Source organism: Manis javanica, chromosome 7 (genome assembly GCF_040802235.1).
Source record: "Manis javanica isolate MJ-LG chromosome 7, MJ_LKY, whole genome shotgun sequence".
Taxonomy (NCBI): domain Eukaryota; kingdom Metazoa; phylum Chordata; class Mammalia; order Pholidota; family Manidae; genus Manis; species Manis javanica.
Window position 1 is genome coordinate 19,820,497 of NC_133162.1, and position 253,926 is coordinate 20,074,422.

Here is a 253,926-nt window from a genome sequence, read left to right on the forward strand (position 1 = left end):
TATATGACTTCATGTAGAGCAAGGCTGTTTCCAAATGTGACTTTTACAACGCATGTCAGTACCATGCACTGAGGTGGCCCAGACAATGGTCGAACATGGACCATGGTCTCTGTGATCTACCTGAAGAAATGAGGCAGCTCCACACTAATGGTACTAACTTTTGGCCATCAAACCTCAGTGCTAGGTGTGTGAAACAGCAGTGAGAGCAGAAGGGGTCCGGCTGAGAAGAGACCCTGGGGGTGTGGATAAAGGAGGTCTGGCTCTGTCCTCCTTTCTGATCATTTATCCTCTTAGGCCTCTAGGTCTTTGTCTTGCAGACCAGCTTGAACCATTGTAGTGGCATCCACTACTAACTGCTTCATGTTCCTTCTTAGGACTTATAAAAATGTTGGGATCATGAATTCTGCTTTTAATATGATAACAACCACAATCACTGTCCTGTTTGTACAGTCTTCAGGTCTACTTCTTCCTCTTAGACAAGGCTGGAAAGACAAATAAGGGCAAGATCAGGCAGGATCTGGTGCACTGTGTTGAGGATTTTGCATTTTGCCCTGAGAACAAGATCAGTCATAGGTGGGAATGTGGGGTTAAGCAGAAGAGTGATTAGAAATGTCCCTGGGGTCTGGAAACCATGACATTAAACCTATCCAAACAGAGCAGAGCTTGATTCTGATGAAAGCATACCCATTCTGCACAATCACTGTGCCTGAGATAAGAGCGACTTGCACCTCCTATGAGAGACCATGTTGCCTCTGGTTTATGATGAGCATTCCCTTACTGCAGTGCCCCCTGCCAGGATGTCTGTCTGCTCCAATTCTGAGCAGAGATAATGATCAAGTGGTCTTCATGAAGTCAAGGAATTGACCATGGCAGTTTCTCAAGGGTCCGTTCTTCGCTGTTACTTTAAGTTTCTTTGTATCAAACAATTAATGGTTATAAACAGGCATGTTTAACAGAACTTCCTGTGATTGCTGAAAATATGGAATATCTGTACTATCCAGTGTGGTAGCCGTAGTCACATGTGACCTCTGGGCAGTTGAAGTGAGACTCAAATAATTGAAGAAATAAAAATTTAATTTTTTAAGTTTAAATGTAAATAGCCACGTAAGGTTAGTGATTATTGTATTGGATGGTGCAGTCATGCAGTCTCAAAGCTGGAGTTCCCAACCCTCTTGTAGGTATTAAGGAATAGTCTGCTCTCTGCCCCTAACTGGCCAGTCAAGCAAATACACTCTTTGGGGACAAGAATTATGCCTTATACTTCTCTCTAAATTTTCATTTCCTTCCATGTGAATTGTTCTTAGAAAGTCTGCTCCAGAGGAGATGGAGTAAATGTGCTTTTCCATATTCCTCCCACTAAGTACAATAAAAAACATTTTTTCATGGTCAATTTCTTCATCAGTCAGAAAGATGATAGACAGGTAGACAAATAATTACAATACTTTGTGATAAATGAAACCCACTATCACATGCCATTTTATATGCATGATATTAATATATGTTCCTCATAATGACTGAGAAGATTTTACTGTCTCCTCTACTTAAAGAGACCAGTGAATGTATAATGAGATGATGCTTGAGCTGAAACTCAAAAGTAAGAGAGTTTATCAAGTGGACCCTGAGGATGAGGCTTGAGGACATTCTTCCCAGAGGGAACAGCATGTGCAAAGTCCCAGCAGTGCTAGTTTGTAGGATGGCTCTTTATCAGACTTCACAGATGGGCTATGACTTGTCCAAGGTCATAAAATACTTCAGCAGCAGAGTTTGGAGTCAAGGTCAGTTTTCCTCTTATAGCATCTTTCTCCCCAATTTCAAGTGTCCAGGTCGTTCCTAATTTGCTGATGAGTTTCCTGAATGAAATGATGCCTGACCAATTTCCCTCCAAATGGGTACTCAGAGAAAATCATCTTTATTATTCTTGATTTAAAACCACATTTCTTTGGGTGCACCGCACTAGCAGATTGCAACAGGCCATCATGATATCAAATGTGACTGGAACAAATATACACAAATGAGGTCTGGGATTCAGATACTATAGAGTATATTTAAGTTTAAAGCCCTTTATGATTCCCTGCAAGCTGTGGTGGTAGGCTGCTTTCTGTAACCTGATTTTATCTGGACATTTATCTTCCCTTCCCTCCCCTGCCCCATCCTCAATTTCAAAAGTGAGGGAGACCAACCCACTTGCTGTGGTCTGAGCCTGTGCATGCTAAGCCAGGGCCAACGTCAAGAATGATGAACAATTTATAATTACATTCAAACCACCTTCCCTGGTGGGCCCAGATTGGATTTTGTAAATAAGCTCCATGAAAAAATTATTTCAGCAACTTAGTCCTTTCATCAGTCCCCCAAGGCTGGCTGAACACCATGATTCCTGGTCAGTGCAAATTGGTCTCATTCTGGTGGGTCTGGTAATGTTCATACTCTGAGATGGAAATATCGTCTGCTACTGATTCTCTATGTAGAAAAAGAGACAGTCTGGTTGGAAGTGGAAGCTACCAAACTTGTTTTGAAGCTTCTCCTTAAGGAGTAAGTGGCTCAGTAAGTGCTAACTGTCATTCACACTCCTGGGTGAATCAGCCTAATCGGATTGCTTTCCTCTAGAGCTGTGGTTCTCAAAAGTTAACAGAAATCAGAGTCACCTTGAGGGTTGGGCCCTCTTAGAATGTGATTCAGTAGGTCTGAATGGGGCCTGAATATATGCATTTCTAAAACATTCTCAGCTGCTGCTGAAAAAACCACATTGTGAGAACCACTGCACAAACTCCTATCTGATTCCATGGTAGCTGTAGCACTTCCTGGGTGCACTTAGAGAAGGAGAGTTTCCCAGTGAGGAAATGAAGCAAAGGGGATTGGAGGAAACCTAGAAACCGAGACGGGAAGCACTCAGTGTCAGACTTGCTCACTGGTGACCACCAGCGCTAGACGGGTAGTCATTTGAAGGATTATTGAAGTAAGTGGAAAACAAAGGTCATTGCGAAGTGTTTCTACACTGCTGTTGCTCTGTTTGAGATCATTGACTAAAGGGCTGTGTGCCAGTTTACCAAAATTCATTCTTTTTGAATGCTCTGTGAGAATGAATCTGGGCCCTTTGAACATTTGCCCTTTGCCAGCTAGCACTAAGACACTTCTTGAGGAAAGAGTTTTGGTCCTCGTTCCATTGTGCCTGAGTGGCAGGCTCCTGCAGAATTCATGATTTTGTAGCACCAGTCTTCTCCGTCATAGCAGCAAGTAGCAGCCCTGGGGGTGATTTTATTGGCAGCGTGCCTCCCCTCCAGCAGCTTTCCCTAGCACCCAAGTGCAGATTCCAGCAGGTTCCATGGGTGGAGTACCACGGTGGCCTCTTTACTATCCTGTGGGCCATGAATACTGCCCTGTCCACAAGGTCAGGATCTGAGCCCTGGGTGATTTCTGGGGGTGGGGAACCTCCCAAGTTTCCTTGGGACCTCTATCTCAGTCCCTGGGTTAGTGGCAGTTCCTTACGATTACTAATCCTGGGGACTTCAGGGTTTTCCTGCTTCTTGTTAGCCAAGACCACATGACTGGAATTCCCTGTTACTGTTAATAATTCATTTGATGAAACTCCCTCTCTCCTGGTTTCTTTCTCCCAGTTGGACTTAGACTGATACAGGTGAGGAATACATATAGATTCTAGGTTTCCTCTCTCCTTATTTTTTCACCTTTAGAAACTCAGAAGCATTTGGAGGAAGACCCAGGTTTCCTCAGCAGCACTTGCTGCTTTGTGTCTTCCTGTTCTTCTGGCCCAGATAGTCCCCAAATGCATATTTTGATGACCTGTTTTTCAGTTCCAGAACTTTAACCTGGTACCTGCCAACACATTTGTTTCTTGAATGCAAATTGTAGCCTTTTCCACTTCCTATTCTTTGCAAGTCTATTTGCAGGCTTATGTCCTAAGAATTTATATACTGTACAAAGCATTTGCTGGGTGCTCATTTTGTGTAAGTCACTGAGCTATGTGTTTTTATGTGCATTATCTGATGAACTGAATCTATACAACTACTCCATGGAAATATACTTTTATCTTCATTTTATAGATGTGAAAACTGCAGCTTAAAGTGGAGAAGAGATTTACTCAAGGTATACAGAATTTAAAATACAGACCTGACTCCCTTCCATTTGAGTTTTGGGAGATACAGCCTATCATTCTGTCAATGCATTCCCTGCTTCTAAAGTAAGGCTTTGCATGTGTGTGTGTGTGTGTGTGTGTGTGTGTGTGTGTGTGTGTGTCCATTTTAGAAAAAAGAAGAGATTATCTCATTCCAAGGAATTTAGTTTCTGATCATAAAATGAAATTCCTTCAAAATCATATGAGTATCTTTTAACAGTAGTAAAGCAAGATTTGTCCTTTCACCCTCAACAGGGAAGAAATAGCTTCTCATTTCAATTTTTAATAGGAAAACATATCCCTAGCCTGAATTTTATGAGAAGTGTTCTATCAGTGGGCAATAGTGATGGCTTATTATAATTAATTCTCTCCTCAATGCCATACCTCTTAAAAGTGAGAGGTGAGAGTGTTAAAGGAGAATGGAAGAAATGGATATGTAAATCTGGTGGCATTGTTTTGCTCAACATAGCTGTTCCATTCATGTTACCTGACCCCTCCTCCTCAGCAGGGAGGAGGGCCGTTTGCAGGGTCCTAATGAATGATACATTAGTGCACCACCCTTTCATGACCTGGGGTGGTGATTGTAGCAGAATGAGGTACTGGATTTTTTGTTTTTCTTGAAATTAAGTAATGCCTTCAAGGGCTTTCTTTCATCCTGTATGTGTGAATTGAAGTGAAGGAAACAAGAAATTAAAGGTTGTTGACTTTGGGATCAGAGAGAGCTGAGTGACTCTTGGCCTTACAGATTATCAGTTAAAAGAGTATAAGTGACTCTACTTTTTGAGCCTCAGTTTTCTCATCTATGTACATCACTGAGATAATAAGTCACTAGTTTTTAGGAATGATTAATTGGAATAAGCATAAAAGTGTCCTGGGTGCATAGTCAGACTCTCATTAATAACAAAATCTGGCATATAAATAACAATCCCCTCCATTTACTCATCCCTTTATACTTGCAAAGCACATTCACATAACACCATTTCATCCTTAAAACCACCCCTTCAGCTAGAAAGGTAATCTGATCTTCACTTTCCCAGGTGGTTCATAAATAGAAAGGCTGAATGATCTAGATTTGCTCTCTAGAGCTTCAGATCCACCAGCTGGTGAAGAGAGAGATGCCCCAAGGCCTGTAATATGCAGCAGAGCTGCTCGGATCCATTCATGTGGCAAAGTCCCTATGGAAGATGATGATCTCTATAGAATGCCTTGAGATTAATAAGTTATTTAGCTTCTAATACTAATAAGTTATAGCAGTCATTAAAGTTAAATGTTCACAGAAGAAAACCACATAATTGCAAATAATTCAAACTGTTGTCCAAATTTTTTAATGATGATTGAAAAACCACATTATTTTTTCAGTGTTTAGCAGTACAATGCCTTGATCATGCTCCTGTACAAATAGCATTTTGAAACTTTCCGGTGCTAGGAGAGTTCACACTGGTAGAAGTTGTCTTCTGGCAAGAGATCTGTTTCTACCCAGGAGGAAGGAAAGATTGAGAGCTACTGTGGTGGTCATTTGGTCTATTCATAAATTAGTCTTACATGCCAGGATCACACCTCCTCCTTCTAATATGTGTATAGCCATGTGGGATGCTTTGCCCAGTGAAACAGGCAGTAAATGATACGTAATGACCAAGTGCTCCTAGTTGCCTGTAACTTAGCCATTGACTTGGGTTCGCCAGACTTTGATCAGGCTTCTGTCCTCCCCGCAGGCCCTGAACTGGGGCTTGTCCCCAAGTTTAACCAAGCATGAAAGTGCAGAATATACCACCTACCACAGGGAAGAGCACTTCTGTTGGACCACCTCAACCATGTTTGCTGGGCCCGCCTGATTGCTCCCCTCCCCGAGCAAAGTTCCTGCTAGCCCTGCTTAACCCTGCCTGTCAGAGAAACACCTTTTCCTGCTTAACTTTGAGATTCTTATAGATCCTGAGGTTGGAGTAGAGAATGCTCTGCTGCAATAATTATCTTGAAAACAGTTTGTCCTCAATTAAGTCTGGATTTGTCTTTCACTCGGCAGTAACTTCTAGGCAGATTTTACATGTCAATGAATGATAAAATGTAAGTAATAATTAATGCTTTTGTGACACTATATCATTTTTACTGATATCACCACCTATAATATCTGGGATGTATGTGAGTGTAGTTTTGGGAGGGAGACAGTGAAAGACAGAGAAAGAGAATGTATACTGAATATGTCTTATATGTCCTGGTACTTTCTATTTCAACTGAAAAACTATAGCAACATTTATTGAATGTTTTCTACAGTGAGATGCTTAAAGGGCTTCATCTTATTAAATGCTGACAAAAACTCTGTGAAGTATGTCTCAGAGGTATCTCCATTTCACAGATCTTAAGAAACTACCTAAAATGTTTAAGTTTATTTACCAAATTTTCACAATTAGCAAGTTGCAAAACTGTCCAATAGTTATATTTGTGCTTTTAATACCCATACTGTCTTGCTTTTCTCTGATTATCTGTATCATGCTTGTTACTAAATTACTGAGCTCTTAAAAAATGATATTCTTATTTATCAAGAATTGATTGAGTTAATTGTATATACAACACTTTGGTCTAGATACAGAGGAGGTAAAAAAGCTGAATGTACTTCAGAACATTTTTAAGGGGTTTATGGTTTGGAGAGGTTAGATACTTTGAGTAACTCTAAAATGGGACAGATTATAAATGATACAGAACAAGAATAAACAAAGGATAACATAGAGCTTTCACAGTACAGAGTTTGGAGTGAAGAGAGAAGGCAACAGTATACGTTTGAAACAGACTCCCTGAAGAATCTTCAATAAATATTTAGAAATTAGGTTCAATCCCTGTGATTGTCATTGCAAATGAACTCACGGTAACTTACAAAATTTAATTTATAGGTGCATGATAGTTAAAAAGGATGTGACAATGAAATGAGCTGGTACTGGAGAGATTACAATAAATTAAATACATTGCAAAGAATACAGTGCTGGCTTGATGTCCCATGGGACTGCTAGATTAAGACAGCTGTGGCAGATCTAAATCCCTGATGACATTTTTGAGGCAGATGCTTCAATTTTCCCTCTAGCAATTTTTAATACGCAGATACAGAATTCGGCATCTGTGGACAGTGTGCAGAGAGAAAATGACCTCTGTGCTGTGTGGTTTAAAACGTGGTCTTGCCCAGGTTAGTGGCCACGTGCCTTTGGCTCCCCACGTAAGCAAGGACTTGGGTTTTCTTGGGGAGGGCATTTCTATTCTCTGTGTCTGCTAGAAATAACCAGCTCCTGTTAAGAATCTGTAGTTTTCCAGGATGCAGAGGAAAAGAATCTGATGTCCCTGTGAAGATGAGATATATTTTGATAAGGATAGTACTTTTGACTCATGGCTTTGAATATACTTTGATGGTAATCCCTTGCCTGGAGCATGTCTGAAACACAGGTTTGGAAATGCCAGCAAAGCCACTAGCAGGACTTCCCTTAGATGGAAATGGGACCTCTTGGTGTCCCAGTTGTATTATTTATACCCATTTCTTTTCTAGTGACCCTTCTCCCACCTCACAAACATCTCAGTGCTTTGAGTCTGAACAAGGAAGATTATATTTAATAGATGTGACTCTTACCAGTGCCTGACCAATATCTGTGAGACTCTAAGCTCAGGATTCCTGGGTAAAAGTCCCAAGTCACCTCTTCCTAGAGTGAACTCTACACTTACTTTTATTTGAGGCAGTGTAGGGGATAAATGGGCTTTGGAGTTTTTAAATCCCAGCTCTCCCACTTGACAGCTGAGTATCTATGTTTGATGGCCAGTGTATAGATGAATTTGGCTGGCTGATGTTCTGAGAGAATGTATTTCATGTGGGAAAGTTGGTCACTTTGGGGTGAGAACTAAATTCTTCTATTCCTAGCATTTCCACTTCTGACGTTTGTCCACTGGACCTCCTCTAGGCTCTTGGATACAACCACAGAGCCCAAAGCCCAGGTAGTCCATGGGAAGTAAAAAAGGGAGGAAAGCATTTTTGACAAATCCTTGGAACTTAGTCTCTGGAGCAATTCCATGGATATGTGAATCTCCGCACATGGAGTCTGAGCTCTGAAACTCGGATATACCAGCTGGACTGCATTATCAGGGCAATGCTACGAGGCTTGGAGGCACTGACTTTCTTGACTGTAGAGTGAACCTTACAAGCTTGGAGAAGCTTTATGCTGCCTGTGTGTATACTGAACTGTCTCTACTCAAAGGATTAAAATATTCCTTTCCCACACTGACTGAGAGTTGTGAGGGAGAATCCATACAATTTCTTTGGGAAACACATAGGGCCCTGGAATTCCATAATGTGAGGCCAGTATCCGCCTGATGGTTCCATCCTGATTTTGATCTCCCTCTGCCCACACCAGTTAATGACAGCAGTGAGGAGCAGCTTTGACAAGTGCAGTTAGAAGATTCAAAGGGCACCTTTTCTATGCATCAGTGTGGCAGCCCTAAGGTCAGGTGTGGATAGTACTGAGCTCCAGAAAAGGATGACAGCCTATCCTGGTTTCTGAAGGCTGACTTGGCCATAGGTTTCTTTCTAGAAAAAAGAATGGTGAAAGGGAGAACCAAGGAGGGCCTAGAATGTAATTTCGGAGCTCTTTTAACTCTATGACTTTTTCTTTTCTCTTCTAAGAGCTATTTGCAGAGCCAAGAACTGGAAACCTGTCTGTCACTGAGTCACTTAGATGAAAGCATCCATTGCAATAAACACAACTCAAATTGACTGTATCCACTTTTCATAATCTCTCTAAATCTTACCAAATATTTTTTTTCTCTCATTGCAATTCAAGATGCCAGCTGCTTAATTTTCAGTGTTATCTCTGCTTGCTTAAACTCATCAATTTCCATCAGAGCCTCCTTAACTGACAAAATGTAAGAACGTTTGCTCATTCGGGCCTAATTTATACCTTGCTTGGTCTGATCAAGAGAAAAGAATAAAGCTATGGTGATGTGCAATACATTTAGCAGTGAGCTGGGTTATCAGTGATATCTGCAAATCTCTCCTTAGATTGGTATTAAATACCAGTCCAGAATCTTGTCTGCCTTCCAAAGGAATGAAGAGAATCATTTACTAAACTTTCTGAAAGTTCAGTCAATGGATATTAATGTTACAGGAGACAATTTATTTATTATTTTGGGTGTTTTTAATTGGTTTGTTTGCTTGGGAGATACTAAACTATTTTTTTTCAGAGACTATCAAAGCTTATCATATGCTTCTGTGCAATATTATATATATATATATATATATATATATATATTTTTTTTTTTTTTTTAATGACAGAAACATTTTTTTCCCTAGAGTATCTCTCAGAACCAGTCTTATGAAGTACCCATTCTGGAAAAGCTGACTTAAATTGTTCATTTTCATGTTGTAGTTTCCACATTAACAAATAAGGTGGGAACATGAGCCTTCCCTTTTGAGGGTGCCATCATCATGGAAAGCCATCACCCAGTTGTAATAGTTGCTTCTTGGTGTTGTCAGGGGACTGACCCAAGGTGAATATCTTGTGGAAGACACAGTTAGTCGCCTCCCCACCCATGTGTGTTCTTTGATCTAATTAATTCTTTCTTGCTAACAAGCCGTGCTGCTTTGGGGTGGTAGAGGACAATAAAAACTCTTATGAACTTTGCCAGAGATTCACTTTTCCAGCTTCCCTTGTACCTTGGGTGGCTTAGTAACCCAGTTTTGGACAGTGAATAAAAAGGGACATCTGTTGGGTGAAGGGGTGGGATTCTGGAATTTCCTGATAAGAGAACGAAGTAAAGGAATAGCTCTTTACTTAATTTTATTTTGGTGTTAATACCAGAAGTGTTTGCTTTGGTTCATATATATGTTGTTGTGATGAGTGTAATTTATTTTCCTATTTTGGGGTACATCTTGTAGCCTTGAAGATGTTGAGGGCTCTGACAGCCCTCTTTTGTTGTAGAGCAGAAAGGCCTACAAATGAAGATCAGTATTTTGAAGACAGCAGAACAGAGAGACACAAAGAACTTGATTTTCGAAAGACGTCATTTAGCCGTTGCCCTGATGCAGGAACTGCCTGCCTTTGGACTTCTTGATAGCAGAACAAGAGATATTGCAAGGCAGGTATATTAGTTTCAGATTGGTGTTGTAACAAATTACAATATGCTTAGTGGCTTAAAACAACACAAACTTATTATTTTACAGCTCTGAAGGTCAGAAGTCTGAAAAGTGTCTCACTGGGCTTAAAGTGTCAGCAGGGATATGTTACTTCTGGAGGCTCCAGGAAGAATGCGTTTCCTTACCTTTTCCTACATCAGGAGGTCGCCTTCACTTATGTTGGTTTGTGGCCCCTTTCTTCATCCTTAAAGCCAGAAAAAGCCTAGCATCTCTTTTCTCTCTGACCTCTGCTTCTATCCCTACATTTTTCTTTCTGACTTTCATCTTTCTTTCTCCCTAAGAACCCTGGTGATTACACTGGGCCCACATAGATATTCCAGGAAAATTTTCCCTTCTCAAGATGTAAATCACATCTAAAAATCCCCTTTCGCCATATAAGGTAATATATTCACATGTTCTGTGAAGTAGGATATGCACACTTCGGGGGGACCATAATTCTGCTCACCACAGCACTTGCATACTCTTACTGGTGCCTATTGTAGGTCATTTATTTCTGATATGTGACACTTCACCTTGCTGTCTTTCTCCAAAACTATACCTCAGATTGTGCATGCCTCAAGGGGAGAAAGGTCCTTTCTAAATATTTTGAACAGCATCTGAACATCCCTTTTTACTGGTAATAGAAAAACTTTACTTTCTATTGTATTACCTCTAGGAACATTTTTCTCTTGACTTCTAAAGGAACATTTTCATAGCATCTGAGGTGTTTAAAAAAAATAGCAACAGAAATTCTCCAGATACTTTATAATGTGCATACATGGTGTCTTCATCAGCTTGAACTATACATGAGCTTGCTATCATAACAAAATGCCTCAGACTAAGTGGCTAAACACAGGTCATTTATTTCTCACAGCTCTGAAGTATGAGAAGTTCAAGATCAAGGTGCCAGTGGATTCAGTTCCTGGTGAGAACCTTCTTCTGACTTGCAATGGCTGCTTTCTTACTGTATCCTCCTGTGGAGGAGAGAGGAAGCTCTGGTGTCTCTTCCTTTTCTTATCAGGGCACTAATCTCATCAAGGGGATCCCACCCTTATGACCTCATCTAAATTTAATTACCTTCCAAAGGCCTCACCTCCTAAAACCATCACATTGAAGGTTAGGATTTGAACATGTAAACTCTGGGGGACACAAAAATGCAATCCATAATGATAGGTGTAACTCTAGGGGGAAAATCCCAGGGCAAAATACTTGTAAAACCGAAATCAGTCAAAGGCAAAAATAAAGTTTAAGAAACCTGTTTATTTCTTACAAGCAGTCATCCCAGTCCCATCTCTCTCTTGACCAGGCTGCAGCAGAAGAAAAGAGCTCCACCTAACCTCTCTGGTCCAGATAAACCCTGGCACGCCCTTGTAGTTACCTATTGCTATGGAGATTGACTACTTCTCTCCACCCCTTGGAAACATTGATATGCAGATGTACTAAAGTCAGGTGAGAGATTCTGGAAATATTACAATTTTACCCACAATAGGTAAAAACTTAGGGCCACTATTCATTTATCCAAAGCTAATTATTACTGGGTTAAGCATTGATCTTCCTGGGTACATTCCAAATAGTTCTTTAGTGACAAAATAAGGTTGCCCAGAGCCCTCAAGGAAGACATCAATTGAATTGATTGATGTTTGTCCTGTTTTTCCCTGTTACTCAGCTTTATTCTCAAACAGTTGAACAGCTTGTTTGGTAAGAGCACTCCTAGGAGCTAAATAGCAGATTCCCTGAGAGCCAAGAGAATTACTATGAGGGATCAGGATCACACTGTAATTATGGATTAAGGGGATAAGCAATCTAGATACACTGTGTGTCAAGGGCATGCTATTCAGGTAATGGGTAGTGTACAGTGACTCATATTAATTCTCTCCACCTCCTGTTAAAAGTTAGCCTGAGTTCAGGTTCCAAAACCCCAACTTGTCACAGCGTAAGCCCTTCCTGTTGTTTGCCCTTTGCAATCATCATTTCTATTAACTATGAGTTTAAGAAACTGGAAGACTGGAAATTGGGACTTGGAAATTTGATCTTGCCTACTTATCTCTTTATTTTGCCTAATTACTTATCTGCTGTAACCTACTTTCTTGTCTATTCTAATTATATATCATTCACCATATTTATCTACCACCTTTTCAGATTATTTATAGATTTTTATAAATGAAATTACTGATTTTTTTTCACATACTTTAAGGTTTTGATTAACATTAACCTGACCTTGAGTCTGGGAGTATATGCTCAGATTTATAGTTATTTTTGTTATGTTACTAATTAGGAAAAAACCTTAATTGAGGTGTATGGGTAGACCTGACTGTCAAATTCCTTATGAAATAGATGATAACACCACAGTGATCATGATGGTGGTGATGATGGTAATGAAGAAGGGGGTGTGGAGGTAGAGGAAGAGGAAGAAACTCTCTGAGCTTGTGGCTGATTTTCTATTAACTCCATTAGAATCATTCACTTATATATTTATTTCTTCTTTGATGTACTAATCCCCTCTCTCATCCTCCTATTTTCACTTCCTGTATCACTTAGTAAACATTTACTAAATACCCAATATGTGCTTAGCTCTATAAAGGTGCCATAAAGAGGTAGCATAGGTAGTCCAATAATATAGATATCCTGACAACAGAAGCTTGTTGTTCAGCCCGACAGAAGAATGTCCCCAAATTGTATATTTTAATTATATACAGAAAAATATAGAATATTGGTAAATAGTAAAAAAATCACCCAAACTTGAATGTATGAACCCACGACTGAATTCTTTCTAATTTCTCTCCAATGACAATAATTTTACTGGTTGTAACCAGAGAGAGTATATGTGTGTGCCCCTGGTGGATGTTTGTCATTGTTTCTGAATACATGGCATCTAACGCTTGTCTTTGGAGAATTCCTTATTAGACTAGGTCCTTCTCCCACAACAATAGTTGAAAATGCCACATCCTTGCTGTCACAACATCCTCTGAACCCAAGGTACTGCCCAGGAACAATCAGACACCTCTCCCTTAGACTGAATCAGGAACTGGTGACTTGAGGTTGCAGTTACACAAGATCTCACCGAGTGGAGGGAGGCAATGGAGGTGTCTGACAGCTACATTTCATTCCCGAGGAGCAGCATGTGTGATTCTAGGCTTGTGTTGAGACCCCAGCATTGGCATTTCCAGCCCTGCAGGTGAGATGATTGTGCCCAGGGATGAGAGTGTAGTGTCTTCTTTGCACTAGGTCTGTCACAGTTCTAGCTGTGTGGCTTCCAACCTGTTTCCCAGTCCCCTGTGGCTAATGTTATTTATATGCACAGATAAGCCAGAGTTTGTACAACTGACTGCAGCTAACACTCATACTAAAACAGTATCCTGTTCTTTTAAATTAACATTATATTATAATCAAACTCCACAGTTTAGAATTACTGCAATATATTCAACTGTGTCAACATATGTAGGTAGATAAAGCTGTCTTCCTACTCTTAGAAAAGTAACTCATTTCAAAACAGTCATGTAGTTGCTATTTTTGTGTTTATAACTAAAAAATTTACTTATGATAATTGCAAGAAATATACTTATGGGGTCAAAGATAGTCACATATTGTATGCCTTTTCACAGTATTTTCTTAAAATTTAATAACAATTTATTATGCTACTAGTGGTGTCTGGGAGTGACAATTTCATGACATTCTTATGTGCTTTGGGTATCATCAATGAAAAATAAATTTATTAATTTTCTACATGGAAAATATAAGGAGAAGAGAAATAAGTTTCTCTCTACCTTTCTAGGTTCCCAGCTGAAACCCCTGTAATAAAAGATGGATCCATGCAAGAAAAACAAAAATTTAATTTTATATATATATATATACATATATATATATATATATCTCCCACATACATGGAGATAGCCAAGGAAATTCCCTGAAGTGGACCAAGTCATCACCCTGAACACAGATGTTGGATGGGAGAGCCAGGTTTCAGGCAAAGTGTAGTATACAAGGGTATGGTTGTTATGCAGATTTAAATCCTGGCGTTCTTCATTGATAAGGCTTTCTAAGTTGTAGTCATCCTTTTCCTGTTGCAGAGAGCAAGACGCTCTTCCAGATAGAGACTCCCCTTATAAGTGTAAATTATAAGAATGTGCTTTCTATTTGGTTTTCAGAGATTCTGTAATATCTGCTGTTTTTTTTTAGAAAAATAACCAGCCTAAAATAATCCTAATGCCAGAGAGCATATTTTGGGGTGATGAATTCTGCTCCCCTTCAAAAATAATATATATATAAAAATTTATATTTCTGGAATTATTCAACTGGCTGAACAACTACTGATTTGATAGACAATTTTCAAAAAGGATAGTGGGAATACATATTGTTTGAGGTTTTCAGTTCTGGGATATCTATGAATCTACTGGGAGAGAAAGAAAACACTGAATCATGCTGTATATGCAAGTACTAAATTCAGGGTAGAATAATCTACAGTGGACTTTTGTTTTCCTTTTAGGTCTTTTCCCTAATTAATTCCATTTTTCTTGTCCCTTTTTCTCCTCTTCTCAAAGGATTAGACCCTGACAGTATTTCTTTCATGGTCACTTTCTGATTACCACTTTTTAAGAATTGCCAAGCTTTCACCCAGCATTTGCTTTCCTTCATCTCCAGTCTTAAGACCCAACTTCTTGCTTCTCAAAACTGAATTATTATCAGTGAGTGGAAGCCTGTCTCTCTGGGAGACAGATAGCACAAGCAGAGATAAGTGTGTATGTGAGAAAATGTTATGTAAGAGATACCCAGATCATTGGGCAGATAAAGGCATTGGAATCTTTTGGAAAGCACAGACAACTTGGCAGTTTACTTGACTAACAGCCTATGATGATCTAATAAAAAAGACCACATACTCTATGGGAACCCTAATATTTACAATTATTTCTGATAAATATTTGGGTAATCACAGAAAGAAAAATGTTGTTTGATTTCCCCCCTAAGTTCACATATAGATTCGATGGAATCATAGAAGAAAGGCACTAAGTAAGTTTTTTATTGTCTGTTTATTTCCAGAAAACTGTCGTTCTGAAACAAATGCCAAATTAATAAGAGTATTCAATCTAAAATCCTTTCTATTAAAGACTAGGTTGCATAATGATGCTAATCATTTTCTCTTTTTATCTCAATTATGGGTTTGCTATCATTGAGGATGAAGCAAGAGGTAGTCACTGGGGTAGGTAGAACAGGACATGCTGCCCTGGTAGAGATCGGCCAAGCAGGATGCTGGCACCAGGCATTGTGGTCAGCCAGTCAAGTGGGATGCATAAGAAACCACTCCCTGAAACAGCCAGCCTGAGAAACAAGGGAGTTTTCTGATCCCAGCCCGGACCTAGCATTAAGTCCTAGGCAACCATGTGGGCTTTCCAGTCTGGCCCTAGAAAAGAAGTCCTAGGCAACCAAGTAAACTTCCTCCTTAATGTGCTTATAAATCCCCAGCCACTACAGCTCAAACAGCTCCCTCCCTTAGAGCCCATCCCAATCAGCAAGAGCCCTCTTCTTTCCACTCCTCATTAAAAGCTTTGCTGGTAGTTCCATACTTTTGTCTGCTAGCTTCATTCTTTGTTGCCTCCAAAACATGATCCTGGGAAAAACAGTAACATTTCCACTGGTAACAAGGACACATCCTTCTTAGAACTTGTAAGAAAAGACATTTTGATTTTTCTACTAAAAAATGTTAGTAGATCAGGGAAACAATCTCTGTGGCTTCACATGATCAGCCAGTAGTCGTCACAGTCAGCAAGGGTTTTGTCTTCCAAACAGACTGGTCAAGCCATTCTAAAGGGGAACCAAGTAGCCTAATCCATGAAGGGAACAGCAGACGAGTATAAACACACCCGAGTTCCCATTCTGGCTCTGCTCCTGACTTGCTGCGTGATTATACCTACTTCTTTATGTGTCTGGGTATAGGTTTTTTCTATGATAAGATCACAGGGCTTGAATGGGCAGTCTCTAAGACCACTGCCTCCTCTAAAATTCAGCGAGACAGCCATTTTTCCTGTCTTAAATTTTCTAGGCATTGGTATCTCATACTTTCCCTTCTGGTTTGGGATATTTCCGTGTTGTACACAAGCAGCCCATGTTATGGGATACAGAAGAGATGGATCTAAACATTTTAAAACATATACCATCTTTGATTCTCCACCATATTTGGCAGTTATGTTTCCTCTAATGAGTAGACGGATGGACAGTACCTAACTCTTATTGCTAATAATAATATTAATATCTACATATTAGACTGGTTAGGCACATAGGTTCTGAATCATATGGCCTGAGGTAGAATTCCGTTTCCCCATCTTATTAATTAAATGACTTTAGGTGACTTATTCTCTTGACTTGTTTTCTCTCCACCATAAAATAGGGATTATGATATTATTTACCTCATTAAGTTTAGAAAATAAAATAAATTGGGCACATATAATATATAGTGGGAATGTAATGAATTGTAGCCATTACTAGCAGTTCATTCAAAAACCCTTAACAAGCTGCAGTTATGGAAGTATCTGGAGGAATGGAGGTAGGATGGACTTTTTTCTTTTTACTTTTTTCTACCAGGATAAATACCAGCAAATCTGGCTAATTTATAAAGACCCATGTTTCCTACTTTGTTCCCCAGGAATATTCCCTTGATGAGAAGGATAATGACCTAGAAAAAGCTTTATTATTGTCTTTGTTTCCTTTAAGTGTCAAAAATAGCCCATGTAATTGCCTATTTGGGTTCATTTGATTGCTAAAAAGTAATTCAGTCAGCTTGATGCAGGAGTGAGGACTAAGGTATTGTGAAAAAGATCTCCTCTACCCTTCAAGGTTCTTCTGGATGGTCTAAACTAAATTGAAATGAGACAGATTAATGGGAAAAAAATCACATTCAATTATACATGTGTTGGGGGCTCCATAAGAATATAAGGTCCATAGGCAGTCAGGCCATTGAGGCTTACATGCTGTTCTAAGCTAAGGAGATGGGGGTAGAGATCTGGGGCTTTAAGGAGAAGGAAGACAAGTCACCAGAAGATGAAAAGAGCAAATGTTCAATAAACAAATGTTTGCTAGGCCCCACAGAAACAATGGGACAGAGAGAGGGATTTTAACTAAGTTAAGATTTTGCTAAATTCCTCACTGTCCACCACCCCTAGTTCATATTATACTGTAGTTATCTATGGTGATGGTTCCCTTCCTGGAGTAGGACTTCTATCTAAAGTTGGGGGAAGCTCACAGGTTCTTACTGAGCCTTCTGTTTCTTAAAAATTATCAGCCTAAAAAAATTCCAAAGAGACACATTTTGGATTGGACAATGAGCTTGGCCCTGTAGGGCTTTGCCCAAGGCTGTAATCTCCCTGATTCTCTTTTTTGTTCACCTTTGATGTATGAAGGATGTGAAAGACCAAGATAACAACCTTATCTCATTGGTACAGATTCAGTATCATGTGGAAGTGAGGAGTCCAGATTCCAAAGTCAAACATAATTTGAGTCTTAGACATGCAACTTACTGGCTGTGAAACCTACAGAAAATTACTTAACTTTGCTGAAACTTAGATCCTACTTCTGTAAAAACTGGGAATTATAAAAACTCCTCTCTCATGGGTTGTCCTGAGGATTCTCATGAGATCACACCTGCAAAATATTGGGGAAGTTGAAATCCTAACAACACAAAGCAAAAACTTCTACCTCTCCACATCAATCTGGAAATAAAGAAAACATGTATTTGGAGAACATGCCTATATGCAGCCCACAAGTGAAGGGCCCCCACCAGTAAGATGGCAAACTTCCAACTTCTCTTTGGGGTCCTCGGTTCCCGCCGGCACCACCTGAAGCCCAATCACCTCTCGCCCCCCTCCCAATCCCAGCACCTAGCCAACAGCCACCAGCCCCATAGAAGTAACACCACAATCACCCCATGCCCCTTCCTATATAACCCAGCACCTTTCCCTAATAAAGCGGAATTCTCTGGTGAATTGCTACTGTGTGTTGCTCCTTTCCTTTCATTGGTGCTGAAACCCGGGAGACGGGACACCCCAACTGGGCCCCGTCTTCCCCCCGACACCAGCAGCAGCTTGCCCTCGTCCTCTTTTTCCGGTGCTGGCTCATCACACTCACCACTCCTATCTGGCCTTTAGGTAAGTTTTCCCCCCGGAGTGGGCCACTCTTCCCCGAGCTATCGCAGTGCCATTGACCGTGATCGTCCAGCAAGGCCCTGACGCTCGGGGATGAGGAGGGAACTCTCCCTGCCTCAGGCCTTCATGGCTGCAGTGGACACTCAAGCCCCTCCTCCAACAGCCATAAATCCCCACCTCAGGCCTTCACGGCTGTGCTGGACCCTCAGGCCCCTCCTCCGACAGTCATAAATGCACTCACTGTCCCATCCATCAGTGCCGAAACTTTTTAAGCAAAATTTCCCCGGGGTGGGCCACTCTTCCCCGAGCTATCGCAGTGCCATTGACCATGATCGTCCAGCAAGGCCCTGACGCTCGGGGACAAGGAGGGAACTCTCCCCACCTCAGGCCTTCATGGCTGCGGTGGACCCTCAGGCCCCTCCTCCAACAGCCATAAATCCCCGTCTCAGGCCTTCGCGGCTGCGGCAGACCCTCAGGCCCCCCTCCAACAGCCATAAATGAGGTGACTTCTTTGCGGATGAGAACGCTCCCTTTTCCCCCCACCTCCTCCTTCTGTTCCATCCGCCGAAATCTGTTCTGTCTGCCGAAAATTCCTAGTGCTAGGTACCTCGTGACTCTGCCTTCTTAGGGAAGTCTGGGTGACGACCCACACTTCCTAATAAATTCCGACTCGTATACGAGTTTCCGCAGACCACCAAGGATCATTGGAGATGCCCTTTGTCTCCTTGCGGTCTGCTTCCAGTCTGAGGATCTCTGTTCGTCTTCCCCTGTTTGTCTCCTTCTCTGTCCTTTAGCCATGGGAGCCTCCTCATCCCTCCCTGAAAGTTCACCTCTTGAATGCCTGCTTAAGCATCTGGCTACCCTCTCCCTGATGCCTGATATAAAACCAAAACTTCTCCGTAAATACTGCTCCCAAGATTGGCCGACATACCCCCTAGACAATAACAACCAATGGCCCGCAGGGGGCACTCTTGATCCTAACATCACGCACAATCTCTTTAACTACTGCCAGCGCCTGAAAAAATGGAAGGAGATTCCCTATATTGAAGCTTTCCGCCTCCCCCCACCACCCCCTCCTAAGTTCTCCTAGCCTGCAAGCCTCTGCCTCCGCAGAAGCCTCCCGTTCACTCCCTTCCCCTTCTTCTCCTACAATAGCCCTTCTCCCTTCCTCCCCCACCATCTCCTCCCCCATCTCAACTCTTCTGCCTTTGTCCCCCACAGATTAAGCCTGAGCCTTTCAGCCCCCCCTTTAACTAGGTCCCGGGGGCCTCCTCCGTCTTTGCCCTCATCACCTGTTTCTCCCCTGTTAGGGACCGCCTTTGTCTTCTCACATGTTTGTAGGGAGAATGGGAAAGCACCTTCCCCCATGTTTGAACGCAGCATGGGAAAGCACAAGCTAGGGAACAACCAGTGCAGTCCTTGGAAGTTATCTGTCCACAAAAACATATCTTGTCCTCAAAGATGAGCCAAGACTCCTCACTCTGAAAATAGGGAGACCTTGAAGATGTGTAGAAACACCGCCCCTGCTTCTAGCTATGCCCTTCCCCCACTTGCCGATGTGGCAGGAATGGAGAACAAAGAACATTCTGTTTACGCATTCCATAAGCAATTAACTGGAGCCCTGCTGTAGCTCAGTTAGTAGAGCATGGGACTCTTAACCTCAGAGTCATGAGTTCAAGCCCAACTAGAGTGGCAGAGGCAAGCAGCTGGGCTGCTGGCTGGCGACACGTGGGTCCGATTCTATCTTTCTTTATTTTCTTTGCCCCCCTTCCGCACTTTAGGACCTGCTCGACTAGGCGCGGCTAGACCGCATCACTCCCCCACAGACTGAGCCAGAACCCTTCAGTCCCCCTCAGACTCGGTCCCGAGGGCCTCCCAAAATTATCACCCCCCTCCGGGAGGTAGCAGGATCCGAAGGCATCGTGCGCGTTCACGTCCCTTTCTCCTTAGGAGATTTAGCCCAACTAGAGAAACGCCTAGGTTCCTTTTCCACTGATCCCACGACATACATCAGGGAGTTTCAATGGACTCTCCAGTCTTACAGCCTCACACATCATGACATTTTCATGCTCCTGGCCAATACTCTCCTCCCTGAAGAGCGTAGACGAGTTTGGGACTTCGCCCAAGCGCACGCTACCGAAACCCACAGGACTGACCCCACCTATCCCCCTGGCCCCACTGCTGTCCCCGAACAAGACCCACACTGGGATTATAACACCGCCGTGGGTCTCCGCTCTCGAGATATTTTTGTCTCCTGCTTAATAGCAGGTCTGAAAAAGGCAGCTTGTAAAGTAGTCAATTTTCAAAAGCTCCAAGACATAATTCAAAAGAGAGACGAAACCCCCTCCGAGTTCTTAGACTCACTCAAGCCCTATTACAGTATACCAGCCTGGACTCAGAAACACCTGAAGGAAGACATGTCCTTATGACATACTTCCTAGCTCAAAGCTACCCCGACTCAAAAAGTTAGAACAGGGCCCCGCTACTCCACAGACTGAGATCCTAACAGTGGCCTTTAAAGTCTTCCATAACCGGGAGGAGGAGAAAGAATGCCATAAACAAAAGGCTGATCAGGCCAATTTCCAAATGTTGGCCCAGCTGATAAAACCACAACCTGGGTGCCCCTCTACAAACAAGCCCCCCCCCCCCAGGAGCTTGTTTCAAGTGCGGAAAAGAGGGACATTGGTCAAGGGCGTGCCCCTCCCCCAGATCTCCTACCACCCCATGCCCCAGATGCCACAAAAAGGGCCACTGGGGGTCTGATTGCCCAGCAACCCGAAGGGGAGGCTGGACAAACAACCCCCATCGTAAGCCTGCCATAGTGGGGCTGACAGAAGATTGATGGGGCCCGGGGACTTCTCGCCCGACCATTTCCATCACCAAACAGGAGCCCAGTATTACTTTAATAGTAGACGGTCGCCCCATCTCCTTCCTCCTAGATACAAGAGCCACCTTGTCAGTCTTGTGAGAATACCAGGGGCCTACCACGCCTGCCATTACTCCTGTAGTCGGGGTAGGAAGTAAACAGATTTTCCTATTAAACCCCCCCCCTTTTATGCACAATCCAAGACAATCCCATACCTTTTTCCCACTCCTTCCTGGTTATGCCCCAGTGTCCCATCCCTTTACTAGGACGGGACATCCTTTCCCTCCTCCACATTTCCATAACTATATTCACTCCCACAGCCCCCAGTACTCCCTTAATGATGGCCCTCATAGCCAATGACCCCCTCTATCCAATGAAAGCTCCGGTTCTGCCCTCATACACCCTGTAAATCCCAAAGTTTGAGACATTACATGCCCCTCCATGGCTCTATGTCTTCCTGCCTCTAGCAAATTACATGACCCATCTCAGGCCCAATAACCCCTAACCACTTCAGCCCTCATAGGCCTACAACCCATCATTCAAGATCTCTTAAACAAAAAAAATTACCTCAGACCCACTCACTCCCCGTTTAATACCCCCATATTAGCTGTTAAAAAAAACCCAACAGATCTTTCTGCCTTGTCCAAAACCTTCGCCTCATCAACATGGCCGTTGTCCCTATCCATCCCTTAATTCCAAATCCATACACCCTTTAATGGCAGATCCCTGCCTCGGCATCCCAATTCTCAGTCCTAGATCTCAAGGACGCATTTTTTCTATCCCTCTGGACCCCTCCTCCCAAGATTTTTTCACCTTCACCTGGACGGACCCATACACAAGACATTCTGAACAACTCACTTGGACAGTTTTGCCACAAGGCTTCCGAGATAGTCCCCATATTTTTGGACAGGTCCTAGCTCAGGACCTCAAACAGTTTCATCATGATCATTCCAAGTCCACCTTATTACAATACGTGGACAATCTTCTACTCTGCAGTCCCTCGTGGGAACAGTCTCAACTTGACACTGCCTCCCTACTTAACCTTCTAGCTTCCAGAGGTTACTGGGTATCCCCCGTCAAAGCTCAAATCTCTTCCCCTCCTGTCACTTACCTCGGATTCCTTCTGTCTCAACAAAGAAAGTCCATTACCTTAGACAGAAAATGACTCCTCTCTGACCTGCCCATTCCCAAAACCAAGACAGAAATCCTTTCCTTTCTAGGCCTGGCTGGATATTTTAGAGTGTGGATCCCTAACTTCTCCCTGTTAGCAAGACCCCTATATGACCTCAGCAAGGGTCCCCCTGAAGAACCATTATCATCCTCACCCTGACACTCCTTCATTAAGCTCCATCAAGCCCTTGTGGAAGCCCCAGCTCTCCATCTTCCTGATTTGTCGAAGCCCTTCTCATTATACATTCATGAGAGGTCCAGTCAAGCTCTAGGAGTCCTAGGCCAATATTATGGCCCATCCTTTGCCCCAGTAGCTTATCTCTCCAAGCAATTAGACCCCACAGTTCGGGGATGGGCCCCCTGCCTACAGGCATTAGCCGCTAGACAGCTCTTGCAGAAGGAAGCTCATAAACTGACATTCAGGGCGCCCCTTACCATTCTGTCCCCACATCACCTAAAAGATCTCTTAACCTACAAAAGTTTACAGACTCTCCCTCCCTCCAGACTCCTGACCTTACTGTCCTCTTTCCTCCAGAATCCCGTTCACCCCCTTTGCCATCCATACCCGAATCATGACTTTTTCCTCCTTTACTGCTCTCTCACTTTTTTTCCTCATTCCTATTGTCTTCCCCACCACCCCAGCCTTCTTTGTATGGCGATTCAAAGTCAGACAGACTTACACACAGCATCAAACAAAAGTTACTGCCCTCATTGCCACACCAGAATGCCCTCTGAAAAGCTGCTCTGAGCCTTTATACCTCCATTTTCCTTCCTCCACTGAAGTGTTCACTAGCAGCTATCCTTATTCTCCCTACCTCTGCTTCCCCTATGACCAAAAACAAGCCTATTGCAGGCAATGGCCAGACACCTACAGGAGATGTCCCTACTGGTCTTGCGCCATTCACTACATGGGTAACTTCCAGTACCCACAGTATTACTCCTCCAACCGTTTCATGAAATATCCCAACGGCTCATTCTCCTTATCAATCCCAGATCCCTGGGACTCTCGATGGGCTGCCGGAGTCACAGCCTCAGTTTACTATGGGGGGTCCTTGACCCCCCACGGTACCCTTCATATCTCTGGAGAGTATGTTCCCTCTCACTCCCAGATCTCTCAAGTTGCATCAGATATCAGACATTCCGAAAAAGTCATTATCCAAACTCTTGATGGCGCCTCTTCATCTTCTTATTCCTCCTACTCTTGGTTACAGCTCATTCAAGACACCACCATCTTTCTCAACTACACCCTCAACACCGCCAATTGTTTCTTGTGCGCATCACTACAGCGCCCACTGCTGGCCGCTGTGCCCCTTAATATTTCCAACTACTCCTTCCATGCAGAAGGACAACCCCTCCGCCCCCTGGCAGACATACCCCTATGGGAACCAGAATACGCAGATAATCTCACCATCCACCACTGTGTAGGCCCAACTCCACCCCCCTCCAGTGCACTTCACTGCCTCTCTATCTGCACCCCTACCTCCGGCTCTAAGACTTTTACGCAGCCGGGACACTTCTTTTGGTGTAATGGCAGTCTTTTCAACTCACTGCCTCTCAACTCCGATACACCCTGCATTCTTGTCACCCTAATCTCACAGCTTACACTTTACAGCATGGCAGAATTTCTTGAGCTCCAACCTCCCTTGCCCTCATGCACAAAAAGGGCTGCTTTCCTTCCCATTATGGTCGGTATCTCTTTGATCACCTCAGCCATTGGGGCAGGGTTTTCGGGAGGAGCCTTGGGTCACTCTCTATGGGCAGTTAGAGATCTCAATGCCAAACGTGAGGGAGCCCTGACATCCACTGCCAACTCCCTAGCCTCTCTCCAAAGACAGGTCACTTCACTAGCTAAGGTCACCCTTCAAAACCGGTGGGCCTTAGATCTGCTTACAGCCGAGAAGGGCGGCACCTGCGTCTTCCTCCGGGAAGAGTGCTGCTATTACATCAACGAATCCGGCATTGTAGAAACTGACATTACCAAACTCACTGACCTTGCCTCCAGTCTCCACTCTGCTTCCAATTCCAACCCATTCTCATCAATACTAACAAACCCCCTCCTCACCTGGCTCTGGCCCATCGCAGGCCCCATAATAATCATTCTTCTCGCCTGTCTCTTCTTACCCTGTATAATAAAGTTCATCAAATCCCAAATTGGAAAAATCTCTAATCAAGCTTTCAACCAGCTTTTACTCAGGAACTACCAGCTTCTGGCCACAGAAGATCCCTCACCCTCACGTGACCTCCTCACCACATGCTAAGATGGACCCCTCTCTCCACTGGAAACTGTTCCTGGAAACAATGGCCGCAGACGCCTGGCTCCTGACACCCATATCCTCTTGGCACCATTGGAATCAACAGGTCCTCGACCTATGGTTACAGAGAACCTTCATTGATTTCCAACCTGAAGAAGTCCACATCTACTCATCCTTACCGTGGGGAGTCCTATCAACCCTTTCCTCCCAATCCTCAAGCCCTCACTCCCTTCTCTGCCCCTGTTCAGCAGGAAGCAGCCAGAGAGAAAGCAACATCCTCAACCCCATAGAGGAGAAAGGGGGGAATGAAGGGCCCCCACCAGTAAGATGGCAAACTTCCGGCTTCTCTTTGGGGTCCTCGGTTCCCACCGGCGCCACCTGAAGCCCAATCACCTCTCGCCCCCCTCCCAATCCCAGCATCTAGCCACCAGCCACCAGCCCCGTAGAAGTAACACCACAATCACCCCATGCCCCTTCCTATATAACCCAGCACCTTTCCCTAATAAAGCGGAATTCTCCGGTGAATTGCTGCTGTGTGTCGCTCCTTTCCTTTCAACAAGAGACTACAGTCAGAATAAAACTTCAAACAGTTTAAACAACAAAGCAGGTATAAATTCACTTGGGATTTGAGGTAGCTATTTGTTTAGTTAATTGACCTCCTCTGGAAGAATAATAAAACTTCTCTTACCTCCTGGAAAAAACAAATGGTAGTGCCCTGAGATAGACTCCTAGAGATATGTTTTCACATTCCAAGGGGGACTGAGATTCATGACCTTGAACGCAACTTTGCATTGCAAAACTGAGGATTGGGATTTTCTGGTCTCAGGAAAGATTAGTCTACATTGCAAAAGCTAGAAAGGACTCAGCTCAGGCCAACAATTCCCCTAAAAAGATGTTCTAAGAAGGGGAAGGGAGGAAAGTAATCTCTTTCACCTTTAGTCATCTTTACCACCCTTACAAAAGCCTCCTACTTCTAAATTATAGCTATGAGAAATGATTTAGTAGCTGTGAAAGCTGTTGGTAAACTCTAAGGTGTATTTATATTTTCAAATTATATATTTCCATTTGATATTTTATTCTGCCATCCATTTTGTTTCTTCTCCAAGGTTGCAGAATTGCATGAAAAAAATTGCCAGTAGGACTTACTTTCCATGGAAAAGGAGTATGCCCTCGCCACCATCATGCTGCCCCTGACACTGTCCACTAAGAAAATGAGTCCAGGAACAATCACATCCATGCAGAGGCAGCAAAAAAACCCTCAATGGCACAGTAAGGTTCTGTACACAACAAAGATCTACTTAAAAAAAAAACTTACTATTCATAAATAGTGTGTGTGTTACAAAATATATATAACTATATATATGTTTTAAATATGTGTGTATATGTATATATGTATATGATTGTGTACAGTTGTGTATACATACACACATATATAACTAATTAAAAAAAGATGTAGCTGATTTAATTTCCAAATAAACTTTTTATACCCACTTCAATGTTTAAAAAAGCAGAAGAGGATTTATTGGTATAATAAACAAAGCACTTCATAAAAATTTTAATGTGTGTTTTTGAACATTTTCTACATGGGGAAGAGGGGGAGAGAGCTTCTCAGTAAGGCCCACTGTTCCCCTGTGGGAGTGGCATAGGTATTTAAAGAACGAAGAGAAAGATTCTGAGTGGAAAGGAGAGAGAAAACCTCAGATGTTTTCTTCCTGGAAGGCAGAGTCTCACTTGATCCGTGAGGCCACTTTGTGTGGATTAAAAGTTCTCCCTCCCTTCAGGATGCATCTCCCACTTACCTCTGAGAAATGGTGCCAGCCTGTAATTAACATCTCACCTAGATGCCTTCCTGCTGAGAGGATATTACAGATGGACAGACAGTCTGAGTGTCCATCCGACTCTTCCTTAACCCTCTTCTCCAAATTGCAACTTCTATCCCCAGAAAACTCTCCACGTTTCTGAGGATTTGAAGTCGCAATCTATGAAGATTCATTCAGGTTAACCGATAAACTCTCAGACAAAATTATTTAAGATCATTACTTGGTCAAGAGAAATTGTCAAACATGGCAGTTCTCTCAATAGGAAATAAAATAAGCAAACAAGTAGATCTTTGAAATATTACTGATGAATTTACTTCCATTAAAGCCAGGAAAGTAAAAGTATAAATATATTCTGTTATTGGTATAAACAAAATATTTAAATTTAAAATCACAGTGTATTTTTATTTCTTTTCTTTATGACAACTTAAGATTCAGTATTTCGACATGTTAGCAAGTAGTTCAATATTTTTAAATCATTTTCAGGGCCAAATGAAATATAATAATTTTAATGAATAAATGATTTTAAATAAAATTAAATAACTTTAATGAAGTCAATTACATGAATTAGCTGATTAAACAAATGAATTTAATGAATTTTCAGTGGAGTTAATTCTATAGGCCTTTTTTCAATTTTTAAATATTTTTTCAACTCCTTCAATATTTTGGAAAAATTAATCATTAAAAACCACATAAAAAACCACATAAAAACCACATGAAAGGGTACACATTTTTCTTTGCATCAGTCTCCAATATGATTTGGAATAACACTGATCTTTATTTTAAACTTTGATATATTGTTCACCAGAGGCTTTTGTTTGCATTATTTTGATTTGTTAAAACAATGCTTGTATTTTAGAAAAAAATGCCCATGTGTCTGCAGCCATGTCATTTCTTGCCCACAGCATATTTGATTCATGGGTACAATGAGCAAATGAAAATGAGGTCTTGAAGGGATGATCTCTCCAGAAGAAGGTGAATGATTTGTGTTGAGAATATTTTTCTCATGGTCAAATTGTTTGTGAAAAATACTTCAGGAAGCCCTACTACAGCAGAGAGCTTCTGATGCGCACCTGGACGTGACGAGCACTGTGACTTATTCTCATATCATTTCATAGTTAGCAATGTACACATACACATATCATTTTCTCTTTGTGAGCATCTTGATCACATTCGAGGTGAAAAACTGAGTCTCCAAGGAATTGAATGACTAGTATGTTTGCCCCTCCTCAGACTAACTTCCTACTGCTGCACACTGTGAACTCTTACTACCAATGTACGTAATTGTAACCATTATTGAGCACTTACGTACTTGGTGCTGTGCTGAGTGCTTTATGCATTGTGTATCTTTCATGGCAAAGCATAAAATAGCTGATACTATTCTTCCCACTTTACATTAACTTATTTATTCAATCATTCTGTCTACAAATAGCAATTGTTCTAGGTGATGGTGTTGCAATAGGGAAGAAACATCAGAGACTTCTGCCCTCACAGAGCTTGCATTCTGGTGGATGGAACCAGGCAAACAAACAAACAAACAAACAAATAAATAAAATAGGTGGTACACTAGAAACTGATAGAAAAATACAGCAGTGGCAGGCTTAGGCTGTGCTATGACATGGGATGTTCACAGTATTAGAAGCAGATCACAAGTCCACCTGGGTGAATTTGCCAGTTCCTGCTCACGCACCTAGTAAGTGGTGAGACTTTGTCTGTCTGACATGAAAACTGCTGTGCCATCCCATCCAGGAATGGGAACATGGAGAATTAGAGGAACCAGATACTTATCTGGCTGTTTCATGTCTTTGCATGTTACTCAGTTTTAAGGGTCATTCCTTTCCTTTTGGCGGGAAGCACGCAGTGCCAGTTTTCACCTCCAGCACCACTTCTGCTGGGAAGCCGGTTTTCAGGACTGTTTCTTCCTCTGCTCCAGGTGGCACTAAGCTCTCCTGCCTCCCATCTCTGTTGTCTGGGCCCCCCTCCTTCTAGATTCCTCATGGCAGAGTTTGTTCCATCTGGTTTGTTGCTTAATTAATGGTTGTTGAATGAACCTAATGAAAGATCAGGACAAGGAGCCAGATTGCCGGATTTTCAATATCCTGGAGAGGGTTTAAGCACTTTATAATTAAACACTTTGCTGCTTCCCTAAGAGTTTTATCAGAGGACCTTTGAAATGAGTAATCTCCAGTGTATCTAAAAGATGTTTTTTGACCAAAACTTCTTAGCATTTAGTGTGGACAGGGAGGTCAACTTTTAAACAACTTAAGTCCTCTCAAAACTGTGAGAGACACAGTATAGCCCTATCACAGGGACCAGGATCTATCTGGCTGGGCTGAGTTCTCAGGGCTTCTTAGCCCTGATCTGAGAGTCTTCCTTCATTGGTGGTGGTGCAGCAATTGAGAGATGGAAAGCATCCTGGTTAGATGCCCTTTTGAGCTTTGCAAATACCTCCAGGGAATGGATCCCTGGCTCATGCTTCCTGCTCTCTCCTGACTCCTGCTGCGCCTCACTGGCAGCTTCAGTCTTTGATGTGACACATTAGGGTTGAATTTTCTCATTTATCTTTGTTGGCGAGTTTTGATCAAGTGTTAAAACTGTTGATTGAAAGCAAAGTCTCTGGGGTGACACTTGTTGCATTTGCACCCTGGCTTCTCTTCTTTACTTTATTTGCTTGTGTCAGTCATTTTGTGAGGTAGGTATTATTGTTTTCACATCACACATGAGGAAACAGAGGCTTAGAAAGCTTAAAAGACCTCCCCAAATCTACAGCCAGTGAGGAGCAGTGGTGGAACTGACCAAGTCTGCCTGACTTTGGATTCTGTCCCCAACCTGCACAGATGATAAATTACACCGACATTGATTGGCTCAAGTCCATTTACTTTACTTCCTTTGTGTGAGTGTGATTCCTACTGCTAAAAACTACAAATGCTTTCTGCTGCAAGTTGTTATCATAAGCATAACTTCGACTTGTATGGGCTTCCACAAGGATATTAGTTAATTGGCATGGGCCATGCTGCTCATACTGTTTGACAAGGTCCAGGCATGAGGAGGAACCCTGAAAACAGGAAACCTCAGAGCTGGCCCCTGCTAATTCCCACACTTATTTTTGCAGTTATGATGTTAGTGATTGGGCTCATATATGGGAAATCTTATGTATTTAAGTTTATTCATCTTTAGTAAATAACCTAACCCAAAATATTGATCAAAACAGCAATTCCAGAAACAAAAGCAGTGTTACGGGACCAACTGTTCCAGGCATGCTGCCATGAATAAGTGAGGCAGGACAACCCAGGCCTCTCAAAACTGAATGCAGTTTGTTCCTCCTTTTGTAACAATTGAACTATGATTAACCAGGAGTTATGGTAAACTGGGCCATAGGAAAACCCCCATAGAAAAACCCATTTTCCCAAGAAATTTATATAAAACAGCAAAGTAATAAAGATTAATAGTCCCCACTGCCCAGGGTTCCCCTTATGTTGTTTATAATATTAGAACACACCTCTGGTATCCCCCTCATAGAAATAATTTATGAGCAAAATAGGAAAATTTATATTCATAAATATCCCATATATAAAAATTTATAATAAATTTATGATAAAATATTATTATATTAATGGTAAGGTAGTAAGAGCAGATTTAGTGTTATTACATAAAGGATAAAGAGGACTGCAAGGCCCTGTGCCTGTAGATGCAGGAGGAAAGGTGTAAACATCTGAAATTGTAGAATGAATATTATGAAAGAATATTGTATTCATAAAAATGTTGAGGAAGGTCAAAACTTATGGGTGATAAGAATACCATCCCTAGACTTTAGATGTAAGCCTAAACCAACATGTGTAGGATAGAATTTAATTAATAATATAGTTATACTTAATAACCAAAAGACATATAACTTGCGTTTTATATAGCCTGTTTAAACTTTATATAGCCTTAGACACATATCTTAAACTCTATATAATTTTACATGCTTATAAGTAAAAATCATAGCCCACACGCTTAGCCCACACACTGTCTTACGCCATTTCCTGTCTAGCACCTAGCACGTAACCTGCATCTCTGGTCAAAAAGGTTAAGGGAAAGTTAAACATTAAATGTTATAAGAAAGCTGTTCAAAAAAGTGATAGCATCTGTAATGAGCCAGAATTATACAAAAACTGAAAGGAAAAAACATTGTACCATCCATGAATCAAAGAAAAATGTTTAACATTGTATAAACCTTAAAAAGATATAAAAATAAAGACCCTGCCGCTTGATGTCAGGAGATGTTACAGCCTTAACTGGGTGTTCCCTCTCCTCACTCATCTCCTCACTCCCGGACACTGTCCTTTCCTTCGTGACCCACATGTGGGCTGGAGCTGGACTCCGGCAGTTAATGCTGACAGATGTTGAGTTTGACCTGTTTAAAGCTTTTGCTAAGGAATGCATTGCATATGCAGAGTACCCAGTTTTCAATATCAAATGGTTCTTTATTTTTTAAATATTTTTTAGCTGATGTCCGAATGAAAGTTTTGAATCATTTAAATCTTAAATGACATTGTTATTTTGGAAATAGTTAGTGATTTAATATTTTTCTCCAAAATCTCAATCTACTTCTGCATTTTTCTTAATAAATGATAACTTAGTTATCTTTTCTTACAGTAGTAGGCAGATATTCTGTTCTTAATGTTCTTTTACATGGCACATGTTTTTTTCTAGAAACCAGTTTCTCTTGACAAACTAGTTCCCTTAATAGTATTCTATCAGGATGACATACATACTTGGCTATGCTTCCACCCGATAAAGTGAATAAAGGTTCAATTTATAGTAAAATTGCTGAGGACTTTGCTCTGCTTTTACAAATGAGATGCTAGTTAATACTCATCTATTCGGATTCTTTTGTTTTGTTGGATTCCCCTGAGGAAGGCGCCGCCCCAAATCACTCACCAAAGACGTTTCTTGATGCAACAAGCAAGAGGAATTTATTCGGAAGCCAACTAGTTGGGGTCCAAGTCAGCCTGTCGCAGCAGGTCTCAACGAGGACCCCGAGCACACTAAGGCAGAAGGTTTTATAGCATTTTCAAAAGGGGTAGAATTTTCCATAATCACAATACAGGGTTTTTTCTATAGGCTCATAAATCTTTTGCTGGCGCCACATCCTGGGGTCTGGTTAGATGAGATCACCTACGGAATGTCTAGGGTGGTTCTAGTAAGATAAGCTAGGCGTGTATGATTAACTGATTTACGGTTAGCTAACTAAAGGTCACTACAATTGACACAGGCTAACTAACTTGTTTTTCAAGATTCTAATGATTTTCCTTCTTTTGGGTTAGGGGGTGGTATTTAGGCCTTAAGATGGCTGTACTTATGCTAACTTTTGATTCTTCAGATCCTACATTTCCCCACTTCTCTTTTTGGGGCATTCCAATCATGGAATGTTTGTATCTTCTTGTGAGGTGAGTGAGTGGTATTGTTGCTTCAACATTAGTACATGAACGGCACTCACTCTTTCTCTAACAAAAGTTATTAACCGGTTTAACATGCAGGGTCTTAAAGTTAGAAGCAACACAAGGATGAGTAGGGGCCCAGCCAGAGTGGATATCAGGGTTGTAAACCACGGGGACCTAGTGAACTAAGATTCAAACAGTCCTTGGCCTGCTTCTCGCTCTCTCTTCCTCTGATCTAGCCTTTCTCTAAGTTTTGACATTGAATCTCTTACTATCCCGGAATGATCTGCATAAAAGCAGCATTCTTCTCTTAAAGCTGCACACAGTCCTCCTCCTTTTAGGAACAGCAGATCTAGCCCTCGTCTATTCTGTAAGACTACCTCAGAGAGGGAAGTCAGAGATTCTTCAAGTTTTGTAATGGATTGCTCTATGGTTTTTAGGTCTTCATCAATAGCAGTCCTTAGTCTTTCATAATGCTGGTTCCCTTGAACAATAGCGACTGCCTCCGTTCCCACTCCAGCTGCGACTCTTATCTCTAACAACACGGCTAAGGTCAGCGAGACCGGCTCTCTCTTATATCTATGCTGAGGTTCAAATTCAGCTACGAATGAGAGATCATCATGATACATCAACCTGGGCACCAGCTGGACCATGATACAGAAATCATGGGAGGAGTTGAAGGCAGAAGTAGAGACACATAGGGTCACTCCAGTGTTATAAGCCCACTATCCCTCGGGAGGAGGGATTAAATACCTGTTTTTACCAGGGAAGGCTATGGGTATGGTCTCATTCTTTCTTCTACAGATAGAGACTCTAGCTGCTGCTAGGGAAGAGGGGTGATGACCGCTCTGGCTGCTTCATGCTGAGAAGGGGGCGCAGTAAAGGGTGCAGCTAGGTCTCCATCACTGGTCAGTTGAGAGGGCTTCAGAAGGCTGGCGCTTCTATTCTAGGTTTCATTTTTATTACTATTTGCAGTTTTGTGGCTTCTAGGCAAGATAAAACAAATTGTGTTATTAGGTTATGTAGCAACATCTGGAGTTGGATTTTTTATTCTGGAAGGAGGCTGCATTATTGAAACGATACTTCTCTCTAAAATCACTCTCATTTTTACCAGAAGTAACTAGGTTAAGAAAATAATTAACAGCTGGCTTGATTATTTGCACAGGTGCAGCAAGAAGAGCAATTGATTACACAGGCTCTTTTAAATATGCTTTGCTGGAACTTTTTGTAAGGAATTTCAGATTGAACTTTTAAAGGCCTCTTGAGGCCAGACAGCCAAGCCAGACTTGCCATCAGGCTTTGCCTGCAGTACCTGTAGATTTGGATGAATTCTTCTCTTCTCGAGGTCTCTGCACCTGCCAGGAAGTGACCTTCTTTACTCACCTGGTAAGGCTGCTGGGAACTCTGTAAGCAAGGTACCAGGCCAGTTCTTCCAAGGGGTTTTGTTGGCTTTATAAAGTCAATCTTAGTTCTTTAAAGTTGTTCACATCTGAGTTTATACACATGTCTCTCAGGTACGACATTCCAGTCAAAGCCCTGGTAGTATAACCAGTGTTCTTAAGTAGTCTTCTCACAAGGAAAGCAGATTCTTATTGAACTCGTGCAAATAAACATACTGCCATGGAATACAAAAACAGTCACTGAAAGTTTTTAAACTCTGGAGGGATCAAGTAGAGAGAAGGATGTTTCAATTCTGCTCATAAAGATAGTCATTTACTAAACTGTTGTCAGTTTAAGAGAACAAGGTTAAAACACTTTACCAGCAACATTTGAAACAAAAAGACACAAAATCATTTTCTTTAGTTTATGTAATCTTATGTAACTAATACCTGTTCTGCTGAAATCTAGTTCTTTACCAGTTTAGGGATAATACTATAAATGACAAAAGACTTACAAATGACAATGGTTAAAGATATGATGAGAGCTTACTGTAAAACAGTTGACATAAGGAAATTCTGATATTTCTGTAATACAAAACATTCAGTAACAAAGTTTAGCATCATTCTCTTTGACAGTGCTTTCTTGGTAAATAAATATATATATATCAGATAAATAAGCCAAATTAGTCAAATACTTTGTCTAGTGAGAAAAAATTCTTCTGACATGTTCCAGGGGCCCTCTGGAAAATATCAGAGTTAACTAGAGGTAAAAGCACCTTTTTGCATTTAATTTTTTTAGAACTATCATTACACATTTATTGTCTATATACTCAGCACAGTAAACGAGATATCTTAAAAAGTGGGGCAGCAGGGGAGACTGCTGCTGTCAATTTTTAAAGACAACATACAGAAAGTCAAACTAATTCTAGGTTACTAAGCATTCTTGAGAGAATGGTAGCAGATGGTAGATTCTTCTGCTTTCATCTTCAGGAGGGGAAAAAAGCTACAATAAGAATTCATATTTAGCTGAAAGAACTGTCTAAACTCAAGGCAGAGTATAATATTACCAGGCATACAAAAGACCTGTTAGAGATACATACAAAGAATGAATATGGCTATAGTCAAATTCAACTTAAAAGTTTAAGCAGAATCTCAAATTTAAATGTCTCTTTCTTTCACACAGATATTCAGATATGACCAGAAATATGCTTTGAGATGAAAGAGATCAGGCATTTTACTTTTTCATTTAGGGACTGAGAAATGATGACCTTTGGCTTACAATCAATAGCTTACAAACAGTGAAAATAATAAGAACATAACTCAGCATAAGTGTCTAAGACCAGATACAAAAAACAGAGAAAGTGCTTAAGTTTACAGGTCTTCCCTGAAAGCTTCAAGAATGTTTTACTCTTTAATAGTAGATTCCCCCATGTTTTTTTTTTTTTTTTTTTAAACATACAGCATATAAATTAAACAAGAAGACCTGGTGGTTCTCAAAAAATCTATTACAACTTTTCTCAAAAGTGGTCACACGTTCGTCTATCTAAACCTTTACAGTGAAACCTGTTTTTCTGGGAGAAACATAATCTTGTCCAGATTCTACAGTTTAATAAATTTTGGTTTGTTAACTAAGTGCATTTAATCAGCTGAAAAAAGCTTTGTTACTATTCTGCTTAGGAATTCAATTTTTCAGGCCATGCAATCATTTTTAATAACAAAATATTTCAAAGGCAAATAAAGGTTATACAGTTGTTAACTAACAAACTTTAGCTTTTAGTCCCTTTAACATTACGATTTCATGGCAACTCACTGAGACTTTAAGCATGAGAAACTGCTGTGATCTTTCAACATTAAGAGCAGACTAACAGTTAAAGAAAACTGTTTAACTGGAAACGAGATTTTAATTTTGCTGTGCACTTGATATCAAGACTCACTTGCTTTAATTTCACTAGGCATGACTATATCTGTAAGAATATAGTAATTTATTCTTCATTTGCCCCATGGTCCCAAGCACATAAGCCGGTGAGAATTATGCCTGGGCTTGCCTGCGGCTTGACTGGGTTTATCTCACTTTATCTCTAAACATCCTAACCCTCCCCCCAAAGCAACAGGCTGAGCGGATCTTCTACAACAAAAGGCACCACGCTGTTTTCTCTCTTTGTCTCTCTTTAAATAAATAGCTGTACTTTAGAACAAAGTTACTTTCTTTTATCACAAAACACATTCTTTAGCATGCAGAAGAGTTTTCATTTTTTATACTTTTTCTTATTAAAACATACATCTTTTAGCATAGAGAAATGTTTTTCTTTATTACTTTAAGTGGTTTTAATTAGAACTTAAAACCATTAGAAACTTTAACTTCTAGTGAACACTGAGAAGCAGGACACTGCAAACTGTCAAACTAACATTTTCTAGACCAACAAACTCACGAACACATTCTACAATTTCTGCAACCATGAGCTTCACAGCACAATCTCCCAGCAAACACAGAGCACATCTTCTCAACTTAACAAAACTCTAAGGCTTTAAGTTACTACAAAGATTCTCAGGCTGCAGGTAGGCATACACACTGCAACACACAATTTAAAAGGTGTTCACTTGCCACACTTATCCAGTTCACCTACCTGCAACAACTATGCTAGCCTACTCACAAGACCCCCACTGAACACTAGACAAAGCCAAGCTTCTAAGCATTCTATTCTTAAAAGATTTAGCAGATAACATGACTCAAATGACTCTAGGTAAACTCAGGCAGCGGACAACTACCAGGACATGCCCGCCTCAGGCAAACTCAAATTAGCATTAATGCTTAACACTTTTTTACCAGGTTTTCTGGAAGTTTTAGAACACTCAATTTTCACAAGCGCTTGTCTTTAAATCAATTTCATTAATACCATCCGGAGGTAGAAAGATATATTCATTTACACACTTAGGGGGTTGTCTGAGTCTGTCCCCTTGTCAGTATAACAATTATTAGGCACATGAAAGACACAAAAAACAGAGACACACACAGATTAGACACACAGCGGCCGCTTTTTGTTTTTTCTCAGATTTTCAAACAGAAACCGAAAGGAATCAGAGGGTTGATATTCCTGGCACCTGAAAATCAACCCTATCTCATCAGATTCACCTTGCCGGAAAAACAGACGGGAGGCTACCAGGCGTCCCTGGCCTCCCAACCTCCCCGAGGCGTCCCCCAGGGTTGCAGCCTGCGGTGCTCCTAGTACGTCTACCGACCGCAGTCTCGACCCCTTTACGGGATCGGGACAGCTGCCAGACAGTGGGTACCCCCTTTCAGAATTCTGACCGGTCTCACTGAAAAACAGAAAACAGAACACAGACAAACCAAGGCGCCACTAATCTTACCTCTTCCTCCAAGAGCGACTTTGGGAGTGAAGCGGGGTAAGCGCATGATCCCGGACGAGCCCCCAAATGTTGGATTCCCCTGAGGAAGGCGCCGCCCCAAATCACTCACCAAAGACGTTTCTTGATGCAACAAGCAAGAGGAATTTATTCGGAAGCCAACTAGTTGGGGTCCAAGTCAGCCTGTCGCAGCAGGTCTCAACGAGGACCCCGAGCACACTAAGGCAGAAGGTTTTATAGCATTTTCAAAAGGGGTAGAATTTTCCATAATCACAATACAGGGTTTTTTCTATAGGCTCATAAATCTTTTGCTGGCGCCACATCCTGGGGTCTGGTTAGATGAGATCACCTACGGAATGTCTAGGGTGGTTCTAGTAAGATAAGCTAGGCGTGTATGATTAACTGATTTACGGTTAGCTAACTAAAGGTCACTACAATTGACACAGGCTAACTAACTTGTTTTTCAAGATTCTAATGATTTTCCTTCTTTTGGGTTAGGGGGTGGTATTTAGGCCTTAAGATGGCTGTACTTATGCTAACTTTTGATTCTTCAGATCCTACAGTTTCTCAGGTCAGAGTTGATGAAATTGTGTGTGGGGAAAATGGAAGTTCCTAAGGCCAGGATCCTCACCTGACCCTAAACTACTTGATGATGTAATTGGCCTGCTGCTAGGCTAATGGTTCCCCACCCATAGGCAATGAGCTATTAGTGACTGAGTCACTATATAAAGAGCTCCACCCAGTACTCTGGGCGGAGGCAGAGACAGGGGTGGATTATGGACCTGCAGGCTGCTGGATGCAGACATGATTCTAGCGCTCGACCTACCACTGTGAGAATAAAGCCAGGTATAAACCCCCTTGGCCCCAAGAACATTCCATTGTCATTTCTCGGTCTCACTGAATCCACAGTGAACTTGCTTGAGGCTGAAACCCTCAGGCAAGACAGTGTGTAAATTATTTATTTTTACTTATTCATTAGATGGCTTACAGAAAAAAGCCAGTTTTGGCAATTATAACAGTCTGAAAGCCAGAAGGTGCTACCTTCTAAGGGATATTACTAACTTGGCAGTAATTAGAAACTGGTTTACAGTGAGATGCATTATGATTTTCACATATTTATGAAGTGAGATAAACAATCCTTTTACAGGTTCTTTTTAATTTGAGATTCTTTGAAAAATAACTAGAAAAATGATAAAAATGAATACACCATTTTGATATGAAGATTAATAGGAGGGGTTTAAAATACGTGGTTATATTGAGGAAACAAACATTTTTGAATACCTACTATGAAAAAGTATTTATGTGTTTAATTTATTCCAACTTTTAACAATCTTTATCTGCAGTGTCTTTTATTCCCATTTTATAAATGAGGAACCTGAGGCTTAGGGTGATCAACTAACTTATTCAAGGCAGGTTAAAGAGAGCACTCCAGTTAGATTGTCCCAGGTATATGAAGGAATAAGCCAAGGGACGTGGTGCAAACAAGGGGGACAGGTGGCTGAAGTGCGGGTGTGGAGACAGTGGCCTGAGTGAGGCCAGTGAGGCTGGCACATGCAGGGTTGTCTTGGAAATGCTAAGGATTCCAGGTTTCTCACACTGGGCGTGGGAAAGACTGCTCTCAGCGTGGCATGAGGGAAGGACTGGAGGGACTGAGGAGACAGCAGTGCTGACTGAGGTTCTGAGAAAGAGGTAGAGAGTAGACGGGTTTGAGAGATATCAGGCTGGCAGGGTCTATAGGAGGCGTCACTAAGTGGGTTGTGGTCGGGTATGGAAAAGCTAGGTGTAGACATGGTTCCGGGATTTCTGGCTTGTGTGACAGAGTGGCAAGTGGCACTGTTCATTAGGATGGGAGCCTGAGGAGAGGAGCCAGTGGTGGGGGTGAATGGTCAGCCCATTTGTGAGTGTGTCTGTGCATCCAGTGTATCATCTCTGGAGGTCAGAGGAAACACCTGTGCCGGCAATTTCAATTTGAGAGCAACAACAAGAAACATTATTTACTGCAGGGTTTCTTTAAGTATGGCTTGGAGTGCTTTCCACAGACGCCTCTGCATTGTCTCTCCTGCGAATCCATGGTCCATCCATACACCTTCTTTTGTGTCACATTTCCCTGGGTATAGTCTAGGGGAAGGTGCGGGCTCGGCTAGTGCTGGACTCCCAGATCCTCTGTTTACTGTGGTAAACAGAGGCAATTATTCAATCCCTGTGCACCTGGAATAATAATACCAGGCTAATAGGGTTATGTGAAGGTTAAATCCATCCATTTGTATTGTAAACTAACAATACTCAGTATAGTCATCACTCAATAAATGTTAGCTACCACTATTATCCCTGGAACTTGTGAAAATACAAGTTGCTGGATGCTGATCCAGGATTCTTATGCACATCACATTACATTTGAGTGTGGGTTTGGCTGAGTTTCTATCTGGACATGAACACTCCTTAAAAACATTGATCCTTGGACCTTAACACAGACTTCAGAATCACAGTCTATGGGGCCAGAGCCCAGGTAATATCTGTTCTTTAGACTAAACTCCCAAGGGTCAGATGGAGCTGATCCCAGTCAAGCCTGGGAACACTACCTTTGCTGATGTGTTATGATTCTCTTTATGTCAGAGATAACTATACATCTGCCAAACTGTGTTTCCCCTTTCAAAGCAGCACTTTTATACTTGGGGTTGGCTCTCCATCTTGTGAGTGCACTTCCGGTCAGTGCATGTGTGACTGGTTTTGGATGGTGGAATGCAAGTGGAGTGTTTAAGAAGTGGCCCTGCCTTCTCTGCATACTCCTTCCCCTTCAGCTCCCTGTGGGTGGGCCACTAGTGGGCTCTAGAGGACCGTATTTCCACAGGTGGAAGGAATTTAGGATTCTTTGAAATGAATGAAGAAAGGGTGGTCTGTAACATGAGCAAGAAGTAAACTTCTAATGTGTAAGTCACAGCATGGTGGGTTTCTTTGTTACAGCATCGGTGTGACCCTAACTGCTTTTCTGCATGAATTTTCCTCTAAGGAAAGAGGATAAGAAGCCCTCTGAGGACATGGGTCACACTGTCATCACCCATGTGCTAGACCCTGAGGATAAAAAGAATTAAGTGTCAATTTATATGGCCGTGGTACCATAAAGCTGTGTCTAAACAATGCCAATATTGCAGTTGTTACTCATCTTTTATATTTTATGTTGGTTGAGTACTTAGTAATTAGAAAATTGTGCCCTTGGAAGATATTCCTTAAGATTCCCAAACACCCTTTGAATATAAATTACTGAACATCAGCAGCTTTCAGATCAGCCTCACCCTTTTCTTTATTAGCTCAGATGCAGTTTAGTGGTTTTGTTTACCTTTAAATAGGCGATGGATCTATCTATGTTCTGTATCACCTCAGACAATCACTTGGTTTTATAAAATACAAGAATGCTGCTCCTAAACCTTTAATTAAAGTCATGAATCTCTCACAGATTAATGGTAAACATAAATATTCATAAATTGCTCATTTTAAAAGCAGGTTGGCTCAATTTACATATAGATTACATTTGAAATGTATGAAATATTATTTTCTTTCATCCTGATGGCTTACCGCCACTCAGTTTTAATGATTGTAGTCCCTGGATAAAGCACCCCTGGTCTTTCCATCCCTGGACATGGAAGAGGCCTAGTCCTGGGCAGACCTCCCAGGATTAATTTGAAAATTGCTCCCTACAAAGCAGGGAAAGAGTACGTCAGAGAGAAACTGAGGTGTCTAAATCAGAATGAGGTGGAATTGATTTACGTGACTTGAGAAACCTGCTAACACTGTCCCCTGCTTCTGCTCAAAAGGAAGTTTATAGATGTGGTGGAGGACAGTTAGTTATCAAGGCCTCGTATTTGGTACCAGCCTTTGATTAGCATGATCTCACCTTGAGCATTGCTGAGAGAGAAAACAATTTCCCCACAGAATTATTGTACACACACACACACACACACACACACACACACACACACACACAGAGAGAGAACCGGCTTTCTCACACAGCCGGACTGACTGTGTAGATCTGAGGCTGAGCTGTCATATTCTTTCCTTGCCTCTTTAAAGAAAAGTAAGTTAGAGAAAATAAAATTTTATTAAGAAAACCCTAAGGAAGAGAAAATACATTTACAGTAAGGTACAGTATTTATTGAAAAAAATCTGTATGTAAGTGGGTTCTTACAGTTTAAGCCTGTGTTCTTCAAGGGTCAAGTGTATTTCCTGCTGCAGGTGCCAGGAATCACCCTACCCTTTTGATACCATAAAGCCTGCCTCTACAACAGACCCTGGCTGTTTGCTGTTTCTGAGAGCAGTCTCACATGGCCCTGGGTGGCACACAGTGACCTCGTCCTATGGGTTGTGAGCACGTGTGATTAATAACTTGCAATTGATTTCATCTGTCCAGTATTAGGGCTCACATATTTGGGCATCCCCAAAATTATAGATAAGAAACCCTCTATCACCAATGAATCAATAGGAGTTGATTAAAATGGGGAGTGAGTGGGGTTGGAATAGATATCAGTGGGAAAAAGAAACAGGTGATGCTGACTGACCAACACATTATGAAAAGAATATGAATTAATCAGTTAGGAGTATTGCTCATTATACTATCTCAAAGTGTGGGTGCAGCCTACTTGACTCCCCTCAGATTCCTAAGGCTCACCCAGGCCCATTGACTACTTCTTGGAGGTGGGGACTGGGAAATTGTTATTTTAATGAGATTCTCAGGTGATTCTGAGAATTCCTGGCAGAATATGCATCCAGATTTAGAGTGGTTTTGAAAAAATTGATAATAAGAAAAAGACTCAACAATTACCTGTACTGGGTTTTTAGTTTTGAAGCGGAACTGTTGTTTCCCTGCCCTGCTGCCCACTGCCCTCCCCAGCCCCTGCCCCAGTCCCATAGCTGCCCTGAGGTGGGACGCACAGACCAGCTCCGGCTCCCCATGCCTGGGTGTGTGGAGGAACACAGCCTTGGTATAGGAGCAAGTGTGATTTAAACCACCTGAGATCCTTCTTTGCTAGTAGGCAGGAAATCACTTATGAATAAACATTTGAAAAAGGGAAGCAACAAAGACACTTTAAATTTAGCTGTAGGCCGCCAGCCCTCAAATCCAAGGAGAGCCGGGAATTCACAGATGGGAAGCCAGCCCTGGAATAGCCCCAGCTGCACAGAGCAAGTGGGAAATTAAATATTCACTTTGGCTAACAATATATCCTTATCGGTTCCATACCACAAACTATGATTGAAGTACTTGTTTATTTTTCCCACTTTTACATATTTTTTAACACAATTCTCTTTCACCACTGGAGTCCCATTGTCCAGCGCTATTATATTGGGGTTTTGCACTAGATAAGAAACAAGCAACAGATGGGCTCATGAATGTGCTCTGAACCCTTCAGAACATGCATTCATGAGTCTAATAATTCATGGTATTTTATATCTTCATCAGATGGCATTTAAATGGGATCATATATATAACCTTCTAAATCTTGGTTACTTCATTTAGCAATAAGTAGGAGCAACATTAATGTTGTATCTTTTCTCTTTTGTGAAATGTACTCTGATATTTCTTCTAACATGTCTCACTGTTGCTGTTTTTATTGTTATTTTGGTTATAGGAACCCACCTTTTCAATCCCTATAATTGTCACCTATTCTTTCTTGTCTATCCTGTTCTCCTCTACTTCCTTCAGTGATAGCCTTGGGAAGGCAGTATGGACCGGGATCCAGACCCTGATTTAAATCCCACACTGCCATTTAGTAGTTGAGTTGAGTGACCTTGGGCACATTATGTAGCTGGAGTTTCCTCACTGAGGAGATGGAGATAATATTTTGCCCAAATCATAAGACTGTGGTCGTGATGAAATGAGGTAACTCATGTTACATATTTTAAGTTGTGCATGATATCTAATGGATCTTATTATTTAATTATTCAAGAATGATCAGTAAGGTCTATTGTAACTTACTATAACAAATTAAATATTTCTGTTACTTTGCAAGGGTGCCAAATAATTTGGAAAAGTTAAATATAAGAATATTAATAGCTCCTGTTGCTCATCCTATATAATGTTAGATTCATTGTTTAACTTATCTCATTTTATCCTCAAAGCACTAAATCATTCCATTATCTTTCAATATATTTATTGAGCACCTACTTTGTGACAGATGTTCTTTAAGGCCCTGGAAATTCTTCAGTGAAGCCACCAGGCAGAAAACTGTCCTCTCACAAAGCTTACATTCCATTGGAAGAAAATGAAGACATTTTATATTAATAAATGAATACAATATATATATCATATTAGGAGGCTATGAAAAAATAATAATGCAGATTGGTGGATAACAGGTGTGATTTTCCTTCATTTCTGTAGGGAAACTGGCCATGAGAGAGAAAGTTATTAATTGTAATTATGGCTTTTTTTTAAAAAGGCATCTGCCCAGGTATTGATGATCTCTCTTTTCTAGAACATTCAAGGAAGGAAATGATAGTAGCTGTATTCATATTCTATACGTTATACTTGGTCACTGTGGATTGGAATAGAATGGGATATGTGTTTGCACCTAGCTAGACCAATCATATTGTTTCCCTTGGTAATTTTGTAATTTGAGACAAAATAGTTAGATATTAAAGCTTGGCAGTGGTTATGGACATGTGCCTGTCTGAGTTGTTAGAGTGAATGCAAAAATTATTGAGCTTGTGCACATTAGCTGAAATGAAAAAGTTATCACCATAAAAATACAAGAACAGAGGCATAGAGGAGATTCATGCTTCTACTACAGCTTGAATATAATGCAAATCCATGCAACTGGCAATTCCCCAGCATGCTGAAGTTGTCCATTTGACACTTCTGGGTGTATGAGCCTCGAAAGGTAATTGTGACAGGGCTCATGTCAACACATCAATTTAACAAGACTGTCCTCAGGGAGTTGAGCATGCGAGCATTCCCTCCATATAAACTTCACTGAGCCACCATTGAAAACTGAGATGATGTCACAGGTACCAGTTGGTAAGATACTCCAGTGTCCTTTCCTATTCGCTTGCAATGTTTACTGTTACTTGAGAACAAAAGAACATAATTAAAAATATACATATATGTGTATATACACATGCATATATATTTACATAAATACACATACATATACAAAATATACATATATATGCATATGAACACAACTATTAAGTAGCTGTAGGGATTTGAATTCATATCTTTATGTAAATACTTATATTTAAGAATAAAACATGAACACTTAATTTGAAGAATAAATGCAGTTTTTCTCATTAATATTGTAGAAAATTAAATGTTTTTTCATATTACAATCTTGTTTTTTAATGTTAAAGCCATTTTAAGAATTGAGAAACACTTTTTTCTCTCCTTTCCCACGCCCCAATTACCAATGGCCACCTTTCCCAGTTCAAAAGACTTTCTTCAGTGTTTCTGGATTCCATCCTTATTTCCAGAGGATTTTTAGCAAGATCAAGTTACCAAAAATAGGCCAAAAAGAGAAATGAGCTGGTGCCCTGTTTGCTATCTCACACAGAGTGGAGCTGCCCTTCACACCCAGTTGGTTTCCTGGATATGCAGATACTCCACAAGAGCAACTGATAATACTGGGCTTCTCTCATTTCAAAAAGTCATTTTCCTCTGTGAATTAAAGCCAAGGACCCCAGCTTACCATCAAACATCTGCTGTTCCTTGATAGCACTGCCAGGAACTTACCTTGACTCTTCATTCTGCTCTGTAATCTTCTGTGCAGTCACCTACCTGATGTTGTTTATTCTGAAAGTACATGCTGGGTGTCTACACCAGATAGTTCAGATTTGTCAAAAGCTACCAGCTAATTCATCACTTTCTTGTGCTTGGATGGTTTTTACTGATGGTTTCACCTGCTGGTGATCTGAGCGTGTCATTTATTACATTTGCAGAAAATGCATATTAATATGCTTAGCAAGTAGCTTGGGAAGAAATGTGCTTATCTGTATTTTATAAGAAGCCAGTGGACATGCATTCCAAACCTGAATATTTTATTTGGAGAGATGACTATGACAACGCTGGTTGTGTTGCATCTCTGTTAGGAGCTTTAGGTGTGCTTCCTGGGAAAGTGACTGGTCTTGATATAGCCATCCCTTTGCCCTGCTCTATTAGTCATTCTGTAAATTGTTGATCTTCTTTCTTAATTTGCAGAGGAGCCACCAAGTTACACAGGCACTGGGGCAGCCAGATCTGAGCAGTCAATGAAGTAAGCTCTGGACTGAGAGGCACTGACTTCTGTGGAACAGCCATTAAATCACTGAGTTTAACACTTCGCTTTCTCACTGCAAGTCAAATATCTTCCCTCATTTCTTGCCACATTTTTGTGGTTCTTAAAGCCATGTCCCCTACTAGAAACCTGAGCCCTCAGTACTGATGTCATACTGTGCCTGTGAGGAAGCTGGAACCATGAAAAGGTCCCTTTCAGGATCCTCAGGGGCCACAGGCGAGAATGTGTCCTGCAGTCCCTGTGCCAGTAGGACTGTTCATGAACTGGGACTGGTACAGGATTGAGCCCAATTACAGGGCCATTTCAGAATCTACAGTTGACTGAAATTAGTGGGCTTACCTCCACGGGCTCCTGAGCCATGGCTGAGTGGGGCAGGAGCTAGTTCCTGGGCCACTTCAGGGGCCACAGCTGGGACTGAGGTCTGTTTGTCTATTATCCAACCATGGGTAGGTGTGACTCCTCCCAGGTCCCTTGGTGTGTAGTGCTGGTGACAGACCCAAAGCAAAATGGGGCTGTAGCTCTGACTTCAGGACATGGAGCTGTTCCCAGGACCAGAGGTGGGGCCAGAGTTGGCTGATCACCTGCCTGGGTGTGAGCCTGCCATTTCAAGATGGCTCTCCACAGTCTTAGACTCCACTGGGGTTTCACCATCTCCTACCTGGACCCCAAAGCTCCTTCAAGGACACTGTGTCTCTGGATGGATGCCAAATACTATTGCTAAGAAGGGATACATACAAAGGCTGGCTTATTTGGCTATCTTGTTGTTGTCATTCCAAAACAACCATAGTGGCCTGATTGAAATGAAATAGTACAGATGACCCGAGAAGGACATGGGATTACAGGGGACAGACTCTGGATTGTGAATTTTACATTTGCTTTATTTTTCAACCTTAGGGGATTTAGGGACTTAGTGTTGTATTTTGTTGTCTCTCCCAGATCACGTATGCATCTTCAGTGGATGAGGTTGGTCTGGTATTTGCAGGAGTTTCATTCAGCCTTGGAACCAACCTCTTGCTGTGTTTCTTCAATAATCTGTCGTTTGAGTTGACGGTTTAAAAAAAAAATCCCTATTTTATTAATGATTCCAGTGTCTCAAGGGCATGAGTAATTTGCCCAAGATGTCTGTATGAGTCTCCAGTAATCTGGCTTTACTATTAGGGTGACCTGTTTCCCATGGTGAGTGAACTGAGAGCCCTGGCTTGTGTCTCAGGATGCAATGGAGATGGATGCTTAGCCTGTTTTAGCAGTGGGTTGTCATGTGACTCCATCAAATTTGGTAATGAACAATCATGATTTTCTTTATGCACATCTCTTCCCTCCTTCCCTGAATGATAATAGGTTTCTTAATATCTTTGTTCTTCTCACATGCTGTCGATTACAGTGCCAGTTATTCAGAGTTATCTTTTTAAAATAAATTTTCCTCTCTGTTCTGTTCCAGATGGCTTCCGTAATTGGCTTATTACTTTTGCAGATGTTATAGAGAAATTTAGAAAATAAGCCAACAATGGATTGCAGCAGCTAGTGAAAGTGGCCTTTTCCTGTTGATTATTCTGTTTGGAAACAAGTAAAATCTGTGTATCAGCTGAGGCATTGTGTTCCATAAACTCAGTATTTATGAGGTTTTGGAAATTGTACATTTATCATTTGGTATGGGAGGGTGGTCTTATTGTTTCTTGGAAGACTGGGTACCTGCAAATGAATTTAGTAGGAACCAATTTTTCCATTGAACTAATGTCTGGAGTAGCTGTATAATTATAATCTCTTACATTTTTAAATTCCATTTTACAGTTTTAAGAGTTTTTCAGCAATAATCTTGAAAAGAAAATTAGGCAGGTTTAATTATAACTATTGTTATTATTCCATTATTTCTGAGAGAAAGCTGAGGTCCAGAGATGCGATATGACTACTAAAGGTCATATAGTTTTCCAGGGTTGAAATAATTCAAGTCTTCTGTGTCTTGGGCTAGTCCTCTTTGCTTCTCACTATTACTATATCATTTTTTTCATTATACCTTAGACATATATCATTATAATCAGGAGTCCTAACTGAGTATCATAGGAAAGATATTCTACCTCTAATAGTTGCCCCACTTCTATGGTTCAGGGAAGGAAGCAGTGGATGACTTAACTTATCACTGAAATTTTCTCCATTCTTTGATATGGGATGACCTTACATGTTATTAAACCCAGCTGCCCATCCAGTGTTGGAATCTTCTATAGTATCCCTGACTGATGCCATCTAGTCTCTGATGGAATGTTTCTAGTGATAAATTATTATTTTTTCATTTGGGGATAATTATTAGAATGAATTAAAATGGGTGTGCTACTTCAAACTGTTCTTAGGATAGCTATCTGCATTTCCATGGATGAGGTATGCTTGTGGGTGTCAAGACATTTTTGGATTAGGTGATTTGCAGTTCACTCTAGCTCATTCATTCTGGAATTTCTAAATACAAGCACTTCTTATATTAGAAATTGATATTTTGTTTATAATTATTTTTACTTATTACATCTTGGACCTCTAGCATATCTTCATATGATATGTACTGTCATGTTGGCCAGTGTGTTTATCAGTACACTTAATATTTTTCAAAATGTGCAGTCGGCACATCTGCTCAACATTTCTGCTATTAGTAGAGAAATGCTTGAATGTTATAATGGAGAGAATATGGAAACATGTATGGATGGCCACTTGAGAAACGGTTATGGAGGGCTTCATGCTTTAGAAGGCTTAGTTGATAGGTCATTTATGTGATAAAAGTAGAAACTGAAAATGGAAAATATGTAAAGAGAATGATTAGTAATTGTGTTCTGTCTCCAAACAAAAATATTTTATGGGTCATATTGATAAAAAATGAAATGCATTGTACTTATTGAGGGAAAGCCTGCAACTAGAAATAAATTGTATTAGTAAATTAGGGGAAAAAATGTATAAACTCTATAATGATCATATAAGAAATTGACAAAATAAAAAGACTTCAATATTAACTGTTCTTGGTACCATAAGAGTGAAACAAAAAAGAGTTCAGGATCCACACAAGTAATGTGAGGACCTGATTCATGGTAAACTGTGTATGCCCCACTGTTACTCTCAGTGATACCTTACATGCAAATATGCAAAGCTGTGTGCAAACATCAGAAACGTTACCTGGACTAGTATAACTCTTAGTCTAGTTAATTCCACATTGGGAGGAGGTCTGGAAAGAAATGTACAAGAGTTGGTTCTTTGAAAAGAACTCACAAAATTAGCAAACCTTTTCCTAGACAAAGAGTAATTACCAAAATTAGTAATGAAAGAAGAGATGTCATGAGCAATCCTACAGAAGTCAGAAGGAGTGTAAGGAAACTTTGTTAACAATCTTATACCAAAAATTAGACACCTTAAATTGAAATAGACAAATTTCTAAGCAAACACAAATTATGAAAACAAGAAAAAAGGTCTGAGTCAACCTATGACAAGTAAGAAAAATGAATTAGGAATTAAAATATTCCTATAAAACAGCCCAGGGCTAAAGGATTTCACTTATTTACCTCTATCAAATACTTAAAGCTTTTAAAGCATTTGTATTACTTTTTTCTTTACCTTGAAAAAAGAGATTGAGAGGACATGTTTAAATTCATTCTATGTAGATGGTATTACCCTGATACTAAAGCCAAATAAAGACATTTCAGGAATCAAAAATTACAGAATAATAATCCCTCTTGAACATAGATACAAAAATCCTAAACCAAGTGTTAGGAAATCAAGCCAAGCAAAACACAAAAAGACTATACCCTGATCAAGTGGAACTTATACGAAGAATGCAAGGTTGTCCTAACATCTGAATATCAATTAATGTAATAAGCCATATTAATAGAGCAAAAGACAAAAATCTCATGATTAGCTCAGTAGATGTAGAGTAAGTGTATGACAAAATAAAAAAAATTTATGATAAAAAAATCTCAACAAACCAGGTATATCAGTGAGTTCCTCGACTTGATAAAGGGGGTATATTAAAAATTTACATCTAATAGCATACTTAATAATATTAGACTGAATTCTTCCCAGTTAAAATTGAGAGTAAATCAAGAATACCCATTTTTGCCACATTTTACTGGAACAGCTAGTCAGCACAATAGACTAATAAATGAAAATTAGATAGGTAGATAGAGAAATATATATAGATAGATAAGGGTGTCCTGTTAGCAAAGCAAGAAGTAAAACTGTATTTTCAGATGACATGATCCTTTATGTAGAAAATCCTGCATAATATATCAAATTAAACCCCCTAAACTCCACTATAATAATAAAGGAGTTCAAAAGCTTGCAGAATATGAGATTAACATACAATATTAATCATATTTCTATACACTAACAATGAACACATCAACAATGAAATTAAGAGAATTCCTTTCAGAAAGAATAAAACTTATAGGAATAAACTTATCAAAAGAAATGTTAAGACTTGTAGACTGAATACTAGAAAATTTTGCATAAATGAAAGAACATAAGGCGAGACATCTCATTTTCATGCATTAGAAGACTGTTAAAATTCTTTCACATCTATATCTATAGAACATTAGAATTTGGGTCTCTTGATTCTTAATCTAGTGCTTTTCTACTATATCATTTTACTATTTGTGACAAAGCCTATTTGTTTATGCCAAGGAGATTATAAAAAGACAAAATATGTGCTTAGTGTAGATTTTAATGTCAAAACAAACTAAATTTCTCAGTGTAAGATTTCATACATACATTAGCATATATAAAGTAATAAAACAATCCAATAAAAATAATAATGCAGATTTTTTTATTGATCTGGAAAGATGCTCATATATCACTATTGCTTGACAAAAGCAGAGAGAAAAAATAGCATGTATGTAATATACCATATGTACTTCTAAGTACAGAGAAATGTCTAAGGATATTCAAAGGGTTAAGAATAATTATTACTGAATAGGACTAAGTATGATGTTTTATATTTTTCTTTGAATTCTGGGCAGGGTGATGACTTGAATTCATTAAAATGAGTAAAAATCATTGTTAAAAAACACAAAGCAATGTGCTTTAAAAGATAAAAATTCTGATTCTATGTGTCTTTTTTGGCTGTGTAAACTGTTTTTGTAGAATACTCCATCTGGCCTTTTCTGTCTCCCTCCGTATGTAGTGTCTGGCAGTCCTGGCCTGGGATTCTTTGCCCTCATTTGTTAGTACTGCATCTTATCTTGGTTTCTAGGTAAGTGGAACCCTAGAGTTTTCTTATCTTTTATTGCAGATAATGAACATAATGTTAGAGGACATTGTCTTAAATTCCTAGCACACCAGTTGTACAACAGGGAATGAAATTTGGCAGTTTCCTCTTCCTCCAGATAAGTTTAAATTTTATATTCTTAACTGAGCTGCTCTCTGATTTAATGGCACTATTGCCTGTTTAAATGTACGAGTGACTGGGGAGTAATCATGCTTCTGAAGAAACAACGACAATCGGTTGACTCAGCAAGGGAAATGAGGTCTTAACGTGACTGTTAATTTTCCACACATTTCCATTGTGGTGTATGTTTAGGAATAAAATGTCAGCATTAGGAAGGAACCACTGTATATTTTTAAAACTTTCTATTTTGGGATAGATTTAGATCTACAGAAAATTTGCAAAGATAGTACAGACTTCTCCTTTGCTCTGTACCTGGTTTCCCCTATTACCCACTTCTTATACTAGTCTGGTGAATTTGCCAGAATTAATGCTCCAGTATTTCTGCATTATTACTAGCAAACTCCATGCTTTATTCAGAATTCCTTAGTTTTTAAATAGTGTTCTTTTTCTGTGCCAAGATCCATCCCATCTAGGATCCCATCTAGGACACCACCTTACATTTAGTCATCATGTGTCCTGAGGCTCTTTGGCGTTGCCAGTCATTCAGACTTCCCATTTTCTTTTATGAATTTGAAAGCTACTGAGGAGTACTGGTCAGGTATTTTGTAGAATGTCCTTCTGTTGAGGTTTGTCTGATGTTTTGCTTACAGTTAGTTTATGGGTATGGATTTGGGGAGGTAGCCACGGAGGTAAAATGCCATTCTCATTATATCATATCAAGGAACTATTTTATCAATATACCTTATTACTCCTTCCCCTGTGTAAGCAAGGAAAAATCATTCCTGCTGAGGGCTCTAGTCCCCTCTCCAAGGCTGATCTCGGCCAAAATGGGAATAAAGGACTCATCATGTAGCATTCCAAGGCTCTCCTCTCCGCTGAGCCTCCTTCCCCCTGGTTGTGTCTCTCTCCTTCTCTGCCAGCAGTTGGCACCACTGCATGCCGTGGGTGCTGCTGGGTGCACTGTGATCCTTCTCTGCAGGGCTTGCCAGTACTCTTCCCAGCTCGGAGAGGTTTAAGGGACTTCCTTAGATTATACAGCTAATGAGGAGCCAACCCTAAATCTCTGTTATTATCTGCCTCACTATAAAGTTTCTGTCTTGTCCACAAGGTATTCTGTTCTCTTTTTCATGACATCCCCACAATTAAAATCTATTTTCATGAGAAAACATTGTCTCACATGTTTATTCCTAATCATGTTTTCCTTTTCTTAGGGGGATCAATTTTAAACCTTCTACCTTATATTTGAATAAAAGTTTGTATCCTTGGTTTAGATATTTCAAACCTCAGAGAAGGATGAGGGTGGGGCTTTTGCTCAGTAGGTTTTTCTAGGATTCTGAAGTGTCTTACCATAAGTAACTCCTTTCATTTTATATAAATATAGCTTTACTAGGCTTAGTTGTTCTAACTACCAAAGAGAGAGGAAGGCTGGCATGAGGTTATCTTTTTCCATGAAGGAGAGTCTGCCATACTTAAAAGGAATGAATCGGTATTTTTCAAGATCCCCTCAACTAAGAAAGTCCTTTCTTGAGCATCTGGATTCTCCTGCAGAACAAAGTATTCCTCAGAACATCTGAATGGTAAAAGGCTGTTTAGTTTTCTGGTCATTAGCTTACTGGTCAGTTGGGACCTCACAGGTTGAAACCCCACAGGTAGTCTGGAGCCTAAGGTGTGTTAGGTGGAAGGTGTGGAAGGGAGCTTAAAAATTAGAAATCTGTGTCAGCTCTGCTTTTCCTGTCTGTCTCATTGGAATTCAGGAAACAAGGCAGATCTGTTTAATAATGTGGCACTTTTAAAAGATTGACAGTCTACCATCTTTACTGGTGTTTTGGGGAAAGTCAGGACCATGGATTAAAATTGGAATTTTTCTTTTCTTTTCCATTTTTAAACACAGGAGAGCTTCTTAGGATCTTAAAATTAAATAAACAGAAAGCAGTTTAGTCTGAAAGGGAGACAGTTAATTTAAACAATGGTGATATAAAGCACATGATCAGGGAATTGCTGGTTATCAGCTGTCACCAAATTGAGCCACCTCTGAAGGTGTTATCTGGAGGCTCTCTCCTGACTTCCTTGCCTTTTTAGTTTGCCTCCTCATACAGTCATTGTGCTTTCTTTGTCTTTCATGTTTTGAATAGTGCATAAAACATCTGAGTCACTATTGTGGTAGGTTATGGTCTAGGAATAGTTTGGGTCTTGACCTCTTCTTAAACAAGGCTCCTAGTTTTAACCATTTTGCTCCTCTGGTGGATGTTTTTCTTCCTTCCAGGCCTGAAGATAGTCACCATCCTATAGATGGACATTTGGAAATTTTTGGCTTTCTTGGCCCCAGTGTGCTCCTAGACAAATCCGGAATCAATGTAGAAGTGCTCTTTAACTCTCATATTCTCATTTGTTCTCTCTCATTTATTTAAAATTCCCAGTTATAACATGAAGCCACTTATTTTGCCTATAAAATTTTCTATCATCTAAGTAATCTTAGAAAAGATATCTGAAAAGTTTCTATTTGTTTCTTGACTAACTTGATGAACTTCCCCACCCTAAGCTTTTGAGTGATGGACAGATCACTTACCCTTCCTGAACTTTGGTTCTGCCAGTCGCGCTATGCAGCTATGTGGCTCTGGGAAGAAGGGAGGTTCCCCACCAGGGGCAAGTTCTCTATGAATCCAATGAGACCAAAGGAAGACAAGGGAAAGGGTAGGCTGGGGAAAGGGTTTTTACTGCTCGTGGCTGCGCTGTCTGCTCCACTTCCCATAACCCCTTCCTGGAAGAACTTCATGGGCAGGTCCCTGGTAACTGGCGGGTGCCTGAGCGATTATGTACCAGGAATGGAGGGGAGGAGAGAATGGCTGTTAGCCTCCACCACTTACCCCAGATTGGACCAGCAACTCTGCTATGGTAAACATCCTACTGATATGCAAACAGGCCCTTATATGCATGTCACTATCAGGGCCAGGTGAGAAACTCTGGTTGAAAACTTCCAGTCAGGCAACAGGCTAATAAGGCCTGTTTTAGCAGGTGACAATCTAAAACAGAGACTGTAACATGATCTGCAACCTCTGTTGCAGGCAGTTTATGAAGGTGAGGAAAAGTATTTATATTTAACAATTATGAATGCCTATTATGTGCCGGTGGTGTGAGGTGCTTTACCTACATGATTTCACTTGGTATTTCATGTAAGGCTTACATAAGTTCAATAACTCACCTCAGGCAGCACATCTGATAGCTGTATTAGCTCTGTGTCTGTCTGTCTCAGAGCTCTGAACTTCCAACAGCAGGATACTTGTTGAGTGCCTTCTATCTGCCAGGTGTTCCAAGAGATAGTTCACTCTGCTTTCATGGCCCTCCAGAAGAGATAAAGAAAAAATGTGGATGAATTTGGGTCGGGGGAGGGTGCTTGTGAATTTAGGGAGGGAAAGTGCCTAATCTCTCAAGTGTATAGTCCAAAGTCAGAACTATCAAACCAGCTAACAGATTCATCTGGGAAGAAAACAATGAGCCCAGATAGAGGCTAAGAGTTTATTATTTCCAAGACAGCAAAAGCCAGATCAGCAATGATGTTGGCTCCTCATGTCCCTTGTTCCACAGAATGACTTGGAAATAGAAGGGCCAAGCGGTGAGCTGCACTCATGGGGGGTTGCCCTGCTGCTGAGGACCAAGCGCCCAGGCTGCAGTTAAGCAGTTAGCTCACACTGACGTGGGGCAAAGTGGGAAGCCCCTTCCCTTGCCGGAATGAGGGAAGCAGGTGAGAAACTGCCTCACGACAGCCTGCTGCAAGATAAGAGGCAAGTGAGAAATGGCCTTGTAGCAGCTCCTCACAATGCTGTCTGTCTTCCTTCGGACTGGGAGGGCCACTGGATGTTCCACCAAGTCTTGGGACAGTCTATGGTTGTGCTTTGTCTTTATGGTCTGTGTGAAAACATGCAGAGTCATGAGGGTGTCAGCACAGAGCAGTTTTCTATAAGAAATGGACAAATCTTTGTCTCTAGCTGGACCTCAGTTTCCTCAACTATAGAACGAGAATTTGCACCTTTACCTTCCAGTTCTGACATTCTGTACCCAGTAAAATCCCACATGTCTTATGTCTTTTCTCAGTTTCTTTTCCCAGTTGAACAGCTCTACAACTTTCCTTATTTACCCTTATTTCCCAGCTTTGGTTGATTTCCCATTGCCAGTTTTTATTAGTCCCTGAGTGTTAATGGCCATGGATGGAAGCAAAGAGGTTGGGGATTGAGAGGGCTCAGGCTGCTGATGTGGAATGACCTGGCTTTGCTTGGCAGCCTGAAGTAGTCGAATTGCCAGCTTTGCTCACCTCTTCCTTCTCTTCCTGCCTATGCCACACTACTGCCATCCTGCCATCTTGCTTGTGGGCTCCCCTGCCCTTGTCACTGATGGGCCTATTCAGCTGTAGTAGGAAAATCATATATGAAAAATAAATGTGGTCACTGGAGATTATTGCAATTATTGCCATCAAATAAATTAGTCTACCTAACTACCTAGCTTACAAGACTTTGGGGTCCTATTTATTGGAATCTTTAAATAATGCGCTCTCATTTAGGCATTTAAACCTAGTTTTCTAACTGCTTAAAAAGAATGTGGGTCGGGCTAAAATGCGATGACAGGCTTTGTCTGCAAACTTCTGCTTTGTAATATTTTTGCAGAAAGTCAGTTCAAGTCCCTCTCCGTTTGCCAATGCCATTTGCAATCATTAATTCATATAATTATGTATGTGGACTGCTTATCATGTGTCAATTACCATGCTAACTGCTGAGAATATAGATAATATAATTAAGACAAGTCCCCTTGGCCTTAAGGAGCTCACACCATTTTAGACATACAGGATTATAGAACTTGAGTGCTGTTAACTATTTTAGATAATTTTTGGTATCATTCTTCATATTAAGGAATATAGTATTTCCAGAAATGCACATGCAGGCAAAAAAATGGAAGTAAGGAATACATTATGTATATTTGTAGACAGATAAAAATTGAATCATATTACAGTGGCTGGCTTGGAGGAGACAACCTCAAGACTATCATATAACAGGTGGGATGGTGATGGAGAAAGAGTATGATACTATGTTAATTTTAGAAATCTTTGTTATATCTTGACATTTCAGAATAGATAATGAGCAGAGAAAAGAATTTTACATATTTTGTCACCTATGCAGGGTTGAAAGGATTTGAGGCAACTGCAGTGGATGTTTGTTTTTTTATTCAGTTATAATACAGGTGCCTAGAGTCACCTTTGCTCCAAAATTGAGCAAACTATCATTTCCTTTGAGCAAAAAAGTATCTCCCTGGGTTGCAAATAATCTTGTCAGGTGAAATCTAAACTTTTCCATTTGGCTGAATTCTTTCCTTGAAGGCAAAATTACAAATAATCAGCATGACCCAAATTCCCAGTTTATCCAGGAAATTCCCAGTTTATGCCTATTTGACCCGACATCCTGTCCGATTAGCCTCCCTTTCTCTATCAGAGGAGTTTCAGTTTGCGTGAATCAGCAGATCTTTTTTTCCATATTCCCCAACAATTCCTAAGAGCCCCCCAAACAATCATGGTTCTCCAGCACATTCTAGGAAGAGATTTGAGCCATGACTGAGAGTGTCTCATTTCCTGTTTGTTGTAATTAGATTCTCTTGCCAATACAGACATTTCATACCCTCAGAAGCTGACTACAAATGACATTTGCCTTACTGCTTTACAGTGCAGGGGGTGTTGATGGGAAAGGCAGAAATAAAATAAAAATGAAGCTCAGTTGCATATTTAAATGTGCTCCTACTTCTGGCACAGAAAGTCTTTAACAGGTCATGGTAGCTAAAATACATGGCTCTGAAGAGCAAAGTGGCTGAAGACAGCACACTGGACCCTTCCTTCTTTCCCTGTTGCAAAGTGTGGCCATCTCTTTCCAGACTGGAAGCCCTCCTTTCTCCGCATAAGAGCTGGGAGGACTTGGGCGGTAATTCCAACAAAGAAACAGAGTCTGCGAAGGTTGTTTCTTCAGAGGACAGCAGAGTTCTTAAAGAGACAGGGGTTTGAAATTATGTAGATCTGAGTTTGATCCCTTTGATTAGAAATAATTTCTAGGTAATAGTTTGTACCTTAGTTTCCTAACCTCTATGAACTGGCTAAATAGTTCTCTCTTATAGGATTGTTTTGAAATAATGAACATAGAGTGTTAAACATACCTGACATCTAATAGGAATGTAAGGAGCTGTGTATTTAGGAACATTCTTCAGTTTGGGACTGCAGCCCTCTATCATGCAGTCCTTCCTCTTTTCTTTTCCCTTTTCCTATTCGTTTTAGCAATGTCTGGGCTATGCCTAGAATTTCTTTTCTGTGTGTAGCTTTAAAGACAATATGGAGCTTTCTTAAAAAGCTCATGCTTCAGCAAGGCAAACAGTGAACCTGTGGCATCTTACTACACTGATGGACAGTGACTGCATCGGGGTACGGGTGGGGACTTGATAATATGGGTAAATGTAGTAGCCACATGGCTTTTTTATGTGAAACCTTCATAAGAGTGTTTATCAATAATACCTTAATAAAAAATTAAAAAAAGTAATAAGTAAAAAGGAGTAGAGAATTGGGCTGTAAAAGAAAAAGCTCATGCTTATACTGTGTACTAGGGCAGCCTCTCTGCCTTCTTTTTCATCTGGTGTCTCCTTTTAACTGCTCAGCAGAATTTACTGTGTGTTTTCAACTTTCTTGATTTATGTAGGGTGTGTGTGTGTGTGTGTGTGTGTGTGTGTGTGTGTGTGTGTGTTCTTCCATGTAGCAGTCATTATCCAGATATTTGTCTCGTGCAGTGCGCAGCATGGCAGTCGACATCTGCAGTTCTTTGGTTTGTGTTCTTTTGCTTCACAGCTGAAAAATGCCTCTGGTTCTCTCCGTGCTCCTCCTCGGGCTTCCAGCAAGCTTACGCCCGTGATCATCACTGTAACGACCACACCGAGTTTTAGGATATTTTGTTCCTGCTTTGGGAAGCACCGGGAGGCTGAATTTAGAAATAAAAAATGACTCTCCTTGGGTAGAAATGGAGGTCCTATGAGCCTCTCTTTGGAACACGGCTGTAGCTCAGAGCATCCCTGGACCTGGAAATTGTTAGTGTCTGAGGAAATATGAAGTGTCTGAGGAAAGAAAAGGATGTAGCAAAATGGTGAACCAGACCAAAGGAGTGAATGAACCCTTTGGGTAAAAGTGTTAAATATTGATGGCTTGGGGAAAAGGATGAGAAAGGAAAATTGAGATGAGAAAGAGCTCTCTGAATATCCCTCTGCACCTGACCCAGAAAAAGGTGCTAAAGGGCAGAGAGGAATTGTTTAGTGAGACTTATCAGGAGAAAGTTGAAAATGTAGCAGTTTAGGGGACTGTTGATCTATTGGAGTCTTGCTATAACACAATCTGCTTTGGAGTAAAATTCAAAGCAGCATAAATTTTTCCTGAGGTTTTTTCTTAAGTGGAAGAACTAGCATATTAGTATATGAAACAGTATAGATTTGTGTTTCCATAGTCTATTTCTGGACTCAGAAAGGTTAGTGTTGACATCCCAGCTCTGCTGCTTTCTGTGCGTGTAATCTGTGGGCAAGTTAATCCTAGTGAGCCTTGGTTTTCTCTTCTGTGAAATGCAGATTATAATAGTTGCCATCTCACAGGATTATGATGGAAAGAAATAATGCATGGAAGGTGCTTGGCACCCAAGTACTGCCTTACAGAGGTGCGTTAATTAATTGTAGCTATTATCATTAACATTTTAATGACTGTTCCAGATACTGTGACCAGGCTTTACATACATGAGTTTATTTAGTTCCCATAACATGAGGTATGTGTTATTATCAACCTCTTCTGTTTTAAAGAAAGGAATAGGGAAGGCTTGCAGTTCAGTGATTTGTTTAAGAGGATGTACCCAGGAAATTGCATCTCTAGTCTGCATGTCCCCAAATCCTGTTTTATTTCTTTTCAGCATGTCACACTGTATTCAGTACAAGATAATTAAGTTTGTATTATTCTGATGATAACTCCAATTATGCCTATTTTCTAAACAGAATATGTCATCCATATAGAGGATGAATTTACATAATTCAAGAAAACAACATCATTATAAGGCTGGACATCTTTTTACATATAATCACACTGATGCACAAAGATACACTCCTCAAAAGATGTGATCAATGAAGTATATAGTATCCACTTCTTTTCCAGTTGTCCTTCCTCTTAAGACATAGCAATGAAAGGATTCTGAAAATCCTCTGCATGTTCATGTGTCCTTATGGACAGATGCTGATCTACACGTCTCAGAACAGCCAGTTTTCTTATCTCTGTGGGTCTCTAAGGATGAAGTTTCACTTAATTCTTATAAATGGTATTTACTTAGTGTAGAAATCCATAATTGATTTCTTAACATGAAATGTCCCAAAAGGAATTTTCATGCATATCTGTTCTTTTAACATTCCTTCATTGTTTCAACAAGTATTTATGAAGTACATAATCTGTTTCAGTAACTCTGCTAAAGTGTTATGGATAGAACAGTAAATAAAAAAAAAAAGACAAGTAAAAACACAAAAATCTCTCCCTGAAGCTTACATTCCATTGACAGGAGACAGGTAATAAGTGGGACAAACACAATAAATACATGCATTCTATAATGTTAGAAGATACCTGAAATGGGGAAAATAAAGAAGAGGGATAAAAAATGCTGGTCTGTGGGGGTGTCGCATTTATAATGGATTGTTCCAGAAATGCCATGTTGAGGTGTGGCATTTAAGCCAAAACTGTAGGAAGGTGAACCAGTGAGCCATGGGGATGTCTGTGGGAGGAACATTCTAGATAGAGGGAAGAGTGAAAGCTGGGTGTGTTCCTTCCAGCATGACTGGAACTGAATGAGTGAAGGGGAGATTAGAAAGAGCTGTAGATGGAGAGAAAACAGAGGATTGGGTCGGGTAGGGTATTGTTTCCCACTGCGAGGACTTGAAGGACATTTTACTTGAAAAGAAATGCGGAGCCCATTGTTGAATTTGGAACAGAGAAGGGACTGATTTGATTTGCCCTTCATAGGCTCTGCTGGGCAACTGTGCCCAGCATGGACTATTGTTTTGTAGCTTGTTCTCATCTCATTGCTGTCACCACATCTTTTTCCTATTTGGCTGAATTATCCAGAATCAAGCAGTTCTCTGAACCCTACAAGGCCTCAAAGTCTGGACTAGAGGCTCTTGAGAGCTTGGATTTTCCTTTATAGTCTTTAATTTTCAGAATCTAGCACAGTGTCTGTTTTATGGAAGACACTGTTAGTGTGAACTCAATGAATGAATAGGCAATTCTGCTCTTTCAGGAGTCTTGTTGCTCAAGAACATGGCTTATTCTCATTTTTCTCCTTAATTTTTAAGATGCCTCTCAAACACTGGGTGATGTTAAAGCTTTCCTGCTCTCTTTTCTCCAATGTTTACTGATGAATGCAAAGAATTCATTAAACATCTCCAGCCTGACATTTCCAATATTTATTCACTGCTTTTACCATGGATCTTTTTTACCCCCTAGCAAACCTCTCTTCCTGGCTTCTCTTGCTTTTATTCTAGCACACTTTCTTTTAATTAATGTACATTTTATATAAATGTCATTTATTGAAAAACTTCAGTTCTTCCCTTTTGCTGATTTAAGACTGGAGACTCACTCAGTCTTTTCCCTCCCTCCCTCTCCTCTGGAGAACATACGGGAAGCTGTTGGAATTACCTGGACAGGATGAGAAACTCCAAACTACGAAAATACAACCTGAGTGCATCGTTTTCTTGGATTCTATCAGATCAGTGGCATATATTTCCCGTACCAGCTACCTGCCCTCCCCTTCAAGAATGGGTCCTCTTGCTCCCCATCCTGGGGAAGTCTTTCCTATGTATGAAAGAATATTAGAGAAACACACGAAAAGTCAAGTTTACTTTGCAACTATTCTTTTTTTGTGCCAGATAAATGCAGATATATAATCTTACATTAAAATGCAGATTTCAGCCTATCTCCTCTCTCCATCTTCCTATCCCCATTTATTTTCTAAACATTTGCTGACTGCCCTCCAAGACACATATGGGTGGGTACAAGTGAGAAGATTTACATGGATATGAAAATGACTTGGAGGCAATATTTTGTCACTGAAGTTTTTTTTTAAATGATTTCATCTCAAGCAGATTTGATAAAAGTTTTAGACGTTTTGCCTTGGTTTCTATTATGATTATTGAATAAAATCTTATACTACATTATGACTTAAAAGGCCATGTAGAAGAACAGCTTTTAAAGAAAAGAATAAAGTTGTTAAAATTATTAAGCATTGAGATTGGGGTACAAGTATCAATACTGTCCACATGTAAATGTAATTTTCATTTGGAGTAACATGTGCAATTTAAGGTTACAATTATAATGAATATTCATTGCTATGCTAGGAAGATTAGAGATAACAGGTTATGTTCTTAAATTGCTCTGCTATTGGAAATACATCTGTTTTAGAAACCAATCTGACAAAAGATTCTTATTTGACATTATTCTTTATGTGTCCTTAGCTGTACACTTTAGGTGGACTGAACTCTGATTTTTGCAGCAATGTCTCATGAGTACTGTTATCCTCACTATTATAAGCATGCCATCTTAGGCTTCTTTTTCTTTGCCCTTCCTATGACTGATAAATCATTTCTAGTCTGAAATGCTGAGGTTTGCAGGCACTGAGATAATGGTAGTATCTGATTTTACTGTCACTATCTAACACTCTACTTTGCTAAGTCTCCAATTATGTGACTCTCAGTATTTTCATGAGGGACTTGAACTGACTTGTTAGTGATCTTACCTGCTTTCAAGAAAAGACTCTAATTTTGTAATAAAAAAAGAATAAATCTTTTAGTAACACTAGAGCCTCAGAATTTTGGAGAAGACAAATATAATTTCATATGGTGAATCATTAAAAATTATTGTGTTTCTGTGTCTGTATATAGTGGGTTAATCTTCTAGCCTTCAGTGAAAGTGAGGTCATGAATTTGCTTCTTATCTATCAAATGATGATTTGAAAACCCTTTCAGTAAATGAAATAAAGCAGTACAATGGATGAACTTAAAGCCTTGAGGGTCTTTTCTTCTCTTTGCTTTAAACTATCTGATCTACTTCTCCAATGAGCATGGATTGCATATTTGAAAAGCAGTATAAAGTAGATTTTAGGGGTGCACACCCTGGTGCTAAGTGACCTGGGTCCAAATCTCAGCTCCACCTCTTGGTTGTACTATAATCTTGAATACTTCTCTGTTCTTTTGTTTATTTAGCTGTAAAAAATGGATAATAATATATTTCCCTCATAAAGTTGTTTTAGAGGCAAAATGAGATAGAATATGAAAAGTGTCCAGAGCACTGCCTGGCACAGTGAGTCCTCTGTAAGTTTTAGCTCTCATTATAAGAATGTGAGCTGTTAATATTATGCCATATCCATCTGCAGCCAGTGTCTGTTGTTTATTATAGCCAAGCCTCCTTTCCTTCTGCTTGGGAATTATTTCTTAATATTTTCTTTGGGAACCATGCCTTCCATTATGAATGGTCTTGCTGTCAGTACTACCTGTAAGATGAGGCAAGAGGGATCCCAACACTTCAGATCAATACTCCAGGAAGCCCTAAATTCGGAATCTTCTGTGGTGTTAACATGGCAGTGCCATTCAAGCAGGGTGCCCCAGTCTTGACCAAGGTCTACATAGTTGCTAGTCCTTCCTTCTGGGGGCACTTTCCACCATCTTCCTCATATAGGGGGTTGACTGTATGCCCCAAGGAGTTCTGGGACTGTAACTATATTGTCCCAGTGTTTCATATTTGGTCTGATTTCAAGAAAGCTATTTGGAAAGTGGAATACTCCTAATGACCATCACAATATTTCTTTAACATTGCTACATAAAATTTACTTCCAGAGTATTGCTAACACCCTGATTCTCAATGATGCTTATCTATATTGAACATGAGATGAATTCAGGGCTCTGGTCTACAGATAGCCTTCAATGAGTCATTGGGCGGGAGCCACTAGTGCATCTGAATATGATGTACCTCTGGTTAATAGAATGGGGGTGGTGTTGGTAGTGGATGCAGGAGTCCTTTACCCTGTGTGCCCTCTATCATTGCCACCCAAGAAATTCCACAAACTCCCTTCAGGTTCTAGGGCATAAATCATACAGTCCTTTGAGGGTAGCCACAACTATGTGGTCTGAGTGTTTTAAGGCTGTTGCTTTTCATGGCCAAAAGTCAGTCCAATTGAAGTCCTTTCTTACCTCTAATCTCTCAAATGTAGTGACAAATAGAAACCTACTCCAATTGCATTGAAAATTGAGTTGGAAGTCTCAGCCTGTGTAATAAGGCAAGAAAGGGAAATAAAAGTCCCACAAGTTGGAAAGGAAGAAATAAAACAGTCCTTATAGCCCTGAAGCAAATCTATAAGGAACCTATTTTTTTAAAACCTAGAAATAATAAGTGATTTTAGTAAAGTTATGAGGTAAAGTCAACGTATAAAAGTCAATTGGATAATTATACACAGCAATGTACATTTGGAAACCAAAATTAAAATTACATCATTTACAGCTAAAAATAATGAAATATTTAGGCATAAAACTAACTAAAAATATATAGGATCTGTATATCGAAAACTAAAGCACTGATGGAAGTATTCAAGAGAGCTAAATAAATGGGTAGACAACCATATTCATGGATTGGAGAACCATTATAGGAAAGATGTCAGTTCTTCCCAAAATTATTTTATAGATTTAATTTATTACCAATAAAATTCCAGCAGGATTTTATTTTGGTAGAAATAGATAAGCTGATTTTAAATTTTAAAGACAAAAGAACTAGAACCACTTAAACAATTTTGAAAAAGAGTGTTTACCCAATCTTAAGATTTACAGTTAAGCTATGGCAATCAAAATTGTAGTGCTGACTAAGGGATAAACATACAGCTCAATCAAACAAGGAAGAGCCCAAAAATAGACCCACATAAATACAGATAATTTATTTTTGATTAAGCTACAAGAGCAATCCAGTAAAGAGCCTTTTCAACAACTGGTGCTGGAACAATTAGATACCCATAGGCAATAAGCAAAATCAAGGGGAGAAAACCCACCTCAATCTAAATCGTATCTTACACAAAAATGAACTGAAAATGGATTATTGGTTTAAATATGTAACTATAAAAATTCTAGAAGAAAACATAGGAGAAAACCAATGGACTTTGGTGACGAATTTATAGTCATAAAATGTAAATCATGTCTCATAAAAGAAATTTGATAAATTGTATTCCACCTAAATTAAAAAATGTTAACTGTGCAACAGATACAATTAAGAGAATGAGAAGATAAACTGTAGATTAGGAGAAAAATTTGCAGACCATATATGTTACAAGAGATTTTAACCAGAATATATAAATAACTTTCAAAACTCAAAAATAAGAAAAAAAGTCTATTTAAAAAGGGGCTAATGATATAAATATACACTTCCCCAAAAAATATATAAAGGTGACAAATAAGCATAAGAAGTTAAAGTCATTAGCAAATTAAAGATTGCAAATTAAAATCATGACGAGTTACTACTGTATATCTAATAGAAAGTCTAGAACAAACCATTCAATACCAAGAGCTGACAAGTTGCGTAACAACTGAAACTCTTCACAGATCGCTGGTGGGAATGAAAACTGATACAGCCACTCTGGAAAATGGTTTGGCATTTTCTTATAAAGTTAACTATACTCTACTGTTGGACCCAGCAATACCACGCTTGGGAGTAAATCTTAGAAAAATGAAAATACATGTTCACACGAAAATCTCTACATGGATATTTATAGCAGCTCTATTAATAGTTGGCCCAAATTAGAAACAAGACAAATGTTTTTTAATAGGTAAATGAATCTGCAAAGTGAGATACATGTGCACAAAGGAATATAACTCAGCCTCAGCAAAAGAACGGGACAGAATTATTGTACACATTTTGCGTGAGTCTCAAAGGCTTTGTCGTGAGAGGAAGAACCTGGTTCTGCAAAGGTTACACTTACATAATATTCTCAAAAGGGAAAAACTGTAGGTATGGAGAATAATGTCAGTGTTCTTAGGCATAATGATTGGGAAGACAAGGTGAATATAAAAAGATGGCATGAGGGGCTTTTTTGTGTGTTTAATTGCACTTTCTGTGCACAGATTATTGTGGCATTTACATAGACTTTATATGGAATTTATGTGTTTAAATTCAGAGAACTGTGCACCACAAACAAGTCAATTTTCTTGTGTAAATTTTACAAATAACATTAAGTCACTGGAAAGACAAGACAAAACAAAACGTTTGCAAAACACATCTACTAAAGAACATGTCTAGACTATATAATGACCTCTCAAAATTCTGTAACATGAAAACAATCAACCCGATTTTAAAAATCAGATGAACAGTTTCAGCAAAGAATATAAATATGCACATGAAAAGGTACTCAGCATCATTCATCATTAGCAAAATGCAAATTTAGTCACAATAAGAAACCACTATTCACCTATTTGAGTAACTTTAACAAACAAACAAAAAACATACATACAAATAAAAAGTGCTAACTGTACCATGTACTTGTGAGTGTTGGGAGAATCCAAGCCTCTCATACATTGCTGGTGGGGGGTGTAAAATATTGTAGCCACTCTGGAAACAGGTTTGCAGTGTTTAATAAGTATATACTAACCAGTAGATGACCCAGTAATTCTATACCTAGGTTCTTATTAGAAAAAATTTTTAAAAAGTTATGTTCATACAAACACTTGGGCATCAATGTTTATTGCAGTTATATTCCTAATCATTTCAAATTTCAACTGGTGAATGGATAAATGAACTGTGGCACACTGTTACAATTGAATATTCTTCCACAATAAAAAGGAACATGCTACTTATACAACTAATAATACAGATGAATCTCACATGCATTATGCTAAATTATAGAAGCCAGACTCAAAGGGATACCTTCTGTTATGATTACATTTATGTGACATTCTGGAAAAAGCAGAAATATAGGAAAAAAAACAGAGCAGTGCTTGCCAGGGACTATGGAGGAATGTTTGATTATAAAGGGAAACAAGAGACCATTACAGTGTGATAGAAAGCTTTGTATCATGACTGTACTGATAGTTATACAGTGGTGTGCATACATTAGGGTTTATACAACTGTACATTAAATAGGATACATTTTTCTAGATATAAATGATACCTCAAAAACTGAGTTAAAATATAAAGCTGCAGAGGTAGTATATTGATGAAACTGGGCGATGGCCGTTTCTTATACTATTTTATCTGGTATGTGTTTGAAATGTAAAAAGCAAACAAAAATCGAGAAGGCTAACATCTTTTGCAGGCAGGAATTTGAATAAAAGGATCCTCATACATTACTGATGAACACGTAAATTGCCACAGGATTTTCTTGAAAGCCATCTTGTAACAGCTGTTAAAACTTAAAACTACATAAACCCTTTGTCCCAGAAGGCCCACTATTTGAATATTTCCCATAAAAATAAGAGCTCTAGGTTTTTAAAGGTGTATGTACAAGGATGTTTATTACAGCATTGTACTTAGTGGCAAGCAACTGAACACAAAGTGAGTATCTATGAATGGAGCACTCCAAAAACACTCCCTTGTGCTATATCGTTATAGTCACCTACTTGTCCCAATGGCACAATGGCTTATTAATTACAGAACAGCTGCACTTTGAAATATTATGCAGATACTAAAAAATAATGAATTTGAGTATTAGTTTACAAATCTAATAAATGATGGAGTAGTATTTCAAACATAGCTCTGCCTGATTCCACTGTCTCTATATTTAATCTCTGCTACTTTGTTTTTAATTACTTTTTTTCATGGTCTATTCTTCCTGACCTTCACCTTATCTCTTTTAGGGTGGTAAGCACTAAGGAGCTGCGTTTAGGGTTTGGACCAGAATAAAAGGCCGTTGAGATGGCTGGGACTTTTTTGGGAAGAAGCAGTTCTCATTGCCCATTTGGGCAACCCTAGATCACCGGCACTGAAGTGAGATTTGGGAACAAACCCCAGGTGGCGCTTCTGTGCCCATCTTTGTTCCCCCTATCCCCCTGGGTACCTTCTGATGTGGACCCAGCCACTTTGAAATTCGGTTGCTCCACCATCTCTCCCTCTCTCCTTGCCTTCTGTGACATGGGAACCACCGGCTTTATTACAGCGGGTGCTCAGGGGGTCACAGTTTGGGAGGCCAAGGCCACTGTGAGGAGAGCTGTGTTCCTGCCTCAGGAGCAGTCTCTGAGGGAACCCACTGAACTCTAATCTCATGACTTCATTTCTGTAAAGTAACATAACTCATCCACGCTGTTGGCAGCTATGGTGCTCATAACTCTTCCAGGCTATCACTTGGGGAGGGCACGAGGGTCTTTTCTGAGGAGAGGGTAATGTTTTTTCTTTCTTGATATTGGTTCTGGCTGGATACGTTCATTTGTGAAAATCCATCAAATGGTACACTGATTTCATCATTTTTTGATATATATACAAAAATGCGTAGGTTATACATCATATTAAAACATATGAAGTATATTGAAGTATGTTATACTTCAATAAAAGGTTAAACATACATAAAAAACAACATGCTATGTTGAATAGGGTAATAAATATTAGTTACTATAGAAATGATCAAAGAATCTCAATGGCTTAATATACTACATTTCTTGCTCATATTTCTGAGACTGTTGCTGCCAGGGATTACTCCTGAGTAGCTCCTCTCCATGCACTGACTCAAGAATCCAGACTCCTTCCATCGTCACACATAGCTATCCTCAACATAGGGTTCTCTGCAGAGAAGGGACAACACAGGGAAATCGTGGATGGTCGGATTTTTAGGGGCGAGGCTTGAGAATGGTGAATAATACTTTCTCACACTTTGTACTGGATAAAAGTGATCAAATGGCTTCCTCTAGAGTCAAGAAAATTTAATCTTCCATTTTGTCATTAGGGAAATGATAAGCATACAACATTATTTTGTCTTGCATAGACTCTACTTTAAAAAATATAATACAACCCATTTGGAGGAGGTGAGATTAACATTTGAAACATGAAAGAACAATAAATGACTGACTCATCTGAGAAGGCTTCATGGAGAAAGCATAACTTCAGCTGTGCCCTGATGGATGGGAACAATTTAGACAGGGAGGCACAAGGGAAGCAGAGATCCTGGGGACCCTTCACTAGTTGTAGTTATACATACATGAAGAGCAGCATAGGGGCATCACTACTATAGAGCAAATGATACATGTATCCCTTATTCTCCAGAGGGTTCTTTGGAATTAAAATTAAATTCAGATTTTGGAGTCAAAACTTGGGACTGCCTCTGCTGTGCCTAGATGCCAGCTCAACATTTTTTTTCTCATCAGGAATGTAGTCATCTTTTTCATGGTCATTTCAGACAAGAAGGTTTAGTGATGTGGTCTAAGAGCATTTTATCCTGTATCCTCTTCACCCAAGGTATTTTCTGACAACTTCAGCATGTCCTGTGTTCTTTACTCTATTGCGAGACCTTTTCTTTTTCTTTTGCATATATTATAGCTTTCTCTACTAGGCTGTTCTCTTTGAAAGCAGATAGTTTTGTCTCTCAGCACTAAGCACAGTGCAGGAAGCCTAAGAGTTGTAAAAAACTAAGACGTTTTGATTCCTTGATTCACAGAGTCTTCATGTGGAATGATATTTTTTCCCCTTAATTTCTATTTCCAGACTTTTACACAAAACAGCAAAACGCCACTCTCATGCATATAGGTCTTCATGTGCTTTTCATCTTTGCAGCTAGTCAAAGAGGGAGCAAGCGTCTGGGTTGCACTGTTTACCGTCCTGAAGCTCTGCTGCTTCCCTGTCTTGTGAGGCAAGATGCAGAGCTGAATTTCTTGGAATGATGGATGCCTCTCACCCTGTCTTTGTAATACAGCCACCAGTAGTCTACAGCGTGCTGAATATTTGTGCTCCAATACATTATTCATTTAATGTTCCACCACGCTTACAGATTGGGGCTATGTGTGCCTGTATGTGTGTTCCAGATTGGCTTCAAGTTCTAGTGCCATCACTTTCAAGACTTAGGATAATTTGGTGCAACTGTGATTATTTCCTGGGATCTCCTTTGCCAAGTTGGATTCTTAGATAATCAAAGAAATAGTAATAAAGTGTCACATAAAATCCAATACATGCCCAATTGGGCATGTCTCCAAGAAGCATCTCTCAACAAAGAATCTTTAGTTTATGATAAATTGGCATTTTAGGTTAATTGATGATTCTGTTAAGTAGATCAATTGAATGAGAAAAGAAATAGACCAAACTAGTTTTTATTTTCTAATATGAAATACAATCTCTCCAAGGATGTGAAAAATTTGGCTTTTGTTTCCATTATCTTCAAATCATTATATCATTGGGTATCTTAGTAGTGTTTTCCCTGGTGACTCTGGAGTCCTCTGTCTTGAGTGCAGGCGTCAGGTTCTGGGAATCTATTGTATTTGTCAGGTACTACTTCCATAATTAAAGGCATAATGCTCAAGATTAAAGGTAAGGCCCTTCTAAGAATAGGGTCAAAGATAGAAAAACCCAAGGAAGGGTTTTAAGGTGTTAAATGGGCATATTATTTCCTTTCCAAACAATAAAAAGATTGGTTTTTGTCTCAAACCAAGCAGGTGAGACTAATGAGAAGCCTGACAAGTTCTGTAGGAGACTTAAAAGTTCAAACTCTCAGTTTCGAGTTTGCTCAGTACTGGAAGTGCCTAGGAAGAGGTTCCCCCCAAGCCCACTGTGCTTCTTGAATAGTATATTACTTTACCAGCTAAACCACCTGAAATCATGCCTCAGAGTCTGCAGCTACTCAAGACCTTCAGCAGTTTGGAACCACCACAGTTTTGTTTTGCAAACTCTCCCATGGTGCCTTTTAAGAAAGTCTCATCATTCCAGCACTGTTGCTGTTAGAAGTTTTTGTCACTTTCACTTTCTGGCAAGCCTTCCAAGTTGCTGGCAATAATCCCATTACTTTCATAACTGACAATATCCATTAGTGTTGGATGCACACCCCTCTCTGGGTTGGCCCAATATTGGCTGAAGAACTGGCCAGCTCCAAAGACAAGGTCAAGAGGAACACAGACATGAGAAGTAGACAGATGAGGAAGAGAGGGACAAAGCAGAGGAGGAGGAGAGCCAAGATAATTCCTGAAATTGAAAAACTGAGCTGGAGAAGTAAATATGTTAGGACCAGAAAAAAAAAGATAGTCTGGAATTTAAGCATTAAGGAAATGCCAAAGAATATTCTGTCTTCAGCCATGGGGAGGACGATGAGGATAATGACAATAAAGATTTATTGAGTGGGTATTATATACAGGAGACAGTTTTCTATTGCTTTGTATATATTTTCTCACTTAGTCCTGTGAACACAGGCTAGCATTACCAGTGTGTGCATTTTACATGTGAGCAAACCACGATCAAGGAGATGTGGTGACTTGCCTACTGTGATATAGTTAATAAGGTCTCAAGTAAGACTTACAGTCAATTCTGTTTGATAATATAGTAGATGCTTTCATTTGTCCTCATTTGTTTTAAACATTGTAGCTAACATTAGTGATGATGTCCCCCAGATATTCTTTACATTTCTGTGGGTAAATCCTACATTTCTGTGAGCTTCTAAGGGTTTGTACCTGTACACTTCTTAGAGGACTACCTTTGGGCTTCTGGAAATGATTTGATCAGACACACTGGAAGCCTGGGAATTTTATTCCAATTGGAGAGTCATGATGTACTACAGAAGGAGTGCCTAGCAACCTTGCGTTGAGATGGGATGAATCTCGGTGCTCAGAGTGCCCCCTGCAGCATCGGACTGAAGGTTTGGATGATCCCTAAAACCACCCACTACCTGACTTCCTCTTCCCCTTCCTGCTTGTTTTACTCCCTTCCCGATGTCTCCTGGGAACATCACCTTCATAAATCATACACAAATCCTTTGTGCCTGCTAACTGGGGAATCTGAACTAAGAGAATTATGCTTTCATCTCATTCCAACTGGACACCACAAATGGCCAGCTCATTTAATGAAAGGTGATATGAAATAATACTTGGTTACAGCCAGTGAAAAACTTCAGAGATTGTTCCACAGGTTGATTTGGCCTCCAAGTTACTCTGATTTCATTCATTCAATCATTCACTCAACACAAATATATTTTCTACCAAACATCTAGGACCAATATTGATGTGTACCCTTCATGTGGGTAAGAGAAAAATACACTTTTCAGCATATATACTCAGGGCACTAAGAAGATATAGAAGAAACCTCAATAAAATTCAGTCCTTTACAATTATATGCATTATTTCAGCTTCTACAGTATAATTTCTCCTAGATGTGAATTTATGGTGTAGGATTTTTTCATGGCTGAGTGGTCTGTGGGTCACAGAAAGCTGAGGAAGAGGTTGGCTTCAGACTAGAAACCCTCACCAACAATAAGCTGAGTAAATGTCTTCCACACAGTTATTATAAAACCATCCCTTTTGAAACTTTTGAAGATTAATCTTGGGGAAAAAGATGAGTCATAGAAACAAAAGGATTCATCAAGAAAATGTCATTAATAATATGATTAATTATTGGAAGGAAGATATTGCCTGGGCTGCAAGTTACTCTTCTGCTCCAAATTTATTTTGTAATTGGTGTGAGAGGTAAAGGTTAGAATAAAATTCTGAAAGGGAGGTGAATAAGCCCAGAATTTTGAACCTATGTTTCTCTATGTTAGAAGCCCCTAAGATCTGTGGGTTATGAATAATGACCCCAAGGAGTTTTGCTTATCACTCACTCTCTTTTTTCTCTCTTTTTCTCTTTTTTTAATGACCATGACCATATAGACAATGGCCAACTTACTCTGCTCTCACTTCCTTCATTGTCTCCATTATGTGAAAACTCTCACTGGGTTTAGAGAATATTCTGTCTGTAAACATAGGTTAATTTGGGTTATACTCAACCTTGGTGACCTCCTGTTAAATGCTATCTTCTCTGTGTTCACATTCTACAATGAGAAATTTTGACTGTTATACTTGCTGTCATCCAATTTAGGAGTACTCCTGTTGCGAAGAATTTCCTGTATGTCAACTCAGAGGTGGTTTTCCATCTTCATAGCTGGCCACTGTATGTATGCTTTCAGCTCATGGCCAAGTCCTGGTCTAAACACATGTGATCATAAGTGTAGAGATAGTTTCATTTACTCTTACCAGGAAGATACACCATAACAAAATATCCAGGAAACAGAGTTTGTGCTCCTTTCCTGAGACATCAATGTTCTCTCCTCAAAGAAACCAACCCTGAGTAGTTCAGAATCCATGGTTGATGGTGAATGATCATTACAATGATGATAATGGTGATGTTGAAGTGATAGTTATCACTAAAATTTCTCTTTCAGCCTGGTTCTGCTATATGTGTTTTGTTTTATTTACTCATGTAATCTTCAAAACTACTCTACCAGAAAGATAGTATTAGTAACCAATTTGATGGACATGGAAAATGAGGGCAGTTTAAATAGGTTACCTGTCTTCTCAATTAGTAAGTATTGAGGAAGGCAAAACAGTACTATAATCAGAGCCTAGTTCTAAAAGTGCTCCAAATTTGGTGAGTAGGATCAGTAGGCCTTGATAGTTTCTTTAGCATTTTTCCCAAAAGTACTTCAGAATCTTCCAGGGATCCTTTATAGGAGGCACATTATTCTAAATTTAAGAAGAGATTGCATTCTGTAGAGAGAGGGAATTGTTCGTGAATCCTAGAGCTGAAGGCTACTGCTCTAAAGCTCTCCTGCTTCTGAGATTTCATGGAATAGCTTTCACCATTCACTCAAAATGAAACATTCCAAAGACAGACTATAGTAACCACTAGCTTAATTCCTGGGGTGATGGGTCTGAGATTTCTTTCCTCTGATGAAAGTACTACCTTTTTCTCACTTTTGCTGGAAATGTGTTTAAGAACTTCTCCCCATCTTCCTTGCTCAGTCCTTTTAGATCGCTCATTTGATTCCACTGCATATGTATTTCTGAGTTTATAGTTTTTTAAAAAAAAAAAAGCCTCAAAGTTTTTATTCTTTTGAAACCACATGAGACACATTTGAAAAACAGTTCCCTTCAGATAACAGCTTCCTCCAAATGTATTCCCAAAGCTATTGAAATCACTATCTCTATCACTTCTTATTTCATAGCTAGGCTTAATCACCCAGCTATAAATTTACTTTTTCACATCATTAAGATTACGTGTAAGTGTGAGATGTGGTAATAATAGTGCCATCCAATAAATCTGATGAAAATGGTAAGGTTTCTCTCAACAATGCTAGCAGTAAAAATTTTGGTTGATTGACAAATGACTTGTTCTCACAGGTGTCACAAGAATCCAAGTTCTCATGTATTAATTAATAACTAATAACAGGTATTATATATCATTAAATAATCATAAATATTTCTACTCAACAAAGCTAGAGTACCTTCTGCAGTGTAGCTGAATGATCACTAAACTTGACCTTATCCTTGAATATCTGTCGAGTAAGTAAGGAAGGAAGGGAGGAGGCTTCCACAGGCATCCGTGAGGTTCTTAGAGATCGGTGTTCTTGGTCATTGGACTTTGCCTTTGCTCATTACATTTTCCTTTTTGTGCAACCTTCTGAGTAGCTGCTCCAGTTCTTCTCATTTCATTGCCACCATCTGCTGCTTTAGACCTGGGTCCTCTCCTTCCTGAATCTCCTCTGGAACTCAAGAGGTCATCATAGATTCCCTTATCTCCCAGTTCCTAATGTGGGCCCAGTAACTGTGGAGATTTTCTAAAGGTTTTGCTCTGTTCACTACCACAGGAGTTAATCAGATTGGAGGTGACCTGACTATGGGTCCCACCTACTCTTCACACACAACGGATCGTGTTTGGGCCTCAGCAGTGGAAATGGACACTTTCAGATTAAGAAACTAAGAGCAAGAAAGCTTGTGGGGCTGGCAGCAAATGATCTGTTTCCTCTACACCAATTTCGTTGCTTGGACAGACAAAGAGCTTTCTTCTGCTTCCTAGTATGTGCCCCTAGGAGCTAGGCTGGTTTAGAATGTTGGCAAAGGCCAAAAGCAAGAATCATTAGAGTGAAAATGGTACCTTCTCCAAAGTCTTAGATCTAAGTTCTATTTCAGGTCCATAGCCTTTCTTCCTAGCCCAGTGCCAAAGACAAGTTTAGAAACAAACAATAGGCTTATTTAAGACAGAGGGCAGAAGCAGAGAGAGCAGTGAGTGGTTCATGGCTCATGGGAGAGGTAGTGGTGGGAGACCCCCCAGTCACTTTCCTGGACAAATAGCTTAGACCATGACCATGTAGACAGTGACCAACTTAACCTGCTTTCAGCTGTTGTCTGAAAAACATTTAAAAGGTTATCCTGGCCACAAAGTTACAGCCAGATCCCGAGTACCGCTAAGGACATGGCATAAGCTTTTGGGTTCGCTTTGAGAGCCAGGGGAAGCCACTGAAAGAGTTGAAGCAAAGTAACCAGATCCGATTTATGCTTAATAGCCTTAGATGGGCTTTTTTATAGGGAGTGGATTAAAGAGAGCCCAGAGGGGAGGCAGGCGGATGAGCCAGGAACAGTAGCAGTGGTCTTGGCACGGGCTCCTGGTGAGTACACTGGGATGTAATTCAAACAGAACTCAGACATCCATGTGAGTCTGTCAGGTTGGAGAATGCTCCCAGGGCTGCAGTACAGAGCACTCTTTCCCTTGATCAACTTCTGGGCAACCATTTGCCTCTGAAAATAATTTTTTGAATGACTTCTATCTTTTATTTTGCATTTTTTTATTAAGGTATCATTGATATACACTCTTATGAAGGTTTCACAAGAAAAACAATGTGGTTACTACATTCACCCTTATTATCAAGTTCTCCCCCATACCCCATTGCAGTTACTGTCCATCAGTGTAGTAAGATGCCACAGAGAATGACTTCTATCTTTTAAACAGAGAGAGAATGGAAAAGAATAACTTGGTGTGTGTATGGGCAGAAATAATAGGAAGACAGTAAAACTCTTCAGCGTAAGAGTAATTACCCGAGATCAAAGGCATGAAAGAGCTGGCTGGCTCTCAGAAGTGTGCTTTGCATCATGTAAATCATGTTAAATTTGAAATTTGAGATATCATATTGCACTGGAAAGACTATATGTAGTTACTAGCTACAAAATTTATTTTCTCTGCAGTTCTAAGCAGGTGTTATCTCAAGCTTTGCTTTAATGTAAAAAGCATCAGCCAGGTCAATGTGTCTTTGAAATACATTGGATGAGGATCTGTCTCTTGTGCCTAGTATGTATCTTAGTAATAGGCTGGCATTGTTTAACAGAAGATATTTTGGAGCTAATTCTACATCTGCTTTCTGATTGTCAGAAAATTGGTAGCTGCTGTCCAGGGAAATGGATTTCTGACATATTTTTCTCTAACCCTGCGGAGAGCCTTAAGGGTCTATTGTAAAAAGTATCTTCGCTGCTCCATCCATTATGAGATATAAAAGGACTAAGTTCCAGAATTATGTTTGTCCCTGAGATTCTACATCATTCTTCATTACATGCCTTTTAACTTATTATTTTTTTTTTCATTCCATGTGAAATAAACTCTGAAACAACCTGAGCAACTTCTAAGAACTTATCTAGTGTTTTGGTAAAGAAAGACTTTTCCTAAAGATTCCTTCTTACAGGCTTCTTCTGTGTCTGTATTTATAGTCAATCCAACTCATTATGTATATTCATTCATTCATTCATTCATTCAATCATTTAGTACTTATTGATCCCCTATTATGTGCAGAGTCTGTGGTGGGCGCTGTGCATCTATTAATGACACAATGATCCAATTCTTGGTACTTCCCTTTTAGGATGTACAAAGAGTCATGCAGCTGGGGTTCTGCATTCTGATACGATATAGAGGCTAATCTGAGGTTTTGTTCAGAAGTGCAAGGGACAACATTGCTGGTATGGCCTCATTGGATTTAGGCATAAATAGGGATCTTCCAAGGGCATGGAGCTGGATTTCTTTATGGGGGACTTTGGGATCAGGAGCAGATAATACAGTACCCTCTGTAGAGTCCTGCTTCAGGACAGTCACTTGCTCGTCTACGTCCCAAGAGGGTTTACTGCTGAGGCTCACATCTGTGTCCTGCTGTAGAATTGCCCTCGGCTGAAGGGAGCTGTTCTGCCCAGGTTACAGTTCTCCCCAAGTACAGCCTGCCTCCAGTAATGGGCTGATATGAGGGAATAGATTGAGTCCTTTGCATCAGTTCAGGCAACTCTGATGGACTGTCCAAACTCCAGAGACTCCCGTGCGACCAGCTGAGGCCCCGGCAGAACCTACATCATTGTTCAACCCCCTCTCCCAAGCTTGCATCCTTCTCTCCCTGACATCTGTTGTCTCTAAGAGCACCCCACCAAGAAACTTCCTTCAAGAGTGGCTCCCCTCCAGAGCCTGTAAAAATGGTTAGTCGGTTTCCTTCCTTTTTCCTTGATGCTTTGCAAAAATACCTTCAAGGTAGGTAATGGTAGGCCCAATGTACAAATGAGAAATTGAGATTCGGAGACTGACTGGCTCCAGGCCACACAGCCAGCAAATGATGGAGTCAGGATTCCAGCCTCCTCTCGTCTGATGGGAGAGCCTGCACCCTCTTTATCCTCCCACACCACTCCCACCCCTTCTGCCCTTGCCAGTCTCTTCTGATTTTCCTCGTGGAGTAGGGTGGATTGCACTACCTCTTCATTCTCAGAACAAAAATACGTTGTTGATGTATCAAGTTGCTTTCTGGTTTCACTTCTCTCTATAGCAAAATTCAAACAGGGAAATGAGTTGGGACAGGCATTTGACTAGGTGTGTGTTATGTGACCATGTTTTGCAGTAAGAGTTAGGTCATAGCAACTGTAGATGAGAATCCACACATTGTACAACCTAAAAAGCAAACAAACAACCCCAAAACTCTTAATCAGAGGGAGGGAAGGGAGGAGTTCTGCAAAGATGAGGAAATAACTGTGTCCTATGACTGTAGGGTAGAATGTCATGGAAGAGCCCAGTCATCTCATGGTAACTAGCGGAAATGACACTATAACTAGGATGGGTGGTGGGGGGTGAGATGATAACTGTTTTGAACTAGCATCCTGGTATATTGGCTGTTCAAATGGTGTCTGTTAAGATGTGTAACGGGTTCTGTAGGTGAGATTTAAAGCTCCTTCTCTCCCCACTTCCTGCCCTGGAGTGATTGACAAGAGCTTGTCACAGTCTGCATGTTCTCTGATTACCTTCACCTGGAAGCCAAAATAAAAGCAAGGGCTCAGCCTCCAAGTGGCGACCTGAAGGATGTTTGTGGACCTATTCACTCAGGGTACATGATCTAAGGCTTGAGGGGCTTCTCTCCCACCCACAAGAAGGCTTTAACTTTCACCTGGAACATCTACAGAAGAACCTACTAGCCCAGTTTTGTGAGGTCCCAGGGTGCTTCTCCATGAAGCCTTCTGATTAGTCTAGCTTGTACGAAGTGCTATGGGGGCCGATGTTTACAAACAAAAATACTTGGTGTGTTGGGGATGAGTGGTGTGGAGAATAAATATCTCTTGGCCCATCAGAAATTGGTGTCAGCACCTAAATGACTTTGTTTTCATCTACTGAATATTGTAGTCTCTGCTGTGTCCACTGACAACAGCCCTATTAAAGTATTTCTGGTGCTTGTCATCATATCTCCCAGAAAATTAATTCCATAAATTTATTTCAGAAAGACGAATCAAGTGTAATGAACTTTTTAAGTTTAAAACTATGATTCTCCCACAACATCTTAAGAAAAACCACTTTATCTCTCTGCATCTCAATCTCCTTCTGTGTAAAATGGGGATTGTAATTCTAACCTTTCAAACTTGTGAAGATGAAATGAGGCAGCATAGGCAAAAGTTAGGACAGTGCCTGTCACATAGTTAAATTACTCAGTAGATGGAAGGAAATGACATTCCTGTTGTTCACACTGGGACTTTGAATGATAAAACTTGTTGTCCTGAGAGTATTTCGATGCCAGAAAGGTGCTCTCTGGGATGAAATACAATTCCTGCCACCAGAGAGGACACCAGGGAGCATTTCCACGGTGTCAGACTGTTGCTCTGGGCCAGGAAGTCTCCTCTCTATCCCAGTCCAGCAGCAACACCACCTGGCTCCCAGATGCAGGGGCCTCTGAGCCTCCTTTATTGCTCCTGCCACACCTTTTCCTGGGGACCAGAGGCTGATTAAAGGACATGTTCTCTTTCTGGCTTTGCGTTTTAAGAAAATGTTGACGTTTTCCTCACAGAGAACCACTTCTCCTGATCAGTGCATTCCCCTCACCCCTACCCTCTTCCCCAGGTAATGCAATGGGTGTGAAAAACAACAAAGGGAGAAGTTTTGAATAAATAAGATGAAATGCCAAAAAGGAGATTCACTTTCTTAAAGCAGAATTTTCTCTCCAGTCTTTGGATAATTTGTGAACATTCACAAGTATTGAGAGTAATGTTAGTGTCAACCCCAGAACAAGGTGACAAGCCACAGATTTGTCCATGATTAAAAAAAAACATGTGTGTAAGTGGTTGAAAAGGAAACCTCTGGGTTTTAAGCAAACTATACCAGATAACTGTTTGGCTTCAAAAATGGGATAAAGGGGTTTGAAAACTGTTAAGTTATTTCTTATCAGGAAGTGTAGTGTGCATTTTAATGAGGGGCAGCCATGCCACAGCTTATGCTTGGACAGTGCTTTTCAGACACGCTGGGCACAGGAATATCCTGTGGATCTTATTAAAATGCAGGTTCTGCTTCTGATTCAGTAGGTCTTGGGTGGAGACTGAGATTCTGCATTTGTAAGAAACTTCCAGGTGATTCTGAGGCTTCTGCTCCAAGGAGAAAACTTGAGTAACAAGAGAATAGGGCATGTTCGACTCCATGGCTCCCCTGTGATGTTTTATTATTCCCAGACTAGGTGCATGTGCTTAGTGCCTCAAACGTGCACTCATTTGATGGGTCCCACTCTAAAGGTGGTGGAAAATAGAGAGAGACACAAATACTTAAATAAATAATTACAATATTATGCAATATGCACAATGAAAATTCTTAGGAAGTGCTATGGGCCTGTTGGGTGGGAGGACCTAATTCTGCCTGAGAGAATCAGGGAAGTCTTTACAAAGGATGTGATAGTGAATAGCTCTTTTAAGAAGAGGATTGAGTGTTCCGGGCATGTGGATGAGGGAGAGAGTGGGTTGAATTGGGTGTATGTGTGTAGCTCTTTCCCATCTATATTGCTACACGTGGCACATGGAAAAGTTATGTTTGTTTTTTCATTAAGAGAAAAATAAGAAACTTGTGAACCAGAATTAAGTGTTGCCCTATAGAATTGGGGAAATAAGTACATTTCTCTGTCAAAGGGTAGGCACAGCTGTATCCATCTCTTCTACCTTCCTTTGCCAAACCCTAATCAACCTTCAGGGCTTTGCTTCATGAAACTTCTCTGAGCACCAAAGTCAGAAAGTAAAATTTCCTTCCTCTCAACTCAAAAAACATTCACTTTTAATGAATATAAACATTTTGCTCATGGGTTCCTGACCTGAAACACCTTTGTAGCATCCCTGAACACCAAGAATTTTTTATGCCTAGTAACCACATTATCGCTGTCACCTATGTGTCAGATCCTGTGTACTTTTCACTTCACAAATTCTCTTCATTAATTCTTATAATTATCCAATGAGCTATGCAGTATTATTACTAATCTCATTTTCCAGATCCAGAACCTAAAACTCGCTTCAGAAAATAACTTGCCTCAACTCACTCCACTAGAGAGTAGCAGGCTAGGATTAAAACCGACTGTGAATGCCGAGCAATTAAATACTTCTCCATGTTTGATGAATGCATCGATAGACGGTCACTAATTCAAGGTTGCTGCAAGTTCTTTGAATTTCTTCCGTTTTGAGGTTGTGTTTTGTGTTTTATGTCTTCTTTCCTCTAATTTGGGTGCACTCCATGATTGCTCTGACTGAATAGAGTGGAATTGACATTTTCCGAGATTATGGGCCCGTCTTTAAGAAACCTGAACTTCATTCGTACCTGTCTAGAGAGGGAGAGTTCCCAGGTGAGCCCAGCCTGCCAAGGAGCCAAGGCACCAGCATTTTAGTAAAACTATTTGGGCCCCTAGATCAGCCCAATATACTCACTGAATACCATTGAAGGACCCAGTCCCTGCTCATAGACCAGAAGAACCCCTAGGGTAGCACGTCACGAAGTCATGAGATACGATGACACGGTTGTTGTTGTTTTAAGCCATTGTGTTCGGGGATGGTTTCTTAAGCAGCAGCTGACGACTGAAAAAAGTCTGTCATATCTGGAAACTTTGCTTAGAAACTGAAAATGCTTTTATGGCATTATTATGATTTTGTGATTTTGTCACAGATACTATGAAAGAATGGGAAAAAAAAGGAAAACAGTTTCTAACTTTTAGAATCTTTTTATTTTCTGGGCCTGTGGTTAGTGTGTGTTGGTGGTGGGCTGTGAAGAGGGCTGTGTAGTCTATCAAAGTCTCCCGGTGTGTGGATAACTGGCACTGAGCAAAATTCCCCAGGCAAATGTGACAGGTTTCTGCCCTCTGTCCTGAAAACTATCTGCTATCTTAGATGAGGGTTTTAGAACAAGAGGGATTTTAGAAATCATTTAGATTAATTATTTATTTTACAAATAAAGGAACTGAAACCATGGAATTTAAATCACTTGCCTAAGTAGACTGCTGGGAATAGAACCTACAGGAGAATGAATTATAATACTCTATTATGTATATATGTGTACATAAATCAGTTGCTATAATTTGATATTACCCCAATTACATATTAATGTTGCAGAGTGAATGAAACAATTGAGACTCTCAAATAATGTAATCAGCCAGCAGTGTTTCTCAAATTGGGCTGCACACTGACATTACTTGTGATTATTAAAAAAAGAAACCACTCTTGAGGACCTAGGCGTGCATTAGAATTTAATTGTTCGCAGGTGGCTAAGGCAATTGCTTTTTTTTTTTTTTTCTTGGTAACAATCCTGGTAACTAGTAACTAACTTATTATTAGTAACTAGTAATTTTCAAGTTTACAGTTTAATGAGCTTGTATAGCATTAAGGGTGCTTTATCTCTCGTCAGTGGCCATGCATAATTCTATCATTTCTGATTCTATTTGTATATTTTTATTGTTTCTTAAAATAATATTTCTATTGTTTGATCTATAGTCTCTTAATATGAACTCATCTTTAATGTGTACTTACATGTCCTTAACACAAACTTTTTAATTTTAATCTTAATCTCTTGAAAATGCCATCCTTCTCTCAGCCTTCAGTTGGAGATAAAAATGCAAAACAAGACTATTAGTGGTTTCTGTAAGACCATTTCAAATTAAGTTGATAAATAATCATCTAAACAGGAGTTATTTTTCAAAATACATATACATGGATAAATTAGCATTTTGTAAGGAGTATGCTGGATTTATTAGCCCCCAGTTACTAATAATTTATCACACCCTTATTTGTTTGAAATATAATTCAAACACTACCCATAATTAGATTAAATAAAAGTATCTGTATCTAGAATTAATGCATTAGACAAAATATAATCACAGCTCATTGCTCTATCAGAAAACCCATTATGGTGACTCTAATTGTCCATGGTTGCTGGTGTATTTCAAAATGGGCATAATGTACACTACTTAATAACATTTTTATTTACAAGTAGAAGTTTTAGAAATGGTTGCACCACTGAGGGAAATTGGTTAAAGGGCACTTGGGAGCTCTTTGTATTATTACTACAATGTTTGTGAATCTATAATTATCTCAAAATAAAACGTTTTAAAAGAATGGTTGATATTCTCCATTGCTACACACATTACTTCCCAGCCCAGGTCTTTCTGCCTCTGTGAGATGAATAGAAAATAATAGTACTTTCATACGTGTGTCAATTTGAAAGATTCTTTGGTTTTTCCTGAGATCCTGGCTGAATTCCAACATCTTAGGCCCCACTACACCTTCATAGACACCTCCAAAATGCTCCAGTATTCAAAGGAAAACACAGTATCTACTATTGTAAAACTCAGATGCAAAGATGTGTTCTGATTTGATATAATGGGTCTTTTCAGTGGTGTCTCTGCCTCAGGGCCAGTGGTTTGGCTTTTGCTCATGTGGTACAGAAAACAGGAAAGGATACAGTATAGCCTAGTGGTTAAGTGTCTAGGCTGTAGAGTCGGGTTGTTGAATTCCTATCTATGTGGAATACCATGGACACATTTATTAACTTTCCTTTGCTTCCAATGTCTCATTTTAAAATAGAATTAGCAATAGCACTCATTGCTTAGGGTTTCTGGGAGTACTGAATCAAAAAATCACATATGCCTGACATTCAGTGAGCTCTCAGTAATGAGGAGCTGGGTGTGAGGGTGCAGTGCCTATGATTCTACCAGCAGACAACATTTAGTCAAGAGAAACAACTGAAATTATAGAGGCTTTCTACCTTTATGCTCCTGACCAAGTCATGGAGTTCTTCGGCATTCTCAGCCCTCCAGGTCATAGGGGGACCTTCCTGCCATAGGTCTGGCATTAATTGTGACTGGTTTGTAGTCTGTACCCTTCAGTACCCATGAAGTCACAACCTTCTCATCTTACCACTATGTTGCTTCAGTCTTTGCTGCTTGGCCTATACATAGACTTTCTCTGCTCTGTACCTGGTTTCTTGTTGAAAACAAAGCATACCTCTGGGTCCCAGAAGCTCAGTCCTGACCTTGCTGCCACCCTCTTCTGTGGAAGTGAATTCTGTCTTGTCATCATCAACCGTAGGTTGGCATATTGATGCAAACGGAGGAATTGCTTTGAGACATAGCACTTCTGCCCACCTGGATTAGAGCACTATGATGTCAGTTCTGAATCAGATATTCATAAATATCAAAATCTATCTGAAACTCTTTTGAGATTGGTATACCTTTGCACATTGTTGTGGAATGCTAGCTACATGCAGCCTTCCAGCCTGGACAGTATCAATGTTTTTGCAGACACAGACATAAAACAACTTAGATAAATCATCAGAGATTTAAGCTGAGTAGGAAAAAAAAAAAACTCAGAAGATTACATACTATACAATTTCGTTTGTCTGACAATTCTGAAATAAAATCTTAGAGATAGAGAATGAATTTTTGACTTCCAGTGGTTAAAGATGGAATCCTATACAATAACTAATGTTGGAGGCAGGTTTGAGTCATTCTAAAAGGGCGATTTGAGATATCACTGAGGTTATGCTCACAATCTTAATTCAGTGATGGATACGTAAATCTTCACATATGATAAAATTATAAGGAACTGAACACAGTCACAATTACACACTCATAAATGAGTACACATTAGTCATGGTGAGTATAAATAAGAAAGGTAGACTGTATCAATATCAATATAGTGGTTGTTATAACTATAGTTTTGCAAAATATTTACATTAGGAGTAACAGGGCATATTAGTTTCCTAGTGCTGTGGTAACAAAGTACTACCAATTTGGTGGCTTAAAACGACAGAAATTTGTTCTCACACATTCTGGAGGCTAGAAGTTTGAAATCACAGTGGCAGGGTCATACTCCCTCCATAGCTTTTAGGGGAGGAAACTTCCTTGCCCCTTCACATGATTGCCTTCCCTCCATCTGTCTCTGTTTGTATGTCTCTTCCCTTCTTTTTATGAGAACACTAGTCATGTTGGATTAGCACCCACTCCAATGACCTCATCTTGATTACATCTGTAAAGATCCTATTTCCAAATAAGGTCATATTCACGGGTACTGGTTATTAGGATTTCAGTGTATCTCTTGAGAAACACAGTTCAATCTGTAACACCCAGCAAAGGACACACAGAATCTATCATATGTTTTTTTACAAACTGCATGTCAGTCTACCATTATCTCATTAATAAATTCAATTAAAATGAAAAGCAGGGAGGTTATAGCAATGACAGCCAATATGGTCAGCAAGTGGTATAGAGACCATTTCAAGAAAGGTATTTATAGTCTGGCATGGGTATGGTACTCTGCAGAGAAGGGCTAGCTGACTGTATGGGGCCAGGCTCCAGAGGAGACTGTAGTAAGCTGGTCCAAGCAGATCACCCTTGAGTACCCAGAAAAAATCATCATCGGACCCTTATCTCACCATGACCTCTCCAAGACTGAAGGAACTCTTTGATAATTATTCCTTATGTTGCTGATGCAGAGGAAGAATGGTGTAAATTGATTTCTGTGTGTGACTGAGGAAGGAAGGGGCAGGATCTGATATTGTGAGGATTTGCCTTGGTTTTTCCCTACGGGGCATTTTTTTAGTGTTTTGGGGAGAGTGAGTTTGAAAATAGGGCTTAGGAGCTTGGAAGTTGGAGGACCAGCAAAATTAAAAATGTTGCTAGAGATAAAATTAGTGCATATTAAAAGCTCAGTTGGAATGAATCAATAATTTTATGTAAAGCCCCAAAGTAGAGAGCCAGACATATATTGTTCAGTAAGTGTAAACAAGTGTTCCTTATATTATTTGTAATTTGTTAGCTGTTTTGAGTATCACAGTGGGTCCCTTCTACTCCAAAATGTCTGGGGTATCTTGGAAAGAAAGTAAAACCAGGCATACCTCCAAGTTGAGGAGTTAGTGAGAATGTAGTAATAAAATCACCAAGAATATTAGAAATAAGAACATGAGTGCAGAAATAAAGTTTTCCTTTCAAAACTTGCTATGCTTGGCAGTATAGCACAGAGTAGACAAGTAGTGACTCTATTGCACCTTATTTTGCTGATGGACAGTGACTGTAATGGGGTATGTGGTGGGGACTTAATAATGATAACAGTGTGTTGCTCATGTGATTGTATATCAATGATACCAAAATAAAAAATAAATAAATAAACAAAACCATGTCATGCCTTTAAACTCAGCACAGTAAAAGAATGCTTGAATTCCAATATGTATTCATCCAAAAGTTAATATGATCTGGTAGAAGCCCTTCGCAACTTTTAAAGCTTCAAATGCTGGATCAATTCCTAAATGCTAAATGGAAGTGGAAAAGCTTGTAAACATCTCCCAGTTGGAGTCAGGCAGATCATCTTTTAGCTGTTTGGAGCTCAGTAGGGTCAATCAAGTGACTCAATTGAGACAGATAAGCGTTTAATTTGTATTTTTAAATCCTCAATACAATATTTACATTCAGTTCTCCCCCCTGCTTAACACCTCTATTTTTGTTCCCTCCTTATCTACAAAGATAAAGTCCTTAGTTAGAATTTTTTAAAATGATGCCTTTTCAAATGAAAATCATTTATGAAAGCACATTGATGGGATTGTACCGAAACAAGGACATACTTTCTAATTAGCTCAGTTGCTCACACTGCATAATTAAAGCTTATTGAGGCCAATTCAAATGAAGAACTGTCTTCTTTATTTTTTAAAGTATCATGTAAAGTGGTTTTGAAGTTGACATTATCCTAATTACCTCTTCTTAGAAACGAGCTTTCATGATTAAAGAGGAGAAAATGAGAAGAGCCTGGTGGTGAATGCAGGCTTGGTGCTGCTGTTTTGTTTTTTGTTTTGCCCTTTGACCCTCAGACTTAATACCTCATCTTTTCTTTGTACCACAACCCTGGTAATTTGCCCCAGACCTTTGGTCCTAGAAGCGATCCAAACCAAACACCAAAGGAACCCTGCTGTGTAAGATATGTATGACCCAGCCACTGTCTAGGTCTTTCCCCTGAGCATCATCCCACGTAAGCAGCCTCCCTGGATTCCTGGAATCTCTTCTCATACCTGCAGCCGACAGGTTACCGCACTGCTTTGTAATCTCCCTTCTTCCATTTCTGCTACTTGATGACCTTCCCTGGTTTCTTGTCCTTTCTGTTTATATTCAACCAATACAGCCTCTATCCATCCACGTTAGACATTTTCCTAAAGCCTAAACAATGTAATCGAAAAAAATCATTTATCGGACACTGAAAGTGCTGGATTGCCAAAATGAAATGTGGGAACTACTGCATCACAAATCTGAGACTATTTTCCACCTAAGTTTAGAGATGCATACCCTGCTTCTAAAGCAGTCTTTGCATCATTTGTAGAATCAAAGTGCAGAACTGGTTCTCATGATCCAGAGAGAAAAACATGGTTTTGGTATACAAGAGCTAGAACCTTGTTGATACAATGCTAGTTACAATGCATAAGTGGATTGAGGAAAAAGTAAAACAAACCTTTCTCACAAGTCAAAGAGCTCAAAACACATAATGTTTACCTAAAGATGTATCAGATTTCCATTTTGTGACAAGGAAGTAAAAAGGATTAGAAACTAGAAAGTCATTACAGACAGAATCTTACCAGGATTTATAATCCATTGTTTCTGAAGAAAACCTCCAATTCTATCCAGAGAAGTTTGCGTTTGTTCTTTGTAACATGAAGTATATATAACATTTAGTAAATGTGATATCCAATAATTCAACTAATATCAAAGTCATAAAAAAATTCTTCAAATGTCAATCAGTCCAATGCCCAGATTATCCCAATAATACCCCCCCTTTTGGATGCATCACAGTGTGCTGGGAGGAGTGATCAGGACCTTTGAAAGGCTATGCTAAACGGAAACTACATGAAGTGATGGGTGTGGTAAGAACCTTGATTGTGGTAATCATTTCACAATGTATATATATATATCAAGATTATGACATTGTACACCTTAAATATAAACAATTTTCCTTTGTCACTTATACCTGAGTAAAGCTGGAAGGAAGGAAGGAGGAAAGGAGGGAAAGAGGAGTAGGAGAGAGGAAGGGGGAAGGAAGGAAGGGAGAGAGGGAGGGCCACCCTAATCCTGGACTTCAGTCACCTGCTTTAAGACGTTCAGCAGTAACCAGTTTCTGGGCTTTCATATCTTGATTCTGACCTACCTTCTCCTCTATCTCTGTCCATGTAAACGTAGCCATTACACTGATGAAGTCGACTTCTCAAGCACACAAAATGCACCCAGCACCTCTAGTGTGGACACCTTTTCTTCCACATAGACCCAGTTTCCTACCTGCAGCCATTCCTCATCATTTGGTAATCCTCCCCACAGGGAAGTTGTGAAATTCACATTATGCCCAAAAAGTTTTGAGAATTTCATTCCTCAAATTTTCAAAATTCCCAATTGTAATGAAAGTTTTAAAACCAGATCTATTTTAAATTAGCTGCTCCCTTTTTCAGGTTACCCTGTAAGGATGGATGTAGCCTTCTATTTTGTTTGTATGTCTTTATTTATGAAATACTTCTCCCTTTCTCACTGGCTGAGTAGATGTAGGACCCCCTGCTACATTATTCTAAAGGAAATACTAATGCCATCTGTTACTTAAGGGCTTTGCTAACACATGCCCCTATTCTCCCAGGAATGCTACTCAGTGAAATAACATAAAGAGAAATTAATAGAGATGCCCAGATGCTGTATGAAAATGTCAGCTCTGACCTTTGAAGATCAGGACAGCCAAAAGCAGTCATGATTAATGGTTGATGGGTGAAGAGGCGCATTTGTAAATGATAGTCTTTAGGATGAAGAAAAGAAAGGGTGTGCTAGGAGGCAGGATGTGGGAAGCATTCAGGCCCAGTGCCCCACCCTCTTGTCTATTTCTCAATTAGGCCAGTTTAAAAAGCTGATTAGAATGTGGTTTGGTCATTTATGTATTAGTTTTTACCACATCCATTTAATTTATATAATTTATCAATTGAATGTGTTTTTCTTAAATGCGTGAGCGGATGCTTGTCATCCAGGTCTCTGAAAAAGGAAAGCTAGGTGAGGATCCACACAGCTCAGCATGCACTTCCTGTATTCACCTGAAAATCTGTCAGCACTTCTTCCTATCCAATTCCTAGAACATGTTCAAGGGGACAACACAGATGTTTGTGAACATGCCAAGTACCTCTTCTCCAACACTGTGCTTTGGACAGGTGGTAACATCATAGACTTGGCATGAATAGTGAGGTACAAGAATGAAGTCAAAATAACCTAAGTGATCAGTTACTGGTCGCAAATCAGTTACAATTTTAAATATTGCAACACTAACAGATTCTAGTATCTGGGGAAGAGACTCCAGATTCAATTTCATTACATACTTACTGTCACTTCCTCCCACACATAAAGATACACACACATACACACACTCAGATACTCAGCTGGAAGTTCCTGAAGGGCAGGGAGTATCTTCCTCCTTACACATTACTGCAAAAACAGCAACAGCTTTTTGAGCACTTGGTGAATGGACTTAAATGCCCATCAGTACCCTCAATTTGAACATAAGGCTGATTTTCAAAAACCATAGTTTTGATTATTTTACCCCTGCCATATTCCCAAATTCTGCTAATCTGCCTCATTTCCTCCACACTCCTAAATCAAGGTTATTCGCAATCTTACCTTAATTACCTTTATAGATTCATCTCTCCTTGTTAGGAATTCTACACTATAATCAAGCAATTTCTCACTGCTTCTCACTAGTCCACCAACCTCATTTTCACACAGCATTTCTTTCCCCTAGAATGCCCATACCATTCTCAGTCTCATCCAGTTAAGACCTGTCGCTTTCTCAGTGGAGCCTTTTGTGATTTGCTGTCATTCATTCAATCTTAGATGATCCTTCCCTCCATTGAAGACCCAGGATTCTTTGCATGTTCTGGAGACATACATCACATTTGGGCTCTTTATTATAGGTATTAGTCTATTGTTTTAGCCCCAAGCTAGACTTGAAGGACCTTGAAGGAGGACTTGTACTATTTGCCCTACAGTACCAGGCCAAGTGCCTTATGCATTGTAGATATTCTATATGTAGTTTTAAATAAATTGTACCCAATTTAAAATGAAGAAAAAAAAGTGGCTGTACTCCTTTGTGGGTACAAATTACCAACCAATCTGTCATGAAATGCCTTTTTCATCTACTTTTTTGGAAAAATAAATAATAATCACATACATACATGCTGACAAAGGTCTGGAGAAACATTATACATTAATGAATATGCTGGGAAGGAAAAAGTTTTCCTCTACCTTTCTAGGTTCTTTGGCTGATTTATTAATTAAATCAACGTAAGACAGGTTAACAAAAGAAGAACAAATTTAATTGCATATATACAGGAGCCCCATAAGAATATGAGACTCATGGGCATCAGGCAATTGAGGCTTATATGCCTTCCTGGGCCAAGAAGAAGGTAAGGGTCTGAGACTTCAAAGGAGAGGGAGACAATTCACAGGAAGATGGAATGAACAAATGTTTGGTACACAAGTGTTTGCCATGCCATGCAGAGTCAATGGGATACAGAAGAGGAATCTGATCTCCAAGCCCTGCCCAGCTTCCCCCTAGCTTACCACAACTAGCCCATATTCTTTGTAGTTATCTTTGGTGAAACCTCTCTTCCTAGAATTGACTCTCTATCTAAATTCTATTTCTTTAAATTGAAGTAGAGCTGATATACAGTATTATATTGGTTTCAAGTATACAGCACAGTAAATCAATAGTTAGATGCATTATTAATCCTCACCCCGATTAGTGCAGTAATTATTTGCCAACTTAGAAAGATGTTGCAGAACCATTGACTATATTCTCCATGCTGCATTTCATCTCCATGACCGATTTCCATTATGATTGAGATTTTGTGCCTCTTTATCTTCCTCACCTGCTCCATCCAGCCACACCAACCCCTCCCCTATGGTAACCACCAGTCACATCTCAGTGTCTGTAAGTCTATTGTGGTTTGATTCATTTTGTTTTCTTTGGTTTTTAAATTCCACATGTAAGTGAGATCACTTGATACTTGTCTTTCTCCACCTGGCTTATTTCACTTGGCCTAATACTCTCTAGGTCCATCCATGTTATTGCAAATGGCAGGATTTCTTTCTTTTTTATGGCTGAATAATATTCCATTGTGTATGTGTACCTCACACTAGTTAGAATGGCCACTATCCAAAAGACAAGAAATAAAAAGTGTTGGCAAGAATGTGGAGAAAAGGGCGCCCTCCTACACTGTTGGTGGGACTGTATATTACTGGTGCAACCACTTGGGAAAGCAGTATGGAGATTCCTCAAAAAACTAAAAATAGAAATACCACATGACCCAGTAACTCCTAGGAATTTACCTGAAGAAAACAAAATCGCTGATTTGAAAAGATATATGTATCCCTATGTTTACCACTGCATTATTTAAAATAGCCAAGATATGGAAGCAACCAAAGTGTCCATCAATAGATGAATGAATAAAAAGATGTGGTACATATCTAAATTCTTGTAGGCAGGGAAACAGGCAGTAAAAAGCTCTTCGAGTTTTTTGGACCATGATTGACTTCGGGTCAAAGTAATCCACATGCCAAAGTGGGACATTTTGGGGAGCCTCATTCATCCCTCAGATGAAATAAAAAGTAGCACAATTTTTAGGTCAAGCAATTTGGCAATATCTGTCAAATGGCGAATTCATATAGCCTTTGATCTAGCAATTTCTTTACAGATATTTAGCCTACAGTTATATGACTGCATGTTAAAAGTTAGAAACAGTGGAAATGTGCATGTTACTGCATAGGGTGAATAAATTATGGCACATCCATATCTTGGAATGCTATACATCTTTTTTAAAAAAATGATAAGAAAGTACTCTCTGTATTGATGTGGAATGATCCCTAAAATAAATTGTTAACAAAAATAACAAATCTTGATGTAAATCAATATATATTTTATAGAAGTAAAGAATAATATGCATATACTTGTACATAGATAAAATATATCTTAGACACAAGAAATTGATCATCGTAGTTACCTCTGGAGATGAACACTGGATAGTTGGAGCTCAGGAATGGAAAGGAGAGCTATTACTTTACATCATTTGATATGTTTTGAATCGTGAACCGTGGAAATATATTAGCTATCCAAAAATATTTTTAATTATCATTAAAATAAAATGTAAATGATAAATTTAAATAAATTTGCTATAAACTCTTCATTCTTTAAATCCCAATGCTTCTCTCAAAGGGTCCCCCAAAATATTTCAGATATAAAATCCAAAAGGCAGGAGAGAGTATGCTAATGAGAATCCCAACCAGGCTAGAAGAAAGCAAGGACTATGGGAAGGAGCCTTCAGGGACCATTTACTTGATATATTCAGAGTGGGAATCATATTCACTAGATCGTGAAATCATCATTTCAGCCATTTCTGGTGAGAACTCTCAGCAGAAAGCATCATAGAAAGGGCTTACATATGACCATTGACCTGCATTCCTCAGACCCTGCCCTCTCACCTCAGTCAGGGATAAGTTTAGCTTAATTATCATGTGTGCCCTTTGTCTGTCTGCCCCATGAATGAATAGAATAAAGAGTTTATGGGGCTTGAGGTCTTGGACCTCTGTAGGAATGGAAAAGTTGAGGAGCCAGGTGTCTTGTTTTTGGCTGGATATGGAGTTTGAGACACGCCCTTCCATTTCCTCTTTTCTGAGGGAAGTTTTCTTTTTTTTTAATTTTAGTATCATTAATCTACAATTACATGAGGAATGTTATGTTTACTAGACTCCCCCCATCACCAAGTCCCCCCTACAAACCCCGTTACAGTCACTGTCCATCAGCGTAGTAAGATGCTGTAGAATCACAACTTGTCTTCTCCATGTTACACAGCCCTCCCTGTGCCCCCCACCACATTATACATGTTAATCGTTATGCCCCCTTTCTCCCCCCACACTTATCCCTCCCTTCCCACCCACCCTCACCAGTCCCTTTCCCTTTGGTAACTGTTAGTCTATTCTTGGGTTCTGTGAGTCTACTGCTGTTTTGTTCCTTCAGTTTTTTCTTTGTTCTTATACTCCACATATGAGCGAAATCATTTGGTATTTGTCTTTCTCCACCTGGCTTATTTCACTGAGCATGATACCCTCTAGCTGCATCCATGTTGTTGCAAATGGTAGGATTTGTTTTCTTCTTATGGCTGAGTAATATTTCATTGTGTATATGTACCACATCTTCTTTATCCATTCATCTACTGATGAACACTTAGGTTACTTCCATTTCTTGGCTATTGTAAATAGTGCTGCAGGGAAGTTTTCTTTATAACCAAAGCAGCCTGGGCTCTGTTTACCTCAGAGGACCTGATGTGAGCAAGGATGGCAAAGGCCTTATAAAAAAGGAGACCAAGAAAAAGACCCATGACATACTTCATAACAACATGGCACTTACCAGTCCTATTCCTAAGTGCTCTACAAGTATTTGTGAAGTTTTTATTAGATCCCTTTTATACAGCACCTCAAAATATATTTCAAAAATTTCACCACAACTGTGTGAGGTAGGTATTAATATCATTCCATTTTGATGAGGGAATCAGGCTTAAATAAGTAACTTAAACAAAGTTTTGTCATTAAAAATGGTAGTGATGGGGTTTTAATCTATTAAGACCAGAAAGTTCTGAATTGCTAAGACACTATTAGTATGAAGTCAAATTAAAAAAAAAATTGGGATTAAATAAGTATTATATACACTTCAATAGGAGATTTTTTTTAAAGATTAGCAGGCATTCAAACGTTGAATTTTATGCAATTAATAATTCGTGCCTTCTGCTCGCCACCAAGTGACTTCACAATTAATCAAGCATTATTGAAGTAGCTTTGAAATTTAAAAGTGTGTGTTGGAAAACATTTGTATAACAACCTGTGGTAAAAGTCATCACTTTTTAGGCAGAAAGGAAAAGATTTAGGAAGAGAACTCTATTATAAAATCAACTTCTTTTTGCTTAAGGTAAAAATCTTATAGCATACTAGAAAAATATATGATAAATGAATGCAAACCATCATTTAGATTTTTGCTCTTGTGTTTATGCCTGAGGCCTTTTTATTTGATCACTGTTTTATTAATGGACTTGAACCAGAGAACAAGCCGGTGAAAACCACAGTACCTGTGGTATAAAGTATATTGTCTGAAGAATGACTTTTTTTCACATTCAGGTGTAATACATCATGGAAGTCAGTTTAGCATGGGTAGCATTAATATACAGTTGAGGGCTAGGACATTTCTCAGGGAGGTAAGCACAACCAAATTAATCCATATTGAAAGAAGAAATACACCAAAGAGGAGAGCCTTTCTCCAATGCGTACTCGTATGATTATTATCTCAAAAGTTCTACTCTCAAAGGGTAATGCTACATCAAGGGAGAATTGGTCTGTCACTTACATAACATGTAATAGGCTGTGTATTTAAGATCAATAAATAGTTCATTTTATTAACTCTGATGGTTAGGCTTTGATACTTCTAAAAAGACAGATGCAGACAGTCCCTGACTTGTGATGGTTTGACTGAACACTTTTTGACTTTATCATGGTGTGAAAGTGACACCCAGTCAGTAGAAACTGTACTTTGAATTCTGAATTTTGGTCTTTTCCCAGACCAGTGATATACAGTACCCCAAAACCCTCTCCTCTGTGGGGCAGCAACAGCTCCCAATCAGCCATATGGTCACAGGGTAAACAACTAAAATACTTACAGTTTCTACCCAAACAGCCATTCTATTTTTCACTTGCAGTGTAGTATTTAATAACTTACATGAAATATTCAATACTTTACTATGAAACAGGCTTTGTGTTAGATGATGCTGCCCAATTGTAGGCTAATATAAGTATTCTGGAAATGTTTGAAGTAGGTGAGGCTAAGCTACAGTGTTTGGTAGGTTAAGTGTATCAAATGCATTTTTTACTTAATGGTATTTTCAACCTACAAATAGGTTTATTGGGACATAACCCCATTGAAGTTGAGGAAGGTCTGTCCTATGGAACCAGAGTGAGGAGTAATCTGATTCATGTTTTATCTCCTACAGAGCTCTCCTTCAGAGCAAGTGTTCAGTAGCTAGTGAATGCTTGAAGGAGTGGGAAGGAAGTGAAGGCAAGTAAAGTAGATAATGGGTGGTGTCAAGAGTCAGAACTGATATGCATGACATATAACTACAGAGCAGTTATTTTACATCAGGATTTCAACATATGCAATGGCTGTTTCAGGTATCATACTTTGTTCTGCCATATATCAAGCTCACATAATATATATTTGGATGGGATTTTGAGCATCATCTGTTTTAATCCCCATATTTTACAGATGAGAAAGGAAAGGCTCAGAGAAGTTAGCAATCATATAAATTCATATTTTTGATAGTAGAAAAACCAGAATTAAGACATAGATTTTCTGATATTCCTTTCAGTATACAGGTTTCCCCTCCCCCCAATAATTTGATTCCCTGAGTACAGATTAATAGGATAGAACAAAATAGAACATACTTTTTCTCTAATTCTATTGATAACATGTGAAAAAGCAACCCATTGTGTGGAAGAAAATATTTGCAAATCATACACATGATACAGGACTTGAATCCAGAACACATAATCCTTATAACTCATTAATGAAGACATATAACTCGATTTAAAAGTGGACAATGAATTTAAATAGACATACCTCCCTATAACTTATACAAATGGACAAAAAGTACATGACAAGATGCTCAATATCACTAACCATTAGGGAAATGAAAATAAAAAACACAAGTTACCATTTCATACCTACTAAGATGGCTAAAATTGAAAAGATAGTAGCAAATGTTGATGAGGATGTAAAGATATTGGAGTTCTCATACATAGCTGGTAGAATTCTAAAATAGTGCAGCCACTTTAGAACATAGTTTTTCAGTTCTTTAAAGTGTTAAATATAAAGTTATCATATGATCCAGCAATTCCACTCATGTGTATATTCCAAGATAAATTAAAACATATGTCCATACAAAAACTTGTACTGAAATGTTCATAGAAGCATTAGTTATAACAACAAAAAAAAGAAAATAACCTAAAATTCCAGGGACTGATGAATGTATAAATGACAGGTGGTATGTCCATACAATGGGATATTGTTCAGGCATACTAAGGAATGAAGTATGGATGTATACTACAACATGAATAAACCTTGAAACTTTAGGCTAATTGAAAGAAGCCAGACACAAAGTCACATATTATTTGATTCTGTGGAAGATAAACAAAGACCACCCAAATGAAAGTAAGGAAAGCTGTTTTTTCAGAGCTTGCTGTAGTAAGGGAGACATCCATATCACTTGTATTTGCAGAGACTCAAAGGCAAGGAGAAGAAAGGGAAAGCTGTACAAGGGCGAGGAAGAAGGGAAGAAAGGGATGGCTTCCAGTGTGCCCTGATTGGATGCTGCTGACGCAGGGACGCTGTAGGTGAGCTAACTAGAAGCAGGGCATCCTGTGTGATTGGTTATAGATGAGTATTTGGCCTTCCTACTTGGCCTAAGTTGGAAATGAGGGAAAAAATTAGAAAAATGTCAGTTACTAATCAGTTTAGAAATAATGGCTCCTTTATCTACTTCCAGATATTTTCTCAACTCAGATAAATGTTTTCATGTATGTGTGCATGTGTGTGTGTGTGTGTGTGTTTAACATTCATTCAAGATATCATAATTGCTTACTTGACAAGTTTCCCAAATGTGACTCGTATACACATACATGACTTAAAGGATCCATTTTCCTAGGTGACTGGCATTTGTTGAGCCCTCATTCTGTGCCAGGTACTGCATTAAGAATACTTAATTTCATGTAGTGTTTACATGAACTATGCAACATTGGTGCTATTATTGTCCCTATTTTACAGATGAGGTGAATGAGGCTAACTTTTCTTAGTCACATAGCTAATAATTACTAGAGCTGGGATTTAATTCTAGCCATTCCCATTCCAGAGGCCACATTCTTAACCACTGTACTTCTGTGGTATCTTGATGGATGGTCTGAGGTTCTCAGAGCATTAGGATTATTGATTATAGTCTAAGTGTCAGGTCTTACCTCTTGAGCCACTCCTAGTTCTGCGGATATGGAACAACAAAAACACTTTTCCTCAGCAAGAGTGTGGCACCCTGATTAAACTTGATTCCTATCCCTTGAAACACAAGGAAGTTCAATCCACACTTGTCATCTTCCCCTACCATTCACACATTCTCATCTGCCAAGTTAATCTAAGAGAAATTTAGGTATTTCATTGTTAAACTTCACCATCAAAAGCTTTCAGTCTGCTCTCTGCATCTAGAATCCTGTGGGTCATCTAGATGTGAATCAGTTGGGGAATGAAATAATTAGTTAAAATGTAAATCTGTAGGTCCCATTCCTGGAAATTCTGAAGCAACTGATCTTGTTGCACTGCAAACATTTTCTTTCATAAGTGCCCCCGTTGTTTCTGATGTATGTGTTTTGGATCATGATGAGGAATACCAGTGTGCATAGATGAATTTGTCAGAAAATGTGGTCTCTGTCCTTGAAATGAGTTTTATTGAAATAAAAATACAGAATATTAATATGAGCAGATACGCATGATCAAATATAGTAGGCATTTTAATATATACAGATTTAAGTAGATAAATTCCTTTTCCGATAGCAGCCATATGCTCTCTTTCAGTTACAGACATCTGACTTGCCCTCTGAGACCATTTCATCTTTTTCTCAGCATTTTCACATCTCAGTTTTATCATTTGAAATTCAAGGGATCTGAATAAGGCGAATATATATTGTCCCCTTTTTTGTAGCTGAGGAAACTGAGACTAAGCAAGGTTAGATGACCTTCCTAGGTTAATTAGGTTTGTATATATTGATCTTGGCTCTGTTTATGTCACAGGATGTTGCCTTAAATTATAATCAGAATTATCTCAAGTAGATAGAGACCTCTTTAAGGGCCATTCTCTAACTCCCAGGACAAGAGGCATTGACAATGTCTTGGATAAAGGAGGGTGTCATATAAAGGTACCTTGGGTATCAGGCTTACCATGAGTCTTTATCCAGAAAAATCCTCCTACAGGTAATATACCCTGCTTATGTCCCCATATCTGTCTGTCATGTCTCTGGTCAAGTCCTAGCTGGAGGAGAAGGAAAGAGCATGAAGATGGCTCAGAGATCCTCCAGTCCAAGCCATTCATTCATTCATTCACAAGCACAGAGCCCAAGAGGCAATGCCTGTTCTGTATATAGTGGCTACAATGAGTTAGAGCCCTGCCAGGATGTCTGTCTCCTGGGGCTCCACAGTGGTGTAGAAGGAGCCCTGGGATGGGAGTCAAACAGACTAGGCTTTGAAATTTGCCTCTGCCCTTCACTGACTTTGTGATCTTGGGTGAATCATTAACATCTCTGAGCCTCAGGCTCTTCGTCTATGAATTGGGGTTAATAATACAAACCCCCATGAGCCAGTTTTTCAAATTATTGATGTCATTTCAGGGCATCTGGCCTGATTCAGGGAAGGATCGCTGTGGACAATCGTTGTCTTCCTTGGCCAGTTTCCCTTTTGATTCAAAGCTCACTTTTTAGGTCAAATCTAACACCAGATAACTTGCTGTATATACCCTCTCTTAGATTCTGCCACATTGGTGAAGTAATATCCTACTAGATATTCATGAATGCAAATCAGGCTCCAGGGCTACAGCCTTTGACTCTGCAAACTTAGATCTGGATATTAACAGGCACTTCTGCATGTGTCTCTGGATTATATAAGCTAGGAGCAGAAGGGAAAAAAGCCAGGGAACATTGGAGAAAACTTTCTTCCTGCATATTTTTGGTCTGGAGAGCAGTGGGAGGAAGTGAGGACCCCCACGGGAGGAGCTGGAGTCACCAGCACGACAGGATTGTAAGTGCCACATGGTGGGGAGTTTTGCTACTTTATTCACAACTGTTTCTGCAGCTAAGAGCACGTAGCTGCCATATAGTGACACAAGACTGCTAGTGTAATGCATGGTTAATATGTATTGATGAAAGGAAACCCTAAGTGTTTCCCCTGTTCTGTTGTTGGCCTATTTATTTTATTTTGAAAGGTCTTGTCCCTCCAGCTATGCTGTAACCTCCTCAAAGGTAGATTCTAGTAAAATTAGTTGTAAAAGCTGCAATTCTTAAAGTATCTATTTCTAGTAATAGGTCCTGTAGGACACATATCACAAACAGAACCTTCCCCATAATTTTTATCAAGTTGATCCTTATACCCATATGACAAATGGAGACACAGGAAAGTTAAATATCCTGCCAATGATCATACAGTCTGTTGACCATGACAGAGCCAATGGTTGAATCCAAAGCCCATATTCTTTACAACCATATTTCTTTTCTATTCCATACAGTGTTTTGCAGAGAATTTGTGCATTACAGGTGTTCATTGTGAACCCTGATCAGCAGAGCTGGGTAAGGTAAAAATCTGACATGGAAAAAGTGATTTTTTCTGCCTGTTTCCATTCTGGGTTGCTATTATGCTCCTCTGAGGTTGTCTGAGGCCCTGGTTTCCCATCGCCATGTCCTGTTTGGGCCTGACTGTGTCAGAAACTGCCTTCTCCTTGCAGTTTCCCTGACCACCTCTCTTCATGACCAAATTTGTCTTGTATTTTGTTAGCTGTCACTTATAAAATGCTCATGCTGACTCAGAATCCATGTTAGGGTTATGTTATAGGGTACATTATTTCATTCTCACCATAACCCTGTAAGACAAGTTTTACTATTATTTCCATTTTAGAGATGTGGTAACTGAAGCTGAGGAGGTTTAAGCAACTGGATCAAAGCCATAGAAATAGGTCTCATTCCATTGTGCCCTTCCATTTGTTCTTTTCTCCTGGGTCAAAATCCAGTGCATAATGACTGAATGGGCTACTTTACTAACCATACCTTAGAGCTGTAAGTTTCGAATATTTCAAATAATGTTTCACATTTGCTCTTCATACCTCAAGGAAGGAAACAGAACCAGGATCAAAAATCTTAAGTGATAATTAGGCAACAGCAGGTATGAAAGGCCTTGGACTCCTATCAAGCATTCTTCCCCATGCACCACACCTACCCTTCCACATCACACTTCCGCATTTCCATTCTGCAAACAGGGTATGAGGGTGGAGATTACAGACCTACAACCAAAGGGAAGATATTTGGCATAGGGGATATCTTTGGGGTTCCTTCAGTCTCACCACCAAGTTATTGCTCTTCTAAAGGTCAACTTTCCCTGTAACCCAAGTAATTGACATTGGCCTTGGGGTATGTCAGAAGGGGACAATGTGCAGTCTGACTGATCCTGGAGGGCTTGGTAGTTCAGTCTCGACTTCCTCATTGTGAAGAAGCACTTATTTAAAGTTCACATTTTCTTTTGTAGTTTCCGTCTCCTTTGTCATGCTCAGCTAAATGTAAATATCTTAATTGAAATATTGAATTATTATGATTCCTTTGAAGTAAGTTTATTTAATATAACTATTATTCTAGTTATATATTTGTTCTCAGTGAATAGAAAGGCAATGGAAATAATGTTCAACAAGCAGTGATACTGTTTTTCTCCCTCCTGGGGATATGAAATTTTCAGTGATTTTATTTTAACTTTCCTTTTCTGTGTACTTTTACATTACTTACTTGTTAAAAGTTTAAAAACATTTTATGTTCAATCATTACTAAAGAAAAAAGTAATTAAATGAGTGTATTAGTTTCTGGTGGCTGCTGTAACCATAAAATCTGGTGACTTTAAACAACTGAGATTTATTCTCTCATAGTTCTTGAGTCCAAAAGTCTGAAATCAGTACCACTTGACCAAAATGGAGGTGTGATGGGCCACACTTCCCCTGGACGCATTAGTGGAGAACTGGCCCTTTCAGCCCTGATGACTGCTGGCATTCCTGCGTTTATGCTGCACCACCTGTGTCTTTAAGGCCATTATCTTTAAATTCCCTCTGCTCCATCTTCATATTTTCCTTTCCTCTATGTGCAATCAAATTTCCCTCTTCCTTCCTCTTAAAATGATACATGCTATTGCATTTAGGGCCCCACCAGATAATCCACGATGATTTCCTCATCTTAAAATTCTTAATTTTAAACATCTGCAATGTCTATGCCATGTAAAGTAATGTTTATAGGTGCCAGGGATTGGAACCTGATATACCAGTGAAGATCCCATAGCTGCTGTTTATGTGGATTCATGCAGCGTGAAGCTCTAATTTCATGCCCTGCATCAGCTGCATGTCTATATTTAGATGAATTCATTGCCAATTCACCTGGGATAGTTTCACTGTAGATACATTGCCTATGGAATTATTAATATACCCTCTTTACTCTCAAGAATATTTCTGTATGATAAATTTATAGTCAGCCTCTGTATGCTATAGGATATGTCCAAAAAGCCAGGCCCTTTTAGGTTTGTGGGAATCATGATTTTGGGCCCAGACAACTTTGCTGGGGACAAAGTGTGGTCACTGCATTCCACCACACACCTCCTCTAAAAGCAGCTACCGAGTAATAGAGGGAAGTCATCTCAGCAGATGGGGTGGAACCCAGTGCCTCCCTAGTGGGCCTGGGATGTGTGTGGGTAGGCAGAGTGGCTGATGATAGACATTTAAGCTGTTGCAGGCTCTTTGGCTTTCACTTGCCCTTGTAACAGTGTCTGTAATTGAAAAGCAAGGGCAAGGCCATTTATGGGAGGATGTTCTCTGCTAGGCCTACAGCCACAAGATACTCAGCCTACCACCACCATCAGTAAATGTACTTGACACTTGGGTGACTCTGGGCACATGCTCCTAGGAAGCTGGTGCTTCTTCTGTGCACATATCCTATTTGGTCTTCTAACTCATGTTGCCCATGCATCAGTGCATTTCAAAAACAAGAAGAGGCTCCAGTAGGAATGCTCTGGGTATCTCTAGACTGTCCTATTGAAGATCAGTGTATGAAGAGCTGACTTTGGCCAGTTCTCTTTGGTTTTTCCATCTTTCCAATCCTTCCTTCTTTCCATCATGCCTTCTTAAATATTCTTTCTATAAGTAGCTTAACATAGGCACTACTGTTATACCCTCTTTGTAGGTAAGGTATCCCAGACTGAAAGACCTTAAATAATTTACCCAAAGTTTACTCAGGTATGGGCTGAGCTCAGATGCAAACCTCATTTGTGTGACTCTGGAGTCCACACTGTTAATCATTCTACTCTATTCCTTATCTCCCAAATAGGATATCAATTTAAAAATAGGTAGCTTTACAGGCTGTAAGGTCCAGAGAGGGAATCTGTGTACCAATAATGGTTACATCCAGCTTTCATCTGGAAACTACAGATGGTAGCAGGAGAGAACGAGGCTGGCTGGCTGATAGCGATGGGATTGGGGAACAATAAATTATAGAGGCTAGTTAGAGGCACCTAAACCCAAATAAACAGCATGTAGGCCAGGACTGGAGAAAGGAGCTGATGCTAACAGAAGAGTGTCAGGAGACTAACAGATGACTGAAATAAAAGTTTGAAGGCCAGAAGGGAGGGCAAACCTTGGTAGCTTATGAAGAAGTTTTCATCTCTGGCAGAGGAAAGACGAAGAAAATTGGAGGGCCAGGTTCTGAGTCAGAGTGATTAAGCTCCAGAGAGGATTCAAAGCCTGACCAAGGGAGACCCCCTTGTCTGAGGACTAACGAGGAAAGAATGGGACCCTTCCAAGGCAGGTCTTGTTGCCCAGCTTTCAGCAGACACACTAGAGCCATCAACTTATTCAAGATTTGCTTCACTGAGGAAAGCTACCTCCCCTAAGAGCATGACCAAAAGCCTGGCCATTTTGGCCCAACATGGGACAACTCAGACAAGCCAGATGTGTCTTAGCACTTCCTGTGGGGTTGGCCAAGGTCTTGTATAACCTGCTTTGCAGGTCGATTTCTTCCTCTCACACTTGAGTCTCCAGTCTTGCTTCCTCCAATATTTGTCCACAGGTATTGATCCTTAATAGATGCCTAGCATGCCAAGTTCCATCTTATTATCTGCTTCTGAAACACTGACCTCCAATATACCCGGAGGATCCTTAGGCCCAGCTCTCCTTTGGACAGAATTAACATTCTTCCTTCTTCCGTGCCAAGGAATTCCACAGTCAGTAGGGTAGAGTGTCCTAGAAAAGCAAGAGAGAAAGACCCTTTTATAAAATACCTGTTGTACACCAGGCCTTTTACAAGGCATAGTCTGACCTACCACCCAGAGACCTCACTCCTCTTTTCCTTGATTAGGTTTTGGTGCCTAAGCACTGCTTTCTGGAAGCAGGCACATGAAATACAAACTGTGGAGAGCTCAGTTTGCTGAGCATTATCAGTCTTGTATTTTTGATGGTGCACTCACACAAGGTAGTGTTTTAGATCAAAATGTTTCTGAATCTCACACCTTTGACACCCATAGCCAGGAGTTGCCAAATCTGGGAATAAAACATCACCTCTTCCCTGTCTGTTGGGTAGTATTCATTAACCACTTCTAGAGAATCACATGACCTGCGTTCTTTCATGCACCCAATCCAACCATTGAAATGTGTGAGAATGAGGTGCAGCCCAGCTGGCTAGTCGCCACAGCTGTCTGGGTTGGTGTCACTTGCTGCTTCCTAAGAAGGACCGCTCTAAGAGGGGCAGGATTGCAAATGCACCATCCCGTGTTTGTCTTGGAGAATGGCGATCCTATCAACCTTGCTGTTCTTTACCACAAAATGCTACATGGGGAGGTGTGTGTCATCTTTAGAGCTGCCGCAACTCAGGGCCTCAGGCTGCTACCATTTATAGTATGGAGTCAGATTTAGCAGGTCTCTATTTGACAGATTTAATGTCCAACAACTCCTGGGGAAAATTCATCCAAAGAAGCTAAAAGTGAAAGAATTTGCCTGTCTGCAAAGAGGAGTGAGTGAAACATTTCTGCGCAGTCTTCAGCAGGTTATAAACCATAAATCTGTCAGCAGTCTTCACCCTGCATGTGTGTGAAATTATGCAAGCTTCTTTTCTTCTTTATTGTTATTTTGAATTATGCACTCTGTGTTAGAGATAGATCAGCTCTTCCTAGGCAGCTAACTGAGCCACTGGGAGACAGGGATGTGTTTTATTTTCACATCAACCTGCTCTGATTCAGTGTTTGGGGTGACAGATCATCAGGCATCAAGTTAGAAAAAAAAGATCAGTATTAAGTATGAACTGCTTTCCATCATGACCAATGAGATGTAATTGGTGTTACTGGCAGCACCCTGGGCTGCCCTGATTTTCCTATCAGGCTGAAACCTTGATGACACCTTTTTTTTTTCATGCCAACTGCTTCATTACTTATGAACTATGACAAAGGAAAAATTATACGAGTTACAAGTTTTTGTATGTAGCTACATGGCTTTTCTGAAGGAAGTAGACTTGGACATGAATTATCTGCTACAACGACATAATAATTACCACTGAGTGACTGATAAGCAGAGTTGCCCTGTCCTGCTCTGCGGAGACCCTGATCGGTTGCTGGTTACTTTCCTGGAAGAAAGCACGTTTTCCATATTCCCATAGAGGCCAGTGGTCTTGCAGAAGGCCTGCTGCTGTGTGCCCATGGGCTGAAGGTTTAACGTATCATCAGATTTAATTTACGTGGACTCGTATAAGGTAGATATTATTACCCCCAATTTACAGTGGCAGAAGATGAGCCCTGTAGAGGTAGGGCTTTGACTCAGCCAAAGACAGACAACCTGTAAACACAGGACTCATTTCAAGTCCTGGTCTGTGAAACTGCAGAGTCCTGGCAATGTCCCCTCAGCGGCCGGGTCTGCCCTTGTCACAGAGGTTCCTTTCTGTGGGGAGGCTCTGCGTCTTTCATCAGTCGGGTTAAATACCAGTTGGCTTAGCCGCAACTCTCCCAAGCTGTTAGGAATATTTTGTTTATGGTTTTCTGGTATAATCTGAAAGCATCAGCCGGCACAAAATGTAACTTTAGGAAAGGAGAGCTTAGTTTAGTTGGCTCCTTCAAATCTTTACTTTTAGAATTAATGCAAGTGTTCTGATCTGTTTGGAAGGGAAAAAAACAAGTACAAATGAAAAGGATGGAGGAGAGCCAGGGAAAAACTAACTACCGTGACAGTCGATGGGAACCAGAAAGAGCTGAGCGCCAAGCCTCAGGAATGTCAGCGATAGAACCTTCCGGAGATCAGCCCTGGAATGTGGCGGCTCCCTCAGCTTGTTCTCCTTCTTATGACCTCCCTGGGTCTCTCTGGATTTTAATTTTCCCCTGATCTGCATCCTCAGGACCTTGACTTCTTTATGACAGTGTTGTGTACACAGACTGGTAACCTTCACTTTCGTGGATGTCTCAGTTCTACCATCTGAGATGGGTGTTTCACTCTGTTCAAATTCTCAATAAAAGGATGCTGCGTTTTAAGCGAGAAACTGGACATCACATGGATGAACAACCTCTGACCTCAGATGCCACCTTTGGCTGGGTCTGAGGAGGGTGGATAGCAGTGTGGCCATGTGGTCCCACACCGTCTTCATGGTACCGCGTCTGAGGACCTAGGAATGGATGGGCTGCAGCTCCTGCTCTACAGCTTTGAACCCACTCCACGCTCCAGTTGCCGCTCCCTGCTTCAGACATCTTCCTCTACCTGTTCTCCTGGTGAGAGATCCCAGAGGCATCAGCCTTTCTCTGACAAGCCCATTGGACTGGAATAAAATGTTAAGTGAACCTCCAGGCTCTGACGTGGCACTCCTGGGGATGCTCTTTCATATATGCTCTGGAGCCCCATCTAGTCCGACCTAGTTTCGATCTTTTCCCTACAAGGCTTTGCTTTACTACCATAAGGACTGTGATTCCTACTATTGTTGCTACTACTATTAGCTAACAGGTATGAGAATTTACAAAATACCAAACACTGCCCTGTTCTTTTTATGGGTTAGCTCATTTAGTCTTCATGAAAAATCTTTTGTAGCTAATATCATTGTCGCCATTGTCTAAGTAATAATGTGGTGTTTCGGTGAGTTGCCCTATTTCTCAGGGCAGCACAGCATCCAGAGGATGTCCCAGGTGCGTCTGACTCTGGAGATTGTCCTTTTAAGCACCATATTACCATTGTAAGTGATGGAAAAGTGGCGAGTTAATATCTAATGCTGACTGAGTGTCCTGTTCATGAGGAACCACTTTTGTTTCTTCATGTGTAATATATATCCAAGCCTTGTCTTTTCAACCACATTTTTGAACCTACTGTGGGCAGGAACCGTAGGACACTTCTCTAGTATCTTCTGTAACTCATCCTAGTTGGAAGTACAGATAAAGCTCACATATACATATTGTCTGTCTGCACACACTTTTTTTTTTTCACATTTCAGACCCATCAAAAATAAATATTTTTCTTCTGCTCAACTCCAATATTGGCCACAAAGAAAAGAAGACTTAGAGTCATTTTCATGAGCTATAGACACCTGAATATGAAAAATTCTCAATGATACATCACCATCGTCCACCTAACACATTCAGTCTGACCTGGTAATGAAAGATGCAGGAAATGTGATTGGTCCCAGCTGTCCTGGTAATAAATTGTAAAAGAAATTGTATGTGAATTAAAAGCTCAAAACCAACTAATCAAAGAAAACCACATTGGGCCCTGCTGTACTGAATAGTGAGAAAAGCTAGCATCGGCCCACCCCACACAAACCTTGCCCTATTAGCCACTCTAAACTGAAGGCAGATTCTAAAACATCTTTATTATTAGCTGGTTGAAGCAATGAAACATCCTTCTTTATCTCCTCCCAACTCTGCTACTTTCCCGATAGGTGGGCTGGTTCTCTCACTTCTGTGAGTGCCAAGATGATAGTAACATGGGACACATGAGAATGGCTCTGGCCTCCAGCAGGTGCACCCCTAGCCTCAGTTAGCCACGAGGAAATGGGAAATGGCTTTTAGACAGATCTGCAGGTGTACGAGACATCTTTTATTCTAAAGTACAAGGTCTAAAGTATTCTAAAGTGCTTTTATTCTAAAGTACAAGTACTACGGGAAGTGGTGAAGACAAAATAGGATCAGTGTTCACAGATTTGCCCATCAGCTTACCCTCTGAGATCTTTATTTTAACCAGTCTGGGCTGCAATGGAAGGGATATTTATTTGGAGCTGAAGACCAAGCATGTGACCTTAGGCTAATTATTTAGTTTTTGGTCTCAAAAAAATTTTAATTGAATTTCCTCACCTGTGGAATGGGGTTACACTCTATTTCCTATTTTCCCACACTGTTGTTACAAGGATCAAATAGGACAATAAGCACTAATGCACTCTATAAAATGACAAACCCCTATAAAATTACAAAACCCAATTAAGTACTATTATTATCATTTTATTATTTCAGTCTGTACTATACTGGCTACTGAATGGCTTAAGAATGTGGAAACACTTTCTTCTTTTGGCCCACGAGGAGATACCTTGACATTTTTCTAAGGGAACTTTTTTTTCCTCTAGAAAGGAAAGGGTAAATCCTTCATCATTGCTATCCCATCTACTTAAATGATGTGACATCTGGACTCTCTCTTCTCTATGCTGCTCTTCATCCTATTTCCATCTCCTGAGGCCATACAAGATGCCAAAAATAATCCAAAGAATATTGATAAATTCCTCTTTCTACTACTATTCCTCTATACACAAAATAATTTGAATTTAAAGGAAGCCTTCATTGATGACTAAAAAGATTCTTTGGCTCATTGTAGACATGGGTTTTTGAACTGGTGCAGTTTGATGCCCCCCAGATCTTACCAACAAATAAGGGCTTGTTGTGCTTGTGACTAACAGAGAACGCAGGTCATCAGGGTTCCTGCCCCCTATTAACCTGAGCTGGTTGGCAGGATTCCTGGTGGGCTACAACACAGTGGGTCAGACCATGGGATTCACCATGTTACCAGCTTGGTCTTTGATCTTAGGACCACCATCATTACCCATGCAACTTTGGGCAAAAACCTTCAACATTTTCTTCATCCTCCTAAAACTGTGGTGTTAATAATAAAATCCATCTCACAAGACTATTGATTGTTGTGAGGGTTGAATGAAGTATGGTGCTTAGCACAGTATCTGACACGTAGTGTGTCCCTGCATGTTGTGGCTATTACAGTTTCATTACTGTTAGCATTAGACAAGTCTATAAACATGATGTTGACCTAAATGATAAAGAGATGGTATGTTTGGGACACAGGTAGCTTCCATCTTGCAGTCAGCTCCCCATGATCTTTGCCCTGCTCTAGTTTTTCCCAGGACTCTGCACTTATGTGGAACAATCAAACCAGAAGGGGCTCCCCAAAGGTCAAGCCTTCCCTGTGGGAAGCTGCTCTCCTGAGCAAATCAGGTTGGGCTCAGTCGAATCTGACTGTCATCTGACTCATAAAGCCTGTCCTGCAGAGAGCACAGCCTGGCTGATCTATGGCAAGGAAAATCCCTTTCAGTTGTCTTCAAGCAATAGCTCCTCTATCATTTATATGATCCAAGGACATCTCCATCATCCACTATCTAATTTAACAAAACATCTTGTTATCTAAAGCAGTGGTGCCTGAAATGTCTGTTGATCGTAAAGGGTGCCATCGAGGAACAACTGTGGTGTCACAATTAGTTAAATAAGCCAGACATTAACATCTTAAGCACAAGCAAACTAAGAAAATATCCTCAGTGAAATTTTTGCAACAGCAAATCGGGCAGCTACCAAGATCTCTGTCCTCTTGCTGGATGGGATCCTCCAATCTTGTGCAGATTCAATGTCATGGCTCAGCATGGGAAGGCTAGCGTTTAATTACTTGTTTTTGGTCCTTTATTTGAAAGAGTACTTGAAACACCTGGAGAGCAGAAAGATGTGACTGTTTCAATGGGCACTTAGCCAAGAAAATTAGGATGAGATTTGTGGGAATGCCAGGGTCCCAAGGACTTTGTATGTCATTTCTGCTGGGCTTGAGAGCTCTTGGGAGAAGATCAGCTGAGGAGTTTGATAGCTATTGTTCACAACTGCAATTTGGGGAACTACTTAATGAAGTGCTCTTCAGCGCACTTGAGACGCCTTTAGCAACTGCTTCATTGAAGATGATCTTGAGACTTTTTTTTGGACTGACAGAGTCCAGATAATTTATTTTAAAAATGTATTTTTACTTGGGAAAATAAAGTGAAAACAGAATGACAATGCAGCGAATGGTTGCATAGGACTGGTAATGATAATCATATAACAATTGACATAGTTCACTTCTATTACCTTGTAGGCCATCACAATAAAATCACAAGACAGGCAACATGAGGTAGGTAGTGTATTGCTCCTCAAAGAGCATCTACAGACAAACCGTAAGAAAATCATGCCTAGTTGAGGGATGGGTTTGACTGGGAACGAGGGGGACTGGGATGGGAGTGGGGCTGCTTATTTAAAATGAAAATTTATGAGCCCCCTTTGGAATGACTTGGTAGATTGGTGATGCGTTAGACATGCTTGTCCCTTCCTCTCACATGTACCTGCCTGCGGATGGATGATGTTCATTGCTGTCCTTTCAGAAGTGGCTTCCCCCAGCCTCCTCCTCCAGTGTGGGGACATGAGCCCTGGCCCAGTGCCTCTGAGTGCACTGATCAGGTTTCAAATTCTGGGGCTCAATGGCCAGGCTTATTTATTTTGCTCTGTCTTGTTTATAGTTATTTGTTTTTATACTAAGCTAAGTCTCGCTGCTTTGATTTTACCTTAGTAAAGGTAATATTTTGAACTCCTCTTAGCCTTTCTCTTTCATTCAGAACCCAGAATGGGACCCAGGGTGGTTATTTAGTGGGTTTTCTGAGAACCTAATTCATCTGGATGGTCTTTTCCTACATAAATGTGCCTATTATTCACTAATTGGTACAGAGGAATTCACTGACATCTGTACACCTCCTTTGAGGTACGTATACCCAGCCCATTCACTTTATTTGGAGAACCAACTATTTTATTTGATAGTGACTTTCTTCTGCTCACAATCTCCCAAGTCAAAAAAGACACACACAACAACTCCTTGGCGGAGGGCATCTCTTTCTTTAAGTCCCAGAGCAAAGAAATGCCACCTCGATGAACTTTTCTGTTTGCCAACCCATTAGTTACTCCTTCCATTCAGCTTCCAGAAATTGCTTATTGTGACATTTTTGAAGCTAGTGTCACATGTGCCTTATATAAATAGTTTGTATGTTATTATTTCTCTTGTTAAATTGAAGCCCCTTAAAGACAGGGACTGTGAAGTTTTCATTTCCTTTGCATACACCTGGGTTCTAACCCAATTCCAGAATGAGTATGTGATCTTGAGCATCAAAGTCCTCATACTTATGTCCTCAGGACTAACATAAACAGGCCTGTGAAGGGATGCTTAGTAAGTAGTGTGGTGTACACAGTGCTAGGCACAACTATATACACAGCAGCGCAGAGGAAGTACCCCTGACTCAGACTGAAGGGAGAGAGAAGAGAGGAGGCATTACGCACTGGTGGAGCCAATCTCACAGTTGCTGTGGCATTTCTAACCAGAGTGGCATCAGTCTGGCAAATGAAAGGTAAAATCAGAGAGGTTAAACATTTTGGTGAGAATAATGAGTCAGAATTGACGGCGTTTTCAAATTTACTCAGTTTATGATAATCTGTTTTTGTACACTGAATAGTTTTCCAAAAAAGGAAAGTTTATATAAGAAGTCTGGATTTTATTCGCAACAACTGTAGCTGAGAAAAATGTTTTTGTATTTGGTGCTAATCAGGCAAGAACCAGGCAACCAGCCACACATATGTTAATTATACAATTATATTAAAAGACAATTGAATTATAATTAGTGTAAAATAATTTATTTATAAACTTCTATTATATGCATTTTTATCCTATAATACATTTTATTCCAGCCTGGCACTGTATGTGCCTCATTACATTGTAAAGTACAAGGTCATTAACCTGCAATTTCTCTGGCCATCTTGTTTATTGCATGACATTCTGTTCTGTGTTTAGTGTGGAATTGTCAAGTTCTCCTGGGTTATTTGTTTGTCACTGTTTAATTTCTCTGTGAACCTCCGTAAGGCTCTGATTATAGCTAGTTAAGCAAATGTGAGCTGTGCTCTAAGCAGCTGGTTTACCGTCAACATCTGGAGTGGGTCTGGAATGGGTTCTGTTCTTCATGTGTCGCTCCTTCCTCATGTCCTGGTTGCTAGTGATTCGGGACGCTCAATACATTTGTCCAAGTTCTGAAACACTAGCATCTTTACAGACAACACTTGGAACACAGCAAAGTAAATTGTCGATAAACTATTAGTATAATGCTACTCCTGCTTCTGAAGCCAGCACATCACTAGGCTTTGGGCGGCCTGGTCAGGTGAGCTGAGTGTGGTTACTATGTGCACCCAGTTTAAAGCCATGAAGTGGAAATCCCCATGTTGATAGCTTCGCTCAAATAAAACCCGTTTAACAAAATATATGTGCAAACTTAGTCAAGGACAGCCATCCCTGGGCACTCTTGGGCTCAAATATGTGGATGTGTCAACATAAGCCTACCTCTGCTGCTGACAGTGACTAAGTATTCCCAAGGATAGGAGGGAACTACTAAGTACTGAGTTTGTGCTAGCAACGCGCCAAGAGCGGCTGGGCTAGGCATTTTTCACCTGCTGTCTCAGCCCAGTTCCCTAACTCCCAAAGCTAGCTAGTATTAAGAACCCAATCTTATATCCAAAGAAACTGAGGCTCAGAGAGGGAGAGTTGCTTGTTCAAGATTATACAGTTCCTGGGTAGCTGAGCTGTCTCAAACCCGTCTCTCCTGGACTCCGGAGCTCCCTGCAGTATACCACACTCCAGCTGTCCTTTCAGCACCACCGGATACAATTTCCCAAAGGTTACTTATCCTTGCTGAGGATTGATTCTATCAGTTTTTCTTCCTTCTGCGTAGTCTCGTGTTTACCACATAACTGCTAAATCCTTCCACACAGAAGGCAAGCAAAGGGGGGATAAAATGCAAGGCAGTTATAGTGAAGGTCTAGCTACTGCTCACTGCTGGATAATTCTGAATAACCAGGTTTTCTTCATCTACGGAGCAACATGCTCATATTTATTCCATCAAAATTAAGATGAAGATTCTACTTGAATGTTTTTTCTAAGATGAATTTTGCTTTCTATCTTTTTGAACATAACCACTTTATATATGCATTTGTTTCTTTTCAGTATCTGCCCTCCCCACTGGATGGTTACTCTGAAATTACTGGGACATTGATGGTAATATTAATTACATATTTCTTGCATCAATAACAATGCAAATAACATACTCACGTACTCAGTAGTTGTTGGATCAGTGAATGCCTTTTAGGTCATTTATTATTATCCTGGAACTCATGTGCCTCTATGGATATTGAAAAGTATAAGATCATTTGTTCCTTATCCTGAAGATCTTTGTTCATTGTTCTTTTCTATAGTTGTTCCATCTCCCTCTGCAGTGTTAGCTCTTACCACTTCACTGTCATTTATTTAGTTCTCAGCATATGTCTGACAATAGGAGGCATCTGCTGCTTCTAATATGAAAGCCATCGTGAATTAGGGAACCAGATGTCTTTTGTTTTTCAAATTCTGTAAAAGTTTGGAGCCTTTCCTAGGAGTGAGTGAAGATGTTTAAGTGGGAATTTGAGGTATCTTCCACAAGGAAAGGAGCTTTGCATACTCAGGGACACCTTTCTCAGCTAGTTTTTTACTGTAGATCTGTTTTAGAAAGTTGACAAATATGTGATTAGAGAGGACACTGTCTGGGCCCTGAGTACATACATCTCTTTGGCCCTTACCTTTCACTGCGTACTGCCCAGCCTCAAGCTGCCAGACCTGCCTCTGTCTTTCTGAAGCTTTTCCTGACTGCCAGACCTGCTCTGCCTGTAGACTATACAAGCTAGATGTCCAGGGGGATTATCACATCTAAGGAGGGGGAGGACCCTCAATGCAGTGGCTGAGGGGATGGGGTGTAAGTGCCCCAGGTCCCTCCCCACACCAGGTGGGACAGCTCCAAGTTGCATGTTCCCCACTGATTGCCAGACCTCCCCAGTGTAACTGTACTCTCGTCATGCATAATGCTAACTTGCTTGAGGACTCACATCTACTGAGTTCCTCCTTTTTGCCATCTGGCTCTCCTATTCCCCTACTTGTATTTCCTAAGATTTCCTCCCAACAGGTGAACCACCTGCACTTGGATCTTTGTCTCAAGGTCCACTTCCTGGGGATATTTAAACTAAGACACAGAGTTCCAGATGGGTGAAATATTATGGTTTATGTTACAAGGAAATAACATTGGTTTAAAGAGGTTAATATTTAAATGATAAAACTCTGAATTCTCTTCCACTTTCATTATCCAGGCTACCCCCTGTCTCTCATCTTTCCACCTTGTAAGTAGTAGACAAGACATACATTTCCCAGTAGATATGGCATTCCCACTACAGTATGGACTCAGTGTTGACGTGCATGCTCTGTGTATCCACTCCTTAGGAAAATGGTGCTTGAGTGCAAATACAAGATAAAGGGAGCTGAGCAGTTCTTTGACTTCAACATCAAGTCAGCACTGCAGAGGCCAGAAATGAGAGTTTGTTCACACTTGGGGTCTTTAGAAGTAAAGGTGGCATTGTCTGACTAAATCATTGCTTTGTTCTTTTTGTCAGTGATACAGGGAAAAACTCACTTTTGTTCCTTCCTTAATTTGATCAGGATCAATAGTTTAAAGTGCTACTATAGTGCAGCTGAAGAAAGAAAATGATTTAAAAAAAAAGAAACTTTTCATCCAGCACATAGCTGTCTTTCTTCAAAGCCCCAGGCTCAAAGGTAGGAGAGTAGGAACATTGGCTTAGAATTATCCTATGAAAGGAGATTGCAAAAACGGATGTGGTCTTCAGTAAAGGAAAGAACAGTCTTTTCAATAAATGGTGTTGGGGCAAACGATTTCTATGTCTACACAATGAATTTGGACTCCTACCTCACATTGTATATAAAAATTAACTCAAAATTATCATCAATCTCAATGTAACAGCTAAAACTATAAAGTACTAAGGAGAAACCCGAGACTAAATCTTTAAGACCTTGAGTCAGGCAAAAGAAAAGCGTAATTTAGACTTCATTAAAATTAGTAACTTTGTGTTTCAAAAGAAACCATCAAGAATGTGAAAACACAAACCACAGAAAGGGTAGAAAATATTTGCAGATCACATAACTGGTGAAGGACTTGTTTTCAGAATACATAAAGAACTCTTACAATTCAATGATTAAAAGACATACAACTCAATTTAAAAATGAGGAAAATCTGTGCATAAACATTTCTCCAAAGAAGATATACCAATAGTGAGCAAGCACATTAAAAGATTCTCAAATCAGTAGCTATCTGGGAAATGCAAATCAACACTACACTTAGTTACCTCTTCATACCTACTAGGGTGACAATAATCACCAAAATATAACCTGACCAATGTTGGTCAGGATGTAGAGACACTGGAATCCTCAATACATTGTTGGTAGGAATGTCATATGGTGCAGACAAGGGAAACATTTTAGCTGTTTCTCAAAATGTCAAATAGTGTTACCATATGACTCAGTAGATACACTCCCATGTATATAATATGTCCACACAGAATCTGTACATGTCTTCATAGCAGTATCACTCATTATAATCAGAAAGTAGAAAAAGTCTGAAAATTACAACAGATTAATTGATGAATAAACAGTAGTTATTATTTGGCACTAATAAGTAAGAAAGTACTGTAAGATTCTGGAACCTTGAAAATGTTCTGCTAAGTGAAAGAAAGAAGCTAGTCATAATAAAACAGATATTGTATAATTCCATTTGTACAAAGTGGCCAGAATAAGTAATTTTGTAAGACAAACTATGGATTCATGACTGACAAAACCTTGAGAGAGAGGGATGTAGGAAGTAATAATTGGCCAGTGACTGCTGGTTTTTGAGGGGGTGATAAAAATGTTTTAAAGTTTATTGTGTTGTGTATTCCAGAACTCTGCAAGCATATAAAATTCCATTGAATTTTATACTTTAATGAGTGAATTGTATGGTATGTGAATTATAGCTCAATAAAGCTGTTAAAATGTTCATTGGCCATGTAAATACAAGTAAAAACAGTATATTAAAAGTTGCTAACTTTTGCATAAATAAAATATATAACAACAAAATCACAGAGTGTGGGATTGAAGAAAGCAAAATATGCTATTGTAAGTTTCTAAACTAGATACCAGAATTTTCAATTTTAGTATTATTGTCACTTTGGACTGGGTAACTTTTTATTTTATTTTATTTTTTGTGGTTTATCATGTGCATTGTTTAGCAGCATCTTTCACCTCTGCCTTTTACCCAGTTGATGGCAGAAGCCTCCTCCCCTTTCCCAGCCCTTGTCCCTCGCCGTCTCCATTTGTGCAAGCAAAAACTGCCTCCCAGTCTTGTCAATTGTCCCTTAAAAGGCAGAATGATCCCCAGTTAAGAATACCTGCTATCCATGAAGTGTTGCAAAATGATTTGAATAGGATGTATTTGTTTCCTATGTCTACAGTAACAAAGTCCAATAAACCCAGTGGTGTAAAGCAACACAATTTTATTATTTTATAGTTCTGGAGCCATAGTCCAAAAATCCAAAATGTTCTTACTGGGCTGCAAAGTGTCAGCAGGACTGTGTTTCTCTGGAGCCTCTTTGGAAGGATCAGTTGCCTTGTCTTTCCCTTTCAGAGGCATCCTTGGCCATGAGTCCTTCCTCTACCTTCAAAGCTAGAGAGTAACAATCTCAAGTTTCTCTCTCTCTGTCCTCTGTTTTATCATCACCTCTCCTTCCCTCTGACTCCAACCCTCTGCCTCCCTTTCATTAATACTTGAGTGATTGCTTTGGGTTCACTTGGATAGGAGAAGACAGGATCATCTCATCTTAAGATTTTTAACTTAGTCACATCTGCAAAGTGCTTTTAGTATTTACCATATTTACAAATTCCAGGGACTAGAACATGGCTATCTTTGGGGGCAATTATTCAGCCAATCACAGTAGACTTTGGTAAATTAAAGATGTACACTAAAGCAACCATTAGAATAATAATTATGTACTTCATGGTTTCCACAGCTTCCTGAGACTGCATTCTTCATTCCCTCTCTATTCTTTGGACTTGATTTATCTTGCTCTATCACAGAGATGTTAGCCTTCCCTGATGGGGTTTCCCACTAAGATCTCTATTATCTTCAGCAGTGCTCCTGCGCCTGGCTTTTCCCACACTTTGCTCTGAATAAAGCTAATATCCTCAGGCACCGTCACACAACTGCTGACCTTTGTTTCTCACCCGTGTGTCTGAAGTGGACTCTCTGTGCACGGACCTAGTGCTGGAATAAGCTACCAGTTCTCAGGACCTGGGCTGCCAGTTGAGAATAAAACTTCTGCAACATGAAACTTAGGGGTAAAATCTATTTCCCACTCTTTTTACCAAGATTCATGAAATTTTCTTGAATAATTATTTCTCAGTTGGTTGCTCGTAGGAGAATTATCAGAGATTTTGAATGGTTGCTTTTGAAAATGTTGTCAAATTTTATCACTACATCTGGGGGAGAGGATTTGCTGAGCTCCTCTTACACAGCCTTTCCAGAAGTCCCACCTCTGTGTCGTCTCTTTGTGACAGAGAATTGTGTACAATTTCAACTTTATTTTTGAATTCCTCAAAGAGCCCCCTCTATTCTTGTTCACCTGCTCAATTATGGTGACCTTTCATTTTTCTGGCATAAATTATTCAGCTTTTCCATGATAATATGAAAAACCCCATTTTCACTTTCAAAGTATTTATATGCAGGAGATCTACTTATCTATCTTTAGCATAATTAAAGTGAAATTTTGTTTCGAATATTCTTTTCATAAATATTTCCATGGGTTTACTTCTCATGTATAAAGTAGGATTTGCTTGGACTAGATATTAACATAATTTCAGAACAATTATGTATTATTCCAACTTTATAATTTATACCTTTTAGTTTATACTTTTCAAAGCACATCATGGATATTACTTCATTTGATTCTTGTAATATCAGAATTATTATTTTCACTTTTTCAAATGAGAGAGATTATGACTTAGTAGCAGAAATAAAATTGGGGCTTAGATCTATTGATTTCCTATTCCAATATTTCATCCATTTTACCATATTCTCTCCCATAAGTAATGTTCATTTTTATAATGTGGTAGTAACACTATTGTGAGTGGTAATAAGGAGATGTCTTTTTACTAATGTTTCCCCCACATATTTCTGACTCTTGCAGGAAAAATAAAAACTAACTTTACTCCTAAATACATATGAGTTTATGGTTGTCATATCATGATTTAAAGAAAAGAATTGTTCTTCACTTTACAGCGAATTTTTTTCCTCCACTCCATGAAATATTTTCAGTACTAGAATTTCACAACTTTAAATAATGTTACAAAAATGAGTATTCAAACATGACATTTCTAATTGGCTATGAACATAATCTAATATAGTCATTTTACCATATTGTCAGAGGAGTTAATTGGATTTCATAGCCACTAGCAAAATATATTGGTTTAAGCAAACAATGAATCTAATTTCCTCCATAAACATTGCTGTGCAGGAGCAGTACAGATAGAGGGGCAAGGAGAGAGGTCAGCTAGTGTAACTTCAAAGATAGATTTGGTTACAATTTTCTGCTCATGATAGATAACCATAGAAGGAAATATTATTAATTTATTAAAGATGGATCAGACCAATGAATAAAGAGATGATAAATTTACAGTATAGTCCAGTCCAGCCAATGTCAGAAGAGAAGGACTCTTCTTACTTTCCAATGCTTCATATACCAGGTCCCTAAGAACTTTAAGAATTAATACAGAGAATGGATTTTTTTTTGTAATCAATATATATCTCTTTAAGAAAAAGAACCTTACTTATTCAGACTTCACTGACTTAGACTGGATTAATTTTGGTCAATGTTTACTTGAGTTATTAGGAAGGAGTTAATCTCATTGATTTCTAACCTGATCCCCACACACACTTTTACCCATGAACCTCACTATTTTGCCTATAAAAGTAGCTTTACTTACCTTTTGAATATAAGTGATGTTAAATGAGAATGTCACCTAAACTTTTAATCTATTGCACATATTCCAGAAAAAAATTATGAAGCAAAACAAACAATAACGTAGACAGATATAAAAGGAAACATTTAATTTGTTTCAAAGAACAAGCTGTTACCAGTTATGCAGGGGCCATTGTTTACAACCTAACAATAAATAGCCTAATGCCAATTCTTCATGACAAGCAAGCTAAGAAATATTTGTTATTTGGAGAATTTACTGGTTACCTTCATTAATCAGATTCAAGTGATTTGAAATTTTAGATATTTCTCATTGTTCTGAGTTTTTAAAAATTCAAATGATTGTTATTGTAGTAAATAGTGAGCTAGTATGTTAGCTGTTTTCAGTGTCAGATTTGACAGGCTTCAGCATTAATAATCTGTGTTGGACAACAGGTTTCCTTTGTCTTCTGGAAAACAAAGAATAGCCCTTGAGTTCTTCTTCTGGTATGAGCCCTACATAAATAATAGAAGAAATAGGGTAATGATTTTCTTACTCTATGATCATTATTAGAATAATGGTTCAGGGTGGACAAAACATTGTCTTACATATGACAAACACTGTGACTTTGATCATTGGCCTGAGATGATTGTTAAGGCCATTCTTCAGACTGAGATTCAACTTAACGTCTCAGCCAAGAGTCAGTTACCCTTGAAGGGTGACGCTTCAACTTGTTATGGGCTATATACATGCTTCATTTAAACAATGCTAAACTTCTTCCCAAAATCTGATTCCAAAGATAAGTTTAGTAGTACTTTGACAAGGTTTGTGAAACAAATTGCTGACAATGTAACAAAGATATTTGTTTCTTAACTATGCTATTAATATAAGATTTGTAAAGAGCTGACAATCTATAATGGATAAACTATACATAAAAAATGGGCAATGAACACTTAGAATAAAACATTGTCTCATCAATGCATACAATGTGTTATTATTATTATTCTTGAAATTCAGGGAATGACTGACAGATATGGATATGGTACTTGGTAAAAGCTTCAAGGAGGAAAAAAGAAATACATTGAATATTGTGGAGTGTGCAAAATCTAAATACAATAAAATGTTGGAGAAGGGCTATGCAAATGGAGCCGAGAATGGGATCATAGGATCAAAGTCATTGATGATTTTGCCTGATTATATATAACATGCTATTCTCTTTTTCTTATTCTGGTTTCACAGGAATGTACACTCAGTTGTCTGACTGATGCAGGGCCTTCCCTTGTATATGTATTTGTAATGGACACTTAATTATTTTTCTTACTGGTAGTTTCTGTTTTCCAGGAAAAGTATTGCAATCTTTCCTAAATGTTACCCTTCACCACATGTGTACAAAGACATGATTTCTAAATAGAGTTTATTATATGACCCACCCTTTTGACCAAATTTCCTTTAAGGATGGAGTGACTGACACCAGCTGTGCCAATGGGTCTCTTCTCCATATTTTTGAGACTTAGGACCATGAAGAGTATTAGACCATAAAATAAAAGAACTTATAACTCTTTCCTTACCAACAAAACAACAACAAAAAAAACCCCACACAACAAACAAAAATCCACTGAAGTACTTGGACATTTGCCAAGCTCACAGAAAAGCACATCATTAGATTTGCAATCTTGTGAAAACACTTCACTATTCTAAAATGAGTAAAAGGAAAATAAAATCCATAGAGAACTACTGCAGAAAATCTGGACACAAAATTTTACACAAATCAGTTGAGTAAATTCTTCTAATTTTAGGGCAACTACTCTAAAATAACTAAAGTTATACTAAAATACATGCATGACAGGGATTAAAATGGTACACTAGAATATACCTATTTAATTTGAAAAAGACAGTAATGAAGGAGTAGAAGAACAAAACGGCATAAGACATAAAACAAAATGACAGATTGAGATTTTATGTTTAAAATAAATGGATAAAACAAAAGTCAGAAATTGGAAAAACAAGTATGATCAACTAAATACATATGGGATACACAATTGAGATTTAAGGACACAGATAGGTTGAAATTAAACTGAAAGCAATTTAAAATGGAAAGATATAGAGTGGTTATATTAATATAAGCCAAAATAGACTTTAAGACAAAATAAGAGACAAAAATAAAATTTTATGATAAATGGATTAATCCATCAGAAAGATAAGACAATTATAAACAGATACATACCTAGCAATAGATCTTCAAAATACATGACAATGAAAAAACATGTGAAAACTGTCAGAATTGAAAGAAAAATAACAATAACAAAAGACAATAATAATAGGTAAGGACTTCAGTGTTCAAGCTTTGTTTTTCTATTGAAGGGAAATTCAGATAAGATAAAATACGTCATTTTAAAGTGTACAATTCAGGGACATGCAGTACATTCACAATGTTATGCAACTACCACCTCTATTAAGTTACAAAATATTTTTGTCACTTCAGAGGGAATCTGAGTAATCACTAAGCAGGTCTCCTCTGTTCCTCAGCCTCCCTAGCTCCTGCCAATCACAAATCTGCTTTCTATCATTCTGTGTTTATTTGTTCTGTACATTTAATAGAAATGGAAACAGAACAGTTGGGTCTGGCTTCTTTCACATATCACCATGTTTTTGGGGTGGAAAATGTAGCATGTATCATTCCTCATTCCTTTGATGGGTGAGTAATATTCTATGAATGTGTACACCACAATTTTGTGATGCATTCGTCTGTTGAAGGACATGTGGGTTGTTTCCACCTTTTGGCTCTTGATATGGATGGACATGTATATATTTGTTTGAGTACCTGTTTTCAATACTTTTGGGTATATGCCTGGGAATGGAATTGATGGTTTATCTGATAATTCTATGTTTCAGTTTTTGAGGATCCAACCCAATATTTTCTCCAACCACTGAACCATTTTACTTTCCCACCAGCAATGAACAAGCATTCCAGTTTCTCCTCATCCTTCCCAATATTTCTTCTCTATCTTTTCCTTTTTTAAAAATGTATAGCCATTGTAGTGGGTGGAGAGTGGTATCACATAATGGTTTTTATTTGCATTTCCCTAGTGATTGATGATTTCGAGCATCTTTTCACATGCTTGTTGGCCATTTATCTTCTTTGTAGAAATGTCTGCTCAAGTTCTTTCATCCTTTTTATATTGGGTTGTTTGTCTTTTTGTTGTTGAACTATAACAGTTCACTAAATATTCCAGATACTAATGTCTGATCAGATATACAATTTAATAGTTCCTTCCATTCTGTAGGCTATTTTTTCACTTTCTTGTTACTGTCCTCAGGTGCAGTAAAATTTTTCATTTTGATGAAGTCCAATTTATCTGTTTTTTCTTTTACCAAAAGTACAAGCAAAAAGTTAAAATCCATTGGAAAACACAAGGTAAGATTTACTCCTATATTTTCTTCCAGAATTTTATGGTTTTAACTTTTATATTTAGATAACATCCAGTTTGAGCTAATTGTTGTATATAGCATGGAACTTAATCATTCTTTTGCATGTGGATATCTATTTATACCTCCAAAATTTGTTGAAGAGGATATTCCTTTCTTATTGAATGGTTTTGACATACTTGTCAAAGCCAGTTGGCCACAGATAAAATATTTCTGGACTCTCAATTCCATTCCATTACTCCATATAGCTATACTTATTCTAGCACCAAAGTCTTTGTTTTGTTTTTACTACTTTAGCTTCTGTAGTAAATTTTGAAATCAGCAAATGAGTCCCCTACTTTTATTCTCTTTTTTTTTTGGTGGTTTTTTTTTTGGCTATTCAGAACCCCTTGCAATTCCATATGAATTTGAAGATTTCATGACTTTTCCATTTTTGAAAAAAAATGCGTTATTCCATATAAATTAGAGGATTCTAATTCTACCAAAGATTTCTTGGAATATTATAGGGATTGAAATGAATCTGTAGATTGCATTGGGTAATATTGCCATCTTAACAATATTAAGTTTTCCAACAAACGTGCGTTGTCTTTCCATTTATGTAGGTCTTTCTGAACATTTCTTCCAGAATTATTTTGTCATTCACAGTGTACGAATTTTTCACCTCCTTGAGTAAGTTTATTCCTAGTTTCTTTTTTTTTTTTTTTTTTTTGAGAGGGCATCTCTCATATTTATTGATCAAATGGTTGTTAACAACAATAAAATTCAGTATAGGGGGGTCAATGCTCAATGTACAATCATTAATCCATCTCAAGCCTAATTCTCGTCAGTCTCCAATCTTCTGAAGCATAACCAACAAGTTCTTACATGGTGAACGAATTCTTACATAGTGAATAAATTCTTACATGGTGAACAGTACAAGGGCATTCATCACAGAAACTTTCGGTTTTGATCATGCAATATGACCTATAAACAATCAGGTCAAATATGAATATTCGTTTGATTTTTGTACTTGATTTATATGTTGATCCCACATTTCTCCTATTATTATTATTATTTTTATTTTTAATAAAATGCTGAAGTGGTAGGTAGATGCAAGATAAAGGTAGAAAACATAGTTTAGTGCTGTAAGAAGGCAAATGTAGATGATCAGATGATCAGGTGTGTGCCTATGGACTAAGTATTAATCCAGGCTAGACAAGGGCAGCAAGACATCCACGGATGCAGAAGATTTCTCTCAAAGCAGGGGGGGGTGAGATTCTGAGCCTCACCTCTGTTGATCCCCAAATTCTTACCTGATGGCCCCCCTGCGACTGTGCCTGTCTTAGGTTGTTCCTCCCTTGAGGAATCTTACCCGTCTCTGGCTAACCAGTCATCTTCCGGGGCCATACAGGGAAATGTAAAGTTGGTAAGTGAGAGAGAAGCCATATTGTTTGCAAAGGTTAGCTTTTTACTTCTTTGCAGATTTATGCCTTGTGGCTTCTATGCCCAGCACTTGTCTCGAGGTATCTTTACCACCTGGAGGAATTATGATACTCGGTAAATTCGATATGAGGCACGAATTCTATTTAAGGGTTGTAATTAGGAAGGAAGAAGAAAAGCTATAGATGTAGCATATGAAGGAAACATGGGAGGATTGATTATTTCTTTGACATATCTTCTTGTATAGTACCTTACGTATGTATAGGTTTTAAACTACTAACTAATTTGCACACACATATTAACATAATAGGAATACGGTGACATAAACAAAGCAAATCTATAATTACCATCCATCTCCAGTGAAGCCAAGAAAACCATTTAGGCACCCTAGGCATTTGTGAAAATTTATCTATGATATGATGGATATTGTCCAACTGTACTTGAACCATCAGACAAATTAAAGCAGCCCATTTCTGGGATCTGTTCACATCCTATATGTTCTTTTAACCATAGATAGTCTATAGTCATGAGATTTTGGAGTGCTACAACTTGCACCCCTCCCAACTCCTGGTTGAGTTCCAACAGTACAGATCCGGTCAAATTCGTTGTCTCACTGTATGCACATGCCAGCCTAGACATCTCCCTCCTCATTCCTATGGCAAGTCCAGGAGACGGTGGGCTGGATGCAGCCACAACCGCAGCATAGTCCGGATCCCTGTGGAGGCTTTTTGATGATCATCCCCCGGCACAAGTCCTCCAGAGAGTGCTGATGCTGGAAGCTCCTCCTCATATTGTATCTTAGTTCATTTTCTGGGTATCCAAGCTAGGCCTTGATCTTCTGCGTAGAAACAAACAGACCCTTTGCCCACACTTTGACATGCCCTCTATACCACTGTGCAGAACTCATTGGAGGTCAGCACACAGTAACTGCTTTTTTTTTTTTTTTAATTAAGAGAAAGGAATATTATCAGAAAAGAGTACCTCCATAGCTGATCATCTGACACCCTTTAAGTGATCAACATTAAGGATATTTAAAGCATGCGTTGATCTTTGATTTACCAATAGTTTTATCCTGTTAAGGAGTAATCCCCCTTTTCTTTCTTTCTTTCTTTCTTTTTTTTTTTATTTTTTATTTTTAATCTACACTTACATGAAGAATACTATGTTTACTATGCTCTCCCCTATATCAGGTCCCCCCTAACAACCACATTACGGTTACTGTCCATCAGCTTAGCAAAATGTTGTAGAGTCACTACTTGTCCTCTCTGTGTTGTGCAGCCCACCCTCCCCTTTCTCCCTCCCCACATGCATGCTAATCTTAATACCCCCCTTCTTCTTCCCCCCCCTTATCCCTCCCTGCCCACCCATCCTCCCCAGTTCCTTTCCCTTTGGTACCTGTTAGTCCATTTTTGGGTTCTGTAATTCTGCTGCTGTTTTGTTCCTTCAGTTTTTCCTTTGTTCCTATACTCCTCAGATGAGTGAAATCATTTGGTATTTCTCTTTCTCCGCTTGGCTTATTTCACTGAGCATAATACTCTCCAGCTCCATCCATGTTGCTGCAAATGGTTGGATTTTTCCACTTCTTATGGCTGAGTAATTCCTAGTTTCTTTTATTTGGATGTCATTTATCATAAATAGTATTTTCTTAATTCCGTTTTGGATTGTGCATTGTTTAGTACATACTTTGTATACTAAACATACTAATTTCTGTGTGTTGACCTTGTACTCTGGAACAGTGCTGAATTTACACATTATCTCTAGTAGGGTGTTTTTTTTTTTTGTGATTCTTTAGGATTTTCTATATATAGGATCACGCCATCTGCAAACAGAGATAGTTTTATTTCTTCCTTTCCAGTCTGGATGCCTTTTATTAGTTATTCTTGCCTATTTGCTCTGTTTAAAACTTCCAGTACGGTATCAAATAGCCTGGTAAAATCTTGTTTTTTTTTCTTTTTTTAGGGCAAACACTTTCAGACTTCCATTATTGAATGTGATATTACCTGCAGGTTTTTCATAATTTTTTTTACAAATGCGCTTCATACTCTACAGCTGTGTTCTACTACCTCATGCAGAGGGTCTAGGGTACACACTAGGGCTTTGGGAGGTTTTGTAAATGGCTATCAGAAGTGGTTTGGTGAATTAGCTGGACGTTATTTGAGTAATCTGAAAATAGCGCTGCTGTGTTCCTGGGCTGTGGTTTACCTGGGAGCTGTGCACTATTTGCCCCCACCCTGTTCCCAGAGGATATGGGCCCTGAGGTCTAGTGACTGCTCATGATCTATGGGCTGTACAGCATAATGAAGAGAAAGGATAGGAGCTTCAAAATGAACATATAAAAAGTTCTAGTGTGTGTTGGAAGTTTGTGTTTATCTATTGTAATAACAAGCCTGGTTTGATCATCTCACCTGTGCACGATCTGAACATGAACTATTTTTAAAAAGAGCCACTGTGAACATTCATCTCATTTGTCCTTTGCACTGCCATTTTCCTTGGATTTCAGTTTAGGTGGATTCTCAGAGGATGTGAGGCGCCATTTGAAGTTACAAATGACTAATTTTATACAGAAGTGGTCACCATTTGCAATCCACAGAAACATGCCAAAGAAATGCAGTAGATAGTTCTTTTAGTAATTTACCCCTACCACCCTTCTAAAATATTTAACTAATGTTATAATTAACAGGTGATGGACCCAATTATCCTCTAGTAGAGAAATAAAGTCATTTTATGTCAATTTGAAAATTTGAATAGTCTGATTACTTATCTATACCAAGAGAAGTCAGCTGCCTAATTAAAAATGAAGTTAGTAGGATCCTACAAAGGCCTCTTCCAATAAAAAGGCTTTATTCACCAAGAAGGTGATCTCCCTCTTGGTGTCTTGATATTTTGTGACCTTTCACGACATCATTGTTATCATCAGTATTTTCACCATTGCCATAATGCTCATGGAATAAATCAGGGTCTCCATTATGTGATAAAGCAGTTTTGTCATTTAATCTACCCAAAAATCCTATAAAGTAAGAGACATTCCTGTTACTCCCATTTTACAGATGGGCTTCATGGAAATTAAGTAACTTGCCCAAGGCCTCAAAGCTGGTAATGCCACACTCATATCGCCTATCTTTCTGCAATGAGATTCTGACACCATAAACACTTCGCCCTCTTCCTGCTCATCTGAAAGCATTGTCAATGTAGTTTTGTCATTGCCTCCCATAGTCATAAATTAATTTTTCTTGTGTCCTTGGGGACAGTAGCATCTTCCAAAATGGACTAACTAATCAACAGACAGAAGAGGTTTTCTTGGTCAAGAGTAGCAAATCAATGTCAACCTTGGGAAGGAAACCCAGTGTACTCGTGGCCGATATCTCTGCCATAATAATCAGGATTTATTACTACCTTTAAAAGACTAAATACTTTTTAATTCACTTCTCTTTAACAGCAGGGTTTTATAATAGAAAATTTTAATGTTTATTTCACATCTGTTATGTTCTGTGTGCTTTTTATATCTTATATTTTCCTCACAGCAATCCTGAAAGGTAACTAGTACCGTCATCATTTCAGAGGTATAACAAGCTCATGACTTTCCCAAGGTCAGCCTCATGATAGAGTTAGGATTTCTACCACATTTTTGGATGTTGAAGACCTGTGCTTAATCTCAAAACCATATGGCCTTTATTACTGCTCATCAAAACCTTGATATAAAAATTAAGGAGGGAGCAAATGGCATTGAGGAAGAAAAAGGAAGGAAAAAGTGTCCAGAGGAGTCTGGGGTCAGGTGTGGGGAGACAAAGTGATGGGGTTATAGAGATGGGAGGGAGGCTGGAAAAGGCATGTTTTTCTTTTTTATTCTGGTGCTAGATTTGGGCATGACTCCAGAAAAGGGAAATAGCAACACAATGCAATGCTGCTTGTTATAGACACCTCTCTGCTCTTGCTCTCCCCACTGAGTGGCTTAAATTAGAACTGATATATTCACTGGAGTTGGTGTCATCCAGTGTAGCCAAGTTCTTGAGCTGAAAATGGAGGGAGACATGTCAAAGAGAAACTCTATTTTAAATAAGGAGATGAGTAGACAACTAAAAAAGAAAAATGATTGTCTCTTGGAGCTGAATTAGGGGAGGTGGTGGCATCAGTACAAGACACAGTGAAACTATCTTTCTTTTACTGGTAAGAAAAAATTAATATGATGTATTGCCTTTAAGTGTGATTTTTCACAACATACATGACATACTATTATGAAATAAAATAAGTTTCATAGGCAGTTTAACATGGTAAGGATCATAGTCAAAGGGGAAAAATTATATTTTGTTCCTCCCTTTCGCAGACAAAGCTGGGAGAGTGACGTAAAGATGGCAAATTATGACATCACTCATGATACCCCAGCAAGTGCTGTCCACAATGAGGCTTGCCACCAAGAAGGGGTTAATTCTTGGCACATAGTTGGTACTCCATGCATGACTATTGAACTCACTTAACTCTGTAGGAAAATGTAATAGCCATGAAAGTTCCTTCAGCCACCAAATATCTTTCAGGGCACATTTGCCTCACTTGAGTAAAATAGAGTGTTCTCAGAATGAGAAGTTTCACAGTAGAGGGACTAAAAGCTGAGAAAGGAAATACGGTACATATACAATGGCACAAAACACATAGAATTGATGTGATTCATTGGTAGTATGCTTGCCTTCTTGCCAATTTCTATTATGTAAACACAGGGCTGAAGCATTTGTCCTATAAGGTTTAGAGTCAGTTGATTATAGTCCGATGCATTTCTTGGGAAGAAGCAGTGCTGTTTTTTTTTTTTAAACTTAGATATTGATCTATAAACACCAAATTAAAGTAGTTAACTGAGCTTGCTTTGTGTTTTTCACCACAAATACATTTATCCATCTAAGGCAAAGCAAAATGCAGAAAAGCAAAACCAACTCAAACCAAACCAACCAATAAACAAAAAAAACAGAACCAGGCAGACACTTGGGGGCTAAACAAAATAGAGGTTGCTGTGCAATTGTGGAATCGTATTACACGGAAGTGGGGAGCAGTTGTGGTGTTAATAAGAAGTGGGTGATCCTTTTGTCATGTTCATACATGATAGCAGCACTCCCTCTAGATGGAGCACCTGTGTGTTACTCTGGCTCATGACAGGTACCTGCTGTGATACACGTGCACACATTCTTCCAAAAAATCCTCTTGTTCAGAGCCTGTGCAGATGACAAATGCCAAAAATATGGCCAAGAGCCAGAGAGAGAAAACATGAAGTCTACATTCTGGAAGTGGAGACAAACCTGGTGAGAAAATGCACATCTGTGACTAGGATCTGAAGAGCACAGATCCTGCGCCCCCACCACCACCAGGGTGGGTTTCTAGAAAGTTGCATTTTGATCGTGTGCCTTAGGATACCCGTTGTTTATTTCTGAAATAAGGTGGGGGAAGGAACTGAGGAGGCAGCAACACTTCATTGAATAGCTCTGCTCCAGGAACTGCATATTTATTTTCCCAATAAGCCTCTTAAATGGCTACTCTGATAACCTCTTAAATGGTTATTCTGATAACCGTCTATAAATGTGAGTGGGAGGCTCAAATTAAAAACGGATGCACAGTTAACATATGACAGAACAAGAATTCAAACACATTTCTCTTTTACTATAGCACTTGTATAATTCCCTACACAAAACTAGGAATAGAGGGGGGAAAAGGTGGGCATCTATCTATTTTTATATAAATCTGTGTTCATGTTCAGCCCCTCAGGTCTCTCTCGCCACTCACTCTGTCTTTTTATCATCTTATCCCAATTTGGAAGTCTATTCACTTATCCACTTTTGAAATGTTAACAAGTCTCTCTGTAAAACAGGAAATTTAATTAGCAAAAACTTTACTGCTAAAAAATGTCTTGGGGAGGCATAGCTCTTGGCTGTGAACCAAAAGGATGCTCTGAGGAAACAGAGAGGGGTTGTTTTATAATAAAAGTTTCTGTCCAGGTTCCCGTACAGGTCTGTTACGTAAACGAGGGATGTAGCTTACGTCTTGCTGAAAGCAGGGAAGCAGAGATACAACATAAGGCTCTAGTTTGATGTGTACTAGTCTGACAGAACAAAGAGAGGAGACGAGAGTAGGGCTAAGGGCAAATCTCCATGTTCATTTATTTTTCTTTCTTTTCTGACCATGTTTATATGCTGTTTGCTCATGCAATGGGAATGACAGAAAAAATAAATATGTTTCCTGAAGGAAATCTTTTATATATATGGAATTTCTTTCTTCTGGGAACATTTAGATACAGTATGAATGTGCAAAGCCGTGGGGGTCCTGTTGGTGGTGAGCTCGATGACAGATGAAGTAAAGTAGTCTCCAGGCTGTTGGTTGATTTAACCCACCACACAGCCTCATTGCCCGATGGCTCTTCGTGCTTGCATGTAAGCCACAATCCAATGAATCTATAATGCACTTGGGCAGAATTGGCTCAACAGTAAAGAAAGAAGGTAAGAAATTTCAGTCACAGATATGAAAACAGTGACACTGAAGAAAGCCCAGTGAAGAGCACGTATGAGTGTTACTGGGTTGAGGGTCTTTGCTTACCAAGATCTCAGTGACCCTTTGCCTGTTGGTATGGTGCAACTGAAGAGATTTACTTTTCTTCACATATATATGGAGTGTGGGTAAGAGAAAGAGGGAGAGATTGAGTAAGCATGGAGGTGACACAGATTCTATAGAAGATAATGAGTGTCTCTCAAATCAACCAACCAACAGTATTTCTGTGTGATTTTCTTTTGAAGATATGTGAAGAAAGGCATTACTTCTGTTTGGTTATATAGGTTGACTGCAATGCTAAACATGTTATTTGAATGCTTAATAAAGATATAGAAGAAATGCAAGCTCTTTCTACAGATGCACTTTGTTTTACATTCTAGGATTGGGACATTTTATTTATTTGTAAAAACTTTGGCTCAAGGACAGATTGTTTAGTTCTCTATTAAGCTGGGGCTCACAAAACACCATCAATAAATATGTGGCTAAGATCTGTGGGCAGAGAGAACACAGTAATTTTATGATTGAAGGGAGAGAGGAACATTCTGCAAATTAATGAATTAGAAGTCTGTTCAAATTCTGTTGTGAAAGAAAACTCACTTTTTTAATGCTTAGCTTTAAACGTAGAAATATAATCTAATGTGAATTTCTGATGTCATATGGAACAAAATATGTGAAATAAAACCAGAAGTATCAAACCATGAACACATTTCAATTTACTAATGGATACTAATGGCTTTGAATAAAGACCAACATTTCCACTGATAATAAATGATTACCCTCAACCAACAGAATTGTGACTAATGGATTTGATCATTATTCTCTTTTGCTCTAGACATGAGGTATTCTTTGGTTTCTGGCTGTGACACACAAGCCTCCTGGGTTTTCACTGTTCTGTCATTTGAGGATGATACTGCTGATGACTGTTATCTCCTACATGTGCAGTTGTAGCTACAAAGTCTGGTAGGTCTTCAACTGTTTTTTCCGTGCTTTAGAGATCGTTGCTATAACCAGTTTTGGCATTTGCCTTCCTAGTTGACCCAACTCAACTGTCCAAACCTCTTAATTTCATATTACAGAGGTTTGGTTGTTATTGTGGCTCATACCATTTTTCAACAATGCCCTCATGCTAACATATAAGCATCAGAATATTTTTAAGGTGCTCTTTCTTTCTCGTCTACTGCCCACACAACTGGTTTGTTCTAGATGCAGTAAGAATTGCAATAATAGTACATGAACACTGTACATTATGTAATTCACAAGTTCCCCTCTTTACAGTGACTACAAGGTAACTGGGAAACAAACTCAATGTCCATTTCCTACAGGTGTTTAGCATTTCGTGGAAGTCCTTTCAGGAATGAGGGTGGGTACTAACTAATTAGTAAGATTTATGATCCCGTGAACTATATGTCTTTGGGTCCTTCTTACTTTGTGACCATTGCTGATCTCTTTAGTGATATTTCCTCTCTTATCCCAGTGAACCAATGAAGCAAATGTGGGTAGGATATAGCTGCTGTGATTTGTCTACTTTGGAAATTTATTCTATTTTATGTTTGCAATTTGATCACGGTCCAGTTTGGCAGTTGCTTACCTACCTAGGTGCTATTTCACTCTGCTAGGCTATTTAGGAAAATCACAAGATGGCTGACAGCTCTTGTTTATAGCTGAGAGTTTAATGATCTGTTTCCTATTTTTCTCTCCTTGCCACCATTTGAATCATGACAACTTTCTTACACCATTGTCATTTACCTTAGCAACATCATGTTTGTTTTTCTGTAAATTTTCTGTGTTCTGTGTTCCTGGTGGGTTTGCTCTTAATAACTCAGCTGGGAAAAGATGGAGTGAATGGCACCATGTGCTAAGCAGCCAAATTTTCTTACTGATCTGTGACACTGGCCATAGAAATGCATCAGATTTGGGAGCGCATCCTATGTCTGACACTCTTGCCCGTAGCTGGTAGTGACCACTGTTTGCTAAAGAGAGTCTTATGAGCAATTGTAAAGGTCATTCTGGAGGTATCTAAATTCTGGTCATTATTTGGCTTGTTAATGTAGGATGGTTTAGGGTTGAGCCCAGAATTGTCAAAGATTGACTCATAGAGCTTTGAGAAATGTCACAAACTCACTATATTTTATTGGAAAATCTCAAATTCAATGGTCCAGAGAAAACCAGTAGTGTTCAATTAGAGGAGATCAAATCCATATACTGCTCCAGGAGAACATGACAGTTGCCAAGTATGGTTTTTGTTTTCTTTAATTTGTTTAATTGAAGTTTACCCAAGAACTGCTTCAATAGCTTTCCTGATCTGATAATTCCAGGAGGGGTTTGTGAAAAGTTTAATTGCTTCATGTGTTAATAATTTCTCCCTACGTCTTGTCACTGTGTCTTCATTCTTCTCCAAATCTGCTTGGTTCTGACCCAGTTTCATTTCACATAACAAGATAGAACTCTCTCTTCCTGTTTTGAATTACTTACTGTTGTTTCTTTATCTTAAATAACATTTTAGAAAGACATCTGTGTTTGGAATTTCTAAGGCCTCTTCCTGACTTACAGCTGCAGGTTAATCGGACATAATTTGTCCCATGTGGGCTCCACTTCACGTTCCTCAGGTAATGAACATCTTTGAGTTTATGGCATCCAGTCCAGAGGCCACTATGCCAGTCTCTTCCTTTTTCTCAACTTCCATTTCTAATTGGTCACCAATATGTTGCTTTTACTTTTTTTTTTTTTTCCGCACAGCGCACCAAGTCTCTAGTCCCCATCCTCACTATGTGAGTCCCTGTCGTCATGGCTCCTTGCCTGAATGAGCACAATGTTCCCTTAACCTGGATTTCTGCCTCTAGTTCTTACTTTTCTCAATCCATCCTTAATACTGTTTTCTGTGTCAAAATGTCAAATTTCTGTTACAAGTCTAATCTGATCATCCACTTCCTTTGTTTGAACTCAGTGGCTCACACAGTGCTCCTTGAATCAGGGATACATTTCAGCTCCTTATCGTGCCCCGCTGGGCTCTCCACAGTCTGGCTCCTGCTGGCTGTGGGCCTCGTCGCCTGCAACCCCGTCACCCGTGCTTTGCTTTTACCCATCGCTCCCCTTGCCTTTCCCTTAAAGCTTCACGCTTCCTCTCTGGGCCTTCGTCACAGTCTCCTTCTGCCTGGAATGACTCTTTTCTCACATTATCTTGTTCGGAGTCTAGACTCAAATATCACCTTTTATAGGAAAGGTAAATAAGAACAAATGAATTGAAAAACCTCTTTTGAATGAGATTTATTAATTTAAAAATATATTGTTGCTTTTATTGTTTATATCCAGTCATTTAACTTTCTCTCAGGGACTTAATGTGCCTTACTTTGAAAGATCCAGAGTTTATATATCCCCTCTCTGGTAAAATAGACAGTAAGGGAAGCAGGAGTTGCCTTGGAGGGAGAAGTGAAGAATCAGCGTGCTCTAACTCTAGGTTCCGGAATGGATGTTGTTGCCTGTTTTGTTTCTTAGATTCACACCTATGGTCACAGACCTGTCAGCAAAGTATAGGCTTCATACTTCTGTACCACTGATAATGGTGGCATAGCTGCACCAATAGGAGCTAAGTACCTCGGAAACACATCCTCCCTCATTGGCACTTTTTAGGTGTCCAATCAGAGACACTTGTCAGAATCTAGGAAGAAACAGTTGGACTTTCTTCAAGCACCTGAGTGTAAGGGCAGCTGGCCCAGACACAGCTGGGAAAGTGGTTGCTCATTTATTAATACTCCCATTCTGTCCCTACGAGGCCACCAGTTCTATAAATCTGGGTCATCACTTTTTAAAATATTATTTCCCTCATCAACAGATTATTTATCAAAACCTTGTTTATAACCATGGCCAGTTTCAATTTTTCCAAAGTCATAGAGCTTTTGAGTTGGTGAGACATGAACTAATGTTGAGGGAAGGTGAGAAAATGAGGATAACTTTAGTATTTGTGGTTAAGCAAATGGTTGGTGTGATGGAAGGATACACTTAGGGTAAAAAAATTAAGAGTTCCATTTTGGATGTGTTCAGTTAGAGCTGCCTAAACAGTATGTAAGGGGAAATGTGGGTCATGTAACTAAATATACGGTTTTGGAACTAAATGAAAGGTTGAACAGTGTGTGGCTGGGGGAGCCTCAGGGCTGGAGTAAGGAGGAACTTAACACTCATTCAGTGCTGATTTAAAAAGTGGAAACTTAAAGTGTTTCAGTCTTAGGCCATGTGAACATATTCTTATTTTAAAATGATTATATCCAAGGAACCCATAAAAGAAACAATGCAATATCTGGAGCACCAGATGGAAAAACAAGGAGAAGCTGGCTGGGGACTCAAGGATGAAGGTCAATGACTCCAACCGACAAAGTAAATAAAATGATCACAACCTATCAAAATATTCCCCCCCAGCTCTAGAAATACTGGAGGTGGATTATGTAATCTGCATTGCTTTGGTGGAAAGAAGACAAACAATTAGTTGTGTTCTTTGGCTTTCCCAAAGGCAGGGGTTAGAGACTGAAGCTAGAATAACCTGAGAGGCAGCCAACAGGAGGAGGAAAGACAGCAGGTTGACCTGGAGCAACTTGCAGAGAGGTTTTTTGTGGCAAGCTCCAAGCTTCAGGGCTTCAGGAGCATCTCCAAGTGTTGGGTCATACCTCACGGAATAAACTGTAACCCTAGGTCTTAGAAATATTCCAGGAAAAGGACTAAAGCACCACTTGCTATGAGTTAGGTCAATGGGCTTTGTTAATTTAACTGTCTTCAAAGATGACATGTAACTTCTACGCTCAAAGATCAATGTTTGACATTCATTTTACACTGTTTTTAGTAATGTAAACCTCATTATATTATTACTCTTGCATATATTTAGATACCCTGGATAGTGATGGAAAAGGGAAATAGATCGACCAGATGTGCTCCATACACCTGTTTTACTGACAGCATGATTAATGACATGATTGGAGTAGCTACACTTGGTCCTACAACCAGCCGATATGTTCCTTGATAGCAGGGCCTGTGCCACTTAGTGTTGTACAGAAATAAACCTCTAACACAGTGTTGACTGTTAGTGTTTAGAGTGGCAAATAGAGAGCAATTTGGATGGGAGGAATTCTACCTCTAAAAAATGGCAGATGCAAGGACAGATGACTACTTGAAGGCAGGAGCTGTGTTAGTATTTAATTTGCTGTATCTCCATAACATGGCCCAAAGCAGATGCTCAAAACAAAAAAATGAATAAATGGATTAGAGATTTTTAATTTGCAAAACTGAGATAGTTGTCTTCAAGTGCGTGATGGATTTGTCTATGGGATATAAATTAGGCTTGTATGTGTTCCTAGGGGCTTAATCTAGAACAGAGAGTGGGATTTACATATGAGAGTGTTCAATTGAAATAAGAAGTACTATAATCTCATTTCTGGTTGAGTTGTATCTTCCCCTAAATCCGTAGCTTCTGTGATTGAGATCTCTTGTCCACTGTTGTGCTCCTGGCACCTAGCACGTGCCAGTCAGAGAGTAGAGATGTAATACATTTTTGAGCTAATACATAAATGAATGATGATTAGAGCTTTCACATTAATCTAGTGAGCTCTCCATTACTAGAGGTGTAGGATTACCTAAGCGACTACAGTTTGAGTCTCTATGGCAGAGATTCAAAATAGAGGCTGAATTAGATAACACAAACTTACTATTCTAATCCTGGAAACTGTACTAGTCAGGGTTCTGCAGAAAAATAGGACAGATGATATCTATCTATATCTATAAATAGATAGATAGATAGATAATAGCTATAGATAGATAAATGATAGATAGATAGATAGATTCAGGAATTGGCTCTTGCGGTCATGAAGCTGAGATTGTTCAGTCCCATGATCTGCCGTCTGCAAGCTGAAGAAGTAGTAAGTACATCGGGCGATGTGATTCAGTCTGAGTCTGAAGGCCTAGAGCCAGGAACTCCAACATCTATGGGCGGAAGAAATGATGTCCTGCTCAAAAGAGAGACATCACCTTCTTTCTGCCTTTCTTTTCTGTTCGGGCCCTCAGTGGATGGAATGACGTTGGCCACATAGGTGAGGGTAATCTTCTTTACTCAATCTACAGGTTCAAAAGTTAATCTCTCTGGAAACACCCTCACAGACACACTCAAAATGTTTTTCTAGCTATGTGGGCATCCCTTACCCCCGTCAAGTTGACATATACAATTAACTATCACAAGACTCTTAAAGGAATCTTTCTAGGATTCACTTAAATTCGTTTAAATTGGAGCATGTGTTTTTGCCTGTATGTAATAGTCCCTCCACATAATTTTTAGAGAAATATTCCTAACTCTAGCTATAAAGCAGTCTGCAAGGAAGAAACCAGAATTCATTGGCTCATGGTAGGAAAAAACAGCTGGGTACTCCCTACCGGGACTACAGAGAAAAAAAATTCTCATCGACTCCTTTGTCAGAGCAGCACCTCAGCGTAGCTCTTTTTGTTACTACTTTAGGAGCTCCGTGTTTTCCAGGTTCATGTTAGAAGCACTTGATTCACTTCTAACAAAATAAAACTTTGTGTTGGTCGATTATGAAACTTTTGCAGGTAACTCAGGCCAGATCATAATTCCTGGAACTCATACTATCAGATGTTCCTTAAGTATTGTCCCTAAGAGCCATCTGTGGCTTTGATGTATTTTTGTGCATGTGTGTACGTGTATTTGTGCATACATGGACTGCTTCTCATGGGCAGAGCAGCAGAGCTGTGTGAGCAATCATGGCAGTGTCTTTTGTATTTGCTGGAGCATTCTTTTAAGGCAAAATCTTATTAACTGGAATTTGTTTTTCTAGTGTAAATATTCTGCTATTGGGCTACAGTGCTGAAACAGCTACCTAACACTGCTTGTTTCCTGAGAAAAGCTGCTCTGCTCTTAAAATAGCACCTTGCTGAGGTTTTTCAATCAGGCTGGAACGATGGGGTGTCATTTAGATCTTTACCTATTCACTTCGTCTTTCATCTCTAAGTTGATGGGCACAAATGCATATTTACTGCTTTCATTTATCCTTAATTTAACATTTTTCTTCGTTATTGGAACAAGTTAGAATAGCAATTTTCAATCAGCAGTGAGCACAGAATACTAAAATATCTTCAGAAGGAAAATATGTTAAGCATTGCAGGGTGAAATTTTGTAACTTGCCCAAAAGAACTTTTGTGACTAAATTTCACAAGATCTCTCAGAAGGGAAAAAAGAAAGGGTGAAGAAATAATAACTAATATAGATAGAGTATTTTTTAATCACTCAGGGTTCACCCTTTGAAGATTTGTCAAAGTAGAATTAAGTTATTATTATCTGACAGCAAGAGAAACCGAGGTACAGTGTGGCTGAATGACTCGCATAAGGTGGTTTATTAGTCCTCAGGCCTGGAGCAGCGACTCTCATGCTCTGCTTTTTTGGCTTATGGAAAGTTTCAGAAACTGCTGTAGAGGAGGACAACTTTCTCTTCTCCCTTTCTAGGTTCTTTGGCTGGCCTAATAATTAAATCGACAGAAAACAGATTAACAGGAGAAAAACAAATTTTAATTTTGCATATATGAGAATTCATAGGAATATGACACTCCTGGAGTCCCTAAAACAGGCAGCTTTTATACCTTTTAAGCAAAGAAACAATTAAGGTTTAAGCTCAAGGTAGCAAATAAACAAAAAAATTATGAAGTTTGTTTATACTGCCTTCTCTGCCCTGAATTCCCTCTCTCTGGGGATCAGGATGCCTTGTAAGCTCCAGGGGCAGGCAGAACAGCCTGGGCGTGGCGGCTTTGTTTCCTGCTTTCAGGGGGCAAAGAAGGGTCCGAGCGTCTTTCTTGCACTGGATGTTTTTGTTAAAGGAAAAATATAATTAAACCCAAGGAGGAAAGAAGTAATGAAGAAAAGTAAAGGGAACTGAGATTTTATGCTGTTTTAGTTTGTCGTGTATTGTCCAAACTTTTTGCAATAGACATACTTCTTTAATATTCTAAAATAGATATAAAAGAGAAAGATTCACAAATTAGTCGATTATTTTATTTTGTCTCTCTGCAGCATCCAAGTCTTATTTTTTATATTATTCTCAATTTTTTCTAATGTATGCTTTTCCCCTTCTGTTAAATTGTAAAGACAGACAGGGGCTTAGCAAAATTCTTGGTATGCCACTTCATATTTTCTTCTTGTGTTTGTAAAAGTACTATTTGCTCAAGAGGAAGAAGAGCCAGTATCTCACTTATTTGGCTGACAAGAACATATTTGCATATTAGCCCATGAAGCTTATTCTGTACTTTGGACTATTTTTACAGGATAGATGCTCATAAGCATTATGAAGGCTGTTTTAGGACATTTTTAAAGCTTGGGTATACATTTTCTAATGACTTTCCTATAGGACAGTGTACTCTCAATACAAATATATGAGGGCCAGGTAAATTTTTCTAATCATTGTTTATCTCCTTTTAAAAAAAATTTTAGGCAGCATGATAAGTCAAAATAGTATCTCATGATTGTTTTAATTAATGCTTTTGAAGGTTAGACACTTTTCTATTTGCTGCATTTCCTAATACATTTCCTCTTGAGAATTTTTTTTCTCTCACATTTGTCATCTATTTAATTTGGTCTCGGTTATTGTTTTCTTCTGTCAATTCTTATAGAAAAAAATTTTGACTCTTCCGTGTACTTCCTCGAAATACTTGCTGGGTCTGATTAGATGAAAATAGGATTTTAAATTTCTATTAGCAAAATATTTGCAGTTTCCTTTCTCACTTTCCTACCTATTTCATGTCTTTACAATTCTCATACTTTTCAAGGACGACTCCGTGTTTACTCTAGGATGTTAAAGTAGGAGGCACACTTTACAGTCAAGACATAAAACTTTAATTGCCTGGGATAAATGGAGAGTGCTTACTTTATGGAAGTGATCTGGCTGTATTTTATTTTCCCCAGGGCTAACAAGGTATCTTTTTTTCCCCACTGTTTCCTGCCCCAGTGAGACTAGTATATATAATAACAGCTGTTTCCTGGAAGAAGTTACTTTCAGACATCAGATTGGCATTTAATCTCTACTTAACTTTTTAGCCAAGCTCATCTCAAAGTACTGGTGTCTATTGCCAACTAGAGGCTCTGATGTCAAGCTCTTTGTGGGCAGAGACTGTTAGCATGAATTAAGTTTATAGAAATGAATATGGAACTTTAGTGTGCACATTCTATGGGCAAATGAAATACATAGAAACTGTCTCTCTCAGACCACACTTTTGATGCCGACAGGTATCTTAAGACCAAATGCCCAGATCTTAGCTTGAACACTTCCATTTCATTTCTTCCAGAACTACAACTGTTTTAGGATAGTTTTGTTAATCCTCATTATCCTTTTTGTCAGTTTTGCTTTATGTGTCTAGATAAATATAGTCTAGTCTCTCAGATACAGAGAATTTAAGGCTTCCAGAGAAGATATTATGGTCTAGGTCCCGGATATTCTGAAATGGCTGGGAAAGAATCATAAGAGCAGTTGGCTATGGATGTCCTATACAGCCCAGGCTCTGAGATGAACAAAGGTTTCAGTTGATCCTCCTGCTGCATACTTGTGAGATATTTCCATAGTGTTATATACACCTGGGCCAACAGAGTCCTCTTTGCAAAGAACTGGAAGATGACTTTGCTCTTCAACCATTCATGAGATGAAAGCATTTAAAAGATTGTTATGAACTTGCCATGCTTTTCTGAATTTCTTTAGCATCATCACAACTAGACCACCTTTGTTACTAGGATGGTCTAGGGCCATGTCTAGAATCTTGCCTGTTGCTCACCACTGAATGAAAATCAACAATCATGAAGACAGACACAGAGCAATCACTCAAAAAGTATGCAGAAAATGGATATAAAGATGACATATTTGCAACGACTTGAGGGTCCCAGTTAGTTGAAGTCAGGATAATCAAGATTTCACTGAGAATATAAATGCATCCCTGAACTTTTTAAAGGAAAAAACAATCTATCAAGCATTGACTTTTTGTCAGTCACTGTGCCTCAAAGCTGATATGGACACTATCATTCAATTTTTGCAGCAATCCTGTAAGGCCAATCTTATATTCCATTTCATAGGTAAGAAAACTGAGGCAGTAAAACTTCAGATAACTTATCCAAATGCACTTTAGTAAAGCCACAGTTGAATCCTAGATATTCTGACTCCAAATTTTGGTAGTATTGGCCACTTTGTAAAACCGCCTTCTGAATGCCTGTAGGTACCATGTGCTCCATCCCTCCCTATTTTCTCACATTACTCATTCACATCAACTGTCTGGCTTTTGTAAGCATTTAAGTTTCTAAGACCAATGATAGTTTCTCCATCTCTGTATTCTTAAAGAACGGTATAGATGATAGGGGTGCAGCCCTATTCACTGTCAGGACACTAACTTGATGATTCTCCTATTTATCTCTGAAAAAGCAGTTTGTCCTTAGTTTGGGGGAAGTGAAGCCTCCCAGTTTTGCAGACTCAAAGACCAAGGCACCCCAAATATTGACTTTCCCAAAGTTACACACTTCGTGTGATAAGATACACAAAGCAGCCTTTGGAAGGTCTCCATAAACATGAGTGTCCATCAGACTGCTGAGGAAGAGGGTACACTGGGATCCTGTGGCCATTTGGGTCTTCTTGTCCATGAGGTTTGCACATTACATTTACTGAGAGGTCCTGACAGCTGCTTTCTACTTTTTGTCAATAACTTGGGAAGTTGATATAAGCTCCTGTCATGTAATAAAAAGAACAAAATAACTTTAGGTTGTATAAAAGGTCCTTCTTTCTAACACACAGTACTCAAACACTAGATGGTCAGACATAAAGATCTGTTTCTCTGTTTCCATTGAAAAAGCTACTTCACCTACTTTCCATACCAAAACAAAGTCTCTAACAAAAACAAACATACCAACAAATAAAATATCTCTAGTGCATTTTAAAAATAAACTGTGTATTTACTGATGGGATTTCTGGTGTGTGTGTGTGTGTGTGAGTGTGTACGTTGTGTGTGGTGTTTTGACTCATCATTGGAAGATAAGGGGCATTTATGGTGTGACATAATCTGAAGTCATGCAGTAGGGGTGAGTGTGCAATCACATTCAAAGTCACAAATACAAAACAAATTTAATTCCTGCTTTGAAAAGTACTAATCTGGTCATTTGGAGGCTGTGGCACAACTGCTCTGACCCCTCTTTTCTTTTCTTATTCACTATAATAAGGATAATACTATTTACCCAAAAGATTGCCCATGCTGCTATTTGAATTAGAAAGATAAAGCACAGGAACACCAGTCTGTAACTCATTTTTAACAAATGCTAATTATTTCCTTCGTTGAAGCAGCAGTTTCTGGATCTCCAGCCCATAGTCATCCTAGGAAAATTCAACAGGGAAAGTTGGAGTTGGACCACCGGACTGCCAAGCCCTTGTCCTAACCTTAGCTCTAGGGTCTTAGTTATGGTCCAGATTTAAACTTTCCCTGAGAAACAGGGATTACTCAGAGGGTCAATCCAGGGTGGTCAGGTTCTCATCCTAACTCAGCCAGTTTCTTAGAGTAGCTCACCTCTCTGGACCTCATCCTTCTTATCTGTTTGTACACCTGTGGTCAATAAGAATAGCATATTTTGGAGTCATTATTTATGAATTCCAGCTGTAGAGAGCAAATGCTGGTCTCCTGCCACAGACTTTTTTTCCAAGTCCCTGGGATTTGCTGGGCATCTATCTACCCACCTTAGACCCTGAACAAGTTGTGTGTTGGTCTCCTACTGGTAAAGTAACTGGGTAAGCTCTCCACTGATCCAAGCAACACATTCTTATTAATAACTCAAAGCTCCGGTAGACTGTGAACTCACTGATTGTTGCTAAGGTAAGACTTTGGAGGAGGGCTTGGAATCAGATAGATTGTATTTGATGTGACCTCTCACACCGTTAGAATTAGAACAAGTTAATTAACATTTATGAGCCCCAATGTCCTCATCTGTATACAGGGAAATGGTATATAACTCACAGGATTTTATGAAGATGAGGGAATTATACATCTACCACTCTTAGCACAGTTCCTGGAATTTAAGAAGCCCTCAAGAATAGTAGCTATGACATCATCATCATTATCAAATCTCACCACCAACCCCCAGTTTACAACCTCTGCTCCGGCAGAATAGAAGTAGATTGGGCAAGATTGCATCAGTAAATCTTTGGTGCCAGTAAACCCAACTGATAGGTAGAGAAGGCAGCTGAATGTGGGAGAAGGTGGGAAGTGGGCAAAAGAGATCTGACAGTAATAGTAAGAGATTTTTTGGTGCCTTTCTGCTCTTTTTGAGATTCATTTCATAGACATGTACCTGGTGAGTATGAAAGTAAATGAAAATTCCTGAGGGTGCAAGATGTTGATAATTAATGGTAATAGAAGAGAACTTTCTATTCCCAAAGGGAGAGTCTCCTAAACATGATTTTCTAGATCTGTGCATTTATTTCCTTAATTAGTTTTGGCCCTTTGTTGTAGAAGTAACAGAAACTTGACCTAAGTTATCTTGGGCAAAAGAATTTCTGTGGTCCAAGTAACTAGAAAGCTCAGACTGGCTAGTAGGCTTGACATTCAGGCTCAAACAATGTCATATAGATGAGACTTCATCATCTCTTGAATCTTATCCCTATGCTGATTTCAGTCCCAGGGTCCATGAAGAGGGAAAATAGCAAACAGCATTTGCAGACTTACGTGTTCTCAGGCTCAAGGCCATTGTCAAAGCAGATGTCTCCCTTTTAGTCACTAAAAGAAAAGTCCTATGTGAGCTCGAAATAACCTAAATCAATTCCTAAACCAATCACTATGGATAAAGTGCCACCAGTAGGCTTAGATTACATGCCACAAATAACATCAAATCTATTCAAAGAACATGGGTGCTTCTTCAAAGGAAAATCAGGGCTATTTTGCCAGGAGGAGGGTGACTATGCCTGCCAACAAAACTAAGATCACACAAGTTCTTTATTTTCTATGGAGAACTTTTCTCACCACCTCTGTCTTTTGAGTCTGTTTCCTCCAGCCCTACCTGAAGTGTCACTTCCTCCATAACATGCATCTTGACTCAAGTCCTATTATCTTGATGAATTAGCTCTCTTCCTCAATTTAATCCAAATGGCACTTGTGTTTCTTATGTGGACTTTATTATAATTTACTTTTCCTGACTTAGATGTGTTTGAACATTCGTCTCAAAAAACTAAAAGTGCATGAAATGCAAACACTACATCTCATCATCATGGAGTCCCCTTGAAGCAAACTATACAGTGATTACTCAGCAGATGTAGCATAAATACTTTCTGAACTGGATTACAATAAAAATTCTCTGTTTCTAAAATAATAATTATATTTCACTGGAAAAATTAACACAAAACAAAACCTGAGCTCTAACTCTGTTTCTGCGGTGGAAGCATCATCTTAGATTTTGCTTTGAAATATTGTGAAGCTGATCTCAGAAATTGGCAGTGATTTGAATTTAGAGATTTGAGTTCATGTGCTAGATAATGAAGAGTATCTCTTCAGTTATAGAGCCAAAGCTATTCCATGTAACTACTTCCAAATCACCATCTTAACATGGTGATTTTTTTAATGTGAGCTGAACAGATTCTTAAGCCAAGAAGCAGATGAAAAGCTGGGGAGAGACATATGTTTGAATGAAAATAATGTTTCTTTGTGAATATCTGGGCTCCTTAGAGTCTCTATGTGATTCATAAACATGAGGGATAATTAGAAATGATTCTGCCCCAGAGGTTTGTGTGCCCCAGAAAATAACAACAAAAAACAAGCCCAGTCTCCCCATTTGGAATCTTATTTTTCTTGTGATATAAATCAATCCACAGTGGAATCAGTCCTCATATGTAATAGAGATGAGCAGATGAGGTTGAACTATTACCTAACTTCCACTGTTTCAACTGGTGATTTATCTCCTGAGGGTAAAATGTAGCTCTAAACAGGGAATTTTCTATTGCTTTTGTGAGTAGAATTGATGATTAAGATTGTAACTGAACATAAGGAGTTTGTCTCTTAGTATCTGCCAATAAGACCCAACGAAGTTGGACTGAAAGAAGGGAAAGTTTATTACTTGCAGGAAGTAAGTAGAATACTTGGTATAGTTCCCAAAGCAGTTCCCTGAACAAAGTACAGGGATGATCTTTTATTGGCACAAACCAGAAAAAAAAGGTGGGAAGTTCTCACTTAGGTCCACCAGGCAAATTAGGTGAAAGCTAATAACAATCTGATTGGCACATGGATTATGCAAATAAAGTGAAAACTCAGCTCAACTCTAATTGGTGTGTACAGAAGAGGAATAGTGATTGGTCAAAACTCTCTGTCCTTGGCAACAGGAAGGGGTTTTCCAGGCTTCAGTCAGATGAGCTCTTGCAGATAACAATTGCAAATAGCTTTTTATAATTTTTGTACCCTTCTGAGGTCTGCTGTTTCCAGAATATCTTGTTCTGCAAAGCATCTTAGCTGGGAATGTTAACTTTTGCTATAAATACCTCATTAACCTTTTTTTTACCTAGGTACCTGGTCACAATATTACAAATTGGCTTAAATGTGCTTTATCATTTTGTATGCATGTGTATGTATGGTAGAAATGAAATAATTCATTAAATACTTACTGAGTATATACTATGTGTTAAGCATTGAATTGGATACAAAGAAAGGGAATTATCTTCACAAAACAAGTTTTATCAGGAGAATTAAATTTACATATAATACATAACAGAAAATAAATGCAAACAGAGATAGGTAAAGAGAGTCCACAAGAAATGAAATGCTTATATACAACTATGGATTAAAAAAGGCATCTTTAAGGTAAAGGGTTGAGATGTGCTTTGAAGATGAGATTTGGATATGGGATAACAAGCTTACGTTTGTTGAGTATTACTTAAAACTGAGATAACTTTCTAAGTACTAATTTTTTAAGAGTATCACAGTCATTTCATGAGTTTGGTACCATTATTGTCTCTATAAAATAGGTTAGGAATGGAGGCACAGAGAGACTAAGTAACTTGATGAAGAATATATAGCTAGTAAGTGGCAGAACCAGGATATGAATGCAAGCAGACTGACTTCAGTTTACTCACATTACTATGGGAAATTCCAAGTATGAATAATAGTATGAGTTTAATAGCCTATGGGAAATTCCAAGTATGAGTAATAGTTTAGAAGGGACAGGAGAATATGACGTGGATATGGGAAAGAGCACAGGGCTGAGTTTGGCTGTAATAAAGTGTCCCTTGGGCATGGTTTGAGTCAGTCAGCCCTTGATTAGGTTCCCAGAAGTAAACACTAAGACAAGGATATGAACCAAGTAGTTGATTTAGTAAGTGATCCTAGGAAGAACTCACATGTGTGGTGAAGTTCTAAGGAAAATGAAGCCAATGTGTTGTGTTCTTGTTCATGTATATGATATGTACAAGAAGTTTGAAAGTCCCATTTTTAGTCTAGAGTTCCAGGCATCAAAGTATATACAGAGATACAGAATAAACAGCAAGTAGTAAAACATTAAGAAGAGCTAGGGACCTGAAAATACAGCTTTGGACACAATCCCTGTACATCCCTGTACTTTGTTCAGGTACAAACGTAATAGCTACTCTTTCATCTCACAGAGGTAACAGCTACTCTTACATATGAACTCATCTGAGATATTTTGCTCTAAGAAAATATAGAAATGGCCCAACTTGAAAGTCTTGACCTTTGCTTCTGACTGGTTCTAAATGAATAAGGCTTACATACCATGATGGGTTTAACCCATGAATGCAAGGTTGGTTTAACATCCAAAAGTCAATTAATGTAACACAAGTTTAATAGAAGAAAACATAAAACCAAATGATAATTTCAATAATTGCATAAGTAACATTTGACAAAACATAACACCCTTTCACAATAAGAACAGTCAATAGGACTGATGGAGAGGTTGAAGGTTGTCACTCCCACTCTCACAGGAAGAAAGCAGAACAAATTGAAAAAATATAACTTCTTAGATTCTTCAGAGAACTGAGATCACAGGACAAACTTCCACCCCCAAAACTGAAAAGACAGGTAGATACATAGATTACAGAATGTAAATGAACTAGCTTACCTGAAGCAGAAAATTCTGGAGCCCCTATCTGGTAGGAAAACTTAAACAGTAACTCCAATGAACTGCTGGAGGTTATGAACAGACTAGCTTGAAGATTAAAATATTTGGGGGGACTAGCCTAAGGGGGAGGGTGACTTTCATGTGTTTTATCTCCAGTTTTAACAATGAAGATGGGAGAAAAATCCTTTGTGTTTGGACAGGGAAAGGGGAAAAGTAACCACTTTGAAATAAACCCAGGAGAAAAGTAACGTATTAAAGTAAGCCCAGAGAATTCTCCAAACAACCACCTACCCAGCAAGGCAAAATAATTCACCTGAGCCTTATCTGATTTAGTGGGAGGAGAAATTACTCAGGAAAAGGGCTCTCACCAGAATACAACTACACTGGCACCTCAATCTTGCACTTCCCAGCCTTTAGTACTGTGAGAAATAAATTTATATTGTTTATAAGTTACTCAGTCTATGTTATTTTGTTATTAAAGCCAAACAAACTAAGGCATAAAACATTTACAAAAGAATATATCAAAAAACAAGATCCAACAAATGTTTTTACAAGAAAATCACTTTAAATATAAATACACAGATAGATAAAAAGATAGGGATTGAGATTTACCATGTTAACACTAATCAAAGGAAAGCTGGAGTAATCATGTTAATTTCAGAAAAAGCAAACTTCAGAACAAGGAATATTATCTGGAGAAAGAGGTCATTTTTAATGATAAAGAAGGGTCAATCCTCCAGGAAAATGTAACAATCCTTACATATGTGCACCTAACAACAGAGTATCAAAATACATGAAGTGAAACTGATAAAAGTCAGAGAAACAGACTAATCCACTATTATCACTGGAGTCTTCAATGCCCCTCTCTCAGAAGCTGACAGAGCAGGCAGACAGAAAATCACCAGGGAAATTGTTCAAATGAATAGAACCATCAATTAACTCCATCACGTTGACATTTATAGAAACTTCATTCAGCAACAGAATACTTATTTTTCTCAAGCTCATGTGAAAATTTACCATGATAGACTCTATTTGGGCCATAAAACAATATCTCAACAATTTAAAAGAATGGGAATCATACCAAGCATGTTCTCAGACCACAATAGAATTACACAAGAAATCAATAACTAAAAGATAGATGGGAAACCTCAAAATATTTGAAGATTAAACAATAAAACAATATACTCCCAGATAAAATCTGGATCAAAGACAGATTTCATGAGACATTAAAAAAATATTTAGAGTTGAATGAAATGAAAATACAACTTAATCGAAATATAGAGGGTACTGTAGAAAAAGTGCTTAGCAGGAAATTTATAGCATTGAAAGTGTATATTAAAAAGTAAGGAAGATCTAAAATCAATTATCTAAGTTCCCATGTTATGAAACTAGAGAAGCAAAAGTAATATAAACCTAGTGCTATCAGAGGACTAGAAATAATAAACATTAGAGAAGAAATTAATGATATTGAAAACAGAAAAACAATGGAGAAGATCAGTGAAAACAAAAAGCACATCTTTGGATAGATCAAATAATTTGATAAACTTCTAGGCAGGCTAACAAAAAGAAAAGAGAGAGAGAGAACACAAATGACTTTTATCAGAAAGGAAAGCAGGATCATTACTAATAATCCTATGGAAATTAAAAGCATAATAAAGGAATATTATGAACAAAATTTGATAATTCAGATGAAATGGCCTAATTCTTTGAAAGACACGTTCTGCCAAACTCACACAAGGATAGACATGTTGAATAGGCCCATATCTATAAAAGAAATTGAATCAGTAACTAAAAATCTTCCAAAAAAGAAACCAGCAGGTCAAAATGGTTTCAGTGGTAAATTCTATCACTTATTCAAGGAATAAGTGGTACTAATTCTCAACAATCTCTTCCATTAGTTAAAATTATTCTTATTATTGGAAATATTAGTTAGAATACTTCCTAGTTCTGAGGCCAGTATTAAATTAATACCAAAAACTGCTAAAGTCATCACAAGGAAGGATATCTACGGACTAATATCTATTGTGAGCATAGATAAAAAATATTCCTAATTAAATATTAATCGAATCCAGCAACATATAAAAAAACTATCAGCAATGATATAAATGTTTAGTCTTAATCTTAACCTTTGCCCCCGATTAAGTATGCAAATTTCCCCAAAGTAATCAAACTATGTTCTTAACATATGTACATTTTCTAGTATCTAAATTATAATTTCAAAGTGTGCAGTTTAATGAGATTTGATAAATGTATATGCTCATGTAGATACAAATACATTTGTGAATTTTTTACTGGTTATTGGATATATTTTCTTGTTTCTTGCCATGACTATTAATTTTGTATTACCTGATGTGCTAACTCAGATTTCACCAGTTATACATGCAAAACATACATGCAAATTATTGAGAGTCTGAGTTTTCTTCTCTTTATTAAAGAAAGTTGGCTTTTTTTCCCTGGGAGACAGTTAATTTTCTGATGAATATGCTGATCTTTGCTTGGTTTGATTTTAAACCTTGTTTGGGCAAATCTAGAGAATCCCTTATTCTAAGGCTAGAAGTTTTCCCACCTAACGTGTGGCTTTTCTGGTGTGTTCAGTTGACTGCCCCCAAAATTCAGCAAGGTCATTCCACTCTGCTACTGTATTTTCAGATTCTCTAGTTTTCTTCCATCTCCTTTCATCGTATAACTTACTGGCAATCTTTACATGCCCAGCTTAGCATATCATCAAAGACCTAATGGGACATGTTTAAATTCTGAAAGCTTCTTTTTGGGGCAACTTTATTTAGAATACTACCCCACAAATTCCAGTCAGCTCAGTAGCCCAATTTCCATTTTCTGTTTCCATGTTTCAACAAGATTGCCCTGTTCTGTCTGAGCTCTTAACTCCCTAACTCATACTATAGTCTTGAAAGTACTCTGAGGCAGAGAGCTTGAGGAAATGGGGGGACTGCCTCAGGGCTTCTCTCTGTCAAAGAGGGTCATTCCCTGCCACCTGTAGCCCGGTTTCTAAAACCAGTTGCCTTATATATTTTGTCTAGTTTGGTAGTTGTTCATAGTGGGAAGGACTAGTCCACAACTAGTTTCTCCATCATGGGAAGAAGCAGAAGTCGTAATTATATTGGATTGCTTCCAATGGCAGGTGGCTATTTCTACCTTCATCTTTGAGTAATTTTATCAGATATTTAATCTTATGTTGTTACTTGCAACACTAGTTTATCATCCTCTACTTAGGAATTATTACCAGGATAATAGATTAGATTATTGGTTCATCTATTATGTTTAATTTTCTGCACTGCCTGTAAGACATGAATAAAGAGAAAATTCAATATTATTGACATTATAAAGTGAAAATGATTAATAAGGAGAGAAAGCTGAACATACTCATTATATATTAGTGGATTGGAAAGAGCAATAGTATATTAGATTAAAAACTTTATTACAAGACAAATCAATTTCTATTTGCAGTTTTGTCATAAGAAATTAGTGTAAATTATGATGACTATTTTTGAATACCATGGATGCTGAAGAAAATAGAAAGTAGATGATGTGAAACAAAAAGATAATTTATTTTTCAGCTACAGATGAAATGTTGAATATGGAAATATGCACATCATATAGTTTATGATCCATTTTAAAGTTATTAGTATTTTATTGTTATTATATTAATATGGTTATTAATATAAAATAAATACATTATCTTACTAGGGCAGTCATGGAGAACTCTGCTAATAACAGACTCTTATAGGCACCCATGACATGTATGCATTAAACAGAACTAAGAGAATGAGAAATGTTTACCCAGGTAAGTACATGTCAGAGTAGGGTTATAAGAAGACATGGTCACAGAAAAAGGAACATTGTCATTTTGATAAGGGTTATTAATAGCTAGCAAATTCCCTTACCATATGCATATTCTTAGAAATCTGTGTGGGTCTCCAGCAGCAAATGTGTATTTCAAACTACATTCAGGATATAAATAATAATGAAAAATCTGTATGGAAATTATTCTAAATCCAGAGTGGAATTATGGCTGGACGTTTCAGAGAAGGAGGAGTTCTGATGCTTATTACTTTCTCCCAATCAGTAAAATGAATAATATGGGATTTAAATTATTCCTTGTAAAAATGCATCTTGCAAATTACCTTGCACACAGTCACAAATGTTGATTACATGAATAATAGCATATGGGTACTATAATTTCTTCATGTTGTAGATGTGAAATGTTGGTTAGAGAGGTTAAGTAACTTGATAAAGTCCTCATGGGCAGGCAGTAATAGAGCTGGGATTCTAACACAGGCCACTTGACCCCCAAAGCCATCTGTCTTTGAATTTTTAAATATTTATGTAGTATAACATGGAATCCTATATACCAATCCTATGAAGTCATCAAGAAGGGCGGTTTGGGCTTTCCTTCTTCCTCCATTTACCCAAGAGTACTAAATAAATGGTAAAATAGTTTATTTTTAGTAATCAGTAATTGAGTGCCACTATGTGGAAGGGGCTTTGTATGGCTTTGTGCAAGAACAAAAACATAATAAAAGCCTACTCCAAAGGAGAGAATTTGAAAGAGCTTTATCCCTGCTAAGGGAAGGAATTTTCCCCAACTGAACCCCCTCTAGGCTTCCTCTCTCAACAAAGGAGGGAAGAAGACATGATCAACAGGGGTCAGATTTTCAAAGAAACATTGGGAACATAGAAGGAATGGGAAGGAGAATTAGGGGACAGGGGGTAAGGTTTTACTACCAGAGAAATACCTGTGAAGGTAACAGCTCTGAGACACAGGTCAAATAGAAGACTGAGATTTACTTGGAAGATTATGACGCTATCCCTGCCCCGCATAGGGCCACCACACTGATAGGGCTCTAGCACAGCAACACTGGATTACAGGAGAAAGAGTTGGAAGACAAACTCTCTGTGAGGAATGGCACTTAAGGAAGCCCAGGATCAGGAAGGAGAGAGCAATAAGAACACTAGAGGAATTTGAAGCTACAGCAAACTTCAAACACACTCCCCACACCCAACTTCTAACCAGATTCACATAAATTCCACACTAAAGGCATATTTATTTCAGTTCTATTAACTGATATAACATGCCTGTAAAACTATGATTAACATGTTGGGGCTTTTGTGGAAAAATAGACAACATGCAAGAATATGTGACATAAGACATTTAGAAAGTCTACAAAAGAATCAAAAGGAAATGCTCTAAGTCAAAACACTGTAACAAGAAGGAACAATGCCTTTAATGGCCTCATCAGTAGACTGGACATGGCTGAAGAAAGAATCAGCAATCTTGAAGATGGGTCAAGAGAAATGTCTCAAACTATTACGTCGACAGGAAAAAAAATTTTAAAATATTCAAACAAAATATCCATGAACTTTGAGACAATATCAAAAGGTATATTATATACATAATTAGAGGGGTTAGTGCATCACATGTTTCCATGCTGTGTCCACTGGGAGTGCATAAAAGCAACCACACTGAAGGCACAGGCACACCTTGTACCCAGTTCTTGGTTTCTTAATGGTATTCCCCAATAACAGGATCTAAAAATCCTTGGGGAAATGTCTAATTCTAGAACTGAGTAGGGAATCTGTAAGGTGAGTCTAGGGCATCTTGTAGTGCCAAGAAGTAAAAAAAAAAATTTCTGCTAAGAAAATGTCAAGGGACACAGGAACTAGTTGAGAGTTCCTAATGGCCAGACTGAAATAAATTTGAGCACCAAAATAAATTAATTTGTATTGAATTATATCTTAAAGTATAGAATAAATACTTACTGTATATAATATATAATATATATTTATTTGAATAAATGAGGGAGAATAAATAAATCTATGCTGAAGAATTCTAAATAATTGATGTAGATAATCTGCCCACAAGGAGGTGACGCTTAACTCCCCATTCCTTAAGTGTGGAGTGAACATACAGTATGGAAAATGAGAATACAGAATGGGAAGGGGAAAATGGATAGCTTTAAAATATAGAAGCCTGCAAACACTATGTCAGCCAGTTGATCAATGTTAACAACAAATAGCTAATTCATGTTAATAGTACATATCCATCAAATTGTATGATGAAAAGGCACTTTACCTCTGTGGTATTCCTCCCCCAAACACATAACCACTATGCAAACATAACAAAAACATAAGATAATCTCAACAGAAAGACATTCTGTAAGATACTTGACTAGTGCTCTTCAAAATGTCAAGGTCATCAGGAAACAAGGAAATTCTGAGAAGCCATTACAGCCAACAGCAGCAATGAGGTATCCTGTATCTTAGAACAGAAAAAAGGCATTAGGTAGAAACTAAGGATATCTCAATAAACTATGGACTTTATTTAATAATTATCCTTATCAGATCATTACTATGACAAATATACCATACTTATGTAAAATCTTAATCATAGGCGAAACTGGGTAAGGAGTACATGGAAACTTCCTAAACTACAAGTTTTCAGTGACTCGAACTATTATAAAATAAATTTTTTTCTTTGATATTGAAGAGGCACTACATTAGTTGTGACTTTGTCACCAGTTCTGTGACAGAAACAAACTGAGAAAGGAGATACATCAGTCAGCCTCTTCGGTAAAGGACAAAATGGTTTTCCTAAAAATGTTATTTTACAGCTTCCCTGGTTCTTGGAGGACAAAGCTTGTTTTATGCTGATTTAATTTAACTATTACAAAAAAGAGACATAGCAAAATCTGTTATGGTCAGAACTGTTTCCAAATAATGTTTTATTTTAGTTTTTCTTTTGGTCACTTCTTTCCAAAGCCCGTATTTATTCACTGTACTCAGGCCTCTGGGCAGGTGATTGACAAATACAATGACTGGAAGAAAGAACATTGCTGTAAGCTGAAGCAAAACCCAGAGTAGTGGATGCTTTTGTTATGTACGCAGATAGCCTAGGAAAGATTGAAATGTCACTCCAGTCAAACAGCAACAGAAAAGGAAATTTCATCTTTGTAAGTGGAGAGTAGGGACCTGGAGGTATTTGGAAGTAAATTTACTTATGAATGAGGGGCTGGGGAGGGGAGAGGGGAGAATTAGAGGAAACCCAGATTTTAATTAAAATTACCAACAAAAAGCCTCACTCAGATCCTGATGATTGGGCCTTGCTGAGAAACCCCCACCCCCTCCTAACTTGTTCAGAACACCCCTCACTATTCAGAATGGGCAGGGGCCCTCCTGAGGGGGGCAGAGAGATCCGAGTATTGGACCCTGTGGAGTTAACATAATGACGTCAGAAATGGCTTTGAGGCAAAGGACAGTGGACAGGAGACTTTAGGGTGGGTGTGGAACGTTCAGAAGCACTTGGCAAAGGTGAATCCATTTTGATTTCCTATTTATCCAGCTACCCACCTCTTGAATTCTTGATATCCCTACCCAAACTGCTTTCTAACTCCATTTCAGGTTTCACATGACATTGCTCAAATTATGAATAAAATATTTTCTGGGGGTATGAACTTTTGTTGGCGCACAGCTCTCCAAGTCCCCTCTCCCCATCACTGTGAACAGATTGGGGCAGCAGACCCCGCTGGAGAATGCCTACCAGCTATCCTGTAAATTCAGATCGAGCTCTGGATCCTGGAGCCCTATGGTCGGCACAGGCAGTCTTCTCCTGCTGTATACGAATCCCACCTGGTGTCTAATCACATCTCCTCTCTGTGGCCCATCTCAGCTCAAAGGATGGCTTCTGTCTCATTTGTTATAGAACTAATTATGTCATCACACCTATGTGAAGTCAAACTTGCCTTGAGGTGTCATCACTGTGTGGATATTAATGTATTTTGTATGCATATTTTTCTATGTGTACTGAATTCTATTTATTGCATTTCTATTCTATTGTATTCTATGTCTCCAGGTCCCCAAATGTTTCAAATCAGATGCCTGCCCCTGGGGGGAACCCTCCAAAAAAGCCAGTGAGGCCTTCCCACCACAGCACCGCCCCTTGGTGGGCTGCTCCTGCCTGGGCTCTGGGGTGGGTGAGAGGCCCTGGCCCCTGAGGAGCTGCTTCTCAGAGACTGACCTGTGGGTCTTGTGCCACCCGCTCCATTGGCTTTCCTTCCACGTGAAAAGTTTTGGAGCTGTCTCTCAGGTGCAGGTCTCAAAAGTTAGGGGCAGAGGCCACTGCAGAGTTTGAACCCTGGCCCACAGAGAGAAGCTCCAGGTTGAGCTCCGTCCCTGGCAAAACCCCGTGTGTCACAGCACCAGTGGTGGCATTTATGATGAGACCTTGTCCCAGCCTCTCCTCCCCACTTCGACATCGCCTGACTCGAAGTCTTTCAGCCAGTTTTTTTTTTTTCCTCAGGGGAAGCTGTTCCGTATATAGTGGCCGATTCTGCATGTCCCCAGGAGGAGGTGAGTTCAGGATTCTCCATGTCACCATCTTGAACCAGAACTTGTCTATATGTCAATGTACATTTTAATGAATATATTTTAATACATGTTTTTCTATTTGAGTTTTTCTGTCCGTTACAGTGCCATAATTAAATTGTACTTTCCATACAGATATAGGATGGTGTGGCAAAAGCAACTAATAGCAGCATTATGTTTTCAGGTTCCACAACCACAATCTCATTTCATTTGTGTGCCTCATGAATCCTGTGATTTATTAATGCCTTCGTTTTAAAGATGAAGCCACTGAGATTCGGACAGGGAATTTCCTTATGGTTATACAACCAATAGTAACTCAGAGTTTATGAGTCTAAATGGCTTACCTCTGCTCCAGCCAGTGTCTTTTCAATATTTAATACCCATCTTTGGATTGCACACCGGGCTGGATCATATAGGTACTGGCTCATAGAATTGTACAAATAAGTGTAAAGGTACACTCAACTTTTGGTATGTACTGCTCACATGGATACCAGTGCAGAGAGTGGGATATCTCTGTTTTCTCACCTTCAAAATGTTTGCGGTCTAATGGAATCATGTAACTAGATTAAAATATAACATGGCACGTTAAGAAACATCATTATAAACAAAAGGCTGTGCATACAAGGGTAGTGATTAATTCTTTCCAGGAGAACTGGAGAAACTTCACAGAAAAGGGTTGGTGTTTCTGGGTCTTGAAAGATGTGTTGGATTTTTCCAGGTGAATAAACAGGGATAGACATTATATAAAGGGAGAACAGTATGTGCAAAAGACATGAAGTTGTGAAGAGGCTTAGGAAAAGTGGGAATGGTACTGTGCTTGGAGTGTGGGCACAGGATGGCAAAGTGGAGTTATTAGCAGAGGAGGCTGTAGAAATATGCATGGCCTCTAAGTGGATTAATTTCTCTCTTAATTTTGAGTTCAATATTTCATAATCTTGCTTATCAGAGGAGCTACACAAACCACTTTTCATAACAGAATTTCAAAAATAAACTGCAAGAATAACTGCTTATTATGTTCCTCTTATACATCTAAGCCCTGTAGTAGGTACTTTATGGATGTTGTAAAGTAAATGGACTAGAGTTACCCTACAGAGTAGACAACATTATTCTTACTGATGATGGATCTAAGGGCGAAAGGAGATAAATAACTCACTATGGCCACAAAGCTGTTAAGCAGCACATCCAGAATTTTACTCGAGACCAACTCTAAATCTTATGATTTTACTAGCAATGAGAAGGGGACACATATATACATCACACCTATTGGAAGCTGGGAGATCAGTTATGAAGGAGGGGAGTCATAGACCAGTAAAGATGTTATGAGGGCCTGAATCTAGGCAGAATCAATGGGCTTGGTGAAAAAGATGGGATTTAGGGAGGTTTCTAAGATTGGCTCATAATTGCCCTTTTCCCTTCTAGACACTATGAAATTATAGAGCCTTTTTCTTTAAAAAAAATAAAAACAAAAATTATTTTTCTTCTGTCTCTTTATATAGAATTAAGAAAAAAATTAATATGGAAAATACATATTTGTAAATTTTCCAGCCTCATTTCTTCCATTCCAGGAGTATTAATCTTCCTCAGATTCTTCCAGTGTGCTGAGTTGTTTCTGACCTCAGGACAATAGTATATGCTCTTTTTTTTTGTTTGGAATTTACACAGACCCTTTCAATTGGTTAATTTATCCTACAATTTCAGCTTAAATGTTGTTTCTATAGACAGGCCTTTTTGGATGAAGATCAGATGTCTAATGATGAAATATGGTCAAAATGAAATAGGCCTACTTGCGTAGTGAGCAGCTACCTGTCACTAGGAGTATTTATATAGCATCTATCAAAAATTTGTTGGAAATTATATAGGCTACAACAAAAGAGAATAACAGAGGGTTTAAAATATATTGAAATACAAGGGCATCTTCACTCTAGAAGTAAAATTTTGGCTGAAGGCTGAGAAAGAACCAGCTTTAAAAAAGTAGGAAGGCTTGGTAGTAAAGTGAGGGAAGAGAGGGAAAGAACATCTAGGGAAGACAAGAGTCTGTAGGGGGCCTGGGGTGTCATGAACTTTATACACTTAGGTCTGCAGTATAGCTGGACCATGCACAGGGCAGCGAGGGGTAAAGGTGGGTTGGCATACAGGATCGTGTGGAAATGGGCCTTCATGCCTATGCTGAGAGGTTCTCTTCATGCCACCGGATGCAGGAGCTCAACCAACTCTCCGCTTGAGGTGCAAGAGTAATGCTTTCTCTTGGGGAAACTCAAGAGTTCAGCAGTAGCCTGTGGTGCCAGTCAGTTCCATTTGCCAACAAGTTTCCATCTACCTGTCTTGATGGAGAATTCAGAGAAGTCTCTTGCAAACTCAGAATATGAAACAGATTAAATCAAAATGTGTCTGAGGTAAAGGTCAAAGATGTGTTGATAAATATTCTTGTACTTCCCACATGAAAGAACACTTGAAGCCGTGTCCTGTCAAGTGCTCTTGTTTACTTCAATATTGTTCTTGGCTGAAGGAAAGGCCTGTGGGGTTTGTGGAAGTTGGCTCTTTCAATATAGAATTTTTCACGCTCCTTATAAAAATGTCACTGGGTTGATTCAAAAATATTTTTATTGGTGCCTGAATTGGTGAGTCTACAAAAGACTATAACACGTTGATTCTTTAGAACGTACCAGGCTTCCCTCCAGGGAAGAACAAATAAAATCCTCAAATCTGAATCTGGAGAACTTTCCCTCTCAGAGCTCTTTGCAAACACATTATTTTACAGCAAACTTGAGACAACTAAAATTGCTCTGGCCTGCCAGGAAAGTCCACTTTATTTCTCTTCTTTTTTCTTTTTGACTTTAAAAATACCACTTTCAAATAGTTTGTTTTACCTTGTAATCGTTTTTGTTTTAGGGGAACAGAGATATCACCAACTTGCTCCCCTAAAATAGTGTACTTTTAAAAAAATTCCCTGAGCTGAGGCATTAAATGCATTCCTTCAGAAAACAGCAAGAACCCAAACTTACCCCTCTTAATGTAATGTGTGTTGCTTCTTTGACAAGAGGTAAAGAAAATGACCTGTCAGTTAGGTCTGTAACTTGGGGACAAAGCCATTAATGAAGCCGCTCCCATTACTTCACTCAGTCTTCCCCTATGGGGTCAAAGCATTCTCCCACATTCCAGTGGAGGTTATTTTGAAGCCCAGTGCCGTTCTGGCTGTGGAGAAAAGGGTGAGAACATGCTTGGCTATTGCAGTAAAATGAGGAGAAGCCATGAAGACAGAGGTCAGTTCACGGTAATCACAGAATGGTCTGAGGGTCAAACACGTGTGCAGATAGGTCAGCCAAGCTCTTAAAGATAACCAGTGCTCCCTCCATCAAGTATGTCCCTTCCCAGGCAAACTCTGAGGGTCAGCACTGTGCAGTTTGCTTTTAGGCTTTCAAATAACCTTTTATTTTTCCATGAGAAAGAACAGTAGCAATTACTTTGTGTTGAGCATCTACTACTATGCATCAGACACTGTACTAAACACTACAGATGAATTATTTTATTTAATATTTTAAACAACCCTAAAACATGGATGATATTATCAGTTCTATTTTGCAGATGTGGATATTAGGGCTTAAAGATCATGTGGGATAAAGTTGGTTCTAGAAGTCCATCAAGAATGCCTACAAAGCCTAAGCTTCCAACACATCCGAGGCAGGCAGGTGGAAAGACAGCAGGGACTTGCAATCAGGAGGACTGAGTTTAAACAGCTGGTCTCATGTGCCCAAGAGTGATCTGTTTAAGTGCGTTTTCCTTATCTGTTACAGGAAGATAGTTATAAGATGAAAATTAAATAAACCAGAGGTGGTGAGTGTGCTTGGCATATTGTCTGGTATCAGGTAGGTGACCTTTGCCTCTGAACTTTAGAACCATCTCAAGCAGACAAAAAGCTACCATTTTAGCTCATTTAAAGGCATTTTGTTTCACTAGAAAGCATATTTTTAAGTGATTTTTCATTCATACCCTTGAAGTACTGGAATAAGCCTAGCCATGAAGACAGGAAAAGTTAAGATATAGCCCATTTGGCATTTCATCAGGCTCATAGATAATCATAGTTTTTGAGAAGGAATTTACAGAAGGCTTCAATCAATAAATGTTTATTTCTTCAACTAGAAGATAGATATACAGATGTTCATTGTGTGTGTTGACACTCCCACCATGTCTGAACTGTTTCATAACAAACAAAAATGTAATGCTAACAAAGACAGCTCTCTTTGGTGTCTCATGTTTTCAGACTGAACACTGTCTCATTTAATATTTCATATTTTTGTTTCTTTTCAGTGAAGCCTACCCAGAGTCACACAGACACTCTCTCAGTCTTGGGCTGATCTGTCTCCAACTATTGTGCTTAAGAGTCACTGTTCTGCAGTTTATCATTTAATCACTTGCTAGCTGTGTCCTCATGATTCTTATATCTCTAGCTAGAATATATGCCAGAGAACAGCTGTATTTCAGTCTGCTTTTAGTTATTCATGGCATGAAGCACATGTAAGAACAACCAAAATGGATAGTTCAGCAAGGGCAAGGAACCTCTTTATTATTTCCTGTTGGATCTTCAATGCCTGGGAGAGCATCTGGCCCATAGGAAGTGTCCGCAGTACCTTTGTACATTAGCTGCCCTCACTGGTTCTCTGCACTAAGATTTTATAGGCTATCATAATTAGGCATAGGTTATTCTTGTCAAGGAGTGTCATTCTTCAAGTTTCAACTTTTAGCACTGATGTTAATTAAGCTTAGGAATAAAGCAGCAGATGTAAGGCAAGGCTAGAGGCTATGAAATAACATCATCATCAACTGTAATAACAACAGTGAAAATTAATTATGCTTACCATTATGCCAGGCACTGCCTTTAGTGCTTTTTGTAGTATTTTATTTAGTCCTAAGGAAGCAGATCTGAATTACCATGCCCATTTGTGGATGAGAAAAATGAAGCACAGAGAAGCTCAGTAACTGGCTCAAGGTGAGAAATAAGTTGCTGAGTCGGGCTTTGAGCCCAGCCACTCAGTGCCAGGGCCCCGTTCTAACCACTACACATGCTTGTGCTTCCAGGCCTCCAGATCCTAATGCAAGAGTGTCAGCAAATCCTCTTTCAACATAAATGGATATCCTAGGAGGCTTCACATGGAGGGCTTGCTTTCTTTCCTCTAGTGCTTTTTCCTGATGGCAGAAAATATTTATAAATTCCTATCTTCTTCTGGCAGCATGCGGAAGTGGTGAGGTCATGTTCTAAGGTGATTAGAGCAAGTGTACTGCTGCCAGGCAGACCAGATTAAGAGTCCTTGCCCAGCTGTTTAGAAGCCACGCTATTAAAAAAGATTACATAACTGACTAAATCGTTTCTTGTTTTATAAGTTGTGATGAAACTATCTATATCCTAGAGCTATACACTGCTTGACATCATATATGTAAAATGCTTAGCACAAAGTCTAATATATGAAGTAAGCTATTATTATTTCACAATAACATGAAGTACTATAAAAGTGCCACAGGCTCTTTGTGTTTTTGCCAGGAGGAGACTAGAGAGCAGCAAGTGGGATTTAGATGAAGATGTTGAGTAATTTAGAATGTTGGATCATTAGATTTCCCTCATATTTATGTAATCGTTTCAAAAAGTCAATTGTCAAATCAAAATTATACGGTCATAATGACCATATTTTCCAGACAAAAAAATAGGGTCATATGTTCTGACAAAAGATTTTGTTCTGATGTATAAATACACGTACACACACACACACACACACACACAGGTTTACTGATCCTTAACAGTGGATTTAGTTGTCCTTATTGAACAAGACTAATTGAGAAGAATAAAATTATCTATAGCTGTGACTGTCTTGGAAAATCCAAGATGCCATATCTGTAATGCAGAGAGCATCAATAAGGGAGACACTGTTTTGTGTATTCAAAGCTATTAAAGACCTACTTTGTGCAAGACACATTTTTCTTTCGCTCAAGTCCAGAAACTCTTCTTCCCAACCATCTCTATCTAACAACACAGCCACATCATTCTCATTTCTAGATAGATGGTTCCAAATTATTCTCATTTTCTCAGCTCTTGGAGAGGTTCTATTCCATGGGCATATTGCCCCACTCGTTCTTCCCTACTTTCGATTATACAAATGCGTGGTATTAAGTTTTATTTTGTTTTTTTCCTTTCTCATTCCATTTCTTTCCATTTTTTTCCTACTCATTCCTTCATGAATAATTAAGTCTGATAGCCATGAAGCTAGGCAGAATGCGATAAGTACCTGTACTGGAAGGGAAGGGAAGCCAGTGGTGCAGCCCAAGAAGTCTGAGGTGACGGATGAGGATGATGTATATGCATGTGGTGGGTAGTGGATGGAGCCCAGCTTGGAGTGTTGGATATCAAGTGGGTAAGGGATAAGAGCTTCCCTATTGGGAGTGGCCCTGCATAATGTGTTGGAGTCCAAGTTGTGTAAAGTGGGGATTGGAAGAGGTGAAAAGACTGGTTATGTACAGGGAGATTGGTGGGAAACAAAATAAATATAATGGGAGTCTTGTTTCTCACTGTCAGAGAAGGGAGATCAAATATCAAAGGGAGGAAACTGAAAGGAATCCCTTCAGTTTTGGTAGATTGGAATTTGAAGTATCATTTTGACTTCATGAGAGTGTGTGTGTGTTTGTGTGTATGTTTGATTCATTTATTCCTTGCATCTGTTCATTGAGAGGGTCTGGGACCAGTGAGATAACAATAAAAATCAGCACACCTTAGGTCCAGATCTTGTTTTCTGAATGAATTATTCACTGATAGGAATCAGGGATATCTTTTTGTGCCAGAAGGTATTGAAATGTTCAAAGAATGATAAAGACATGTCAAAAAGACACAAAAGCCAGTTAGGAGGGGGCTCTCTGAGCCAAATTGAACTATGTAATAGTAACATATTATAACCTATTACATAAAAGAGGAAGCCATGAGTCCAGCCATATATATATAAATAAATGAATGAATAATTTTGTAAAGGAACAGAATCTTCGCATGGTTTGAAAGTAACTCTTCACCAAAATGAAAAAAAGAGTTAACTTCTTCGTGGAGAAGCACACTTAATCAACATCATCATTTGTTATAGTAAGGTGGAATTATCAGCAATGGGACAAATTGAAATCAATTAGATGACAAAAGAAGAAAACAGAACCAAAAATGTCTGCAATCTATCTAATCATGAGGTAATAGCAGACAAACCCATTAGGGACATTTTGCAAAATATCTGGCCTGAAATCTTCAAAAGTATCCAAGTTATGAAGTCAAGGAAAGACTGAGGAAACCGTCAAAGGCTGCAAGAGACATTACAGTGAAATACAAATGATTCTGAATGGGATCTTTTTGCTCTAAAGTCATTTCGTGGGACAATTGATACCTGAGAATTATATGGCATAATGTTATCAACCTTAATGTCTAGCTTTAATAGTGATCATTATATTGTGTTTCTGTAGGAAAATGTCCCTGTTTAAAGGAATAACACTGAAAATGTTGTGGGGACATCAGGTCAGCAACAAATTCCCAAGTGGTTCGGGAAAACAAGGTTCTTTTGCAGTCATTTTTATAGCTATAGAAAGTATTTTGAAGTGGTCCACAGCTCTTTTATAACCTACAGTCTATTAACAGAGTGCCTGTTTTCTTTCTCTTAATCTGTTTCTCTTTGGAGTTGGGCAAACAGGCAGATCTCTGTTCAGCTCTACTACTTTTAAGTTGTGTGACTTAAATAAGCTCTTTCAAACCTCAGTACTTTCACCTATAAATTGAGGATAATAATAGATGAACAGGGATTAGCACAGGGCCTGGCTCATGTTAATCACTCTGCAAAAGTTAGGGGTATCACTATCATTGTCATTGTTCAGGTTTTTCTGCGTCAAACTGAACAGATCTATTTTTATAACAGTTTGTTAATTTTCAGTTATTTTGATAATACTTTCTAATGTATACATTATATATATATTAAAGTTATTTTTGATGTACTTTAGATTGTTTTCAAATTTGTTGCTATTGTGTATAGCATTGCAGTGAACATCTCTGGGTCTGTTTCTTTGTTGATCTATTCACTATTCCCTCAGGATATAATTCTGGAATGAAATGGAATATAGAATATAAGACATGCTAGTCTATTTAAAATAGGAGCTAGCAATTTTTTTCTATAAGGAGACAGATATTTTAGGCTTTTCATGCCATGTAGTCTTTTTCACAATTATTCAGCTATGTCACTGTAGCAGGAAAGCAGTCATGAACGAGTACAGTGTAGTCCTATAAAATTTCATTTATAAAAACAAGTATTGGGCCATGTTTATTTGTTGCTAAGATCATGAAAGAAAGGATTCCTCAAGTAGTTTTAGTTTCAAAGTACTGAAAATCAGGAGGCAATCAACTTTGACTTTACAATAACCTGGATACAGAAATTCTACAGCATAGCAGAGAATGTCAGTGGCCGTAGATGGGAACATGTTTGCTCGCATCTGGCAGCAGTGTCTCTTGCTGTCTGAGGTCCACCATCCATATTGCTCTCCATCACACTGTCCTTCAGGCAGACAAGAACTTGGAAAAACTTGTAGGAAGTGCTTCGCTTTCTAAAGTAGATGAGTAATTAGCTTACAATGGATTTTATGCATCATTTTAAAGTGGGAGAAAGGAGCATGTAGAATGTGAGGCATTGCTACTCTAGCTAAAAAAAAAAAGAGAGGGCTACATATTTAGCTGCCTTCTGAAATGGAAGGATTAGAATCTCTAGTTTTCTTTAAGATTAAGCCTTTCTTTCTCTGATATTATCTTGTATATTTATATGAGCCATTTCATAACTACCTGCCTCTCTTTGTCTTAGGATGTTTGCATTTCTGCAGGAGATATGTAGGTTTTATGGGAGTCTGGGTACTTTTTTGATCCAAGGCTTTTTTGATTATTCTTATTTTCTGATTATGGAGGAGGGATCTAAGCAGCAATATATCTGATATAGCCTGGACAGACAGTGCTTGCAAGCAGAAGTTCAAAGGTTATAGAGGATGGGACTTCCCTGGACAGATCATGCTGAATTAACATTCGCCTATGACACGATGTATGTTGTGGGGACTGGAGGCTCCTAGGACTAGGAGGTATTGCACTTCAGTGAAAAAAAATTGTTTTTATAGAAACTGGTCAGAATGCCCATTCAAGAGCTAGGATGAAGATGTCAGTGGGATGGTTTCACAATTAATTATAAAATTAACCACATAAAAGTTAAAAACAACACTTAAATAGGACCTACTGTTTGCCAAGCACTGTACTAAGCTCTTTATGTATATCAGCTCATTTAATTCCCACGGCAACCCCCTGAGAGAGATGCCTTTATAATAGTAATTTGAAAGTTGCAGAGCCTGAAGGAAAAGAGAGGTTAAATGACCACTCAGAGTCGCTTACATGGACTGTAAAAGTGAAAATGGCAGCACTTTGTTGGAACCCAGCTGGTCTGGCCCCAAGTCACAATAGTCACAGTAATAAAATTATTCTTATATTGAGCCACATGATTTCAATAAAATAGTTGAATATTAAATTATACAGGCCCTAAAGTCCCATAGGATCCCTAAGGGCCACACACATCTCCTGAAAATGTAGGATGCCGGCTAATATTTGGAATCACTATATTGGGCTTCTAACACCATGCTGTCAAATCTTGTATTTTGTTTTCTTAAATTTCCCGAAAGATAGTTCCTGTTTGTATTCTCATTGACAGATAATAGACCCAAGGCTCAGAAACCTTGAGTTTTCTTTCTAGATCAAACCGTCACTCAGTGGTAGATCTGGCATTCATAGGCAAATCTGTCTCCGAAACCCAAAATCTTAACAATAATCTCTACAATTTCAGAGATAAAATAATGGAAAGGAAGTACTGGATTGTAATTCAGATACCTACATTTTAAACCCTGCTTTTCTACTGTATCATTAGGACACAACGAGTAAGTTATTGCTTTTCTCTAGGCCTATGTCTTTCTACATCAAAAGAGAGAATTTGTCTTAATTACTGTTCTTTCCATTCAAAATGATATTGCATGATACTGTAAATTTTTTATGTCAAAATGTACATGAGTACCTTTTCAAATTCTGAATTATCCCAAGCTATATCTCAGTCCCCTGAGTTAAGCATAAATAAAGAAAAGAAATTTAGATAAACACACTTTCAGTCACACTCAAATCTTAAATATAGAACACCTAGTTTTAAAAAATGCTGATTTTTAATAGAAAGCTAATGCCAGCAGAAGCTGATAGAAGCTAATGCCAATCATCAATAGAAATCATGCTGATTTCCTCACATACCATTTTTCAGATACATGCTCTGGCTGTCTGAATGCCACTGCTCCAAGCCTCTCTTTTTGGATGTCTCCCATGTGATATACGTAGTATAAAACCACAGGAGTTCAGAACTCTCTTGTGCAAAGCTGCCATGGAAATCCTGAACTGTATTTCAAGGCATCCTGCAATGCTGAGTTTCCCATATGTTTAATCAGCATGTACCAATGAGAAATGGGGAGTGAGGGGATTATATGTCGCTATTAACTCTGCATTTTGCAGGATCTCACTAACTCATGTCCTCAGAATCCTTCAGGGTCATTTCCAATTCCTAGCTAAATGTTTTAGAAAAGACATGGAAAAGTTTCCCAAGGGATCTTTCTAGGTCTACCACATTTAGAATCTCTCTCTTCCTTAGTACTCCCACTTCTGTAGTACATGCAACACAGTAATATGTGTAGGACCCTGCCAACAGACTGTTGGAATATGAAAAGTAAAGCTCATTTGCACCATTATAAATGCAACAGTTTCTTGAAATTGTTTCTCCCTATTTTCTTATTATTATATGCTTTCAACACAGTTGATTGGCACCCAGTTTCCTTTACTAAAAGTCTGCGATATAAAGGCTGAAAATGTCAAATAGTATCCTTGCTTTCTCAAGATTCCTTGGTTTCAGGGCAAAAACATATGATCTAATCCATCCAGTGGGTCCTGAGGGAAGGTATGGGAGGTATGGGAGGTACAATGGAGGTATGGGAGGGTCTCCTGAAAAGAGATACACATAGAGATTTCCTACCTTCATATTTCAGACATGGTTAGGTGAATATATTATGAATAGAACAGTGGCAGCCATTTTGTGATTATGAGGGCACATGCTTGAGAATTAAGACCTATATGCTAAAGATGCTGATTCAGTCATAAATGATATCACTGTGATTCCTAATTAGCCAAATCTGGAACTCTCTGGGTTTTTTAGTTGAGTGATGGAAACACTGATCTTAAGACACTTTGAAATATTCATTCTATGAGTTTCAGCTAAAAGCTTTCTGATACATTATTTAAATCCAAAATACCTACTTGCAAAATTTTTACATCCCTTTTGTTTGATTTAGCATGCTTTATTTCATGATCCTGGCAGAAGTATTTCAGAAGGACACTAGGTGGCAATATATGCTCCATAATTCATGGTGGGGGAAGGGAATTAAATTTCAGATTGAACTGTCAAAAGTACACAAAATACTCAATTGAGATGTGAAAATGTATCTGAGTTTTAATCTGTAATTATGTAAAAGTTATTCTTTTAATTAAATAGAAATAATAGCAAAGGAAATATCTGAGCACTGGGAGTCATTGGACAGGAAACTCTAATGCCCTACAGAGGTTTAGGGAACAAAGACTGTCCTATCTCAGAAGATTGTCCAGACAAAGGCTAGAAACATACTAACCTCAGTTATCTCCTGTTTATGTCAGGCAGGCATCTATGTCTGTGGCACAGATGGCAGTATAGGAGCCCATCTGAAAGACACATGTCTTTATCTGGGAAATATTACATTTTTTTTGGGTCTAGAGAAGAATCATTTAAGAAATATTAATCACATGATCAAATTTGTAGCCTTAAGCTTTTGCCCAAATATCATCCTTTAGATAGCTTATTTTTATTGTAAGAGAGTCCTAAAGATTGCTGTTATTTTCATTCTTGATAGGAATTTGCACGTGAGTTTATGCCTTAATTCATCAATAACACTGTTATATAAACCGTATCTTTCTCCAGATAAGTTTATGCCTGGTATCTGCTTTTTGGGGTATCTGATATTTATAAATAGTACATCAAATGTCATTCATTATTATGAACAGATGTGTTTGTGTGTGTGTGTTCATGAGATAATATCTATGTATTTATATTCCAAATTTGCCTCATATACCCATCCTTTGGAGCCATTTGTGAATTCCCTATAGGTGCAGTCAATCTTTTCAGGCACATTGTTGTTTATCAATAGAATGAAAAATTTTGAACCCAACTGGTGATTTATTTTATATAATGAAGTCCAGAGAAGTTAATTGCTGATAATGGAATTTGTCTTATTCCACACAGACAAGCTAATTGTATAATAAGTTTGTATTTTGTAATTTCCAGCAGAGATTATGATTATTCCCAAAGACATGTTGAACTTTAGATGCAATTTGCAAAAACTCACTATGAAATCCTTTAAGAAAAGTCATTGCTCCATTTTCCTCAAAAAAAGTGTGAGAAGACACTTTAATGCTTCCCTGTCCTTGAGTACCTTCATAGAATATTTATTTTTCAAAACTATATTAAGTACAAAAACACCTGTCCAATGGAATAATGCTTATGTTCCAAAATTAGAAAAATTTTAAAGTTTCTAAAGCTCTCCAGGTGGAAAATGATCTGAAATTGAATTATCCAAGGCACCATGGTTTTATTAATACTAATAAAATAAAAGAGGAGGTTACTGCAGAGAAATTCAAAATCAACCTTATTCAGTGGCGCCTACTCAGTAATTTCTTTACAATAAGTAAAATTAGTTGTTAGTTCAGAAAAACAGAAAGTATACAGTGAAACATCTTTTTTAGACTGATTGTCAAGTCAGACATTTCTGCCTAGCTGAAAAAAATAGTGGAAGAAACTACTCATTCCATTTTTGATAAAATATTAATCTAGTATCTTTTTATGAAATTGTTAATATTTGTTACAGAAAGTTAACATTTGTGATTTCTATTCAGCAGTGTGGTTGAATAAAATCACCTCGCTTCAGAATGCAGTTTTTTGCATCACACTGCTGGACATACAAGAGATTTATATTTCATATTAAGACTGGTTGTTTTTTTACTATGAAATACATGAATAAATGTTTTAAGAAACCACATTCTTCCCTTTTCCTTTGTAATTACCAAGCTATCAGTTTTTCTTGCTGTGTGAATCAAAATAAATTAAATAAGCTAATTTATTCCTTTTGCATCATCCCCAATCACAAGTTTCTTGAGTATAAGTCATACTTAAGGAATGAATGGACTTAAGAAGGAGAAAGGTTTCTACCTAGGGTGGCACAACCTTACAAGATGGGACTTACTCAATGTTTGGCAGGAGAGAAGCCCCCTGCTCTGTTCTGGAAAACTGGAGCTTGTCCTCTATGCTAGACTCTGGGCTCTTTTCAGTCCCCACTTAGAAGAATTTCACCAAAATTCTTGATTGTGCTCATTGTTCCTAAGTATTAGTTTTATAATCCCTCTTAGAAGTTATATAGGTATCTTGGTATCTCCTCAAGTATATCAAGAGTTGGATTTTTACTTCTGAGCTCCTTACAGACTCATGCAAAGAAGCCCATCTTCATTCTTTATCAAATTAAAGTTGGATCCAGAGGCCTTATAATGGGGGAGGGCCTCTGCTCACAGAGCAGTGATGGACTGAAGACCGAAAGCCGATTCATAAACACCCTCACAAGATTATTTTTATCCTCTAGGAATCTTCCTTCTCTCATCTCTGCCACCAGGTAAGGATTTGTCTTCCCAACCAGTCTCCAAAATCGAAGTTTGATTTATTGGCAAAGTCTTTATACTTCTCAGTTTCTTTTAGAGGTGGTACCAGTACAATACTAATAAGACAACACACAAGAAAATAAGGAGCAAAAAGGGGATGTGTATTTTTATTTAGAGTAAACAAATTTATTTTTAATTAAAACTAATTAACACCTCTCTTGTGTAAGAGAAAAGATCACCTTAATGTCAGCGAGTAAGTTCTAATACCTTAAAGTTTCTATTGGTTAGGAATCCCTTTAGTTGCAAGGAAAAGAAACCTTCGCTGTTCCTGAAGTGGCTTAAACATTTAAAATACTCCTTATCTCAAATAAAAGGGAGTCCAGATGTTAGCAGAGCAAAGCTGATACAGCTTCTCAGTGATGCTCTTAAGGATCTTTCTCTCTGTCCACATTGTTCTAAGTATACCGGCTTTTCAGATTCATGTTTGTCACCTTAAGGTCGATTCCTAATGACCTCATACACATTGTGCCTTCAGGCCTCATGCACATTCCAGCAGAAAAAGGACTGAGAGGAAGAAGCAAAAACAATAAGTTGGTGTTTATGTTCTATTAGCCAGAACTTGTCACCTCTCCCTCTTCCTCCAAAATACTAAGAAGGTTGGAAATGTATATTTTCATTTGTTATAGCTTCATTTTTTAAGGTAGTGAACAGAGAAAGTGATTGAGAAATGAAGGACGGATTAGCCACCCCAAACGTCTGCCCAAGAAAGGCACGTGGAATATTCCTCAGCTCATTTTTGACATGTTGCTCACAAGTCAGCCCTAAGGATTTTGATGAGTTCCATACAACTTGGGGCTTTCCTCCCCTTCAATATCTAGTAAGTTGTCTTACAACATTTTGGGGAGAATTTTTATTAAGAATCTCAAATCCTCTTAAAAGTATACTCAAGTTATCAAGGCCTCTGCAAACACGTACTTATGTAAACACCTGTGTAAAAGAAATGCAAGGATCTTACATTGTCACTGTTTTTGTTTTCTTTTTGTGTGGCTTATTCTTAAAATTCTTCATCCGAAGATCAGTTCAGTGAAAATCATCATAATAACCTGTTTGCTGTCTTGCGCTGTTTCTCTGATAGAATTTTTGCCGTCTGCCTGTAGTTCTCATCTGAGCATTTCTAAGTTCCCAGTGTCCCACCGTGAGGAGCAAAGCACTTACTGACAGGAACCTGACTCAAAAGTCTGGATTATCCAGAAGGAACCTCCCCTTGTTCACTCCTTCTCTTCCTGAGATGGGTTTCCCTCAGCAGTGAAGATGTAGGGTATTAGGGTGACCAGTTAAACCTGAGCTGTGGTGCAGTGCCGGGAATGAAGCCATCCCTTTAATTTGCGGAAATACCCTTCTCCTCTCTGTGTACTCCATCCCACGGCCACCTCTTCCTCGGCCTCATTCTCCTTCCAGAGTTCCTGTGCTCTCTGTTCGTGTGAAAGGGCTGTGACTGAGTGGATCGAACCTGATGCTCTCTCCAGGCTTGAATCTGAGTATCAGTGAATATCAGAGGGCCCTGGGAAAGTCAACAGCAACAGTCAGCTTCCTTTCATTGGTTTGGCTCCTGGGGATTTTCAACACCTCTTGTGTCCAAGATCCAGTGTTAAAATATATTTTAGAATTTAACAAGAAACTTCAGAACCATTAAAAAAAAAGCTTCCCAAAACCAAAGAAACAAAAAAACCAAAACCAACCCTGAATCTGTGAAAGGCCAATGAATGCCCTTTGTGTGAGTTAAAACATCCAAAAGTGGTGAGCAAATAAAAGTTTTGGCAAAGGAAGTTTTTCTTATGAAAGGTCTTAATTGGTTTTTAAGAGCCAGACAGGAGACCATTAAACATAAAGGTGTGTGCACATTATACCCACAGGGACAAAGAGGTGGATCGGCCAACCAAGGTGCAGGCAGTCAGCTGGCCTTGGCCCACCCACAGGTGGTTCCATCACCCCACTTCCTGCTGCCATCCCACCCCACCTGGTTCTCCTACAGCTCCAGATTCAGACCAGTCAGTGTCAGGAGACCCTGGTGTAAGGTGGCCAAAAGTCACCACTTCAACTTAAGTCATAGGCAGTCCATTATCTCTGAGAATCTAGAAAGTGGGTTAGAAAGAATTGTAAATAGCACTGAGGCCAGGGCTGCAAGGGAGGCAGGAGGAGGTGTTAGAAAAAGGCTTCGGCATCAGGGTGATCAAAGGGCAAATCCTTTTGCACCACCGCCTGCTGAGGCCTTGGGCAAGTGACCTAAGCTCTCTGTTGCCTCATATCTTTCTGGAAATCATATGAAGGAAATAATAGCTCTTGAAGAATTTCTAAGGGGATCTAACGATTTAAGAAAATGTGTACAAAGTACCTAGTACATAGTCCATGATCACAAGATGGTAGTGATTGTTACGAAATAGTCAAATTATGAGCAAGAAGCTCATGATTTGCATTTACTGCATAAATAATGGGGTCAGCCAGACATGTGTGATTTTCATTTCTGTGTTTGTTTGCCCCATGTAAAGAATTCTCTGCACTGAGAGGGAAAATCAGTTGCTTGGTGAATGCATGCTGGAGACTCATCCTTTTTCCTGCTGTGACAGGTAACTGTGTGAAGACTTCCTAAAAACGCCATCATTTCTGAAGTGTGTGATTAATTATTCATCAAGTAATATTTTCATAAATGAAGTATGCATGTTATTTCCTTTATCTCATTTTTTCCTCATAAATTTAATTGTTGGGTTTAATTATAATCACTTTATAATTACTGTATTTTAGCATTAATTATATCACATCAAGCCATTAATATTATTCAGCATAAAGCGAATCAAATCATGAACACACATAGCCCACGGCTTACTTGTAGTAACTTGTTTCTGTCTTCTGTTTTCTTTTTCTCTCTCTTTCTAACACATTTGAAAAGTCTTTTCAATGACTTAGTGGTTTTTCAGTCCCATTTTCTCAGAAGCATATAATGCCCACAAATGTCTTATGGGGTCTTGTTTCCTGAACACAATCTTCTCTCACCTGCCAACATCCTGGACTCATCATTCATTGGTCTTTTCAGCAAAAGAGGCATTGATGTGCTTAGGAGATGTTCCCTAGGACTAGATTATACAAAATATTATTTTCCATGTCTGTCTTTTAACATGCAAATTTTCCTATCTAAATCTGGATTTAATTTTTAATTTTATGCTTCTGACTCCTGTCAGAAGACCATTATGTATAGAAATCTATCACCATTCTTTGGGTTAGGCAACACAGTAAATCATTTATGAGACAATTTCTATCAAAATCTTCTGTTTTTCTCTTTGTAGTTATTATATATATATGTCAAAAATGGTCAAAACTCCAGAACAGAAAAAAATTACAGAGTCAGTGTATCTCTCGTTTTCCTATTTGTGTATGTGTGTGTGTGTTAGAAATCGAAATGCTTATAACAAAATACAGAAAATCCTTCTCTACTAATTCTTACTCCCCAGTTCTCCTCCGCAGAGGTTATCTCTATTTATTTTAGTTGTTTAAGTATGTCTTTCTGAATTTCAAAATATTAGATTTATAATGATATTTTAAAAAATTTTCTTATGAAGTTTTTACAGTACCTTTTAAAATACTATAATAATAAATAAATATATATTATTCTTATATATCACCTCATCCCCACTTACTTTCTCCCATTCTCTCAATAGATGTATCCCAAGTGCTTTTGGGATATTCACTGTATACATTATTATGACTGTGTATATATTGTTTATTACAGATAAAGAATTGTATTCTCTTTTTAATGGAAGTTTTATTTTTCCTTAGTATCTGTTATTTTGATCAGTTTCATTACATTCTGTATGCCTGTAATTAGTTTCACTGCATTTATCAATGTCTGTTGATCAATTTTTCCCCCAAACATTCAAACATATCTAATACCTAATATTTAAAAAAAAATTTCCCTGGAACCCACTCATTAGGATTCTCAAATCACCTGTAGCAATCTGAAATTGTTGGTTTTTAGGTTTGTTTCACAGCTGGTGTTTTCTAGGTTCTGTATCTTCCACTTAATTGATAAACTTCCTTTATTTTGGTGGGTAACAGCTCTTCTGAGAAATGATGTCTTAGAGCAAAATACCAAGTCACTGAATGTATGGTGTGTCTATTTTCACACTTGATGCAAAGCTAAGTTGAATGTATAAATTTAAGCTAAAAATAATTTTATTTCAAATGGTATATTAAATACAAGTGCAGATTCTTTGCTAATCCTTCTATTGAGAGGTGCAGTCTAATTACTCTCTCCTTGAATCTTGTTGACCTTAATGACTCACCTGACAAATAGAGTATGGCAAAAAATAATTTTGTTAATTCTGGAGCTATATCATTACAACCCTGGGGCTCCCACTTAGTCCTCCTGAAAAACCTGCTCCAGGGAAGCATTGCTTTGAGACTGCCATAAGGGGGCCCATATGCCATAAAGCAGCCATATGAAGAGATTGCTTGGAAAGAGAGATGCTTGTGCAGCCACCAGCTGGCCCAGCCATTACAGCCCAGGTCCCAGACATCGGCGAAGAGGCAATTTTGAAGATTTCAATCCCAGGAGATGTTACTGGACAAATAAAGCTAAACAAACCATCCAACAACAAAAACTGAGGCCCCAGATCTCGGACCCCAGTCAACCTATCGCAGCTCTTTTTAGCTGTTTGAGCCTGCTGGCTGAGGTCTCAGTCATCTAGGGTGGAGAAGGACCAGCACTGCTGTACCCTACCATAAATTTATAGGCTTAATCAAATGGTTACTACTTTGCACTAAATTTTAGGGGGGTTTGTTACTCAGCAGTTGATTGAAAGCCTACTCTGACTTTAATGCTGTGACTATAAAGTCTGATACTATTTCAGTTCCTACTCTTTTTCCTAATCTGTGAAAGTGTTTAGAATTTCCATTATTCTGAGATTCTGAAACTGCAGAAAGATGCACATTGGTTTTCTCATCCCATTCATTGTGCTAAGCACTTGGTGAACCCTTTCAAACTGGAAACAGATGATTTTTGTCCTTTGGTAAGTTATTTTTGTCTGTTGGTGTGGTATATTACATTAATTGATTTTCACATGCTGAATTATCCCTGTGTCCCTGGAAAAATCCCACTTGGTCATGATGCTTTTCAATGTGCTTTTGAATTTAGTTTGCTAGGATTTTGTTGAGGATTTTTACATATATTTTCATCAGGGATATTGGCCTATAGTTTTCTTTGCTTGTGGTGTTTTGGTATTGTTATCAGAGTAACTCTGTCCTCATTAAATGTATTTGGAAGTGATCCCTTCTGTTCAGTTTTTTGGAAGTATAAGAGAAGGTTTGGAATTAATTCTTAGAATGAAATATATGACAAAGCTATAGTTATCAAAACAATTGTATGAGACATATAGACCATAGAATAGAATCAAGAACCCAGGAAAAAAACACAACACATACATGGACAACTAATATTTGACAAAGGAACCAAGAGTACTCAGTGGAGAAAGAATAGTCTCTAATAAGTGCTGTTTGGAAGCTGGATACTCAGATGCGTAAGAATGAAATTGTACCTGTATCTCACACTACTCACAAAATTGATTTTAAGTGGATTAAGTACTTAAATGGAAGAACTATAACTATGAAACCTCTAGAAGAAAACAGCAAGAAAGCTCATTGGCATCAGCCTCAGCACTGATTTCATGGATATGATACCAAAAGCACAAACAACAAAAGTAAAATTAGACAGGTGTGATTATATCAAACTGAAAAGCTTCTGTACAACAAAAGAAATAAATAACAGAGTGAAAAGGCAACCTATGGAATAAGAGAAAACATTTGCAAGCCATATATCTGATAAGGGTGAATTTCTAAAATACATAAGGAACTCCTACAACTCCATAGCAAAAACAAACAACAATTTAAAAATGGTCTAAAGACGTGAACAGACATTCCTCCAAAGAAGATTTAAAAACTGCCAATGAGCATGTGAAAAGATGCTGAAAATCATTAATCATTAGGGAAATGCAAATCAAAGCCATAATGAGATACTGTCTCTCACATCTCTTATAAAACTATTATCAAAAGCCAAAAGACAAGTATTGGTAAAGATGTAGAGAAACTGAAACCTTGTACACTGTTGGTGGGAATGCAAAATGTATTTTCTATGGAAAACAATGTGGGGATTCCTCAAAAAATTAAAAGCAAAACCATGTATCTTAGCAATTCCACTCCTCACTATCTACCCAAAAAATTGAAAGCCAAGATCTTGAAAAGACATTTTCATTTCCTTTTTCATTTCAGTGATATTCACAATAGCCAAGAGGTAGAAACAATCTACATTTTCATCTCCTGCTCTTTCTTTGCTGATTAATGGCATCTCAGGAGCAGCAAATTTTTTAGTACATAATGGTATACATTACATTAAACTTGTAAGTTTTATCTTTTCAACTATATTATGAAGTTGTTGCTTCTCCTGTGTATGATGGTATGATGTTGAGAACATTTTGTGTGTTTGAAAATCACTGATTTTCTGTCTCTCTGTCCCTCTCTTTCCATCTTAGTTTCTCATTACTTTTACCCTTTTCCAAATAAAGGTAAAAAAAGCATTTCAAATTAGTTGAACAGCATAACATAGAATGATGTTGATGCTGTTGGTAAGATAGTAATCAGAATGTTTTAGGACTTTTAGCTTACAACTCTAACTTCTTAACTAATACGATATTCACCAAGGTACTTTCAAGCTGAAATGCTCAATGATCACTTCTCCAGAAAAACAATACCATTGCTTCAAACTCTTTTCTAGGGAACTTCTATCAACACTCCCAACTAAAGAAGTTTCCTCTGTGAATTATTTAAAAAAAAAAACATAAAATTGTACTCCTACATACTTATGGTGATTGTAAAATATTTAGCATCAATGAAAAACTCTAATTTCAATGTTTATTGAGTTTCAATCTTTGTTTTTGTTCCTTCTGAACAATATAGATGCCATCAGGCATTGCTAAGTGTAAAGAAGACATTTATTTCCACTGGGCTTTTTGAGACAGATGAGACTTTGTGATTCTCTTAACTTTTAATGATATTTTAACTTAAATATAATTTTAAGTGTAGCTTTAAAATATCTTTAAGTAACTAAAATGTTTTAATTTTTAAAGTAATGCACATTATAAAAATGCATCCAAAATACTCTTGGATGGGGTCATTAAATGTTCTACATATATAATTTTAAACTCATTTAATTGCACTTTGATTTTATGGTTTTAGAGGAGTTGGGTATAAGATGTTATTGTAAACTGATCAGGTCCTATTTTCAAGACCTTTAACAGAGAATTTGTGGAAGTAAAATAAATTCATAAAATGCATAAAACTTCAATAAGCTATCTAATAAGAGCCATAAATACAAACTGCTGAAGGCTAAACGAGAGAAGTTGATGTAGTCAAATGCAAGTAATTGGGGACTTGGGGTAGATAAAAGGAGGAAATGCTAATTGTACCCAGTATATTTGAGCACTTCTGCTAAGATAAATATCAACTTCCTAATATTCATATTCTTGGCAAATTGTCCCTTCCAGTTACTTTATTTAGAAGGATCCATAGGGTGCCACTGAAGAGGAAGGAAATTATTTTGTTGTTGTTATGAGAGAATGAAATGAACCATCAGATTTCTAGGTATATATTACCTCAAGAACAGAACTGGTTCCCTCCCAAAGACTGTGGCAAGTCAGGACATAACCAACACTCCAAGGGAAACAGCTATCTTCTTTGGACACTTCTTGGGTAAAGATCGGATCCTGCTCCCACCTGCCTCAATAAGACATTATTTCATTCATTATGTACCACCAGAAAAGACAAAAGGAAAATTAACAGGGAAATGCATGCTAATCAATGGGAATTGACCTGGAATTGGTACTGAGCCCAGGTTAAGCTCAGAGAGAAAACAAATAAACAGAATGAAATTAATGGAAACACCTAACAACTATGCATCATTTATGTGCCAGATGGTGTTTTCAGTACTTACACCATTTACTTCATCCTACCTGTAGGATAGGTAGAAACTATTTTATTAAACCCATTTTACAAATGAGGAAACTGATACACAGAGTTGTTTTGTGACTCTCTCAAAATGACATGCCCAGTAAGGTGCAAAATTGAGGTTTGAACCCAGCTAGTTTGAATTATTAATATTCTGTGTGGTGATGGGTTATGTGCTGGGCTGATAAGTAAATTGTTACTTATTATAGTTCTAAAAGTTAATCAATAATTTATATTTAATTCAAAGCTATCTCTATGTATCACATTCACTGATCTGCTTTCTGATGCATGTTTCTAGTTATTACGTCTATAATGAAGAAGTAAATAAGAGTTGAATTAACTCCTGCTTGTAATGGATGTCTCAGCATAGATATCAGTTATCTAAGATAGTGTTTCTCAAACCTTCTTAGCAGTAAGGCTACCTAGGATCCTTGTTAAAAATTTCTGTTTTAGAGCCCTAATTTCAGAAGTTCTGATTCCCCTTTGGTAACCACTAGTCCCTTCTTGGACTCTGTGAGTCTGCTGCTGTTTTGTTCCTTCAGTTTTGCTTTATTGTTATACTCCACAAATGAGGGAAATCGTTTAGTACTTGTCTTTCTCCACCTGACTTAATTCATTGAGCATGATACCCTCTACCTCCACGCACATTGTTGCAAATGGTAGGATTTGTTTTCTTCTTATGACTGAATAATATTGCATTGTGTATATGTCCCACTTCTTTATCCATTTGTCTACTGATGGACCCTTAGGTAGCTTCCATATCTTGAATATTGTAAATAGTGCTGCGATAAACATAGGGGTGCATATGTCCTTCTGAATCTGGGATCTTGTTTTCTTTGGGTAAATTCCTAGGAGTGGAATTCCTGGGTCAAATGCTATTTCTATTTTTAGTTTTTTGAGGAACCTACATATTGCTTTCCACAATCGTTGAACTAATTTACATTCCCACCAGCAGTGTAGGAGGGTTCCCTTTCTCCTCATTCTCGCCAGCATTCTTGTCTTTTGGATGTTGGCCATCCTAACTGGTGTGAGGTGATATCTCATTGTGGTTTAAATTTGCATTTCTCTGATGATTAGTGATGTGAAGTACATCTTTTCATGTTCCTGTTGGGTATCTGAATTTCTTCTTTGGAGAATTATCTGTTCATATCCTCCACCCATTCTTAATCAGGTTATTTGCTGTTTAGGTAATGAGGTGTGTGAGTTCCTTATATATTTGGATGTTAGCCCCTTGTCAGATATGTGATCTTCACATATATTCTCCCATACTGTAGGATGCCATGTTGTTCTATTGATGGTGTCCTTTGCTGTACAAAAGCTTTTTAGTTTGATGTAGTCACATTTGTTCATTTTTGCTTTTATTTACCTTGCCCGAGGAGATGTGTTCAGGAAAAAGTTGCTCATATTCATATTCAGAGAGTTTTGCCTGTGTTTTCTTCTAAGAGTTTTATGGTTTCATGACTTACATTCAGTTCTTTGATCGATTTCAAGTTTACTTTTATGTATGGGGTTACATAATGATCCAGTTTCATTGTTTTAAATGTAGCTCTCCAGTTTTGCCAACAGAAGATGTTGAAGAGGCTGTCATTTCCCCATTGTATATCCATGGCTCCTTTATCATATATTAGTTGACCATATATGCTTGGGTTTATATCTGGGCTCTCTAGTCTGTTCCAGTGATCTTTGTGTCTGTTCTTGTGCCAGTGCCAAATTGTTTTGATTACTGTGGCTTTGTAGTAGAGCTTGAAGTCAGGGACCGTAATCCCCCCAGCTTTATTCTTCCTTCTCAGGATTTCTTTGGCTATTTTGGATCTTTTGTAGTTCATATGAATTTTAGAACTATTTGTTCTAGTTTGTTGAAAAATACTGTTGATATTTTGATAGAGATTGTATTGAATCTGTAGATTGCTTTAGGCAGGATAGCCATTTTGACAATATTAATTTTTCCTATCCATGAGCACAGGATGTATTTCCACTTATTGGTGTGTTTTTAATTTCTCTCATGAGTGTCTTGTACTTTTCAGGGTTTAGGCCTTTCATCTCCTTGGTTAGGTTTATTCCTAGGTATTTTCTTCTTTTTGATGGAATTGTGAATGGAATTGTTTTCCTGATTTCTCTTTCTGCTAGCTCATCATTAGTATATAGGAATGCAACAGATTTTTATGTATTGATTTTGTATCCTGCAACTTTGCTGAATTCAGTTATTAGTTCTAGTAATTTTAGGGTGAATTCTTTAGGGTTTTTTATGTATAATATCATATCATCTACAAACAGTGACAGTTTAACTTCTTCCTTACCAATCTGGATGCTTTTTAATTCTTTGTGTTTTCTGATTGCCATGGCTAGGACCTCCAGAACTATGAAGAATAAAAGTGGAGAGAGTGGGCATCCTTGTCTTTTTCCCGATCTTGAAGGAGAAGCTTTCAGCATCTCGCTGTTGGTGAAGTTGGCTGTGGGTTTGTCATATATGGCCTTTATTATGTTGAGGCACTTGCCCTCTATACCCATTTTGTTGAGAGTTTTTATCATGAATGTATGTTGAATTTTGTTTAATGTTTTTTCAGCTTCTATGGAGATGATCCTGTGGTTATTGTCCTTCTTTTTGTTGATGTGGTAGATGATGTTGATGGATTTTCGAATGTTGTACCATCCTTGAATCCCTGGATTAGATCCCAGTTGATCATGATGGATGATCTTTTTTATGTATTTTTAAATTCAATTTGCTAATCTTTTGTTGAGTATTTATGCATCTATGTTCATTAGGTATATCAGCCTGTAATTTCCTTTTTTTTGTGATGTCTTTGCCTGGTTTTTGATATCAGAGTGATGCTGGTCTCATAGAATGAGTTTGGGAGTATTCCCTCATCTACTTTTTGGAAAATTTTAAGGATGATAGGTATTAGGGTTTCAATAAGTGTTTGGTAAAATTCAGAGATGAAGCCATCTGTTCCAGGAGTTTTGTTCTTAGTAGTTTTATGATTACTAATTCATTTTCATGTGTGGTAATTTGTTCAAATTTTGTTTTTTCTGGGTCAGCCTTGGAAGGTTGTATTTTCTAGAAAGATGCCCATTTCTTCTAGGTTATCCAATTGATTAGCACATAATTTTTCATATTCTTTAATAATTCTTTGTATTTCTTGATGTCCGTAGTAGTTTTCCCTTTCTCATTTCTGATTCTGTTTATGTGTGTAAACTCTCTTTTTTTCTTCATAATTTTGGCTAGGGGTTTATCTATTTTGTTTATTTTCTTGAAGAACCACCTCCTGATTCCATTGATTTTTTTCTATTGCTTTATTCTTCTCAATTTTATTTCTGCTGTGATATTTATTATATCTCCCCTTCTACTGACTTTTGGCCTCATTTGCTCTTCTTTTTCTCCTTTCATTTATTTTGAGCTTAGATTTTTCATATGGGATTGTTCTTTCCTGAGGTAAGCCTATATTGCAAAATACTTCCCTTTTAGAATGACCTTTGCTGCCTCCCACAGATTTTGTGGTGTTGAGTTATTGTTTTCATTCATCTCCATATATTGCTTCATCTCTGTTTTTATTTGGTCATTGATCCATTGATTATTTAGGACCATGTTGTTAAGTCTCCATGTGTTGTGGGCTTTTTTGTGTTCTTTGCATAATTTATTTATAATTTCATACCTTTGTGGTCTGAGAAGTTGGTTGGTACAATTTCAATCCTTGTGAATTTACTGAGGCTCTTTTTGTGGCCTAGTATATGATCTATTCTTGAAAATGCTCCATGTACACTTGAGAAGAATGTGTATCCTGCTGCTTTTGGGTGGAGTGTTCTGTAAATGTCTGTTAGGTCCATCTGTTCCATCGTGTGGTTCATTGCCTCTGTGTCCTTATTTTCTGTCTGGTTGATATGTCCTTTGGAGTGAGTGGTGTGTTGAAGACTCCTAAAATGAATGTATTACATTCTTTTTCACCTTTAATTCTGTTAGCATTTGTTTCATATATGTAGTTACTGCTATGTTGGATATATAGATATTTATAATGGTTATATCCTCTTGTTAGACTGATTCCTTTATCATTATGTAATGTCCTTGTTTGTCTCTTGTTACTTTCTTTGTTTTGAAGTCTGTTTTGTCTGATACAAGTACTGCAAGTCTGGCTTTTTTCCTCCCTATAAATTGCATGAAATATCTTTTTCCATCCCTTTACTTCCAGTCTGTGTATGCCTTTGGGTTTGAAGTGTGTCTCCTGTAAGCAGCATGTAGATGGGTCTTGTTTTTTTTTTTCATTCAGTGACTGTGTGTCTTTTGATTGGTGCATTCAGACCATTTACATTTAGGGTGATTATTGATAGATATATACTTATTGCCATTGCAGGCTTTAGGTTCATGGTTACCAAAGGTTCAAGGGTAACTTCTTTACTATCTAATAGTCTAACTTAACTCAGTTAGTAGTGTATTACAAACACAATCTAAAGGTCCTTTTTTTTCCTCCTTTTTCTTCCTCCTCCATTCTTTATATATTAGATATCTTCTGTATTCTTTGTCTACCCTTGACTGACTTTGGGGGTAGTTGATTTAATTTTGTATCTGCTTAGTAATTAATTGGTCTACATTCTTTACTGTGATTTTATTTTCTCTGGTAACAGCTATTTAGCCTTAGGAACATTTCCATCTATAGCAGTCCCTCCAAAATACACAATAGAGATGGTTTGTGGGAGGTAAATTCTCTCAAATTTTTCTTATGTGGAAATTGTTTAATCCATCCTTTGAATTTAAATGATATTCTTGCTGGGTAGAGTATTTTAAGTTTGAGCCCCTTCTGTTTCATTGCATTAAATATATCATGCCACTTCCTTCTGGCCTGTAAGGTTTCTGTTGAGAAGTCTGATGATGTCCTGATGGGTTTTCCTTTGTAGGTGATCTTTTTTCCCTCTCTGGCTGCTTTTAATATTCTGTCCCTATCCTTGATGTTTGCCATTTTAGTTTTTAGTGTCTTGGCATTGTCTTCCTTAGGTCCTTTGTGTTAGGGGATGATCTGTGCACTTTCATGGCCTGAGAGACCATCTCCTTCCCCAGACTGAGGAAGTTTTCAGCAGTTACCTCCTCAATGACACTTTATATCCATTTTTCTCTCTCTTCTTCTGGTACCCCTATAAAGCAAATATTGTTCTGTTTAGATTAGACACACAGTTCTTTTAATAATTTTTCATTCCTAGAGATCCTTTTTCTCTGTGCCTCAGCTTCTTTGTATTCCTGTTCTGTAATTTCTATTTCATTTACTGTCTCCTCTACTTATCTAATCTGCTTTTAAATCCCTCCATTGTATGTTTTATTTCAGATACTGTATTGTTCAACTTTTGTATCTCATTTCTGAATTCCTCCCTGAATTCTTGAATATTTTTCTATAGCTCCATGTACATGTTTATGATTTTTATTTTGAAATCTTTTTCAGGAAGATTGGTGAGTTCAGTTTCCCTTGACCCTCTTTCTGGTGTTTATGGGATTTTTGTTTGTAGCAGATTCTTTTGATGTTTTATATTTGTAATAATAACTTGGTGTAGGTGGTGCCCTCTAGTGCCCAGAAGCTCTACTCTCTGGAGCTGCTCTGCTTCTGGAACTATGAAGGGGGTCACAGGCTAGCACTACTCATGTCTGCTGGGAAGAAAGAGGTCTTTCCTGCATCCTGGCTGCAGTACCTTCCTCCACTTCCAGGGCCAGTTGGCCAAGCATGCAGGGAGGAGTCTCCATGCTATGCCCTTGTAGCAGGGCCACCCTGTTTCTGTTCTTGCACAGTGGTGGGGGCAGCAGATTTGTGAACCTGTGCTGGCTGGATGGAAGGAGCCTCAGGCTGTGTAGTGTAGTTGGGGGCCTCAGATCTACATTGCTAGCCAGGAATATGGAGCACCTGAAGCTCCTGAAAGTTCCCAACCTGCTGGACTGAGTGTAGTCAGACAACTTTTGTCCACCTGTCCTTTCTCCTGAGCAGCAAGCTCTGTGCAATCCTTGCTCCTTTAGCAGCCCTCTCGCTGTTGGAAAGTGTCTCAAAGTGCCTGCCTTTCTTTTATCTTAGAGTAGCTGGTTATGAGTACCTGTTCTCCACAAGTGGCTGGAATCTCTGTCTCTCCAAGTATTCCACCTGTCTTAGCATTCCAACCCCACTAATCTCCAGATCACCATGTAATGTAGGTTCATGCTCTTGGAATAAATCTCCTGGGCTGGGTGTTCAGCAGTTCTAGGCCTCTACCTCCTCTTGACTCCATTTCTCTTCTTTCCTCTGGTGAGCTGGGGTGGGGGAGGGGTTTAGGTCACACCGGATTGCTGCTTTGGTACTTTACCCTTTTCTGTGAGGTCTCCTCTTTTCCCCAGATGTAGGCAGTCTGTTGCAGTCTTCTTTCTTGTTGCTCTTTATGGATTAATTGTATTTGCTATGTTTTCATATTATATGTGGTTTTGAGAGGAGGTTTCTGTTTCACCTTTCACTCCACCATCTTTAAGCCAATCTAACCTGGTTTGATGACTTTAATATGTTCATATTTTGGAAGTTGTTCTGTTTACATAATGAAATGAAGCCTGACTAAATAACCCAGCCCCACTTCTCTGACTAGTCTTTAAGGAAGAAATTCATTTACAGATGATCCAAAGTATAATGCATAAATCCGGCCACAAAAGGTAATGAATCTTCAATTAACGAAGAATGTGTAGCTCAGGCTGAAAGAATGGCAGGGCTTTCATGTGTGCATAGTTGAAGGTGGTGAACACTGTCTAGGTAGGATTGGTAAACTATAGTGAGTGAGCTGAGAATCACTTTTCCATTTATAAAGGGCTGGAAAAGGTTAAAAATGATTATTCAGACCCTATGTGGCCCACAAAGTGTAAAATATTGGCTATTATGCTCTTTACAGAAAATGGTTGCTGACTCTGGGTCTAGAAACTTGGTCTGTTGATTTAAATGAGTAAATTAATGGGTGTATAATCTTTTGTTTTGGTATTACTATTTGCTTTCTTTCCCAAATTATTCCTGAAATTTGGTATTTGGTCTTCTTGCTTCAGGTTGAACATTTTCAGAAATAGGAAAACCTCTGTTTTACAAGGCCCCATTTATATTTGATAACCCCCTTTTTTTCTTTATATATATAGTTAGAAAGATAGATGAATAGATATAGATAGAATAGTTATCTGTCTATATATGCTATATATCCATATAGACATATATAATATATATAGATCATATGTAGATATAGAGATATATATACAATTTTTGTTTTTTGTTTTTGTTTCCCTTAAAGTGAGGTTAAAATTCACTTTCCTGTGGCTACCACCGTTGTCTCCTCCTCTGCCTCCTAGTTAAATACAGACTAAGGACACATGAGTGACAGCTCTTTGTCCATTTAATGGCTGCTACCTATATTCTCTGTAAATTTTCTACTGTAGATAAATTCATTTAACTTTTCAAAAGGTCATTTTACTTTACAATCATTACTCTTTTGTCTGGGACAGTTTCCAAAACCATCCTAGTTTTGGGGAACTTTCAGTTTTCATTTTTTATTTAGAATATTCTAGTGTTCTGTGCCTTCTTTATTTAAATGTGGTGACCAGTTCTGAAGTCAGTGCTTCTGAGGTGGTCTGGGCTGTCCAGGCACATTCTCCTGATTGATAGTCCTTGAGGGAGAATATGATGTGGTCAGTAGGAGACCAGACTTTGGAATCAGGGAATCAGGCAGACCTGAGTTTGAATCCTGGCTGCAGACTTCCCAATTTTCTTACCTATAAATTGGGAATAATGTGCTTTTCTCAAAGTGGGTTTGTGAAGATAAATGTCGTATTTATGAAGCCTGATTGACACAATGCTTTACACAGATTTATTCAAGTAGTAGCAAACAGTGATGATGAAGATGGGGTGAGGTTGAAGTTGAAAATAATAAAATGTTTCGCTGTTTAGAATTTCATCTTTTAATAATCTTAGACTAGTGAAGACTTCAGGACTTCTCTTCAAATTCCTCTCAGATGTGAGCATTTCTACCAATGAGTTGTATTTCATGCCTGTATTTTTACCTAGAACTTAGTAGGTTTCTGTTTAACTTCTAAATTCTTGCTTGTTTTTGAGATTTGATATTGGCTCACCTTCTAATACACTGGCTGTGGAGACAAGGTACAAATCATTATTGTTGAGCCCTGATTCTTCCTGACATCATGACCTGGCAGTGTGATCACTGATGGTGTGGTTCATTTTGATCATGTAAAATGCATGAGCACAATATGTGATTATCTGGATGACTGTTCCTGCAGCTTTAGGAAGGCCAGGTAATTTCCTGGTGCCTAATAATATCTGAAGCCTTTCCCTGTAAGATAGCTAAGATAATATTCAAATATTTTTGCTTCAGTGCGTAAAACAAATGCCTGAAGGACCAGAAAGTAATTTCCTCTCCCATGGTATATTATTGTGTTATTTTCAGATTCTAATTTTAGAATTTTGAGATATTGTTAATGCTGTGGGCAGAGTTTCTGAATTTGGCAAGGTGGCTTTTGGTTCCAAATGGGTCATACCTAGGACCTCAGGTAAGCTGGGAAAAGGTTCTCTAGCCCAAGCCACAAGTATTTAGGTGCTAGACTTGTAAATAATCTTACAAGAAATACATGAAAATATCATGTATTTTCCCAATTTCCAACCTTTTTAAACAGCTAATATTTAAAATTTTTCTAGGTTAAATTTCCCAATATATAAAATATAAAACCACTACTTTGCTGAGTAGGAATTTGAATTTTTATTGTAGGCCCTCCATTTAATAAATATGTGAAATTCAAAGGGTTACTGTAGGATCTGAAAAATCAGAAGTTGAGTAGGAATTTGAATTTTTATTGTAGGCCCTCCATTTAATAAATATGTGAAATTCAAAGGGTTACTAATTTTCTGTGGTCTTCATATTTTTGAATCTTAAAACAAGAATGATAATTCCTGCCTTGCCTACCTCAGATTCCAAGAAGTTAGTTTACAGAAAAACTTTAATTTTATAAAATATCATATATTATATACACATATTAGTTGTGTTAAATCAAGAGATGCATTTATGAGATAGTGCATGGTAAAGTAATAAATACAGTCTAAACAGTATATATTCTAGACATGAGGTGAAGAAAAGATTCCAATGTAATTTACATAAAAATCATTTCATATCATTCCTACCTTCACAAATGATTAGGTTGTATCACTTTTTTTGTTATATCAGCCATATTGTATAATTGCCCAAGTCATAAATGAGTAGGATAACACTAGATATTGTCATGCATAATGTATGACAAATTTCTTTCTTGTTGAAAAATTAGTAGTTACTCTTGAGGGCATTGGGCTCAAAAGGATTCTGATGCTTTCTCATTATGTTGAGTTCTGAGCCTAGATTTTTAGAGGCTTTGTATAATTCTGCTTCTAGAACTTTTACCATTGCCATCATTGAACAAGTCCATGCTTTCTCTTTGGAGAACAAGAGACCCTGTAGGTGCTAAGACCAGCTCTTCTAGCTGAGCCGTCTTAGTTTAGTCGGCCTGAGCCAACTCTGTTGATGACTGCAAATGCATGGGAAACACAATGTAGGTAAAATTGCAAATTTCTAGAATCTCTTGCCTGGCCTTAGTGCATCTCCATATCAATAGGTATTTCCAAGTGGTGGAGAGAAGTAGTCCATCTCCATATCAATAGGTAATTACAAGGGCCCCAAGGGCATATATCTGTACCAGAGAGGCTGGGTTGGGCCCCTTCTCCTGCAGCCAGGTAGTGAGAGACACAGGAGAATAGAAGCAATAAATGGATTTCTCCCAGTTTATTTCTCCCTTTGACTGATTTTGGTTTCAGTGGTATTTTGCCCTGGGATATTCCCCCGAAAGGTACATACAGCTTAAATAAGTACCCCAGCTCAGACCAGCAGAACTGCCCAGCTCATCTGCATACTTGTGAACTAGTAAATGCTTCAAGCCACTGACTTCTGGGGTGTTTTGTTACACCCCATGTATAATTGTTAAAAGTAGTGATGTCTGTTATGGGTAGAAAATACCATTCATTTTTCATCACTATCATAGTTACCCCCACTGCTTTGATTGTCCCCCACCCTTTTTCTTTCCCAAGTTCACAGTTAGGCTCCATAGTACTGAATGGCATTTCTTAGGATAGTTAGGATCCATTATTCCTAAACCTGTAAAGTGGGTTGAGAACTGAATGCTTAGGTTTCTATAACTACAGTGTTTGTCTCTGTTTTATGACCCTCACAGTTTGGAACTCTGACAGACTGTCAGCTTATTATTGCCCTTTGCAATATGTTACTTTTTCTATGATGAGGCTCCATTGGGCCCACATAACTTGTGTACTGACAAAGTTAATGCTGTATCATGGCAATGCCTCTTAACCTCTCTCTGATGTATTTTGAATATGAATCCAAGAGCTCTACTGGAAAAATACTAATGGTCATTTAAAAAAACAGGACCTTGGTTAGAGCTTATCAGGAAACAGTGGATGCAACTTCCTCTGCTGGTTCTTCATTTGAATATTTTCCAACCTGTTCTATTTGCTTGGCAAATAGCCGACTTAGTGCCACTAAGAGAAGGAAAAAGAGGGAGATGAGCAATGCCACAGAACCTGCAAACTGAGTTGGTGAAAAAATGACCTCTTCCTTTCCTCAAGGCAGGGTTTCATGTCCTGAACAATGTTGCATGTTTCTCATTTCTTGGAATGTGGATTCTGCCCAGAGCAGTGGCCCTACTCATGCCAAGAAGGTATAGTGACAACAGCAGCTCTCTCTCTTAAATTTTGACTCTGTAATTATGATGGCTTATCAAGGGATTTTCCTTAAATCTAGATTTGGAGTCCTCAGAAAATAGTTTTCCTTTCGGAAACAGACTATATGAGCGATTGGAGTAGATTTTTTAAAAAAATCACTTTCTGTAAGATATTTTGTAGATTTACAATGTATTGAACCATTCTAATGATAGATGGGAAATCATTTCCACTGTAACTTGAAGAACAAAACTACTCTATCTTAAATTAAAGAAGTCTAAAATCTGTCAAGCTTATCAAAAGTGCATAAGCAATGAATTTTTTATAACCTATTATGGAGCACATTAATTTCTTAACATGCACAATTTTTCTGCTTCATTACTGTTGGTGTGATCCTTGTGGAAAACAGTAATTTGGGGCAAAAAATAAATATGGGTCAAAATAGTAGCTTTCTAGGGAAATGCTGAGATTTCTGTACTTGATTAACATGTAGCAAATTAACTTTATTCATTGGTATTGTCCTTTCTGTAGCCTCTGTCCTAATCTAGAAACACAACCGACCCACCTTGGTTAGTAATTAAATCCAGATTTGAACCAAATCCAGTGAAGATGTTAGCCAAGGAACAAATAGTTTAATAAAGTTAGAGAAGCAATGAGGAAAAGGCAATATCAAGCTGGAAAAAAAAAGAAATTATGTAAGGGAAACTCTCATCTCTGGTAACCTGGAGGATGAAAAATTCACATTACAAACTTGTGAGCCTTGGAAAGATGGTTTCCATGCAGAGTGCTACAAATTCTAGTTGGCTTCTTTTTTCTCCCTATAAAAAGTTAGTAGGAGAGAGAAATGAGCTAAAGAAGGAACTTTCATTTTCTGGCAACATGTAGAGGCTCGAGGAAGGATGGAACTTGCCTGGTTGGTAAAATGTTTCGGTTCTTTAGTCTTTCCAAAAAGTGAAAGATTTTTTCAAGTGACATCAGGCCTAGGCCAAAGTGCAAATCAAGGGTGTAGCTATAAAGACCCTTTGTTAAAATCTCTGAAAGGTCTAAGCTGGTCCCCTAGTAGCCCTTCTCAAACAAAGAGGCTCCTAAGTTTCCTGAGGCCATCATTCCACAGCAGCCTGGGACAACTAGTGCAGACAGTCCTGTCTGTCAGCCATTCCAGCTATTTCTCCTAACACATGTTTTTCTTTTTCATGTCTGATCTCATCCTGGCCTCTGCTTCTCAGAGAACCTTCACAGAAGTTAAGCAGAAAAAGATACTCTATTTCCCTAGAGTTGCAATCAAAGATCTGGAATTGTGTCTCAGTGGTTCAACTTGCTCTGGCTTGATTCATGTGACCTTAAATCAGTCACTGCATTAAAGAGTATGTGCATTCTCACTGGTCATTTCTGAGAGACATTTCAGTACTTGATACTCAGGTGGGATTCACCTCTCCACCCTTAATATGTTAAGAAAATAGTGGAGCAGTAATTCACTAAGGAAAATGAAGGGAAGTGACTAGAAGGGGAAATAAATGCACTGCAGGCAAAAATATCAAGCATCCACTCCACCCTCAAATTCCTTTCCAGCCTCTTTTATGCACCATCAGGTCATAAATCCTATTCTTCCCCTACCAGACCCCAAGTAACACACACAGTCCTTCAGCTTGGCTTCTCACCTCATTTCCTACCTCCCCTTTCTGGGCAAACACACATCTCTTTACAAACAGTCCATTAGTTCTGATGTTTGTGTCGGTGCTCTGGCATGTTTGAAGGGTTTCTCTAAGGTCTGCTGACATTTCCTGATTGCTCACTATGCACGATTTCTGTTTTCCTCCAGGGCCATCATTCTTGGAAATTCATCTACTTCATCAATATCTCTTAACACTGTTTGGCTTTGTGAGTGTGCATTCAAGCAGGAAGGGAGCCTGCCAAGGTGAGCAGACTCTCACTGATGTGTTTTGTCAAGTCCAAGGGACATTTCCTGGTAAAGAGAGGAGCGAGTCTAGATAGACAGGCTGCTCCTTTCACTATGGGGCTAATAGGACGGAACTGGCAGGGTGATGCAGGTGAAGCTCAGGTGAGGAGGAAGGACTGTTGTTGAATATGTGTAGGTTGGATGCTTACATTTAATCTCTCTGGCAGAACATAAAGTCTTGAATATTTTTATCTGAGGCTGAGAAACTGTTACCACCACTCTAGCTTGGGTCTCAGGAAAAGATAGCATTTTTTGATGTGTGTTCCACAGCTTGTCAGCTGCTCACTGAAAATATTCTCAAATACCCTTGAGTGGTCCAGGAATTTCTGCCCAGACTCATATTCTAGGAATGGCAAAAATTCTGTCTCAAAGATGCTATTACAGATACAATTGTCCATGGCCAGTACACAGTTCTGAGAGTGTAGTGGTGAGTTTAAATGCCTGGATGGCTCCCGGCTTCAGCTCAGATCTTCAGTGGTTACCTTTGTAACTCTTGTCACTCCATCAGAGTGAGGTTAGAGAAGAAAGCATATGTGATGCAGTATAAAAGGGTCACTTCATTTCCTCTTCACACTTTTACCATCTCCATCTACTATCCTTGGATGATCCTTGGTGATTACATTGGTGATTTCAGCATGCTAATTTTGTAAATCTACAATTCTTTGTGCTTTTAAAAGCTGCCATTCTCCTTTACAGTAGAATTTGAATTGGGAAGGTAAATTTTTTAAATGCATGTTATATTTATAAAATTGAAAAATATTTATATTGTCATTGATATAAGCATCCCATGACATATTTGTCATGTTTCATAAAGAGTCAAGAAAAAAGCAGGTTTATGGCAAATATGTATAGCTGTGCTTCTCAGTCTTTTTTTTTTTTTTGGTATTTTTTATTGAAGTATAGTTGATATACAGTATTGGTTATGAGTGTACACCATAGTGATTCAACATTTATATACATTACAAAATCCTCACCCCAACTAGTGTAGTTACTGTCTGTCAACATAGGAAGATGTTACAGAAACACTGGCTCTATCCTCCATGCTGCGCTTTCACCCCATGACTATATTTATCCCCTTCACCTATTTCATCAACCCACCCCGATCCCTCCCCATGGTAACTACCAGTCACTTCTCAATGTCTATGAGTCTATTGATGTTTGGTTCATTGTATTTTGTTTTGTTTTTAGATTCCACATATAAGTAAAATCATATGATATTTGTCTTTCTCTGCCACAAAGTAAGATACTTGTCTTTGGCTTATTTCACTTAGCATAATACCCTACAGGTTCATCCATGTTGTCATAAATGCCACCATGTTTTTATGACTGCATAATATTCCATTGTGTATATATTGTGCCACATCTTCTTTATCTATTCACCTATTAGTGGGCACTTTGGTTACTTCCATTATCTTTTCTACTGTAAATAATAGGGCAATGAACATAGGGGTCATGGAGCTTTTTGAATCAGAGATTTTGTTTTCTTTGGACAAATTCCAGAATTGGAATTACTGGGTCATATATACTTCTTAGTCTTTGGACAGACTAGAGAACAGACTAGAATTATTTTTGCTTATTCATTTGTTGGTTTTTTTCACCCTATTTCTACCACCACTGATTCCACTTTTGTCTTTATGGTGCTAACTGCATTAAATTCACCTCCTAAAGGGTTTGTCACAGTATTTTGGGAATATGGTGGGATGTTGTGTAGTTTTCAGTGTATTATAGTTCAAAGAGTATTGGACTAGGAGTCTAGCAACATAGAGGCTGACAGCCGTTATCTGTGTGACCCTCAATTTCCACACCCACAAAGTAAGATATTTGTCTTCACTTCCTTGTATTCCTAACATTGGTTGGTCCTGGAATTCTGAGCCTCCACAACTTTTATGAATGATTTGGGTGGATTCCAGAGAGCTGTTTATAAAGTCTTCACTTTTTTAAGATACTGAAGAGCATCTCTAAAAGTTTCTATGCCTCTAAAAATTTGTTTAAGCAGATACGCCTTAGAGTAGGTGCAAAGTCCAGTACCATCGTCATCACCCTCCTCATCAATATTATCACCATCACCATCACCATCCACAGCATTAGCAACATTTATTCAGTGCATTTTATGTGCCAGGCATGATGCTCAAGATATTATACGTATTTTTCTCATGTGATCTTACAATAAAGGGTACTATACCCTAATTTCACACATGAGAAAAACCAAATTGAAACGGAGTTTGCCCAAGTAGAATATGATGGAACCCAGTTTGCAAAGTCAGTTTCATCTGACTCCAAAGTGTATGCCCTTCACCACTATTCTGTATTCACTCCTGCTGGACACAATTAATGAGATAAACTACTGGACCTTTATGAGACCCATTATCAAATCAAGCAGTAGAGCAAGGGCATGTTTTTCATGTTATGTATGGGTTCTATATACCCAGATTATACCCACAATATACATTAATTCCCACATCAAATTTTACCTCCATCCAATGAAAACAGGCCCCATATCTGCCCATTATAAGGTTCCAAAACCAGGGCATCAAACATCAGAATGCTTCCATTTGGTGCTCTTTTGTTTTAAACTTCTCTTAGTAACAGAAAATTTGTTGCTCTGCTTTTCATTTCTGTGTTAGTTTTTTTTTTTCCCAATTATTCCTATTGTATTTCCAGGATCCAATATTCCAGTGACTCATTACATTTTAAAAATATTTTCTCATAGTAATAGGCAAATAAAAAGTCCAAAGTACAGAGGCATCCCTATGCTAATGTCATTAATTAGAAATAAGTGGTAGGACAGGGAATATTTGCTTTTTTTCTCTTATCAATCTATGACAGTAGAAACATTTTCTTTTATTTCTTAATTTCATGTTTTGACCAAAAGATGAGTTTGTCATTTCTCCACAGCACCACTAAGAGAGGAAGAAAGCAAATCCCCGTGGAGTTGCCCAGGGACCTCAGACCTTCCTCCTACTCCAACCTGCCCTTTGAGTCAACCTGGGAGGATTTGCAGAGGCTGGAAGCAGAGGGAGGACTGCTGAGAAAAAATTACATATGTTCTGCTACTTGCTTTTGTTTATAAATGTGCTTGTAAACATTTCCCTATGATCTTGAATTGTACATTTAAAAATGAAAACCTTTACATTTCTACTCAGTTTGAGGAAGGCACATATACAAGTGAATGTTCATGGTGGCTGTCATTTTAACATGACATCATATGGAAAATGGCAAAGTAGAACTGAATATAGGATTGATTAGTCATATACTCATATTAAGGGTCTGTTGGTCTGTCATAACCTATATCTGGCATCATAAACTCAGTGTGGTGAGAACCAAGACACAACATAATAAATTCAACCTGAAGAAAATATAGTTTACTTGACCCACATTGTGAATTTTCCAATTATACCTGTATATCATATATTGAAATTAGGAAGATGGGGTTGGAACTAAAGGGGTTGTTCAACTGGGAAGATATATATTCATTCACATATATAACATGCTTAAGTTTTATGTGTGACACAGACTCTATCTTAACTATTCCTCCAATATAAGCTCTATGTAGTTGGTATTATTATCCTGATTTTACAGATAGGCAGACCACACTGTAAACACAAAATGTGCATAATCCTTAAGTTTCCAATTCCATATACATATTACACTTTTCAAGCAGGGAACCCAGAGGCAAGTGTTATGGAGAAGGAGATACCTAGTGATTTTGTGGAACATCTAGATGTAGCCTTACCTGAAGACATTTTCCTGTTGATTTGTTTCTTTGCTTGTTTTGGCTTGAGGGTCTCAACAGTCAGTTTAAATTAGATTTATGTCACTGTCTTCAAGACAGTCCTGATTTTAGCATGGAAAATGGAGGGACAATGGTAGACTGAAGTATGGCTCAGGGTCCTTCTAGGAGAGGAGCTGGGAAAATACTCAGTGGCCTTATTTTCCTTTTCATTTGGTACAAAGAATATTATTGTACCAACTACCAAATCAGTGTTGCTGAGAGGTTTTCTTTTTTCTCCTTTTCTGAAAGGGAACTTGCACATTTCTAACTAATCTAAGCAAAAGGTAAAGCAGGAAAAGATGGACATGTATTATGAAACCTCTAAAATGAGTTCTCTTCTACTTAGACTGATTAGAGTTAGTAAAATGTTAGAAGCTGGAAGAGATGTATTTTTCCATACTCAAAAATTGTTAATATTTTGCACTGACTACTTTCCAGAGAGCTATTGTCCTCTGTCTTTCCCTTATCTTTTTACTCCCTCCTTATCAATTAGTCAGTATGTCTTTCTGACTCCCTTTCCCTTTAGTTTTTCACCTCCAGGAGATAAATCTTCAGGGAGAGAAATTTCTAACCTTGCAATGACCCTATGGTGGATGACTCTGGCAATTATTTTCTCAAAGGAATATGGTGCATGTTTTATGTATTTCCTGAATGCCACATTCTCAGTTTCTTATCCCACACTCAAAGAGAAAGCAGTAGATTTTTCTGCCTTTACACCTAAAATAGAGGTAGCCTTTCCAAATTCCCTTTGGTTTCTAATGATCATATGCTAATGATTAAACTAATAAAGTTTGAGATAATGGGTAAAAGGGAGGTAAATTGGGGTTTGTAATGAGAATGATCCTAATGATTCTTTATCATTCCCAACAGATCTTGAGCTCTGTGTAAGCATTAATAAAATAAGAGCCTCAGGACTCATAAACACACACATACACACACGTACAAATATGCTTTGTAGTAACTGCTCTTTATTATGACTAGCCTGGGACTGTGCTCAGCATGACCTCATAGGCATTCTTAGAAGTTTGAAAGTTAATAGGGATTAAACGAGATTGAGTGAAAGATCGGAGTAGGGGACGGGGATTTTTGCTGGTGAGCAAACCTGCTGTCATGTGTCCTCAAAATTATAGAGGTTGGAAGGAACCACGCAGTCATTACAGGGTAGCAAAGCTGATCTCCAAGAGAAACTGCAGACAGTGGAATTAGACCAGTTCACAGTCTGGAGGGGAATAGAGTGAGGAAATGACTCAAGGTAAGGAATGCATGGAGAGTAGGACGGTGGGCATCTGTCCTTAGTAACTGCTGAGACAGGAGCAAGAATACAGGCCTTGGCTGTGCCCTTGGGACAAGTTAAGGTAAGCATCTGAGAACACTTAACAAGTGAACAGGAAGGCTTTAGAATGGGTGGCAGAGGACAGACACTGAAGTCTCATCTCTCAAGATCTGGAAAAGAGAGATTTTTCTCACCCAGGATAAGAAGTTCTGCAGTATCCTCACAGATTGCTTTTCATCACAGACACCAGGATTTGAGATAAATGTTTGCAATAAAGCATATAGAAATCTAGGTCATTTTCTCCTTCTGCTTCTAACTCTGTTGCATAGATGAGAGAAAGAGGAGAGAGAGTGAAAATAGAAAGAGCAAGAAGTAAAGGACGAGGGAGAGGCATGATAAGCAGTACTCTCATAGGTGGGAGTGAGTTGGAGTGATGTCCGAAAGCCTCAACGTGCATTGTATCATGGAGAGATCTTATGAAACATCAGATTGTGATTCAGTAGTTCTGATTTTGGCTTGACAGCCTGCCTTCCTATCACGCTTCCAGTTGATGTTAATGCTGCTCGCCTGAGGACTGCACTTAGAACAGCAAAGATAAGACAGTATGTGTGTCTCCAGGTGAGATGTAAGTTAAAGTAAACATCAACAAGTTTGAAGGAGAAAAAAAGAGAAAGAAAGTAATAACCTGCAGCCTGAGGACAGGACTGTAGTGAAGTTGGGAGTCAGTGTTTCCTGCAAGCTTGTCTGTTGTACTTCTTGAAGTCAGGGCCATGGCTGAGACCTGGAAATTGCCTACTGGTTACCCGAGTCTCTGCTTTGGTAACAGTTGGTAGTACCACCTATTCTCCCTCCCTTTTCTCACTTCTCATCTTTGTTCAATTCACGTGGGGTGAGGTGGCTCTGCTGGGGAGAGGAAGGCCACAGTGAGTAAATTCACAGAGAAGGTATAATCCAGGTCCATTTTTCTGATGCCTTTCAGGATGACAGGATATTAGAGACCTCTCCACCACTCATTCCAGATTTTCATTTCATAACATTGAAAACATCCATTTTTAATATGGAGTTTTTGTTTTCTCAGAAGGACACACTGAGAGAATGTTCCCTTTAGCAAACTCTACATTGAAGAATCTGATGCTGAGAACATACAAAAATTTCCAGTTACTTCAATGTAAATTGTACATTGATGCATTTTACTTTCTCCCTGTAATTTCTGCACTTGAGGTTAATTGACCTTCCTATAAATGGAAGCAGAGGAGTAATATTTCTCCATGTTACACTGTCAGCTGTCATTCTCTGTATTCTTCCCTTCCCAGGCATTTTGAGGATAAATGGTGCTGTCATACTTACAAAAGTACCTGCATGAATCTGGATATTTTGTTACCAGAATATCGTATTGACAAATTTCTGAAATGTGGTCATTTATGTTCTTGTAAATCACTGCGTTGGCATAATGAATAAGTGTTCAGGACAAGGAGTGGGCTTAGCAGATGCTAAAAGGGACATTAGTCATTGTCCTCTTCCTGACACTATAGCCCCCTCCTACAATTTAAATCCCTTCTCAAATTTCTGCTCGGAATGATGTCATTAGGCTGTGATTCCAGGAAAGGAGTGGCAAGTGGGTTACATCTCATGTACTGCCTGGAAACATTTACGGACTCTGAACCAGTCGCTGTTCAGAACATGTGCTAAGACAGATCCTGAAGCTTTGTATAAACTCAGAAACTGCTCGATTTGATTAGTGTTGACCAGCAGAAGCACAAAGGAAAAGAATGACAGTAAATGGAGAGGATTCCATCAGTGAGAGAAAAAAACAACAACAACCCACTGTGCTTTGGAGAGAACATGCAGCTAGGAGAGGTGACACCTTTTCTCATAGTATTTTAAATATTTAAAAGTAGACCAAGGTTCAAAACTTATGTCTACACACAAAGCTGTCCATAAATGTTTAAAGCAGCTTTATTAACAATTACAAAAACTTGTAAGCAGACAAGACGTCCTTAAATAATTAAATGGTTAAATAAACTACGGCACATAAAGGCGATGGAATATTATTCAGCGCTAAAAAGATTTGAACTGTGAAACTATGCAAAGACATGGAAGAACCTTCAATGTGTAGTATTAAGTGAAACAAGCCAATCTGAAAAGGCTTTATACTCTAAAATTCCAACTATATGACATTTTGCAAAAGGTGAAACTATATGGAAAGAGTAAGAAGATCAGTGGTTGCTGGGAATTAGGGTGGGAGAGATAACTAGACAGAGTATAGAATATTTTTAGGGCAGTGGAAATACTCTGTATGGTATTTTAATGATGGACGTATGTCAGATATTTGTCGAAATCCATAGAACATACAACATCAAGAATAAACCCTCTGATTCCATTCCTATTCATGAAATTTGGGTGATTATGATACAATCAATATAGGTTAATCTTTGGTAAAAAGTGCACCATTTTGGTAAGTGATGTTGATAATGGGGAAGGCTGTGCATATATTGGGTTGGGGGTATTTGGGGAATCTCTGTACCTCCCTGCCAATTTTGTTGTAAACCTGAAATTGCTATAAATTTAAAGTGTAAAAAAAGAAAATATAGACCAAGATGCTCACAAGATTTTAAAATCTATAATAGAAATGAAATGTCATAGAGCTTGGAGACTGGGGGAGTTCTACTGTCACATATTGCAGTAAATAACAACACAATTAGGACATATTTTCATAGACCTTAATCATGCAAATCTTTAATCATGGAAATAACACTCAACATTTATTAACCACTTACTTTGTGCCAGACATTCTTCCTCTAAATCCTCACAAGAGTCACTGGACAGGTGCTATTCTTACACTTAGTTATTGGATACGTGATATATTTATATTCTAACTTATTACTCTCCTCAATAATGCTGTGATTCATAAAAATCAGCCTTGGAACCATTAGTAAATTATCAGTATGATGAGTATGAGATGCATAAACACCAAGTTACTATATATTGCTAAGTATCATCACTGCGTTTTGAAGCTTAGCTTTTGGAAACAGAGCAGCAGAAAAAAAAAGGTATAGACTTTTTCTGGTTCTTTTTCATTACCCATAATTGGACCTTACAATAAAAGTGAAAAAAAAAAAAAGAAAAAAGAAGGACCCTACTCAAAACACACCCACAGATACATATTTTATGGAACTTATTTGTGTTTCTGATGCATTATGAATCTCATTTCTGGTATTATTTGTTGTCTATTTTAAAAGCTAAAAATAGTACATGAAAATGAAGATAATAGTGGTGTGGAAGGACTTCAGTCAGTCACCTCTGTCTTCTATCAAGGAAATATTATCTACAGAATATGGGTCAAGTTGATTTATTTTTTATTAAAGTATGCCTTGCAAAACTCCATTCTTTATTCTGACACTTGTGATAAAATTATATGTCCACTTTCAATCCATTCCTTGAAAGCTAATACACAGATGGTCAGTGGTTCACATAAGTAGGCTCAGGTCATGCAAACAAATCTTCCAATTCAGACATTATTATAACCAGAACATCTTGAAAATAAAGCCAAAATATAAGTAATAACATCCTGTTTCTGCACATCTTCACATGAGTCCTCTTTGGAAACACAAGAATATTGCTTCTCTTCCCCATGGGTGTGCTCAGCTACAGCTATACTGCTGCTTTATCTAAAATATAGGTTCAGGGCTGAAGCATTGGTTGGCAGAAAATGGAGTCATTTTGAGCTAATCTGTTTTTGGAATCAAGAAGTTTTTATATAAAAGAAGTGATGATGGTGGAGGGATGTCTGGATTCCCAGATATAAAGCATCGAAAATCTCTAGCTGTAGCTGTAAATGCAAAAATAATAGAATATAAAGATATAATGAACTGTGACAGAGTGGAAGAAATAAGACTTGCTCAAATCTTGTCTCTACTACTACTCAGCCATGTGAGATTAGGCATGTTAATACATATGGCTGAAACTGTTTCCTCATCCTTGAAATGGAAAACTAGGGAAATGCCCACAGCTGAACTTATGAGGTGGGCTGGGTGCCAGTGTGCAGATGGGACTCAAGAGATTATATCTCATCATCTACATTGTGGGCATTCCATAAAAAGAATGACTAATTATTTCTTCTCGCAGAAAAGTAGGATGATGTAGAATCTGGAGAAGAAGAAGGATACTTCCATTGAAAAATATTGATATTCAGATATTAAAGTTTAATATATCCCTTCATCAATAAACTCTTTAGATTGAAAACTCACAAATCCGACTTGATAAGCTTTGGTTCTTTTAATAAGATCTGAGCAGGTATAATTTGTTGCTGTATTCTGATAGTCTAAAATTAGCATTTAAAATATGCCATTTCTCTTTTGAAACAGTGTGGAGTGATGAAAAGAAAGGTAGATTGTTGTTTTTAGTCTTGAATCTGCTACCTTTCAGGTGTGTGATCTAGGACAAGGTCATTGATTTCTCTAGACCTCAATTGCTTCAGCTAAAAATGGCGATAAGAATGCTCATCTTGTCATCTGACAATTTTCTAGGACACCAGGAGCATTTTATGGAGTGATTTCTCTCTGTTCTGGAAACCCTACCCCCAGGTCATCCTCTTCCATTTCTTTTATGTCATGAGTAACCTTCTTCCTTGTCGTCTCCTTTGCTTTATTAACTGTCTTATTTATTATATTTGTAGCAGTGCATGTCGCATACTAGGTGCTCAAAAATGGCCTGAAGAGAGGAAGGGAGGAAGGAAGTTAAGGAGAACAGACCTGTTGATTCAGTCATTAGTCCTGGCTTTCATTCATCTTAAAAAGCCCAGTGAAAGTGTCAGTTATTGTTAAGTTTAACCAAAAAGACAGTGAACTTATGATTTCAGCTCTTCTCGTTGAAAGCATTTTGTTTTCATGACTGTTACCATTTTTTTCCTCTTCCCCTGGGTAAAAAGCTGTGAGTATTTTTCGCTTATCTTTTGCTTAGAAAATGTAAGAATCTAAGGTGGAGTCCACCAAATGGTTGCCTGTATAGGTTAAGGAAAGACAGGACAAAAACAGAAGCATAGCTGCTTTATGGGTGAGGTGGCATCTTCATAGAGCCTCTCTCTGGGCGTCTGTTTTCTTGCCATGGATGTGGAGAACATGCCATCAGTGAGAAAAACAAAAAAAAACAAAAAAAACCCCCCAGTGTGCTTTGTAGAAAACACACCCAGGAGAGGTGGCATCTTTTCTCATAGTGCTCCCTCCTATCCTTTGTAGAGCAGTTTTGTGTTTTAGTTTGCTTGCTTGCTTGCTGTTTGTTTTCTTTAGACACCGGTCATAACAAAACTTAATTTGGATCTTAAAATCAACTCCTCTGGTGCAAAAAAACTAAATTTTTCCTTAAGCCTGATATTTCCAGACCCAATTTCTATAAGCAAACAGCATCACCAGAGTCACTTCCTTAGAGTCTGCAGATTTGATGAATCCCTATCAAAATTCTAATGTCATTCTTTACAAAAACAGAAAAATAAATCCTCAAATTCATTTGGAACTACAAAGACACCTAGTAGCCAAAACAACCTTGACAAGGAAGAGCAAAGCTGAATGCATCATGCTTTCTGATTTCAAAATATATCACAAAGCTATCAATACAGTATGGTACTGGCATAAAAACAGACACATAGACCAACTCATTTATTCCTTTAATCCATTTTGAGTTGATTTTTGTATATGGCCTGAGATTAGGGTCCAGTGTTATTCTTCTGCATGTGGATATCCAGATTTCCCAATAGCATTTGCTAGATAATCCTCTCTCCATTGTGTGTTCTTGGCACTCTTGTCCAAGATCCATTGACCATAAATGGATGTACTGACTTCTGGACTCTCCATTCTGTTCTGTTAGTCTATGTGTCTGTGATCTTTTTACAACATATACATATGTCAAAACATCAAGGTGTACACCTTAAACATAAACTGTTTTTATGTCAAAAATATCTTAATAAATTTGTTAAACTATATTTAAATCTATCTAAATTTGAATAATGAATAAATGTCACATATTTTGTTTTTCTAATTAAATTTCTTTTTTCCCAAAAGGAAGTTATGTCAGCAAGTTATATCCATCAGGGATATTGGTCTATAATATTTTCTTTTTTGTGATGTCCTTATCCAGTTTTAGTATTAGTGTACTGCTGGTCTCATAGAATGAGTCTGGAAGCATTCTTTTCTCTCCAATTTTTTGGAATAGTTTGAGAAGGATAGGTACTAGTTCTTCTTTAAATATTTGGTAGAATTCACTTGTGATGCTGTCTGGTTCTGGTATTTGTTGTGAGTTTTTTGATTGCTAATTAAATTTCATTACTAGTAATTGGTCTGTTCAGATTTCCTATTTTTTCTTGTTTTAGTCTTAAAAGATTATATGATTTTAGGAAGTTGTCCATTTCTTCTAGGTTGTCTAATTTGTTGACATACAGTTGTTCAGTTCTCTCTTTATTTGATGAATCTGGCTAAAGGTTTATCAGTTTATCTTTTCAAAGAACCAGCTTTTAATTTCATTGATCTTTTCTATTTTTTTTGTCTCTATTTCATTTATTTCAACTCTGATCTTTATTTTTTCCTTTATTCTATCTTTGGGCTTTATTTGTTCTTTCTCTAGTTCCTTTAGGGTTAAGGTTAGATTGTTCATTTGAGATTTTCCCTATTTCTTGAGGCAGGCCTACACTACTATAAACTTCCCTCTTAGAACTGCTTTTGCTGTATACCAAAGATTTTGAATTGTTTTGTTCTATTTTCATCATTCACCAAGTAATTTTTGATTTCCTCTTTGATTTCTTCATTGTCCCACTGATATTTAGTGGCATGCTGTTTAGCCTTCACGTTTGGATTTTTTCCAGTTATTTTCTTGTAATTGATTATCCGTTTCATACTGCTGTGGTCAGAAAAGATGTTTGGTATGATTTCAGTATCCTTAATTTATTAATACTTGTTTTATGGACTAATACGTGATCTATCCTAGGGAATGTCCCATGTACACTTGTGTGTATTTTAGTTTTTTGGCATGCAATTTTATGTATATACCTATTAAGTCAACCTGGTCTAAGTATCATTTAAGAACAGTGTTTGCTTATTGATTTTCTGTCTGGATGATCTTTCCATTTTTGTAAATGGGATATTAAAGTCCCCTACTGTTATTGTATTACTGTTAATTTCTCCTATTATGTCTGTTAACATTTGCTTTATGTATTTAGGTGCATAGATATTTACAAGTGCATATTGTCTTGGTTGCATTGATTCCTTTGTCATTATGTAATGCCCTTCTTGGTTACTTGTTACAGTATTTGTTTTAAGGTCAGTATGTCTTACATAAGTATTGCTATCCTATCTTTCTTGGTATTTCCATTGCACATAATATATTTTTCTATCCCTTTACTTTCAGTCTGTATGTTTCTTTAGATCTCAAGTGAGTCTTTCATAGGAAGCATATATATGGGTCTGGATTTTTATCCATTCAGCCACCCTATATCTTTTGAATGGAGTATTTAGGCCACTTTTATCTACAGAAATTATTGATAGATATGTATTTTGCTGATATGTTTTAGATGGTTTTTGTAGTTCTCTGCTTCTTTCTTTTTCTCTTCTCTTGTGATTTAGTGACTTTCCTTAGTCTTACGTTTGTATTCCCTTCTCTTTATTCTTTGAGTCTATGTTAATCAGTATTTGGTTGTGGTTACTGTGAGGTTCATATCTAACAACCTATGTATGTAGCAGTCTATATAAGTCTGTTTTTTTATGGTTGTTTAAGTTCAAGCATATTCTAAAAGTATTATATTTTTACTACCACCCCTCCACCATATTTTATGTTTTTTTATGTCATATTATGCATACTATTTGTTGTATCCTTTAACTAGTTATGATTTTATGAGTTTTGTCTTAACCTTCATACAAACTATGTAGGTGGTTGTTCCATTACTTGTACTATATGCTTATCTTCACCAGTGATATTTTTCTGCATTAATTTTTTTGTTTTGTTTTTAGTATGGCCTTTTCTTTTCCATTTAATAAAGTCCCTTTAACATTTCTTATAGGCTAGTTTGGTGTTGATAAGCTCCTTTAGCTTTTGCTTGTCTTGGAAACTCCTTATTTCTCCTTCAATTCTAAGTAGTAATATTGCTGTGTAGATAATTATTGATTGTAAGCGGTCATTGGTGTTATTTTTCCTTTTAGCACTTTGAATATATCACACCACTCCTATCTAGCCTGTGAAGTTTCTGCTGAAAAATCAGTTGATAATCTAACAAGGGTTCCCTTGTATATAATTAGTTGTTTTTCTCTTGTTGCTGTTAAGATTTTCTCTTTATCTTTAACTGTTGACACGTTGGTTACTCGTGTCTTTGGTTCATCTTATTTAGACTTTGTGTGTTCCCTGAACTTGGATGTCTTGTTTCCTTCACCAAGTTAGAGAAGTTTACAGCCATTATTTCTTCAAATAAGTTTTCTGTCCCTTTCCATCTTGTCTCATTCTGAGACCTCCATAATGCAAATGTTAATATGCTCGATGTCCTTGAGATTCCTTAAACTATCCTCATTTTTAAAAATTCATTTTCCTTTTTGCTCTTCTGATTGGGTGATTTCTACTACCCTGCTTTCTAGATCACTAATTTATTCTTCTGCTTCATATAATCTGCTATTGATTCCCTACAGTGTATTTCTTTCTTTAGTTTTTACATTCTTCAGCTCTGATTGGTTCTTTTTAAAAATATTTTCTAAGTCTTTGTTGAAGTTCTCAATTCCATACTTCTCCTGAATTTAGTGAGCATCTTTATCACCATTACTATGAATTCTTTATCTGATAGATTACTTACCTATATTACTTAGTTATTTTTTTCTGAGATTTTGTCTTATTCTTTCATGTGGAACATATTCCTCTGTCTCCTCATTTTCCCTAACTTCCTGTTCCTGTATATTAAATATATCAATTATGTCACCAGGTCTTGAAGGAGTGGCTTTATGCAGGTGTCCTGTGGAGCCCAGTAGAGCAAACCCACCTGGTCACCCAAGCCAGCTTCCCAAGGAGTGTCCTTGTGTGGTCTCTGTGCACCTGCTTGTTGTGACTGGGTCATGATTGGCATGGACTTGCTGGTGTGTAGGGCTGAGTCCTAGCATGGCTGTTTGCAAGGTCCAGGTATGACTGCTTATACTTGTGGGTAGGGCAGGTCTTTGGTGTGGCTACTGTGAAGTCTGGCTGCCACTGTAATAAACAGTTTACTGAGTGGGGCTGGCATCCCAGGGCAGGGGCTCTTTGGAAGTGTTCTAGTGCTGGCCAAGCGTGCCCACCCTGTATGGTGAAGCAGGGAGCCACTTGAAAGGGGCTCTGGTACTGGCTGAAGCTGCCCATCAGGAGTGCTGGAGCGCCTCCTATTGTTACTGCACTTTTCATCACATTGAAGAGTGATCAATCTAAAACCTTCAATGTCTCAGAGATGCTTAATCCTCAAACATCTGAAGAGAAAAACAACCCATAATAAAACACAAATTCACTTATCAGGCTAAGTATGGTTAAATCTATTATGCTGCCTCTTCCAAGGCTATTTCACCACAGCTATATAAATAATTCTTTTTTTTATAGTCTGGTGAATTCTGTATATTTTCAAGGAAATTGATTTATAAATTTTTTTGTATTTATAATTTTTTTATATTTATAAATTTCAAGACTCAATAAGAGGTTATGGAGGGGCAGTGAGAGGTATTTTTTAATTGGCTGGCTGGTTTCAATTACTTTTTTACTGACACTCTATATGTGTCTCTTCTAAGAAAATGTTGAGCTGGCCCAGGTATCTCTGACACCCAGCACTTAGTAGCTATTCAGAAAAATTAACCAAGTGGATGTATAAATGAATGAATAATTGAATGAGTGCCTTGTGTGCAGTGGATCTACTAAAACTGGACATACCCATGTGCATACCTGGCATAGTTGTTTCCTCAGCCAAAAACTCAGATGGTATCTTGATGCCATAGTCTGAGGACATATGAATTTGATTCAGTATACTTGACTCAAGAGACTGAAAATAAATTTCCTATAAACTTTAGACCACCTTGTTGATAACTTTTATTTATGAATCTCAAATCATTATCAGGGAAACCTAGCTCTACACGTTCTTTGAAATCATGAAACAAGAACTCTAAAGTTAAGGTACAGAATTTTGAGACAACATAAATTTGAGCTTTACTTCTTATAGAATCAAACTATATATGCTCAGCTTTTCTACTGGCTTTGGAGACTCTGCATAAATACATAAATCCTCAGGCTATGAATTACTAACCTTGTATCCTGACAATGACAACATGAAATATTTGGCCAATAGACCGTGGGTCTTTCTAAATTTACTTTGTCCTGTAAGACTTTTTCCACTTTGACATACCTCACCTTCCAATAGAATTCTTAGTTGGATTCTAAATCAAATTACATTCCTCGTTTGAATAATTAGACTTTTACACTTTTTCTCACTGTTGAGTTGATACTATATATTTATGTAAAAACAAATAAGGGAAGAAAAATGGCAGTGTGGCTCTGGCTCCAGAGTTTTCACTGTAGAAGTTGTCTCAAGAATCACTGAGCTGGAGCCTTCTGAATTTCTCTGCTGTTATGTTTGGATGCTACTGTGTTTGCATGTATGCTTAGCAGCCTGACTATGACCTGATTTGGGTTTATCATGCATGGCAGCAGTTGTGGCCAAGCTTGGCTTTACTGAAGGGCTGCTAATAAAGGCTGATGGAGAACCAGTTGCTAATTTTAATCATGTCACAAGAATGGGGGTCTCTTTGATATAGGTGATGAGAATGGCACTTATTCTCTGTGGTTTTCTTCCCCCAAAACCCATTTGTTTTCAAAATCCTTCCTTCCCAGAAGGAAGACCAACACTAATTCAATTTTGTTTTTTAATGTATTAACTATGTGCAGCTTATGCTGGTACTGAATTTGGGGCAATAAGTCATGAACATGTAATAATAACAGCCTGTCCTGTATTCTGGAAATACCAGCAATAGGATGAAAATTTTTCTCAAAATTCTTAAGAAGCTCATTCTGAAGGAGCTGGTTAATTAAGATATAGATGAGAGACTTCTAGCAGAAGAAGGGGACAGCTGTAGATAACATACACTTTTTATAAGGAAATGGTTTCATGTGAATAGAGCAAAATCTTTATAGGGAATTAAATTCTTAGGAAAGGGTATGAATTGAAGGTAAGTGTCCATTTGAAGCTCATTTTAGAATTGATTCAACATAGAGGACTAAGCATACTATATAGCTTTTATTTACTCCAGATCCTTTGAAATGCTAGAAAGGATATTCAGAAAATTCATAAGCATTCTTGAATATAGAAGGATAACCTTCAAAGGATGAGCAACTCTGAAGAATTCTAAGTAGATGAAAAACAAAGTGGAATAAGTTGAAGAAGGTTGGGGACTGCAATGTTGACATGCACATCAGAGGACTGTTGCAGAAGGGGAGGAAAGGAACCTTCTCTCAGAGTCCTCCGTGCCTAGTATTTTAACCATGTGATAGCTATGAAAATTGAGGCACAATTTAAGTAGTTTGTCCAAGTTATATAACAATAGAGAAAAATTTCAATCCCAGAAGTGTCTCACTCTCAAGCCTCTGAATTAATTTTTCTAACAGATTGCCTTCTCTCTGTGTCACACTTTATCTAGCCTTTCTCATTGATTCCTCACAATGATTCTATGAATTTTCTCCCATTTTACAGATAAGGAAACTGTGTGGACATGGATGAGTTATTGCAGTGAGTCTGTGCTTTCTTAAGACTATGTTCTTAAAAATCTACTCTTCCTTCCCATAATAATTAGTAAAGAGCTAGATAAAGATTCCAGGCCTTCTAAATCTACCCTCTCTATTCTTTGAACTGGAAATGTTAATTTTCATTCTGGATTAATACATTATTATAGGTGCATGCCTGATTGCATCATATGGTAACTTCATTTCACTGGTAGAAAAAAGAATACAATTATTGTGAGCATTTGTTTGTTTCTCTATTTTATATTCTAGCCTTTGACCCTGGCCATTGGGTTCACAGATATAAAGCCTGATTTGACATAGCTTAATATAAAAAAATCAACTTGAAGTGTAATAGTTATAATTCTGTATATAGCACTGAAGATTTAGGAAATGGGTTTTATCTATTAATTTTAGAGGGTAAAATAATGGCTGAGTGACCAGGAGAGTCAGCACTCAAAAGATCAGAGAGTCATCCAAAAGTCTTAGAGGGAATCTCTTGCTTTAGGAAGCCTAGCTTATGGAAAGCAGAGTATGAATGGGTGATTATCAATTTCTAAAAATTGAGAATCCTTAAGAGGCACATCAAAATTTCAGTGTTAGTTTACAGTCTGTGGTCAAGGAGACGATCTAAGGGAAATTTAAAACCAACTATAGTTGGTAATACTGTGCTGCATGTTATAAAGTTGCTGAGAGAGTGGATTTTAACCTCATGGCAAGAAAAAATTTTGTAACTGTATGGTGACAGGTGCTAACTAGAATTATTGTGGTGATTATTTCTCATTGTATGCAGATATTGAGTATATACACCTGAAACTAATATAATATGTCAGTTATATCTGGCATAAAACTTTTTTTTTAATGAGGCCTATGTATTTACCAAAGAATTTACAATCCAGTGACCATAGACTAATATTGGTCCATAGATGTACTTGATTTGGCTGACAGAGGTGGAGTCATCATGTTGTAAATTTGAATTAGTTGTCAATATTTAAAAGTTGGATATGTCATATAAATGTTGAGATTTCTGGCTTCTGTTGAAAAACCAAGAGCAGGCAACATTGGGCAGGATTCCCACAGAGCAGCCATCAGATGGAGCAACATAGCAGCTGCTCTTTGTAAAAGGGCATTACCTCTCCAGTTTGACACAGTCCTCACAATCCTAAGTCATGTTGATAGTATGTATCTTTAATACAGGTGATGAGAATGGCACTTTCTCTCTGTGGTTTTCTTCCCCTAAAGCCCATAACCCCACTGTAATCATGAGAAAAACATCAGGATCCAAGCTGTGTATATGATGAATCGAGTCACCACTCACGAGGCGCTCTTCACCTTCCCATATAGAAAGATTTGGGGCAGAGAGCCTGGGTTAGGGTGGGATTTTGATACATTTAAGTTGGACAACTACTGTTTGGTCTCAACTCATTAGTAGTCCAGTGAGACATTCACTTTGAGAAACTTCAGAAAGTGGGGATTAAGGAGGCACATGGGACAGAGTGAGTGTAACAGTTCTATACAATGAGAGGAGCCCCACACTAGCTGTTGGGAGGCTCAGATTCTGGTGACCAAGTTTTAAGAATGTTGGTGGCAAATATTTGTTAAGTACTTGCCATCGACCAGGAACTATGCTAATAGTTTTATTAATTATCTAATTTAATCTTTCCTGAAATGCTATCAGATGGGTATTATCTCATCTTTATTTTATAGACTTAATATCCCAGGCCTCGAAAACATGAGATGACTTGCTCATGTTAATAACTAGTAAATGGCAAAACAAGGATTTTAAGCCAGGGAATTTCACTCCAGCAATCTAAACTATTACACTTTCCACACCCCGTCCTTGTACATTTTAGGGATTTGGGTAGCTATTTATATACATCAAAAACATACGTATATATAAAAATATGTCAGTCCTTTTCTATTTCATTAGCTTGAACTAAATTTCATGTTGAATGGAAGACATGAAAGTGTTTCTAAAAGTTTATAATTCTATTCCATGGGAGGCAGAGCAAACTTAAGTGTCTGGAAGGGCCAGGCAGAAATGGGAGCCCAATCTAAAGGGAAGTCAGCATATTGCTGCTTTGTGGGAATGCTGACACAGAATTGCAAGATTTCAAAATTTTCAGGAAAAGCCATGAATCGTTAGTTCAACTGGTACTTTCTAACTGTTAAATGTAGGCTTAAACTAAAACAACAGCAAAAAAAAACAGTCTGTGAAGATCAGTAAAACATGCCAAGAAAGTGCTAGCTTGAGACATCTGAACCATGTAAACAGGAAATCGTTTTGTCAGAAATGGTTATTATTAAAAAACAAAGATATATACTAGGCATATAAACTTTGGTGAGGCATATGACCTCCTAGGACCTTAGTCGCCTTAGCTGTAAAATATTCTCCCATTGCCTTATACACCTACTCCTGGACCAGATCTAAAGTCTCAGATGTTCATAAACTGCATGGTACTGAAGTTGAGTAGTTCATAAAAATGGTTGAGGATATCATGAAACACTTAGATTTGAAAAAAAAAAAGCCTTGAGGACCCTTCTGTAGCAGGTAAGTCCAAAGTTCAAGCTCCTAATATGCATCTTTGTTCTCTTGCCTAGGGAAGGGGGGGTTAAATTAAGTCAGTGCGAAATTCCAAAGATGCTCCAACAGTTGGAGCCTAGGAGGTAGACAGGCAGCTGGAACTCTGGCAGTAGAATATATTTGGCAAGAATTAGGTAAATGTGAATTTGGGATTTCATGATGGGCAATTTGGTGAGCAATATATTAGTCTACAAGAGATCACTTGGTGGAGAACTGTGACTTCAAATAGATGAATGGTGCTCAGACCCAAAGAGGAGTCACCTTTTTTCCTGCATTACTAGAGGGTTGAATTTGCATCAGTGAATGAGGGATGCTGGAGAGAAATTTCGCTTGGGTAGAAGAAATCATTTTTAAAACTTATTTATAGATGGAGATCCTTCAAGAGGCATTTTGAGTTCACTAGTTTGAGTATTTAAACAGAGGTGACAGAAACACTTGACAGCATTATTACAAAAGGGACTTGAGCAATGAATTTCAGGTGGGATGAGAAAGACAGTGGTTTGTAAGTCTGACTGCCTGTCAGACTTACCTGGAAGGATTGTTAGGTATGTCAGTGAGCATAGTATTAATTCACTATAGTGGGTAGAGAATAAAAGCGTGTATTTCTTATCCAGCAGCTTCAGGTGATTCTGTTGAACCCACCTGTCTCATGAAAGACTGGACTAGATCTCCTTAAGGCTCTTAGATCCGAGGATTAACAAAAAAAGAAGACAAAGTGCTCATTATCATCTTTGAAGCAAATAGTTTGTTCCAGGTACTGGCTACCTGTATTATATTTATTTCATTTTATGCTCACTCACCCCTACTGTTTTATAGATGATGAAAATGCTTCAGATAAATAAGTGGTAATCATGGTGTTATGGGGTAAGTGAAGGAGCAGAAATTTGCAAGTTTACCCCAAAACCTCTTACCCCATAGATACGCTGTCCACAATATGTTTTGTTGTGCCACAGAATCTGCTTTATGAGACAGAGATTTGGCAAGGCATTGGGTGTGGTGATAGTCTCAGGAAAAGACTAATACCTCTGCTAGGACTTCAAGCACTGGCTTCTGTAATGTCCTCCCACTTCGGACAGAAAAATTGGGACTGCCACCTCCTCACTGAGCACTGAGGTGGCATCTGTAAGTTTCTAAGTAAATTAAATCAAAGAACAAGAGCAAAGAGAAGATGAAATGAGGCAACAAAAAAAGTATTATTTTCCAAATGGAATGCTATTTATCTGATTAATGCTCTAGGCTGATGGCCCACATTTAATGAACACTGTCCTTGGAGCCATGCAGAAGTCTGTAATGAGTATGAGAAACAAACCTAATAATGCACAACAAGCCAGATGACCTGTTCCAAAAGGAAGTGGGGGCAATGCCTGCAATGTTAAACATTTTAATTTCCAGTATCTCCACAGCTGCAGCAAAGCAGTGTCTAGTGATTAGCATATAATTTTGTTCACTTCTTTATTCTTCAGGATAGGACAAGGTAATGTGAAGGGATTTCTATGTGTAACAAGGAGACTCAATCTTTCTAAGTTGAAATGGTCTCCAGGTTGTAAAAGTTGGCCTTGGCCTTGCCTCTTTTTATTCATTCTCAACAAATCAATGTCCAGTCTTTGTTGCTTCCTGCTCTTTGCACAGAGATGCTTGCAAATGCCGTGAGAAATGTCTAGTGATGCTTGTAATACATTGCTGAACTGCAAATAGCTGAGGCAAATTCAACACACACGCACACACACACACACCACTCCCATTGACAAAAGCACTATAAATATACTGTACATGATTAAATAAAACTGTTGGAGCTAAAGGTAATGATCTCTCTAGAAAGAACAATGGAACCATTATTTTGTACAGTTCTGCTACTTGATTGTTGATTATTTGGGGGCCTGGAGTTATAGGGGTGTTATCAATAAGAAATTCTGTGACCTCTAAGATATACCATGATATATCTTTCTTTACTAAGGCCTTGGGTTATATTGATGTCCTCTTTATGGTGCAAAATAGATGTTAGCTTTCCATATATGTTGACAAACATCTCTGCTAATAAATGTGATATATAGGGGAAGAGAGAAAAGAGGCAAGGACATGAACTAGAAGCCTGTTACCATAGGGTAGTAGAAGAACGGGGATATGTGCCTTTGATGCTCAGTTAGAGACAAGATTTCTGCCTGTCACCATGCAAAAATATAGTAAGCTCCTAATGAACATTTACTGAACTGAATTAAATCTGGCAACTGATTGTATAAGAGACAAGTTAAACCTGATTTTAAGGTGAAAGCAACTTGTTCATGATAGAGGACCCTGGAGGGGTGGGGATTCAGAGTACCCGAAAGCAGTTGATTTTGATTTTCACTGAATGGCTTTGCCAGCAGTTGTAAAGGCTGCAAAAATTCAGATAAAAAGTATGAAGGAAGGTAAGAAGTGACAAATTGTGAAAGGTCAGTATCATAAAAAAAGGATCTCCACATGGATGGGATATGGATTTTTAAAACTTGGGCCTCCAGCTTGCACTTAGGTACAATGAAATGGGAGTTGGAGCCACTCTGGCTGAGTAGGCTTAATTCCCACATGTCACTGTTGCTTATAAGCACCTATCACAAAATGCACTAATTTGAGGGAAATGCCTTCTGTCCTGGAAGAGAAGGAAATAGAAGTCAGAGTTGGAAACTGTATATACACATCTTTAAGTTAGGGGTCAATTTTACTCTGAGCAATACTGTCTGTCAACAGAGTGAGCATTTCATTGTACTGAGTCTCCTTTGACATATTGCCTAGTAAAGTAATTACCATTCCTTTAAATAAGCCTCAAATTTTCCTAATGTTCAGACTCAGAAATGTTACCTAAGGATAGATTTATATGGAGAAAGCTAAAGTGTTTGCTTTATTTTTTATTTACTTAAAGTCTTTAACTTCGTGAATTTTAGTAAGTTTATTGAGCAAATAGAAATAAATCAATGTATCTGATCACCAGGGATTTAATGCTCCTTTATTTTCTTTTAAATAGCATGTATCTTAAGTAGTTATTTCCGATTTTTAATCCGAAGAGAAATGCCATAGTCTAGATGCAAAAGTGGGGATTTGTGAAGGTGGCCCTTGGTAGGATGAATAAAAATTTCTATCATCTATCTATCTATCATCTCTATCTACCTACCTACCTTCCTACCTATCTATATCTGTTCTTACCTATTTGTATGAATGTGTGTCTTTGAACATCTCATCTGTAAGTTGTAATTATTCTTAATTCAATTGTATTAGGAGGAAAGAAGAATTAAAAAGGTATACAAATCTCCTCGACAGTGGGAACTGAGCTTAAAACCAAAGAAGTTGCCTCAGGGAGAGGAATATTATATTCTTAATTCTGGATATAACAATCTTTCTTGAACCAGAAGTGAAGCCCAACTAATGAGAGACTGCTTTGAAATTCCAGATGGGAAAATCATAATACATCTCACATTCAGATTTGTTGCTTTTGGAAAGGTAGAAAAACTGGCAGATTCATTAATAGGAGGCTTTCAACTTTTCATGATGATTTTGATGAGGGTAACCTCTCATGTTTACCCCAGAGTTTTGCTTCTCAGTGGCAGTTTATTCCACAATGTGCTCTGTAGAATTCTTTGAGGGAAAATGAGTTTGTAACTGCATGAAGAAACTAGAATCAAGATAAACTCTTCTTACTATGAGCCAGGACTTGGCTGGATCACAGTTGTTTCAATCCAGGGTCCTGGTAGGATTCCTGGATTACCAGCTCTTCATGTTAAGTCAGAACTCAGTTGGCTGGCAAAATATCACTTCTTGTCACTGATGTAGAAGACAATTTAGTAAATAACCTTCACTGAGCCAAAAACCCTCCATCTGTGACAGCTCTTCAGTCTGTGATTATTCATTCTCTTCTCTGTTAAAGCTGGGCCTTCATGTTTCCTTTTTCAACATGCATGAAAGCAAACGTTCTCCAAACATCTTTGGTAGGCTAGATGCTGGAATGAGCGATTCAACAGTGAGTTAGGCCCAATCCCTGCCCAAAAAGATGCTTGTAGTCCTCGGAAAGGAGACAGATAAACTATTATCATGTTGTTGGGAAGAATTACTATAAATGCATGTTCAAGTTATAATGGGGATGAAGTAAAGAAATGAGAATGTGTGGGATGTGGCAATGACAGTCGGCAAGGCTCTTTGAGGAGGTGTGGTTTGCAGGTTGAAAAATGAATGAATAAAGGCTTGTAAGAAAGTAGAAATTCAGGAGAGGATAAGTGATGGACACAATATTCAAATTTGTTAATGGATTTATACTGTTTACAGAGGTTCTGCTCTTTACCAAGCCTCAGATATGAAAACAAAAGGGAGGGGAATTGAGTAAAGGTGACAAATTACAATTGTTTTTACACATTTTTGTAGTAGGGATATGTAAGAAAACAGAACTACCATATGATCCCAACAATTCCACTTCTGGGAGTATATCCAAAGGAAAGAAAAACATTAACTTGAAAAGATATCTGTATCCCCATGTTCATAGCAGCATTACTTACAATAGCCAAAACATAGAAACAACCTGAGTATATTGGTGGATAAGTGGATAAAGAAGATGTGGGAGATATATATATTGTTCAGCCGTAAAAAATAAGTAAATCCTGCCATTTGTGACAATACAGATGTAATTTGAAGATATTATGCCAAGTGAGATAAATCAAAGACAAATAATGTTCTTATCTCACTTATATGTGGAATCTAAAATAAAGAACTCACAGAAAAATTAGACTTATTGTTACCAAAAGTGGAAGGTGGTGGGAGAGGGAATTGAAGGAAGCTGGTCAAAAGGAACAAACTTCTGGTTATAAGATAAATATGTACTAGGGATGTAATGTACAACATGACTATAGATAACACTGCTGTATCAGGAAAGTTGTTAAGACAGTAAATCCTGAGCATACTCATCACAAGGAGAATTTTTCCTTTTCTTCTATTAATCTGTTAGCTCAATCTTTTATGGTAATCATTTCACAACATAATGTAAATCAAGCCATCATGTTGTATGCCTTAAGGTTTTATAGGGATTATCTCAGTGATTTCTCAAAACTGGAAAAAAATAGAAAAAATAATAGAGTAATAGTTATACTGAACAGATAGGAAGGGTCTAACTCAGGGAGTATCATTCAAGCTGTACTACAGAGAATGGATTTTACCTGAAAAGCGGTGAGTGTCAGTGTGTGATTTCCAGCAGCGTATTCCACTGGTGTCAGCTGGGGTTTCAGCTTGATTATTCGACTGTTTGGGGATGAGCTGACTCAGACGTGTGGGGACAGACTGCCTGGGGCTGCTTTAGGCTAGCCTTGGCTGGGGTGAGTTAACCTGAAAGGCACCACGTGTCTCTTACTCTCTAGCAGCCTGGTCCAAGTGTGTTCTCGCTACCCAGACAAAGATTCAAGGGCATGAGCAGAAATGCACAGGCGCTTTTACAGGGTTGTGTTTGTGTAACATTCGCTCACACTGTCCAAAGCAATTCAGATGAAAAAAACAAAGACTTGAAAGGCAAGAGATCATACTTTGCTTCTTGATGATAAAGGACAATAACAAAATATGGAGTAAACAAATGAGGCCACCAATGCCATTGACCCGCCATAGTTTCCCAAAGTGGGCGTATTGAATTATGCTCCCTCCAGTACGGTTTGGGAGCTATAGTTACTCCACATCCTTACCAATGCTTGGTATTTTTACTACTTAATATTCTTCTCCTCTTTCTCTTCCTCTTCACTGTAGTTGCCATCTTCCTCCTCCTCCTCATTATCATCCCAGCTCTCTGGGCAATGCGTAGATGTTTTGTATTGTGGTTTTGTTTGCATTTGCTTAATGATTAATGAAGCTCAACAAATTTTACATTGTTTTATTGGAATTTGGATATCCTCTTTTATGAAATGAATACCTATATAAGTTTTTTTTTTATTTAGCTGGGTTTATGTCCATTTTTTCCCATTGGATTGTGTGTCTTTATTTGTGAGGTTGAGTGCAAGTTTTATTTATAAGTTTGGATGTAAGTAATATTCCTTTGGAAAAAGGCTTGAAAGAAAAGTTTAAAATCCAACACACATACACACACACATGCAAACACATTTCTTTCTTTTGACTTTTCATCCTCTTAATGGCATCTTTGATGACAAAAGTACTGGACAAATCCATTCTGCAGTGTATCAGGCATTGTTTATTATTTTGCTCAGCCTTGTGCTAGCAGATAACATGTGCCCCTGAATGGAAGAGAGCATTCTTTCTCTATAAAGATTTTATGGTCTAGATTAAGTGTCAAGCATAATACTCCTGAGAGGAAGAAACATAAAGCAAAATATAATTTTAAGCTACCAGAGCATTTAAAGGCCTAATTTAGCATTCTGGCTTTACATGGACTAGCTGTCTGAATTTGTGTAATTTATTCATCCTCCCTGAGTTTTAAATTCCTTAAAGGAGGCATTTTGTTCATTATTCAGATGTAGGACCTTATTTAGCAAAGGGGATAGCTCCCCTGGCAAGTCCTGCCCCAGCTAGGGGGAAAATCTCTATCTTAAAAAAGAAATGCTAGCATGAAAGGGTAATATCTATATTATTATTTAATAGTTCAGAAAGAAATAGCAACACACATAAAGCTATTTAGAGGCAGGCTTCCTGTTTTTACTTACTATTACAGTTTCCCAAGAAGTGCATTGAATCTGTTAACGTGTCCTGAGTTTTTTATGAACATCTATGCATCTGTTTCATATTGCACAGCAGCAGGAGAAAAACCTGTAGGGGAATAGTATTAAAAATTGTACACAATACTAATCTGTCAGGAAAGGCCAGTCCACAGTAAGGAGGGTGGAGCCTGAGAAGAACTGTTGAAAGTCACTTCACAAAATAAGTCACATGCACAGAGGAAAGAATTTGAAATCAAGAGCTCTTAGAGAGCGCAGTGTTCTAAATATATGCACAACCACTCACCCTCAGGTGTTAGGTTTTGTGCCAAAACCTATTTCAGTCTTATTTTGAATGAAATTTTTATTCAATCTGTAATGGATTTTGATTACAGCAGATAGATCTCACAGGGAGAAATGTCTTTTGCAATGGCATAGGATTCATTCATTCATGTCTCCAAGCCGTTTAAAGGAAATTGTCCATGGGATTGTATCATTAATTTAAAGTTCCTCCATTTCTTTTTGTCAGCATGTTTTTTTTAAGCAATATAAGAGTTAGAATAAAAATGTATTTCATATTTGTTGAAATTGAGACCTAAGAGAAATTTGTCTCTGCATGTTATGCGTGGTGGATTGAATAATGATACCCCCAAAGATGTCTATGTTCTAATTCCCAAAACCTGTGCATATGTTACCATACATATAAAAGGGATTCTGCTGATATATTTAAGCTAGGGATTTTGAGATGGGGAAATTATCCTATATTATCCAGTGGGTCCAATATAATTTTAAGCGTCCTTAATAGTGGGAGGCGATAGATAATTGAAAGAAGGCAATGTGAGGATACAGCAGAGATAGGAGTGATGCTATGGAATGCTAAGCAGTCTAGAAGCTGGCAGAGACAAGGAAGGGATTCTCCCCTGGTGCCTCCTAAAGAAACCAGTCCTGATAACCTCTTAGTCCTACTAACTCCTCTCAGATATCTGACTTCCATAACTGTAAGAGAATGTGTGTTGTTTTAAGCCACTAAATTTATGGTAATCAGTTATCAGGAATGTGAAACTAATACAATATATGAAAAGTTCTGTGGTTGAGATAAAGAACAGAATCAAATCTCTCTTCCATTTATCAAAATTTGTAGTTCCCCAAATCTGTAAATCCTCCAGTGGAGATAGCAACCACCTGTAACTGGCAAATATTTGAGCCACAGCTTTGTGTAAGCATAGTGAGAGAGAAAAGGGCTCCAGCCCTCATGCTAAAAGTTGCTCTGTGAATATGTCAGGGAACTCTATAAGGAAATGTATCTCAAATAATAAACATAACTCAAGTTGTTCCTCTGAATGGTGTATGAGTTTGTCCATATTAAAATATGAGCACACGAACTTTTAGTTCTGAAAATACTAATGGTTTTCAGAATTGACCTCCCACTGTAAGTAAATAGGATTCTGTATATAATATGTGAAGAATTTTCTTTCAGGCAATAGACAGCAAACAGCCCAGAGATGTGATCCTTGAATAAAGAGAAACATGTAAGGTGAACTCTATATTTTTATAAGATTTGTGCCAGGGGGAATCTCCAAACATGGTGAGATAGAGCCCAAACACAGAGTACTGGTCTTTCTGGGCAGAGGAAGCAAAGATAAGTGAATAGGGCTGAGATACAGGCTAAACTTTGCAGGGAAAGGAGTTGGAGCTGAGGGTGTTGTACAGAGAAGTAGCCCCAGAAGTCTGTTCTGGGGCCCCCTTGCATATCTGGCTGAATACTGAGCTTCACATGCCTAAGACAAGATCCTATGACGTGTGATAGAGAACAGCTACTAGGGACCTGCGACTCCATTGGAGATTCTATGATTCACACGGTGCTGGGTGATGTTAAAATTCCACCCAGCTAAGGAGCAGAGACATCACTGAATAGCCCAAGCATTTAATTGGAATTCCAGAAAAGTCAAATTTTAGGAGGAAACTGTCCCTAACCCTTGTTTAGCCTTACACTGGACCCAGCCTAACAGTTCCTAAAGTTAATCCTCAACCAAACCAAGCTAATCCACCACTTATTAAATGTCTAGGCAGAAGACTCAGAATTGTTACGTGGCATCTCAGCAATAGGGCATCCACTGTATCCAGAGTTGCAGTCCTGAGAGGTTACCATTCAAATTTCCCTTCAAGAAATAATCTGTCCAGCTATAACTGGAACAGTTAGTTGTGAGCCTCTGGCTGCAGCACTTTCATGATCCAGCTTAGCTTTTGAGCCAAAACACTTGCAGGTCAGCCTTTAGCCAATATAGGGGTCTCGATTAGTGTGTGGGTTTATAAATGATGTCTCTTTACTTTAGCTAGTTGGAAATTTATTATCTACCTCTGTGTTACCTCTGCATCCTTCAGGATCTCCATTCTGCTAGGACCATCTAATCATAATTAAATTCGCACTTTCCATCACTCCGGATATCTATCAGATAATTTCCAAACATGGTTGCTTCTCCTTCCCTAGTATCTTCCTCTTTGATTACTTCCCTTGACACACAAACCTTCAGTTTTATGTAATCTGCCAGTTTATTTCCTCATTTTTTCTACCCTAGATTATTGTGAAAATAGCATGCCTAGTCTTTAGAAATGTCTGCTCTTGTTTTGTATTCTAGGAATGTGGGACTTTTCTAGTTAACTTTATGCAACATTTCCTTATGAAAAATTTCAAACATAAAGAAGTAGAAAAATGTTTGCAGTGAATACCCATATACATACTGTATATATTACTCAATATTTTTACTGTACTTGTGCACATCCATCTATACATTTGTTGATCTGTCATTTTTTCTGTATTTCAAAATAAGTTGTGGGTATCAATAATTACATCTGAATATATTACTGAATGCTGTATCATTAGAGATCAACATTTTTCAGTTTATTTTATGAGATGAAATTTATTCATAATAAATACACACATTTTGTAGTTTTTTTTTTACATGATTGGATAGCAATAGCTTTGGCAGGTGATGGAGAAAAAGTGGTAGCAGAAGAAAGGAGTAAAAACTAATGATTTTTCCTTTATACAAAAATCGTAGTCCACATATATGCTTACAGGCATCTACAGTCAACTGTTTGAAATAGTTCTGAAGATATTAGCTATAATATTGGGGTAGTAGATTCGGGGAGTAGTTTAAATGACTTTATTTAAATTACTATTTGGTGTTATTTTTGTCAGTCTAACTTAAAAAACTTTCAAACAGTAAGTTAAAATAAAAGGTATTGTGCTAGTGGCTATAGAAATCAAGGGCAAAAATGTCATACAGACTTGGAGAGAATGAACGTAAAGATTGGAAACAGGAAACTAGGAAATTAACAGAGTCCTTAGGATGAGAGATACAGGATGGGGAGATGGCTTTTCTTATAAATTCCAGGAAGTGTTGATGGCCAATTAATACATGCTAATTTAGCTTTATTATATTAGTGGCAGTCTACTTACTTTGGTACCACATATTGAATACTTGGAAGATGCTGTAGGCAAAACATTACACATATCATAAATACCTGGAGGTAAAAGAGAAGGGCTTCTTAACTATATTTAATTATCACATTACACCACTATTAGTATTACCATCATTGCTATTACTATCACTATGACTTTTATTTGTCCATATTTACTGAATCTTAAAATTGAGCAGTTCTCTATGCCAAATAGATTTATAGATATTATCTATAGGTTACTCTTTGTAGACTGGAGGCAGTTACACAGAGCCCACACTTTTAGGAGAGCCCTAAAAATATTGTCTTACCAATAGCATATGCACTTTTAAAACAGCAGATTTGTGGTTCAGTCACAATTACAGAGAAATCAAGCCACCAGATCTCCAAGATGATCTGGCCAAAAGTTATTTCAGAAATAAACCTATGAGTTCCCAAACTGTGAAGTACCTTGCCCAGTTAATAGTGGAAATGGGTAGAATAACTGTTAAGTTCTAAAGGCTGTTATGGCCTTCCTCTGTTGTAACTTGCCTCCCCAGTTCATACTTAAAAAATCCACATTTTCCTTCTTCTGAGAATGTTATCACAGGCCCCCCACTCCTAGGAACCTTAGAAATAGGGTTATGGAAAATGCCTCTACTTTGTCTAAACTTGAGGGAGCTTCCACTGACCTTTGCCTTGGAAAGACAGAGTGACAGGAAAATGGACCGGGAAAGAACCTTAGGAGGAAATACGCTTTCTTTTACTTTTTAAATAGTATTAATTCCTTTTAATGATTATAAAAGTAGGTGATGTTTGGCTTGAACAATTTGAAAACTACATAACAGAAGATCATAGCAGAAAATAAAAATCACTATAACCTCCTCACACAAAGATGAATACCTTGCTGTTTAAGTATTTCTGGTTCTGTATATATGCTTATCAAATAATGGATAATGATATGTAATGACATATAATAATACATATATTTTCAACCTAGAAAACTAGCATTTTTAGAGAAAAAGAGAGCATAGCTTAAATTAATAATGGAAATTATTATAGTGATTACTCTGAATTCCATTGAAATCATCTTGTGCCGTAATTTACACATACATATACACATATACATGTGTATATGTATTGTATAAACTTTTAAGACAATTTTTTTTAGAGTACTTCCAGGTTTCCAAAAAAACTGAGCATAAGGTACAGATTTCCTTTATACTCCCTGCCCCCACATATGCATAGCCTTCCCATGATCAATATCACCCATTAGAATGGTGCGTTTTTTACTAAGGATGAACTTACATTGGTGTACCATAACCACTCAGTCTACAGCTTACTTTAGAGTTCACTCTTAGTGTTGTACATTCTGTGGGTTTAGATAAATATATAATGACATGTATGTGTCATCATGATATCATACAGAGTATTTGCACTACTCTAAAAATCCTCTGTCTTCTGCCTAGTCATGTCTTCCATCTCCCTACTGCTAGTAAACATTCATCTTTTTATTGTCTCCATAGTTGTGCCCTTCCCTGAATGTCATATATTTGCAGTCATACATTATATAGCCTTTTCAAATAGGCTTCTTTCACTTAATAATATACATTTAAGTTACCTCCATGTCTTTGCATAGCTTGATAGCTCATTTCTTTATAGCACTGATTAATATTCCATTGTACCAGTTAAGTTGTCCATTCACCTACTGAAGGACATTTTGGTTGTTTCCAATGTGTGTATCTTCAGGAAAAAAACCTCAACAATATTAATACATTAATAATAATTTTTGTGTTTATATTAACATATCTTAATATTAATAAAATCGTGTTTGAAGGATTTGTTTATGCATATATGTTGGCTATTAATCTATTGTAATATTGACTTTTCATTATTGATAGTAGGAGCTCATTATATATTTGGTGTAATAGTTCTTTTCTCTCATATGTATTTCAAGTATTTTCAACTGATTTTTAAAAATCTTTTGTGTTGGTAGAAGTATTTCTCTTTGTTTATGTATTTGTTTTAGGAAAGAAGAGTGATAGAATCATTCTTTCTAAAAATCAATATTTGCACCATGAAAATTCAGAATTCACCTGTCCCCATCACTGTCTTATTACAGAATGCATTCTCATAGAATAGAATTGATATTTGATTGTTTTTATCCTTCAATCAAGCATACCTGTGTCACAATTTAAAGTTCTCTCTGCCCAACATTTAAAAAGGATGATGTTCATGCATGACAAGCAGTAAATCTACGGGAAAACCGTCCATAAAGTCTCTTTCAAGGTGTTTAGTGAGATAGGCTTTGGAGCAATAGAAAATCTGACCTATATTGATTCTATGTCCCTTGAGAAATAGGCAGCTTGGGCTTGATTAATGAGCATTTCCCAAGTCATTTATGTCCCGAATCCCTAAAACTGACATCTGAAAACTCTTGTACACTGCTCCAAAGTAAGTTATGTTGAGTGCCTTCTCTAGTTCTGTTATCTCCTTGCCTCTTATGACCAAGTGCTATATGTTTAGCTGTGTAGACAACAGCCAATTTGAGCAAGAAGCAAAAGGAACAAAAACAAAACTATCAAAAATTAAAATATGATAAATATGCTCTGAATCTTAGGCTACAGCTATTTTTATGTATCTTTGAGATTATTTTCCTCATATTCCTGACTTCCCAAATGACTTTCTTTTTCATACTTAAAATAGGGTAACAGTATCAGTATGAAATAGCCAGTAGGAGGTGGGGATTTTTTCAGTATTCTAATATTAAAGTTACACGCTCTATTTCATGTATTTATACTCCAATATCCACACTGATACTTAGAATTAAAGAATCGCAGAAATGTAAAAGGTCTTATAAATATGTCAATGTAGTGGTTTCTATATAAGGGTATGCACTAAAATTATCTGGGAATATTCTTTTTTTCCGAAGCACACATGTCAGACTTACACCTTAGAACTGGAATTGATAAATCTTCTCTTTAAAGGGCCAGATATTAAATGTCTTAGGCTTTGTAGACCTTGCAGTCTCTGCAGCAACAATTCACCTCTGCTGTTAGAGCCCCAAAGCAGCCACAGGTAATACGTAAACAAATAGATGTGACTGTGTTCCAGTAAAACTGCTTATAAAAACAGGTTGTGGTTCAGATTTGGTCCAGGGCTATATTTTCCCAATCTGCTCCACAAAGCCTATTTGATTGTGCCAGTGATTTAACTGGCTTGTAGAAAAACAAAATCATTTGTCTTCAGAGGATTGTAGAAACCAGTTTCTCTGATGCATCATTCATAATGTCTTGAATAAATGAAAAAAAATGCTAGACATGGAAAAAAAACCCTAGAAAATATCAGTCACAGTGTAAAGGAATATTACTCTAATATAAGAGATTCACAAATTACTCAAATGTTGAAATTAACAAAGCCTTTAAAATAACCGATAAGTAAGTTAAAAATACACTCAGTACATTGGAAATGATGAATGTATAGATTAAGATATAAGGAGTTTAGGGGAGATAATGAAACATAAAAAAGAACCATACTTAATGTGAACTAAAGAACACAGTAGATGAAATGAATAATAAACATGAAGACCAAATAATTGAGAATTAGGAAAAGAAAGATATGGAGAAAAAAATAAGAACATGAACTGAGTATCAATGGCCTGTGGAGCAGTATCAAACATTTTTACATTCATAAATTTGGAATCAGAGAAATACGGGAAAAGACAACAGGGCAAAAAGTAAATGATGAAACACCGGTTTACATTTTTTCCTCCGAGTTCACCAAAACAGCCAACTCTGAGATCCAGGAAGTTCATTGGCACCCAAGAAGGAAAAGTAAATAAATGAACAATTGAAAATCTGTCAAGGTACATCTTATACAACTGTTGAATACTGAAGATGGAAAATAACAGCCATAAAAGCAGAAAGAGGATCAACCATATATTACAGAGAGAAATAAAAATATGAATTCCAGCCTTCTCATCAGAAACTGTAGGCCAGCTGTGGAGAAAGTGAAAGTTTCTATGGCCAGATTCTTACCTGGCCCTAGTCAGCTTGTTCACTACACACGTGTGGGCAATGCACTGTTACTGACTCTGTATATAGGAGCTCCGCCCAGTACTCTGGGCTGCACGGCTGCAAGGTTGCAGGAGATAAGAGACTGGAGTGGTGGCAGTGCTGAGGCCAGAGACTGGGATGGCTGTTGGGGTGGAGAGGCCCAGAGACAGAGACTGGCTTGCTGCATGCGGACTCGCTCTGAGTGGACGGGATTCTAGTGATTGACCTGCCACTGTGGAAATGAAGTTGGGTATAAAGCCTTTCACCCCAAGAATGTTCCACTGTCATTTTTTCCATCTCACTGAATCCATAGTGAACTTGTCTGGGGCTGGAACCCACTGGCAAGACACCAGCAGAACATAAAAATGATGTAAGTGCTAATAGGGAAAACAAAAATTCCCGTTCCTCTGAAATTTCATGTTTTGCATGCTTTATACAGCTAACTCTACCTGAAGAGATCAGAAAGCACATACAATTACAATGATGTTTGAGTTGAAACTTCAAATGAGAGAATTTACCAACTAGGTCTTGGGTGTAAGGGAGGAGGGTATTATTTTTTTTTACTTTAAAAAATACTAAGATGTACTATCTTTTTATTGAATAAACAACAGGTAACCTTGTATAAAATTAAGGTGTACAGTGTGTTACTTTAATATGTTTATACATTATAATATGATTGTGATGTAGTGATAGTTATTACATTACATAATTATACCATAATATTATTGTCTGTAATCACTATACTGTGCATTAGACCTCTGGATTATTTACTACTCATTACAAGTTTGTACCCTTAAACACCATTACTCATCCCCAACCCCATCCTCTGGTAACCATCATTTTACTCTTTTTTTATAGGTTTATTTTTTTAGATTCCACATATAAATTATATCACAGTACTTGTCTTTCTCAGTCTGACTTTATCTCACCTAGCATATGGTGCTCAAGGTCCATCCCTGTTGCTGCAAATGGGAGGACATCTTCCTTTCTCATGGTTTAATAATATTCCATTGTGCAAGTGTACCAGGTCTTTTTTATTCATTCATCTGTTGATGGGCATTTGTGTTGTTTCAATCTTGGCTATTATGAATAATGCTGTGATAAACATGGAAGTACATATATATTCCCAAAATCTTGTTTTCATTTCCTTTGGGTATATACCCAGAAATAGAATTGCTGGATTGCATAGATCTTGTGGATAAAGTGAAGGTTCTTGTGGCCAGGATTCTCACCTGGCCCTGGTCGGCTAGCTCACTACACAGGTGTGGGCAGTACATTGTTATTGACTCTATATAAAGAGCTCCGCCCAGTGCTCTGTGTGACATGGTGGCAGGGCTGCAAGGCTGCAGGTGAGCAGAGATGAGGACAGAGACTGAGCTGGGTAGAGAGCCCAGAGGCAGAGACCTGCTTGCTGCATGCAGACTTGCTCTGAGTGGACGGGATTCTAGTGATTGACCTGCCACCATGGAAATAAAGTTAGGTATAACTCTTTCACCCCAAGAACATTCTACTGTCATTTCTTTGGTCACATTGAATCCATAGTGAACTTGTCCAGGGCTGAAACCGATTGGCAAGGCAGGTCTATTTTTAGTTTTTTGAGGAAACTCCATATTGTTTACTATAGTAGTTGAACTAGTTTACATTTCCACCAACAGTATCTGAGGGTTCCCTTTTCACCACATCCTGTCTAGCACCTGCTGTTGCTTGTCTCCTTGATAACAGCCATTCTAACAAGTGTGAGATGTTACCTCATTATGGTCTTGATTTGCACTTCCCTAATGATTAGCAATGTTGAACATGTTTTTGTTTGTCTGTTGGTCACTTTTATGTCCTATATGGAGAAATATCTGTTCAGTTTCTCTGTCCTTTTTTTGGGATATTTTTGTGGTTGTTATTGAGTTGACTGAGTTCTTTATATTTTGGGTATTAATCCTTCATCTAATTTTGCAAAATTTTTCTCCCATTCTGTAGGCTTTTTATTTTGTTAATTGTGTCTTTTCCTGTTCAGAAGCTTTTGAGTTTGATGTAGTTACACTTGTATATTTTTTCTTTTGTTATTTGTATGTTTGGCATCATGCCGAGTAATCTATTGCTAGGACCTGTATTGATGAGAGTCTTCCCTATGTTTTCTTCTAGGAGTTTTATGGTATCAAATCTTATGTTTAAGTCTTCGAACCATTTTGAGTTAATTTTTGTGAGTGGTGTGAGACAGGGGTTCAATTTCATTGTACTCCATGTGTTTCTCCTTTTATTCCTTGCACTATTTGCTGAAGAGACTACCTTTTCCCACTGGGTATTCTTGGCTCCCTTGTTGAATACTAGTTGACCATATATGCCAGGCTTTAATTCTGCACTCTCTGCTCTCTGTTCTTTAATGTCAGTCAGTGTGTTTATTTTTGTGTCAGTAACATACTGTTTTTATTACTGTGGGTTTTTACTATACGGTGAAACCCCAAAGCATTATACCTCTGGCTTTGTCTTTTCTTAGGATTTCTTTGGCCATTTAGGATCCTTCATACTTCCACAAAAATGTTAGGATTGTTTTATCCATTTCTGTGAAGAATGCCTTTGGTATTTTGATAGGGTTGTGTTGAGTATGTAGATAGCTTTGGGTTGTATGGCCATTTTAATAATATTAATTCTTCCAGTAAATGAACATGGGTCATCTTTCCATTTTTTTATGTCATCTTTGATTTCTTTCAGCAAAGTTTTATAGTTTCCATTGTGTAGGTATTTCATGTCCTTAAATATATTCTTAAGCATAAGGTTGTGGTTTGTTTTACAGAGCTGACCCCTCTAAGGTTGGGAACTCAAGCATAAAAAAATAAATTACTGAAGGATGGTAGCATTGCAGTGGGAGGTGTGTACTCAGCACTTGGGAGTTATGCCCACAGACTATAGGGATTCTTAGGTTGGCGGGTCCCAGAGAGCTGTGGTAGGTCTTACTGCTTCCCCGGGCAGACAGCAGAAGATACTTTGTTTCAGTTCTGTTTGTCTTCCTACTTCCCTCATCTGTCACTGTGATGGCTCCTTGGAGAAAGCAACTGGTCCCTCTAGCTGCCGTACATGTGGCTGGACAGATCCCCACTTACTGCCTTCACCTTCCATCTCCTCTTTCAGAAAAGTCACACTAGCCCTCTTTCAGAATTGCTGCCTGCGCAGCCATCACTCCTCTCCTGCTGACAGCTCCATTGGTCCTCCCCGTGTTTTGCTGCCTCCTCCACAAGTCCAGTCTATCACTTTTGGGTGCACAGATGTATGGATCCCTATGGATCCCTCAGGTGTCCTGGTATGCTGTTAAAAGTTGCTATTTTTCAGTTATGGATGCTCAATTCGTTGTAAATTAACTAACTGGGGGAGGGAGAAAATTGTGGGAGGGAAAAAAAGCAATGATATCATGAATGCTGGCTTCACCTGTCCAAGACCTGGAGGAGGGCATTCTTAGCATAAGAGACAAGCAAAGTTAAAGCATTAAATAGAAGTGCATGAGATATAATTGTATTGTGGTGTTGTGACTTGTTTAATAACATGCAAGAATTCAGTGGCAGAGCTTGTTTTTAAGTTCAATGTTCTTTCCACATGTCCCTCCCCTATTGTAAGTATCTGGACTCTGCCTAATACACCGTTTCAAGCTTATTGGATGGTAGGCTGCCTGATTAATTGCCCTCCAAATAGGTGTTCAGGGCAATTATCATCTTCATCTTATAATTTTATATTTTGCAGCCACAGGCTTTTTTTTTCTTTTTGGAAGCCATTTATCCACACTGGAAAATTAAAATAGGTATGATCATGGTATTAACGTCACTTGAATAATAAAAGGCAATTGAAAAGTAAATGCATCAATTTAGGCTGGACTTGATCTGTTGTAATGTGCATTTATATTTAATGCCCTTTATATTTCCCTGGATACTGTGATGGACTGAGCTCTGCAATTTAATTGTATTGGCAAATTTCCTTCCAACTACTTCCATCCTTACATTTGAAAGGGAGGGCGAACAATCAGCTTGCTGTAAACTGATTATAAACAAATTATGCTAGGTTTCAGGTAATGAAAGATGGGCAGTTATAATTATACTTCAAACCATAATCAATAGCAGGGCTGTATACTGGACTAGTATAAGTACATATGAAATATAGTTTAAATAGTATTTAATAAAGCAAATCTGTCCTTTTCTATACTTCTGACAGTCTTGCTGAATACTACAGTATATTGCAAAGTGTGGATGTTTCCATTTTGGCTGTTTTATAAATTCTCTTAATATTAGTTGAATATAGTGTTTGCTAAAATTTCTAGTTTTCTATATAGAAAAGGCAAATATGCTTGGATGTTGGAACTCCAAGACTTGTACTGTAGATATGTTTGTATATCAGAGATACTGCTTTTACCTACATTATATATTTGTTGAGGTCTTCGGGGACTGAAGAGCAGAGTGACTTACTGTAGTCACAGCTCTTCCGGATTACCCCAATGGTGTCACTCATTTGGAGACCAGCCTGCCATCCCTCCAACAGTAATTGAGCTCAACGTATAAACATACCCCAAATGATCAAACCAGGGATGGCGTTTGGTTCTGTGATGACTTGCACCAATAAATAGGACTCAACCCATCCTTTCCAGGCCTTGTTTTCCTGTATAGAGAAAAATAATTAGAACTTTCTATACTCTCAAGACCTAATAGGCATTTCAAAATAAGTGTGCAGTAACTAATTTTCTATCCAATCATAATGAAGATACATAAGTCTATTAGAATAACAGATCTTCAACTGAAGAATTTGTCCATTAGATTTGTTTATATACAACTGTTAAAAGTACTGAAGTAGTCTTAGCTAAAGTTATTTAAAGCTTTGGACCTTTGAGAAAGGGTGTGTTTGTTCCATGATGTAAGCTGGCCTCCTGTGGATAGAAAGGATGAACTACTCTAGATTTCCCACCCTGTAGATTGATGATATAAATAGTAAGGTGAAAAAATTATACATTGTCCACAAATGTGTCTTTATTGTGTCCTCTATTCTCATCAATTGTGGCAAGATTTTTTCTCTGTTAACTAATGGGGATGAAATGATAATTGAGATTTGACTATTTAACATTTCATTTTTCTAGAAGATCCCACTGAATAAAAACATCTCTGTGGTTGGGCTAATTCATAAATAACCCACTGACTGAATTCCTAAGTCATGGCCAACATAGATGGAACACAAAAATAATGATTATTATCTACATATGTTATCATGTACCTGGCACCAAACTTCAGCATCTTACAAACATAAACACATTTGATTTTCACAATGGTCCTATGACATCGTTACTACTAGTATGCCAATTGTATAGATGAGGAAATTGAAATATATATGTGTTCAAGAACTCAGTTCCTCGAAGAAGTGGAGGCAAGAGTGCCAATGTCAAAATCCATACTCTAACCCAGGGTCTGCATAATAGACTTAGGGCCAAATCTTGTACCCTACCTTTTTTTGCATGGCCTGTGAACTATTTTAAAATGACTAAAAATCTCAAAGAAAAATAATATTTCCTGACTCATAATAATTATACTAATTCAAATACAAATATCCATAAATAAAATGTTATTGCAATACATCCGTTCTCTTACCTATTGTCTGTGTCTGTTTTCCTGCTATAATGGCAAGTTGAGTATGTGACCATATGTGGTGTTTCGTCATTTTTCATGCTGCTTGGCACACTACAATTTGGAGTGATAATTTTAACTTGACAGTGTTTTGGTGCCTCATCTATGGCACTTACATGTGGCAAAAAAAATTAAGGTATTTTGTTTATCTTTTTATTAGTAGTGTATATTTACAATGTTAAAATAATAAGAAAAATAATATTGTGGCTTAAAGGCATAATAGGGTGTAGATTATTTTGTTATTGAATTAGGTGTCAAAATATTTTAAAAAGAATTCAAAGTACATTGACATTACCAAACTAAACATGCATCACAATATCCCTACTTGCAGGAAAATATGTTAAGAAAAATTAGGACATTTAAAACAAAACATCTCATTATAGCAGAATTCCTTCACAAAAATAAAAATGAGACAACAAAAGTATCTGAGTAACTCATTTGTTAGCCAAGCAAAGAAAATAGTTTACTAATGTTAAGTTAATGAATAAGCATATCTGATTTCAGCAAAAAAAAAAAAAAATTGCCCAGAGAGAAGCGAACTTGTTAAAAATGATTTGTCTTCCTGTGAAAAACAATATAAAGTGCTGGAAATATGAGGAGCAATAATAATAGTCAACTTAAAAAATAAGCTGGATAGGGATGAGTTATTTTTCTTGATCCTCCATGAGTTAACCCATTTTGCTTTTTCTAGGAGTTAATACTGAGTTTGAAGTCATCAGAGAACTAACCTGCATTCTTAAAGAATAGCCTGCATGAGATAACTACAGGTAAGAATATTTTCAAAGAAGTTGAGAAAATACCAATTCATTAGAAAACGCTAATGAAGTGGAATATACTATGATAGGTTAAAGTACGGGTGAAGTATAAAATTTTGGACAGATTAACAAAGCTTGTGAAAATGGTATTTGTTTAAAGCTTTTATATATTTATTATCCTATTCATCAGCATGTACAATGTGGAAAATATTTTAATTAATTGTCTAAGCAGTGAACTTCATCTGCTCTAGTAGACTTAAACATTGTCAGACCATGAATTCTTGTCAGAAATAGAAGCTGAATGTCTCAACTTGCTTTACCAAGCAGAAGGTTGATGGCTTACCAGTGATGAAGTTGTACTGTAATTTTTTACGTCAGTGCCAATGTTGAAAATTTTCTGAATAATAACAACTGCCCTCAGTCATTATTATTAAACACCTACTGGTTGTGGAACTTAGCTTCTGTTGCATACTTGGTAATATTTCTGAGTGATGTCAATGTAAAATTTCAAGGCAAAACAGAGCTTACATGTAAATTTTATATTGTATGTGTATATAGCTTATATGTAAAACTTATATTGGCTTAAAGTCATAAAAAATAATGTTTGAAGCATAAGTAATGTCAACTGCCTTATAACCTTCCCAGGCTGACAAGAGTTAAAATGAAGTAAAAGCATTCTTCTCACACAAATTTTCAGTGTTCTGTCTACAAATTTCCAAACCTAAACTACAATGCCAAGTGTGTTTCAGACCTCAATGCAAGTACAAAAAACACTTTCATATTTCAAAGTCAATTTTACCAAGAAATTTAGTGGTTTCCACCTAACCTTCAATTAGAAATGATTAATCTGCAGTATTATGGCATGCTAAAGGGCAAATATTGAGAGATGAACCTAACAGAATTTTATGAATGCCTTTCTAGCAAACATGTACTCAATTAAAATTATATGGAGAGGATCATCAAGGTAGCAAAATAGGGGATCCCAGCATCCATCCTCCAACAAAGACTAACAATTAGACAGATATTCATGAAGAAAAACAGCTCTGGGAGAGCTCAGGAGCCCACTAAGAACCTTCAGCAACACAATGGGACAAAAAACCTAAGAAATAACCACACAAAAAGTGGGGTGGGGGGGGAAGCTTAATTTGCTTGTGTCATCCTATGCCCCAGGCCAGGATTGCGCAGGGCCAAGATGGAACTCCCCAACTAGAAAGACTTCCCCTTGCTGGGAAAAGGAGAGCAGAGTGAGCAATGAGCAACCAGCTTCCCAACTTTTCAGGGCACCAAAAAAAGGGCCCCCTTCAGTTTCACTCCACCCAGAGACTAGCAAAGCTGAAGTGTGAACAAATGGCTATGACAAAATGGCTTTGTTGAGGAGTTCTATGCAATGTTTGAAGGGGTATTAACTCTAACCCTTCACAAAGTGTTCTAAAATTGAAGAGGAGAAAAATCTTCCCAGCTTATTTTCTGAGGCCAGTATTACCCTGATATTAATAAGCAGACAAAGTTGTTACAAGCAAATAAAACTGTAGGCCAGCATCCCTTATGAATAAAAACTCAAAAACTTCTCAACAGAATTCATGCAAATTAAATCCAACAAAATATACAAAGGACTATAAACCATGACCCAGTGAGCAGTAGTGCAAGGATACTTCAACACACAAAAATGAACAATACAATATACTATATTCGTAGAATAAAAGACAAGAATCACATGTCATCTCTATTCATGCAGAATATATCTGACAAAATTGAACTCCCTTCCATGGTGAAGAAGAAAAAACTCAACAAACTTTAAATAGAAGGAAACACCCTCAGGTTACTAAAAGGCATCGCTAAAACAATCCACAGCTACCATCATGCTTAATAGTAAAAGACTGTAAGCTTTGCACCTAAGATAAACCTTCAAGACCAGAATGTCCACTCTTTTTCCTTCTATTCAACATTAAGCTGAAGAATGTAGGCAGAACAACTAGGCAAAAACAATAAATAAAAATTATCAGATTGTAAAAGAAGAAAAAAAATTTTCTGTTCACATATGAAATTATCTTATATATAGAAAATCCTAAGAAATTTATACACAAAACCTTTTAAAACTAGTAAACTACTTCAGCAAGGCTGCATGATACAAGAAATGTACAAACATACAAACTAGAAATGATTATCTCCAAAAAGATGTTAAGACTAAACTATATTTATAATGGCATAAGAATAATAAAAACCTAGACATTTAACATGTTTGTAAGACTTGTACAATGAAAACTACAGAACATCATTGAAATAAATTCAAACAGATGTAAACAAATGGAGAAATAGATCATGTTCACGAATCGGAAAATTTAATGTTGTTAAAAAAGTCCTACTCCCTGTATTGATCTACAAATCCAAAACATTTTGTGTCACAATCTCAGTTTCTTTTTTTGCAGAAATTGGCAAACGGATCCTAAAATTCATATATAACTTCAGTGGAACCAGGATATATGACTGTCTTAAAAAAAAAGAAAAAGAGCAAAGTTGGAGGACTAACATTTCCTAATTTCAAAAATTACTACAAAATAGTAGTGAGTAAGACTACATGCTATTGGCGTAAGTATAGAGACACAGATCAATGGAATAGAAGTTTGACTTCAGAAATAAACCTTTGCATTTAAAATCAACTGATTTTTGACAAATGTGCCAAAACAACTAAAAAGGGGAGTAATTTCTTTAACAATTGGTCCTGGACAACTGGATATCTACATGCAAAATATTAAATTGGAGCTGAACCTCACCATGCACAAAAATTCACTCAAAATGAATTAAAGATGCAATCGGTAAAACTATAAAATGTGGACATTAATCTTTGTGACCATGGATTAGGCAAAGGTTTTTTCATCTATGAGACTGTAATGACCAAGCAAGAAAAGAAAAGAATAGTATTTTTGATTTCATCAAAATTAAACCATGTGTGCTTCAAATAATGCTACTAAAAAACTGAAAAAAGCAATGGAATAATATATTTGCAAATAACACATTTGTGAAAGACTGGTATCTACAATATGTAAAGAACTCATATAACTTAACAATAAAAAGACTACCCACTTTAAAAATGGGCAAAATATTTGAATGGGAATTTCTCCAAAGAAGTTATCCAGATAACCAATAATATGAAAGATAATAGTCATTAGGGAAATGAATATTAAAACTATAAGGTATCAATTTACACTCATCAGCATGTGTAATGAAAAAGATAATTGCAAGTCTAAGGCAGGGTGTGCAGAAATTGGGACACAAATACATTGGTGGCAAGAATGCAAAATAGAACAGCCACATTGGAATTTCTCAAAAAGATAAATATAAGATCAGCACATTTCCCTTTAGCTTCACTCCTGAGTATATGGCCAAAAGAAAAAAAAAACCGAAAAACAAAAAAAACCCTGAAAACAAATGTAGACACAAGAGCTTGTAAATGAATGTTCATAGAACCATTATTCATAATAGCCAAATATATAATTGATGAGTGAATAAACAAGATATAATGTACCAATACAATGGAATATTGTTCAGCCATAAAAATAATGAATTACTGATATGTTACAACACGGATGATCTTGAATACATTAAACTAAGTTAAAGAAGCTAGATACAAAAGGCCATATATTGTATGATTCTATTTATTTGATATATCCATAATAGTTAAATCCATAGAGACAGAAAGTAGATTAGTGATCACCTGAAGTTGGGAGAAAGGTGTATGAACGATTGGTAATTCACAAGGGAGTTTTTATGGAGTGATGAAAATATAGTGAAATTACATATTGTTGACATTTGCATAAGTTTGTGAATATGCCAAAAAGCACTGAATTTTATACTTTAAAAGGATCAATGCTATGATATAGGAATTATATCTCAAAAAGAGCTAAAAAACCTATATGGCATTAGGCATGACTTAAAGTAGGCACAGAAGCTTCCCTTTGTAAAATTACTGACACCATTTATGTATTTCTTCTGTTCTAATCATTTGACTCTAAAATACTGATGTTTCTGCCATGATTTCTCTGAGTGGCTCTTTTCACCTTGTCATTTCACTATGATGATTCTTCCTTTTCCTTTTCTGTCACTGAAATAGTATTAATAAATTCAGTTTTAGGAGTTCAGTTCTATTCAATTTTACTGAATGTTTAGGAATTTATTTATAAAACTAAACTAGGGATAAAATGGTGAAAACAACAAACACAATTTCCTGCCGCTGTTCAGTTTTCAGTCTAGATAAGGATAGGCAGACATTATTTAAGTTGATAAACAAAACCAGAGGATTGTTTCTGAAGACTTACAAAGGACTGAAACCAGTTCAACTGCACGCGTAATCTTGGCTAGAGAGTAAAGAATATTCATTTTCCTTTACTTCTTGTTGTATGCCTCCCAGCCATCATATTCAACTGAGATGTCAGTTTTTAATGAAATAGTTCACTTTAAGTCAATGCTCAGCTGATCCTGGCCAGTCAACTACCTATACTAGATTTTTGGACTTTCCGAGATATTTAATTTGTGGTAAAAATAATGAAACACATTACTGGTTGATGTTCAAAGAGTTGAACTCAGTGGAAAGTATGGTACAAATATTGGTGGTTATGTTAAAATGTTAGGTGGAAAGATAGACATGAGCAGCCAGAAGAGGGGACAGTAAGCCTCAAAGGAGAAGCTGCCCAGATGAGGTTCAAAGAGAAAGCTGCCCAAACTCTGCCCAGGGAGGGGGTCCCACGTGGACACAATGAAGGTTTTGCAGGGAGACAACTTTCTCCCCAACCACATCCAAATGGGGCACAGTCGACCAGAACTAAGAACAGCCCAAATCACACCTCAGTATGGGGCAAGGACACTTTCGCTGAGAGAGATGACTATCTAGAAAGATGCGTAAATCAAATAACCCCCACCTTGTCAGTCAGAGAGGTGCCTCATGACCAAATGCAATATATAAGCCTCCCGCCTATCAGACTGAGGTCTTTGTCTACCTTGACTTTGACCAGCCCCTCCCTTGGAGTGTATTCAAATAAAACTTTCACTCTGCTTTGCTATTGTGTCTTTAGCTTTCAATTCTTTACTGTGGTGGGGCAAGGACCTAGGAGAATGAACTCAACCTGTAACAGTAAGTTCATTCAGCTGTAGTACGGAATCTAGAGATGTCCTGGTGGCCAGATATATTGCCACCTGAGCTAGTCAGTCAGTTCCACTCTGTTTCCAGACTCTGCTCTGGATTACAGATGACCATTGCTAGAATTGCTCCTGCTCCAAAAAATTATACATATATGTAAAATATGTGTGTGAATAGAGATATATGATATATCTTTATACATTTATCTAGATATCTAGAGTAACAGAGAAAGAAATAGAATACAATTTTTTGATCCTAAGCCAATAGCATAATTAAGCCAATAGCAAAATAGCCAATAATGGGCCATTTCCTTGACATCTCAGGTTTACTCATGACTATGTGATCTCACTATTTCATACCATGGTCCTATTTCATACTATAGAATTATGTGATATTCTCATGTGTAATAAAGCATTAGAAATAAGAATCTTACCAAATTTATGCATTTCATCCTCATTGCAAGGGTTACAAAACAAATATTTGGACTACCATTTACTTATGAGTACTCTTCAGTTCCAAGGGCATTCTAGTTAGAATTCTGAGCTTATTTCTTTTAATTATATTCTTCCTAATTAAACCCAATAAGCTATCTCCAGAGGAAATAGTTTAATATTTTGCTAGATCCACTGTAATAATGATCCAAATAAAACTCATTACTTAATAAATCCAAACAAAATTCATTGTCCTTTTTCATAGCTGAAATCCAGCATAATTCTCATAGTCCCTGTCTCTAACAAAATCTCTTCCACTGGGCTCTCCTGATGACTGTCCCTTATTGCCATTGATCTTTTATTTCCTGAGTTTCCTTAATTTTGTGTATCTCACACATGGGACAATTTGTCTTAATAACATCATCCTACCCTTGATAACCTGTAACTTTCTTATAGGCAGAGATTCTCTCATCATTCATCCTTGAATCTTTAAGTTATTTAGGTCCCTACCTTAAATTTGAATCCCTGTCTTCACAGTGGGACTCAGCAATGGAGCAAATAGCCTCTTCTAAGGCTTTCTTTTATCACTGTCCTAATAACTGTTATGTCAAGAAGTAACCTTGAAAATGTTTGAACAGAAACTACTTTGGGGTAATGTGCTAGAGGTGGGGAGATGCTTCCTTTATGTCTTCCAAAATGCCTCTGGAACAAATGGAGGCAAAGAGATTAAGTAACTGTCTTAAGTATGCACAGCAAGGGAAGAGGGAAGCAGCAATCTTGGCTTAGGTCTGTCAGAATCTAGAGCTCCAGCTCTTCTAAACAACCTGTCCTTGGTAATGGAGTGTGGAGAGCATTTGTTAACCTTGCTCATTGCCTCTACCGGAACAGAGAATTCTGGTTCCCTGTAACTAAGATATCTTCAGTTAAATTAGCGTGTAATTATATTTTCCATTTTTTATTGAGCTGACTAAATAAAAATTCAATCATTCACACATTTCCAATAATTTCAATAAGGAAAAAATTTCACGTACAAGGTGATAAAAATGACTCAGATTTCATAGCTCCGTATCTTTGAGTTGTTTAACACATTGTGTTTTAAATAGTTTTTTTACCTTTTACATCTTACATTTTCTACATTTTACAGAATTCCTTTTTCCCCCTTGAAGAAAAGTCTAGAATACTTATTTTTGATTTTTATTTTTTAGGAAAAAGTGTGGCTCAACACATCATACCTTCTTCTTTTAAAGGAAAATGCCCTGAGACAAATGTGGTAACCATGATCTCTGCATGGGTCAGAGATTCTTTACTTAACCAAACTTTAGTCAGGATCCTGAACCTTCTCTTACACCCATTTATACACTTCCTTTTAAGTCTAGTTTAGCAGGCACTCTGCTAAGTCAGTTTAACTAGAACCTCCCCACCCTCAATATCTGATCACCCTCAATATATTGATCAGGTTCCTCATTCTCCACCATCCCTCCAGCGGTTGTCTGACCAACCTGACCTGTCTTCAGCAGGAAGCCTGGTAGGTTGGTGTAGCCAGAACCCTCCTTACCCCTGATGCTTTAAATTACCACTTCATAATTTTCCATTCCCTGGCCCACATGCCGTTTCTTGGCTGTATATCCCTGATTGGCTGTGCTGTACTTGGAATTGAACCCAATCTCTTTCCCCCATTATAAAACCCCATGTCATTGATCCCTATGCCTATCATGATGGTCCTAAATCAAGTCTGCCTTATCCTGTTGAATAAGTAGCATTGAATTTTTTTATTTCTTTAACTCATATCAAAGTTCAGTTTGGGGAATTTCAGCAAGAGTTATTTTTGCTTGTAGGAAAGAGAGAGGTGAGCACAGTGGTCCTCTCAGCATGCAGGACCCAATCGTGTAGACAAGGCCCCAGAAGATACTGCAGCTCTGCTAACTTATGCCTTTCAGTGGGCACTAAGCATGTAGGAGAACCTGGCAAGGGGGAAAAGCTGAATACTGGGAAACCAGGAATAAACTTCATCTATCATAACTCACAATATTGGACTAAACAAGCAATAATTCCAGTAACAGTAGGCAATATAAATAAGCCAAACCCTTCCCACAGAACTAATTAAAAATATTGACCAATTACCAAAAAACACAGCTACTTCCAAAAGACTGTATTCTCGGAATAGTAATAATTATAAACATTCTCAGAGAAAAATAACATAAGCCATAAAAAAGAAATATGTCTCACAATCCTATTTTATATTTTTAACATGGAGCTACAAGAAGAAGAATAAGATAAAAGAAAAATTAGTTTATTGGTTTGAGGAATTTTCCATTTCTTTGAGAAATGAGACCCAGATCTGTCAAAATTCTGAAGAAATGATATGCAAATTTCCTCTTATTAAGAATCTTTTATTAGAAAGCAAAAAAAAAAGTCAAATAAAAATGTAATTGAGTTTGCTGAGCCACTGTAGGGATTTTGAACTTGCAAATAGGTCAATTGCCAAGAGAAAATTATATGTGAAAGAAAAATCTAGGATATAACTATTTAATAAAGCAAGTGAAAGAAACTTGTGCATGTAATATCATTATGTTTATCCCATACCCACTCTGGATACTGAATCTTTCCATTTTATACTTGAAAAACATTATCCTGTTTTGATCTCTGTGTGTGTAGTGATCACAAATCCACTAGCAAAAGACATTTTACAACATATTTTAGCGTCATATATTTTGATAATTCCATAATTGCAGTAGTCAAATAGTAGATGTCCCCTAAAAACAAGAATAATTACAATAAAACACTTTGGTAACAGCTCCTAACTTAGTTCAGGTGGAATTTCCTCCCTTTCAATATTTATAGCAAATATTTTCTTTTTGTTACTACAACTAATGATCAAAATTATTATCATTTGCTTTTTATTAATATGGCTTGATTAAATGAAATAAATATGTAAGAATTGCAGAATTGGTGGCAGAGGATTGTTGTTGATATCTGTACATGAAATCATGAAAGAAAGACTATGCCTCCATGATAAAAAGAAAAATGGGGTATGAGAGTGGAATAGAATAGTTTTGAAATTCCCTCTCCAGCTTTGGTTGTATTCTGGAATGTTTCAAATAAATCAGTGTTCATTTGACTATTTTATAATAGACATCTAAATCCCCGTTGTACCCTGCATTTGAATAGGATTTTGACATTTTCAAAAAAGTTTATTATTATTATTATTTGAGCTGCACATCCACTTTAAGGATTATATATACATATTTATATATCTATATCTCTACATATACATGCATACATACATACATACATATATGTATGTATATATGTATGTATGTATGTATGTATATATGAGTCAATGAAGGCATAGAGAAACAAAATTGGGAAACTTGTAAAGGTAATACTGCAAGTTATGGCAAGCACCTGGAATGAATTTACCATTTACTCATTAACTATTTTGGATAAGCCCTTTGTAAGCTTATAGTTAATCATTATTAAAGATGGTTTTTAGTCCAGCCTATAGTGACATGCATGCAGAAACTAAGGTCCATGAAAAAGGTAACAGACCTACAGCTACAAGAAAGGACTAGATAAAAAATGGAAAATATACATCAATTACTTCCCATTGCTCTTGTCAATGTACCCCTTAAGTTTACAAATGAACTTGAAATTAAACTCCCAGTCAGTGTTTCCTGCCGTATGCACTCTGTCCACATGTAGACCTAGATGGAACAGGCTTCTATGCGCAGACCTTGCCCAGCCCTGCCTCTCTAGACCCCTTAGCATTGAAGCCAAGTTCCTGCGTGAATGAATGTGAAACCAGTATGTTGATGAGGTAACATCATCCAATTGATATCAGCCAATATGTTGATATCAGCAACAACTGATATCATGAAAAAACAACTTATTTTTATTTTCCACCCTACCTTTGAAATATATTCAATTAGGTGATCTTCTTCTGCCCTTGGATGAAAACTCTTCCACACCAATGCCTTTTACACTCACTTTTTGGCAGAGGAATATTGTATCTCCACTTTAAGTTGCAAACAATTCTCATTTCATAAATCACAGGGTCCTATCCAAGATATCAATTAAAACTCTGAATTTTACTTAGTATTAAAACTTCTTCCTCAGTGAGAATTTCATTGAGAATGGGATCCTGCAGGAAGAAAGGGGGCAAGGTCAGCTTCTTGTCTAACTCTTTATCTGCTCTTTCCTACACTTACCTCATCTGCTGGGCACATTCTAACAGCTACATGGTTGGGGAAGGAGAAGGGTAGAGCGGTAAAGGGAAGTAAAGCCTTTTATTTAAATGGTGTGACAGTAAGCTGGTCCTCAAAGTTGTTTAAAGCTGAGCATTTTTTTGTGGTGCTTTCAGAGACTATAGTTTTTCTTTCCAACTACAGTTCATGTGACTTGGGTAAGCAAATGCATCATTTTATGGATGGCATTATTCCCTAAATCAAACAATCCCTAGAAATTCAAAGCTTCCCATAGTTTTTTACTACTGGGATATTTAATTCCTTGTGGTGACTCAACTAGACAAGACCCATTATGAACCCAGGCTGGTTCTTCTTTGAGATAGCCTCCGTCTATTTGCAGAAAATACCTACATATCCCTTGTTGCAACCAAATCTTCGAGGTAGGCTGATTGTAAAGTACCAGCCCTCTCCTGGATGTCCCACAAGAGTAGCACTTCTTGGGCCCTCTTTCTTTCCTTGGTGGAGTCACCCAGCCACAGAGGGGTCATATCCACTGAGTAGACCCAGGGTGACCTCTCACTAGGAATGAGATGAAGCAATTAGGACTGCCTGAGGCTTCCTTCAAGGTCGTGGGCAAATCAGGGTACAATGGCAGCTCTTTCTAAAGAAAAACTCTTCTCAGATACTTCTTACAAAATTCTCTCTTCTCCCCATTTTCCAATCCTTGTTTATATATTTTACCTAGCTGAGGAATTTAAAAGTTCTAGAAGTGATTCATTATTTTAACTTCTGCATATGATGAACTAAATCCTCACACTGGATTCTCATGTCTTGTATATTGGTATCTGATTGAAATTCATTTTTAAAATCTTCCAATATGTGATTTATAGATAACAGTATGAGTATATGAAGCTTAGAGAAGCAGTTCCTGCAGCAAAATAGGTGTTTATTAGATGTCCATTAGTTATCTATTAGATGTTAAGAAAATAAATAGATGTATAAAACCAATTCAGCCATGATGCTGTTTAATATCACTTATTAGTTGAAACAGATCTCCAAATCTACACTTGGATTGGAGATGATTGGGTGAGGAACATATTCACAAAATCTTATATAGGGATGGCTCAGTCATGATTTTGATTTACTTCCCCAAACTAACACAATTATACTTCTCCAGTATGGTCTCCTCTAAACCAAGTTAAACTTTTAGGCATTTATGGTTGCCATTTATAGTTTTTAAAAATATTTAAAATCATAGTACTTCCTTTATTTAACATAGAAAGTCTTTATATTAACATGTACTTTATTTATCAATAGGAAAAATGTTTTTTTAAGTCAGATCATACCATTATTGATGAAAAACTGCAAATATAGTTTATAGATCTTTACATCTGTAATCTTCTTTTCCCCATCATCATTTTTCTTTTTCTGCATTAAGCTCATCCAAAGTCAAGTGAAGGGCTAGAGTGACAGTGATGGGCAACAGTATTTTGTGCCTTGTCAATTCCAATAAACCCTAAGCTAGTAAATGACTATTTTGTTAGCAAGGATTAGCATCTAGTGATGTCTCCAAAAAGGACCTCTGGATACACAGTCACAAGTCATGCTGAGAGTATTTTAAAGAGTTTTCTTTAAAAAAAATTCCATTATTTCTTTGACAAGGTTTGAGTATGTCCAGTATCTTTATTCTCCCAAGTTTTCTATCATTGGTTCTACTTGAAGCTGATGTGAAATGCAAGACACTTGTTCTGCCTGGTATCCTTTGAATGGAACCAAGCATTTTGTTAATTACTAGAAAAACATTGTTCTAATTATAAGACATACTATGTGATTGAGTGCAAGAGGGGAGGGAGGGGAGCAAAAGGAGAATGTTTCCCGATGCTCACATTTTAAGATTATATGACCAGTGACCGTGCTGTTTACTTGATCACTGTCCTTTCAACAAAATGGCAAACTGAAAATGGCAAACACTTTTTTTCACACACATTATATGAAAAAATTTTTTTTCATATATATTGTACAACCAGATTTATTTGTATAAAAATAACCAAAAGTGACCCAAAATGCTTATAAAAGGACTGGAAGTAATAACTGCCAATAGTTGTTATCTGGTAATAGTGAAGCATGTGTTGTGGGAAAAACTGCCTGTTTTCCAACTCTGCCTCTTCTACTAAGCAGCTGTGTGACTGGGATAATTACTCAGTAGTACCTGAGGACTAGTACTACTACTTGCATTGTAGTACTTACTACTACTACTACTACTACTTACATAATAGGATTAAGCTCAAGTAGTTTCTATAAAATTTAATGAGATAGTTCTTGTAGGACATTGTAGCACATATCTACCACATAGTGAATATTTTATAAATATTAGGTAGTGATACTTTTTGAAGATTTTTTTTTTTTAGATTGAACTGCTGTACAGGTATTACTCAGTCAGCCAGCCACTGTTTAGTAGCCACCACAGGGAGCCAGGTACTGAGAAAGGCATTTGGATCAGAGCACAATGACAAGCAGTTGTAGTCTCTGTGCTCAAGAGCTTTTTATCTGGGAGGGAAGATAGATAAAACACAGACTCAAATAAAACAACTGAAAATGTTAGTAATATAGTTAATAAGGAGATACCATAGGGAAAAAATTAGTGGGGGAATCTATGTTAGCTAGGGTGTTAGAATGGTATCAGAAAGAAAGAAACATTTAATATTCCCAGTAATGAATTTAAGAGATGAAAGACATGGGTGAAGAATGTGAAGAAAGCTTCCACACAGGTGAAAAGCAGTGCAAATGTAATGAGAGGGGAAAAGTGCCTGGAACATTGAAAGCATTGATGTATCAGGGATGCTAGAGCACATTGTGAGTGGAGTGGGCATCATGCCTTGGAGGGTTCATCTCAGTCATGATCCCATAGACCATTGTAAGGATTATGGATTTCATTATATGGAATGGGAACTCACTGAAAGTTTTTAAGCAAAGGTGTGGCAAGACTAACTTTCATTTAAAGTAATTCTTGTACTGCTTTATGGAAAAGTATCTCCAAATGTTTTGCATCCTAATCAATTAGTGGAGGAAGCAGGATTTGAACCCGGTGAGTGATTCTCACAACCGTGTGCTAAACCATTGGGCAATGTTGCTTGTACTTCTCAGCTATTGTGTCTAGGCCTTGTGATAAGCACTTTGGGTCATTTTTAGTTACTTTATACTAACAAATATGATTGCACAGCATATTTGAAGAAAAAAATGTGTCTGCCATTTCAACTTGCTACTGTGTTGAAAAGAAATAACATGCTTACTACTCATGTAATTCTAAGACGTAGTCATTAGGTAGCATCATTTTTACTTTGCTGCTCCTCTTACAGGCTGTCCTGTTCTTAATTTGGCCTCGTCTTGCATTACATCACATATGTCTTATAATTAAAGCAATGTTTTTACAATGATTAACAAAACACTTGGCTCCCAATGGGCACAAGGCAGAGAAAATGTCTTACATTTCAGATCAGTTTCAAATAGAACCAATGATAGAAAACTTGGGAGAGTAAAGATATGGATGTATTCAAATTCTGTCAAAGAAATGATGGATTTTTTTTAAAGGATACTCTTTAAGATAGTTTCAGCATGACTTGTGATTATGTATCCAGAGGTCCTTTTTTGAGAAGTCACTGGATGTTAATCCTTACTAACAAAATAGCTTGTTATTTACGAGTTTGGGGTTTATTGGAATTGACAAGGCACAAAATACTGTTGCCCATCACTGTCCCTCTAGCTCTTCACTTGACTTTGGATGAGCTTAATGCAGGAAAAAGAAAAATGATGATGGGGAAAAGAAGATTACAAATTTAAAGATCTGTAAACTGTATTTGCAGTTTTTCATCAGTAATGATGGCATAATCTGAGTGACTTCAAAAGAAAAGGAAACTTTTTTTTACCAATTGGTAAATAATATGGTGAATATATATTCATAAGAAGACATTTCAAGTTAAAAAGAACATTTAAAAAAATTTATTTTGGAAACTGTAAAGAGCAAACAGATTATAAAAACTGTAGTTTGGCTTAGCAGGGACCATCTGATTAGAGAGTATAAATAAGCTTTGGAAAATAAATCAAAATCATGACTGTGCAATCTCTGTATAAAATTTGGGAGACATGTTTCCTCTCTCAACATGTTTCCAGTCCAAATGCTAGATTGGGAGTGTGGATCTTCCATTTTAGTTTTGAATTATGTATGTACTGAAGTCATCAAGTAAAATAATAAATGTTAATTAAAGTACATTTCTATTTGTTTATACAAAAGTAAATATGCCTACAATTTCTACTATATTTATCCTGTGTCCATTGTCCTGTGGTGACTTAATGTTGCCAGGAGACAACTGTAGTAGAAAGAGGATTGGAACAAAGTAATGGTGGTGGCAGGAGGTGCAGCAATGTAGCTGCTGTTGCTGTCCAGACTGTAAGGCTGGAGGCGCCAGAGGGAGGGGAGAGCACGTCAGATGAGCTCAGCCCTCACCAAATAAGGAAAGGGGGCAGCAAAGCCCCCAACCCCGGCCTAGTAAGGGAAAGAGACCAACAGATTCCAGCCTGATGACGTGCCAAATTCCCCGGCTGCTGCCCCCTGCCAACCTGGGAAAGGAGTAGTAGCTTTCTAGTCCCTGGTCTACTGTAAAGGCCAATGACACGTGCCTTAGGCTAGCCAATCCTCGCGCCAATGGAGACCTATGCTCTCCCTCCCCCTAACTTCTTTGTAAACTCACTGCCTGCCCTGCTGGGCGCGACTTCTCCGGCCTGTGACTAACCAGACTGGTGCACATCGCCCGGGATTGCACCCTATTAAACTTTTGGCTCCTTTGTTGCCTCCTCGCCTGGTCATTTTGGCTCGATTTTACCTTACACAGATGAAAATTAAGGGTCGCTTTAACTAGGATGGTGGCAAATCTGCTGTTGAACAATGACTTCAATATACATTTTTCTCATGTGTAATTATCGACAGATGTATTATAGGAATTATATGACTAAACCCATTTCTTGGCTCATAGCATTGTTGTTTTCCCATTGAATGCTTATTCATTTTAATTCCACCAATGAAGTCTATTGAAGAAACTTAGTGGGCAAATGGACAGACTTACAGAGCAAACACACCTCTGTTTAGACCAGCTCACTTTTTGATATGATTGGCAAAGGGAGCTGATTTGGAGAATTTGTGATATTTTCATTCTGCTTATTGACACAGGTAATAAATGTAATGATGTCAAAAATTGAAGCCACATTAATCTACATCTGATTAATCCTTTTAATTCAAATGAACAACTAACAGAAGGCATTAAAAAACTGTCAGTCCCAGTAAATTGACATCACATGGGAAGGTAGGAGGTCTAATCTTTATGGAGAGAAAAATTCATCTGTATTTTCACCAAGTTTCTGCAGAAGTGTTTTTTAATAGATACACAATTTGAGCTTATTCAAGGCTAATAATAATCTAGGATTAGATAATTAAGTGCATTCATTCAAAATCAGCTTTGCCCCTTAGCCTTCAAATCCATTGAGTTTTTCTTTTTCCTCTTGTCATTTTCAGTCCTATATTTGGATGGGATCTGTTTATATTTTAACTTTTTCCTGTCCTTGAGGAATTTTGACTCATTTATACAGACTGAGAAAGAAATTAGCAAAACATGGAAAGTAAATCTTAAGCAAATGATCCTGCAAATCTCTGAAAACCATTCATAGGACAGAGGGATGTCCTGGCTTCCACAAAGAGCCTTTGTTAATGGCGGTGGAGGGATGGGAAAGGTTTTCATTTCTCTGTCCTCCCTGGAGATCAGTCTAGATTTCCACAGATTGTTTCTTCCTCCCATTATCAAAGGCTGAGATGCCTCCTTCTTTTCATTTGCAGTAGTTTTGGGAAAGAAGGTTGTTGAATGACACCACTTTGTGAAGATTTGTAGAACAATTACATGCCTAAGTTTTCTATTAGTGTTTCACATCAGCTCCAAATGTAGAGGCCTAAAACAACAACAATCATTTACTTTGCTTAGGAATCTGCCCTTTGGGCAGAGCCTGACAAAATCAGCTCCTCTGTTTCTCAAGGCATAAACTGGGGAACTTGACTAGGGGCTGAGCATACCCATTTGAAAAAGCTCCGCACAGAACTGGCAAGTAGACCCTGGCAATGGGCTGGGAGCTCAGTTGGGGCTCGGTTCTGGGGACTTCTGTTTCTCTACTTCATGGCAAGGAAGTTGAGCTCCAAAGTCAGTGTCCGAAGAGAACTAGGCAGAGCTTATATCATTTTCTGCCCTGAAACCTCAGGAGTCCCATAATATCACTTCTGCCATAGCCACAGTCTGCCCAGATGAGAAGACGGGAATGTCGAAGTCATATGATAGGGGGAGCAGGTGGTATGAGTGAAATTGATATAGCTATTTTCAGAAAATACAATGCCATAACTACTGCTTCTTAAAGTTCACTATCAGAAAGACAGGGATTCGATTTTCTGTGAAGTTACCATTGTAAGTATTAAACACAAAGTTACATTAGAAACTGGAAGTAGTAGTATTTTGAATTGTAATTGTTATTTTGTCATCACTTTTTATTGATTAAATGGAGGTGCATTTAAGGACTGCAAAGACTGAAGGCATTTCAGTTTGCCAGAGGCAAACACACACACACAACTTCACTTTACCCTCTCCCCACCACGTGTGTAGGCAAACCCTGCTGCTGCTTGGCATTTCTGGGATGTCCTCCAGGCCAGAACTCTCAGACTATGCTCCGGGTCAGATCAAGGTGTCAATTCAAAGGCACCACGAGCAGAAAGGAAGCCATCCTACCTCCACTCGACACACAGCAGTAACTTTAACAAAGCTCCTGGAGTCATGGCAACAGGCCCGGCAGGGCTTGGCGGCAAAAGAGTGAAAGGGTGGGATGACCAGGTGGCGGCAGCACCCGCAAGCCAAGAGGGAGGGTCACCAGGGGCAGTGGCGTCTGCAGGCGTCCCCAGGGTCCAGCAGCGAGCTCAAGGCTGCCCGCCCGCGCCCCTCCGCAGGTGACTAGCGACCACCTCCAACCCTTCCCCTTCTAGTCACCTGCTCCGGATTTGTCTTCGCCGACCCCCTTTCAACTTGAATGGAGTCGGGGTCCTAAGCACCCTCCCCAGCGACTGCTCAAGGGCACCAGTGCAGCGATACTCAGGTTTGGGACGTCTCTCTGGTTTAACATCGGTTAAAGGTGGGAAAGTCGGGCGCAGCGGCGCCGTCTCCCTAGCCCTGCTCTGCGTCTCCCCACAGGCCGTGGCTCGCGTTCCAGCGCGCGGAGGCAGGTGGTGGCTTGCGTGGCCTCCGCCGCCGGGGCTCGGAGCTGCTCTGGGTGGGACTCCGAGGAGTGGGGCGTGGCTTCAACCCCAGGGACACGCGCAGGGCTCCAGCCGAGTCCTTGCCTAGCCCCGGGCGCCCTCTCTCCGGAGCGGGTGGAGAGCGGGATGCGAGCCGGCGCCCGGGCAGTGCCCGCCCAGAGGGAGTGCGGCGCGCGCGCACGCGCACCCGACTTCCCCACCGAGGACGGGCGGACCCGAGAGGGTTCGCTGCAACAAGGGCTCAGCACCGAAATGAGCCGCGGTCCACTGGTCTACTTAAAAAAAAAAAAAGCAGAGTAGAGAAATCGTGATGAGCCTGGGGGCCAAGAGATGAAGGCGGAAAGCGCTCAGGTCAAGGGAGATGAAAAGGATTGGGTTAGGGCTTCTGAATTTGGGAGAAGTGTGAACTGGAGCCTTCACACTATTCCCTGGAAATACTAATAAAACCTGCTGGGAAACAGCCTCCATCCAACCACATCCCCATCTCTTTGAGAGTCCAAGTGTCCCAGAAACTTCTAAGCAAGTAGAAAAATTTACTTCTGGTCCATTTCCTGGAAAAGGCATGGATTATCCAGCCTGGTATACCTTTCCTTATGTTTTCAGTTGTAATTGCCAGAAACTTCCAGAAATGTGCTACTTCAAGTTAGCTGTATGCATTTCTAGCTTTTTATTAAAAGTGTGCACATTTAAAAATAATTATCTGCTCGTTTTTATTTCTTTGGTGCATAGGCATATATTACATTAAGGCAAATCATGATAATAGCATTCAGTATGATATCATCAGGGTTGCCCTATTCAACCTTTTTGTCAGAGGTTATGATTTTGTATCATTCCCAGGGGTGGTTTAATCAAATAATTGAATCAGAAATTCTATTCTGTTTTGAGAGACGTTGTCTTCACTTCCTAACTTAATTACCATATCTTTTATATCATAACCCTGAAAATTAATTCTCCAATTTGAGTTTGAATCTTCTTACACTAATGGAGTAACTTTCCTGTTGCTTTAAGTAATCAAAGTTCTGTATTTAAGCAGAAAATTTAAATTATTGAAACATCTAAGACTGATTAAGCAAAGATTCAAAGAACTTTGTATTTGAAATATTTCTGCCATTTATTGCTATCCAAGGTCCCTTTGACTTCTATATTTGTTACTATCATAAAAGAATGATCTTGGAAAGATTGAGGAAAAGGGAGCACATCTTAGGCAACTCAGAAACTCCTGTTAAGAAATGGCACAAAGTACTTCTAGGTTTTTGTCTAAAGTGCTCTAAATGATAATGGGGCTTATTTGAGTCAGGGCATAGGAAGAGAGAGACAAGATGAGAATTTTGGGATCAATAGTAAATGATTATATTAGTTAAATAAATGATTGTAATATTTAAATATTAGTTAAAAATTTAGTATACTCAGTGAAATTTCTTTTCTCTGAAGCTTTATATTCAATCATGAGATGCACCCTCCCACAACACACTAAGATTTTTTTTCACTATGTGCATACTTGTTAAAAAGGGCTTATTTTGTTACTCTAAAATAATATGAAAATTACTGTTCTTTTTGTATTTCTTAATTACTATGTTATTTTTCTAGCTAGAAAATACATGCAATGATTCTGTCTTTTCTGAATGGGAAACAATGGTCATACAGCATCCCTGCAGCAATAGAAAGTTATGGCAGATAAGTGTATGAGGATGAGCAACGCCATAGGAAGATTAATGGCCACGTTTGGGAAGCATCTATTTCTCTTTATGTTAGCTAGAAAAGATATTTAAAAGTCATACGTGAGAAAAAAGGAGAACATTCTATGTGATGTTCACATAGAATGTAAAAGTAATGAAAAGCAGGATGTGGCTGTTCTGTAGAAGAACATTCATATGTTTTTTAAATATCTTATTTTTGAAATAATTTTACATCTATAGAAGAGTTGAAAACACTGTGTAAAGTTTCTTTATACCATTCATCAGATTTCACATATGTTAACATCATACAAAACCATGGTATATTTATCAAAACAAAGGGAATAATATTGGTCCAGTACTGTTAAGTAAACTACTGACCTTATTCTTCTCCAACATGACAGTTCTTAGTCTTCTCTTGTTTTGCATGATATTGGTATTTTAAGAGAATTGTTCAGCTGTTATGTAGAATGTCCCTCAATTGGGATTTGTCTGATGTTTTATGAACAGTTATGGATTTTTAAGAAATAATTTTTGCTTTAGAGCAATTTCAAATTTACAGAAAAATTGAGAAGATACGTAAGTGATGGAGAGTTCCCTACACAGTTACTAACATTAATATATATCCTATTATTAACATCTTACATTAATATGGTACATTTGTCACAATAATGAACCAATGTTCATGCATCATTACTAACTAAAGTCCATACTTTATTTAGATTGTCTTAGTATTTACTTACTGTATATTTTCTGTTCCAGGATAACATCCTGGATACCACCTAATATTTAGTTGCCATGTCTCCTTATGCTCTTGCTTGTGACTGTTTTCCCTGGTTTGTGTTTTTGATGATGTCAGAAATGTTGAGGAGTACTCCCCAGGCATTTTATAGAATGTCCCACAATTAGAAGTTATCTTATGTTTTTTCTTGATTATGGGTGTATATGTTAGGTAAGAAGACCACAGAAGTAAAGTGCCATTTTCATCACATGATATCATGCCTACATACTGTGAACATGAATAATTACCATTGATGTTAATCTTGATCACGTAGCTAAGATAGTGTTTGTCAGGTTTTTCCACTGTAAAATTACTCTTTCGTCCCCCTTTCCAACTTGTATTCTTTGGAAGGAAGTCATTATGTAAGTCCATACTTAAGTAGTGGGAAGGTATGCTTCACTCCTTGAGAAATATCACTGAAACTATCAGCACACAGCCTTCATTCTAGGCTCCCACCTTTAGTTAGCTGTCCCTTCTCTTTCCTGATGGTGAAAAACTAGCACCCATTACCTACTATTTATTTACTTTTGGTTACATCTTAGAATATAAGTAAGGAGGTTTCAGAATTACTAAGCCATACTCCTAGTAAAAAAAATTACCAACTAGAGTACCGTGTTTTCATACAGTTCTTTTTGTCTTTAGCACTACAGTATCCAGTCAAAATACTGTTTTCCAGAGTTACTTAGGTCAGCTCCTCCCCCCCACTGCCTTCAGTGAGATTTTAACATTTTAAAATTAATGCTAATTTTAATACAATTAAATTAATCCATGATAGTTTGCATCCCTTCCTGTGATTTCCCCACATTATGGTTGACTTGTCTTTTAACATGTACCCTGTGTGATGTACTGTTTTCTGAATTTCAACAAATGCATAGTCATGTGTGTGCCACCTGGTACCATAAGAAACAGTCCCATCATCCTAAGATTTCATCTGTGCTGATATTGTAGTCAACTCTTCCCCCTTCCCTCAACACTTGGCAGCCACTAATCAGCTTTCTATCTCATAGTTTTGTCTCTCCCATAATGTCATATAAATGCCATCATACAACATATAGCCTCTTGGGTCTGACTTCTTTCATTTAGTAAAATGCTTTTGAGGTCCATCTGTGTTTTGGCGTGAATTAATAACTCATTCACTTTTTTATTGCTGAGTATTATTCTACTTATGGATGTCCTACAATTTGTATATGCATAACTCTCTTCTAGGACATCTTGGTTGTTTCTAGGTTAACCTGCTATAAACTCTCTTCAGGGGTTCGTTACAGAAGTGGTAAAGTTTTTTGGGGGAATAGAAGGTTGAGTTGCTGCTCACCAAACATAAATGTTAGAAAAACTTGGAATCTGGAAAAAGAAAAAAGAAAAAGAAAAGAAAAACTTGGGTTTCATTCCAAACTCTATCATACAGTCTTGGGAAGAGCTTTCCGAGTCTCAGTTTCTTTTTTTGTCCCCATATAGTGCAGAAATCAAGAAAGAGGCTGCACGTAAAACATCCCCCACATGGTAAATTTCTGTGCTATTTTGGCCATCTTCATAACTGCAATTGGATTTAATGAGCACATTGCTTTTGAGCACCCAGTATGCCAACCACTGTGCTGGTAGTGGTAGCAAGAACAGATGACCCTATGATCCAATTCCTGGGTCTAAGGCCAATATTTAATGGGAACTGGATCTGAAAAAGGAGAAACACAGAAGTGTACTATGAACACAGGGCACAGATCTTAATGACAGCCTCCCTTGTGCATGTTGGGCTAGTTAGCAGATGAAGATATGTGAAACTGAGTTAATGTGGGGAACGGGAAAGGGCATGGGCTTTGGGGTCAGAGAGAATAAGTTCAATCTTACTATTCATGTGGCTATTCAATAAACCAATAGTCTTGGACAAATCACTTTATTTCTCAGAGCTGTTGGGATTTACTATTATTAATCAGTGTATAAAAATTACTTGACATATTCAATTACTCACTCACTAATTCAACAAATATTAACATTGTTTAATGCCATAGATTAGATGGAAGGGTAGGGTGTGAAACCACATATACATGAAATGAATAATTAACTTTAGATGATGATAAATCATATGTATTTAATAAAATAGGGTGATGTGGGAGGGAGTGACAGAAGAAGAAACATTAGACTGGGTGGATAAGGAAATACTTTCTAAGGAGGGAATATTTTAGCTGAAATGTGAATGATAAAAAGGAGTCAGCTAAGCTCAGTGGACTGTTATGTAAACATGCCAAATGATAATTACAGAACTCATGTTTTTATTCAGAATATAGATATCAAATCACCAGAGCAGGATGGGAACTTAGAGATAATCGTAACATGTGACTATTTTATTTTGGAATGTGTCATAATTATCTAAAGAATTTGTTAAAATGCAGATTTCAGGGCTCCAACTCTCAGTTCCCCAATTAGTTCAGCACAGAGCTAAGGCTTAATTTCTGTTTGGCAAAACTCCCCAAGTCCAGCTTTCTTCCCAAATTCATCATCCCCTTGGATTCCAAAGAATCAGCAGATACATGTTGTGCTTCCAGCAGTCTAATTTCCAGCAGGAAAGTGGACAGTATCCTAAGGTAGTGAAGGGTAGAATTGGAAAGGTTGCTCTGAACTTGTGCTGACTGTTGACTGTGAATCAGGCCCTTTCCACAGCAGCCCTTTCTTCTCTTCTGGCCTCCCTGCTGCCTGAAAAGACTAACTCTAGAGAAACACCATGGATCACGACTGATTGGATGGTTAAAAATAATTCCATCTGCTTGGACCCTGTCTTTTATCAATAATATTACTACTAATGTCATAAATTTAATCAAAAGGATTTTATTTGTATGGCCTTGTTACATGCTAACAGATTGGCACTTGGAAAGATTGGGTCAGTTTACATTACTGCCAGCACTGTCACAGGGTACCAGTGCAATAGTCCCCTCCTTATCCACAGGGGATATGTTCCAAGACCACCAGTGGATGCCTGAAACCACAGATAGTATTGAACCCTATATATACTATGTCTCTTCCTAACATACATACATACCTATGACAAAGTTTAATTTATAAAGTTGGCACACTAAGAGATTTACAATGATAAGTAATAACAAAATAGAGTAACTATAACAATGTAGTATAATAAGTTATGTGAATGTGGCTTTTCTCTTTCAAAATATTTTATTGTGCTGTACTTGCTCTTATAATGATGTGAGATGATAAAATGCCTACGTGATGAGATGAAGTGTGGTGATAGGCACTGTGATGTAGTGTTAGGCTACTATTGACCTTCTGATGATGTGTTAGAAGGAGGATCATCTGCTTTCTGGTGGTTGACCTCTGGTAACTGAAACCAAAACCAGAGAAAGCAAAACTGAGGATAAGGTGGGGGCTATTGTCTAACCCAATTGTGAATAAAAAGCTTTTCTTTTATTTGTTTATTGAAATAAAGTTAATATACAATATTATATTGGTTTCAGATGTACCACATACACATAGTGACTCAGTAGTTATATACATTAGTTAAGTGTTCACTGTGGTAAGTGTAGTTGCCCCCTGCTACCATCCAAGATATTACAATATTATTGGTTATATTCTCTGTGTTGTACTTTTATTCCCTTGACTAACTTATTTTACAGTTTACAGTTTGTACCTCTTTATCCCCTTCACCTTTTTTTACCCATTCCACTACCACCTCCCTATAGTAACCAACTGTCTATTGTCTATATTTATGGGTCTATTTCATTTTTGTTTTTTGTTTTTTTTTAGATTCCATATATAAGTGAAATCATGTGGTATTTGCCTGTCTCTGCCTGGCTTATTTTATTTATATGGTACCTTCTAGGTCCATCCATGTTGTCGCAAATGGCAACATCTCCTTTTCATGGCTGAGTACTATTCTGTTGCATATATATACATCTTCTTTATCCATTCATCTACTGATGGGCACTTGGATTGCTTCCATATCTTTGCTCTTCTAAATAATGCTGCAGTGAACATAGGTGTGCATATATCTTTTTAAATTAGAGATTTTGTTTTCTTCAGGTAAACTCCCAGAAGTGTAATTGTTGGGTTGTGTGGTATTTCTATTTTTAAATTTTTGAGGAACTTCCATACTGCTTTCCACAGTGGCTGCACCAGTTTACATTCCCAGCAACAGTGTAGAAGGGTTCCCTTTTTTCCACATCCTTGCCAACACTTGTCCAGGGAGATGTATCCAGAAAGAAATTTCTCACCCTGATGTTCATGAGACTCTTGCCTATGTTTTCTCCTTGGGGTTTTATGGTTTTATATCTTATATTTGGGTTTTTAATCCATTTAGAGTTTGTAGTTGTGTGTGATGTAAGACAGTGATCTGGTTTCATTCTCTGTGAATAATAAGCTTTTCAATCAAATTTTAGCTTTAAAATCTGACGCTTATTTTATCTGTATACTTTTATTTGATATCTAATTTCATTTTTTCCCTCTAAGTAGCTTAACAAATTCTTGAGATACTATGTTTAGTTGATTTTTTTAGGCTCAGTTCTGCTCTCTTTTCCTCTCAGTAGGTGGTTTATAGAATTCTGTTTGCAAATTTTTAGTACTATGGCATGTGTGGATAAAATGAAAGTTCCTGTGACCCTGGTTGGCTAGCTCACTACATATGTGTGGGCAATGTGTTGCTGTTGACTGTATATAAAGAGCTCCACCCAGTGCTCTGGGTGACACCGTGGCATGGCTGCAAGGCTGCAGGAGAGCAGAGTAGAGGCTGGAGTGATGGCAGCACCGAGGACAGGGGCTAGGAGGACGGCTGTGCAGTCAGAGAGGCCCAGAGGCAGAGACCAGCTTGCTGCGTGCAGACTCTCTCTGAGTGGATGAGATTTTAGTGATTGACCTGCCACCATGGAAGTAAAGTTGAATATAACCATTGCACCCCAAGAATGTTCTACGTTCTACTGCCATTTCTTTGGTTGCACTGAATCCATAACAAACTTGCCTGGGGCTGAAACCCATTGGCAAGACAGCATGAAAAGTTATGAAGCTAAATTCCAAGAGGCATGAGTACAAGTGTGAAGATGCCCCTGTACTGAGGGCGTGTTCCTGAGCTGTGGGAGACATGGCTCCCAGGGACACATGTGCTCTGAGCCCCCCTCTCTGTTGTCCTCCCCTTCTTAACTTCCATCACTATGGGAGATGATGTTACCTCAACACTCAGAGCAGACTCAAAAACGAAGAAAGCCCCTAAGAGTTTTCAGCCTGAGGTAGCTTGCGGGGAATGAGGAGTATCCACTATCACCTTCTGCCTTGGGATGGCAGGCATTCACAGGTTCTTCCAGGAACCCCAGCTTTCTGAGAGGGTGGGGGTGTGGGACAAATGTTTTATTAAATTTAAAATTACAAAAAAGAGCAAACTGAAGTGTAAAAATGAAAAATTGTCCCCCTTTTAAAAACTATCCTGTGTTAAAGATTAATGTGTTTGTAATAGTTTTACATTATTTTTTAAAAAATGAAATAATACTATCATACATAAAATATTATAACATAATGGACACTAGTGTACTCAAGAACCCTTCTTTGTTAAAACTTCACATTTTGCCTAACATCAATTTTTTCTTTGCTTATTCAAAATTTGGTTGAGTTTTGTGACAATAGAATCATACTGTTACATTGTTTCTAAACTTGTGCTTTTTATTCAATAATAACTCATTTATATTTTTTCAAGTTAGAATAAATAATGTTTCCCAACCTTGGATGCACATTATAATCATTTGAAGAGCTTTGAAAACAATACCTACACCTACAGAAATTCCCATTCAGTTCTTCTGGAGAGGATTAAAAGTCCCCAGATTAATTGAATGGGCAGCTCAGCCTGGGAAGTATTGAAATATCCTTTTTTTCTTTTACTGTTGTTTGTACCATCAGTTACTTTATTCAGTTAGACTCAGTTTAACAGCATCTGGCTTAGTTTCTCCCATGTATACATACTGAGTCCTAATGCATCTGTCTCTGATATATAGGAGAGCTGCTCCTAAAATTGTGGAATATAGATCCATAGACCTATTTGCCTTGGCTCAAAGCTAGCTTTGGTAATTAGGAATCACGGTAAATGAGATGAACTTAGATTTGACCCCAGATCAGGCAGGTAATGACCCAGTGCAAGTGCATCTACTCAGGGCCATCTGCAAGTTAATTTATGGCAGGCTGGCACTCTGATAATTTGTGCTTATTTAAGCTCATTGCAAAGTCACCTGGTGCCCAGACTGCGCCAGTAGCTCAATTGGCCATCCGACTCCAGTGATAGCAGCACAGATTTCCTGCTTTGTGGATTAAATGTTTGCTTGCCTGCTTTACTGCTGAAGCATCTCCTGGGAGATCCCAAGGAAGCAAAACATGGGACAACTGGGTATCAGACCCTGTGCTCCCGGATACAAGGTAAGAGGAAATACCGAGTTTTACTCTTCAGCCTCAGAAAATTTGACAACTGCACGTGAGTGTAACCTGGCATGCCCTTTTTCTTCAAAATTTTTCCTGTGCTCTCGGAACAAATGAAACCTCTGAAAGAAATGCAAGGGAAGGGATTTAAATATAAGCCTAAGGGAACTGTTCTTTTATCTAGACGTTTGGTTTCTAGGCAGGGCTATTCCCTATAAATGAGAATGTATTTGAAAAGAAATACTGGTTGCATAAAGATAGGGCTGGAAATGGTGTCTTTTCAGTGTGTCTCTTTCCCCACTGGGTCCAAAGGTTCCCCTTTGCAGGGATTCCTGGAGCCAGGATTTTGATTTTAAATTCCAGCCTGACCTCCTTTTTAAAACAACACAATACTGCTAGGTGGTCATAATGGCTGGCAAAACAGTGAGGCAAAATTATCTTTCCCAGTCCTTGGCAAGGCCTGAATCTGTTTAATTTTATTCATTTTTTAACATGCATTTATTCAGTGTCTGGTATGCATCAGTCACTGTGCTGAGAGGGTGGCTTATGGGTGAGCAAAGCAGATATGGTGTCCTTTTTCGTGGAGCTAGCACTCTGGTAGGAAAACAGATGAAAATACCACAGTTGGAATATAATTCAGGAAAAATTCCCCTCTTTCTGTTTTTACTCCTTTCCACCTCCTCCTCTGGCTTCCCTCATTACCTTCCTTCCTCTCTCTGCACCCCACCAACCCTAGGTCCCTGGAGGTAAAGTTTCTAAATCTGTGGGGAAATGGCATCATGCATCCTCTCATATAACTGGGCGAAAAAGTCTCAAAACCTGCAAGAAAGAAAATGAAATTGTCCTGAGTGAGAGACCGGCAGCTACATCGTGGGATGGAGGGGGCCGGGTGGCCTGAGTTAAGAACCAGCTGGGAAGATGCCCAGGTGGGTGTGGGAGGGTGCTAGCTTCAAATATGTGACGTTGTAAGCCACATGTATGCTTTTCTAAAAAGGCATATTTTTAGAGCCTTGGTTCTTCACTGAAGTTCAAAATGAAGTGCAAGTGGCACAAACTGCCCCTTGGATATAGTGAGCATTTGGCTCAATTCAGAGGCTGGAGAAACTTAAAATTTACAGAGGATTTCTGGGGTCATGATTGATTTTTTAAAATTGTTGTAACAGAGCAAGCTGTCCTGTATCAAACCTCCCCTTGGGGCATTATCAGAGGTAGACCTCTCTGTTGAAAGGGCCCTGTAATGAACTTTGAGGGAGAGGGAGCAGGAATCAATAAAGATCCTGTAAAGTGCCAGTTAGTATCATCTTAGGCTCTGTGGGTATATGGTCTCTGCCACGATGACTCAGTTCTGCTCTTGTGGAGCTCCAACTTGCAGATGGCCCTGAGTAGATGTCTGGGTGTGGCTGTGTTCGAATAAAGCTTTGTAAGTTATGGGCTCGATCTGCCCTGGGGGCTCTGGTTTGCCTGCCCCTGACTTCATGGAAGGGCACAGGTCTGGGAAGCAAGAGATGCAGTTGTTAACCCCGCTATGCCACCGCCTCTCTGAGGAGTCATCTTGGGCAAGTCACTTTGTGTTTTGTGTACTGTGTTTTCAAAGGAAAATAATGAAAGCTGTTTCACCTGTCTGGGTTGTGGTGAGAATGATATGAA

The 253,926-nt window shown here is 38.3% G+C and overlaps 2 long non-coding RNA genes across 3 annotated transcripts; one reads left to right on the forward strand and one right to left on the reverse strand.

Annotated features, from left to right (window-relative positions):
• Positions 1–31,427: 31,427 nt before the first annotated feature.
• Positions 31,428–37,222, reverse strand: LOC140850345 (uncharacterized). The gene is made up of 2 exons (XR_012133034.1): positions 36,665–37,222; positions 31,428–32,905 (listed from the first exon to the last, which is right to left on the reverse strand). It is a non-coding gene; the product is annotated as an uncharacterized lncRNA (long non-coding RNA).
• A 212-nt stretch (positions 37,223–37,434) lies between these two features.
• On the forward strand, positions 37,435–226,368 carry LOC140850562 (uncharacterized). 2 transcript variants are annotated; one of them, XR_012133499.1, is made up of 4 exons: positions 37,435–37,507; positions 151,874–151,923; positions 186,317–186,412; positions 189,350–189,775. It is a non-coding gene; the product is annotated as an uncharacterized lncRNA (long non-coding RNA). The 2 variants fall into 2 exon arrangements; XR_012133498.1 differs by lacking the exons at positions 186,317–186,412; positions 189,350–189,775 and adding an exon at positions 226,293–226,368 and having other exon boundaries at positions 37,439–37,507.
• The last annotated feature ends 27,558 nt before the right edge of the window (positions 226,369–253,926 follow it).